At 39.6% G+C, this 233,466-nt stretch overlaps 1 protein-coding gene across 5 annotated transcripts; it reads right to left on the reverse strand.

Moving 5' to 3' along the window:
* Positions 1 to 41,302: 41,302 nt before the first annotated feature.
* NOL4 (nucleolar protein 4) lies at positions 41,303 to 227,650 on the reverse strand. Of its 5 annotated transcripts, none has more exons than XM_038125541.1 (12): positions 227,186 to 227,650; positions 192,324 to 192,473; positions 181,747 to 181,858; positions 181,123 to 181,235; positions 176,418 to 176,550; positions 117,966 to 118,249; positions 89,820 to 89,999; positions 88,884 to 89,075; positions 76,189 to 76,302; positions 53,537 to 53,717; positions 49,478 to 49,558; positions 41,303 to 43,254 (listed from the first exon to the last, which is right to left on the reverse strand). In XM_038125541.1, exons 1-12 carry the CDS (start codon positions 227,393 to 227,395, stop codon positions 43,061 to 43,063), a joined length of 1,944 nt encoding a protein of 647 aa, XP_037981469.1. In that variant the 5' UTR covers positions 227,396 to 227,650; the 3' UTR covers positions 41,303 to 43,060. The 5 variants fall into 5 exon arrangements, with proteins under 5 accessions (XP_037981469.1, XP_037981460.1, XP_037981485.1 ...); XM_038125532.1 differs by having other exon boundaries at positions 227,129 to 227,649; XM_038125557.1 differs by lacking the exon at positions 227,186 to 227,650 and adding an exon at positions 226,264 to 226,378.
* Positions 227,651 to 233,466: the final 5,816 nt, after the last annotated feature.

Genomic DNA, 233,466 nt, shown 5'->3' on the forward strand with positions numbered 1-233,466 from the left:
GAGCATTAGTTTCCTGGTTATAAAATTAGTTGCTTGCACGGCCACACAAGTCTTAATTATGTTCTTTGTTGTGTAGGACAGCTCAAAAAGTAATCCAGAAATGCATGCAGTGTCACCTATTTCAGATAAGTACGTCATGTTGCCTAGAATGAATTAATCTAAGTTGGAGGGGAAATATTTTTTGTCTTTTCAGTTCCTTCAAAATCAAGTGAAAGGGCAGTGAAAATAGCCATGGGATTCAAGGGAATTTGAAGAGTATTACTGGATTTGGGGAAGGTACCTTCTCCATTCTGCATCTTCTAAATTTTTTGAGAAATAATGTCAAGACCTTTATGAAGTGTGGAGGTGACAGCAAAGAGGAATTATATGTACAATGGTGCCAGTGGTACTCAAATACTTAATAAAAAAGGATTTAGAGAAACATGGGCAGAAAATGAAATAACTCTTGTGAGGAATAGAAAGAAATACGTGTGAGGTGTGAGTCACAAGGGGTTCTCTCTGGCATCTGATGATTGTGACACAGTTACAAAAATAAAAAGATTAAGGACAACTGGAGCAGAGCAAAGCATTAGAAAAGTGGGCTGTGAAGTACATTTAAATCAGGATTAAGTATTACAGAATTTCTTCTGCTGCAAAAAGAAGGCTGATTTTATTCACATAATTTAGAACCTAAGAAATAGGATTGCCAGAAATCCAAAGGCCAGTTTGTCTCTGGTGCTCCTCAGTAGTCTCACACTGCTGAGGGTGGTGCTGGTGGGGGTGGTGAAGGTCTGCTTCACCCACCCGGCATGGCCTTCACTCATGGGCAGTTTGTTTCAGTGCTTCACTCTTCTTACACTTCATTAGAGGGCTTATCCTAATGTTTAACCCAGATCTTCGTAGCTGCTGTTTAAGACCATTCAGTCTTATCTACTCTTCACAGGCATGGAAAATGACTTCTTCCTAGACTCTTTCCAGCAGTCTATTAGATATCTAGGCTGTTCATTTTTCTCTCTTACTTTTCCATTGTTTAATTTAAATAATCCTGATAATCAGCCTTTCTTGATAGGTCATGTTTTCAAACTCCTAATATTTTAATTGATCTTCTGTGGACTCCCTTCAGTTAGTTCAGATTCTTTCTGTTTTCAGATCCCAAGAGTGAACCCATTATCTCAGCTTGAGGCCGGGCCAAAAGGTGGGACTGATCTGCATGCCCTAGAGGCTAAATTGTACCCTGTGTCCCAGATCAGTGTTTGACTTGGGTTCACTTTGGGCCCAGTAACTCCCTGCATCCTTTTCAGTAAAGTTGCTTTTAGCTTCTTCTTCCCTATACTGTATTTGAAGAATTACTTCTAAGTACAGAATATTCTGTTTATCGGTACTTGGTGATATCATAAGCTTTTAAACCATAACTTGGACTTGTCCAAATCATTTTAAAATCCAGTTCTGTGTCTCAAGAAGCTTACAGTATTTCTTAGGTAGGTATCATTTGCAAATTCAGAAAAAGAGGACCATGCTATCACAGGATAGCTCCTGTTGAAGGGCCTTCAGTAAGTTATCAAGCTGAGTCGTCTGCTCAGAACTTGGTGTCCCATCAATCATCTCATTGACTGAAATGCTTGCAAAGAGCCAAGCCAGAACTGACTCTGCTGCAGTTGCTGCCATGACTGTGTCAGAATGGTTTTTGCCCCATTTTTTGACTTATTGGTTTACAATCTTGCCTAGATCTTATTTTTCCAGTTTACTTATGAAAATGTCATGGAAATAATGCTAAAAGCTTTACTGAAATGTGAGATCTACTGCTCTTAAGACCACAGAGCCTGTTACTCTGTTAGGGAGAGAGATTAGACTGGGTTGATTCAGCTTCTTCTTCACCAATTCATATTGACCGCAGCTGGTTTATTTTTTTTTTTCTCTCTGGGGATGCTTATAAAGCATTGAGTTGTGCTGACACACATCTAGAGAATGAAATTAAGCTGATGATACTAACTCCCTGTCACTCCTTCTGGTTTTTTTTAAATCTTAGTAGTTATTATGTTCATCCTTCCCCAGTTTTCCTTGCATCACCTAATTTCAGAGGTTCTGGAAGATAAATCCTGGTGGCCCTGTGGCAGAATCAGCCCCACTTCAAGTGCTACCCAGTGACAGACCTGATGTTCACATCAGTATAAAACATGTAGCTCATAGATGTTCTCTCTAACCTAAGACTGAGATGTACCCTTTTCTCACTGGCACCGATTATGCTAATTTTATGATAAGAATAAATATTTTTAGGGATGGTTTTCTCTCTCCTTTAAGTAGCTGACCAGCTGGCACTTTGCTATTCCTCCTAACTGCTGATGTCCATCAAGAAAGAATGCCTTTGTTGTATTTAATGTCCTTTCCTGATCAAACTTAATTTTTTTGTTTGGCATTTCTGATTTCACCATTACAGGTTTGTACTATAGGTTATCACTTTTTGTGTACTATTTTTCCTCAAGGAAAGAAGTGCTCCAGAAGAGGAAACATTGTTAAAAGTTGTCCTCTGGCTATCACTTATCACTTCTCTGCAGTAAAAATTGACTCGCTTCTTCAAAACTTGTTTGAACTGAAAAAGAAACACCAAAAAACTTTGTGACAATCCTAACCCATCAAGTAATTTTAAGCTAAATATTAAAATACCTCCCAAACATTATTTAAAAATTTCCAAAATTTAAAATGTAAAATTGATTTCAAGGTGTTCAAGATCAATAATATACAACAGAGAAGAGAGGAGCTAAAATGTTCAGATCATAAAGACAAACTATGAAGAAAATAGTGCCTTGACACAACATTCGTTTTTATCAAGATAAAGCTAGCCCTGAAACAAAAAGAAGGGTTCTGAATATCAGAAAATGAACTGTAATGCTGACTACAGAAAAATTATAAAGAAATAGTGAGCATAAGTTCTGTTTGGTCTAAAACATGAAGAGCCTAAGGGATTAAATCCCTTTTATACACCACACAAAGATAATTTCAAAGGACTAATTCACCTGTCATAAACACTAAATTAAAATTAGCTGCACTTTCTCACTTTCTTACACATTTTGCAGAATTTAGTATTTTTTGACTGGTTTTCTGTGGCTATACAGCTGGTGGTTATTTGCTGCAGTGTTAGGAAGTGTAAATGGGTACTAGTTCACTATTACAGGATTCTAAATCAACTTAATGTTCATTTTACCTGTGAATAGATCTCTGTCACTTGTCAAGAAGAAAGAATCTATTTCCTCTAATGTTAATATATGGTTTGGGGCCTCCTCATGCAGAAGCATTACATGTACATGAAGTAAAGACTGGTTCAAAGCATGCACACAGAAAATAAAGAAAACCATTGGCATTATTTATGTTTTGATCCTTTTTTTCCTTAGTTTTTTTTTTTTTTTTCCTTAGATTCAGATTTGTTTGGAACTGGAATGCATATGCAGAAGGATTCCAAAGTTGAACATCAAACCAACCAAAGAGCAGCAAAACCCCAACTGCAGCTGCCACTATCAGCCCTCTGCAGTGATGCCCCCCTTGTCACTTTGCCAAGAAAGAGCTGTTGCAGAAAATAAATAAATTCTCTATCATTCGACCAAGCAGGAGAGGTCTCAGCTTTGGCAGATGCAGGGGTGTGGAAAAAAATACTAATCAGACATTTAGAAAGGAAAAACATTCCTTGTTCATGCCTCAAAAATAATCTTTCTTCTGCTTGATGCAACAGGTTATTAAAGAGTATGGGGTTCATACACACAGAACTTCTATCAAAATCAATGGCATAGAGAAGTAGATTTATTATTGCTTAAATGATAGGGTTTTATTTAAAAAGTACTTGGTATTAAACAATAGCCTTTCTTTATATTTCAAAATTATTCCTCTTTAGTTGTCTCTCTACTTACACTCTAAAACTTATTAATGTACTTTATACTCATCCTCCTACTAAGATTTGCATGAATTCACTGTATTCACTCTGGAGCAAGAGGGAATGAAGCAGAGTTATGTAGCACAAGCAGATAAAGTGTCCCAAAGTACGTGGGTGGGGGAATCCTGATTGTCTCTTACTCACACATGCATTTGTGTGCATTATGCATGTAAGTTTCATTGTAGTTACAGAGTATATCTGCCAAAGACTTTTTCTGCTGAAATTATTGTCCTGGTGGGCAGGAGGACCTTGCCCTGCAGTCAGTGTGGACACACTCCATACTGCCTAAACTGCTGACAACTGGGAATGTTTGTACCTGTGTCTGGAAATGTTTGTGAGCTCCAAGGCCAACTGGCAGAGCCAGCACTGGGACTTCCCTGGAATGGGGCTTCTTGGTGCAGGCCAGAACCTCAGCAGAAGTTGTTCCTACAGTGTTTTAGTAGGCATTACTGTGCTTAATTGCTGAAAAAAGTCCTCGATTCGTCCTGATTTACAGTCACAGAAGAAGCCAAGATGTCTGTCAGGATGTACAGGGTTTATTTCCTGTGCATGAGTCGCTCAGGTCACGCGTGAAGGCACAAGCAGACAAGGAGTCTGAGATGTAACACTTTTACAGGCATGCCTCAGTCATCAGGGAATGTGGGCATATCAGAGTTACTGCATGTGCACTAGAGACACATTTTTAGCCTGAAAATTTCAGGCAGTAATGTGGTAACCCTAAGAGTGGGGCTGAGTCTGTGCAAAGAATTGTTTAAACTTTTGATCTTATTCTTCCTTCTTTCGTTTGTTGCTGTGCTTTGCTGAAAAGCTGTCAAGTGTAAGATTAACATAGTTGCAGATTTTACTCATGTTCTCCTCCCTGTTGTGTTTCTCAGTTTTTTCTCATTCAGCAGCTTAACAAGCTTATGTTCTCAAAAGGAAAATACAGATGTAGGCTCACTTATACTGTTGGGCTCAGCATTACACATCTATCACCTCAACTCTATTTCAGCATAATCTGTTTTTTTTCTTCTCTCTAAACATGCTGTGTTAGTCAGCTGTACTTCTGAAAGCCAGAATTTACTTCACACAAGGCAGAAAGAGAAATTCAGGTCACTAATAGAGGCAAGAAATGCCTTTCTCCAATATTTACAAGACATTTTTGAATTTTCATTGTCTTTTGCAAAGATTCAGGGTTGTATTTTTCCTCAGGCAAGAACACCCATACTATCAGTGCTCTCAGCTTCTCATGATCTCTCCTCTGCTTTGGAAATGTATCCTTTCTCCAGCTCTTCTTCTAACTCTCTGTTTGTATCTCTTCCATACCTTTCCTTCTCATTTTACTGCTCTGACTTGTCCAGTGGTGCTGTGTCTCCTGCATCTGCTGCCTTTGCTCTACTGTTTTTAGTTCCTTGGAGTTTTACTTGTTCAACCCTTGTTGGCTACTAACATTGAGAGGAGCCTTTGAGACAAGTCCTCATTTTTCAGTGATGCTTATCTACGAAAGATGGTGGAGACACAGTTGAATGTGTTTGGGATGGAGGGTGATTCTTTCATACATCCACAAATACAAAGATCTGCTTGAGAGAACCCCATGGGATACAGCTTTGGAGAAAACAAGGGTCCAGAACAACTGGCTGATTTTCAGGGATGACTTATCTGAACTCAAGAATAGCCCATCCCTACAAAAACCTAATCAAGCAAGCCAGCAGCAGGAGGTCTGCATGAATGAATGAGGGCCGCCTCTCTTTGGGAGTAAAGGTGCTCTCTTTTCTTTCTAATTTCATCTTTCTAACACAGGGACTCCCCCTTTCTCTTATCTTTATTTTGGACTCTACGCCCTGTTTTGGTCTGTGAATGTAACTCCTCAGGATATGGCAGTGTGTAAAAACCACAACTGTTGCTGCAATTTTGTGTTTCAGAGCTGTCACATGGAAAAATGCGTAGAAAGATGGGGCAAATTTCCTTCTAACACTCAACTAAAACTTTATTATGATAAAGAAAATAGTAGTATTCTCATAATTGTTAGTTATTATTTATAAATAGTAATATTACTAGGTATTGTTCATTATTGATTTCTCCTATTTTTCACTATTTAGCTTTTGAATATCCTTCTTCTGTTTGTTTCTCAATTACAAATCGGGGGGAAAAAACTGCAAAAAACTGTTTATGCAGTCTCACAAGTCCCAGCAGAATTCATCTTAATATTGGCTCATGTAAGCTGTGTGAAAGGATGGTGCCAACCAATTTCTGCTAAAGGAACATTCAGGGACAAAAGAAAAAGGAAGGTTCTATTGGTGACCATCCTGTTTATAGCATGTCTGGCTTTCCTCAGAACTGTGATACTCAGGTTATATAAGGCAGTGGAGTTCCTGTCATGGGTATTAACTGATCTATCAATCTTGATGAGCCCTATTTACAACTAAACTACTGGTTCCCAAAACACCTGATGAAGACATTTGGTGAGCAGAATTCCAAGGTGTGCTTGGTGAGCTGAAGAGGTAACTATGGGTAGAGCCCAGATGACATCTCCAGTGAAAATCATCCTTCTGAACACATCGTGTACTATATTCAAGAGAAGTAATCCTGAATCATACTTGTTTAAAAAAAAAAAAAAAAAAAGAAAGAAAAAAAAGTGTTTGTATAGGATCTCAAGCATTTGCAATAATTTCTTCCTCTTTTCAATCCCTTGTCATTGCTTTGGGATAGGTGACTGGACTCAAGGAAGTTATTTAAGTGGAGGGGAGCATGTATAAAGCAACATTTTGTTGGACTAATCACCCATGTTTCTGTAGCCTGTGCTAAGGAATGTAACTCTGGCTTCTCAAGTCTGTTAAAGGATTTGGATTTAGGATTTTAGGATAAAAAAACCTCTCAAAATCACAAGCTGGAGTTCTGACCCCATGAAGAAATATCCAAAAGGAGAAATATTCTATTAGACTATTAGATTTATGCATTATTTTTCATTATTTTAATGATCTATACATACCTGATATAGCTAGTTTAATTAAAAATAAAAGTAGACAGATTATTCCGGGAAGAAAATGCTAATTCCTTCCCTTTTGTTTGAAACATTTGACTAAATGTACATTCCCATTATTTAACATTAAATGCAAATTACACTTCAATATGTAATTAACCTTATCTTTATTTTAGTCTTCCTAAGAACTATACTGTACTTTAAAAAATGTAATTTGACTTTCAGGAAATTATGGTTTCCTGTCTTTGTGCCTGCAATATGAACAGAAATTCATATTTTTCTCATGAAAACTGAGCAACAGCTCATTGAATTAACATAGTAAATATCAGTCCAAGTTAAAATTCACAAAAATACAGGCTGAATTAGAAATTTCTTACTCTTACATGGATAATTACCAAATTTAATAGACTGTATGAACAAATTAGTCTCCTTTTTTTTTTTTTTTTGGCAATAGACAATCCCAATTTGATTTAAATTGGAATGTAGAGATGGTATTAACTCTGACTTTTCAGTGCAACTGCCACTAAACTCCACCAATTCAGGCATCCAAAACTAATTAATAACTTTGAAAACTTGGTAAGAATTTGCCAAATACCTGTAAAATTACTTGCAAAAGGCTGGAGATGATAAAAGAATTTGAAGGTTCATAGTATCTAAATACTGAAGATAGGTAAAGAAATTACTTGAACATGGATTTTTAATAGATAACTATTTATTGAAGGTGTAAAAAATATATTGGCTAGAATCTAAACTGAGCAATTCAAAGTTATGTTTTAAACAATGACAGGAAACTGACAAACCTCTATAAAGAGGTCCTGAGTTGTGGCAAGAGTTGTGGCAAATTCTCCATCATCCATTGTGTATTTATAAGCCAAACATTTCACTAGGTCTTATCTATTTCAACCATTACAACTCAAAACAGGTGTCATGGGTGAAGCAGTCTCAAATAGGAGAATTTTTACTTGATTTATTGTCAATAAGCACCATTTTCTGATTGAGGTATTTGGTGGGGGGTGTCATAAATGAGAAAGTAACTCTTTCTTTCCTTTTTCCCAGGCTTAAGGCAAACATCTCTACTTCTTTTACTAGCATCACCCTGCCTTGGGTTTGCTGTGGGTTACCCCCAGCCCCTCCTCATTCATTCCATGGGTTCATGGGCAGGTCCTGCACCTATTGGTTTCTTTCTGCTGTTCCTTGCTCATTTTTCCCCTGCTCCATGGGCACAGTCCCTCAGGGGTGCCCCAGGCTGCAGTCCCTTGAGCTGTCCCCACTCTGATGTGCAGTGCCTCACCTCTGTGCCCCAAAATGTCTCTTTCCCTGTGGCTCCTTCCCATATCTGCCCAAAATCCCCTCCGGGTGTGCCCCCTGACCTTTGTGGTTGCCTTTTCTCCTTTTCCAAAGTGCATTGGAGCAGAAGCACCACGTCTCCTTCAACACTGAAGATTTGCAGGCTATGAGATGCTCACACCAGTTTCAGAGCTGGCTGGACCTACCTGTTTCCTGCCCAGGGCAGCTCGTGACCTTCTCCCATGCAGCCCCCAGCTACCCAAATGCTGCCTGTTGTGCTCAGCACAAGCTCAGCAGCTAAGCTTTTCTTTTTCATATGTCATCACACCTCAGGCTTTATAATCAAAACGTTGTCCAACCCATGCCTAAAGCAAGGCAGAGCAGATGTCGTTTTCAGGGTTCCAAAACAGCTCGTGTTTTGTGACTTATTCTGCCTAATATTTCCTGTTACCACAGAATAAAGTCATGTTTGGAAATACTATGTTCTTTTGATCTTATGAAAATTATTTTCAGTTACTTTGTCATCTTGTTGTGTAATGACAAGAAAGCATATTCCATTATGTCAAAAAAAGGAATGTAAAAATGTGTATTTTCTCTGAAACTAAAGGCAACATTTCCATTTGCCTTCAATCATTTCCTATTTGGCCTGATTTCAGTAATTCAGGAACTCTTTGCTCAGTCTATAAAACTTCACTGATAAAGCCACACACTTACTTAAAAAAGGTCCCAATTCAACAAGGCAGTTATGTCAGCATGTACCTGTAAACACAATTAAGTCAGTCCTTTTCTTATCGGAAAAGCCCTTTTAAATGTCTAAAAAATGAAGTAGAAATTACATTCTTGAAGTGTCTGAAATAGGCTCTTTTTCAAAACTCAAATGCTGCTTTTGCAATCTTTTTGCTCCTCTTGCAATCAACACTCCTATTGAGTACCATTAGGTGTCAAGATTTCACCTTGAAACCCAACCTGTTATTGGATTTCAGCAAACAAAACCATGAGGGCAGTCTAAACACAGGAAAATGAAACCTGCTGGTGACATTTGTTACTGATGATGTGGGGCCCTGATAGATGATTCAATTTGAGAGAGCAAATTCAATTCCTGACCCGCATGTCACTATACAGAAGGTTTATGTAATTATCATTAGCGTGTTGTTATTTATCCGTGTGTAGATCCTGCTGACTTTTTATTACTTGCTGCTAATGTTGTCATTAAAAATGCATACCAATTAACATAATTTTAAAAGGCGACAAGAAAAATATCTAATTTAGCTTTAAATTTCAACTATTTCCTTTATTTTACTTTCACTTCAGCAATTTCAAAATAACAGTCTGGGTAGGCAATACATAGGTAAATAGTAGCCAAGTTCAGGAATTCTCTTACCTCTGTAGGTAAGGGTGACAAGCTTGTCATTTTGTGCTAGGCAAATCACACGCTATCACCAGTCTTTGGCCAGTCATTTCTTTTTATTTTAAGAAACCCAAACCCTAGCACAAATGTCATATCTTGTTGCAGCATTGCAGTTCCAGGCTCTTCATGAATCACTTGAGTAGATAAAATAGCATCTGTCAATTTTATTATATTGGATTTATTGAAACCAGGAAATTAGGAGGATGTAAGTATATATTAGTCTCTACTTGGCATTTTATTGCAGTACTCGGTCACCCAGGATGGCAAATTCAGATGTTTACTAAAACCTTTTGAAATAATTTTCTTTCTTGCTTTATTTGACTGAGGAGGCTTAATGATCACAATTTTATAAGGCTCTGTTGCTTATTACTGTAAAAGCCTTGACATTTCTTTTTAGATCAGCTTCTCAGAGCCTTATACTGAACACAGATTTCACATAAGCTTCAAGATGAAGATGGAAAGTGGGGAGTGATGTTAGCAGCAAGCTAAAACCAACAATTTCAGCACAAGAAAATTATTGCTCTACTCAGGAGAAATCCATTCCCTGGAACTGCTGCCTCCTGTTCTGCCAGGAGGGCTAAGTCCCAGGGGCCTCCCAGATGTCAGAGAGAGTTAAGGACCAAATGTCAGAAATGTTGAAATGAACCTGTGGCTGGTGATTGGGTCCCTCAGGCGAGACAGTAGGTTGCCTAAGTTTCTTGCTGAAGAACTGTATCTACACACAGCTCTTTCAGTAATAATAGCCACTTGCACCTAACATGTATAGCACATTTAGTTCATGTTATCTTCTCAAATTTTGCCTTTGTTTTTGTGCAGACGTGAAATCAGAGCAAGCAAGGTCACAGTCTTTTTCCATCATGCACACTCTCGATTCATTGAACAAGAATATGAATTGAATTTGAGAGTAATCATTTTTATATTCTTTCCTTTGATTCTTTTGATTATTTGCATAGACTATGATGAGTTGGCAGGGACCCACCAGGATCATGGAGTCTGACTCTATAGTTACAATGAATTTGAAATACATTTGTGATTTTCGATTTGAACAGAGAGGAACAGTGAACACTGCTATTGCCAAAACACGCAACTTGTCAGTCAGATCCAGTGCCCCACCAAAATATAATCTTTTATCTGGCTGCCTGGATCTGGTAAAGTCCTGATATTTCACCTGATGTTGCCATCTGGTGAAATATTAGTCACGTTGCAGCTTTGATTGCTGTTTCATTTCTCTGGTAGATAAACTACACAGCGTATTTTAAAGGAAGAGCGAGACTTGGAAGTTGGAAGCTCCATCCATAAACTATCTAGTCTTTTATTTCTTTCATGATCCATTCCAGCAGCTCTAGCTTAAAAATCTTCCAGCATTTCCAATATCTTTCCTGGCTTCCATAGCAAATATCCCAGAACTGAAGCCATACCTGTCTCTGCTCTGACAGGGAGTAAGATCCGGAAACACGGGCTCAGCCATATGGAACAGAAGTGAAACATGATATTGATGGAGGTCACTTGTGCAATGGAGGAAAGAAAGTGCTGACACAGTGAATATACTTGTTTGTTTTTATCCATGCTAAGCTCTTGAACGGCTCAGTAGGAAAGATTTGTGGTATATTTTAGTGTCTTTCAAAAAGACACACGGTGCTGGAAATTGGCTTTTACAAATGTCACTGGAAAAGGAACATTCTGCTCATTAAGTGTATGCACAAGACTGCTCCAAGTGGAAGCTCCCATACTCTTCTGTTTTCCTGCTTTCTCCCTTTTTCTTTCTCCTTTTTTATTTTTGCTTGTTTATTTATATTTTTAACATGTGTTCTCCTGGCAGGACTTAGAAGATCAAGTGAGGTTTACTAGCACTAGACCAATAATGTTAGCTGAAACAAATGTATAATGTCCTGTAGTACATTATCTGGTACCAAAGGCTTTAGTTCCTTTCATAGCACCACACTTGGGCCTTTGCATCACTATCCTCCTCAGTATGAGGAAGGCTAAGACAGAGATGGTGATGAGAAGGAAAGTGCTCTATTACAGCAGTAGCAGAATATCCATGAGTACTGGTGTGTGGCTGGTGGGCTCACAGTGAGGTGTTCAGGGGAAAGGGTCCAAGGGCAGGATGCTGAGACCCTGAATCAGGAGAGAGAAACTGAAATAAGGTGAGGACTGTCAAAAGTTCGATCATTTTTAACATTCCTTTTACGTTATTTCTCATTATGGGAACCAAGTGACTTCAAAAAATTATATTGATTACAATTTAATTGGGCATATTTATCTTGGAATGAGGAGCATTTTTCAGAAATGGGAAAATTAGAAGTATATATAACAATCAATCAAATGCTACTTATAACTGTTAGTTTCTATTTCACAGGTCAAATACTGGGAAAAACCCTGCAACGTGTATGAAATACATTCACTGATAGAAAAATCTGAGTTTTACTAGTTCATCCTGTGCTTTGTTTTAATTCACAATTTTAAATAAAGATCAGAAATAGCAGATTCATAAGAGAGCTCTAAGGAAGTAGGTTTATATGTTAATTTGCAAAATTATCCATGAATAATTTAGAACAAACATTAGATTAGAGAAGTGGCACTCTATCTTCTAATAATAAAATTAAAGAAAAATTAAGAAATAGGTAAGTTTATTTCTTGAACCAACAAAGCAATATTTGCCTGATGGATTAGTCCTATTTAATCAGAACAGTGAGCAGCTGGATAAATCCAAGCTAGGAGAATATTAGGTCATTTGTTAGCCCTTCAGCCAATTACAGCTGCAGCTGCTCTGTGCTATCTTTTTCTTCTCATCAGTGAGCTGCTTTTTTTTTTCCTGGAAAACATTAGATGATGAGCCCTCAATAGATAAGAATGTAGGGCACAGAGGTCTTACAGCATCAGGGTGCTGGTGGATAAAATATGGTCCTTCTCATCACCAACAGAGAGTGTCAGTAAAACTTGTTTGTGGAACAGAAGAGCTGCAGGACCAGAGTCTAGTCCTGACTTGGCAAGAAGACAGCCAGAGTGCCTTTTTTCTTTTCTGCCTAAGGAACTCTTTTTCTTCTTTTTTTTAATATATAATTTTATATTTTCTTAAACAAACTACCTACTTCTTGAGGTTTTATTTTTTATTGGGGTTTTATATTTATTTAGTTATTTTCATTTAGGCTATCATTGTAATGGTAGTGTTTGTGCAGAGCAGTTTGCTTGTGGGTTTGGGTTTTTTTTTAATGGGTTTTACTTTGTTAAACTAGGGGAGAAAATAGCTGAAAAGTCTTGTCAGTGCTCCTGAAAGTGAGTGCAGTCTTCATCCCAAGGTACTGAAAGAGCTGGTCGATGTCATGTCATCCCAGAACCTCTCTCCATTATTTTCAGCAGTCTCAGGAGTCTGGAGAAGTCTCATTTGTCTGGAAGCTGGCAAATGTTGCCCCAGTTTTCAATAAGAGTAAGGAGATTACTCCTGTTTAATAATACAGGCCTGTTCATCTCACTTCGGTGATTAGTAAAATTATGGAAAAGATTACTCTGGGAGTTACTGAAAAACACTTGAGACAACACAGTCCTTAAGTCATGGCCAGCACAGGTGCACAAGGGTAAAGTCCTGCTTAACAAACTTAATTCCCATTTATGACAAGGTCACCCATCTAGCTGACCGCAGGGAGATGTGGGGGCTTGTGGTTTTAGCAAAGCATTTGATACTGTCTCTCACAGTATCCTTCTGGGTAATCTGTTTAGCACACAGCTGGATAAACACATCATGCAATTGGTGAGAACTGGCTCACAGGTAGGGCACAGGGGATTGTAGTGTATGAAGTCACATCAGACTGGTGGCCAGTCAATAGTGGAATTCCCCTGGGCTCCATCTCAGAGCCAGTGCTCTTTAGTGTTTTTATAAATGATCTGGGTGCAAGAATCCAATGTACATTAAATAAGTTTGCTGATGCTACTAAATTAGAAGGAACTGTGGTATAGAGGCCTTGCAAAGAGATCCGGATGGACTCAAGAACTGGGCAGTCGCCAGCTGCATGGAATTTAACAAGAGCAAGTGCTGGATTGTCCGACTGGAACAAGGCTACACCTACAGATCGGAGGGCAAGAAGTTGAAGAGTGGTTCAGTGAAAAGGGACCTGGGGTTCCTGGTCCATGGCAAGTTGAATGTGAGCCAGCAGTGCCCTGGCAGCCAGGAGGGCCAACCCTGTCCGGGGGGGCATCAGGCACAGCATTGCCAGCCAGGCAAGGGAGGGGATTGCTCTGCTCTGATCTGCTCTGGGAGTGCTTCACCTCGAGTGCTGTGTGCACTGTCAGAAGCCACAATATAAAATAGATATAAAGTTGTTAGAGCACGTCCAGAAAAGGGTGACCAAGATGTCAAAATATCTTGAGGATAAGACAGAGCCAGAGAATCATCTAGGTTAAGAAAAAACCCTGAGATCTCTGAGTCTAACATATGAAAAAACACCACCTTGTTAACTAGACCACAGCACAAAGTGCCATGTCCAGTCTTTTCTTAAACACCGCCAGGGATGGTGACTCCACCATGCCCCTGGGCAGCCCCTTCCAATGCCCAAGGACTCTTTCTGTGAAGAACATCTTCCTAAAGATATAATACCAGTGCTACTTGTTGTTTTTTTTTTTTCACTTGGAGAAGAGAAAGCTGAACAGTGGCCTCCTCATAATCGACAATTTCTCCAAGGAGGACAGAGGTGCTTCTCCAAGAGGCAGAGGTGCTCTGCTCTTTGGTGACCAGCAGTAGGACACAAGGAAATGGAAAATGGATGTGGAGAAGTTCAGGTAAGACTTTAGATAAAGTTTCTTCACTGAGGGGGTGATCAGTGAGTGGAACAGGCCCTCAAGGGAAGAGATCATGGCATCTAGCCTGTCAGAGTTCAAGGAGTATGCCAGTGATGCCCTTGGCCATATGCTTTAGTTCTAGTTAGTCCTGCCTGGAGAAGGGAGTTAATGCTCTTTATAGCTCCATTTCAACTTGAGATATTCTATGATTCTGTGAAATATCTGGACCATGTCATGTGAGCTAAGTTTTGAGTTTTAATCAGTTGTACAAGGTGGGATTCTGTTTCTTTAATGAACTGTAGAGGAAAGAGGGAGGTATTTTGGTACCCGTCTTGGTCAGACGTGTTTTGTACCCTCTCTGCCTCACCTAGGACTTGCAGGGAGCTGCTGGTGGTAGCACAAGACTGGACTATAGCTTTGTCACAGCACATTTGGAGTTCATGGGATATTCAGTGGCAATTTATACCTTTCATTTTATTGACTAGCTCTGTCTCAAACACCAGCTTTGTGCTGGAGTGCATCCCCAGGTTACTCTATGTGGTAATAACAGTATGTGCTCTTTCTTGTACATGTTAATTTTAAATTATATTTGAGCAATACATGAATGTGAATCAATGGAAGCTTGGCATTCCTATTTCAGGATAGGAGTAGCTGGTCAAAATGAGCTGATATTATTGACTGGCCTGTTTATGTTTCTGTTATCAAGCCGTACAGGTAATGAATATCAATGTACAAGAGTCTGCTGAAATGCTTTACAGTCAAAATCATAGAGGCTGAACATGGAAGGCAGTCTCCCATGCTGGGAAGCAGTTGCCCATATTTTGGTACAATAGATTCATCTGTAATCTAAAGTATACATAAAAGAAGAAATGTGAAATACTCTGTCTTAAAGGGAAAACATGAACATATGTTTCACAGTACACTTCTGACATGTGGTGTCTCACACTCCAGAGAGAATTTTTTTTTAACATCGGATGCAGAGCTGGTGTTACAGCTATGTAGTTTCCATACAGAAGCACAGTGGAGCCTCTTTTCTAGCTATACTCTACTGTCTTGCACTGCTACCGCCTCCAAATTTGACAGACAGACCTTCTCCTGCCTGTCCTCAGTGGTCTGAGATCCTAAGCACTTGCTCTGATTCTTGTGTTTAAATCTTGATCTAATCAGGTACATGTTTCAAGGAGACAATTAGGATTGAATAGCAATTAGGAATGGACAATATGCCATTATTGTAAATCAGGATTACTAAGCATTTACATCGTTGTAATGATAATATTTGTAGAAGAGACCAAACCAATGACTAGTAAGGGAAAATTAAGATTAATCATAAGCCAATTGTTGGCTTTGTAACATGGCCTCTGCAGCAGTCATGGGGTCCATCTGGGCTGTCTCAGGAGCAGAACAGGGACAGGGCTGTGACTCTGGGAGCTGTGATATGCTCCCTGAGACATGACATAGAAGGATTAGTAGATGCTTCCTGACTAACAGCAGACTGACTGTGCTGACTGGTGTGCTGCGGATGACTGCAGCACAGACACCAAGTCTATTGTTTGTAATTTAAAAACCCTCTATTTCTCTTCTCTTATTTTGTTAGTAGTCTATATGTATGTCTCTACATGCCCCGAGCAGATGTGAGCTTACTTCTCTGATGACAGCTACAGCCTTACTTGAAGCTACATAGCCATGCTAATGAGTCAACAACGTACAGCAACAACAACAAAAAACTGTTTTTCAGCAAGACTTATTAGCTTGGGCCCAGCTTTATGCAGGCATGGCTGTCTAGCTTTCATTCAGAGCTCTCTTATTTCTAGCTAACTCCAAGTGTGGGCAGAATATGATAATGGCAGTACACAAAATGCCATGCAGGCATAACTCAGTTCCTCATGATTTTTAGAAACATGATATTCTTTTAAGATTTCAATTTGAGAGTGCGTAATAAAGTTAAAAGGAAGCAAACAGATGAATCAACTCTCCCTGTCTAGAATGGGATTCCTCCTAGAAAAGCTCTATGGTTTATATTTTAGGGTTCATCATACGCTGTCACCTCTTCAGAACTTGGGATGATATGGTCATGAGATGAACTTCCCACTGCTTGCAAATAGAGAGGCTAATATGGTTCCAGGCACAGGTTACCAGGAAACCAACTTTTATGTCTTGGTGGCAATATGGGAAGAATAATGAAGTGTTATATACACACTAAGCTACAAGTGGCTCTAGCACAGTTTACACTGGAAAATAAGAACCACCTCCTTGGGAATAAAAAGCTTTTGTTTCCATCCACAAGGGGATAGAACCTTGCCTCTGGGAAGCTTAGCTGGGGATGCTGACATAAGGGCTACCAACCTTTATTTTTGTCTCTCATAAATAAATGAAGTTAGAAATGCAGAATGGTGGTGTGAATATCCAAATTCATAGACATGAGCGCCAATATTGTTCTGCACTGTTTATGTTGCTTATTAATCCTTTCTGGAAGATTAAGGAACAGGCATTGCGGGGTTTAATCAATGTGCTATGATGAACCTGAAGAATGTTGGAAAAAATTTTGAATTCTCCTTTGGCACTATTCCATCTAACTGACTCCAAATTATTTTTTATTTAAAATCTGAACTCCACTTTCTTGTCTACTTTCAATCAATCTCATCAATGCCATTCATTTTCTGTATGCTGTGACTTCCTGGAATGATCCTATTGCAGAATTATTAAATATACCTTTGCCTCATCAGACTTATAAAAATTTTTGAATGTTGAGTTATTTATCTTTCCTGAGGAAAAAGGAATTGCTGAATTTCAAGCTGGGTAGTTTAGGGGTAAATTTGTTTGGTTTAGAGTGAGGTAGTATTCCAATTAGTGGAAGACCATTACAGTGATTAGTTACCCTATACCAAATACATTTCTTTGTTTGCCACAACCAAGCTCTTTATCTGTATGTAAAAACAAGTCATCTGGAGTGATCCCATGTGCAAGGTGTTGACTGTTGCAACAAAATAACTTCCTATGGGCTTTATGTAGTTGGTCCATATCACACCCAGGATTTTCTCATTAGATAGCCCACAATTATTACATCAGTCTGGGTATTTTCTCTTTTCAAGAGGCATCCCTATAAATATTTTAGATGACATTTCATTAGAAAACAGTGCTAAATTTTAAGCCATGACCTTCTCAAAGCATCAAACCAATAAGGAAGTTGCCTGTAAAATTTTTCTAGCATTCCACTTTCTCTTCCTTCTCCTTCACCTTCTCCTTGTTCTCCTTTTCTTTCTTTTTGTGACCCGAGTTTGCAGGTGATAATTTGGAAGACTCTATTTGTGTGTTTCAAATCATTCAGCATTTGTTGTGCAGAATGGTGTCACCCAAGAATCTAACAAGACTAGAAAAGGGTGGCTGATGGCCTTTGATAAAAAAAGAAAATGTCAATTGGTAGGTTAAATTCAGACTTGTATGCACCAATTCTGTCGCTGGCCTAACAGAAAGGAATATTCTACACCACACTTACTTGGATGGCAGCCTGTTTGGGAAAAGAACCATAGTAACCCATTCTATCCTACCATACACAAAGCCACAGTCACAAGGCACATTTCATTTTTGATCACTTGACTTAAAAAAGAGAAGAGGTCTGCCACTGTGTACCAATTAATGCTCCTATACTTTGCAGGAGATTCAGAGTTACAGTTGTCTACACCCTGTATTTCCACCAGTTCCTCTGCTTGGATATTCAAGGAATATGATCTGCCTTCTTCAAACTGGCAGTTCCCCAAAAGTCAGCAGTTCAAACTCTGAATAGAAGAAGCAGATTTGGATTTTTCTTGGTATACTCATGTGTATACTCATCTCTGTCATGTTTACCTCGTGCAGATTGTGGTGAAGACAGTTGCCACTCACGTATGTGTTGCTTTTTTTCCCCCATGCATGCAATGTGTGCATGGGAAGAGTTTTGTGGAACAGGTGGGGATGACACAGCCATGTGTTGCAAGTATATTCATAGATTACAGAGCCAAGAGGGGGGGTGCAACAGTCTAATCTGACTTCTTACATCACATTCTGCTGTACATGTGTGAAATTGTTGGAGAGCAGACATCCCATTTTGATTGAAGCATCTATTTCATTAGCTATGTTATTCAGTGGTCCTCAATACCAAGAACCTAATTTCTTCTGAGATAATAAAACCTTTATATGTTGAAGCAGGAGAGAGGTGTCGGGGTGTTGAATCATAAAAAAATGTGCACGCCACCAATGACTGGTTCCTCTCCAGACCCATACAGCTGTCCTTGAACTCTTTGTAATCTGTGCAACTGAAAGGCTTTCCTTCAAGTTTCTTGACATTTTGCTTTAATTTTTTTTTCAGGTGTCTTATAGCAGACCCCTTGCGTTTTACTTGCTGTCAAATTTTCTTTCACCCTGTGACCTGACAATACAGTCTTTGTTCCTCCAATGATTTGGCTTCTTCTAATTTTCAGCTGTAATTCTGTTTCCTCTCTGTCTGTTGTTTGTGTACAACAGTGTGTTTCACTCTCCTGCCAGCCTTGGTCTTGTACATCAGAGGAGGAAAAAATTGTCTTCTACATTTCCATTTCTTCAAATAATTCCCAGTTTTGGCCATTTTCACGTGTCTCTCTCTTTCAGTGATGCAGCTTAATCACTGCTTTCCTACAGTCATTTTAAATTATTTTTCTTTTAATGACTTTTCTTGCCTTCTAGATGAGTATTTTAGGATCCAGCCCTGCTGACAATTCTGCAAGTAACATGGGCCAACAATATGAAGCCCATTGGGAGTATTTTGTTGAAGCAGCCATTGCTTTTCAAGTGCAACTGCTTCAGATGAAATTGGTTTTTCAAGCAGATTGTGGAAGAGATAAAAAGAGCTTTGGTTACCTGCATCACTGGTGAATTCTTCCTCTACCAATTCTGGGAGAGAGACCACCCCATCTGACTGTCATTTCTTTTTCTCTCCTGCTTTCTGTTTTCCTGAATCTGCTGACTTCAGTATTTCCCCAACAGATGTATGCTTTTCAGCAGTAACTGGTTTTTTCCCCACTTGCTAGGATGGAGACCATCCTGCTTCTCAGAGTCCAATCAGCAAAACTCGTCCTTGAGTTCTCCTTCAGCTCCAGTTCTTGTGATTGTTGTGCCATCAGTATTTTGAATGAAATTACTTCACCTTTCTTTTTTTTTCTTTTTGTTTTAAATTTTGCTTCTTTCTCTGGCATTATTCAGGAGAGACAAGCCTATCCAGCACCATTAATTGATAAATTTCCATTGTTTTGTCTTGCTACAGGTTGTGGAGAGTTTAAAACACACCCAAAATTTATCCTAGAAGACACTCAAACAGTAATGTGCGTCAAAAAAAAAAGTTTTCTTGATAAACCTTTTTTGTGCCTCCAAAGAAATACAGAGCATGACTCATGTCTCATGTAACATGACTCATGTTGTTTCTCTACTAGAAGGAATTTAGAAAATATCCTGCGCTCCTGATACATTTGTGGAAGAGTATCCCAAAACCTTTCCGCAATAGGGAGCTGGGGCCAGCCACTAGAAGGCAACATGATCCCACAAACAGCCAAAGTATGCCAACAGTATTCCCTCAGAGCTACTTAAGCCAAAAACTGCACAGCTGCTCAATAAAATCACTTCTGCCGCTTGTGTGCGTCATGAGTAGGGCAGCTGTTAAAAACACAGGACTTTTCTTGGGCAGTGGTTGCAGCCCTGCAGCATTTGAGAGGCACAGCACAAAAAGAGGCAGTGGTCTCTGGTGGCAGATAGGTGCTCAGTGTTGTGCTTTAACAGCATTTACTGTATTTATAATCAACTGTGTTTGCAATGCAGGCTGATGATAACTTATTGGAAAAAAAGTCACATGCCAATAATAGTCTCTTGATTACCATTGATACCAGAAGCCCTGTAGAACTGTGTGAAGGGGATTTGCTGTGCTAACTTGCTTTTGTGAGCTATCAGTAGTAAGTAAATTGTCCCTGCCAGGAATTTAATGCTCCCAAAGCATTAAATTAATGCTAATATATCCCTATGTCTGGGTGAGTGTACAACTACAAAGTAGATGCGGTGCTCCTGCTTCACCTTCTCCTTTTCCTCTTGCTTGTACCTGAGAGACCCAACAGATGGTCCTTTATATGTCTGTGCATTAAAACTGCACGGTAAGAAATGCCACTAGGTATTTTCTGCCTTTTAATTTTAAAGAAAACACGTAAATGGAAGAAATCTTGCTCTGTGGATCAAAAGTAGAGAGCCCAATTAGCACAGCACTCTTCTATTGCAGTGCTGCCCTAAAACAAACCCCTTAAAGCTCCTAAAGGGACCATCTTTATCTTTGTCACATTTTTGGGGGGTCCTGGTGATGTATTTTCTTGCTTTTTTCTAGCACTCACCTGGAATTCTACTCTCTTTGCTGTAATAATTTTGTCTCTTTCAATGGCTTTTTTCTTATGTGTCAATAACCAGGACCTTTCTCAGCATTTACTCCCTTTTACCCACTTGTGCCTCATGTGCAGCCTCCTCAGGTACCTGCCACTGGCTGGAGGCTGGAAGTGATGTCGTAGCATCCGGCAGAGCACATCCTCTTCAACAGCATGAAGGGGAGGGAAGTAAAAACACCTGAGGGGGAAATATCCTTGCATCAGGTAAGTGACTCCTTCTCTTCACTATTCCTCCTGATTTGGTAAGGTTGTGGATCCAGGCACAAACTATTTACTGTAGAACCTAATAAGATGCCAAGATTTAATTAAATCAGACAACAGAGTCATAAAAGAATCATGTATAGCTTTAAGAGTACCAGCTCACCTGTTCCAAGTCAGGATACATAGTTCTCTTCTCTTTGATGGCTATACCTAAAAAAAACAGGCTTTTTGCACAGCTTCACTCCTCGGAGAATAAAAAGTCCTATTTTGTACCAAGCTATCCTCAGAAATAACTCAGAATTGTTCTGTACTGTATCAAAGCACTCTACAAGGCACAGGCGTTTGGCTATTGTGCCATAGTACTTTTTTTCACTATCAATGGGCCTGTATGTCTGTGGGGCTGTGTGGGTGTGTGATGAGAATTATCCATAAACTCATAAACTAGAAATCTAATTAGAGAGATTTTCATGTCTCATGGCTCAGTAAAACACTCCCAAGACAAGGGCAGGGCAAACCTCTGTTGCTGAAGGACAAATCAATACTGATAGACTCTGACTAATCCCTGAGGCTGCTGTGCAGGGGGAAGGCAGGGCTCTCTGTGTGCCCACTGGCTGGCTGGGAGACGGGTCAGGGTTTTGCTCAGGCAGGTGCAGAACCTGTTGTTTATTTAACAAGGTCGGCGTCAGCTGCTGCCACTGCTTTGGAGCAATTAAAGAATGTGTTGTTTGGTACGAGGTTGCCAGGTGCTGGCTGTCCTATATGCTATGACAAGCAGGGCAAAATTTCATGTAAACACCTGCCAGCATCCCAGGCAGACCTGAACTAATGGGCTATTATGTACCTGCCATTAAGCAGTTTGTGGGTTTAGCTGACAGCAACACGTGCACACCAGCTATAGCAGCAAGGGCTTGGAGAGATAAGATATGCCCGTGTTTCCTTGCCTCCAACAGATGCCAGACCAGGATGTTTGAGAAATACCAATAACAACTTCAGACTTTACCCTCTTCAATACGTGGGGCCCAGTCCTTGCACGGGGTGAATCAGTGCTGTGCTGGTGATGGCAGGAGGAAGGTGTGATGCATGTTCTGGAGCTCTGACAGGGATCAGACCTGCCAGCCACAGCCTAATGTTTCAGTATGGGGTCATTTTTCCCTATGGAACCTGGATTTGGGTGGGCTTTCTTTCCTCCATGTAAACATGGCACGGGAGGTTAGCCCCTTAGCTGATTCTCAGTTGTGAACATGATTTCTGCTCCATTAACTGAGACTCACAGAATTCACAGAATTCACAGAATGACTAAGTTGGAAGAGACCTTAAAGATCATTGAGTCCAACCCTAACACCTCAACCAAATCATGGTATCAAGTGCCATATCCAGTCTTTTTTTTAAACATATCTGGGGATGGTGACTCCACCACCTTCCTGGGCAGAACATTTCAGAACTTTATCACCCTTTCTGTAAAAAACTTTTTTTCCTAATATCCAACCTATATTTCCCTTGACGCAGCTTGAGACTGTGCCCTCTGTTCTGTCAGTTGCTGTCTGGTGCAATTAGTGGCAGTAGTCACAAATTTCCCTCTGAAAAGAACAGATGCTACTACTGGAAAAAAGAATAATGTCTTTGAAATATTAAAAAACATATCTTACAATGATTAATACACTTCTGAGAATGCATGTGATGCATTGTGCTTCTGTTACTTCAGAGTATGAGATACACAGGTATTCTGCTGCAGTTGTCCTCTGAGAGCATAACTGAGGAAAGGAGGCCAAAAATGGTTACAGGCTGCCCCTTTTTGAGATGCTGCAGCCAGGGATCGGGAATAGTCTCTCAGAGCTCCTCTCCAGAGTCCTGTGGCTAATGGCCCTCAAGGGACCATTGACCAGGCAGAAATGGCTGAATGACAGTAGGCATGTAGCCCCTGCCCTCTCATCCTGAGTGATGCTGGAGGAGCAGACAGGAGGGCTGGTCTGGCACAGACCATCAGGAAAGAAGGACCTTTTCCATCAGGAAAGAAGGTCCTGCAGCTTACAGACCTACAAGTGATAGCAGTCATAACTTGAGGAGGGGGAACTAGTACATTTTCAATTTATTGCCATAAATTAGACCATCAATTTTTTTTTCCTGTGTGCTTTAGCATGAAATGGGTCCTCTGCTTTATGAAGTTTGAGAGTCAACATATTGCTGTTCAGCACTGTGATTTGTTTCAAAAGGAAAAGTGAAAAACCTTACTCAGAAAGCAGATGTGGCAACAGTTGCTAAAATCACCGACCTTGCTGAATTAATGAGTCCAGCAGTTGTGACAGAGACCCTCTTCCTGCAAACCCCATCCAACCACTCCTGTTCCCAAGTCCGTTTGCACTCTTTGACCTCTTCTATGTTCAGTGAAATGGACTGTGTGCACATGGACAGGTAACTGTGCCTTTTGGACAGTTTCTGTGCACTGTGTATGTTTGCAACAGCAATTATTATATATGCATTTTTCTTCCTTATTAAAAGGAAAACCTGCAGTCTCTTGCCCCCTGCAGTTTTTAGTGAATACTGTACATAAATGATTTATTATTTTCTTTTAGAGAGGGCTTTGCTATGCACGGCATCTGTCATCTGGGATTTCCCCCTCCCCCTCTGGCAGAAATATAGCTGGAATCTGTTTGACTCAATCTGAGAACGAGTCAAAGTTGGTTGTATTAAATCCATCAAGCTTCAACTACTCTTTAACATTCTCTTTCATCTGGTGAGGGCCTTCGTTAATATGCACCTTTTGTGATTAAGGTAGCACTTGCAGGACCGTCACAGGATTATGTGCAGATTGCTACACATTCCCATGAAATTCAGACTTCTAGAGTTTAAAAAAGAATATTTAAAACCTTAAAAAGTTTTTAATCACTTTTTTATTATTGATCAAGAGAAGTCATGCCTATTATTGCTCTCTAAGACATGATCTCTTCATTTGCTGTATATTGGAGATGGGCAGTGAGACAGGATTTCAGCTGAAGGATGTGTATGTATGCCCAGTACATAAATTAAGATGGATCAAGAAAGCTAACCTATAAAAAGTCTTGACTCAGTGGGATGCCGGGGTCTATTTCTGGTAGCTCTTCTTCAGGGGCAAAATAAGTGTGTTACATTAGGTACCACATAGTAGTAAATGCTGTTAGCAAATGCTGTATATTGTGACTTTCACTTTTTATCTTCAAACAAAGTTCAAAGTAACATTCTGAAATAGAGCTGTCAGGTGAACTCCTGCATAAAGGCCAAGGAAATGCAGTCGCTGGCATGAGATAAAAGACAAAAATGGAACAGGTAACAGGACAGAAAACTTTGGAAGTCAATAACTGTATCAGAGCAAAACATGACAGAGGTCGATGGGGAAGAAGATTAAAGTAGAATAGGAAAAGTAATGAGAGGATGTCTTGAGTAAAAGCTGATGGAGGATAAACTAGATGTTGCTGAGAGGGAAATGTTTGAATCAGTAAATACACCTAGTATAGTTATGCATTTTCTCATGGTCAAAACTGCTCCGACTAAAGTGAGTTCAAAAATTTCAAGAGATGCAAAACTGAGTCTGCAAAGAGACTCACAATCACTGCTGGAAATGGTACATGTTACCTGCAGGGGCTTTCTGAGCACAAAGAAGAGCTGGAAAATCTTGACCAACATGAAGAACACGCAGCTTAGCCATGCATGGCTTATTGGAACCCCCTTTTTCAGGCAAGCCTTTGCCAGAGGTCTGAGAGCCAATTACAGAGTGTTGGGACTTCAGTGGGGAGATGAGGAGGTACCTAGGGCAGGTCATCACAAGCATGCAAAAAGCTTTATTGCACACTCATCATAGAATCATGGGGTCATAGAATGGCTGGGGCTGAAAGGGACCCCAAAGATTACGCAGCTCCAATATCCCTGCTGTGGGAAAGGACACCTTTCAGTAGGACACCTTGCTTAGAGGCCTATCCAACCTGGCCTTGAAAACTCCCAGGAACAGGGTATTTGAATTGAGAAACCAAAGAAGAAGGAGCTTCATATGAGCAGGAGTGCCCTCAAACACAGGATTTTTTTTTATTTTTTCTGCTCACTGTGCCTATAAAGGGGAAACTCTGCCTTTACAGAATGGCCCATCTGTTCTGCTAGAGGGTGGAAGTAAGTGGTAGCTCAGAACCGCCAAGAAAGGTGAGACAGCCTTTTTACCTGTTCAGCAGAGGTGCTACAACATGGTCGGTGAATGGAGTTACTGCCCTGGAGTGGAAAGGAGAACAAAATAAAAAAGACTAAGAGGATGAGATGATCTGTAAGCCACAACAGAAGTGGGGTCAAATGGGACCCTACAGGTCCATGCTGAACTACGGAGTAAATGCCTTCTCCTGCACATGGACCAGCACACAGAGCTGGGCGGTGGGCGATGTGCTTTGTGCCATGTGTGCACACAGCAGTGAGCTGGAGCTCATTCACTGGGGCCTTGGTGGCCGTGGGCTAGCAGAAAGCAGGGAGAGTGAGACGGGCAGGACATGCGAAGCAGGAAAAACAAGATATTGGAAATTAAAGGAGAAAAAAGGCTTATAGCTGCAGCTTCACTTTTCAGACCACATGGACCACTTGGAACTGGGAATTACTTTCTCCCTCCTTAACCACAAACTCCTGCATTTCTGCAAAGTATAATTTTTGGGGAAATTCCATAATCTTTCTAAAGATAGTAGAAGTTACACTTCACATTTGCATTTCATTACTTATTTGCATACCAATCCCACTTAGTTGCTCCTCCTGCATTTAAAATTTTCAAATATGTTACATCTATAAGCAAATATTGAACCTGTAGTAACAACTACTAAAATCACTGTTTAATCATTGGAACATGTACTATTTGCTCATGGCAGGAATGCTCAGTAGCAAAGACTTGCAGGATGTGCAGAAATGATAGTGGCATCAGGAAAAGTTTTCAGAGTGAAAACTAGGTGCTGGTTTTATGGTCCTCAAAAAGAGTGTGTTGGCAGTAGCTAATGGTTGTTGTGGAGGTTATTGAGAGGAGACCTGCTGTGACATCATGAGGCCCTTGGCTTCAGAAGATACTGGCTGGGGTCAGTGAGGGGACAGAGAAGTAAGCAGGTCTAAGGAACCCTTGAGTTCCAGTCTTGAATGAGAACTGTGGAGTGGAGTAGGGTAATGCAGACTTATTTCTTCTTCTAAGTATGATGACTAGCCCAAGGAGGGGATTTCTGTGTGGGGAACTGGCCTGAGGAGTGGAAGGGCTCCCAGGGAACTCTAGTTAAAAAGTGGAACTCCATCAAGAAGTGTGACACATACCAATTTTGTATTGATGGTAGTAGAAGAACTGTGCATTTGAATTATTTTTTTAGTTAAAAGCTTGCAGTAATGCTGAAAGCAGTATCCACTCTTGGGGTTGCTGCCTGCCTCAGAAGAGAGAGCAGGATGGAAGAAACATGGTTGTCTCAGGTGGGACTGGGCAGCTCCTCCATGAATTGTGCTGTTTCCCACTTGGAACTGGGTGATAGCAAAGGGTACTCTGACAAAAAATGAAGAAAGATACCCTCACTCTTTTACTTCAACCACTCTCATCAACCTTCCCTTCCCCTGTCTTCTCTGGCAGTTACTCTGTCATCTGTTTCACCTCCTCTGTTGTCCCTATCTCAGGTTTCATACACAAAGCCTGAGCTTCTTCAGTATAGCGATAAGAGAGTGGAGTAACAAGGGGTTTGAAGAAGAGAAATACAAGCCAGAGGGAAAAAATCTTCAATTGAAGAAGGAATGCCATATTGTTTGTCTCATGTAGTGTTCTTTTTCAATGAAATTATCTCTACAGTCCATAATTAATTCCTTTTTCTTGCAATTACATCAATTAGCATATAACACAGATAAATTGAAGAGGCAGTATTTTGCCTCCAGCAGCCAGCAGTGCAATATGTTAAGCCATCGAATCATCTATGGTGCTGCAGAACATTCCTCCCTTTGAAAAAAAATTGCCCACCATTAAAGCACTAGCAAAGAAAAATGAGCCAGAAGTTTATGGCAAAGAGGCAGTGCTTCAAATGTACATTTTATGCTGCTAAAGAGAGCCACACTACTGTGACCACAATCCCATTAAATGGAACACTTTCTATTTAAATCTTCCCATGACATGATTCTGGTCTTACTGCACCGGGGAGGCACACAACTGTCAGGCTTAAAGGCTGCTCTTCTTTCCTTCCTTGAATGGCTCTGCAGACTCAGGCCGTCACTTCCAGTTCGGGATCTCAGGCGAAGCACCAAACTTCAGCGCAGAACAACGCCTCACCTCTGACTGTCGCTGAGCCCCTTGGCTTGTGTACCTTACCCAGCAAGGTATCACCAACTTAGTGCTCAGATGAGAAAGCTCAAGACTTCTCAAGGAAAACTATGATGCTGTTACCCCTTCCCCGGGCCATCAGCTCTGCCGTGTCCCTCACAGGATGAACTCCATTTGTGGTGCTAGTTATGGATAGCGTGATGCACTTCACTCATGAGAAAGAATTAGCAATTTTTTTACTGATATAAACCAGCAATTTCACAAAATCTGATAGCAAATGCAACAGTGGCTCGACAAGATTTGTTGGCAAAGAACACTTGGTTATTTACTGCCTGGAGGGCAGGGCCAGACAAAACTATCAGGGAGAGCTTCCCATTGAGTCATGAAGTTCAAAAAAGACCCCTCTTTTATTCTTAACTCCTTTTCAGAAGGAAGTTTAGGTGCAGCTGGATCCAGACTTAGACCAAGACTTGACCAATGGTTTATAGCTAAATTATTATGTGGACACAATCTATCCTTTATATCACTTAGCTGAGATTTAAAATTTGAGTAACCTATTAATCTGAGAATTACTACTAAGAATCCATTGTGGCAAGAAATCTCTCATTCTTGAGGAGTAACGTTGAGAAGCATCCCTGCTCAAGGGGGAGATCCTGGAGTGCTGCCCACAGCTGTGCAGGACAGCTCAACAGGCTGCTGGCTGTCCACAGTTTATGGAGTAGGGCAATGACTTACAGTCCTATTTTCATATCAACTACAGAAGTTAGTTCCTGCCAAACCTGGCTTTTGGTCAAACCCTGAGCAGGTCCGTGGTGAGGGAGTGGGGATGTTTTACTCAGGTCAGCCCTTGGTGATTGCACTGTTTTCCACCTGCCCTGAATCCACTAGGAGTCAGATGCAGCCATCGCAACGAGATTTATCCATTGACACCACTGCTGCTAGTTATCCCTTGAGCAGGTGTGCAGGAAATAAAGGCCAGCTTTTGGAAGATGGGGGAGCCCATCCTCACAGTGCCTCGCCTGTCTTTTTCCATTGGTGGATAGGCCTCCGGCAGTGTTAACGTCATCAGCATGGAATGGAGAGCAGTGACTCAAACTAGAAATTTTGGATGCAGTTTTTGAATCACCCTTTGGACATTCAAAGCAGGCTGTGGTTTCTGGCCTGCACAGAGAAGAGTTTCTCATCATGAAGGGCAGCAAAGTGTGCTGTAAGTGTCTGGCATTATCTGAAATGTCACACTTAGCTTTCTGTCAAGGGGCTGGTCCCAACATCTTGGATACACTTAATGCTGGCTTACATTAAGCACTTGTTAAATGTCTGCAGTAATCCCAAGTGCAGTGTACACAGAGTGGAGTACAGAGCTGGTTCAGAGGAAAAAAGTGCTTAAATGAATCTTCATAGACTGTCATCTCAAGCTCTCCAAATACTGGTAATGTTACACAATACTATAAGAGAAAAAAAGAAACATAAATGATAAACTAAAGTCTCAGAAACTTACTTTGTCCACTGACAGGCTAAAATACACCTCCTTTTTTATCATTCTGTATTGGAAGTAAGGCTTTTTGCTCCCAGTTCAAGAGCTTCATTTCTATGATGTAGACAGCTATAGCTACATTTTCATTGTTACCTAGTTTGTATAGTACATAGAAAACACATCAGATTTGGGATTCCTCATAGAAACAACTAGCAATAGCCAGTAGATGACCAGCTTGTTGTTTTGGTTAGGATGTTAGGTTCAGTTTTTCATGTATTGTATCTAGATATTGAACTTTTCATCATGGCTTGATCAGTTGCCTGAGACTTGGTTTTCTTCCTTCATCCCAGAATATTAGCAATACTGAAACAGGGAATTGCTTCCTGGTAAGTCTTCAGTGTCTGTCTAGCTGAAATGATTTTATGTCCTTCTTGCAGTTCATAGTGGGCATGGTCTCAGAAAGGATACAAAGATCTGAACATCAGGTAAGTTCTTCCTCCAAGGTATTTGCCATATCAGTGCTTAACAACACTGGGCAGTGCAGAAATCTGAATTAATGTTCATCTCTTCTTTGGGTCAATAGGACTCCGTCATCCTTCCTAATGCTCACTGAGTGAGAATTAAACTCTGCTAACCACCCCCTCAACCCCACAATCCCAAATAAGCTAAGAGAGATAATTTATTCAAAGGGGTAGGCAGGTTAAAATATGGTGTCTGTCAAGTAACTGAGCCCATACTTGGTTGTAAATATTTTTTAATATTTTTCCTGGCCAATATTAGTATTTGCCAAAGCTCTCTTTTGTTTAAGTAAGGACTTGCTGCCTCACAGCCTGTCTGCTTAGTCCTGTAGTGCAGCCATTTAGCTGAATGCATGACACAACAGTGATTACTGTGCCAAACCCAACCAGCTGCTGTTTAAAAAAGAAATCCCCTGAAAATCTAAGAAACAAAACCACTGGATTGTGCCTAACAATGCAGAATTAGATAGTGGAGGACAGGGAAGCTTTATTTGAGCATTAATATTCAGCAAAGTAGCAGGGAGACTGGAAATGAATGGCAGAGTAAGTAGCACGTTGAAGAAATGTCTCCTCCGAGTTTATTCCACTGTAAGACCCCTTCTCAGTGTAGGGTGTTGCCACAGTGTAAGGCACACAGAGAGCCAAACACTTGGAGTGAACAAAGGCCTGTCACCTGCTGTTGCTTAATGCTGTAACTTTTATTAGCAGCAAGTGACAGCAGTTTAGCCTCCCTTCCTTTTTCTAGGTGATTACATTCTTAAGCCGATTGACTGCGGTGACTAAAGGCAGCTGTTGATCCACACTCTTTCCTCTTACACACACAATGGCACACGAAGAAAAGAAACACCAGATTTCGTGTGTTCAGGATTAAGGTTTTTATTGCCTGAACAGAGGTGAAAAATTGTTTGCTGTATCAGGAGCCTGGCCTCCCTAAGGGTAAAGTTACCACACGCCTAGCAAAAGCAGGTGGGGATGCTCTGAGTTTGGGAGCTCAGAACTGAGCCTCCTAAGTTCCCTTCCCTCTTGCCCCAGATATAGGGGAAAGGGTGGGAAATGGGACTACAGTAATAGCATGCATTTGGTTAGATTTGGGCCACTAAGTCATCAACCTGGGAAAACCCCAACAGAAAAGGGAGGATTAATGAATCAAAATGCAGCCTACATGGTCTTTACACAGAGTTAGATGTAGATGTGCAAATGGAATTAGTTTCCTTCTTTTTATTTTTTTCCCCATGTTTGTTTATACCTAGATTTGTTTCCATGCCTAAGTCCAGGGAGGTGCTTTACACCATGCTCAGAAGACCTTCGGGACATCTAAAGTGGCAGCTGTCTTTTCTGCTAAGGCTGAGGGGTGCAATGCCAGTGCATGGGGATGTGGATGGTGTTGAATGGGCAGTTCACTGAACTTGCAAGGCATCCTTTGAGGTTGTAAATAGCACTACTATAGGGGATGGTATTGGAAAAGGATTCCCCATAATCACAAAACAGCTGAAAAGCTGGCTCTTCGAGAGGTACTGCCTTTTAACTAACTTGTCTGTGTGAACTGGCAGAAAATTTTACCCAGGAGGAAAGATGATAGTGGAAGTGGAGTTGCAGCTATAATTAGCCAATTAAGCTTTTTTTTCCCAAGGAAAAACATGTCTTAGATATCACCTTGTCTGCTGCAAATTAATGGAAAAAACTCCAATCTCTTTCTGCAAAGATTTAGGTGACCAATTTCCTGCTTCAGCCTCTGTTGTCTGCGATGCACAGTAAATACATCAGCTATAGGTCTCAGGAGAGGTTGATCTAACAAGAAGGCTCCTGCTTCTGTCTTATCTCAGATGGGAGGTAATTTACTGTTTAAAGGAACATCCAAGAGCAAGGTCTCATTTGCAAAAAGAAAATACAAGTGAAGGAAGTGGTAGGTATGTTTTTTTCCTTGTGCACAAACTAGTAAGGCAATGTGTCTGTAGCGAAAAGGGATCTAACAAAAAAATTCAGATCTGCACTTTCCTCCCTGACAAAGCTGCGGGATATCTGCTTAGGGGTCTTTCTAGCTAATGCAAAAACACACCTTTCTAGATAATGCAAAAAGTTCCTCCAGGTGAAATCCAACTGAATGTGTCAAAGATACAACTGCAGCTTTTAAAGGGATAGTTGTGTGAAAAAAAAAATACTTTGAAATCTCCAAATGAAGTTTTCAAAAATGGTAAAAGCAAAATGTACTTTTTCCACTGGGAACATGTGCCATCTGCTTTACTGCTTTGGAAACTGCAATAGGGAGAAAAGTTCCTTTTGTGTGCTAAGAACAAATAAGAAATTCTGGTATCCTTACTACCTTTTGCTCCTCTCTCTCTCTCTCCATATACCTAAGCTCTCATTCATATTTGAGTGACATAAAATGATTTATTTTTGTATTGGCCAGACGTACCGTTTTGAAACTGATGGAGAAGCTTCTTGATTCTGCTTTGTGCAGTGTGAAAATGGATTTCTGCACAGTGGAAGAACTTAACAGGGATGACAATTTGATAAGTGACATTGTTGCAGTAATTTATTTAGAGGAGAAAACCTAGACTGGATCTCAAAAGCTTGAGTAGAGTTAGATAATAGCTCACTGGTAAACCAGATCCTGAGACATGAAAGCACTGCTGGTGTCCTGTCAAATAGGAAAGTCTGTTCAATAATGAAACAGGACACACTAGGGAAGCAGGTGACTTTCCAGGTGGTAATAGGAGTACCAGCATGGGTCTGAGTTGGAAAGGTCGCAGTCTAAAGGAGTTAGCACTGAGGAGTGGAAAGATCCTGCTTTTTGTGAAGACACCAGGAAGTTGCTTGGTTTAGAAACACCTTGGAAAATTCTGCACCCTTTGATGGAGTGATATGGCAAAACATGTTATTTTAATTTCAACCCACAAGTAGATGATTACAGTTCCTACAAATCTGTTTTCTGTGTGGATGAAACAGATGATATAAGGTGAGAAAGTGTGTAAGTCACAAACCCCCTGATGACGATAACCATATAAAAGGGTTGAAAGTATGATTCTACTGTGATTCTACTTCTCTTCACATCACCTTCAGTCTACCCCGGGTGTCTTCAGAAAACTCCATCAACTGTTACATCATCTCAAATGAAAGAAACTCAGGCTTAACTTCAGCAGCCCTTGTAGGATATGACTGCGGAAGCTGCTTGTCCGTGATGAGCTTTCCAAAGCCTTGGGCTAAATCAGCAGCTCTACCTTTCAGGTAGGAGTGGTGCTGTTTACACAGTTCTTTGGCCAAAGCTAAAATGAAGTGGCTTGTCTGGACTCCAGGGCACAGGAGCCAAGGATGCCACACCGCCCTGGGCCACACTGATCCAGGCTGCAGCTGCCCCTTGCAGACACTGCTGTGTCTGAACACACCCCCTCCTTTTGCAAGCTGCAGTGATTGTGCTGCCCATGTGAATGGACATACATCAGTAATCATTTCAATAGGAAACAAAAATCCCATTCTTTTGGCATATTTATTTCATCATTCAGAAGGAGCTGCATCTATTTATTTTGGTTATATCTACCAGTAGGTGTCATGCTACAGCAACCTGTGAAAATTCTTAGTGGAGTGGGAGATAAAGTGGTTAAATAAAAACTAAAAACTACAGAATTTTATTTAAATCATTGGATGCCAGTGGTTAAAAGAGTGGGTAATTTTGCTAGATGCTGCCACATAGATATTACTCTCTTTGTTTTGGATGTGCTGCAAATGAAAACCTCTGTCATTGCCCCCAAAATTTCTTTTGGATGCCTGTGGAATACACCAGTTTCTCTCCTTCCAAGAATGGTACCTGCCCTTCAGTGGGACACACTAATAATGGGGTGGGTAAGTGACTGACGAGTGACATTCTCTAAAGAAATTAATGATAACCTCTCCTTTGAAGAAAGAGATTCAAAACAAATGTGACACACATTTGCTATGTCTAAGAGCAGTCCACTTAGATATTTTTGTCACATACATCAAAGCACAACTCTCAGCCATGTCCATTTTTGTGATGGCTTTGGTCTCATTCTTCTGGGAAAAAAAAAAAAAAGGCTGTCTACTCTGGGAAATCAATTAAAAGGAACTGTGATATGCCAGATATTCAATCATGTGCCTGCACTAACGAGGATTGCATCCATTCAGAACTGCTGCAAATTACAGCATGACATGAGTTTTCTCTCACCTTTCCAGCAGCAAGCCTAGTGCTAATGCCAGACAGGGTGTTTAGTTTTTCAGGCTTTTGCCTGCACAGGCATGCTGCATTTTAAGAGTAAAGTAGCAGTGTTTTAAAGTTTGGTCTGCTTGTTGGCCTAATGACTTCTGACAACTTCTCCTGCTCCCAATGAAGGTATCTGTTAAAAGTTTTGAGGTGTTTTTTTGTTTGTTTGGTTGGTTTGGTTTTTTTATTTATTTATCTTAGCCTTTTAAAGGTTACAAAAAAACCAAAACCCAAACCCACCCCCATCACATCACATGAAAGGGCCTGTTGCTACCCAGTGAGAGAATAAAAACCGAAGTTCAAAGTCTTATTAGAAATCTAAACCATCCTTTGTCTACCTTTGCTTCATGGTCTCAGCAAAGTTCTTACTCTAAGCTTCAGGAATCATGTAAATCTATTCTGTGTGTTTTTAATGATTTTTGCAATCCATATTTTGAAGCTATTCTTCTGTTTTTAAGACATTTATGTTTACAACTAAATTTCTAGATTCTTAAAAGGGTTAATATGAAAAAAATAAATGGAGGCTCATTAAAAGAATCCCTCAGCACAGATAGAAGAAAAAAATATTTAAGAATATGCACTTCATTTTAGTGAAAACTCCAACCCTGCAAATTCAGTAAAGAGGGAGTGTAAGAACAAACGCAGCATGGAGGTTAGGAAGGTAACATGGTACAGGGTTAACCCCAAGGAGCCTGTGAGTGACTCCTAGTCGGGCAAGACTTGATGGAACTTTTTAGTCAGACTCACCAACACCCACAGAAAAGCCCTTCTGGACCTCTGACCTGGAGGGGTTGATCACCCAAGTCTTACTTGAGCGTTGGCTGATAAGCACTGCCATCTGCAGAACAGAACCAAAACTTCTTAATTGGTAATACAACCCCTTTGACAAGTGTGGGTTTTACACAGCACACCTCCAGCATGTCATACTGTCACTCTTGAAGGAAATGAGACAAGATCACTACATTATTTTGGTATCTTGAAATACTTTGGGAAGAAGTCTGGTCTCCGCTGAATTCAACAACAGTGAAATATTCATGAAGCAAAGCTACCACAGTGAGCCCGCTTGTCACAACTAGCCCACTTCAGAGTGCTTTACCATTTCTTAGCATTCAAGCTTAATCTACTACTTGGCAACTAAATGTTACAAGTGAAGATACCAAATTAGCTAGCAGGTTTCAGTGGATGAACACAGAGTCTGTTGCACCCAAACCAAATGTTTACGTTTTTTTGAATTGGAGGAGTCTCAATCAGTTATGAATGAGCTTTTTACCTTCATCCCAGACCTGTCAGCCTTCTAGAAAGCAGCTTATGGTCAGACTACATGTTGCAGGCCTACCAGCTCAGCTTGGATTGCTGAAAGAGCTATTATAATTAAAGATGGGTTATCAACTGTCTTGCTTTTGGCTGGAATACAGTTAATCTTCCCAGTAGCTGGTGCAGTGCTGTGGTTGGATTAGGAATGAGAACAATGTTGATAACACAGTGGTGTTCTAGCTGTTGCTTTGTAGTGGCCAGGGATCCTTCAGCTTCTCATCCCACCCCACCAGGGAGCAAGAAGCAGGACAGCTGACCCCAGCTGGCCAGGACCACTGCTCAGGAACTGACTGGGTGGTAGGCAATTGCACACTCTTTGTGACGTTTGCCAAATCCTGAAGCTATGACTGAGGTGAATGCTTCTCATTTTTAGAAAGATTTTCAAAGGTCTTAGTCTGAAATCTGCTGCTCTCTGTTCAATGGGTTCCATTCATTTTCCCATTCAGGAGTGGCCCCAATAACTTTTATTCACAGCCTGGGACAAGATCTGCATAATTTGTAGGTAGCTGTTTCTGATAGTTCATGAATATAAATTTAGTGAACAAAAAGTGTGCCCTCTCAAAATGTGTCAAGTTGAGTCTTGACTCAAGTAACTTCAGTCTGCAGAGTCCTTTCAGGGCCTGGTGCTCATCCAGGCACCCAACGCCTACTGATTTCTGTCATCATATTTTGCCATTCACACTGTATTACCATAACAATGACATCCTCTTATTGGTGGGGAGAAAGAGAAGCCTAATAAAATTCAGTATCCTTGTTAGTGTTCTCATTTTCCCCTACAGAAGAAAATAAAAAAGTGTCCTTTTATGATGACAAGGATGGGCAGATGGCCCTTTTTAAGCAAAGATAAATTTTCACTGCTTTACATCCTAAAAATGTACCATCTTAGCACAATGTACAGAGAGACAGCTAGTAACCACATTTCTCTCTCAGTTTCTTGGCAGTGGAATTCTCTTTCAAGTTCTAAAATATCAGCCTGAAGTCCCAGTGACAGTGACACTTATACCTAAGCTGTATCATTCCACAGAGATTTTCTAAAATCTTCTCAGCCCAAAAATACAGGCAATGCAGCACCCAGCCAAAAGGCCACTGGGGATGAGAGCTTCTCTGTAGCATCATACAGAGCTCATAACAGCCCTCTCCCAGGATCCTCTGGGATGCCATCCAGAAGGAACTCGGCAGGCTTGTGGAGTGGACCAATGTGAACCTCATCAGGCTCAAAAAAGGTCAAGTGCAATGTTCTGCACCTGGGTCAGGGCAGCCCTCAATATCAATACAGGCTGGGGAATGGATGGATTGAGACTGGAGAAGGACTTGGGAATACTGATGGATGAAAAACTGGACACAAGCCAGCAATGTGTGCTTGCAGACCAGAAAGACAGACACATCCTTGTCCACCTAATGAAAATTGTGGCCTCCTCTGGAGTTCCTCACACACAGATCTGCTGGAGCAGGTCCAGAGGAGGGTCACAAAAATGGTCAGAGGGCTCGAGCCCCCACCTTATGAGGAAATGCTTCGAGAGTTAGAGTTGTTCAGTCTGGAGAAAAGAAGGCTCTAGAGCAGCCAGAGCAGCCTTTTGATACATAAGAAGGACAGAAAGTGATTTTTTACCAAGGTCTGCAGTGACAGGACAAGGGGCAATGAGGGCAATGATTTAAGCTGAAAGAGGGTAAATTTATATGGAATGTAAGGAAGACATTTTTTACAATGAAGGTAGTGAGTCCCTGGAACAGATTACCCTGAGAAGCTGTGGAAGCCCCATCTCTGGAAATGTTCAAGGCTTAGTTGGATGGAGCTTTGAAAGTTGTCCCTGCCCATGGAGAGAGGTTGGACTAGATGAGCTTTGAGGGTCTCCCCCTGACCCAAACCATTATTTGATTATATGACTCCAGTGGAATGTAAATGATTACTGTTTGAACCATTAAACTTTAGTCAATAATCACGTGGTAGTTTTTTAATTGACCATGATTTCAAGCCCTTTATCATCATTGTTTGTAAGGCAGCAGAATTTCGAATGGCAGGGAGACTAAATGGGGTATGCTGTCTTCTTGACAGCTGAGGCCAAACAAGAGAGGGGATTTATGCCATAGAGATTTGCCCCCAATAGCAGAAATCTGGACTCCACATACTGTAAAAAACCAATACTGATAGCAATTTGTTTAAAAGGACAAATTGTATGATTTTATACTTAAGCACCGAGACAAATTTTCCAACTCTATGCTAGATATTAAGAATTCATATTAAATCCCTAATTTAATTTCTATTGTTATTTATAGTTTAAATCAATTAATATGTGGTTTAATAAAGCATAATTAGATTGGACAGAGACATTTAAAAAATAGCCTGTGCCTCTAATTATTAGAGAATGGCGCTGTGAGTTAAGTATGCCTTGTAGCTTGCAATTTTCAAATATCAGGTGCAGCAAATGAACATTGTTAAGGCTGCCTGCTGGCTAGGGCAGTAAAAGCTTTTCTCAGCTAGAAGCTATTTCTCCTACAAAATATGATAGGAAATAAATAGGTCAAGCTCGTGGTGCTAAAGCACTGGGATCTGGGAACCACAAATAAAATTAATTTAAAACAGTTAAACAGTGACATGTTGGAAATATTAATTATATTTATCCTTCCTATTTTTCCAATTTTTCTTGCTGCTTTTCCTGCTATGAGTACTCCACTGTGCTGTGAGTGTGAAAAGAAACAGCACCAATGCCTGATTAGCAACCCTACAATAACAAAACAGCAGCCTCACGGGAAAAAAGGAAAAATTATCTGGTATAAGTTTCCAGGGAAGCATTAGGAAAAATTTTAGTTTAAGTTCTTTTCTGGAAAATCTTGAAAATTCAGTAACACTGCTTCTTTTTAATTACCTACTGTAATTTGCCTGTCTGCTAAGTCAAGAAAAGGAATACAAACCTATCTATGTGCTGGATCCTTTTCCCAGCTCTTCTTACACCATAGTTGGCTAACTACAGCAAAGATGTACTTACAAAAAAGTTTTATATATAGTCACAAAAATTAAAACTCTTACACTGTGTTTCCAGACATCATAAGAAAAAGGGGCAAAAAATTTAGCATAGAACATCTTTATCCAGACTCGGGGAAAATGACTGAATTATGTGGCGCAACATAAAGTTTCTATTCACAAAGCAGTCAGTAATTTCACAGCCTTTCCAGCTCCTTTGTGCTCCTTTTTTCAGTGGTGAAAAAGAGATTGAAGTAATTTGAGAAGAGGTAAAAAATCATTTCTGCACCCTGTTGTACAACATTTGATTTAATCCTGACCATGGAAAGGGGTCAACAAACCCAGGCATTCACGGGTTGCATGGCCTCAAGCAACCCATCTCTCTTTTTGCCTGATATTTTTAAATGATATCTCATGCCACGTGACATGGCCAAAAAGAAGTAGGGGGAATTGGGGTGGGGTACACATCCTAAGCAGCTATTGCCTGGGGATTGGCTGGGCATCACATCTCCTGGTGGGAAGTGATGAGGGATTACCTCTGCATCTCTTTTTCTTTTTCATTCTTCACTTACTCAGCTTGACCCAGTTTTTTCCCTCGCTTTTGGTCTTTGGTTTTTTTTCCCTGTGCCACTGTGGGGAGGGAGTGTGAGGGTGGGTGGGGACTCACCTGCCAGCCAGGGACAGCCCATCACAGCCTCAAGCTGTTGTAGGCCATGGACATGCATTTAAGAAACCTTCGCTATAGAGATCCTTGCTCTATTCTTCTGGCTTGCTATATCTAGTACATCTTTCTCTGTTTTACACATTATTCAGAGGCAGGCTACAAGGCTGTGAACAACTGATCTTGTCCAGCACAGACATTTTATATTCTTACATATTTAATCCAGTAACCACCTGTATGACATTGTTTGATTTCTCCCATTATTTCACAATTCTTCTTCACATGCTGGTGTTTCTGAATAGTGGATGGAGCCTGGACTAGATCCTGACTTCAGGATCTATCAAAATCAGTTTTTCTTTACACAGAAAAACATGTCTTCCTTATGAATGCCTCACAAGCCTTTCAAAGCCAGATTCAGAGGAGCTTCAAAAAATGTATGGGGAGTCTTTTATGGGTATTTCTTCAAAGTGCTAGGCACTTTGAAGAAATGAAATTGCTCCTCATTTTCAATGGAGTTTTACCAACAAAACCTACCCCCACCTACACTGTATTCAGCACTGACTCAGGCCATTACAGTTAGAATATCCAGTCATTTTAGTATAACTCTGTTTTCCAATTAGTTTTATAGCCACAGTCACGTACATGTTCACCAGCTTTCCCTCATGCAGGAAATTCCTTCTCGGTAGAGGATGGGCAGCTTTAGAACTGTCAAATACTTGCTTACCTCCGTATATTCTTTCTGTAGCTACTGATACTCACCATGGCTGGTATGGTGGTGTCATCCTTCAATGACAGGCAGCAAGGTGCCAATCTGGATAAAAAATATTTGACTCCAGATCTCTTTTCATGTGTTCTGACTCCACTTTCCCAGCAGGCATTGAAAGCAGTCAACCAGTCTGATTGATAAGTTGATAAGCTAGCCTGATTGTCCACTCTCATAAACCAAAGTTGAATCTAAAGATATTACCCACAGCTGTCCATGAAAACTACCCTGGAAATCAGGAAGAGTAGAATGGATGACTGACTTGTCTTCCCAGTGTGTATGTAAGCCTAAAGAGGCTCAATACACTCAGACCATGGTCAGTTTTGGTACTTAACTCTGTAGGGAAGATTATGGACATTATAACATTTTCCCACCATCCCTCCCTGCCCAACAATCCCTTGGATACTAAAGGTCTGACAGGACCACTCACAAAGAAACTCCAGGATAGTTGGGAAGATGGGAGGCTTTCTCAAGAAGGACCAGCACCTGCCAGTCTGCACTGATGAAATTCTGTGCTGAGACAACCACCAAACTTGAAGCACTAGTTTAATAAAGATGTTGGATATAAGGGCAATGCTTTTTGGGCAATGCTTTTTGGATATAAGGGCAATGCATTTTAAGCAGTCATAAGCAGTCATATTCAGTGGACACACCCATGTTGGAAGAAACTAGCCTTATCCTGACAGCAATATTTAGGCTGAGGCTTCTTTTTGCTACAGAAGACACGGATGAGAGAAAGAAATAACCCTGAGGTTGTTGCTGGGTGTCTGAGCAAAATGTTCTCCCTTGTGCTTTTACTGCCTTAGAAGGTTCAAAGCAGACACAAAGTAGGTGCCCTGAGACCTGGATTCAAGAGGAGAAATTTAGTTGCAAAGCTTGGATCTAGATTTGCACACACAAAGATGGACAGAGGTTTATGGTCTCTCCTTCACAGGATGTGTCTGGATTTTAGTACCCTCTTAGAAGAGGAAGTTAAAACTATAATTGAATCTGTGATTGTTCCAAAGAAGAAATTAATAAACCCAGTACTTAGGGGTAGAAACAGCTCTAGAATAAAAACTCCCATCTGTCTGATGGAATTTGGTATAGAAAAACCACTTGAGGACACAGTTACTGTTAAGCATCTGTATAAGACTTTAGAGGACATCAATTGCTCCTATGATTGAAGGACACCATAAATATTCCAGAGGAGGCACCCAGAAGAAGAGGATGTGTGTAGAAGACACAGTGAACTATCAAATTAGGCTGGGAATGGAGCTGGAAAAAGGGGAAACTAGTCATGGGCCTTGAAGGTTGTATGGTGACCCCAAACTTTCCTATTTCTCCCTCAAGAAAAGGAGTAATTGAGGAAAAAGAAAGAGCAGTCAGAGGACAGAAAACTGAATTAAATTTCTTACCTCCTTGTCCTCTAGCTTCTTGTCCTTACCTGGATTTAGCAAAAGAGCTTGAAAAGTGGTGAGGCTGCTCAGCTGAGAAGAACTCCTGGCTGGCATGAACAGCCTCTTGGACAAACTTCTGGTTGCTGTTTAGCTGGCAGTGTCTGAGACACACTGCCCTGCACAACAGGACCAAGGTAACTTGGAAACCTAGGCATATTTGCCCCTCTTATCTGTGGAAGATGTATGCCAGAGCTTTATTTGAGTGGGGACAACACAGTGACCTGGCAAGAGGTACCTGCTTCATCCCCTCCTGGCATGCAGGAAACAGGAGAGAGTGTAGATATTTGAAAGTGGAAGAGAGGAAAAAGGCTTGGGTCTGAATGGGCTTTTGAATTCTTGGTGAGACAAAAGCTGAGGCAACCCCACATCTAGGGCAGAGATGAACTGTAGGCTTTCAGCGGCACAGGGAGATGATGTTAGAAACAAATGCACCTCCCAAGTGATGGGCAACAACTGGTAAGGATTTGCAACAATATTCTCATATCCAAGAACAGGGGCCTCTAAAAAACACATCCAACAGCTTTTTAACAACAAATGTAGAGTGGCAAAAGGGTGTTCCCTCCAGCTAACTTTAAATTATATATGCTAGTTACTCAATCCTACTGGATTTACTAAGTAATATTGAGAAACAATGAGCTGCATGAATTGGACTGGAAGGCTGTTTTCCCTGTTTAAAGACCATTACAGTTATAGGTTTAAATGCTATTCCATTTAAATGTTATAATGTTTCACAATCATGTATTTAAACACAGAAATCTGTTTATTTACCCAAACAAAACAGAGGAAATGATTCCAGCCCTCAGGTTTTGAATTCTCATTTAAATATGTGAACATGCGTCCACAACTTAGAGATGTTTGTGTATCTATGTACCTCCAAAATACTCATATTTCATAGGCTTTTTCACATTAATATTCACCAACAGTATCACAAAAGTTCTTTTTCTTTTACATAACTGTAAGCAACAGTAATTCTAGAAACACTAGAGAAAAAAAAAGCATAGCAATGTCCACAGTTACAAGAAAAAGTGCACATTACTTGGTCACAATCACAGTCATTACTTGGAAAACTATATGTAACAAGTAGATATAAAATATCACTGATGCCTTAAACTCATTGTCAAAAACGGAATTACATAAAATTTTGTACATGAAATAAGGCAAATTTAGGAATGCACAAGAAACTTGTTATTCAATGAAAGCTAAACAACAGAACAGATAGTACAATAAGCATAAACTAAAGTACCTTTTTCTATATACTTAAAAAGAAGCCTGCCATAGTGCACAAAGAAAACACCATTAATGTGTAATCAATATTATAAAATAAGAAATAGAGGGGTTAGGAAGAGTGGGGAAGGGGAGAGAAGAGTTTTATTATAGTTGCAGCTGCATCCACTTACAGTTTTGTACAGGTTTTAGCTAGGCCTGGGAATTGTACAAATTATACCAGAAGTGTCAATGACCTTCCTTGGTAAGAATTTTGTTTAAATTAAGGAAAAAAAATAAATACACACAAGAGTGCAAATTTTCAGATTGTCACTTGCAACCTCTTAACATTCATCATCTACATCCAATCACAACTAGAGGGACTTGTATAAGACAGCAGCAGTGATCATGGAGTCAGATGAGCTCATCGTAAGAAATCAAATCATCTTTTTTTTTTTCTCAACGATATGTCTTTTTTAAAAAATGCTCAACTCTTTATTAATTGCTAATAAAGCTGCAATATATTACAGAATGGAGTTGAGAATGGCATGAATGCAGGAAATGCATACTTCCTTTGGAAGGTATTCCATAGATGACAATTTACAGTACACAGGGGAGGAAATTATCCAGCATCAAGAGTTACTCGTTGTAGAAAGAATATGAAGTTGGGGAGAAGGGCACAGCCAGGGATTCAAGAGAGGAAGGGGGGACTTAAAATAGCTCCTCAAAACATTTTCAGGACCAGTGAAAAAGTTTACCAAAGTAAAAATGAAAAATCTTGAATGAAAACAAAAATCTTTTGTTTTGTTTTTTATAAAAATTACATTTTTTTAAAATACAAGATCCTTTTAATTGCAATTGTGCCCTGTAGCAACAGGACATTTGGCAATGTTTTGCCATATACTGCAGCTTTAAGTCCAATGAGTCAGTATCACATTCCACTAATATTGCACTTGGATCTTGAACCACTTGTTTTAAAAAAACCATCACAGCATCTTCTGTTTCCTCCACTTGTTAGAATGAGTTAATTTCTAGCCACTTTTTCGATATTTATGCTGACACACTAAAACAAAAGCAATAGCCTGGACACAGTAAAGTACCTCGGAAACACCAGAGGTCGAAGTTCACTTGAAGCACCTTAACACATCACTTTATGGATCAAGAACAGAGTGGCATTATGGTAATTAACTCTCCTAAAAGACTGTGCAGTAACTGAAGTGTGTGCTCTGGGAAATCAAAATGTCATTAGTGGAAATTCTGAGATAAGACCAGGCCGGTGTGAAGGTCACATGACTCAGTTCTGCTGCAAAATAAGGTTTTCCAGTTCATCTGCAGAGCGCAATAAAAACGCGGCTGATTCTCGGTACCCTGCCACAAGCTGCCTCACTGCGTTTATTTCAGTCGGACTCAGCTGGGGTCTGGAGCTGGAACTACTGGAGGATCCAGAGCTGCTTGCTAACTGCCTCTTCATACTGAGATCTGTTGGACCTGCAGACAGCAAAGGGAAAGAAAAGAAGCTTCAGATCGGCTGCCCGAGACGTTTCACAGGTTTGTAGATACAAATGCAGAGTAGTAGGACCTGCTCTCAGCTGAGTGCAAGTAGCAGAAATAAGCAATAACTGTTCTGTTACCAGTCACCTTGACAGGAACCACAGCAATTTATATTTATGTATCACAGACCCCACTTACAGAACATGAGGGGCAAGTCCACTGCCAGCAGAAAATTACCCTCCAGGGGCATATTCCAGCAGTGTGAGCCACTTGCACCCCAAACCCTGCGCTGGGATCTGATGATGGTGATCAGGCAGAAGGTTCATCTCCTGTGCCTCCCCTCAGCTCCAGCTGCCATGGTGGACTCCATGGCAATACACACACTTGCAATTTTTATCACAGAAAATCCAACTTATGTTCTCTAGACAGCTATTTTCACATTTTATGCTTCAATCAGCATGTGGCCAGATTGAATCCCTTGCGGACGTAGATAAATGGTCATCCACATGACTTGCCTGACGCTGTCTGATCACTTACATAAATAGCTGCTCATGAATGAGATTAGGCTGGTGACAATCTGGCTGCCGCAGTGAGGAGCACACTATCATCTGTGAGGGCTGCTTACAGCTGGCAACACATTGCAAGGATCTTGTAAGGCCAGAGATTCTGATTCTCTTGACAAGAGATTCTGCAGCAATCACCATGCTGTTGTATTGGCAGCTCACAGCAATATGCTTAGCACTCTTCTTCAAAAAATATTCTCAAGACCATGAGTACTTCATATGGAAGACAGCATTCCTGAGGGCAGTCTGCAGGTTGCTGTGATTGGCAAAACATCTGCCATCATGAACTTCGCCTTTGTGTGGAATTTCCCTGGCTGTTTGATCAGTTATTAACCAGCTAAGACACGTGGTGCTTTAATGAAGTGTTTGTAATTTCCACTTAATAAATTTTTTTTCTTCCTGGAGTGTAAATTTGGACAGGTAGAATTGGACTGAGGACTTTTTTGAGCATACATAGAAGGATATAGATGGCAACTATACCTATTAAACAATATACTTTGTGCAAATCTGGGAAATACTGCTGTTTCATTTTGGCAGTGTAGCAAATCTACACTTCCAGAAGGCAGAAGATCAGACTAGCCTGACCATAATCTTAATATTCTCCTGGAAATTGGAATCAAGATATCCAAAGCAATGCATCTTGCTTTCCTACAAGAAAAAATGTCGGTCTTCAATTTGATCAGTACAATATATGTCAATGCCAAGATTTTCCAGCAAAGACAGGAATAATTTTAAGATTCAGCATATTCAACTGTAGAACACAGAACACACTAATTCATACTGGAGGTTCTCCTAAATAATCAAAAAAATGTTTAAGATTCGAAACCACAGAGTTGCAATCATAAGCACTAATGGCAAGAGATGTCTGATTTCAGAAGCTGAAGATCTTGTCATAAACCTTATTTAATTTTCTTTCTTATACATCTGTGCAGAGGTATGGGTGAGACCACAAAAAATGTGGAGATTGCCATGTCCCTGCAAAAACTGAAGTTAATGAAAATCTCCCTTTGAGTGAATAAAAGCTGGGGCTATGAAAAGAAAATACGCAAACAGAAAGGGTCCTATTAGATCTGATTTCCAACTACACAACTAGCACGGGCAGTACTTAGCCTTACAACTTGTACTATCTGGTTTTACACTGGTATAAATGAATTGACATTTAAATGCCTTCCAGTGTACAAAGGATAAATTAAGCATAATTAGCTCTGTGAAATTGTTTGCTGTGACTGCACACTGCAGGAAAATGATGACGGTGAAGAAGCTCAGAGGATATTTTAAAATAAAATCTTAACCCAGCACAGGGAAGAATAGGTATACCAATCATAATGCCAGTTGGGCTGAATGGTTGTAAGCAGCCATTAAAGACTTCTACATTTATTGAGGCAGCAGTGAAAAAGCTGCCACTGACATATTGAGGGCATTGTGTCCCATATGAACCTACTTTAACTTTTATGTTCTTTCCTTGACTTTCATTCATGTCGCTGCCAAAAACTCACACACACACACACACACACTCACACACACACACACACACACACACACACACACACATACAATATCTGGCAGAACAGAGCTTCTGCAGCAGATAATTTCATTTTATGAAATGTAACTGAAGGGCTTTTCTCATTGGTAATCCAGATTTTAAGTGACAGAATAGGATATCAGGTTATGTCACTCATAAGTAAAATACACATGGAAATGTGCTTGGTCATGCCTCTCAGGTTTTCCTTATACAAACTGATGATGCACTGCTCTGAAAGAAAAACTAGGAGAACACCAGATATCCATCATGCACAAATCAGTACAAATCCTCACAAGTCTATAGGGTCTACAGTTATTTACATAGTCTAAAGATCTGGCTGGCTCTGTATTCCTAGATGTATGGAATAATTTTCATGAAGAAAGTTTTTTAATTCTTCATAATATGTTTCTTTGCATCCTGAAGGTACTGGAAAAAGCCAGATGGCAGTCTGCATACACAAGGAGCAACCACAGCCCAAAAATCCTCTTGCTCTGGGAGATTTCTGTTGTGTCAGAGTTCTTATGTACAAAGAAAATAATATATCTCAAATTTTAATGTACCCAGCTCCTTCAAACTACTTGGGGGGCTTTTTTTTTTTTTTAATTTTCTTTACTAGGAAAATGAGATTTTACTTCGCTCCCAAACTCCTGCCTTGTACTTGACAACTCACAGTGCTGTCCTCTTTCATCCTCAAAGAAAACCCCTCTGAGGAAAAAAAAAGGAATATACACACAGAGAAAAGTTTCATAGCTATGATTTTTGGGACACTGAGAACACCCATGCCTTTTTAGGAAGGGAAGCTGCCAGAGAACAGAGAAGAAAAAAAAAAAGCCAATGCTTCATGTGGAGATCAGGATTTTAGCTCTTTTAATTATGTTATGTGACCCCTACATCCCACCTCTAAAGTTTACCTATGACAGCCCAAGCTCTAGATCTGGAAGAACACCTCACTCAGAGATTAGTCCCAGCATGGGTTATATTGGTCTCAGCTTTTAATATAGACACTCACTGGCAGTAATAGAGATTCTCAAAGGTGGGCCTGGCTGCTAAATACTAAAATATTGTAACTTCTTTGTAGCTTCATCACTCATAACTGGTCATTTAAAAACTAAGGAATAAGTGCAACCTCTAAGTGCATTCTTGTACTGTAGATTTTTCCCATGTAATTTTATGCGAATCAGCTACTGAAACACGAAAACCCAAACCTTATTCATACCTACCAAATCTCTTTAATCAGAAAAATAAATCACAGCTATTTTGAAGGCTTAAAATAGCTGGTTAAGGACACCTTATGTACATCTATCTCCAGAAGCCATCACTACAGGTTACTAAATCTGGAAAAAGCTGAATAGCTTCACCACTATGTCTTTTAATAACTATCTTTACTATTCAGTCTATTTAACATCATTTATTAAACTGCCAGTCCTCACAGGAATGAGAAAGTGTATATTTGTAAAGATAGAAATCTGAATATTTTTGCAATGAATTTTGCAGTGTCAGGTTCCTCCAAGATGTTACTGCCCATTTTAGCATATGGCTTCCTATTCTGGAGTACTTCAGGACTATTAAAAATCTTGATTGCAAACATCATTATCAGGTTCCACAATGTCTGCTGAGAAAGCAAAGATTAAGCATATATCACAGAGATGAAGACAGGAGATTTATATCCCCTTTTTTTTTTTTTCTCTTAGTGCATATTACCATAACATGAAATTGTCACCTTCCATGTTTCTATAACAGCACAACATTCTCACAAGCAGTGGATTAAACAAATTGCTGAGACAAACCATTTCTTTTATACTCTTTCAGAAGACTAAAGTACTGCTCATCTGCCTCTTTTTTAGGCCACCTGATTGACACTTTAACATGGGAATATTTTTGATTTACTATCTCTGTCCAGTTACATTGGCCTAATTTCCCCTGTGAGGTGCAATTGTTCTTGTTGGAACCACATCAGGCTGAATATGAAAACTCTAAAAACCCACTCTTCATGTGCTAGACAAACATTCATCAAATTAGCGGCTAGAAATGTCTGCCACTAAATACACTGTGGAACAAATGGCTTTTTCTGTAAATTACAAGACTTTAATGGAACTAGTTACTGCCTCATGCACTACTCATTACCAATGTGATTTATATACAATTCCAAAATATGGGTCAGATGTAGATGTGTTGATACTGATTGCTTAGACACCATCAACTGTCTCAGCAAAATCCCCTTAAGAATTGTATGTTATCACTGGGTAGTTACCAATCTTACAATTAACAACTACTGAAAGACTAATAAATGTGTCAGTGACTCTCAAAATGTTTTATTACTATGGTAGATAATAATGTAGAATAAAAAATATTCTTAAGTTTTATGTGCTTAAGAATCTACATGTTCATTTATAGTTAAGCAACCTTTTTCAGCAGTGAAAATGCAAAAAACAGTGACACTTATTTAGAGAAAAATACATTTGCCCATACTTCGAAATCTCTTGTGTGTAACTCTTCTATGGCACCTATTCTCTTCAATTTTTTCCCCATGAATGGCTTTAGAGAGGTTTGACTACATTCTTATATACTGCAATAAAACAAAATAGAAAAAAACTTATAAAAGTATGCTACCTTTTCTTTCTGAATCAGATGTATTTATTGTAATAAGAATGCTTTATTGTGATATTATGTATCTGTCAATGCTTCTTTTCCTCCTGTCTTCAAACATAGAGCAGATGTGCCTAAAAGTATTGTTTCACGTGCCAGGAGAAATCAAGAAAACAGGGACTGATGAATTGAACCTTTTAAGCTCCTTTCTACCTTCTATACCTCTCCCTCTGGAAGACACATCTTCTGCTACTTTAGACAGCAGGGAAAAATGCTGTCTTGCCTGAGGAAAGTGATATGAAAAACACAGAAATGCCTACAGCCATCATTCATTTTCAGTGATCAGGAAACACAGAGGTCTGTGATTAAATGATTATATGAGATCCTCCCTATCCACCACAGGAGATTAATTATGTGGTGTATACTGTGTTGCCTTAACAGTTGTCACCTCAGCTTAGCACAGAGGTAGGAAGGTAGGAAACTGCCCAGTACATTCCATTTCCATCCCTGCAGTGGGAACAGAGTACTACTTGCCTGTGCCACATGTCTGACAATTTGAAGAGGATGAAGAAGGAGGAAGAGGAATGTGGGAAAGATCTTTACAGAAAATTCAGCCAGCATTTTCCAGCAAGAAGTTCCCCTTTGCCAAAATACAGGTCAAACCACTTAACTTCTCCCAGCCCTACCTTTTGGGTTTTCAAATGGGATTAAACACACTGTCCCAGGTTTCTATATCTATCACTCTTGATCTGTTTCTTCATGCTCCAGGCTCTGTGTTAGAGAAAAACTGTGTTCTCTTTCCCCTCTCTCCACTTTGAGGTCATCAGTGTAGCACTGAGAACACAAGACTGTGTAAGAGTAGAGGGATAAAGAAGACCTGGAGAGAGGAACCACAGCTAAAACCTCATTTAACTACTACCTCCTGGCAAGCCAACCTGTGAAGAACCCACTCAGCACTTTAAAAACTAGCTGCATAGTGAATATTCTCATTTGTTGGGCTTTTTTTCCCCCTAATTTGCCACCAAGAATATCACAAAGTTTATCACCGCCATCAATCATACAAGTGCCAAGATTTACAGAAGGTTACAACTTGAACAAATTTTTGGATGTGGAAAGGAGGTGCCTTCCTTCCATGCTGTCTCATGAACAAGCGGACAAGAGTGCTCAGTACTCCTCTCCCTGCCGCAGATCAGCATGGTCGTGCTGATCCGTGGAGGGGTCAGCAGCACCTGCTCTGGGAGGCTCCCCCAGCTACCCCACTGTCTTCAGCAGGGCTGCATCATCTGCAGGACCAGGATGCAAAGGACCAGGAAGGCTGACTGGCACATGCAGGAAGCCTGGCTAAAGCAGGGAAGAGCTGGGAGGGCATAGCCTCTGGATGGAACAGCAGGGAGAGGTGAGCAGTGTGGGGTAAGTCCCTCAGCCGCCAGCTGGGCCATGAGGCCATTATGGTCTGCAGCCCTGCCCATGGCAGAGGAGGCGGAAAGAGATGCCTGCCAGGGCCAGGATATGCCATGGTGTGAACATAATGGGATTCAACCAAACTCACCTGAGCTGGAAGGGGACTGGACGTTCGTGGTGCCTGGGATGCAGTGCTGAGTTGTGGCTGTAGTGGAGGTAGGCTGCAGATCTGTGGAGAGAAACGAAGACATAACACTTTGTCTTACTGTGACATGAGGCCATTTTCTCCATGACCAGCCCAACTCCGAGTCTGAAATACCCACTTCTTACGCACAAAAGGAACTGATTGACATTTCTGGCTAGAAAACCAGACAATGATGCAGAAGAAACAGTCCCAAATCACCTCCAGCAACCCAGCTATGGCACCAGAAACACATTCCACAACTCTTAGAGAAAATGGACTTCAGGAAATGAAGCAACTGCAAGGACCATGACTGCAAGGAGCCCAACATGACTTCAGAGAGTGCTGACCGTCATCAGGAGAGAGCAGACAGCAACCCACTGGCCTGAAATACATGGGGAGAGAAGGCAATCCAACTGCCGCAGGAGACGCTCAGGCTACATGCAGGAACTTCAGCAGCTCCTGGTGGTATCAAGAGATTTTGCTCCAACATTATCTCCTGTCCTTACCCTCCTGCCCTCAAGCTGAACTTTTTTTTCACAGCTCAGTCCAGGAATGATAGAAGGGGGACAGCAGAAGCCTTTGTGGTTGGCTAAGAGCTGGCAGGCAAATTTGCTTACATTCACTGAGCTATTGCACCTTGGAGATTCTCCATTCACAGGAACTGCATGAACCTGAAAAAAGGGGAGCTGTGGGAATCCACCCTTCTCAAAGAGTAGCTCTCCTTTACCATCCAAACAAATCAAATACAACATGACCAAAGACTTCTCCCCAGCCCACGTACAGGCTGACAGAGACCCTGTCAACCCACAGATTGCTTGGCAAATGTTTCCAGCCAAGTTGAATCGGCCTAAAATGTTTAAAAGGAGGGGCAAAGGACACCTTGGTGCTGTGAGACCAAGCCTTTTCCTTCTGTGCTTTTTTTGCCAGCCCATAATAAAGGAAGGGTCATTGCACAAGCTGCTACATTCTGTTTGCTCATATTGAGCAGTTTCATGAAGGCTTGCCCCATGCAGTTGTATGAGGAGCTAATTATGGCTCTGTAATTAGCCATGTGGAAGGACTGACCTCCCCATGAGGAGGGAAGCACTGCAACAGCAGGCAGAGAGAGGTCCCTGAGCCGGAGCCACCAAACAGTTGGGTGAACAGATAGCTAAGTCTGTAAGGTCAGAGTAGGGGTGAACTTTATATGGAGGAAATAGCCAAATTAAATGAGTCACAGAATACAAAATACATACATCAGCTGGACTACTAGACAGAGAGTTAATTGGACATTAATTATTATATTACTGTGGGGGAAGGTCCAGAAATAGGTAATCAAGCAGTGAGTTTTAGATAGAAATTGCAGCTATTGCAACTTCTTTTTTTTTCTGTTTTAGCATACACAAAAAAAACCCAGACCTTATTTGTTTATACACACATTCTGACTGAGGTGCGTATTTGTTTTTACACTAGGAGAACATCTGTAAATGTGCCAAGAACATTTGATAGGTTACTACATTGAAAAGGAATTGCATTTTTAAATTAGTTCTTCCCTCCTGAAAACAATTCACAAGTAAATATCCTGTTCTCCAGAGAAGTAGCTCATTAACCATTTTAACAGCCTTGCATATGTTTGGAACAAGAGTCCTTGAAACAGCATAATGACTGCAACCAAGGGTCCTATGAGGTCTGTCAGGAGGGCAATGGTTACCCCTGTCAACTGCAACTCCAACCACTCCTCTTGTCTACCAATGGACACATCAGAGAGGACTGACAGATCTAATTGGCCTCCAAGTCCTCCCACTTCTCCTGTGGGGAAACCAGCTACCAGAGCCAGAGCAATTTGCCTTTAATATCTGAGAGATAATTATGTTGGCTCCTGGATGGTTTTGTGTCAATGAGACTAAGGAATGGATGGAGTTGTCTTTCCATAACTTTCCTAATGATCGTCCCAAAATGGCAAGTGGATCACAAATCACCAACCTAACTAGACTGTCAGCATCATCAACTGGTTTCCAAGTCCTGGCACACAAAGACTTTTGGTTCCCGGAGCTTATGTACTTTGACTTGTGTAGGATCCCTGTGGAAAAGACGGGCACCTTTGCACAACCTTCCAATTGTACAACCATATGGGAGAAGTGCAATGGTTTACTGGTTGTTCAAAGTGAGAGGACATACAGACAAAATTGTCCAGTGCAAGTAGGGAAAGGCAAGGAAGAAGACATGTTTGAGCATATGTCTGCATACAAACCTGTCTTGAGCTTTAATTGTGAAAAAAACACTAGAGTCCTCTATGTTAAAGGCACTAAGAAGATGTGGCTTCTAATCAGAAGGCAAGATGAATTGATGTCTAAAAATGCGGGTGGTTGGATGGTGGGTGCTGCTGCCCATTATCTGTTCCCAACAAAGTTCTCCTGTGATGCTACAGATGGCATTTATTTTGTATATCATTTTTTAAAATTGCATGCTGAAGTGACATAGAATACTTTTGCCTAAACCCCACAAGTCACTGCAAAATGCTAGTTATGAAAATGTATCCTATTACAAGAAGTTTGAAGGGAAAAACAAGTACACAAAACAGTTGTGATTCCTCACAGTTTAGGATTATATAAACCAGGACAATATTGATGGTTTTTGCTGACAAATAACACATGGGGAGCTTAATCCTCCTCTTAGATGGGTAAAAGAGCAAATGCCAACTGTTTTCAGTGGGAACTGGTTCAGATCCTCTCTGGGCATAATGTAAAAGACAATTTTAAAGTTCTTGTGCATTTTCACAAACAAACCCAGATTTCCATAGCTTGTCTTACTGTCATGAAAATATTTGATCAGAGACCATATTCAGTGCCTCAGATGTGCTCTTCACGTGTATGGAAACAATTGTAATCATCATTCACACTGAGTCAGACTTTTGACAACTAAAGTATTACCTATTTAGAGACTTTTGAAAACTTAGCACAAATCATCTGCAGACCTTTGAGAATTTTGCAGCCAGGGGATGAGGAAGAAGATGTGACTGAAGGTCCTCAGGACACCACATTCCAATAACTCCTTGCAGGCTGCAGCCCTGGTAGCATTTTGAAAATTGCTCAGCATGCTGAATGTAGGGGCTGTAGCTGAGCAATTACCATCTAGTGTAAGTCAGCCACTCTACCTGAACTGGCACTCTCGTCTGCCAGAGAGAGATCAGCCAGGGCAAAACCCCAGGGATTTCTCCATCCTCTGAGACTTTTCTTTAAATACAGTCCTGGGAGTCGATAAAAACTCAGGCTTCCAGAGGAATTGCATTTCTCTGACAGAGAGACAATACCCTTTTTGTCAGAAGGGTATTGCTCTGCATTTGTACAAAATCAATATGAGGAATAATTTCAAACAAATACTAAAATTTGCTTACATTTTTATTTTAAAAAAGCATGACAATGTAAAAAGAAAGGAATGTTGTTTAAATAAATGACACCACTTGTTTTTTTCAGAGGGACATACAACCTCATGGTGATACATATTTACCTTATTATTTTTAGTGTAGGGTATAAATGAACATGCTGACTTCTCATTTAACACTTGGTATGCCAGATCCTTATCTGCAGCAAATTAAAGTAGCTGGTGAGACCATGTGACAAATCTATGTCAATTCATTCGTGTTACACAATATGGAGTTGAATGTTTTAAAACTTGAGCCAAAAATATACTAATAGTCTCCTTTCGTGATCAGTGTAGGAGAGGACAGTAATGATAAGGTCCTATAAAGTTATGCAAACAGACTGAAGATCTAACCTGGCTTTTTTTTTTTTTTTTTACTCAGCTTTTTTAGAGGCTTATGGTTCAATCTTGCCCTATTGTGTATTAGTCCCTTGAAGCTGGAAAGAGACTAGCATGCAGGGAGCAAGTATTTTGCTCAGCAGTAGCTGTTTGCAGGATTGTGCTCCTGCTCATTATGTGATAATAGCCTGTGGCTATTGAACCCCATGGACTAGCTTTCTGTACAGCAGGGGGAAATACACATCAGCACATATACACACAGCCACAATTTGTAAGGAAACTCACCACTACTAGAAGCATCATTGAGGTTTAGCAGCCCACCTCCAAGCCCTCTGTAACTATGGTAACTGTAGGTCCCATTGCCGTTGATGTACAACACCTCCTGCGTGCTGGAAACAGCTGATGTTGAGTAAGTGACCTGGGCTGGCTCCTGTTTGCACTGCTTGTCAGCTGGAGCAGCCTCATCCTGAAGAAAAAACAAAAAAATGTTTGGAATTATGGTTACATTTCACCTTGAATTCGAAGGTCTTTTCCATTGTTAAGATTCTACATCTATTGCTTTCACAAAAGTATAATGCATGTTAAACAAGCACAGATAGGTTTCTGATATACCAAATATCAGCATAAAAGAAACAATGGAAATAAGCAAGAATACAGGTTCATTTATTTGAGAATATTCATTTACTTGTGCTCCACAAACCAGCCATACTGATTCTCAAAGGAGAACATGTACCCTCTCACCCTGAAGAGCTCTTCTTCAAAACCCAACTCTGTCCAGAATAGTGGGAAAGGACAAGAAAGAAACAGCCATTTCTTGAGTACTGGACTGACTCTTACAAGTCAGAGAATCAGATATTTCTTGATAAGATAAACCAATACAAAATGTACCATCTACTTATTTTGATGTATCAGCCTCAGAAATGACAGAAGGAATAGAGGAATGGAATAAAACTGCATTCCTGTGTTTGGAGAAGTTTGAGTGAGTGTCCTTCCACACAAAGACCATAAAGTAGGGATGCCTCCACAAAGGTGACTTGAATACTGTTGTTATCTGTGTAACAGCAGCATCTGTTTGTACACCATGAGCTTTCCTCAATGCTTTCTGTTTGCCTCTTTGATGACTGCATAGTATTTAACAGAATTTAGCACAACAGCCCTTCAATTTTCCCTGAAAAGAGATGCTTCAGGTGAAAGTGTATTATTCCCCATTGGCACTTACTGTATGTACTGCTTAGAGTACCTCACCTCCATTCATGATCACAGAATGCTGCAGTAGCAACTTGATTAATGACACAGGTGAAATAAAGAAAAGCATTGAGAGAAGATTTATTGCATTTTAGTAGTTGGAAACAAGGAAAACTGTCACTGCGTGACTGCTCATCCTGCCACAGGGACCTCAGTGACACAAAATATGATTTAGTCTGTATGTATTTGAACATTTTCTTTGTTTCTTGACTTTTTTCTTGGGTTTGATTTTATACTCTCATCTGATTAAAACATATTTCAGTTTTTTCAAATAAAATGGATCTATGGAAGTTTTGTTTTTAAAGGACCTTTTCAGAGTAGTTAACTGAAAAAAAAATCTGCTTAAATTACCTCCCCTTTGTGTAAGATTTTTGCTATTTTATGCATATCTCTGCAGCACAACTCTCTTATGGTTCATAAATATACCAAACTTATTAAGAATTCTATAAAATATCTGAAACCTTTTTTATAGTTTTTACTTATATCAAATAGTTCAAGCAGTGTTCAGTCTATGTTAAAGTAAAAAGGGTTGTGAATCCTGTTAGCATTAAGAGAGCTTGTTGGTTTCACTTCTCAAAAAGACACTATCAACTTTTCTAAGATGAAGACATCCCTGTCTGCAGGTATTTATTGGTGAAAGAGACTTTCACTGGAAGCACAACTGAAATAACTCAGGAGAAGGGATATATGCTATTAACAGAAATTCTAATATTTAATATGGAACACTGAACCATCAGAAAATTAATTCCATAAACAATAAGAATGGAGCCTCTTGGGCAGTATTATGAGCTAAGGCAAAACTTTACATTTTTAAGATAGTTGGCCAAAGTGGTCTCCTAAGAATTTTCTTAAGTAATAATAATCTTAAACAAACAGCCAGAATTGCGATGTATTTTTGCCAGGAATTCAAATTTAATATCACTTATCTTTTATCTCCAAAGGTCATTGATATCTCTTATGAGAGAAAATGTATTATTTTCTCAGAGAATATTCATAAGCTACACAGTAAAGTTCTATCTTGGCAACACAGCTTAACTCATCGTCCAAAATTTTAACACTCTCAAGACTCAGATGTCCTGCCTCCTTATATCTAAAACTCAATGATACTTCCTGCCATAGACTCACTCAGAGCCTCATTTTTTTTCACAGAGCTCAACAGCAGAACTTCTGCAAAACTATCAAGGACTAAACTGCCTTCAAGGGGCACAGTGCAAACAGGACTAACTCCTATAGCTGAGCAGAGTGTCTCAGGATTGGTCTCCTTATCCTCGCTGTCTGGAACCCACGGATTTGCTGTCCCTGGATTTACATGTCCTCCAGAGCCCCTCTAGTGAGGGCACTGAAGCCCTAACTGGAAGCGTCTTGCAGAGCAGATGCACTGAGCTCCTGGCAAAGCCCAGAAGGCAGAGCCTGGCTGGAGGATGCAGCAGGGGAGCTTGGTGCACCTCGGTGCACACCAGCCCACGTGTTTTGGAGCACACGGCCAAGAAGTGGGAGACCAGAGTTCTGGCTACTTGTCACCATGCATGGTGAAGAGGCGGAAAAATTGGGATGCAGGGTCTCTGCTGGCTGTGGTGAGGAGAGGACCTGAACTCAGAGCTGCCATCTCCTAGCAACCAGGCTCCAGCAAAACTGCAGTGGGAGTCGCTGCTGAAGCTGTGCCACTGCTCCGGAAGGAATGCAGAATTCACAGAGATTGCACATAGAAAGGGAGCATGACTCAGGCCCCTCTCAGAAGCTGCCCTGGGAGGTTCCCAGCTACTCCCTAACACAAAATCCACAGGCAGCTTTGAGGGGGTGGAGCTGTGCTACTGGAGGGGGATCTTTGTACAGAAGTAATCATAGCCCTACAAAACACTGTGATGTGCCAAGGGATGGAGCTTGAGGTGGGGTCTGGGCACTCCAGTGGGGAAGGAATTCTCAGGCAGGCTAAAGGAGCTGAGGATGATGCTGCGACCAGGACTCCTGGTTCTGCATATGAACGCTAACTTCTTGGCCACTTTGCAGAAGGAGGCTTCCTCAAAATATTACACATCTCTTTAAAGAGCACACTGATCACCTGTCTCTAAACGATGAATAAGTCGCTATACATTTCAGACATTAAATCTGATCATTAATTAAGTGTTTAACTCAGTCTTCATGACTCTAACTACATGCAGAAATAGGGCAGGACTTTTCTCAAGCTTTTTCCTGACCAGGCTCAGGCATCAGCCATACTGGTAGGATTATGAACCATCCAGGGGGTTAGGTGTTGCCTCTCATACATTCCCCAGGGATTTAAGCACTTTTTTGGAAATGTTTTGTTGTTCAAAAAGCAAAGTTATGCCATTTTCCCTTGCAGCCATACCAAGGATAAAGAAGCTAGTCTCTCTTTTTCTTGGGGATGGAGAATATGACTATAATTTTTATTTTGTATACCTGAGATTCACTCTTAATAGATTCATTCTCTTCATTCTTTTCACCTGAAATTCCTTTGATTTTAAAGTAATGTAGAAATTAAATATATTCTTTTTCCACTGAAAATAGAGATCTTAGAAACATTCTGTGTTAGTTATTCAGCACCTCCTGTTTCTCCCTATATAATGTTTACACTGAAAAGGCTTATTTATTTAAAATTTTATTTTAAAAATACGTTGATTTCAAGACAATCATTAGCAATTAACTAACCATTTAGAGACATGTTTGACCTAACTACCTGGAACATATACTGTTGTCATAACAATATAGTAAACTTTTGAAGTATTAATTATCACTTTTAATCTATTTATAATTTATCTTTAATGAGAAGTATGACCAAGGTGCAGATAAAACATCTGTTCATCTAGAATTTGACTCATAATATCTTAATTTAATATATGCCAAAGGAAATAAATCATCCCTCTAACAATATTTCTCTTCTGAATTTATTTTGGAGGAGAAGCCATTTAAGTCTTGAGCACATTACCTGCAAAATTATTGAAATCAGAATATGGAAAAATACTTTGTAGGTACAAAAGCGTGCTAAAATAAAAACTTATCTGTTGGCTTGAAAAGAGGAAGCATGAGGTCCTTACTTTGATCCTCAACTTGATATATACCAGAGATATTTATGTCTCAGTTTTATGTCAAGGTCTGCACTGGGAGATCACTTTTTTTCCCCCACAAAAGAGGAGATAGGAAAAATATACTTGATTTTATTTTTAATCAGGGAAGCAATTTAGTAACCCTCTAAGGACAGTACATACGAACAAAATTTTCCATGAGCTGTTGCATAACCTGTATATTGAAGAAACCCTTTGCTCTAACTGATGCTCTGAGCTGCAAATGAATAGTTCACAGAGGAACCACTATCCACAGCAACATGATGTTGGTGCATATTGCCAGGACTGTGGTACAAAGAGCAAAGCTCACTGGCACTTCCCAGCCTCTTGTTCCCCTGCCAGCAGAGGCACAGCACACACAACTCTTTTAAAACAGTCTTCATAGAAGTATCTTTAGCAGTGTCACTGATCTCTTCTGTTCCCCATCTCCTTTACCACCTCCACAATAACACAAAAAAAAGCAATAGTTTGTGAAAATAGAGAGCCCTGGTAAATCTGTGCTACCTTGAGTTTTGATCCCTTATATACACAAGTGTCAGAAATTCAGTGTACTCCAATTAAGAGAGAGCAGTACTATTGCTTTGTCTTCTCTGCTAGCAACAGGCATTGCTAACGTGTAAATGTAAATCCTGACAGGGAGTGTGTGGCTCACATGGCCAGTGCCAGCTCACCACAGAGCTAACAAAACTTCTGCAAAAGAAGTGTAAATAATAATGTTCCAAAAATGCAAAGCTGGTGACACGCACAGAGCTACTGCTTTCAGAAATGCAGTACTTGCCAGACTGACAAATCAACGACTCTGAGAATAACAGCTTTTAGCTGCCCCTATGTCAGCGTGATTTTTTTCCCCCATGAATTAGAGAAGAGACAGAAAGGCAAACACATTTTCACTTCATATTTCTTGACACTGCCATTTTTAATAAGTTAAACTGAAAAATGTGGATTGCTTGTTGTTCTTGTCAATAAATGCTTCTTTTAGAATACCACTTTGAGGTTAGGAAAACTCAAATGCAAATAAGTCTTCAAATAGGCAAGCCTATTTGTATACGGTCTTCCACTTTTTCAGCATAGGAAAAAAAAATCATTCACTTGTAAAAACAAAGCAGGCTTTAATTTTTTTTTAGGTCTCAGTAGATTGTAATATGGCTTTAGAAGAAAGGAGATAATGTTTCATATATTTTTCTCATTTGAATCCCCCTAATTTAATTCTATGATTTTTGAATTAAAAGTAAAATAAATAGAAACATATATGATAAAACCACATAACACTTTTCAAAGCATACCCAATTAATCCTTACAATACTCCTGATAGGACTTTTATCAGTGCTTTTCAGATGGTGAGATTCTGCAACAAAGGCAACCTTAAGCTAGTTACCTAATATGTGAAGTTCTTGAGTTCTGCAACTGTAACAACATAATGAGCTTCTCTTTGTGTAAATTAATTTTTAAAAACTCTGAAGTTTCTAACTAGGAATAAACTCAGAAGTTCTATCACAAGACACCCTACTATATCCACAGAGGATTGTGGGACAGGGAGTTCTCTGCCCATCTCAGCTTTTGCACAGAGAAGCGGCTCTCAGGGTAAGCAGCCATCACTATCTGCACAGAGCAAGGTATTTAAAGGAGGATAAACCACATGAAACCTGGCTCCCACTGAAGGAGCTAGAGTCTGGCCCCTTCTTTGACACCAATCTGCTGTTGCCAGGACCAGACTGTGTACACCTTGTGCTCTGTCTTTGCAAAACCTCATCCTCTTTGCTTCCCCAGTCTTGTCTCCTACCCTTCATCTCAGTTTCAATCTTCTTGCCTAGCAAATCCAAATCTCTCCTTTCTAAACAAGTCTCTTGATGCCAGATACCTGAGCAGCTTCAACAACTCAAGGCCTTTTGTTTCCTTGTTTGTATTTAAGCAGTGTTACACCCACTGATGGCTCCATTTGAGATTTTCTCTGTATGCTCAGACTCTTATCAGTATCCTAATCCCAAAAATCTTGTCCCACAGGGAGCAAAGCTAGGTTCCATAATTAGCCAGAGCAGCTCCCGGTTTCAATTCACATTATTTCTCATTAGTAGTATCTGATCCCCTTCACCACTAGTTCTCTAATCCACCTGGCCAGTTTCCATCACATTGCCAGCCTCAGCTCGCTCAACTTCTCATAATGTCTCTTTCCCTTTGTCCCTTGCTTTCATTGCTCCTGTCAACCCTCACCAGGCTCCAACACTTTTCCTCTCCTTTCTGCACTGAGATCAGAATTTAGCAAATAAAATACTTTGATTGTGTAAACATGTGTATCCAGTGTTACATCCTTGGTATAAATGACATCATGTTGTCAAGAGCAAACACAGAGCCCTTTTTTTTTTTTTTTTAAGGAATGGTAAATATACTTAAGGATCAAACTACCCTTAAAGGATAATTTTTTTCTTGTTCTTGAAAATGGCTGTAATTATCTCTGAAAGAGTTCAACAGATGGACGACATAGAGAAGAGTAAATGTAATCCCTGTGGGCTGAAGGTCATGAAGTTATCATCGAACTGCACACCTAGTATTGTAATGGGAAATGTCAGGTAATCTTAGTAAGTGATGGTTCTACCAACTGCTTGGATGACACACATTGTTTTGACAATCCAGACTACTGGATCTTTTATCAGTTTTAATTACATTAAAGTAACTCTCTAGAGTTTAACCCAGCTTTTAATTTTATAGCTAATATCCTGGAGGCCTGGACAGCTAAACATTACTTTGGCATATCACAGTAGGCTAAATTTTCCTTTAATTCTCCAGTAAGGCTGTTGACTCAGTGTGCTTAGCAATTAGTGGAAATGGTATTTCTGCAAATGATGGATGTGAGTTTTCACTTCAGTTTTGGTTTCCATTGCACATTCTTTCTCCCCTCTCCAGTTGCTAAGGTTTGTGTTGGGATTACTGCTAAATAAACTGCACTAAATAAAGCCTGTTCAAGACTAGTGAGGCTTGAAAAAAAAAGAAAATATACCTACATAATGCATAGTTTCATAGACCTACATAATTTCCTAAGTTTGAAATCCAAGTGAAGCTACCCAATAGTCGTTTGCATTGGCTGACCTTCCCATCTAAAGTACTGAATATTTATAGTCCTGTAAAAGGACTTCTTTTAATATTGCAGGATGTGCTCTTACAGCTGTAAGCTCAGCATGGAGGCAATGTAAGGTAAGAGCAGGAGAACTTCTTTACCTAAAAGCTTATCTAAGAAAAGATACTACCTTCCCCAGAAAGCTTTATTTCTCTTACAGTGGAAGGAACAAAAGCCAAATTTTCAGTTAAGTCAGCAGAGTTTCAGTATTCACAGTAAGAAAAGCAAAGCATTTGCTACAGCCTCTGGATTTGCACATAGAAATGTTAACCCTTGTGGCCTGTTTGCCATGTGGCATCATGTCTTCTTACCTCCAAACTATTTTTAATAAAGTTCTACAAAATTTCCAGTCCTTATTTTGAGGGATGTTGTTAAAATCACATCTACTTGAAATTTCAACTTGCTGTACCGGACCCATAGCTGAAACCTGAAAAATGAGTGCTAGAATCTTACAGTCTCTTTAGGAAAATACTCAAAATACAACACAGCAATATTTTATTTAAGGGGAACACTTCTTCTCTGATAACCTTTCAAGACTTATACATATATTTATATTTATATTTGTCACATAATATCTCTCCATGGGTATTTCTTCACCTCCCAGGCTATTCACAGTATTCCTTAAAATGATGCATCTATTGACAGTCCCATAACCTGGTGTCCAAAACCATCAGTACATATAGATATAACAAAATAATTGCATCTTTAAACAGATACCTTCCCCTTTAAGTTTAGTTATCCTCCAAAACAGCAATGCGGGAAAAGGCACTAGATTTATGGATGAGGTCTACTTACAGCCAGCAGAAAGACTCCTGAGACTTTATCCAGAAGTACTTAATGCAAATTTGAGCAAGCTGACTAAAATAAATCATGAAGTAAAGTTCAAATAATATCACAGAATTCATGCCAGATATTCCCTAGACTGGGAAATGTTTTGATAATTCAGGAGTGGACTTTGCAGTAAAATCAAGTGGGACATAATTGCTGTTCTTGGGTTTGCCCACTATTTCTCCTCTTGTAAGGAGCAGCTGGGGATTGCTAAATTGTTTTCCACTCTCTGTTATCAGAGCTAGACTATGTTTTTCTCTGCCACTCTCTCTGCATTATTTTCTTCACTTTTACTTACTTAAATCAAGTATGTATAAAAAATGAGAAAGCCCATTCTTGTGTGACATACTACTCAATTTGTAGCTCAGTTGGAGCTGGGTATTCCAGCCAAGCTGAACACTTATGCTTTAGCTGTGAGTCTATCATCTCATCATTACATGGAGAGCACATCAGTCTCAGAGTAGAATTTTCTGGCCTGAAAACCTGAGATTACGTGAAGAAGTGCTCCTAGCCTGCAGAGGCAACCATAATGAACATGTCACTGCCAGAAGACTAGCTACTAATGATGATTTTGCTTTGAAGTCCAGTATAAAATTTTTTTCATACTTCTGATAAAAAAATATAAATAGAATTTTTTAGATAGTGGTGAAATATTGATACAGTCCAATTGAGTTAAATTGAGTGTAATACAGAGTCCAGTTAGGCATCCAAACTGCCTGAAATACCAACAGTGATGTGGAAACTTGAAGAGTGTCTATCAAAGCATTAAGTTAGCTGCCAGCACTTCAAGGATCTCCAAACTGTCCTCCCGACACAGGGTATAGAGCCAAGAAAAGAAAGCCATGCTTCAGTTTCAGACTAGAATGGCATAGGTTCCTTTTGCTTTCAGATTATTAACACTGAAATGAACTGTCACCATCAGCATTGTCACCAGGCATCAAAAATGACATCAGTCAGTGCTCAACAAGAAATGAAAGCATGAGACTGACATGGAAAAAGAAGATCAAAATAAAAAGGTGCTATTGTGTAGAAGAGAGATAAATGAACCCCAGACTGCTGCATTTCTGATAGAATGACACATCATCTGTAAACTGGAATGGGTATGTTAACCTTAAATAAAAGGTTGGTGCTTTCACATTGCAGCATTTGAGTCTTGTTTTTTCACCACTGCCACATCACCTGCAGTACAGCAAACATCCTTTGGGAAGAGGTATTGTATGGCTGTTGCAAGGAGCTGTTTGAGAACCACTTTTGCTGGAGCAGTACTTAAGCAGACAGCTCATTGTTCATTGTCTGTCAGCTTTGTAGCTCATTATCCACGGTGGTAGCAGAAGTGCAACATGAGCTTTCAGAGGTCACCAGTGCTGCTGGTTGAGCATGGACACATGGATGAGCTACTTCTACAGTTTAGTTAACTGGGATGCTCAGTCCCTGGGGAAAGAGCAGCTGTGTTCTACTGAAGGACTGTATTTCTCTGCCCAAATGGAAAGGGTTAGCATTTATCTTTTCCTGTGGCCCTAAAGATAAACTTACTGTTCTTTAGTGAGGTTCTAGAGAGTTGATTTTTGAATGTGCTCTGCTTGGTGTGGCTTTTTTTTCCCATCAGGAATAAAGGAATATTAAAAAGCTTCATGATTCAATGGAGCGATCCCATTTCAGATGGACTAATGGTAGAAAGTGTCCTTGCAAGTTAATTTTCTCTATAGCTCCTGCTGTTCTTTTCTTAGGTTGCACCACCATAACTTTCATATCACCATTCATAAACTATTTCATAAGTTATACTGGTCATGCTCTTTATTTTTCTAGAGAATTTTAATATATGAAATAATTTAGATAGTTAGGTATTCCACCACTACTAATTGAAAGTTGTCTCAATATACAAGACAGATGTCCAGTGCAAGACTGCACAGTGTACCTAGTTTGTGCACAGCAGTGACTTCCTCAGTGCAAATTTAAATCACATGTCCAACAATGGCTGGCACCAGGTTACAAGCAGCTTCAGACACGTAAAAGGCAGGATTGGTCCTGGTTGAATATGGGAATTGTGCCAATACCTTTGAGTTTTGGCAAAACTCTGGTGGGTGATAGTGTATTTCACAAAATACACATGACATTTCCTATGGACAAAGCAGTTCAAATCCAGACAAAGGTGTCATGTGAAGAGCAGAAGAGTCTTCAGCCACCATTTTCTGCCTTGCAGAGGAGGACAACAGGAGAGAGGGCAGGTGGAAATTTTTTCTTCCCTTTTGTACCAGCAGAGGGAAGAGAATTGTTAGGGCCCAGGCCTCATACATAATTTCTTCCTCTTAGGATAGGCAGAAAACAAAGGCAGACTTTTACTCTGACCTAAAGACCAACACAGCGTGATCCTTGCCTTGGACCTTGTGACAAGTTATTGATTGAGGCTTTGTTTTTAAGTAGTCAACCTTGAGAATCCCCACCTCCTCTATTTACACCTCCCCACCCACCCCCTGCCCCCATTTTCCATTAAAGGAAAGGAAGTTTCCCTTGGAAGATTACCCCAACTCCATTAGCCTCTGACAGGAGAATATGAAAGGATCTTTTCCTTCCCTCTGTCACCTCCACAGAGCTCTCAGCCCAAGGTCACTCAGGACACAGGACCGTGGGCACAGGTCTGCTAAATCTCTTCTTTCCTAAGAGACTTCATTTGGTATATGCCTGATCCGAAAAGTGAAGCAAGCGTAATGAACTCCAGGGCCTAGGATGCCCCTGCCAGAATTAGAGTTGCTAAAAATCTGCAGAAAATAAAGGTAAAAATTCAGGGGAAATGAAGTAGGGGTTATGTCATGTTTATTCTCATTTTGCTACATGAACCCTCTCAAAGCCAATTTCTTTGCAGATGCCAGCACCTTGCAGAAGATCATAGCTACTGATCATTTTTGCTGGGTTTTTATTAACAGGCAATACTAATGGAGGAGTCTGAATATCTGACTTTTCTTCCAAAAGAGAAACAACATAAACTGCAAGGAAAAAATGTCCTCTTTTGCCATCCCAAGATTGGTTTTGCCTGCAGGTAATGGTGCCGAATGAATCAATGTATTACTGAAACTGATGTGTGATGACAAAGGCATAGCAGTACTTACTGCTGAACCAGAAATATGCAAAGCAAGAGAAATTCCTCCTTTGCAGTGTAATCCTCTCATTCAGAACAAGCCTTGCTATGCCTCAGGCAGCTCCACTTTTATGATAACAATCAAGCATTTTACTCAGTACTTTTCATGCCTGTGTGTATGGTCCTAAAGAAATTATCTCAGTAAGGTACTCCTGCAGGAGTTTCTTTCCCCCTTGCCAAAATGCCTTTTTCCAGTGACTGTGATGGGCAACATTTTCACCTGGGATAGATCAGCTTTACTCCATTCAGTGCAGAAGGACTCTGGCACCAGAGCACCAGCAGAGGAATTCTTTAAACTTATGAATCAAATGTTTAGGAAGCACACAAGGAAAATTGTGTGGGAGTACTGGAGCAATGCTTGTGCCAGATTTGCAGATTTATTACTACAATATCATCATGGTCACCATAATTAAACCTCCCACTACAGGTCTCTTCATCTACTGCGCTACAACTGGTATCAGTCCCACCACTGCCAGCCTATTTTGTCGACACAAAACAGTTTTCCATACTCCTGCCAGATCTGGGATATTGAGAGACATCCACTGAAAAAGGGTCTATGGAAAACTATGGGGTACGATTTGGATTTTGAGTGATTCTTCCTATTTCTCTTCTGCTCCAGACTTCCTTTTAGTATTACACATCATGGAGTGTATGTCAGGAGGAATGGACCAAAGCACTTTATGTTAGATTCCAAATTAAATTCTTCTTCATTTAGAAATAGATGACAGCCTAGACATGAAGCATTTGAGGTCAATGTTGAATTGACTTCCTCATTTTCTACTAATTAAAAATGTCTGTGTGTTCCACTTTGGAAAGGAAGAAAAGTAAGCCTGCTGCAGATTCCATAATTTTGCTTCCACAGGTAAATTATAGTCAAAGTTATAGATCTTCTGAAAAAAAAAAAAAAAAAAAAAAACCAAAAAAAACCGCAAAACACCAACAAGCCCCAGTTTTCTTGTCTGTTAGAGAGTGAGAAATTGCTTTTTTGTATTCACTTAATGATTGTTTCTTCTTTTCAAAGGTAGGTTCAGATATTTTAAAGGTATTTTACCCTGTGTTTGATAAATTTGGATGCTAATTATTTTATTTCAAATCTGCATTAAAACCTGAACAGCATGTTTGTGGAAAACAAAATTCTTTCTATTAATTCAATGCAGGGTGTCTGTTAATAAACACTGTCGCAGGCAAAACTTAACTTTTACAGTTTAAAAAAAAATTATAAATAAATGGTATTTTAAAAAGCCAAACAAACCTGACCTCCACACCCTGTCTTCAACTATTTAGTAGAAAGAGAATATTTTGCTACTGAAGAAGACTTGCTCTAATTTTTTTTATATAACTTTATAATCCTTTAACTTCAGTGCTGTGAGGCTTCTGTTTTTTAAAGATTAAGTAAATAAGAAGTGATGTTTGGGGCTTGGCCTTTTGACTCCATAATCATCAAACCAAAGTAGCATATGCCATTGGAAGAAACAAAGAAATGAACTTTGACTGGCCTTTGGAAGATGTACTTTCTGATTTGCTTTATTAATGGAGACAGTAAAACTGAAGCTTAATATGAAATACCATGAGTAATAAGCATGAAATATGTGTACTGCAGTGCAAATCTGTTCCCCAAATATTCTCATTTCAAGGGAGAATTCTTTTGGCACAATGCCTGGGCTGCTGGCCACAGCCTGCTTGGCTGCCTTGTCCTGTGCCTAGCCTCTTTAGCAGCTGGTGCTGCTCTCAGGCACTGCATTCAGCTCTTGCTCCCACAGCTTATTATAGGTTTAATTTTTTTTCTTAGAAAAATATGTTTCTAAATTTAGTTTAGGACATCAAGCCAGTTGTTGAATCACAAACATGTTCCTGCTACCAAACATAAGCAGTCTGTGCATTCACTTGTACGTGTATTTTCTGTGGGCAGAACTGCATTTTCTAATTGAGGAATACTTCTGAATCCATTGTGCAACTGATGTTTGGAATTTAGGAGAAATTTATGTCTCTCTAACCTTCTAAATCTTACTAATTCAATAACCAAAACCAGAATTTGCCTCTCTTGAAAAATAAGGTTTTGCTCATGCATACTGGCTTTGTGTTGATGTCATTAAACCAGCCCAAACTCTCTGTGATAATGGGGATTTACTCACCAGAAACATTCTTCCCTGCCTGTGCTGTGGGCAGGAAGGTGTGTGCAATGAAGTCTTAGCAAAACACAGGAAAAAAATACACACTTGTGTCTATGATAGGAACATCAGACAGGCAAGAAAATGCTTCACATGTAATATCTTCTTGCTGTACAAAAGGAAGGGATAAGTAAAAAGGTTCTCTATTCCTGGTATTTAAGGATGGAGCAGGAAGAACAGAAGTCCTGACTCTAAGCCCTCCATCTTCAGACCTGAATAGAGAACTCTTATATCTACATGTCCACTGGTCTTTCCTTTTCTGCCTCCTTGACATAAAATGGATTTCAAAGACACTTGGAAGAAAGCTGTTCCCAACCCAATTCATTTTCATTACACCTATGGCAGGAAGGGGGATAAGATTGCTCAAAAGTTCCTGTCCAAGAAACAACACAATATTCTATTTTTGAGCCTTCAGTTTTATCAACCTCCAGAACAGAAAACTTACACTGACATCAATTTTACTTCACATTCAAGATCTTATTGTAGCTCAGGGTGCCTTAAAGTATACTCTGAAATCAGCAGCTTGAAATTCAGCTACACATGCTCAGCACAAAGAGCCTGGAAAAATACAGCATTTTCTAATTTAATGATCTCTGTGTTGGGGTGAAAAATTAGCTGTTCACCTTAGGGCCTCACTGAAAATCCAAGGCATGAAATTATTTGCAATCGCATGCCTTGCACATTATTCCTTTCCATTGCATGTAGGAAATTTAATGTAGGTTGGTCTGGAGTGTGGAGGGAGGGGGGCTGCCCTGTGATACTTGGCATCCTCTCCAGCTGCATCTGCTAATGACAGAGCCCTATCCAGCACTGCTGAAACCAGGAATTTTGCCACTGACTTGAAAGGCAGCAGGATTTAAAATTACAATGCATACCACTTATTTTCTTCCCCTTGACAATATGGCCAGTGCATTCTGGGTAGGAAGCTAAGCTTCCCCATACTTGTACATAATTTGATCTCCTGACAATAATCCACATGCAGCTAAACGGTGCCTGCATAACATTTTTTGCCTCAGTGGTTAAGTCATATCATTTGGAACCACAAAAACAAACCAAAGACCAACCTAGAAGTAAAATAATCTCTAGGTGGGGAAATGATGGAAGTGAACAAGGCCTGAAATGCAAACTGGAGTGTGGGTATGCAAGGACATTACAGTCATCTTAGTGATCATTTTGAATGCAGATAAAAAAGGATAAAGTACTGAAGTACAGAAGTCATTCTCATCCCTATTAAATACCAAATCACAAAGAGATGTCTGAGCACAAAAAGCTATCACTAATAAAGCTTCTGTAGTGTAAGAGGCATTGAGCTCTTTGCAAGTTAAGTGACATTTGCCTCTTGTGGATTTTGGGATTTTGATTTCTATTTGTTTGCTTTATGTTAAGTGAACCATCTGCTTCCTTTTTGCTCTTTTCTAAGACTCCAGAAGCCTCCCATTCTGAAGCAAAAATCACTTTGAGCTGGAATTTTTCAGGTCTTACATAAATACACAGCAGAGGTAGGACATGGCCCTATCCCTCCGCACAGCTGCCACTTGGATGAAGTGCCTTTTTTCTTCCATCCTCTAGAGCAAATTAGGCTCTGTCAAACCTAAAAGGAAGGGAACTCCTGATGCTTTCTCCTCCACCTTTTACAAGGATGTACAGTTGATGTGCTTTTCCTGCATACTGAATAGCTGTGACAAGGACTCCATCACCCTGACACAAAACCACTTCTTTGTGCTCCCTCTGCATTTGCAGCTTTCTGCCACAGCAGCACTGCCTCAGCAGGGCATCCTCCAGCATCAGCTGGGAGATATTTTTGCATACCCCCTTTTCTGTAACCAATGTTGTCCAAATCTGCCCCATACAATGTATTGCCCTATATTTCCACTATACAATATAAATAACAGAATATAGAGAACAATTTAAAACCGTACAATTTTTTCCTTCCTCCTGGGAGCAGTACTGATCAGGAAAGAGAACAACACACAATCATGGACACAAACATCTTTCTTCCTTCTTTCCTGCTCTCTGAAAGGTAATACATGAAAAATACTCCTCAGTGTCAAGATTTAGAAGCTGGGCATTAATTGCAAAATTGTCTCTGTCCTCTAAATACGAAGGTTTAAAAGTCTCTTACCAGTCACTGCTGAAAGCCAGATACAATGGTCTTGCATTAGAGGTCCATGCCCTCACTGCAATTTAGATTTTTAATTCGTTTCTACCAAAGCAGTTTCACAATTACTTGTAATTTGTCCACCAGTAATTTCCTTCCTTCTTAATCAAAACACAAACTGCTCCTGGTCTGCAGTAGCCAGACATTATTTTTGTTAATGAAACAGTGCTTGAAGAGTCTTTCTTAATGTCAACCCCCCCATTACATGCAGCAAAACAGCACCAGAAATTGTATGAAGGCAGATCAGTAACATCTCCTCACAAACCTAATTTTTTTTAAAAATAAGGACACACCGTAGCACTGATTTCCTAGTGGCAGTACATGTGCACTTTTATTAATATTCAGATATATTGCATTAGCACAGAACCTGTATCCAGTTCTGCAACCAGCACTTGTACCAATTTGCTCTATTCAGGTTGCTGCTATGACAACTATCCGGAGTCAAATGCTAGGTCAGCTCCCAGCATATGTGTCTAGGCCATAATTCATTTGTCAGAAACCTAATAGCCACCTATTCCTACTCCTCTAACAGATAAAAGCAATATTGTTAAAATGACAAAATGCTACAATATCCTTAACAGCCTATTCACTGAAAAGTTCAGATTTTCCTTGCTTTTATCCCCCAAAACAAAAACAGCTGAGAAGGATGTGTTTGAAGTGCCTATTTGCAAACTTTCCACAAAATCACAGAATAAGCTGAGTTGCAAGGAACCCATCAGGATCATCAAGTTAAACTCCTGGCCATACAAAGTCTCTAAGAGTCCAAGAGTCTCACCACGTACCCAAGAGCGTTGTCCAAACGCTTAAACTCTTTCAGGCTTGGTGCTGAGACCACTTCCCTGGGGAGCCTGTTCCAGTGCCCAAACACCCTCTGGGTGAAGAACTTTTTTCTAATCTCCAACCTAAACATCCCCTGACAACTTCATGCCATTCTCTCTGGTCCTGCCACTGATCATTGTAGAGAAAAAATCAGCGCCTGCCCCTCCTCTTGCTCTTGCAGGGGAGTTGTAACTGCAGTGAGGTCTCCCCTCAGTCTCTTCTTCCAGGCTGAACAAGTAACCTCAGCTGCTCCTCATGCAGTTTGGGATCATTACATTTTCTCCTCCTCCACCACAATGATTGCTGATATTTAATTTGTCTGGTTACAAGTCACAGCATGGAAAAAAATTACGGCTGTCATCTCGATGAGAGATTTTTTTAAAAATGCATTCAGTGATTATCACAAAGAACTGTTTCATAGCATCCTATGAATAAAACTCCGTGAACATAGACTTGCCCTTGTCAACTTGAAAAGCTCAAATAAACAAAGATTTTTTTTTTTTAACTGAGGCTAGCACATCAAGTAAGTTGTGTTGTGAGGACAACACCTTTATCAAACTATAAAGTTGTCTGACTGCTGCTATTTTCATGCAGTCTCTAATATGAAAGTGTACCTTTTAAGCTCATATTTTTTTAAAAATTAAATGCAGAACAACTTTTTCTTATCGTGTATATTCTACAAAATATTTACAGACAAGCATTCTGTGAAGAGACTAGTAATTTAAAGAGCACCAGCCCTGACTGAGAAATGCCTTTTTTAGGATGGGAAATACGTAAGATAACAATAACTTTCATTTTCCTCTGAGCTTAAGTTCTTCTTGGGCTCAACTTGTCATTTGCTATGTATCTGCAATAGAATCGCACATTGCATGTCCAATTACTTGGGTCATAAGGATGAAAGAAGTGTATGCAGCTCCCTCCTTTGGCTGATCAAAAAACTGTGCATGCTATTGCAGCTTTTCCATGACATTAGTCACTGAAGTGGAGTCAAATGGCTAAAATGACATGGATTGAATCCAGGAGAGCATCCAGGCCACTGGCTTTGCAGTCATATGTGACCACTATTCTATCTAAAAATATAACAATGTATTCTCAAAGGTCCAGATTCCTAACTTGTACAAATCAACATGTTGAGAATGAAGCAACATCAATTTTCTAAATGATCTGGCTAACTATTCATGACATGTCCATAAAAAGGTTCATATACTTCTATAGTCATATTACTCTATGATTCAGTTCTTTTCCTGCTTTCCTATATTCATCCTCCCTCCTCATTCTCAAGTGCTGATATTTTGTCTTGATTGCCAAAATCTACTTATTTCAATTAGAGAAAAATGCTCATTCATAAATTTTGCAACATGACAAGCAAGCAAGAAGTTTACCTTCGAAACAAAAAACAACTTAACAAAATGCAGCTGTTACAAAAAACCACTTGTGTCCAAATGAAGGGGAAGGCATTTTTCCTACTACCATTCTTGTGTGCTTTTCCACAGATAGATTCCACCAGTTCATCTTCTTTATGGAAAATAAGGAGGCAGGTCCTCTTGCATACTATATATAAATTACTATTTACTCTTACATCTTCCCTTGAAGACTTTTCATTGGTTTTGGTTTTTTGTTTTTGTTTTTTGGTTTTGTTTATTTTTTTTTTTTTAAATTTCAGACAGAACAGTAGCAACACTAATTCACCTCCACTTTCTCCAGAGTCCCATAGCCCAGTCCTGCTCCACACTGTTTCACGTTGGGGTTTTACAAAAAGTACAGCACACACATATCTCTTTGGAAGAAGCAGAGACTGACAATGGTTCAGGTCTTAGAACAAAACTTCCACTTTTGTGATCAACAACAAATTGAGCCACATGACCAAGGTCTCTGGAGTGCATAAAGCAGGCGTCCTGTCCCTCTGCTCCCTGCCCAGGACATAATGACAGGATGGCTTTTCTCAGATTTTTATATTTATTTAAACCATTCTTCTTTTGCCCAACCAAGACGCAGTTTGGTTTGTAAAGTGAAGAGCATGGCAAAAGAAGAATGGTTATATTGTTCACCATATATAATGAATACAAGTGAAAAGGGCTCTATTTTAGCTCTACATATTTTGTTTCATGACTCCCTTGTTCATTGTAGTTCAGAACCTCCACTTAATGCAACTGCTTCATACCAAATACTGCTAGGGATGTAATAAGGATCTTGAGGGATTATCCCAGGAGAATATCCAAAGTAGCACAGAAAATCTTTAAGGATTCAGATAATGCCTCTTCTATCTCTAACTGAAGCAACTCATGTAAGGTTGATTCAATTATTGCTTCTGCATTTTTCATCAACTGCGATCAAAAATGTCTTTAAAATTCAAAAGAGTTTCTCTTTTTCAGTATCCAGACTCAACAGAGGTGATTTGTAGAGAGACATGAAAGCTCTTCATTGCCTCTGTACCATTTTCCTGATATGGACTATGAAAGATCAACCAAATTCAGCCCAGTGTCACAAGCATTTCACTGTTCAGCAGTACTACCAGTAAACCAAGACAATTTCAACATACGAATTTGTAAAAATTGTGCAACAGAATAAATTATTTTTGGTACTGGGCAGAATTTAAAGGGGGAAGTGATAGGATTCTTCACTTGGGTAATAGGTATCAAATATTATAACTTCTCAACACTAAAGCTTCTGGCCAACAAACAGTGCTTGATCTCAAGATAATGAAAATGCACTGGAGCTTCAGAGAGCACTTGAGTAACATCTAACACAGTCAGACAGTCTGAGCTACCACAGTCTAGTAAATAGATTGATGTTTTTTAAAGAGAAGTCTCACAAACTGACAATGCTTTTATTGTTGCAGTTGGAAAATTATTGTTGCAGTATTGGGAAATTACTAGTTTCCTGAAAGACAAGAAAGCATTTATTTTCCCATTAAGAAATAAATTCCTGGCATGAAAAAAAAACAGTATTGAAAATAAGTCAGTGATGCCAGTGAAGCCAGATTTCATTAACTTATTTTTAAGATTGAATTTTTGCTGGCAGAAATTTTCAGCCTTGAGTTAGGAAATACAAAGATCATATAGGTGGAACTTAGGACACAGGTTGAAGGATGGTTTCTTCCTTATTCAGACTTAACTTGTCCCCACATCAGGGTTATATTAACCACTGCCACTATTAGAAATACTTCTGGAAAGTAATCCTTAAATTGAAGTATTTGTGTGTGTAGAGACACACACAAGGAGAGGTTTCTTCTGAAGAGAAAACAGATGCGTGCATGGGATTATAGGTATATAAAGGCAGTCCTTCACATTTAATACTTGTGAAACAAACAGAAAATACTCATGAGCATGGCCTACACTATCTGTTAAAAGAAATGAGGTCTTAAAACATCCCTACTTCTGACTTTTAAGCTGCTTTTTTCTGCTGAGCAATAATTGAGATGGTTTTTCATCAAATCACTGCTAAAATGAACACTGTAGGCAAAAAAACCCATTTAATTTGGAAATTCATGTCATTTTAACAAATAGAGACTTCCATAAGGGACCTACATGCAAGATACTCAGAACTTCCTGCTCAAGCCCTGTGGTGTGTCAGGGAGAGAAAGAAAACTGCAGAAGAAAAGGAAAGGGCATAAACAAGACAAGAAAAGGAGCTCAGGAGGCTGCAAAGTTTATCTTAGCTTCAGGAATGGGCATAACACTCACTGTGTTCTTAACTAATTCATGATTTATGGGTAAAATTCTGAAAAAGGTGGTGGTGGGGATACAAATTACAGAATTACAGAAACACAGAATCAATTAGGCTGGAAGAGCCCTCTGATATTATCGAGTCCAACCTATGACAAGAACATCACCACATCAATTAGACCATGGCATTGAGTGCCGCATCTCACTTTGAGGCAGATCACCTGTCTGGAACACAAAAGGCAGGACTTCACTCTACTGTATGCAAGAATAAAGCAGCCTTAATGCAATGCTTCCATTCAGCTCTGAGGGGAAGTGCTGAAGGAGTGCTCTTGCCTGATCCTCTTAACAATCTGCTTTCCAGGACTGTCTAATGTTTGTCTTCAATATGAAAATCTCTTTATATAATTTTTTAGTGGTAATTTTCATCATCAAAATCGTATTTATCATATTTCCTCTTTCTCCTTCCCAAATTTTCACTGGCATCCTCAAAGCCTGTCTGAAAACAAGGCACTTTTTTTTTAAGAGCTACGGAATGACAAAACAACATGATGAACTGAACTTTTCCAATCTTTCTCTGTTTAAGAAAAAAATCTAATGAAAATATAACATTTTAATATATGTAAGAAAAGCAAAGGAAATTTAATAGTAAGTTAAGAGGAAAAAAATAGGAAGACAAGCAAAATAGAACCCTTTTAGTCACACTGTCTGCACGTGAGGATACAGATCCAGTTCTCAACTCAGCAGATGAGCTGAGCACACTGTTGTCCATTGAATATCACACTCAGAAATACTCTGGAATAGTGTGCTCTCAGTCTACTTTATTAATTTCCCATCCTGAGAATAAATAATTAAATTTCAATGGAAATGGGGCTAAACCCAAGGTTTTTTACTTCTCTAATGACTTATCTATTTCACCCTAAAGGGTAAATTTCTTACTAAATTTTATGAAGCTACCTAACACACACTGCCATATATTTTTCCAGCATGTTCAGCATATCTCCTCAGCATATCTGTCCTGAATTCACAAGTAGTTTTGCAAGCACCAAAGTTACACCAGCTCAGATAATTTAGTACTTGCTGAATCAAATGACTTGTGCTATTTGCAATTCCACTGTGTTCCCAGAACTCACTGGCAAAAAGGGGGAAGAGCTGAAGGAAGCAGAACCCATCACCTATTGTTCATAGGCAGCTTTGCTACTTTAACATCACAGTTGCAAGTTGGAAGATATTCTGATTACAGATTTTTAATTCTGAAATGACAAGTAAAGATATGCCTCTCCCTCCAAAGAGGTTATCAAGTCCTTCTTTGATAGTAATACTACAAATAAAAGAAAAAACCCTATTAATATGTTTTTTTTGAGTTCTGACTACCATTTAAATATTGATTTTTGTTTCAACAGGTCTCTAGCTCCCTGAAGAGCATTATGGGATTCTCACTCAAATCACTTGAAAACTCTGCCTCACCCTGGCTAGACCAAGGGACTGAGCTAGTAGTTTTGTACAATGAAAGTAACTGATGTTTGTGCAAGTCACTTCTAGCTCCCCTTGGGCTAAGAGCACATTGACTTTGTAGCTTTTCTTTTTATTATTACTGAAAAATCAGAGAGAAAATGAGAAATATAAAACCTGCCCAATCTGAATGAGCACTGCTTCTAAACTAAATTATATTTAACATTACAGTGCTTTGACATCTTATGTGATTTGTAAATCTTAAGGCAAATGTAGCACAATAATGAAAATACTAGCAAAAAATATCACAGCAAAAAGAAATAGCAACATACACTCTCAGATCCTAAACTATCCATTTTATAAGTGTAGCAGTAGTAATTCTTTATACAGTTAGGGCATGACCTGCAAGAACTCAATGGACTATGCATAAAAGGAAAATGTTCTTTCAAAAAATGTTCTATTCCACAAAATAAAAAAAAATCATCTGCCATGACAGAAGCACATTTTGGAACACATGAGATATCACTAAGATTTTTACTTTGTTACAACCATGAAGAGAAATAAAGCATAATAGTCTTTGTAATATGAATGTTAGACATTCACTGTATCTGTGGAGTGAGTAAATAATCAAAGCCTGGAATGAACTACCAGTTAAAAAACTGAAAGATAACATGCAATTTCCAGAAAATTAAAGGTAATAAAATTCTAACATGCACTACAAAAGGTGAATAATCACACAAGAAAAAAAAAAGAGCATTAAAAACTCACTAATAAGTTAATTGATAGCATTTTGTTATACAGCATTTCAACTTTTCTGTTTCAGTCAAATAGCTATTTTCAGTCAGCAACAATACTTCACCATATATTTAAAATGCATACACTTTTTCAAAGAGAATATGTGCACAAATAAATACACTGATTCATGGACACATGCACCATTTCTGTTATTTATGTACATTATATCCACTCTATGTTCTGTTATTTTTAATTCTAGTATAGGGATTACACATTATGCTCTGAAAATCTATAGCCATCAAGTAAATATATAGCTTTATCCAGCTGGACATTACAAATATAGTAGACACCCTGACACAGCTTATGTAAATATAGACAAAGACATGCTTGTGTATTTATTAAAAAACACTACAGCTTTTGCATTTTATTTAACCTTGCTAGCAAGAAGCATACAAGGCACTGCACCACCCTTCTGCATGGCACCCTATGTAAATGAGTCCAGTGCATTTATAAATATGGATGTGGCAGACCCCCAAAGAGCACAGTACCTGCTGTCTATCCAACCGCATCCTTTTTGCAGCATTTCTGCTTTCACTCTCACAGGCGGAAGCCAGGATACTCTCTGCAACTGCTGAAGTAAGGTGTGAGGGAATAGGTCGTGACTATGAAAGAGAAAAAGAAACACAGGAATTATTCCTAGCGTAATCCACAACATCCTTTTTCAAAGCACACCATACCATCACCTAGGCAGGAAAGTCCGCTCATTGAAATGCAGTTTATAGCAACAAAACAGGGAAATGGAACTTGCAAAGATGAAAAATGAAACTAGTTAGATGTTAAAGCTGCAGCTGATCCACAGATCCACGAGAAGCCCTTTCCCCCCACAGCTCTATTGTCCACTGTGTTTAGTCTGGCTCATTAAGCTGTACTTTGAACAGACAGTGGCATATTCTCTGCGTTCCAGCAGCACCCTGGCCGTCTGATTCTTGTTAAGAAAACTGAAAGGCTTTTTATCCTGTGCAGCATGTGACAGAGATGAGTAGTGTTTTTTTATAGTCATAAAAAAAAAACAAGAAAAACCCAAAAAACAAAACCAAACAAAACAAAAAAACCCAAGTGATAGGGTTGAAACATCACTCAAAACCTAACAGATTGTCAGAACATTTCAGAGCAGCCTCAATCTGTAGTATATGAATATTTGCATTCCTTGCTGCAACATGACTGATGTGATTAAAACGACTTAAAAAAAAATCTGTTTTTCTTTCGATAATGCCAGCCTTCCAACACTCCAGATATTTTGTTGTTCAACTAGATATGGTTCATTTTTCTGATTCAAAACCTGTCATTACTAATTTCATAGCATTTACACATTTAAGGTTAAAGGTGCAGTGAATCCCCCCAAAAAAGGAAATGATAGAATCTTTTTAGCATCATTGTTAATTATGAACTCCAGTATGATCTTGCTACCATTTCATCAGGAAGAATATTTACACAGCTTTTTTTTTTTTTCCTGATTACATACAAAACAATCTTCCTGAAAGATGAAGCTCATAATAATCTTCTTCATTAATATACAAAGACATATCAGAATTACCAAGAAAATAAACAAAGTGGGGATAATAGCAGAGATACTGATGCACATATAAGCCCATTACAGAGACTGCAACTTACTGAGCCCAGTTCTGAACTTCCACAAATTTTCAAAGCTTCATTGAACTCAAATTTACATTTACTATGTAAATTTTTACCTGCTGAGGCTATGGCCATGTGCAAGGGGGTTTGGGTGTGGTTTTTTTGCTTGTTGGTTTTTTTGGTTGGTTGATTGGTTTTTGGTTTTTTGGAGTTTTTTGTTTGGTTTGGTTTGGTTTTTGAAGAGTTTTACTTTCTTACTCCCAAAAACATGGTTATGAACCTGCTTATGAAATGTCAATTAATTTAGGAAGAAAATTTTTAAGTTATTCCCATTCAGTTCCTAGACAACAACCTTAAAACAGGTTAATTGTACAGGCTCAACTGATTTTATGGTTTTCATAACATTCCAAAACTGAAGAGCCAGCCATTATCAGTATTAGATTTTTACCTTTAAAAATTAAAGTCCATTTATTGACTTTGGATATGCTCTGCAGAATGCCAATTTTTAATGTGACACTCTACTATCACTAATGGTGTGACCACAGTCTGTCTGGGACCAGAAGATGAACTAGATTTCAGAAATAGACAGGGATTTATGGGTCTTCCTCACTAGTGCAATAGGCTTATTCTCCCCACTTATATGAGAACAAACTCTCTGGCATCAGCAAAGCAGCACTGCAAGAAAGGCAACCAGAGGCTGCAATACTGCAATAAATTATACTTCAATTGTTTTGACAGAGCAAAGTATTGAACTTGTTTCCAGTTTGTAAATAATTCAACCTAAGAGATGAGGGACACTGAAGTAACCCTCAGTGTCACGACAGAGGTTAACATTACCTGCAGTACAGGCAGACACCCTACTCAGAGCTCCAGAGAACAAAGTAAGTCTTTGCAGAAGGGTTTCACTGGAAAAGCATTATATTTAATAAACTGCCTCCCTGGAATGGTGGTGTTACTCTGAATTTGTTACTGCATCCCACTAGATCCCCCTCTGTATTTGCTGACCAAGTACCACCTTACATGCCACTGGTTTGTGTATGTTCAAGGTGCACTGCCTCTGTTGGCTGCATGGAAGTCTCACTGTGGTCCTGTAACAGTGATGTTTACACAATGATGTTCTTGAGAAATGGTGAGCAAACACCTGGATAACTCCTCCAGCTCAGCTCTTTAGCTAAACCTGTAACTGTACCTACACATCAGTGGATTTTTGGAAGGTGATATGTGAGCCAAAAAACCTGATGTCGTAACCAAAAGGTAAATTGAACACCAGTTCTCCCAGTTTATTTATTAATGGGAGAGAATAAGTTTATTGAAGTGTTTTATAAAACAAAAAATAAAATGTAATTATAAAATTCAAGCAGTTATCTTTGAAAAGCAGCGTAGCGGTCATGTGCTCACTACGGAAATATTGAACTTGAGTTATCACCTGCAAAAAAGAGGAAATCTCTGGGTACTGGAGATTTCCTCTCAAAATACGTGTTAACCCATAATTTCTCTCAATCATCACTGCAGCTGGCTGTTGATATGCTCATGCCAAAAACTACCTAGAGTGAACCTTAGGGAAAATGTGATGAATACATGGCCCAGTCACCTGGGGAGTAAAGTACTGTAACAAAGCACAGGAGAAAAATCATCTGCTCAGGGTTCAGGCTCCATTAACAGAGCTCTAGTATGGCATTGACTGAGAAGATGAACACAGTCCTCTGTCACTAGGAGCAGAGCTGTTGAAAAGGAGATTTTTCTGCTTCGCAAAATTCCATATCTGTGAAGTCTCAAAAAGATCAATTTCGAAAAGCCTTGCCTGAGAGGAAAAATTACTTTGAAATAACCACTTCAAAAAAAGTGTTTTTAAATAAACTGAATTAATATCTCCATCTTCTAAGCTCAGAAGCCCCTTTCTGGCTTAACTCAGCTTCCTTTTCCTCTCTACTTCTGATTATTCATGATCTCTCTCATAACTACAGTTGTAAAACCAATTCTGTAAGAAGCTCAAACATCCCTGTTGGGTTCTGAACATCTCTTAATTCCCAAGCTGAGGGTGAGATTCAAAGGCCTTAGAAAACATGGCAAAAGTGATATCATTCAATTTTGTAGAAGGAAGCCTGCAGATCTCAGCCAAAAGGACATTTTGCAGGTTCCCAGGCTGCCCTCTGCAGAGCTGAGTGATGGTTCCTACATGTTTGGAACTACAGCAGGAAATGTGGGAGCCCAGGAGAACTTTTTCCAAGGGCTCCCAGGCTGCCCCCACAATCCCTGGATCCACAACCTGCCCACTGAACTAGAAGAAAACCAGTTTTCATTTTCTGTCAAAATAGAAAGCCTTTGACAAACTAACATTTCTTAAAGGGAAAAAAAAAAAAAAAAAAAAAAGCATTACCAAAAAATTCCGAACCAGATTTAGCTGGTTTGGAATGTACTTAGTGTTGTCTGAGGCATAACCTTCACAGCCCCAGTCTGGTATTTCTCTCACTTCACAGTGATGTGAAGCAGGAAATAACTATACTGGAACTACCCATGTGTAAAACAAAAGAAAAGAAGAAATCTTGTAAATTAATCTACCAGAAGTAGGAAATCACAAGGCAGGATAACATTTTTGGCATTTTGAACTAAGGACAGATGGAAAAGACATGTGAAAATTTTATAGTAACTCTCAGGTGAAGAGATGAATAAACTTAGAAGGAATCTGGTGAACAGTGTAATACAGCCCTTCTGAGAAGACTGTATGTCCATCACACAAAAGCAATATACAGAATTGCTTTGTATTTACTTGGAAGCATGATACTGCTCGTGACTGCACTAAAGCAGGAGTCACATTTTCACCACACATCCGGTTTTGGTTTTTTACATCTCCTCAGCTGACACACAACTTACATCCAGCCTCTAACGCAATGTAAGTGAAGAGCATTCTGATAAACGATGTAAGGAAAACCTGCTCGATTGCATGTGCACGTGGATGCCTTTCTTTATAACAATTTCTGAAGTGACTGGCATTTAGGAAGTGGTTGGAACTCCCGCAGTAACAGATGGGAGATGACCAACCACCTTCAGTCCTCCCATATTTGAAACTCTTTTGAGACCACCACAGAGCCTGTAGATGACAGCAGTGACAACAAAGCAACATGCACACTTAACCACCTTATTGGATATGCACTTTTGCATGCTTTTATGAGAAATAATTTTTTGTTCAAATTGGTTTGAACTTTTTATACACTCATCCATTTTTCTCTTTCTGAAGAGTTTATAAATCAGTGACAGATATACTTTTGCAAGCCGCCTAATGGAAAATCAGATTAGTCAATAAATCTTCCTAGTCTAATAAGTGCTGTTTTGCCTTAAAGTATGTAAAACCTAATGAAGACCCTTTCATAACTTTGATGCTCCTTAGATCTGGGTATCAACAATCAAAGCATCTTACAACAAGCCTTTCTGGAGTTACGGAGTAGTCCTGCAAGGTTGCTGATTTTTAGTAGTTTAAACCTGAAATCCTTGGCCCACTTCATCTAGAAATTAGCTCTCTTGGTATAATCTCTGATTCTTTAAGAAAGGAGAAACTAGCATGCTCAATATGCTGTAAAATATGCATTTTCATATAACAACTGTATGCAGCATCATGAAGCCTGCTGTTTAAAGTGAGGTACTATTGCAGTATCTTCATGTGAAACACCAAATATTTTTTCTGGCATAGTCACATAATTCTTGTATTTCTACACAGAATCTAAAAAAACTTCTATGTTTTAATTTCTTATGTCTATTCTTTGCATAAATTTACCAATTATTGATATACTAGATAACTGATTGTATTTCACCACTAGGAGCAGCATACTCACTAAAAAGAATTTTGCAATTTACTGGGCATGTTGTCCACCTGTGGTTAGAGAGCCATTGTCTCTAAAGTTACTACCTTGGCATGTTTTTGAGATCCAGTATAAATAAAAGCCAAAGCTGTCATACAAAAGTTTGGTCTGCATACTTTCACCCTTTACATTGGTCTGGCTCAGTTCTGAAAAAACACAGCTCTCTGTTTAGTCAGATAATGGGCACACATGTACACCTGCTGAAATGCCAAACACCACAAGCTGACGTGTGCATAAATACTACCTTCTAGTTTAGGCAAATTAACACTGAAGATTACATCTTTCAGTATAACACAGTTGGAAACACATAAACATGCAAGCTACTTCACTTTGTTCATAGACACAATATAATAATATTGCCTCTAATATAAATCACAGAATCACAGAATCATTTAGGTTGGAAAAGACCTGTAAGATCATTGAGTCCAACCATTAAAACAACGGTCCCAATTCCACCATGTCCCCAAGTGCTGCATCCACTTCTTTTAAACACCTCCAGGGACAGCAATTCCACCAATTCCCTGGACAGTCTGTTCCAATGCTTCACCTTCGAATGAAGGAATTTTTCTTAATAGCCAATCTAAATCTGCCCTGGCACAAGTTGAAGCCATTTCCCCTACTCCTATTGCTTGCTACTTGGGAGATTAATATGAATGTGAGAATGAAGAAGTATTTAACTATTACTCAAACTTCGAAAAAAAAATGGTTTAAAATTTCTCAAAGTGATTTTGCATCCAAAATTGAAGATGAATGCCCAAGATGCCTCACTGACAGTAACTGAATTTTTCCAAAGGTACCACTAAGCACTTCTTTGCATATTGGGCTCCCAAAAATTAGATACTCCCTAGTGCTCTCCTGTATGTCAGCTTTTTCCTCAAGTACTGCAAGACCATTTCATTTCCAAAATTAAATACTGCAAATATGCCACAACTCTTTCATGATAAATTATTGGGATCTAACATCGTGTCCTAAAATGCCCAACATATTTGTAACAGTGTGCAATATCTAAATAGCATTTCTTCATAGAAAACATGCAAAATAGATTACAAGAGAGGGAAGACATGATCTGCAAATATGAGTTTTCGATCAGAACAATGCAGGGAAATGTATAACAGAACTGTCCTGCCCAGCACAATAGCAAAGGACTCAGAAACCCTTCTAAAGAGTATTTTTGAATTTAAAGACTAAGTGAAGTACAGTACTGCACTGTATTAGATGTACTTTTATAGTGGCCGCAAACTGGAAGAGGGTAGGTTTAGATTAGGTATTGGGAAGAAATTCCTTATTGTGAGGGGGCTGAGGCACTGGATTGAGTTGGTTGGGTTGCCTAGAAAAGCTGTGGATGCTCCATTCCTGAAAGTGTTCAAAGCCAGGTGGGACGGGGCTTTGAGCAACTTCCTCTAGTGAAAGGTGTTCCTGCCCATGGAAGAGGGGCTGGAACTAGATGAATTTTAAAGTCACTTCCAACCCAAACCATTATGTAATTCTAAGATTCTTTGAATTGTTGGTACAGAATAGTGGAATATGAACAACTGGACTGGCATTTTTATGCCTGTAGCCCTGCATTTCAGTTGTGTTTGATATTTTTTGCTCGGTGTCGTGGTCTTGTGATAAACACCCAATTGTAACACCTACTAGAGGATTCAATTAAATAGCTACAAATACTTTCAAATGGCAGAAGAGGCTTTTTGAAACATCTAGGGATGTTCAAATCACTTTTTAAAGTTTTCAGCTTTGAAATACATTGAATTGAAACACTGTACCTTGATTATGATGGCACCTAAATAAATCCAAGTATATCTTAACATATCCATATTTCTGTCTAACAGTTTAGCAAATGACTCTTTCCAATCAACCACCGTGCTGCTGTTGCTGCTGCTATCCCCACATATGGGACCAAGTCTGGCTCTGCCTATTTGAGCAATTTCAGCAGGGCTAGTGGAAATTTTAAACGACTTACACAACAGCAAGAATATCCATCTGACTTTATTTACATAAAAATGAAGTATTTTGCCAAAAGTAGTCATCCAGGCTTGATTTTTGTTTCAGTATTGACTCATGAGACAGCTGGGGATGAACCTCTCCGGACTGGTTCATCTAAGTGCTTCACTGACTGCTGAGGGAGCCAAAGTCACCTAATTTCTCTAGCAAACCTAGGGACAATTATCTCTATCTAAGATTTATCTGGTATTTTGCAGTGACAGAGAACTCCAGGAATCATCGGCTGACCAAACTCCTTCAGAGTCAGGTCAGGTGAGCATTGTATTGAACACTGATAGCACTTTACTAGAAAAACTCCAGAGGACTTGGGAAAACTGAGTATGATTTACCATTATTTACTGTTTCCCCTAAAATAATACACTGAATTGGCTTCCTATACTTAAACCATTGGTTCATGCCAGTTAAGTAACACTGCAGCAAGAGCTCTCAATCTAAGTCAGAATCACAGTATCAAAAACCACTGAAATATTTACTATTTTTTTTTCTGATTTCAAGCTTATAGGTAAACAGAACGAACATTCTTTTAAACTATTCTTTGGTGGTTTTTTCCAATAAAAAGGGGATTTTGTTCTACATCAGAGTTTATTGCTATTTCAGAGAGGATTATTTTTATTCTAAATTCAACAAAAAATTGAAACAAATGTCAAAATTGCATTACTATATTTTTGCTTTCACAGGATGTAGAAGACTAAGTCCTATCAGGTTGGTAGGTATTTTTATTTTTTTTAATCCTTTTTCCAAATACCACACCTTTTTTAAAGCTAACTTCTTCACATTTTGCAAGGTTAATGGAAGAAGTGTTATTTCTTCCACTGCTCACTTTTCCAAAATTGCCTATACTTTGAAAAGTCATTAAAAAGCAAAAGTTACCTGAGGAAGATTTAGGAGGAAGTTCTTAAAAATCACACCAGTATTCACTTAACTGTTCTTTGATGAAAAAAAAAGAACAGCATATCTAAGAGCCTTTGAAAAACTGATCCTATAATATTTTTTCAAGACTATATGAGATCTAATGGTAAAAGTCAAATTTTATCAGAGAGTAGCTTTGGCCTATTTCAACCAAGCTGCCCATCAGACTTAAGTAAGTTAGCCACTACTAAAGCAGGGCGAGATGCTTAGAAAGGAAAGTGCCCAACTGACAGAGTTTGGGATATAATACAAAGCAACAGTTCTACTAGTATTTGTAGATCTTCATGTAACTGTTCTTATGATAATTTTCTTCATGCTTCCCAGCTTGTTAATCAATTAGATATGCATCCCTGAATCCACAGATCCTCTTGTTCCTGAAAATGCCTATGACCTTTCCAGACATAAAAGCCTGGAGAATTGAAAACCCAAGTGACTGCAAGGGCAGCTGTACTTTTCAGCACTAAATTCAGTAAATATTGAATGATTCCTCTTTCTAAAACTTAAAAGCAGAACCTAGACACCTATTCCAAGTAACCTTAATGAGGCAGATTTCAAAAAAACATCCCCCTTCTGGAAACCAGTCCCCAGCGAAGTTGCTCCATCTCAGTACAGACATATGACAAGCCACTAGACACATTCACACCACCTTGATTAACATGGGCACAATTGCAAATTGCTAAAACACCTCCCTCAGCCAACTGGCACAACCAAGTGACAGCAGCAGTGAAAGATACAGAGCTTAATTATTTGTTCTTCAGGCTGGCAATAGGACAGAAGGAGCTGGGATGAACAGTGGGACCTGGATCAGGAACCATCTTTGGGTACAGTGTGACTCTTCTCCCACACATCCAAACTTGTCTTTGGACAATGAAAAGCATTTATGGCCAGCCTTTTCTCTCCAACACAGAACACGTTGCTCTTTGATACTATTGTTTTGCATTACAGTAGTATGTAGAAGGAGGGTTTCCTTTTTCTTAAAAATAAAGGAAGGATCTCTTAGTGAACAAGAAAATATTGTTCTTGCATTGGGATGCTCACAGAAAAAAATGGCATATCTGGGAAAAAGATACTGTAAGATGCAATTTCAAATTGAATGCAGTGAGACTGATCATAGGAGACCGTGAAGATGGGAGGAAACAGAGAGTAGTAAGAAAATGTAACTATTCAGACAATTGAACCTCATTTGATTATTTCTAGCAACTTATGCTTTTCTGGACTATCACTAGATAAATGCATACCACATATCTCCAGCATCTGTCTACTAACTCTTTTAATTGGCAGTTCTTTTTCACAGAGGCTGGGACAAATCTAAATAAAGGATTTGAAAAACAGTGAAACAGGCCATCTGAATATTGCAGGGAGAAAATTGCTCTTGCATACATTACAGAGGTCACAAAACACCTAACGTATATACAGGAATTCTCATTGGTATCAGTCCTTGAAAATGAGGAAGAAATTTTTTTCTTTTGTTTTTGGACCAATGAAGAGAAAAGGAAATAATTTCTTTAAGAATATCAAAAATTTTTAAGTTTCCAAAGCAATACAGCACAATGCAGGCAGAAGCACAACCAAGAAATCCCATCCAAAATCCAGTGATTTTGGTATTTGACAGACTTCCCTCACATCGAAAGCTTCTGAGCAAGATTGTAGAATTTAGTAAGAGAACATATTCTCAGCAGTCCATCAGCAAGAGACAACGGGAGGAGAAAAACAATCCTACGATTCATGAGAAAAACTGAGTGCCTTATTGAGGTATATACTTGTGTCAGAATGAGAAGTGCACAACTACATCTGCACAGTCAAATGGGCAGAGCATTTCCAGCGCTGAAAGGGAGCTTCTCAAAGGCATATTTGTAACAGGAAGCCATGCAAGCTGCCTCAGAATCCACAGACAGCTATCTGTCACAAGGAGAAGCAGAATAACTATAAGTAATCTCTTAAAACATAATAATACTAAGAATCATGTTAATTAACAATATGAACACTCATGAGACTGAGCCTTTTTTATTGCCTCAAAGCTAGAACTGGCCTGTTATGCAGCAAGAACTGTCATTGGGATTACAGGCAGCAAATAACTGACAGAATCAGGCTCCAGGCTGGCTTTTTCATCTTTTTCATGCAGTTTTACACTAATTTAATATAGTGTTTACATTTTCTCTTCACTTTCCAGTATGATGCTGTAGATAACTGCGTGATTCCACACTCAGTCTAAACTGTCATATGCCATAAAAGACAATATTCTCTTTTTCTCAAGCAACTAGATGGTCAAAATCTAGCATTTTTTAACCGGAACAGAATAAAAAAACTTGTATTTAACATGTGTATAGCAAAAGACATCCCCTGTGGAGGTTATTATCTGACATCCTATTTAATATAACAATGGTACTGGTACTGCTGCTGAGCAGATCATTACTCTGATTTGCTGTATTTGAGGTAGCCCCTTATTCAAAACAACACCATCATGTCCTTCATGATTGTTTTGAACAAATGTTATTATCCAGAAAAGATGATTCTTCTCCATCACCAAAAGGTAAGGACATGGTAAGGACATTTAAAACAATCAAGTACTCAAATGCCTCTGTCCATGGTAGCATTTTTAAAAATGCCTATAATCAAGAGGTGATGATACAGTAACTTGGAAATCAGAAAATAATTTGAAAACCCAAAGGGATACATACTAAATTTCAAAATTATTAAGACAATATGCATAAAATGCTACTTGTTCTCTTAGGAAGTTGATGGGAGCACCTCCAGAGACTTTGGATAGTCTTTGGCTTGTATTCCTACCGGCAAACAGGGACACAGGACAGATATCCCCAAGAGGGCTGCAGTCTTTGGCATGAGTTTCAGGGACTTGTCATTTCCATTCAGGGACAAAAAAGTCAATGTTTTAGAGGGTGATTTGTTTGTTTAAAAGGAAATAAAGCCCATCATAAACAAACAAACAAAAAAAACCCACCATGAAACAATATAAAACCAGGAATCTTTCTGAACTATAAAGATTGCCTATTTGGATCATAATCCTGATAATCTCTGCTTTGTTTCCTCTTCCAGGAAAAAATTTGATCCTGCAACCTTTGTTCATATGAAAGTAACAGTTGCAAATGTGCACTGAAGTCAAGCCAACTCAGCTCTTATGGATCTGACTGCAGCCCCTTCTTCATACTGCAAAACAGTTGCACAGGTCTTTCAGATGACAAAAATGAGCCAGTTTGCATAACTGCTCATCAGCATGAAAAATTATAGTAATAAGGCCATAAATTGGAACAGTGAGGAGACTTGCTAGCATTGGCTAATTTTGTAAGTATTTTCATTGAAATTACAGCAAAATAAAATATTTGGCTCCATGAAAGCTGAACTTGATGTTGATGAATTATTGTCAGTGAGAAGATGCAATTTAATGCTACTTAGTATATTGTAGGAAATATTTATTTTCTATCAATCCTTTTGTTTTGTTAAGGTTTTCGTTTGTTTGGTTGGTTGGTTGGTTGTTGTTGTTAGGGCTAAACAATCTGCCATGTACACCCCCAGTCAATCTTTGGCACTTCTGGCTGTACAGATGTCCTTTATTCTACCTGTCTTTCTTCATCTGAGCTTCCATTGTTCAGAAACAGTGTTATCCCACCGTTCCAAATAATAAAACCATGCTGTTTGATTTGAATCCAAAATACACACAAAAATTTAGTTTCTCTCTTTGCTTTTGGTGTTATCAAATAGTGGTCTTACCCTACAAATAAGCCTGAATTTTTGTTCTTAAAACTGTCAGCTACCATCTTAAACAACATATGGTACTCATAAATATTCTGCAAAAAACTGCAGGAAAGAGAAAGACAGAGAGAAAGAGAAAAACAGTAAAATGCAATCATCTCCAATGATTTCAATGTAATCAATGGGTTTGCAGATGATTCATTAAAAAAAATGGTATGTTTAATCACTAAATGATATCTATTTGCAACAATGAGGTATTTTTGTTGTCATCTTAAGGCCAGAGAGGTAGCTAAGACATTAAACACAAGGCATGTAGCTATCTAGTTTCTTCTGATTTTCCTAAATTTTGGAAATACAAATGTTTTCTAGAGATAATGAAGCTGCCAGTTAATGAGAAGACTTTATTTACCCATTTTTGTGCTACTGAGTAAAATTAAAATAACAATGTCTGGAAACACTGTCAGTTGTATACCATTATAATCTTCATGAGTTTTGGTTCAATTATAACTACTAAACCATTGGGATGCTCAAATTGTAAGTTTGGCCAAACATGTTTGGTTTACAACCATTAAACATGTTTTGCACACCTATCTATCAACTGAAAGATTTCAAAGGACTAACTTTCACTGATAGTAAAAAAATAATTGGCTAAGGTGTACAAGAAAACACCCAAAGCCAAAGCCATTGCCACTATGATGTTACTACACTGGGCATTTTTTTGAGGGTCAGTTTTACAGAGCTCACTGGAATCCAGCTAGCAGAGGCATTTTGGAGAAAAATCCATCTTACAGCAAGACTTTTCCAGGCAAAAATCTGTAACTGTAACTTGAAGTAAGAAATAAGTCACTATATAGTCCACAGTTCAGTTTCCCTCCTTATGCCTTGCTTGTTCTTCTTTTCCTATAGATCCATATGAGTTCATTTTGTGAACACTACTGTCTTATAGCACTTTTAAATCAAGGGGAATAAATTCAGGAAGAATGAAGGAGGGAAAAAGAAATCTCTGACCTGGTAGTACCAAAAAAAAAAAAAAAAACAAACAAAAAAATAAAGACGCTAAGATGAAAACAAAATAGTGCCATGGATTTACATATGGGGTTTTGATGGAAACTAGGGCTGGGTTTTAAGTCAAAACTCACCATCTCAAAACCACTTCTTTTCATCCGCCTGCAGGACTTGAGGTAAGTACGTATGCGTTTTCTGGCACGCTCTTGATACTCAGGGAATTGTCGCCTGCATGAGTCAATGATAGCCTGGATCTTTTCTTTGGGCTGCTTAGAGATTGGGACCATTCGGTCCAAGTTTTCATCTACAAACAGCCTGACAAACATCTGTTGGCAAGAGGGAGACAGAGGAGATGGGTTTGGAGGGCAGCTCTCTTTTCTTCCTAGCTTCCTGGCTTGATTACTGATAGGAAGACAGTTTTTGTTTTCTATCCACTGAAGAGCTTTGTAACGGGAAGCCAGAAATATAAAGCAAACAGTTCTTTAAAGGGTTATTTGGGGTGGGGGTGGGTTGGGTTTAAAAAAATAGACAAGAAAAGAAAAGTCTATAGGATACAGAACTTGTGAGATAAACCAGAACAGACTGTGAAAATAGGCACTACTTAAGTTTCATTATTAACAATAAGCTGTGATTGCTAATCATTTTATTGAACTGACTCACATTTTTTTCTTTGTTCGAACAATTGCTTGTGTTTTCATGCATAATTATATACATTGAGAAAGCAATAGAGAACAGCTGACCACCAGAATGGTCTCCTGACAAAACTAGCTACAGCCTCTTTCCATTCAATGGGTGAACATGCACATCCACACAGCCACACACATGGTCACACATGCACATATAGAGAACAAAGCTTTTTTTATCTCACTGGTAAAGATGGCATTCTGCCTGAAAATTCTAAATGAAACACAGCAAATCTGTCGTCTGTTGGCAAGAGTTTAATGTGCATTAAAATAATAATTGAAATAAATCCCGCAAATTAATGTGCCTTTAATATTGTCAAACTTACCCAAAAACAACAATGCAAAAGGAATAGGAGAAGTAAACAAGGTGAGTGCAAGAGGGCTTACGTTAAAAGCTTTCAGTCGCTCAGCTTCTACCCCATCTGATTCATTAACCTTCTCAGGATCTTCTTGCTCATCATGGTCATCTTCATCCTCATCTCCTCGATTCAGAGACAGATCTTCAGCACCTCTGCCTACGCTCTCATTCTTGCCAGAGTCATAGCTTGAATAGCTATGTGCAGGGGACTGAAAATAGAGAAAAAGAATATGCTTGTAAAAATTCTCAGTAAAAATAAGGTCTTACTTATCAAGAAATGCTCAGTAAATATTTCAAGAATTCCATTAATTCTTTTTATACTTTGTTCAACATAAAGTGCTTCTAATCTTTCCAAGAGCAAACAATGCACAATTATATTAATTTCAATGCTTTAAAAAAATGTGACCAACTGCAAATTCAGTAAATCTATAAACTAATTAATTACCTATGATGACTCCAGTTAACATGAAATGTTTGACATACAGCCTTGTGTAAGTTCTACCTACAGAAGTTTTTTATAAATACTAACTTTTTTGTATTAATCGAGATGTAAATAAGGGATAGCTGATTTAAACAAAACTCCAAAGAATTAAAATTAAAACATTTCAAGGCAAAGAGGATTCAAGTAGGAAACACTGTTATTCATCCAATGAATATTAAATATTATCAAGAGATGCAAAAATTTATTGAAAATAAGGACATGATTATGTTCTAGTTTCACTTGCAAAACCCTGGAATGAATTAGAGATGTGTAGGTTTACATTTTGAATGCTCTCTGAGAATCATGTAGTAAAACTATTTCCTCCTTGAAAATCAGCATTCAGAACTTTCCCCTGAGCAGAAATTCATTTTGTTGGATAAAACAGATGACCATCTCAATAAAGTGTATCCACTTGTCAGACCAAAAAGGTTCCAATTACCAAAAGTTAATAGAGTGCATTTTCCCTTGCAATATCAAGTCCTCAGTTGTCTGTTCCCACTGCATACACTTCAAACTGCAGACCATAAAGGCATCAGTAACAGAAAGCCTTCCACAGCTTAACATTCTACAACATAAAACTTAAAGATCAAAGCTTTTCCCCAGCCACACTAATGTATCAGAGAGTATCTCCACCAGAGTCATCAGATTCACATTTAGGTCAATCAGAGAAAAATTTTATTTCTATATCTTAATGGTGTAATATTTCACTGTGTTTCTCTCTTGCTTCAAAGCATTCTGTAGTCTGAATCAGGTGCCACATGACAAATTTCACACACACACTTTTTTTAGATGCCTCCTCCCTTAATGTCAGCAAAAGTCAGGAGCATAATTCTCCAAATAAAAATACATTTCAAATGGCATGCCTTGAGCCAAATTCTGAGCTTCCTAAAATTATCTTTGTTTCAGGATATTTTGCCAGCCACAGACTGAATCTGGACAGTGAGGTAGAAGGGAAAGACCAACAAAACCATTCAGCAGTAAGGTATATTTTTTGCCTTATATTTTTACTTCAGCTCCTTCTTTCCCTTTTTCCTGTTTTCATTTCTGTCTTTGGTCCTCTGTACACCATCAGTTTTAGAGTCACTTGCCTTGCCTTAACAGCACACATATTCCAAGCCTTCCTTTTTTATATATCCTCCCAGACTATATTCTCATAGTACCAATCCCTTGGAGTTCCAGTTTTTAATCCCTAATGCTCCTGATATCAGAACTTGCAGTCTCTCTCATCCCCTTGCCTGAGTCTCTCCACTCTCTAGACCACTCTTCATTCCCTAGACCCTTACAGCAGATGCAGGAAGAGTGATAAAACATGAGAACAAACCAGAAGAGCTGGCCTCGGGATAAAAACAGCTTCAACGAGTAGCAAGCTCAGCACCACCCCTTCTGGGGCAAGAAATTAGCCAGGGTTCAAGATGGCAGATGAAATATGGCATGGGAAGATAAGGCTTGCAAGAGCAGCAAAAAACAAAACTCCAGTTCTTGATACACTGATAGCTTGTCTTGTGAAGATGGTATCTACACTGCTGCCCAGTCAGATAAGTTCAAGTTCCATCCTAAAGAAGGTGATGGTTGTATTTTATCAGAGTGTCTAGCATGTGTAAGCAAAAGTGTTTAACCTGACCAGTGGCTACCAGAAGGCCAACAGCTGCAGCCTGGTAGCCTGTAACAAAGGAAAGAGTGATTTCACTTAAACCTAAAGAGATTATCAAAAGACTTTTTTTTTTTTTTTAAAGGAAGTTACAATGAATTCATTGCTACTTTTGTACAGTGCTATGAAGTAGATCTGACCTAGGCTGCAAGACTTGTTCCTCTGTAGTTCTTTGTTTCACCCATCACTACAGCTGTACAGCATGCAGAAGGCTTTGAGATAATCAAAAAAGCTATTTCATGTGCTAGGCACCACACAAAGCAGAGAAGCTGCTGCCCTAAAGAAATCTACTAACTGAAATCCTCGTTGAGCAGACACTTGATCTCACATGTGTCATTTCATCAGACTAAATCCAATTAGACTACTCATGTGCACAAAGTTAAACAGATGCAAAACTGATTTCAGTATGTACATATGTTTCGGCTGGATGCCAGAACCATAAATTATGCACCAGCATTGAGATTTCCTTTTGTGAAGGAAACAAATTCAGGTCAAAATGGCTTAATATATCTCTCAAAAATGCAACAGTCAGGGTGGGGGTTTTTTTGGTTTTCAGCTCTGTTTTGTTTTGTTTGGTTTTTAAATAAAGTATTGCATAGAGAGCCCTGTCCAACATTTTCTCTGAAGTTTTTATTTAAACAACAACTTTAGCATCTTAAATGAACTCTGGGGAATAACAGTCTGAGCAAGTTGCATGGAAGGAATCCATATTTATTCACTGTGAATTTGAAGACTGTGTACAGTACCAGGAAAAAGAGATGTTTTTCTCCTAGCTGTTTCATTAGCAAACTGAGACAGAAAAAAACTCACTTTGAGTTTGCAAAAGCTCAGTTAAGAACAAAATTTCTACCTTTCTGTATTTCTACACAGATGAATACTGATTCAGGGAAGGAAGGAACATCTCTCACTTGTGTTGACTCTGCGGTTCTGCAAAAGCCGATAAGGATTTCTTTTTGCTACTCTATTAAGCAGCTGCAGTGCTAAACAAGGGGTGGGAGAGCAGAGGACGACTTGTAGTTCATACATGATACCCAATTTTAGGTCTTGCACTGTCCTTTCAAAAGTCTGCTCCCACTTTTGACAGACAGGAACATGCTCTTTCAGATTCCTCCACAGACCTTGACAAATATATTTTATGGTCCTGCAGTAATCTAGACTGAAGAAGTGAACTTGGTTAAAATGTTTTGGTTTTACTTGTTTGTTTGTGGATTTGGTTTTTTCTAATATTTGACAGAATGCTTAAGACACTAATCAGTTCTTGGTTTCAGTTTGCTACCTGAAAGCAAAAACCTTTGTGGTGACACAAAAGTATGAGCATGGAGGGGAGCATACACATCTCTGCTGATAGCAATGAAAGAGTAAATCTTGGCGGAGTGGAAGCATTAGTAGATGTAAGACGTTTCACAGGTAAATGTTTTGTGCTTAAAAACTGAGAGTTGGAGAAAAAATTACAGCAATGAGAAATTATTCAGTGAGAACAAATGAAGCCAAGGCTAAAGACAAGATCATTTCCTTCCCCAAACATGTAGATTATTATTTAGTGGTCTTAAAAATACTGAGATGCTGCTATTTATATTGTGACCGCTTTATCCTTACCATTTCTTGAAGGTTCTGAGCTAATGATTTTAATTTCTTCCTTGCAATAATAAGTACTAGACAGTATTGCTTTATGAAAATGAAAGCAAAGATTCATGCCAAATGACTTGTTTTTAGGAGGTCATGACAGAAATACCAACCTCTTTCTAAGGCATTATAAGTCTGCAACAACATTCACTTGAAGTCAAATCATACAACAGGAGACCTGGGAGGACATCACAGTATCATCTACTTTATCTTGCTGCACCAGAAAAAAGTCAGATGGTCAGTCCTGACCACTGTTTTTCCAGTTTTTATCTTAAGACTTCCAGTGACAGAGACGCCATGCATCCCCCAGACAACCTACACCAGTGTTTCACCATCTTCAGAACTATTAAAACATTTTTAAGACCAACCTCTGACTTTAATAAATGTATTAAGCCTATTTCTTTTTCATGTGTCTACCACAGATTGCAATGGAGGAAAGGTATGGTTTTGGGAGAAGAGAGCATTCTCTTCCCTCTTTATGAGACTCTTTCCAACAACTGAGGACTGTTATCATGTCCCCTCCCCTCCATCTTCTCTTCCCAATAAATTCATTTATGCTATGAAACCCATGTTTTTCATGGATGCCTTCCATCTGATTTGAAACCTTCACAAAGAGCAACTCCCAAAACTCTAAAATGTATTCTATTTTCTGCCTTTCTATGAAAAATATATTTCTTTGATAAAAAAACATATATTTTTGATCAATTTCTAGCATGCTTACAGCAGAAAAGCCTTATCTCTTTATTTGTAGAAGAATACCCCAAAGATGCAAAAGACAGCAGAAGAGAAACCCGACAGTTGCCAACAGAAATCCTGCTGTTATTTCATGAGGACTAAAGTAGAAGAAATCTGTAACATTTAAAAATATAAAGTCTTCCACAGTGCTTCAGTGCCTGCTGGGCTTCAGCACTGGTGTATGGCCATTGGACAAGGTTTGGAGGATGACACCACATGAACTCCCTATAGGAAGCTTGTCCCAGCAGAGACCCTTGGCTACCCCGGTGAGTGTACAAAGATGGCACTTGATTACCCAACCAAAAGTTATGCAGTGATAGAAAGCTAATTCCCGAGGGTGACTATTTGAAATGACCAAAAACTGGAAAAGTCATGTCTTTGTGACTTTAAAAATGCCAACGCGGAACAAAAGATCCCACCTTTTCAGGGAAAGATACCTCTGATGGAAGTGTGGCAATTCTTTTTTTTTTTTAAATGAAGCTTCATTTATCACATTTACATTACATTTTACATTTCCATTTCGTTGGAGACTTTTACATCTATTTGAGTAGTGTGTAATTCTTTCAGTTAGTTACATCAGACACTCATAAACCACAGAACTCCTGTGAGCAAGAGAGACGAACATCTGAAGAGCTGGCAAGACAGCAGCAGAGGTCTCCATGCTGCATGGAAAGGAAAGGGGTTAGGAGGCAGGCAGAGATGAAAACACTTTACTGGCTCTATATGACTCTCTTCTAGAAATCTGCCTCCACATTGGTAAAACTTACTAAATCTTTTTAATGGATACATAAAACCCTGTTCTAAAGACAGAATTCTGCTTGTTCCCAGTTGTACATCCAGCCCTTTCTTCTTTTTCCTACATTTCAGTATTTCCCCCTCTGCCATTGAATACACAAAAATCTACAATTTCAGCAATTAATCTTGCAAATTGTGTGCTTTTCTACATACTTTCCCATGTGCTATTGTGTAGCAAAAATATTTTTATAGAAAATATTCCTATGACAAAGAAAGGGATTAGAACATTCTGATGACAACAGATTTGATTGCTTTTTTCCAAAATTATCAATTAAATTAGAACTTTATTTTATTTTTTTTTTCACATTTACATTTTTAACTGATTCTGCATATGACAAAGTCTTTGAAAATTTCATAAAAACTAGCTTTTGGTAAACTGGTATGAGTGAGAAGCATGCCTCTTTTTTGACATATAAAAAATTTTACAGTTAGGCCTGAAAGGTTAAGAGAAAATTCACATCCTATAACTTTCCCTTAAAATTTATTTGAAATTAATATTGGATTGTTAGAGTTCTGCTTCATTCCTGTGCAGACTCTGAGTTCTCCATATAGCAGGGAACTTGCCTACAGGAGGTAGTTGAGTTTCACTTTGATTTTATTTTTTTCATTAAATCTATTATACTTGTAATATAAATAACACATTAGAAAACATAAAATATTTTTGGCATATGCACACTATTTTGTCATTAAAATACTTGAAACCATTAAAAAAACCCCTAATTTTTGTCCCCAGTTCAAATAGAAGGCAGGAGGCATAACTGAATACTCAGGTTCAGCTATTATCCTAAGGAATTTGCTATCAGATTTTATGGACAGAGGTCCAACTCTCTATTATTTTGCATTAATAAGCCATTTTCTTTCCATAACCTCTCTTAAATCCTATGCTTTTCTGTCTTCCAGACTTTACTGTTATTATCCTTTTTCATGGCCCCTTTAAACCTTCATATCATCACATGTGTGGAACTTTACTGTCCATGTCTTCTTTTCTCATTACAGGGAAGACTCTGAATTCCCAAGTACAATCCAGCATCTCACCATTTATTTCAAGATCCAATTAACCTCCTTGTTATAAACTCCTCACATATTTGTTCATCTTATCCATATCTTTGCAACTGACTATGACCAGTTTGCTCCCCTTGTTACACAATAATTGGCCTTTCCAGCTCCTTTATAAAATTTCACCCTTGATAATGGGAAGGCATCATTGTGTGCAATTCTGCTATTTGGAGCATGAGGACAACAGCATTTTTATGGGAAGAATGGAGAGCTGAAAGCTAGAGCTTCATAGGTTTGACTCTAAAAAAGTGTTATCTAACATGTGAATTGCTAAGCTGTAAAGGACTTTTTTACACAAAACTTGAATTACACTGAAATATTAAAAGATCTTCTTTTTTTTGTTCTGTGTTAACAATGTGACTTCCAGAAACAAACTTTATTTACAGCAGGAACTAAGAAATAAAAAGATTTTGCTCCCAAAAAAATTATCTTTGCCATGATCTTCTTTCCAGAGTAATTGTTTTTACAGTATTGCCTAAGAGAACACTGACTGTTTCTAAGACTATCTACTCATTCTTTCTCAGTAATTTTCCAATCTATGCCATAATATGCTTGCTTACAATATTCCTTTCAACAGAAGCCCATTTATTAGACATAAGGAAACTATAAATTACGCAGACACTTTTATTCCAGTGGGTTGATCTGGATAGATAGAAGTTTGGATAATTGAAATATAAGAAAAAATTGAAAGACCACCTGAAACATGTATCTTCCTATGCTATTTTCTCCTCTTAGCTAAAATACAGTCTGTCCTAGGCGTCTCCCCACTGGTACTGACCAACATCAAAATACATAACTTTACCTTAATAGAAACAACCTCAAAAATTAAATAGAGAGTAAAAACAGAGAGGCAACTGAGGATTCTCACTCAAGTAGAAGAATAAAGTATTTACAGGCTATAGTTTAAAGAGCTTCCTTCTAATTTTCCCACAACCAATCTTTTATTACCTGATTGGGCATCTCCAGGAAAGCTCCTGCTCCTTCCCCAGCCATTCTAGAGGAGGACAATTCTTGGGGGAATCAGAATAAATACCTCCAAGTTACCCTAGTACACTAGTATTGAGAGTACTAGAGCACAGCTGATTTAACAGAGCAGGAGACTTGCCTACTTCTTAGCTACTAAATAGCTTTCATTTTACAAAGTTGTTTTACTAATTAACTTCAAGAACTCCAGTAACTGATGTAGGAAGACAGGCTTTTTCAACCAAATATTAAAAGAACATATTAATATAACCACCAATAACTAGTCATATTGCAAAATGGGGCTGCTGTGTCTTCGGAAAAAATACAATGTCCTTTGTGTCCTTTGTGTCAAACTGAAATGATGACAGACTCATATAAAAGATTAAATTATTTTTGGTAACATGCACTGCTATTTTGAAGCTCTGAAAGGATCTGACAGAGTTTCTGAGAATTTGAGAAACACAGGTTGCCACATAGGAAAGCTTCATCACAAATTTCTGGATTTCTGCAAACTGTGTGCCAACAGAGTATTTAAACATTTTCAATAGCACACCCAAAATCAAACCAGAAGATCTGAATTAATTTACACTCTTTTAAGATCTTAGATTGCAAAACAAGAATAAGAAAAAGAAAGCCAACAACCTTACTTTATTATCAAAGTCAGGAACACTTAATCAGTGAGTTTCCAAGGACAATAATAGCATACTTTGCAGGTAGTATCATAGCTCAGTGAAGCCAAGAGCGTGAGAGGGCCCCACATAGTTCTTGTGCTTTTGGCAAAATCCATCAACCTAAAACTTCTATTGGAAAACTATCATTTCCAAGTTTTGGTGAAATTTTGGCCTTTTCCCAAAACTCTTTACAGTTTCCATCCAGATTCCACAGCTTTCCCCTTTGTCAAACTCCCTTTGGGGGTTTTTATTTTCCTTTTTAAAGTAAATAGCAGCAGTTTAAATGAGGATTAGTGAACATTTTCCTTATGGAGTATATTTCAGTGACTACTAAGGTTTGCATTACAGGCAGGTAATGAGCATTTTTGACCAGCAATTCCTTGGTTAATTGTTAGACAACTGGCTGACAAGAGCTACAAAATATTTTGTAAAAACAGCAGACTATTAATTTCTTCTCATTCTATTTAAATTGAGAATGAAACCTCTAATGCAGGCAACACATTCAGGAAGTAACTAAACTCTAGAATATTTTTAAGACCTGAATATCACAATGACAATTACAATATAGATCCCAAGACTCTCATTCCCCTCTTTGCAGCCTGTCCTAATCTAACTGACAGAGGTTTAAGATATAAACATGTCAACAAGGATAAAACAGGCAAGCTCCAACTTTGCAGCGAGGGAACAGCTGAATCCCTGACAAAACCCAGTATATCCATTAAAGATCTCACTTACAGAGCAACTGTGCTACCTCTACTGTTTGAAAATATCTCAAACTGCTGCCAGCTTTCAAAACAGAAGTAGTTACTGCAATGTCCTCTAAAGGCTTACTTAGGTGAGAAGCTAATGTCAGCAAAAACCAGAAGATACAGGAGTGATAGAATTTCTTGAGCAGTAGCTTAAATGTGCTAAGCTTATTGTTTTATTTCTATGATTTTAATTTCTTATGGGTATCTGTATGTAGAGAAATAATGTTGTCATAAATACAGAAGAGCAGGGTTTCTTTTCAACACAGCATCACTGGATGCTCTGTTTTAATCTTGAGCATGTTGCTGCTGGAAAACCTAAGAAGAATCCCTTTCCTCACTTTAACAGTGAGGAATAAAAACAGGGAATACAGAGCACATGCAATTCACTGGTTTAGTCATAGGCCACTTGTCAGTCATCTACAACTAACGATTGCTCAACAATTGCTGCTCAAACCACTCAGGCAGCCAATTCCAGCAAACAACACAGTTGTGTGGAAGAGCAAATGCTCTTCCCCAGAAGAATCAGACAGGTCACGATAGCCCCCTAAATCCCTACAAATATCATTAAATATCTCTATTGGGTTGTTGCTTTCATGGTACCATCCTGAAGAAACCAAAAAACTATCCTTGTAAGCCATAATTTTACCTGCCCAACACGGTCCCTGACTTTCCAGCTTGTACAAACATTAGTATATATTTGATATAGAAGTGAACTGTTTTGGTTGGTGTGGCCATAAATGAGTCCTGAGATTTTTATATGCTGCTTGTGAAACTCTCAGGCTTGTGAGAAGAGAATCAGCCAGGTTCCTACAGGATAGCATGAAGTACTGGAAGCTCCCAGAACAGCTGCTGTTTAGAAAGGAAATTGCACTTCCCAACTTGATTCCATGCCCCAGTACTCTCTGTGATTTCTTATAGTGGAATAAACTTTGTTTACTGCAAAATGGTTCTGTCACTTGGTACCTGGAGCTCAGTTAGAGGGAACCATACAGCCATCAAGCAGCACTGAAATTTCCAAGATGATCCAATAGACTTGGTCTGTAAAGACTCAAACTCATTTACAATAAACAATATTTACCTTCTATTAGGAAAGATAATTTGACTTGTGAATACTGGGACCACTTAGTTACATGCATTCACTTTAGCTAACTAAATCAGCACCCTGCAATGGAGAATTCCCCCATCAGAATATAAAGCTGAGTATAAAATCCTATTTGACAAAACTTCTTCGCCAAAGACCACATTCAATCCACCTTCTTGTAGAGGAAGAATTCTGTGAGGAAAACCAGCTAGAATTATGCCAGAAAAATTAAATAAATCAGAGCATACAGTGCATTTTCTCATAGTGATATCATAACTCAATACCTAACTATGGAGAACTGAACAGTTATAAAAACTGCTTTGTATCATTCTAGAACCCAAATTATTTAATCTTCCACATCCTGCCACTAAATTCAGGCAAAATGGATTTGATCTTATGATAAGTCATCTTATAATATGAAGAGAAATAGCTGAAAACTTTAAATCCAGATCGGAGCTGGACTAAAATTTTATAGGTTGTTGTCCCTTTCTATTCGCTTTCTTATTTTGTGTGACTACTATTGTATCCTTAGTTTCCATAGATGAAATTTAAAGAACAAAGAGGAAACCAAAATAGAATACATTTTTTAAAATTAAAGGAACTCATCTATAGATCTACTATAGATCTATTTTTAGAAAGTGACCCCCTCCTCCCCCCCCCTCCCCCCCCCCCCCCCCCCCCCCATGGTGCAATTTCCTGTGCTGTGTGCTCAGGAATCTCCTCTTTCACAGAGCTCAAGACATGCAGTGCTGTGATGTACAGGCTGAGATCCTTCTGGAATATAGAATGTAACTCTCAACTGTTGCATTTCACTAAACTTAAATACAAGAGGCACAGAATTTGAGGGACAGAAGAGTTTTCTGTAAATATCCCCCATCACTGTCACTGGAATTGGCATGGGTTCTGCTCTGTTGTGTGCCACGTCAGAGATCAGAAATCCTGAGCAGGTTTTATTGATTCCTGAGCAGGAATTAATTTTAAAAAGAGAAAGGCAAGGATAACTTAGGAAAATATCCTCTTTCCTAGTGTGTACCTGTAGTAGGGCTCTGTTGGAACACAAAGATGCGTTCACGTGTGGCATAGGATGCTAATAGCTTTGTTTTCCATTATTAAAAAGTAACACACAAGCAGTGGAAGCATTTAGAAACTGATTTTCTCTGGCAAACATGATCTCTTTGGCTTTGTCAAGAGGTTTTGCAGCTGCAGTAGTAGTGCTTTTAGATGAATGTGATGATATGGGTTCAAGCCACTGATTTTTTCTATGTAGTATATGCTTTCAACAGTGCCATAAGAAGCAAACAAAATACAGAGATATGACTTGTGCTGGCAGTCACAGCTTACCTCTGCAAGTCCTCTAAAGGAGAAGCTTTGATATCTACTCACTGATTCCTACACAGAGATATTCATTATATTACATTTAAACCAGTTTATCTTCAAAAAGTAGTACTGAAAAAACCTGACATCCTAAAGATGTATGTCCTAAATCCCCAAATGTTACCAGCATGCATTCTTCATTTCACTCCACATCTGTCTCGCTCTTAGAGGGCATGACTTTGTGGGTTCTTGAGGGCTGGGAGATCACTCATTGCCCAAGCAGTATCTGCCTCTCAAAAGTCCAATTGCCTCATGAAAGCAACCTAAGTCTTTCTACTTGAGCCAAATGCAGATTTTCACAGCTCATAGCAACTCAACATTGTCAAGATTACTACCTTGTGAAATTAGATTCAAAGGTTATTCAGGGACAGAAAAGCTGACAGAGCATAAAGCACCCCCTTTGGGAAAAAAAAAAACAACAAGACAACAAATAGCAACAAACACCTTCTCACATTGATAGAATAAAATGCACCATATGGATAGCATAACAGCACTTTTTTTGTATAAAACTTTCCTGGCAGACAAGATTTAAAAAAACATTTTTTACCTGGGACATAAGTAAAACAGGAACAGTCTGTCATATATCTCTAAATACCACTTTGCATCTAAATATATTTTTATGGAAAGCTATATTTTGAAAAGATCTAACAAATACCTGCAAATTATGGCTCTAGGTAGAATGAATTTCAAAGGGGTGTGTGGGAGGCATCCATACAGAGAACGATCCCATATTTATTAGCCACTTCCATAGCATTATGTGCTCTAATATACTATTAATTTTCTGGATATGTGTACCAATGGCATTATTAAGAAGTTGAAAGCATTGAATAAATATGGGAGATCATTTTTTTTATTTATTTAACATAATTTAATCTCACAGCTTGACTGAAGGCAAAAAATTTAAATTGATGATTATACAAAATCTGTTAAAAGCATGAAATCACTTTCACAAAATACTTTTGAAAAGGTAATGTTCTTTAAAAGATTCGACTTTCCAAGTAGCTGTTTCTATTAAATAAACCCATGACACTAATAGGTTAACTAATATAAGAACAGAATGTCTGTGCATAGACATATTTCTTTTAATGCACTGCCTTCCAAGGCCCAGTTCTAAGACATGGATGACAAATGGACCATCCAGTAGTTTTTAATTGCTAATAAATTCTTCATTACATGCTTAATCCACGTTCCCCATGAATTTTAGGACAATCCCAGCTGTCATTAAAACTGCAAACCCCCAGGTTTATAAACTGAACTTAAAAAATTTACTATTTACCGTTCAGCCTTTCAAAAGTCAGGGGGAAAGATACACAACCCATCATAGGACCCAAATTTAAGCTTTCTGCCTTATGTTTTTCAGAGATCATGTTTCATAGGCTTTAAATAATTGGAGCTACTTGGAAACACTATTTACACATTAACTTTGCACATGAAAAATGGTTGGTCCTTCACTTGATCCGATCACTGAAAACTGCATTGCCCTCAATTAACTAATTCAAGGTAAGATGTTGTCTGCTATTTTTTTAGCTGGTAGGATGAAAGGCTTTAGGGTAGGATTAGTGAGGCCCATTAATTTTGGAAATTAAATGCCATCCTTTTGCTTGCCTGTATCTGCCTTTCCACCAAAGTCAAAAGAAAACATCTCTACTTTGTAAGATAGCCAGCTGTGGCCTGAGCACAGCCCATGGAAATTTGCCCTTGCAGAGTAAATACAATTTCTCCCACATGAGAGAGGAATGGGATCTGAGGTTAACATTTCATTTTGTACCAGCACCACTTAAAACTCTCTTACACGTTCTGTCCTTAACCCACACCCTCATCAGGACCTTGCACTATTGCACTTTATTTTTTCTGGCCACTTCTCTTGGCACCCCCACCTCTGTGCCCCTTCTCAGGAGCCCTACTGAAGCTGAGCTATACCATGAGCAAGTGGGGGCCAAGAATGTTCCAGGCTGCTCCTGGCTTGCTCCCTGCCCTTCCTGCACTGAGTTGTGACCTGCACACCCCCTCCTGCTTGACTGCTGGTCATGGGGACCTGCTGCTGCCAGCAGCCCTGCTATTTGCCATTTGCTACATCAAGTCTGCATAATGTTTTTTCCTCAGTTTCAGAATTTTTTCCTCCCTTTGAAACTTTATACCTGTAATGCATGCTTACAAGATCAGACAGGAAATATCTTCTATTCTTGCCAATCTCACCACTTGTTCTAGTCAATAAATTGTCTTTCTGAGTGGTTTGGGTTTGTTTTTTTTTTTTTTTTAATGAGCAATTACAAGAAAAGGTCACTGAACTAAGGTGGTGGTAACATAAAACTCAGGCCACAAACTGAATTTTGAATGGGCAGCTTTTCTGACTCCTCTATTAGCTGTTGACTTCATATATTGTAGCAGAGGTAACAAGGGGAACTTCCACTTTTGGCAGAAGTGGAAGAAGAGGTATTGAAAGTTATGAGATCATCTGTTGGAATAATCCTGTTTAAAGAGAAGATCACCATACAGAGTAGATCCACTTTTCAAGCTTAATTCTCTCAATAAATAATTATGTAGTAAAGCACGATATAGTTGGTTTGGATTAACATGTAAGGGTGATTTAAACTGGAGTTCACAACACCACAGGAGACGGGGGTAATTAGGTAATATTAAGTCATCTGTGCCAATTGGGAGGAACAGGTGGATCTTCATCTGCCTGTAAAGGTCTAAAATGGCTGCACGGCAGTGAAAATGTTATGTTCTGGTGACAAAGCCCTTTCAAAAAAGAAGAAAGGAAAAAGGAGGCTATTGCACACCCTGCCTCTGACCTGCAGCAGAAGGACTTTGCAACCAGGAGAGCACTCAGCCAAACAAGCTTTATGAAATAGAGCATTGTGAAATAAAGATTGTATGGTAGGAAGCAACATTTGAGGAGGAAGTGAAACAATTTGCTTTATACAGGTACACAGATGCACAGACATACTCATATTTCATACAATAAATTGAAAACCCGGATTTGAAGTTACATGCTTCAGTGATTTTAACTATTATTTTTATTTTGACTCTTTTTTTCATAACTGAAAAGAAAAAAGAAAAACAACCACTAAGTAGCTACAGAGAATTAGAATATTCTAACACTTCTACAGCCTCTTCCTCCTGCAGCTCTCTCACTTTGGGCTACATACTCAGTTCAATATGTAAATGCACTAAACAAGTAAGCTGTGTGACTGAATCTAAGTAAAGCATTCAACTTCAGGTCAGTTAAGGTTTAAGCACACAAATACTAATAATGTAGTCCATAGGCTCTCTTGGGCATACATAATCATGTTTTTATGATGAGGCCTGGAAAGATTTATCAAGACTGTCTGTGAAAATGTATTCCTCATGGTTCCAGCAAAACCCAAGTCAAAACAAACATTTAAAAACACTGGTTTGAATTTTAGCTATGCTAATAAAATTAGAGGAAACTTTTCAATGGCTACTCTGTTGAAGTTGACTCTGCATCTTTACCTTAACTGGAGTGTCTGGAGATGAGGATTCATACTGTGATTAATGTTCAGCTATAACACACAAGAAACAAATGGCTTCTCCAGCATTTCTGGAGAAATGGATTGATTAGTTTTGAGAAAGGAATTATGGCATGTTGGAGTCTCCCCCAGGTCAAGGTGACCCCGAAAAGTGGAAAAGTCTCTGCTCCAACCCGTGCCTTCAAAGAAAGACTCAACAGTCTTCAGCTGTCAGTCTCAAGGTTGTTTATTGTATGTTATCTAAAAAGATTTTCTCCCTGAGCTGCTGAGGTCTGCTCAGCAGGTCAGCCAGAGGCACACTCTCCGCCCACGAGGCTGGTGCTATCTTTGATACTAAAAACTACGCGTACTATATTTACAATTCTGTTCCAATAGTTATCACCTATGTTAGACAGTCAGCTTCTATTCTAAACCAATCTGTGAGTGCCAACATCACCATGAACATGGAGGTTAGGAAGGAGAAAGAAGAAGGACGGGGCATGCCCAAATCCCTCCATCTTAGAACTCCTGACCCCCATGTACAGTACTTGAAAATTTTTCCCTTCACCTTGTGATTACTACTGTTATGCCATCTAAACTTTTGTGACTTGTAATTCTTCATACAGAGTTAGTAGTTTGCTCCATGGGCTAAGATCAGAACCCCATATGTCCTTGGCTGCATGCCAGGGTCTCAGAGCCCCCTGCCAGCGGCTCTGGCCATCCAGGGCACCCAGAGGGGTGTTCTGGGTTCCGACAATGGCATGCCTGTATTTACCAAGCAGTAGACATGTTTGCCTCACAAGACCAATGTAATGTTAAGCTGATTTATTTTTATTGATGTTTTCAGAATCCCAGGCGTGCTATGTAAATCCAAAGAATTTAGATATAGGAACCTATGGCAATTAAAATATTGATGAAGGTATAAACAACTTATTCATGTTGTATAAAGTTATTATACAGAATTATCTTATTAGAAAAAGAATAACCTAAAACGTGTATTGCCTATATAAATTATAGATGTTAAATGACAAATGTAAAAATTAACACAGTAGTATCCCATACATTTCAAGGACAAAAATTTCAACTAGAAAAAAACAGTAAAAAGTGGAGCAAAAGTCTTGAAGACGCAGCCACGACTGACACTGCCTACATTACATGGAGAGAAAAGTTCTACTATCTCACAGTTTTCAGTAGACTTACACAGTGTATTTTTTTTAAGTTTGATATTTCACATAAATAGCCCTACATGTATAGTAGTATAAGTTCTAGGTACTGTAAACATTGCTATAAAGTAAGCGTTAAATATGGAAAAATCACGTAAAATCAAAATCTAAACATAGGAATGAAGAAACAGGCTAAAAGCAAACCAGCATACTCCCTGTCAATTTAATAATAATAAAAAAAAAAGATAAAGAATTATCTCCGCAGAGCTCAGAGATAGCCTTAAAAACGACTTACCTCGTATACTAAAGAGGATGATCTTGAATTGGCATAGTGAGTGCAGTAAAAATAAGTATTGCCCTAGAGTTTATATCTCAAACCAGAAGTATGCAGGGCTAAGTACTTAAGATTATGAAATACGGATATTTAGGCCAGGTTTCTCAAAAGCTTAGGCCAGGCAACTGGCAATGTGAGATGCTAAAAGCCTTTTTGGCTCTTTAAGCATTCAAGACACTCCTACCAATTCACAGAACCATAGAACATGACCACTCAGCTCTTGAACAGAAGACAATAGTTGTCACCATTTTCCTAAATTACACAATCATGCCTCATATACTTTCAGATTCATTAGTACATATATTTATAAAATGAACACATATTTATAAAATGAACCTACCTTACATAGACATTTCTGTGTAATGATTTACTAGTTTCATATGAATTATTTGTTACAATGATTGTAAAAGTGTTTTATCTCAATTCCAACCTAACCTATACAAAGCTTAATCTGCTGAGTATTTTGATAAATTTGCCTTCCAGAGACAACAATCTATTAATTGGCAATAGAGAGATCTGTGATGAAGTCATGGCTGCTTTATCTCTAACAAGATAATTCCATCTTTATGCAGCAAATTTTTCAGCTCCTCAGTGTTTTGTCCCTCATTTAGATCCATTAGGAATTCCAACATCTTGTTCCAGTATTACATAAACCTGTATATTATGTGTTTTCTGAAGGCAGGGTGGACACTTAGTTGAATGTATAGAGATGGATTTTATAAAGTTTCTAATGAAGCATAGAGAAGCATCAACCTTGTGAGACTTATCTTTAAGGTGAAACTGACACAAGCAGCATATTCCAAAACATGTCTGTATGTCATTCCTTCATGTGTCCATCTCCCAGCTGAGCCAAGATGTGACATAGCACACATGCCACAGACTCATCTTACTTCTTTTCCACTAAATACAGCTATTCTTGCTAAGCAACACACTGAGGGAAACAGGAATTTTCAAAACCTTTATTTTAGTCATTTTGAAACAGGTCCAGTCCCACGGGGCTCCATCTGCAAAAGATTTTTTTAAGAGCATATGACTAACTGTACAAAGTGAGACAAGGATAAATTCATTCAGAGGGGGTCCAAAAAACCATATATCACTGATTAAGTAAAACAGCCCAAAGAATATCCATGTGTCCTTTTGGGAGCCAATACACAGCTCACCGTGTAATGTTGTGGGCTGGGGACAGACCATATTGGGGCCATTTATGGTAACCCCTAAGGAAATCAACTCACCTTTCCCTGTTTTTCTTTTATTAATCCTGAGAGAGTGCAGCCCAGGAGCTCAACAGTAGAAGGTACAGGGAAGAAATTCTGAATAGTTCTGAAAGGGATCTTCCTGGTGGATTCAGACAATTCCCAAATGCCATGGGAAACACAAGAGGAGGAAACACATTACTCCATGACCTCTACCAAAATATAAAATGGAGTCAAAAGCAAGATACAAGATTTCATCCAAATATCAATTAAAACACACATGAAAAACAATCACACACTTGTCTGCTGGAGCACCTGTACACAAAGTTTATGTTTGTACTGCAGGTGCCTTAACAACATGAGCTCTTTGTATACTCCTGGTTCATCTGAATGATTCCATACTTTGGTTCATGGCCACTGGATATGACTGTTCTCATCACACAAAGGGGAAAACATATGAATATACATTTATGTATATATACATATTGTATGTGTGTGTGTGCACGTATATGAAGAGAACAGCATGTACGATTTCCCATCAGATCTGGGGGTAGCTCATGTCGTATTCACAATGAGAAGAGTTGGAGAGCACAGACTGAATATAAGTGAAGGGACACTGAGAATGACACTCTGACCAAAGCAAATGATGAGAAGAAGCATCTCTATGGGAAATATTCAGTTGTACCATGCCAAGATCCAGACAACAGCTGCAGTATTTCATAGAAACACTGTGAGCTCCAAGAAGCAGCAGCTTAGGGAAAACTCTAGAGATGCATATGGAATTCATCCAGTATTAAAATGTTTCATGGCATGCCACACTTACATGGGTGAAATGGAAACTCACATCAGTTACAGATTCCTACCTTTGGCTGTATATATTTATACCCTTTCATCAGTTCCCAGTGAAACACAAATGTTGACTGTTTACACAGCTCTCAAATACCAGTTTCCAGGATCTTTTACTGATCATGCAAGAATACCATTCTGTAATATTTGTAACCATCAATGTCATATTCCTTACCACGCATTTTGCAAAATTTTTGATTGCTGTCTTTTGACTGTGTTTAATAAACATAACAAACATTCCACACCTTTCAATGCCTACCTATACCACTATCCCCTCCCTGCCTCAATAACTAATGTAGATGCTATTTTTTTAATTGCTTCTTTCAAGTATTCAAAATCAGTCACTGTTAGAGATGAAATACAAAGCAGGATGTTTTGATGAAACATATGGCAGACAAAACCTCAAGCAGACTGATAGGGATTATTGGCAGTTGTTCTTTTTCACTCCCCATTCTGCAGGGAATAAGATGCTGCTAGAGACCATCTGGGAAATCCATCTAGCAAATCCCTTGTTGTTGTAGGGATCTAGGACATCAACCACAATTCCAGTTCCTCACTGTTTTCCGTGGCATATTACAGCTGCACCACTGTTGTTTTCTATAAGGCTGAAAGTTATTAATCAGAACTCTATGGACATTGTGAATTGAACTCTTGTGTTTCCTCTTGCAGTGAATGTCTATCATCTAAGTTCCCCTTTACAGAGGACTAGACTCAGTAATTAAAGTTAATTCCTCACAGTCCAATATTTTGGTAAGTAGTACTGTTATCTTTATCTATTATTTTGTTCATAAAAACCAAAATTTAAGATAGGTATTCCATGAGTCTTCAGAAGCAGATGCAGGAGAATGACCAGAAAAGCTGAAGCAGAAAAAGGCAAGCAACAAAAGGAAAGATGAAACAGCACAAAATAGTTAAATAGTTTTAAAGATGAATTCTACTTTTCTTTCCCTCTTTCCTCTACTAAAAATTTGACCTATTCACTTCTCTCACATCACCCAACAAATCCAGCTGCTTGAATAAGTATCCAAAAAAAGCATTCAGTGTTCTAATGTAATTAATTATTCCCAGCAATTGCTATGGAGAGCACACAAAAGCACAGCTTGAAAGTGTATCAAGCATTCAGCAAGACATTTGACTACTGGCATTCATTCAACAAGAAAAAAAGATTAGCAAATGAGATATCTGTAAGACAACTAATAAAAATTATATTTATTTTAAAATCTCATCAATATATTGTTACAAATGTCATTAAAGATGAAAAACCTTTGGCTTCTTTCCTCTCTTTCCTCATGACTTGTCTTGGCATGTAGAAAAGAATTTAATACCAGAAAGAAAAAATTAGGAGTAACATTTATGATTATCAACTTCTTGAATAACAATATAGTTTTGAAGGAGTTGAATCTGTAGAAAGTAGCCAAATAGGAAGCCATTCATCACAGATTAGTTTTGAGGATCAGCTCTTCAACCTCAGCATCTGAAAAATTAAAAAATGACAGTTCATTAAGTGGAAATAATATTAAGACTAAACACAATCACAATAGGTAGCAATTATTGCTGCCCTATTATATCTTGCTCAATTTATCACCAAATAGTGTTTAATCCCAAGAGCAAGATTTGTTCTCAGTCTTTTTCTAGGTGGCAGAGAAGCTGCACATGTGATAACAGAAGAAGAAAAAGGAGCAGCAAATCATTTAATGTGGTAAGACTTCAACACAAATTCAATTTCCTTCCAAATGGGCAAAAAACCCCCCCAACAAACCACAACAAAAAACCCACAAAAATAAGAGTTAGGGATTGTAACAAGGGCCAGCCTTGAAGGTGTCTATTAGGAACAAATCTAGGCTGAAGTGAACAAGGATTTGCCTGAAAGGTACAGACATGTGCTCCCAGACTGATAAGTTATAAAACGTTCTTGGCTGTAAACAGGGAGGGAAGTAATTTCAGACCTTACCTCTTTGATTGCAGAGGCACTTGATAGCTTTATCACTTGTCTGAACAGATGTCCAGCCTCTAAAAGCAAGTTGGAGAAAGTCCTGCATCTCCTTCACATATAAGTGCTTCTTGTTCGATATGAGTGATGAAAGACTCCAAAGGTAAAAGTGTATGAGGATAGACAGCTGGATCTGTGAGTAACACACATTCAATCTGGAATGAAGAGCACCACTTTCTGGTACTTGACCCATGTGCTCTTCCTCCTTTTAAAAACAAACCTCTGAGAAACTTTCTAAAAGGTCACATCAAAACTTATTCTCTTCCATGCCAGCTTTATGTTAGCTGGGATTTCATACACATATGGAACCAGATTGTGTTCTCCATTACAGGTATGTAAATCTGGAGTAGCATCATCAGTTTCCATTTAATTGACCTGGAGTTACATCATTGTCATGAATGCCCTGCAGGAAATCAAGAGCTTTGAGTGAACATGAAAACCTGCTACTAAATGCACTTCCAATGGGAAGAATTAGACACAGAACTGATGGTATCATAGACAAAGGACTTTGATGAATATGACTGTTAGAGAATGCTACAGAATTCATATTTTCTGACAAACACAACACTGATTTTTTTTTTTTTTTCATGCAGCTGCAGTGGCATGAAAAACATGCTCTTCAAAACAATGATGTATTCAGCCATTTATTATGGGTAACCCCCAAAATCAGAAGATTCAAGCCTGGAAAAAACAGTGCTCTATAAAACTGTAGCTGTTACACTTGAACAGTGATTAAACAGTGCTTATTAAACCACTAAACTAACATCAAAAGTTTTTTGGTACTAAAGCTTCTCAGTAGCCTCTAACAACTTCCTACAAACGAGCATCAAAAACAAACTTTTTTTCTTCATAGAACAAACATGCTTTATCCAAACAACAAATAAATTGACTTTTAGAGTCAAAAAACTGTGATTTTCTCAGTTTGCTTGTTTTCTAAAGGTAGGGAAGAGTAAAAACAAGGTGTCAGATAAAATTGTAGAGTAAAACATAAAAGACTCAGACTTTATGAGAGCAACTTCTAAAACCCCTATGCATGAAGCAGAAATTCATTGGGAATTTGTAGGTGAGTGGGCAGAAGAAAATTAGGAAGTCACAAAACTGCTTGCATACACTTTTTGCTCTCCTTTTATTGAAGTTCTCGATGCACAGGAGAAGAGAACAGGCTTATCTTCTACTGTAGTGTATCTATCTCCCAAGAAGAGAAAAGCACTGACATGCCAGTTACCTTTGCACAAACTTGAGCATAGCAGGGAAAGTAGATACATACTTCAACAGAACACTTGAGCCTGCCTTCACACACCAAAGTTGTGAGATGCAAGACTAAAGATGTAGCTTCGTATCACCTACACATGATGGTGGCAGGGGTGGATTCTGCCTGCAGTTCACTTCTTCTATCATCTTTACTTTTAAATCTCAGTACAAACTTCCACGGATTCAGTTTAAAGCAGCAATGATGGAACCAATGATTGGGTAGCAATTAAAGCAAAGCTGGAATATGTCACCATCCTCTCATCAGTGCTACTATTGGAATGGTGAAAGCAGACTGGACCCTAGTGGAGCTGCAGACTCATTTTGTGCTGGTATCTTGTTGCTCCAGAATGTTTATAATGCTGGCTTTGCCTTCTGCCTCACTCCTGTTGTTGTTTGCTCAAAATCTAATATGCCACTACTTGTAGTAACATGTTCTAAATCTTTCACAAGACTTTGCTTCACTCTTCATAAGTTGTTATGACAATAGCAAACAGTATTTCATGCTAAGTCTCTTTCTAGTCCTAATAATTAAGCCATAAAATAAAACTGTCTAACTCCTGGACTGCAGACTCTTAAGATACTTCCATAAACAAAACAACAGTAAGTAAAATATGGCATTGCTTGAACACTTTCTGTCTGACCATGGAAATGAAATAAAATATACCAGTTAGAACAAACAAAACCAAAAAAGACTAATTTCTTCTTATGCCATACCTAGGTGGTGAGATTCAACTTCAAGCAAGGGAGACAATGAAAAGTTCTGAGGAGAGACAAGTTGGAATCAGAAGATCCTTTCTGACAGGCTAAACTCTAAATCCAGATTAATTCTCTTAACTTGGGTATTTAGCAAAATAAACTAAATGGGCAAAAGGGTATTTTCTTAGTACTAAAAAAGCCAACATGCAGAGTAGAGTGGTATCTTCAAAAGAGGAGGAGACACTTCTGTCTTGCTCTTTCCACCTTCCCTCCTGCTTAGAGCTGAGGAAATCCTCTCATATAAGGACCCCAGCACAATGCTCCCATTTAGGTGAAATCTATATTCCACTTGAATATAAATAATCAATGATGATGAAAGAAAAAAAAAAGAATTATTAAGTAAAAAAAAAGAAAGAAAAAAAGCCCCAAAACAACATCTCCAACAGTTCTTAATAACATGTAAATTCCCAAAGTCTTCATTTTAACTCCTGCTTCAAGTAGCTGCACACCTGTTTAACATTTTATTAACAATTTTTAAAAATAAATTACTTCATAAGTTTCTTGATAGGCCTCTATCAATCTCAATAAAAGTGCACTGCAATTCCTAAGGATTCCACTTGCTTCAGAAAAAGCCATATGCTCTCTTATTTTCTGACCATGGCCATTTCCCCAAGGAAACCTGCAGACAAAAGCACAGGGAACTAGACAGGCAGTGACTCCACTTGCCTCAGAAACACAATGTCAGATGTGATGATGTTCACTGGGTTTAAGGAATACCCTTCCACCTTTTGTTAAGATGCAATCACATCTTTTAGAAGGAAAGAGAGTGAGGAAGAAATACATCCAGACTCTACCTTGCTCCTCGTAGGTGGTGTCTATCTGTAGCTAAATTCATGTGCGCTTTTGGAAACCAGATGGATTCACCACAGATGACAACAGGCTTATCAGTATAACTGCATACACAGGTCAGGCTGCTTGGACAGTCATGCCTGGTTTCCCTTGGTAATGATGAGCTCCATCTAAACAAATGTTACAAGATTATACAGCTGGACTAACCACTGAAGATTACTAAATTTCAACTGGAATATAGTGCAGGAGCTTCAAACTTCACCCAGGACCTCATACGTGCTCTGGCTTTCAGATGCCATGCAAGGTTACAGCCTTTAAATACCTTCCTGGAGCGGGGGCTGTGTTTAAAGCAGACCATGCCAGGCTAACCTGCCTTAGTGTGGATACACCCATTACAACAGTGTTTGAAGTTGCAATTGCTGGAAGCAAACAGCCCCTGCCAATGGCCTATGACAACAACACTGTTCTTTACATCAAGCTGTAGAAAAAAGGTTGAGAAACACTTCAAAAGCCCAGCATTGAAGGAGAGACAGAAAGGTTTTAGTTTTAGAGACGACATGAAAACTCTGCCTCATGGTGAACAACTGCATCTGTAATGACATGCACATTAGAATGCAGTATTATAATTAAAGGTCAAGGTATGCAGCAATCATTATTTACTTTTCTCTCTTTTAAAACTATGCTTTACTTCCCAGACTTAAAGGAAACATTTCTTATCTTGTGCAATTCTTCAAGAAGCCAATTACACACTTGAGCTAAACATAATGCATATTAACTTAACCTACTATACATCCAGAGGGACTCGAGGTGTCCAACTTTCTACCAGAAATTTTGTCTGGTAGAAAGAAAGAAAGCAAGCCAACTGTTTGCAATAAGTAGGTATCTGGACAAAATGGGCACGTGGGTTGTCCTTGTTACCTCATTTTAATGCCTCTCCTAGGCATTTATGATTAGTAGCATATATTTCTATCTGGAAAATCCCACAAAGAAGTTTTTTCATATTAGGAGTGCCCCTTGCAATACAGACATAATAAACCATTTATTAAGCCAGGTAAAATAATGACACAATGTAAGTATGACTGGTGAGCTCAAAAGCCTGTTTTCCCATACTATATTAAAATAACACTGTTATCCAAATGCAAAAGAGACAAAATCATTTAAAAGGAGTAGGCTTGCTGGATTTAATGAAATAAATAATGAAGAAGAGATAAAGCTATATAATAACTTTTCAAAATAAAATATATTGTACAGGAAGCAGCAACACGAAAAGAATCAGCAATAAAAAAAACCTCAGTGCTACAGAGACTTCACCACAGTCATACAAAAACCCAGCAGGCTCACACATAAGTAATGATCTAAAATAATTTATATCTGCATGTAACTATTTGAATTCATACAACCACATTTGCAGAGCATTTGCTGATGAATACTTTTTAAGTGTTTTCTAGTACAAAGACCCAGGCCAGTTAAGTTAAACTTATGTATGTATTTTTGCAGCTACGCAAAATTTCACAAACTTCGGTTTAGCCCTAAATGGTTGTAGAAATTTCTGCTGCTGTGAACAGCTAGGTCTTACTGGAGGGTCTGTTTCCTAATATAAGCTTAAGAAAAGTATATATATATAAAGCATATATCTATACACACATACATAAAGGTGTACATATATGCATTAAACACTATTAAAACCCATTTTGCCCTTTCACAAGAAATTTTCAGTGAATAGTAAAACATTTTGGATCAGATTTTAAGGTTGTTACAATTTAGCAACTTCCTCCACAGCACTCAGGTCATGATCTTTTTGTCAAATGAAGAGATTACCACACATGGTCACTGCCTGAACTGAGGATTCAAAGGAACACTGTCCACAGAAATGTCATACCTGTTTAAAGAGTGCTACTAACACCAGTTTTAAAAGTCATATTCTGAAGTAACTGAACTGAGCATTCTTTAAATAATATACTGCAGTTATTCACAGGGTTATCTAATCCCCAGTTATTTATCAGAGTTTTTTCAGGCAAGAAAACTTGGTTTAATATTAAAAAACACAAACTCTACATTTCTTACAAATCACTAATTTTGTCCTCTGTGTCCATAGGCCTGATTGTAGGAAAATGTTAAGGATCCCTGTTTTGACACCCAAGATTTTTTGCAGAAAAATACCACTATTTTAGCAAACTTTCCTATAGCATAAGTATATAATTGCTTCAAATAGGTATGGACAAGATGTATATTCTGAAAATTTAGCTTCCACAAAGAAATAACCATATTCAAGAAAGATTTCCCTTTTAGTTCTCATGTTTTCAAAGAAAATATGATGGAAAAACTACCATTTTTATCTCAACAGCTTCTTCTGATCAAAATTCTGCAGCAGATACAAAATTATCTATCAGAACATGTCAGACAAGAGATCCTCCTAGCTCCATTCCTTTGCCTCTGAGTTTCACAGTCTTGACTATCCCAAGATAGTGAACATCTTGTGCAGGTTAAATAGGACATTGAGAAAGCTGGAGGAAGCATAACATATTTCTTCCTCCAGTACTAGCCCAATAATTCAAATATATTTAGAAACTAGATATTTTCTTCAGTAACTCATGTTAAAAATCTCTAACAAATTTTGTTTATCCCAGGATTGTGTTCTTCCTGAAGTCTTTACTCTATATCTAATAATCTTTACTGCATATCTAATTAATCATATACTTAAATGAACTCTAAACATCAAATGAGTTTCACTAGGACAAAAAGAGGAGACAAATCTGCATATTGTTTGCAATATAGAGTGGGCAGGATGACAGCGAGTGTGAAAGAATGTATCGATGTGGGGGATGATTCTGGCCTCTCAAAATTTGTAAAGAATGAGATGGCTTTGATTGTCATCTAAATTCATTATAGATTTTTATCACTTTTTGGTACATTTTTCTTGCATCTGAGTTGGAACTGATTCAAATTGGAGAGTGAACATTAGGCTATGTTCTTGTCTTAGCTATAAATGAGTGTCACATTAAGACTCCTCCCCATCTTTGCCAAGTTTATTTGTGTTTTTGCAAGAGTGGTGCACAAGCAACAACCTACCTACCTCAGGCAAAAGAGCCTGTGTGTCTGTCAATATTTGGGTGATGAGCCTATAAAAGGTTCATTAGAACAATCTGCCCTGAAGCAAAAGAAGATCCCGTTCATATCAGCCAATTTGGGACCCACTGAGCAACTCAAAATACTGAGTAAATCCAGCACTGGGGTTAATACACGGGCAGAGACTACAGCGAGTCAGAACATTTCCACAGAATGCAAGTTTGTAAGAAAAAAAGTATTCCATACAGATAAACAGTTTTTCATAAAGATTTCATGGAGAAGTGTTGGGACACACTATTTTCTTAATGGCCATGAGAAAGAGTAACAATCACCCATTTAGTCTCCCTTTGTTCTACCCAGTAAAATTTAGACACTTAAGTTACAAAATCATTACAAGTTTTTCTTTTTACTCCACAGGCAATTAGAAGACAGGAGATAAAACCTTAGTATGATTAAATGTTGTTCTCTAGGTATCAGTCATGTGTTATCCCTTCCTAAGTATGCTTAAGGATTTTAACACTCCTGTTTTGAAGCCTTGTAAAAAAATGTCCCCATTCAAGGTATATCTATGTTGTCAGGCTACTGAAAGCCAGTGAGTAGCATTAATAGTCTTTGGATCCAGGACTCACATCCTATTACTGCTGCTGTAAAAGTGGTAAGCCAGTTGGTCATCAGATACTAATTAAAAAAAAAAAAAAAAAGGAACTTGTGAGCAGTAAGATCAATGGGTAAATTTTATGATATATGCCATTTCTTCACCCTCCCTTCTGTAGGCCCTCATGAAAAACACCATTCTAGAAAGCTAGCTAACTTAATCTGTAAAATCTGTCTTTATCTACAAAATAACACTCTTGATGCTCCTTACCCACATAATAGAAATGACAGCAAAAAGCCCTCAGGGGATTACAGCTTCTCAAAGCAAACTTGTCAGTTTTAATTCAGGTTAGGTGCCTGCATAACACAATCTTGAAGAAACCAAATCAGTTCCTTTCAGATGTTGATAATTCACTGGCAGGAATTCTCTTGGCCATACACACTTGCCTCTTAATATGGATTAATTCTTGTCCAGGTTTTGGTGAGAAAGAGTTCATTTTCTTCCTAGTAGCTGGTATAGTGCTGTGTTTTGGATTAAGTATGAGAATAATATTGACATCATACTGGTGTTTTAGTTGATGCTAAGCAGTGCTTACCCCAAGTTAATGATTTTTCAATTTCCCAGGTTCTGCTGGTGAGCAGGCGCACAAATGGCTGGAAGGGAGCAAGCCAAGGACAGCTGACCTGAACTGGCCAAAGGGATATTCTGCACCACAGAGAGGATTGTCCAGTATATAAACTGGGGGAAGCTGGCCAGAAACTGTCAGTCACTGCTCAGACACTGACTGGTCAGCGGGTGGTGAGCAGCTGTATTGTGCATCACTTGTGTTTCTTGGATTTTATTCCTCTTTCGCTTTTTGTTGTATTCTTTTTCATTACAATTATCAGTAGTAGTAATAATAGTAGTAGTAGTAGTAGTAGTAGTAATATACTTTATTTCAATTATTAAACTATCCTTATCTCAACACATAGGTTTTACCTTTCTTCCATGCTTCTCCTGCTTCCACCAAGGCAGAGAGGGGAGAGGGGAGTTAGAGAGTGGCTTTGAGTTACTTAGTTATCAGCTGGGTTTAAACCATGAAAATTCTACAGATACATAATAGAAGTGATGAGATGGCCATCTGTAAATATACATACATGTATATCTTCAAATTTATACATATATATACATATATATATATGTATCATATTATTTACATACTTTATTTTTTTTCAAATCAGTAATATAGACAGTTCTTAATAAATGGATTGATAAAATTCATGTCTGATGGAGAACTACACCATTTTTGCCTGTGTGTCAGCACAATATATTTGCCTATACAGATGTATTCACCCATGTACATCCACATACACTTAATGTATGTATGCATCATATATGTATAACAGAGCATACAAATCTACGTATGGCATTTAAGTAATGATCTGACAAATATTAGACACATCACATTAAGTGCTGAGCTGGGAATAACCTTTAGTTTGGCCACACTTTTTTTTTTTTTTCTGAACTACATGCTTCATATCTGGACCACATGGAAGCATCTTACCTTGCTTCCATTTTCTCTTGCCTCCCGTTCCATCTTGAGATCAGAAATTAGGAGAGTCTTGTATTTGTTCTTTCCATTACTGCTGTGATCCTCTAGTCTGTATTCTGAAGTCAGCTGAGCAGAGAGGGGACTGTCACTCAGGTTCAGAGGCTGTTCATCCTGCTCCAGATTTGTTTTGCCATTACTGTTGGTTTCTGCCATCTCCCTGCAGTGTGTTCCCCCTGAAGCATTGGAACTGTGTCCCACGGTCTCATTGCCATTAAAACTCTCTGCAGCTGAATCATCTATTAAAAAAGATACATTTTCAGTCACATGCCACATAATCATCTCTGTCCAGTTCAAAAATAATTTATATATTCACAATGTTTTTTTCAAAACAGAATGAAAGCTGTTTCTATAACTAGCACCAGTAAATTTCTGTAAAAAGCGCAAGCACACTCCTCCATGTTTTCAAGTAAAAGCTGTCAGTAAATCCATAAAATATTATTAAGTAAAGGGAAATTGTCTGGGCTGACACTTTAGTACCACTGTGTACATGAAGGATAATCACAAAAGATTTTTAAGGACAAAGTGATAAAGTCTGCCTTGATCAATCTGGCTGTCCATATGGCTATGGATCTATTTAAATTCTTATACCACACTCATTAGTGCACTATTACATATTTCTGAAATCAACAGAGGTGCACGTGGTACTGAGAAAGAATCTGAATCTCAGGTTTTAAGTGTGCAGAACAGCACGTGTCTTATCCATAAATATCTTTTTGCAGAGATACAGTGTAAACACATCTGATGTGTTCACTGCTGGCAGCAGAGATTACACTAGAAGAGCTGATTTGAGAAATAAAGATCCTGTCTTCATTTTGCTCAGGTTCCCATTCACTTCTTTCATTCATTGTGTGTTATAATATACTTAAAAATATTGATAAATAGTGGACTAAATTACAAACCTGAAAGCTCCATCTAAAAACTCTGGATGCGTCATTGTTACCCTTAAGTTTTTACAGCTGGATTGTATGATTTTAACATGTGTCTTCACATAATTATGGATTTGTGTATTCTGTTCCTGTCAGTACTGAAATTTGTCACCTGTCCTACCACTCAGCCCTTCTTAACTTCTAAACAATCTTTTGGCCAACAGGCTATCTAGTAAAACATTTTATTTTTCAAAGGATTAAAGGGCAGTAGAATTTGGCACTCACTTTGCCCTCCTCTTGTTCTCTAAAGCACCTCTTTCTTGGCAATTTACACAGTTTTGCTAATGCTACAAACACCTGCCCAGGGCTTTACAAGCATTCACTTATTGCAGATTATGAAGCTGGAAACAAAACTGGAGGGTCAGTAGTCAGGAATGCATTCAGATTGAAACTGGAGATAGGGGATGAGATGGACCTTCATATATTAGCACCTTAATATACCATCTTTTTAGGTCCTTCTAAACAACTTCTATGGAAAAGGAGCAAACACATTTATACACATGAGGAATTTTTAAAAAAGCCATCAAGACACATCCTTTAACAGATGTACTCAGAAATACTCATATCTAACTACATGATTAATCAAGTTGTTGACTCACCATCATTATTACAGTAAAAAACAACTATTCACCACTCTCAGATGAGATTTTTAAATGAGAAGAAAATAGTGGATAAATGGGTAGTGATCTAATTCAATTGAATACTTAGAAAGCCCGAGACAAGCTATCATACATCATTCTCTTACTTTCTGCACTCCAAAAACATTTTTATGCCATAAATATATACAGGACTGGGCATGCAGTATGATCATATTTTTTAAAAATTGCTTTGTTTTGCGAACCTGTAAAAAAATCAAATCTTTGAACAACACAAATTAAGAGTCATAATTTTAAAAATTTTATTTGAGGACCATTTTATGTTGTTCTAAAACAGCTGTATAACTAATGGCTACAATAAAAAACAACCAACTATGCTTTGGTATGTATCACTTCTACATTATCTCTTGGGAATGTATATATAATGTATATATAATGTATATATAATAAAAGACATAACATTCCTGGAAAAAGACTTTTAAATATGTACACCAAACAAACTTGTAACACAGCAATGCTGCTTGAGGATTTCAGCTATGTAAGTGAATAAAAAGAGCAGGATTTATCCTTAATAAACCTTATGCCATGCCCTGAGACTTTTGTCTTCAAGGCCATAACATATAAAAAAGGCTAAAATTCTAACATACTCTCAGAAATAAATAAGCAGTTTTACTATTCCAAAGTAGAAAATGAAATTCTAATATAGAGTCTTTATTTTTTTAAAAGACAATAGACACATTTCCAACTTATTTTTAAGATAACAGAAAGAAACACAGATATTTTTTAACAGAGAAACACTTTGATTACTGTTGTGTTTGGGACTGTTAACAGATAATTGGCTTCTTGATTAACGGTTTAAAAAGTGACAGTTAGTTTCAAATTAATTAAATCAGTTACTGAATGAATCACTGAGTGAGGGATGCTCTTCCCTTTGAAGGGCTAAGAAAATTCCCTTCTATCAGCAGCAAAGACAGAAACAAGTGAGTAACCAGAGGATACAAAGAACCACCTAAAAGGTGGGGGCACTGCCTACCCAGCAGCACACAAGTCTGATCCCTCGGGAACCTCTGTGTGCTGGCACTCCAGTGTCCCGGCTCATGCAGTGCTGAGGAACCACTACCACGACACAGACGGCTGAATGGGAGTGATGGGAGCTGTGCTAAGAGCTAGATCCAGGAATAGCCAATTCTCAAGCACAGCTGTTAGTTTTGCCTAGAAATAATGCTTTTATTTATTTTTTTGTTGCCCTTCATGTTGCCCTATGGTTGACAACTGAACTTTACAAATGTGTGAGCATTTTACGATGCAGAAGAAAAAATAATCTTATGTTTGTTCTAAAACATGACCACTCAAAAGTATTCCTATGTTGAGTAAATATGTTCAAGCATTGCAATGCTCTGAAACAATAGAAAATTTTTATAACATTTCTGCATTTCTTTGCAAAAGCTTAGTTACTTGATGGCAAATCTTGGTTTCTACTATAAAGTCAAATATCTGTTCTTACAGTAATTTAACCTGGCTTGTTAGAGATGGGAATTTGTCTGTCAATATAATGGTCAGGAGAATGGCCCCAGTGGGTATGGTATAAATTGCACTTTTGTCAAGTAAACAGAAATATGTATTTCCATAAAGGAGATGAAGAAAAAATAGAAAGTGGTTTAGCAATAGTTTCTTACAGATGTTACCAAGGTAACCAGATTACAAGGTTTAGTACCTTCCTCCTCCCTGGGCAGCTGTCTATTTTTGCTAAGAATAAGGCTACTTTAGAGCAAGAGTTTTTCAGAAGGTATCAGAAACAAAACACATCAGGAATGACTGAGCTTGGGGAAAAAGGCAAGAAGGTCTTGCCCAGGAGAGGAAAGTAATGTTCATCATTGGATACAGGCAACTACAGCCCAAACCTCCTGACCACTCCTGAGCCTGAAGGGACTGCAAGCACTCATGGCCAATACTTCGATGCCAAGGGGCAAGAACAGATCCATGGAGACCACATTCCCCAGTGGCGACTGCCTCTGCCAGGGGCAGGAGGTGAGACCTCATCTCCTGACAGCGCCTGGTGCAGCTGGTGAGTGGGGCTGCACCTAAAGCAGAGACTGCATCGGGACCAGCAGTTTGCTCGCAGTTTTCTCACCTTCATCTATCACAACACCTCAGCAACAATGATCTGCTAATGCCAAAAGCCTCTTCTTTTACCAAGTGTTATTTTCCCCTCCATCCAGCAGAGGCACAGGCATGGTGGCTTGGGAAGATCTCGGGGAAGAAGAGGCTTTGTCCAGCTATGGCCACTGGTCCCTGCTCCTTGTTGGGAACTCCATAGAGATGAGGTCCACCCCAGAGGCAAGTTCCACCCCAGCCTGGTGCACGTGGGGCAGCAGCCATGAACCCACTGCAGAGCTGCCCTCCCACACACAGGAGGCTCAGCAAACCATAGCATTCCTCTCTGGGCTCACTCCAGCCTCCCTTCCCACAGCTGGCTGACGAGTGCAGCATTAAACTCCACTGAGGCAAGAGCAGCAAATTTTCAAGCAGCAAATTTTCAAATCCTGTCTCTTGTCTGAACCATCACTGCAGGGTGAAGTTTATGGAAAGGCCTCCAGAGAAGCCTGCCACACACACTGGGAGCTGAGAAGGTGGAGGGAGCAAAGGAGCCCCACGCCCGGCATTGTGTATTAGGGCAGTCATAAAAGATGCTGTGGGATGAGCTCACATTTTCATCACCACCCAGGAGCTGCTTTTATCCACAAGTATCAGCAATGACAGAAAATCAGCCATCAAATGCTGCTTGCTCAGGGCAGGACATGCCTTTGGGAGCTGTGCAGCTGTCAAACTCTTATCCCAGAATGCTGGAAGACTGGAAGTAAATCTACAACTGGTTTTGTCACTTAAGCCTGAAAAGGGAGTCTATCTGCAAACTACGTATTCACATCTGAAAACAGCAAACTGGGGCCTCCTTCACCTATGCAGAGCTCCTCTTCCAGGGATTAAAAAGCATCACCCCTCTAACAAGCAAAACATTCTAAGAGCAGAGGGAAATTATCTTTGGATCAGGCAGCAGCCACACTCTTGCTGAAGCACAGGACAATCTCTAGGCTTAGGCACAGACTTCTCACTCATGGATCAATATCTCTTAAACTTCTTGGTTCCAGCACCTCCTTCTTCCACCTTGCACACTGCTCCACACTGATCCTGTGCTCTGGTCTGAACACCCTTTGGACACCTTTAGTCCAAATATTCTACCACATCAGAGGTAATCAATAAAACAAGGGCTAGTGGCTTTAAACTGAAGGAGAGTAGGTATAAATTAGATATTAGGAAGAAATGCCTTACAGAGGTACTGGAAAAAGTTGCCACAAGAAGTTGCCACAAATAGATGCCCCATCTCTTGGAGTGATTAAGGGCACACTGGATGGTGCCCTGGGCAGCCTGATCTAGTGGAATCCTGTCCTACAGTTCTATTATTCTAATCTCAAAACAAGATCTGCAGTAACTTTTTTGCTTCAAGTTAATGTCTTATCACATTGCATTACAGCTTCCACTTCCTCCTTCCAGATCCCACTGAGACCAGCAAGATACAAAGTGACACCAGTTTTATTTTTGAAGACATGAGAATTCCAGATTCCTGCTGTGAACTTTCCAAGCTCATTGCAGTCATCACTGTGTTAGCTTTTCTCTCTGCTTTTGAAGGAAATTTGGAAATGGGGGAAGAAAAGACAATGCCAAAGAAAGCCCAAGCAAACAGATGCTCTGAGTTCGGATGGTTGGAACTATTGCATCCTTCACTTCAATTCTCTGCCACATTCACATTATCATGGCCTAAATCTCTGCCCCAACCCAATTTCCCTGTACATCGTAGATTCTGCAAGGTGATACCAGTGGCAGCTGGTATTTTAAGGACACTCTCATTTAGAGCAGGAAACTAGGTCTTAATTTATAGGAATGTTCTCCTGCTTTCTCCTATGATGTCTAGATTTATGAATGGGCCAACAACATTTATAGCTAGAATTAGAGATTCTTTGGTTACAAGTTAACATACAGTCATTCTACTCTGAAAGAGCTGTCTTCAGACCAGATATGTCAAATGCTCAACACTGTTCTCAGTAAGAGTGCTTTCTTAAGGAAAGCAAGTTGAAGTGTTCACCAAATCTTGCTGGAATAGCAAGTTCATCAAACACTTGTTTTCTGAGAGCACATATTTAAGATCTGAATTCAGATATAAGTGTCATTGAAGTACTGTGAATCGCCAACCAAGGTACAAATATATACTCTCACTTGTCTCCTTGAGAGAAAAATCTCCAGATGTTCTAAAGGATCTCTTACCTATCAGTTTCATACTCTAAATCACCCAACGATCCTCATATTCCTCATATTGCAGGTAAGACAGGAATGAGTTAGCAAGCCATTCTACATTAAGACAAACCTCTGAATATATACTGACCCTCTCTCAAATTACCTCTCAGGTGAGAATGCAATTAAGATTTGGAGCATGCTTTAACAGTTTATACAGCTGAGATTTCAGCTACCTGAAACATATTTTACTAGTCAGTAGTGCACAGGGCTGGGCTTCAGCTCTAACAGCAGTAGTGTAGCACAGTCCTGCAATCAAACAGCCACGTGGAATTTCAGCTCCTCCTAAAGGGCAGATATCCTGCTTAGGAGCCAGTCAAAAACAAGGGAAAGGCAATTAACCTTACAACACCTTTGGCTATTTTGAGACAGTCTGACTGCATGAGGGGACCCTACAAACCAAAACCACTCCTGATAATCATGAGTCCGATTAATCTTATCAAAAGAACTAGGCACTTGTTGGGGCCACTTTGTTCATTCTCCTCTAAGGAATAGAGATGGGGGAGAACCCACATGCAGACACTGATGCCTGCAAACTCTGAGGTAGCAGGCACTCAGGTTAAATGAACATTTTGAGTGGGCTGCTTGTCGACAGAGCATCTCTGAGAGCAGCAAGATGGGTAACTTCTAAAAGGAGGAGATTGGAAGTGAATGAGCTGAGTGGGATGAGTGAGACTGAAACTTCTTGCTGTGCAAATGCAGGCTGTCATAACACCCACTCTTAAAGATTGTCTACCAAAATCCTGGATGATGAAGGCTGCTTTAATCTTCTTGGGCTGGATACCATCAGCCCAGACCTTGAAAACACCACCTTACACCCTTAGCAATCCAATCCATTTGAACATGGTCACATGCAAGAGGCAGTACTGCAGATCAGAGAGTAGCAGGTTCAAGACCAATTTTGAATTACCATGCTGTTCTCCTTAATCTTTGGCTTCAAAAGTGCGTGTGCTTTATTTTCCTATGTTAAAATACAACTTTAATGAAAATAATATGCTGCATAAGCAAACATTGTAAACTAAGTTTAATTCCTTCCTAAATTCCACACCACCAAGGCAACCTTCCTAATGGAGATTAACGAAAAAAACACTCTTTTGGTGGCAACAGACATCAAACAGTTTTGGAAGAGGAATACCATGAATCAGACAAACAGTGGTGTACCGTGCTGACTCACAGAAACTTCTGTAGTATAAAATATTATAGAGACTTTTCTAAATGAACTGATAAAAAGGCAAGGACACATTTCCCTCCCACCACTTTTCACAAGGACTGTTTAATACTAATTTGTCACAGTTATGTATTTGGTTATGCTTAGTTTACATCACAAGTCATGTTTGAAGCATAAGTTCAGTACACAACTTAAAAGCCAGTCCAAATCAACCCTATCTATTCATCATCTCCATTCCCTTTCACGTTGTTATATAGAATAGGGGTTGAATTAATGGAGGTACAAAGGTGATCTCAGACCTTCCCATTTCATAAAGCATAAGAATGGCCATAGTTTGTGAGATAAAAAATCCATTTAGTCCAATATCCTATCTCCTAACCAGTGGTTATTAGGAGATGTTTAGAGAAGAGCATATACAATTCTTCCTCCTGTGGATTCCTGAGCCCTTAATAATTTCAAATGCAATTTTCCTGAGGAGGATGTGGCTTCTAGTTATGTGCTGATGCTCAACATGTTTTTTCCTTCCAAGTATCCAGTCTTTCTTTGAACCTGTTCTAATCTCAAGCACCCTCCTCTACTCCTCAAAATAAATTACTGCCACTCTTTCTGTTCCCACTGTCCTGTATCAAGGAAACAAAGCTCGGGAATTAAGAGGTGGGTAAGAACCTTTCCAGAGCACAGAGCAGGGTGGTATACACAGAGCTCAGTCCTTTTATTCCCAGTGAGACTGTGTTTGGTCCATTACAAGAACAGGTATTAATTGTCCTCTTCAGTTAACCTCAATAACAATAACAATTCTTTTTCTCCTTTTGACATACATGCTTTCCTGATGGCACTGCCTTCTGTGAATTCAGCTATGGAACTCACTGCATTGAATTTAAATCTGAAATGTCCATCAGTTTCAGTGATACTTATCAACAAACTCCTTACTGTTATTGTCAGTGGTGGAGGAATAGGACAGGAGCTACTTCATACAATCACTCACTGCATGAGTTTATGAAAAGGAAAAGGAACAGAGAAAACTGATCCTTAGCCTTGTCAACAAGAGTACAGTAAATGTGATATACACATGCACATACACAGTGGAATCAGCATTAGCCAGGCTGTAAACCTTATTTCATTATTAAACAAACATTTCAGTAATTCACAATTTTCCATAGGTAAATATCTCTTCTTGTTGGAGGCACAAAACAGGAAGCTATTTTGTTCAATTGTAATGTTAAATAACAGAGCAGTGAACAACTGCCACTCCATGACATCAACAACCATCAGAAAAATAATACTGCCCTGTCAGTCGCAGCATTATAGAAGGGCTCATTTATAAAGCTTCATGAGTGACTTGCACATTTACTTTTTTGCCTGCAGAGCGACTGTCCCTGCGTATGCACAGCAAGGCAATGAAGGAGCATGTCTGTTAGGAGGGTACTGCACACATAAATAACCAATTTGAAAGCTCACTGGGTGCACAGTGACCTTATTACCACTATGTATGTAACTCATTCTTGCTCTTTGGCATTTACACTTCAGAACACAGAGCCCTTACTGCCTCTGGGGAGAAAAATCCCTGGTTTTCCCTTACTCTGGAGAAACCTCCAGGGCGCTTTTTGTGGCAAAGACTCTATCAAGCAGTTCTCAAGGCAGAAAAACTGCAATTCTTCTAAAAGTTTTTATGACTCATATAGGATCATATTTGACAGGCAAAAATGTCATCTGGCACCAAGAACATGGCTTAGAGCTCCATCTCTGTGCAAGCACTGCATGAACAATTCTCAGCCCGACAGCACATGAGTGGTGCCAGAGGTATTGTCTCATGCTCATCCCAAAGAGGACCCCAGACTGCAGAGCAGTTTATTGATAAGAAGCTAGGAAATGAGGAAGGCTGGGACACAGGCAGGCAAATAGGGTTCTTACATTTGAGGGTCACTAAAATTCCAACCCTGCACAGAGCACATCAGCAACAAAGATGTTTGAGACTTCAATGTATTGTGAAAGGGAGAAATGTGAAGCCTTCTCTTTAAAAAAGAGGCAACCTAAGAGATCTTGCACTCTCCTCTTCCTTGTCCAGCAGGAAGAGGCTTATGCTTTAGCGTAAGCAGCAGCTGCCACTGTTCCTGGCAGCATGAAAAATCTGGTGCTGCGCCAGTAGCAGACAAAGAGTAACGTGTAGGTGCGTGTTTGGTGCCAAAACTGCAACCCAGATGGAGCTGAAAGGAATTATGTTAAACTTACCCACCCTTTGGACCTAGTGTGGGTGTGTAGTGTAGAATTTTACTTCATCAGGATTTGCCAGAAGACAAAAGCAAAGAGGAGAGATCAAGCTGGAGTCAGTAGAAGAAGTTCTGTGCAGACTGGATGCCCCCAAACCTGGAATTTTTAATCGAGCCCTTTAAAATATACCCCACCAAGTTTAGCGTGTTGAGTGGGTTCAAACAGTGATGTCAGTCTGAATTTCTTTCAGGAAGGGTGAAGCCCTGAGCACAAGCAAAATAAGTAATTGTTTGACAGCTCTGCATCCCCTCAGCAAATTGCTGCCTGCTCTTCCATAAGAGCAGAGGATATGGAAAGGCTCATTATACCCCCTTCATTAGTAAAACTGGGAGAGAAAGGAGAGAGAAGCCATACGAATAAACAGAAATGGCTGCTTTGAGCTTCATATGTCCTTAACAACATGTAACCCACATTCTGACCTGGGTCCCCAAAGTTTACAGTACAAATTGCTGGATTTGCCTGTTTGCTTTATTCCAAACACAGAGCTTAGTAGAAGTTTCCCCTAGAAATATGAAAAAGCATGTGTCTGTTAGTATTGTGTATGTCACTAGATGACCACAACAGAGTAGAAATAAGGGAAAAAAAATCTTACCTACCCAATCAAAAAAAAAAAAAAACAACAAAAACAAAACAAAACAAAAAAAAACAAAAGAAAACAAAAAAAAAAAAAAAAAAAAAAAAAAAAAAAAACAAAAAAAAACCCAAGAGAGAATTGGTAAAATATAGCAATACATTCCCAGATGTATAAAAAGCAAGAGCTCTGCTGAAGTTCAGTGGATTCTATTATTGTACTTCAAGTTTTATTTTAGATCTATTTTGAAAAAAACTTGCAAGCATTCTTTATTTTTTATTTGCAATTTAAACACATTGTCAATCGTTGCCAATTGCTATTTAGGCACATAAAAGAAACAGCAACTGAGGTCAAAGTGCCTTGTCAGTCCAATATTTTGAGTATCTCTATAATAATAAAAAATAGTTCAATTGAGTTGACAGCATACCTCTCAGTTACAAGATTTCTCTAATAGTTCAGACTCATTAGACTCTTCATGATCATCTTTGTCACTCTGTAGTTCAAAATTACAATCTAATTTTCTTGTTTGGTTGGATTTTTACACAGAAAAGTATAATCTAAAGACTTGTATTACTTAAAGCAATTTTATTGTTACTTACAACTGCATACTAAAAGCTAGGACATGAAAACTCAAAAGAAGTGAAAACATTTCCTATTATTTTCTTCTTCTTTTTTTTTTTCTAGTTTTCATTTTATAATGTTGGTAAAATGAAGCAGTTTTTTGCAAAACATTAGTTTTTCCCTCTGGAACAATTAGGTCAGATCCTTTTTACTCAGTTGTCTCCACTCACATTAACAGAGGAAATTTTCAGGAAAATTTCCTACCTCAGCAGAGAGTAAAACAAGTGCCTCTGATATTCACATACAGAAATTAAGTTTAAAAATAGGTAATGGACATACAATTGGGAAGAAGTAGAAGAAAACTATGTGGAACGTACAGCCTTTGTTATTCTGTGCAGTATCTAGTGTTAAACGTGAATTAAAGCTGCCTCAATACATTAGGAAAGTGGATGTTAGCAAATCTGAGAAGTCAGAACAGTAAATATGCAAGTGTAGGATTCCATAAGGGTTGCTCTTTCCTTATTTAGTGGCCGTGATGCAATTAATGTTTTTGCTGAGACAGAGTCTCTGTGAGTCAAGGATACAACTCTATTACAGATAAACCGTAAGTTTAGAAATTCAATAAATTCCAGAGCTTGGAAAACTGCTATTACAAACTTCAGCAAATAAGTATGTCTGAGGGATATAAATTACATATCCCATTTCAATTGTTTGCTTTTGATTCCTCCACTTTAAAATGTTTAAAAGTGTCCATGGTAGCATGTACATTACTGTCTCCTGCTTTGAGCGTGCCATGGGTAACAACATTAAGTGGTCTCCTCACTGCTTAAATGAAAACACTCTTCTGGTCACACAGGACAGCACTTGATAACAAACTTGGTCTTTCTTCATGCAAGCAACCATTTTTGAATGCTTATACCCATTATGCCTTTCCTATTGCATTTTTTACTGTATCAAGTGTAAGTTAAAAAAATTCAGCATCTCCAATGTTTAAGTGCCAGCCCAAACACCGTCAAAAGAATGCAAAAGGTGATGAGAGTCAGCAGTGCTGAAAAGTCAGCAGTGCCACCTAAACACAAAAATACCGCCACTGAGGTAAAGGACACAGCCTATTTGGAGCCTCTCTAGCATGCTGACTACAATTATAAGGCAGAAAAATAAGCAGTGTTGATGATTGGCCTCCCTTTGATCTAAAAATCTGTTTCAAATAGTGAATGCCAAAACTGCCAAGTGAGATGTATAGGCATTATCAAAATTAAGACATTGGAATCTGCTTGGAAGTTTACAACACTTAATGTTTCTTCCTACTAGAAAACTGTATGGCCCAAGTTAGAAGACTTGTGAAATATGTACTGTAAGTTGGGTGGGAAAATGGTAGATTTGCAAACTCTATCCACAAACGTCTACAGTGTGAGGAATTTGACACCAATTGGATGGTATTACACAGAAGATAGCAGAGCTCCCATGGAGTATTAATACTACAGGAAGGTGTCTTCTACCTTCATTAAAGCCACCACTTTTAAATCCCAATTGACTCATAATCATACACATGTTGATTTCCAATCAGACAGACAAAATTAAAACATGCCTTTTTATTTGCAGAAACTATTTTCAGGGGGGAAAAAAAGATTCAACCATGGTTTTTTCATCCAAGTTGGTAATTTTTTTTCACAACTCCCAAAATATAGATGAGAATTTGGTTATATATTGGCCAAAAAGGGACTAGAAGAGGTATATGAACATGAAACAAAAAAAAAAAAAAAAGAGGAAAAAAAAGGCTTTTCTAGATGGTCAGTTGTCACAATACTCCTGTCAGGCCAAGTAACTATGATTCAAAGCTCAGAAACTTCACAAAGGATCTAGCAGATAGCTCTCGCATATCTACTGCTAATCCTAACCAGAGCTGTGGACTTGAAATTTTCACTGCCAAGCCACCTGACTAAGCAATACATCTCTTGTTTCAAACTTTCCCTCCCAGTGCTATGCAGTGGACTCTGCTTGGGTGGGGAACATAGCAAATATGAGAGCGTGTAATAAACAGCACTGGAAATGAAAGATTAAAAATTGAAAACTTCGTGCACTTGAAAACTTTTGCATGAAGGCTGTCATTTTACACTTCCTTTCTGGGAAGATAATGCCAACAAAAACACTACAGGTTCCTGAACTTAATACTATTGAGCGAGTTTCAAAAATTTTCTTCTTATTAAAGGCAGTCAGTTTGCCCTTAATAAAACATCACTGAGAGCTAGACTCAAAATCAGATTACTCAAAAAGGCCAGAAAATAGGGCAAACAGAATTCCACCCTTCAGAGAGAAACCATGAGCTGTTTTGCTATTCTTTGCAGACTGGTGAGACTTCATAGGAAGTAAAATAATTATTCCATTATTCTAATTCACTTAAGGGCTTCTGTTAGCCCAGGAAAATTCAGCAACAGCACAGTCCACACAGTGTAATTGTTGCATGTGCTTTTCCTGTGCTTTACCCTACTGATAAGGCACCATTGCCAATGGCATTTAAGAATGTTTTAATATCAGCAAATAAGTCCTATTTTCACTCAAATTTCCACAACTATTTATGTACAAATGGTTGTTAAGTGTCAGAGCACTAAAAAGGGAAAGAATAAAATCTTACCAAAGTCCAACTGTAATTCCTGCCTGGCCTCCTTATGATATGGCAGACTGAGAATAAAGGGCAGCATGGAATTGTAAAAAAGGACCTCTTAGCTGGCCTAACAGATCTGTGTGTGGAAACCAGCAGGCTGCTCCTGGTAAACCAAGAATTCTGTCCAGATGATTTTCCCTGTGGCAAAGCTAGCTTAGAGAGAAAGGGGAAGCCTGGAGTAAGAGAACTCACAGATATCCTTGGTGTTATTTTAAATAGAAAAGTGAAGATGAAGATATTGCAAAATCTGATCTATATTATCTTTCCCCTTTACACTCTGTAAACAAGATTATTTGGCCCATGGAATATTTTGAAAGGATCAGCATTGTATAGCTACTTTAATCTAATTTAAATGCACATTAGAAACAGAAACAGATGTATGACAAACAGCTGTATGGCAGACCTGTTCCCAAGCTTCCAGAAAACTTAGAAAATATCATGCTTGCAAAAAAAAAAAAAATATGAGAATGAACAACACTTCTAATAATCTTTTTTTCTGCTTAGTTTAATTGCAAATGTCCCTCAAGACAACAGAATCCTGACAAATTCTTTGACATCCTAGATCATTACTTTGCAATTCCTAACACCTCTTCATAAACTGCTCACCTTCCTTCTTAAATAATAATTACAAACTATTTCTGAGAGAACTGGGTTTTTCAAAAGCTAAGTTAAAATTTTATAGAAGCAGAACATGGATCTGAAGATGGGTATGAGAATAAATTAACCTTATTTCTTCTGGGTGGAAAGTTTTTACCCCTGAATAGAGCAGAAAAGTTACTCATGCTGAAACACACTATTTCAACCCTGATCGTGAGTAGAGTGTTATTCCTAATAAGTATTACAATCTTGGGAGAGGGGGGCTTTATCTTTTATATCCAATGTAGGAGCAAACATTAGGACCAAGACTCAAAAAAGTGAAATGCTTAGTGTGTTCTCATTCACAGAACACAAGCAGGTTTTTCCTTTTCTGCAACTGGAAATAAGTGGCATCAGAAGAAATAATACAACCAATGCAATAACAACAAAAAAAAGCCAACCACCTAAGGAAGAGCTGTCAATTATAAACACACCACAATCAAATCTATTAATTGCACTTCAAAAACAAATTTGATTTGTTGCTGATGGCACCTGGTGACCCAGGTAGGGCAGCTTTCTGAGACTGTTCCATATTCTGCATGTAGGAAACATCAGAAACTTCAGAGCTAGATATTTTATTAGTTGCCAAATAACAAAACAATCTGGGGAAAGCATGACTTTACCACCCCTGATGAAGTTAGTGTGATGGGCTCCAGCATGCAGAAAATTATTGACACAGGTGGATTGCTCAAAATACTTAAATTTCACCTGTCTGAGCAAAGAAACAATTATCAACTTTGATTCTGCAAAACGTGAATAAAACCATTTTGAAGGACTCAAAGCACAGTCTTTGTAAAAGAAAAACCCTCACTTTATTATTCCATGACAGATATAGTGGCTCCAGTACAGGAGCATTTAGAATGTGGTCTAAGGCTATCCTCTTCTTTAGAAAAGTCTGCAATACCTGACAGATGTTCTTGGCACTCCCCTTTCTGCAAACAGATAAATACAGATTTTCTAGTTCCTGATCCTGTCAGTCAATGTCACCCTAGGAAAACTGCTCTTGGTAGCTTCTGAAGTATTGGTCCAAAACCTTTTAGGCTCACTCAAGAAGTCTTTGAAGAGGAAATTTTTCTCAGAACTGCTTTAATTTCAACATTATATTCTTTTGTTGAAGAACACCTGGGACAGCTCTAGTTTGAAATATTTTCCAAAAAAAAAGCCAAAACCAGTTGAATAATGTGGTGAAAACCACTGGAAATCACTGACACTAAGCCCCTTTTAAGTAGATGTCATCCGCCAATTCTCAAGTGGCCTGTTTTCCCAAGAAATATTTATTTTCAACTTCAGCACTGCAATCTGCAATTTCTGGAGATTCTTACACCAGGAGACTCTGCAAAACTCAACACCACAGCTGCTGGTGCAGGAATTGAAGACAAAATACAGGGATTTGAGTCTGAGCTTTTGTGTCAGACAGAGCATATGCTGACAGCACATTTGCAGACAGTAAAAAGGACTGAATCTGTTAATGCATCAGGTGGTAACCACAATAGAAGCCATTAAAAACAATCTTCAGTAGTTTACATAGTAGTAAAGAGCAGAATGGAAGGACATAAGTGAATATCACAGCACTCTTGGTCTAGGACTTGAATATCCAAATGATAGTTTTGATCAGATCCCATTTAGTTTGCTGCTGACTGAAGGCATTCACAAATCACAGGTGCAATCAGTGGTTGCCATCAACCCACACATACAGCACTTGTCTTCTCCTCAGCGTGTTTCAGAAAACAATTTCAATCATAACAACTCGAGAAATGACAAATTCAAAATTACCCATTACTCACCTACAGAGAGACCATTAAAGGGATCCAGATAATAATCTATTTTCAAGAATGATTTTGCAAAGATAAAATAAAATACACTACATGTGAAAAGATCAATCACTCATATCTTGAGCTCACATTCATCCTCCCATCCCCTGTAAAACTTCCAATGGACTCTTCTGGCAACAGAACAACAGAAACACTGGATTCCTACTGTATATAACTGTCTACTGCAACTGAAATTTTGGTATTATTTGTATTGATATTTTGATATTTGGAATCTAAAAAAAAACCCAAAAAAAGTAGCATTGCCATTAAGCATGAATGTGTTTCTCTCATCCTCCTTATAGCCACCTGCTGTCATGACCTGATAAACAACCTCTGGAAAAGACAAAAATATTCAGATTACTACGGATGACAGCATTAAAAATTGGAATAATGGAGCTGCAACAAAAACAATCACACTCCTTTCTGTATTAGTGCTGATAATAATAATTATTAATCAGAGAAACTGCATGTAGTATCTCAACTAGTGTTAGAAAAGAGAACTTGCCCAGGAATTCTTGGTTTCCCTCCCTTTGTGTTTGACCCTGTTAAAAATTATCATTACTGTTTTGCTTAGCCCTTCAGCTAATATAAAGGACCTGTATGCAGTAAGCCACAGAGCCAGCAGCACAGCACTAGGAAAGCATTTTTTAATTTACTGCTAAAAAGCTGGCCAGAAGAACATCACACACTGGGCTAAAATCTACCTTTGGATGCATATGATCTTAATTTCACTAGAATCAACAGGACCCAGCATGTGCAGCCTGAGAAATAATTTAGTCCATTAAATTCATGCAATTTACATACAATCAGTGGCTGCAGAGGTTTTCTTTTGAGGGGAAAAGGAAGACAAAGGAGGTTTAAAATAATCAAAATATTCCCATGTGGATGGCTATTACTGTTTCAAATCAGGACAAACTTTTAATGCATAAGATATTTTAAAATATTTCAGATAAGTTTAAAATAAAAAATGGATCAAAATATTTGAAATCATGTTTAAAGACATAAAAAGCTCAGTAGATTTCGAATTCCTGTTTTAAGTGAAGGTACACTTCTTTCATTGAGGTCCACTTCTGCTACCATCAAACTGACCATTTACAGTGTCTTTGGAAACATTACATATATATATATATATATATATATATATGTACACATTTTAAATGAAATAAGACTATGAAAAGGCAGAGATACCTCAGGTAATAAGATAAAATATGATCACTATTACTGATTTCTTATTAAAATGTGTAGGATAAATCTCTGATATGTAGAGACACACAGACATTGCATATGAAGTCTATATATAGTATAGAAGTGTGATTTCTGCTACTGATTTAATGAGAATATCAGCAGCAAGAGCCCTTCTGGGACAGAATAAAGTTTGTGGGTTTATACTTGTGGATGTTAAAAGACAGCCAGGTTCTGCAAGGTGCAGTGTACCATCCAGTAAGTGCAGAACATTTTATCTATTTTTCCCTGAATGTGAATCGCAGTAAAAGACAAACAAATTCTTAGTCATTAATTCCAAATGGAGTCTGTAGGCAGATGCTGTGCTGTATAAGTTTTGGGGGCTATTTTTGCAGTAGTGAGAAATGTTTCAAGAAAATAGAGTGACACATTATTGACAATATTTTTCTGTTTGGTGCCATAACTCAAAACCTTCTTCTGATGAATCAGTATATACATTAAATTAAATTATCCTACTTACTTTTATGCATGGCAAAGACACATCAGAAAGCATTATGTTAGCCAGTCCAACATCTGGCCAGCAGACAGCCTGAACACTGGGACACGGTGGAACAGGGAGAAGGCAGTTCAGGAAGAGTGTAATACCTGTTGGCAGTGGGAATGATGGGCAGGAAAAGAATGAAGAGAAAAGCCTGGGCAGAGGAAACTCACCCACTGCTGTAGGGAAGCCAGCAGCTCTCAGAATGAGAGTGCTAAAGAGAAGTCCTGGAAGAACACACAAGTTCTGGTCTTTTTAAAAGTTTATAAACTCTGGCATTTTTGTATACAGCAAATAGAGCCAACTTTGCTTTTTAGTCTCTGATAACTCAAGGAATTTCAGTTTATTTAACTGATACAGAGTTTTTACAGGAATTTCCTCAAGTTTGGTGGCCTGGACTCCTGAGTGCAAGCAGCCTCTACCAACTGTACCTGCCCGTGTGTAATACAATCCCAATGCTACAAGGAGCATTCACACCCTTTCCCTGGAAGGGAATGTGAACACAGGCTGTGGGTTTGGATGCATGCTTTGAAGCTCACTGCATTTCCTCACATGCAGGTAGCCCTGTTTACTCTTGCCTAGAAATGCAGATAAGAAATTCAAGTCCCTTTGTGAAAGCTCCTAATAAAACTTGGACTAGATTCCTAAAATAACACACTTTGCAGAAAGCAGAATAAGTAAAAAAATAAAAAAATTAAAAAATAAAAATTAAAAACCATCCAACCTTCCAGTTAATTAATTTAATAAAATGACACACAAGGTAGAAAATCTGTGCATTTAACAATCTCAGTTATTTTAAAGGCCATAAACAGCCACAAACATATCCTCACAGAGATGGGGAAAATATACAATGGAGTATCTGGGAAATCCTTCCCAGTGTGTTTTTTATCACAGAAGGGACTTTTTAATCAGTGATTTAATTTGACACATATCAAGAAATAATTTCATAGTGCTCTTTCCAATTAAAAGCATTTATTTGATGAATTTGCTCTTACCCTGGTACCCACTTTGCTTGACATTTCTGTGGAATCCCTATCATCCATATGTCCACCACAGATTCAAGGGTCAGCCTAAATTATGACCTAAATCTTCCATACCCTTTTTGTTTATTTCTATAGTCCTTAATAATAGATGTACACTTGCTACTGAGTCTGTTTACTGCAAAGAAGACACAGTTTCTTTGATTATCAATGTTCTCACTATTTAGTAAAACAGGCCAAAAAAAGAAGTTTGAAGAAAAGACTGTTCTTATGCTAACCAATCTGCAGCTTATGTGTGACTCTTTCTGAGCTGTCCTGGGAGGGAGGAAAAAAAAAACAACCACTGTCTCTTAACGACACGTGCCATGGACCCAAAACTCTGGAAAGGTAACAGAGTGCTCTTTTATCATATCAGCAAGATGATTCTGCTTTTAGCTCTATAGACACACAGAGAAACATAGCATGTGCTGTTTCTTTAAGCAGACTGAGTTATGTTTACTAGGATTTTTCAGCAATAAGCTTTTTACATAGGAGGAAAATACCTATCCTGCAAGGTGAAAACAGGTCTTTAACTTCCTCAGTGTTATATTATCATGAATTACTCATAGGCCTCATTAAAACAAAGGCTCCACTTCTCTGCACATGTATATGCTTGTATGTATTGTAAAAACACACAAGCATGCATACATTTCATACAAGTAAAACACATATGCATAATAGATATAAATTAGAGGGTATGGCTATGTAGAAAATGACCATTAAATAATTATAAAGATGTTTTTTGATTAAAACCAGAAAAGGCATGCATAATAAAAATGCAAGAATACACAGGCTGAACCTATAAACTGGTGGAAAAGTTAGTTTAGGAAAAGCTGACAGTAATGAAAAGCAGACAGTTAAAATCTTACTGCAAACAGTCTAGTTTAGAGCTGGGAATCCTGAGCATCTATTAAAGTGAAATGCAGGATCATATCAAAGAAAGGCAGAGCATTAAAATAACCAGAAATGGAAAATCTAGAATATCTTCTGTTTAATTCTACCAGCAAGAAAACAAACAACAAATTTCACATGCTACATCACGTCACACAGCACCTTAATTCAGCTCCATTAAAATGAGTTTTCCTCAAAGAAAAGCTCATGTTATGACTACGCCTTTAAAAAGCTCATTGTTTGGGTTTTTATATGCAGAAAAAAACAAGACTGCATCAGGAGTTGTAATTTTTATGCTTAATTTGATAGTTCAGCACTTTTGCAGTTGAGTTTGCAGCACACACAGACCAGTTTCCTCACGCTTTCCCACTTATTTTTCAGCAGTCAGGAATTCTTAAGCACCCTGCACAGTGCAAACACAATTTGTAAAGGCACGCTCCTCATCACTTGTTCAGCTTTATGCACCAGACGAGACACGCTTCAGGTTTCGATGTGCACATCTCACAATGATGTTTTAAAATTTTATCACCTAGCTTCCAGGGAACTGAGGCTTTGAATCTATATTTGAAATACCACCTGAACTGGTGAAACATATTGGTATTCCACACACAGCCTCCTGCTGTCATTCCACTGCTGGCATGGGACAGTCTTCACCAAGACTTAGAAAACCTCATTCAATATTCCTCTCTGGAGGATCTGACACTTACTGTGAATTCTGCTCTTCAACTTAAATACCAGTGTCTGTGGCAGGCCAATTCTATCATTGCAGATACAGCATCCCTCAGGCGAGGTCCAACCTTTCTCTTGCAGTGCACCCAGGGATTAGCTTGACTTCCCCTAAATTCTCTCCAGTGCACAGTACAAGCTAATCTTTCCTGTAGGAAGCAGGAGATGGGGTTGCCATGACAACAGAGCACATTCTAGCAGTGGGACCACTGAGATGAGCTGAAAAGACGACAGTGAAACATGCACTCAGCCTTCCTCCGGGGCTATGGGCTTCGTCCTCCAGGATTTAATTCCCTTGCAAGTTTACTGACAGGCTAGGAGGTTGATTAGCTATGTATTTTGCTGTGGGGAGATTACTAGTTAAGAATATGGTTGAGAGATCATAGCATTATTTAATGAAACTGCCATTCCTCCTTACATGAAATTGCTGATTTAAGCGTGGCTGCTTTTAAAGCACTGCTCTTTCATATACATTAGTCTACACTTGCTTCAGACTAACATCTCACTGTAATACAGTCACAAGCCGAGCTTCAGCTTCAGTTTTCCAGCTTCAGCTTCCTGTGCTTCAGCTTCAGTTTTCCAGCATATTAGGCACGTTTTTATGCTCATACACACACATGCTCATACACACACGCACACAAAGAGCACAGTGTAACATCTGTGTTTGGAGCTCAAAGGGTTCTGCTTGTGGGGGAGGGGGCACCGAGAAAAGCAAAGCACAACAGCCACGTGTCTTACACAAATGACACAACAGCCACAATAAGCTTTGGGAGCCCTGTTCATCAGGCAAAAGAAAATTGAGTAATCTATACGGTAAATATCAGCTATTTTCTGCCCCAGAACAATGTCTGAATCCTACACTTTAAAGATTTTTTTTTTCTCAATAAGAATAATAGAAAGCTTTTTAAGCTCCTGCATTTCAATTATTTATACATTTTTAATTGTTCAATCAAATTTTCATGCAGAGTGTTTTTCTTTGTGTTTTAATTTCTCTTTGCAAAACCACATAACACATTATTGTGGTAAATTCCTGGAGGCTGGACCATGGCAGTGTCTTCTCCTGTTATTTCAGAAACAAGCATGTCTCAGTGAGCTTACACCTTAAAGCCACAGCAACCGAGAATTTTCAGTTTCTAATCATGTTTGTAAGCCATTCATTTTCCCAGGATGGAATACTGCCTCCTTTGTCCTTCACTTTTGAGCATGTAAGATGTGTGGCCACACACCGAACACCCCATCATCAGGCAACACCAGTCTCCTCAGTACAAGTAAAAGCTTAACCTATCCAAGTACAAAAGATTTGGCTGTGGATGAGCCAAAGCCACACCATCTGAATGCATTTATCTCTCTGGAAATTTTAAGAGAAAAGAACCTCCATAAAGGTCTCTGACACAAGAAAGGGAAGGAGCCCAGGGGTTGCATTTAGCCAGAACTCCTGTAGACAGAGACGGTGGGGGTGAATGAAACAGTGGGAAGATGTACAACAGCTTTTCCTCTACAGCAAGCTATACAGGACAGTTGGCAGGTTAGTCCAACCTAACTTCATCTTGGCAAACCACATAAGGCCAAGAATTTGGCTAGAGAGGGAAGGTTCCATGTTGGGGAGGCACCTTGATGACTGGAATGTGTAAGGAAGTTTTTGGGAGGTCTGGGAGGATGGGGGCTTGTGGAAGCCTGGGCCAGGATGTCTCAATGATCATCAAATCACTGGTTTTATCCTGGTACTACACTGATTACATTTACAATGATAAGCCCTCTGACAAAACTAAACCAAAAAACTCTGTAAAATTCTTTTTCCATGGCTATGCAATATCACACCTCCATAACCTTGAAAAGTATCTCAGTGTTACACAACCCTTTAAAGTTTAACCTTAATTTGGATTTTACCACGTGTCAGGAATATATATACACAAAACAGTATCCTTCAGAATCTGCTGGCTCTGACTCATCCCACAGTTTGCTATGAAGATGAATTACACCACACAGTATAGCACCTGTATTTATTATCATCTAATTAGTGTTAGGTTTTACTTTTTTTTTTTTCCACTTTTCCACTCAAGTTCTATCCAACTGGAGAAATGCCAAATCATGTAAGCGACATATGGTTTTGCTTTTGAAATCATCCAGCCAGAATTCCCAAATACTGAAAAATCTTTGCTTAAATGACTTTCAGCTTGAAAGACAATATTTTACACCTCCAATTCCAGTGGGAAACACTGATATTTGTAGGTATGCAAATTGGTTTTGAGGAAAAGGGGCATATAATCAGATGTTGAATGATGTTATAGATTTTTCCTGTCACATGCTGTCTCCTCACAATCTGAAAAGAACAGTTAACAGCAAGATTAATGCTGTGAAAATAGCTAAACTACTATTATGGTTAATGAAAATAAGGTTCTGTTTCTTTTTTGTTTCACAAGCTATGACTGTAGAAACCAGTAAATATTGCCCTTAGAATGCAATCATTCATTTCTCAGTGTTCATGTGCAGATCTTCCATTTAACAATACTGTTCCTGGAAATTCAGTATTTCAGCCAGGTACAAAACATAAGTACTCTGCTCATTTAGTTTTTGGATAGGGAATGGATTCCCCTGCTGGCACCCTAAGCAAGTAACACTGAGTTACTAAATTTGGCCCACACTATTCCTGACCACATTCTTTTCATTTCTAGCCAAAACTTCCTGTGTTTTATTTCAGATGAATACCCAAACCATTCTCTCAGCAGGAACACACTCTCTTACATGGATGTGAAGTAACAAAAGGAATTTAAATGAGGTAGGTTTGGAGATCTCCTGGAACATCCAAGAGCTCACAGGTATTCTCATTGTACTTATTGTATTGTATATCCCTGGGTATATCCAGGAAAAGGCAACTGTTTTAGTGAGCCCTGGTGGAAGATGCCACAACAGGGGATAAGATAAAAATGAAAGCTGAGGACATATATTTTGGCAGTCTACTCTAACTAAGAAACAACACTTCAGTGTAACATCCCAGAAGCAGAGCAGAACACTTCTAAGGCTTGAGTAGAATACCCAGCTCTAGGTCCTTAGCAGAAAATGCCCTCACCACTCTCTTAGGTCTCTCCTAGCTTTTTCAAAGGTAGAATCTACCTTTATCAAGATTGGAGTCTGAATTTTGCTCTTTGTTTACCTCTTGCTTGAAAGAGGATGAGTGGCGAATACACAACAGCCCCTTTTCCTCTCCACAGGACATTCACAGCTTAAAAACAAGATGTGGAAGGTCAGAAGACAATCCTGTCCTATCTTTCTGCATAAGTTCACAGCTTTGACCTCAAATAAGGAGTCTCAGGATTTCACATTGAAAATAAACAAGAAAAAAGAGATGAAAATAAAACTATATATAGATTCAACATGAAAGATGGACACGAGAAAGTGAAGAATTTTGTTTTTATTTCCTTTTTCTTCATTATGCTTAACTGTGAAATCATAATTGAATTCTCAATTTTATAATATAATTTTTATACATAGCTGTTCACAGTATCCTTTAAAATCTGTGGATGAAAGAAAATATCACTCTGCTTTTTAAGAACTATTCATTTGAGATTAAACAGTGTTAAATGCTGAGCCCTGAACAAAAGGTTTAAGCACATTTAAGTCTTGCTGAAATAGAGCAACAGTGCCCAGTACTTTACAGGATGAAACCTGCAATTTGGGGGTTTAAATCCCCTAATTCCCTACCCTTTCCCTTCTCTTTTAAGATATATCTTGGAAACTGTGATCCGGCTTTTGTCAGATGAATTGGTTATATGGAACAGAGTGACCTTCAGTCCTTGTGCAGTGGTACATCAAGCAGCAGCCTACACCCAGTGCAAGCTGTACCACCACCTCCTGACAGCTAACACAGACTTCATCTTCTAAGCACAGAACTAATGGCACAGAGCTAATCACCTGCATACTCCTAAATTTGTAAATGAAAAAGATGGTTTTGCTCGTTCGCCTCAAGACTGTAACAAAATTGTACTTAAACACAATCTGGTTTGTGGGGTTTTTTAAATGTGTCATACAATTAAGCACTTCCCACCTATAATTTTACCACTGGATCATTTAGGCAATCAGGACATATTTCCAGTACCTTTCACACTTTTTTTCTCTCCCTGTAGTTCCTCTCAGCTCACTGACTTTACTCAAGCTTTACAAATAGGAGTAGGTATCAGCAGAATCAGTGTTCATGACCTTTGAATCAAATTATTTTGTAAGTAATGACACTTTTCAGAAGACGGCTTTTTTTAATATGCAAAATGATAAAGAGTGCTGTGATTTCATTCTAATAGCCAAAGGAACTTATACAAAAAAACTAAAACAGCCCGTACATGTAAAATTGTAATATAATTTTATCTCCTTAAGCAAATGCTTTGCATTTTATGACCATAGTGCAAATGTAGAAGTAGTTGCTGAAGGGATAAAGCCACCTCATCATGAGACATGGACAACACTGAATGACATTAAATTATTTATATGTTGAAATCATAAATGCATGATGAGGTCAGATGTCTCAGTAGGATGTTCTTTTCTCTAGATCTTTAAGATTAGTTTATCAGATTGGGAGTGGTGGAGAGGCCTAGAAAAGATAAAAGCGCTCTTTTAAATGTTTGTTGCTTATACAGCTTCTAAAAACTGAATTTCATAACTTTTCTAAACAGGCAGCAGGGCTGAACTGAGAAACCTCCAGAGGTGCCTTCCAAATTCACCTATTCTGTGGTTTTGTGAGTTACATTGACTACTTTGTGGCAGTACAGTCTCTGGTGAGCCAGAGCAACAATGAAAGATTACACCATACTTCCATCTGATGGACATTCTTATTTAAAAAGAGGCTATACAGAAAACAACAGTGACTTTGAAATACGTAATATTTCCAACAATAAGCCCTTAACACTCTCCTGCAAGAGGAAAAGAGCAGATATACTCTCCCAACCCTGGCACAAGCCAACAGCCACAGGCATGACGGAGAAGAAAGGGAGCATGTTTCCCTGACTTACCCTCCCACCATCCAGCTCCATTGTCACAGAGTCCTGGAATCAGTTAGGTTGAAAAAGATCTCTAAATCATTGAGTCCAACCTTTGACCAATCAACACCTTGTCACAAAGTGACAATACAGTCATTTCTTGTACAACTCCAGAGACAGTGACTCCACTACCTCTCTGGACAGTCCATTCCAACGCTTAAAAACCCTTCCCGTGAAGAAATTCCTCCTGATGTCAGACACAGTACATTGTGTTACTGTGCTCCTGCAGAGAAGCCCTGTTCTTCAGGACAGTTTTGTATCAACATGACAAGTGAAGATCTCTGATTTTTTTCATCTGCAGTACCCTGGATACCAGATGCAGCATTGCAAGATTCACATCTGCTATCTTCCATTTCAAAGCAAGATGCTTTGAAGGTCAGATAATTTTTTTTTCTACCTAAAATGTAAGTGTGAGCCTTAAGCTCAGCATTCCCAGTTAGGAAATTCAAGGCATGTGTACTTAAAATATTTAAATTGAATACGATCTGGGTATATCACAGAAAGGTTGCATTTAGCACCATGTAAATTTGGACAAATGATAATGTTCAACACTCCAAGATAAAAAAGCTCATTTACAAACACATGTTTTGCAAGCTCAGTGTTCTTGCTGTTATAGAGAGTTGAAGTATACTCTCTGAATTTATAGCATGAAACATGCCAGAGTTCAAGGAGCTTCTGGATGACACTCTTAGTGATATGACTTAGATTTAGACAGCTCTGTGAGTTCTGACAGTTCAAGGAGTAGGACTTGATGATTCTTATGTGTCTCTTTAAACTTGAGATATTCTATTATTCTTAGAGTCTTATATTCACATTTAACACTATTAAAGAAGCTAATTGATTTCTGTTTATTGTTATAAATTTTGCTCTACAAGCTCGTGTGCATAAGCTATCCAAATGGGCAAAGGATCATGCAGTAGTTGTCAGACAAAAAAAAGCTAAGACCTCCAGAGTATTTATTGCTTTATTCTTTCAGTATTCATCACTTCAGTCAGAAAGCAGCATCTCTATGACACACTCTGCAGTCTGACTTTGTCAGCTGATTTTAAAAATCCAGGAAATCTAAGTTTTTAATTTTTGAGCATTAAAGAAATTCAAATACTACCTTTAGTTAAGAAAGGAAAACTTAATCTAGATTAGCTTTATTGAAGCAACTTCTGCTTCATTGCTCATATTTATGACATTATGGGGATTATCAGTATGATAAATGCTTTTTGTAGTGCTCATGGTTTCAAATGAAATTAATTTTAGAAGCTACATCAAATTTCCTTCTTATTACTACAAATCATGTCACTGTGGTACTATGGATGACCCCCTGTGCATTTCTGTGTTTAAATGTGTTTAGGTCTGTTTTCACTGTAACAGGAAGTCTGGTTTCCAATTATTTAATACTTGGTCTTTTTAGAAATGTACAGCTTCTTTTCTCGTATATATCAATTTAGCTTAATGTTGAGGAGAAAGACACGGACATTAAAGAAGTTGGAAATGGATGCAACAACACATAGTGAGATGACTGAAGTTTCAGTAAACAAACAATTTGGAAAGACCAAAAATGCCCCTTTCCCAATCATGCCAGGCAGATCTTCTATTAAAAGCTCCCTGAATGGCTTTCACAGAATCACAGAATCATAGAATAGTCTCACTTGGAAGGGACCTTAAAAATCCTCTAATTCTAACTCTTCTGCCATGAGCAGTGATGCCTTCCACTAGACCAGGTAGCTGAAGTCAAAGTCACCTCCAACCTGAGGCCTTGAACACTTCCAGGGATGGGGTATCTGCAGCATCTCTGGAACATCCTGTTCCAGTGCCTCACCACCCTGGCCGGAAATAATTTCTTCCTAATATCTAATCTAAATGTACTCTTTTTCAGTTGAAAGTCATTTCCCCTTGTTCTGTCACTACATTAATTATGAATTCAGAGCAAGAGAAAACATTTTAAAAAATTTCTCTCTTAAAGATCACGGTAAATAACAAAGTTTACATAAACCTTATTTGCTGATGATGTTTCTCATGGAGTTGCCATTTATGACAGAAACATGGAGAAATCAAGATGAGGTAATATAAAAAATTAGTGGCCCAGAAAAGTGATGAAAAAGCATCCCATATCTTTTAAAATCTAAGGATAAATACTTGGCATAAGACCATGAAGATCAAGATCGAAAGTGAAGCAGCTTATGCTCTATTTTTTTGGATCTCTATAAAGAGGAAAGAAGGATATGTTATCCAGCTCTGGCTTGACAGAGCATCATACTCAAGGAACACCCAATATGGGAAAAGAATTGAATATTCACATTTTCCTTCTGGTCAGTAGACATCAGTGTATTTGAAAGAAATGTACTCATGTTACCCCATGGCTGCTGAATGACAATGAGGAAGAGAATAAGGTGAAGCTAAAGAAAGTGCAAACTGTAAAACAGATAGTTCACAAACTATCAGATACAACCTTTTAAGTACAGCTGATCTGTATCCAAATTCCTACATTGATTCTTTGCTTTGCTATGAGATGCACCTCTGGAAGATGTCTATGAGATGATGAAGCAATAGCATTTCAAAAGGACATGAGGAAGAGTGTGAAGAAAACTTTACTTCCTCTTGAGTTTTCCACCCTGTTCCAAAGGGCTGTTAAGCTTCATCAGCAGGTAAACAAAGAATAATTCTTTGGGCCTGATAGGTGCGACAGCTAAATGTGTTTCTAGAGGGGAATTATGTAATTTTCATTTAAATTGTTATCTTATATCACCAGAAGAAGGTAGCTGACTGATTCAGAACAGCTGGCATTAGACTCAAAGAATGATATGAAGAAAATATTCCAAGGACATCTACCCTGAAGCGAACCACTTAGGCAATGCAGATAAGAAGGACAAACAAATGAAGTTGAGACATGAGAGCATTACCTGGGCCAAAATCCCAGCTTACTCCATCTGCTAGCTAACACTCACAGACAGATATCAATGTTAAGGAATATATAATAGGGACAGAGGGGGGATAGTGTCATAAAACTGACCTAAGACTACTCACCGTGGAGGAGGAATGGGAGCGGGAAAGGGATATCACATCGGTAGTGTATCCTCTAAAACAGAAATGCCAACAAGCCTAATGTCCCCTATGCAAGACCAAATAGATGAGGGTAATATCAATGACTATCGCTACCAGCCTGGTCCCATCCATGCAGTGCAGCAGAGGGATGTGGGGGGTTATTGTTAGTTCCCACCCACGCATCGATTCTGAAACTCTCACCAGTAAACACGATTCAGGAAGACTGCTCCCCACCAACGTTCACATTACATAAAGGCTTTGATTTTATCAAAATGAGAATGGCAACATTTTTACCCTGCATCTCAGACTTACAGATTTTCAGTAACAGTAAAGTTCCTTTGATTTTGGTTGTTTGTTTTTTTTTTAATTTTTGTTCATATTTCCTGCCATCAAATCACTAAAAGGTAATGGATACAGAGAGAATCACTTTCTAACGCCAGTGCCCTGGAGTGCTGGTTCCTCATGAGAAGGCTGGATGTGTGCTTCTGGTTTGCTTTTGCAGAGCTGGTACACTGATTTGACATTGCCAGTAGGCAAGTCTTGCAGGGCTGCCTGCAACACCTGCGTCTCCACTGAGCTCTGCCTCCGAGGCATGTACGAGTTTGTGTGTGTCACTCTCTGCACAGAGAGGGGGATGAGGGTGGGCACAAGCAGCTCCAGCTGCAGCATGGTGCAACCCCTGAGGAACACGCCTAAGCACTTGAGTGCCTGTTTGGAGGAGGCAGGCACATGCAGTCCAGGCACTGACCCCTCACAGTTTACTTTTTCTTTTAATGAGCATCACCAAACAGAGACAGGCTTTTTGTTTTAGAGAGATTGCCCTTGCCATCTGAGAAAGGTTAAGGAAAAGAAAGTCAGTGTGTCAGCAGTATACAAGAGGGGAAATAAATAGAGAATAAAAGGCGCTGAAATGAAGACCTGCCTATTCTTTGGCCTCAAGTAGTTTTTCTTCTGGTGTGTTAGTCTGGGTTTTTTTTTTTAATTTCTGTTTAACATATATGTACAGGTGTCTGCATTAGCACTCACATGCCCCTGCTTGTATCAGGTCACCGTCACGGCAGCATTGTACCCATACATGTGAGTACCCATAGAACCCCTGGCCTAGAAGATTACTGCTGGATCAAGCAGGACAAGAGAGAAAATACATGGATTTAAAGCAATATTGTCCCTTCCATTCTCCAGACAAGAACCAAGAGCAAAAAAATCAAGAGATCAGACCAGGGCAATGATTACTTGGAAAGAAATGCAAACCCTTTGAGTCCCTGAATCTGCATCTCCCCCTCTCATGACCAGAGCAGGGATTGCACACTGGTCACTTCCATAATGCTACTTTTGCTGTTAAGCTATTTTTTCCTACCACACCAACCAGGGTATTTTTTTTTCAGAGGTACATTTATTTCTCTGGGTAACTACTGGTGCATCAAATAACACAGTCTCCATTAAAAAAAAAAAAAAAAAAAAAAAAAAAAAAAAAAAAAAAAAAAAAAAAAAGTGTTGCAAATTGTCAGCAGTAACAGACTCTAAATAGCCTCAGGATAGTTGAATTGAGCATGTTCACACAAAATAATCAGATGTTTTTCACTAAAGAATTCCACTCCACTAATGACAAAAAGTGTATTAAGCAATAAGAAGAGGTAAAACAAAGATTTAAGTCACACTCAATCTTTATGTTGGTTCATGAGGATAATTAGGACAATGTAGACCAAAAATCAAACAGCAGGCTTACAATACAGCACGCAACTGAACACTGCCTTTTCTTCCTGTTTTGCTACAGTCTCTCTGATGCTCTGCTAGGTGAAGGGAATCCCCTCACTTATTTTATCTGCAGGACTTTGTTTCCTTGATACTATGCAGTGTATTCCATCAAGTATTTGACATCTAGATGTGATGTCTGGAAATCTAAAAACAACACAAATAATCACAGTGGGTCAAGCAAAGATTCATCTGGCCAAATATCTCAATTTTAAGCAGATGTTGGGCAGAAGACCATACGAATGGCAAAATACAATGATTTTTCTCCTACTACTTCCTTGCAGCGTTCAGCAATCAATGCTTTATCATCTTCTTTGATGGAAGTTCTTAAAAATATATTGAATAGCCATCAGTTGATCTATGCTTTAGGACTATGTCCACTTCATTTTTTTCTGCTTCTGAACATTCTGTGATACCAATTCCTCAACTTAGTGATTGTCTGTGTGCAAAAATGCCCTTTGATTTTTATGATCTTACTGCTTGATCATTTTACTATGACCCAATTTTTACAGTATGAGAAACAGTGTAGAATAACACCATGTTTACCACTACACACCACTTACAACTGTACAAACATCTGCCATACCACTCTCTCAGGCATAATTTTCCCTAAAATGTAATGTCCAGGAGTTTATTTAATGTCTCTTAATTTCACAGTTCTTTCTTTTATACACCTTCTTCATAGTGTCTTCTCTAGGCCTAGAGCATTTTATGACAGTATTTGTTTTATAACATCAGTTTTCAAGGTGTGATAATGCAATTAAGTTCAAGGAAGCACACAGAATGTAACATGATAATGAATTCATATTCTGTATGCAAATTTTTTGCAGTGTTTAAACAGAGTTTTAAGAAGCAGAGAAGATTTTTAGCTAACATTTCTCCTTAAGTGTACAAATATGAGATCAATTTATGTATAAAAGTTTAACAAGCTGTAGATTGAGAAGTCCAAATCTGCTACTCTTCCATAAAAAGCTATCAAACTCTTCTGCAGAAGAACACACAAGCTGTTTTTAAAGTTCACATCGGTGGCTCTGATGAACTGGACTCACACTACAGACTGTCAGGATACACAGATATACATTTCCAGCTAAGAAATCCTGCACAGGAATACAGCAAAATTTAAACTCTTTAAACTCTTCCCTGCTCTGTTTAGCACACATCTCTAAGAAATATAAAAGAACACATCACCGATGACCTCAGCTTTTGTATGGTACATAAGGATAAATCCTTAAGAAAGCTTATTCCCAAACAGTATGGAGTGTATAAAAAGCTGAAGTTACATGTGCAAACAGGTAGGAAGCCAAAACTGTTCAGTCAGTAAATGATAATATACCAAAAAGAGGATGCATCCTAACTGTGTCTTCATGTTATAGATTCTACAGTTAAGGCTTTAAAATTTCATGGTATGAAAAGATATTGGCAGCCATGCACTGGTTACTATTCTAGAAGATCCCCAGGAGGTGGTATTTATTTAGGTAGAAAACTATTTCTGAGGACAGCCTCCTGGGAGATCCAGTACATCTCTTCCTGAGTCTCCCGAGGGGACAGCAGTCAGACAACCACACTTCAGCATCCTGCGGTACAACACAAACAACATAATGCAGGACATTCACTCAGGACAAGGAGACAGCCACTGTCAGTGGCTCATTAGGCTGTCACAGCAAGTAAAGGCTTCACACAGGGATATCAGTATTCCAGTCACTGAATCTACGGTATATAGAAAAGTTGTCTTTTCCCTTCACTTATTTATATGTATATTACTCTATACCAGAGGGAAACCCTTTCTAAGGCTTTCTTTCACCCAACTTGCAGCACACAAACCCAGGTCCTGTCTCTAAGCCACAGGCCTGAGGCTATTTAATTTATAGACACTCTAGCCTTAAGTGAAATACACAGTATGTCGATTCAGTCAATAAAGCCAGCACCAATTATGGCTTTTTCCAGCATAGTATCCATATCCAGTTCACTGTATCTCTGGTATTAAGGAAATGCATTTTATATGAACATAGCATCCAATTTAAGTTGCCAAAGTTTCTGATTTCACAGATTAAGTGAGAAGAACTTTGGAAACATGAATTACTTGTCCATAAGTTTCATTTTAATGATATCAAGTGCCCCAAATTAGAAGCCCAAGAGTCTCAAAATTACTAGAGAAATAATTCATGAATAGGTATAAGTAAATCCCCAAATCTGCATTGTTTAGCAAAATGGATTTTTGCATTTCATTTAAGTGTTTCATTGGGTCTTGCTTGAATGAGCATTTCAGCTAACAGTTCTCCTAAAAATCAACCACATTTTCTGGAGAACTGAAATTAAAAAATGAAAAATAAATAAATAAATAAATGTATAAACAAAACAAAACAAACAAAAAAGCTCTTCTTGTTAATTTAGTTAAACTCGTTGGCAACAAACAAGAGGAGCTGGAAGCCATTGTGCAGCAGGAACAATGGGAGCTTGATAATGGTGATAATACAGCTGAGTAGTTTTGGGTAAGAATGAGGGGGAAGGCCAGCAAGGCAGGTGTGATGGTGGGAGTCTGTTATAGACCACCCAAACAGGATGAAGAGGCAGATGAAATATTCTAAGGGCATATGGGATAAGTCTCACTATCACTATGTGTTGTTCTCCTGGAGGCCCTAGATGTACCAGACGTCTGATAGAAATACAACACAGCAGGGAGGAGACAGTCTGGGAGGTTCCTGGAAAATGTAGAAGAAAACTCCATTACAGAGCTGGTGATTGAGCCAGATGGAGAAAATGCCCAGCTGGACCTGTTGTTTGTGAGCAGAGAGGACTGGTATGTGCTGTGTTGGCTGGAGGCCATCTTGGGCATAACAATCGCAAAGTTATAGTTTCAGTTCTTGGAGAAGTAAGGAGAGGTGCTAGCAGGACTAACACCTTGAATTCCAGAGGCCAGGCCTGTTTAGGAGACTGGTGGATAGCATCCCTTAGGAGGCAGTCCTGGAGGGTAAAGGAATCCAGAAAGGCTGGACATTCTTCAGGAGGGAAATCCTAAAGGCACAGGAGCAGGCCGTCCTCCTGCGCAAAAAAAATGAGCTCATGGGGAAGAAGACCTGTCTGACTGTACAGAGCTATTTAGCTGGAACTCAGGGGAAAAAGGGGAGTTTATGACCTTTGGAAGAAGAGGTATGCAACTCAGGAGGGCTACAAGTATGTCATGAAGCTATAGGAGGAGAAAATTAGAAGGGCCAAAGCCAAACCACTTAGTTACACACATGGAGCCAGATAAAATCCACCCAAAGGTACTGAGAGAGCCAGCAGAAGTGCTAAGCAAGCTGCTTTCCATCATTTACCAGCAGTGCTGGCTAATCACAGATGTTCCAGGTGTCTGGAGGTGGGCCACTGATGACACCCATCTACAAGAAGGGCCAGAAAGAGGATCTGGGGAACAACTGACCTGTCAGTCTGACCTCAGAGCCAGGGAAGGTAATGTAGTAGATAATGACACAGAACATAGAGAGCAACCAAGGCTCAGTCAGCATGGAATAAGGAAAGCCAGGTGCTGTTTCACTGACAAAATATCTTTCTATGATAATGTGACGTGCTTACTGGATGAGGAAGAGGTTGTGGATGTTGTTTACCTGGACTTCAGTAAACCGTTCAATACTGGCTGCCACAGTGTCAGTGCAACGGGCCCCCAGCCAGGTAAAAAGTTACATAGACTTCATGCATTTACAGAAGGCTGATCAATCTTCTTTATTAAGAAACCCATTGATCTTTTATATCCTAGTTCACTACACGTGGACCTAACTGGTCCTTCACTTAAAACACCATCACCATTGGCTAATTAAGAAACCACCCTTTGGTGAACAAATCTCCATAACAGATTCCAGATGTGCACAATACCAGGTGCAGCAAGCTACGATAAGGATTGTTTGTCATTCTTTTCTCTGATCTTCTCACAGACTTTCCCAGGCATCATTCTGGGAAAGTGTCTGTTTCACTATCTGGCCAGAGAGCTGCTGCCACACCACAGCATTCTTGCAGAAAATCTGTCCGCTCAAGGCTTGGACAGGTACACAGTTCGCAGTGTAAAAAACTGGCTTCATGGCCAGAAAGACTAGGGAGTGGTGCTAAGGGAGATACATCCATGGGGCAATGAGTCACCAGTGATGTTCCCAAGGGCTCAGTACTGGGGCCAGTCCTGTTTAATATCTTTATCGATGATTGGACAAGGGGATCGAGTGCCCTGTCAGTATGTTCACACCAAGTTGAATGGGAGTGTTGATCTGCTGGAGGGCAAGAAGGATCTGCAGAGGGATCTGGACAGGCTGGATCAATGGGCTGAGGCCAGTGGTGTGAGGTTCAACAAGGCCAGGTGCTGGGTCCTGCACTTTGGTCACAGCAACTCCAGGCAGTGCCACAGGTTGGGGGAAGAGTGGCTGGAAAGTGACCCAATGGAAAAGGAGCTGGAGATGCTGGTCCACGGCCAAGTGGACATGAGCCAATGTGTGCCCAGGTGGCCAAGAAGGCCAGTGGCATCCTGGCCTGTATCAGCAATAGTGTGGCCAGAAGGATAAGGAGAGTGATCGTGCCTCTGTACTCAGCACTGGAGGGGCCACACCTCGAGTGCAAAGTACCATTTTGGGCATCTCATTCCCAGAAAGGTATTGAGCTGCTGGAGTGAATCCAGAGAAGAGCAACAGAACTGGTTAAGGGTCTGGAGCACAAATCTTTTGAGGAGTGGCTGAGGGAGCTGGGGTGGTTTAGAGTGGAGAAAAGGAGGCTTATCACGCTCTACAACTACATGAAAGGAGGTTGTAGCCATGTAGGGGACAGTCTTTTCTTCCAGGTAACAAATGACAGCACAAGAGGAAATGGCCTCAGGTTGTGTGAGGGGGAACAGAGAAACAGTTACAGAAGAACAGTTTCTTCACAGAAAGGGCTGTCAAGCATTGGAACAGGCTGCCCAGAGAAACGGTTGAGTATTTAAAAGAAATGTAGATGTCGCACTTAAGGGATATGGTTCAGTGGTGGACTTGGCAGTGCTGGGTTAGTGTTGGACTCAATGATCTTTTCCAACAAACTCTATGATTCTATATCTGCCAGCCGGAGAAGGGGTTGAGTTTCTTGCAGTGAACAGTATTCCTCTCATCTACTTCTAAGGCCTTTGTTTCTGGCAGAGGTCCCAGCCTGAGACAGTAGCGAGCATAGCAAGTGCTAATAAACTGCCATTTGACTCCTCATCCCCTCCTTTCAGAGAAAGGAAGCCAGAGGATGGAAATTTGCCCCATTCTTCCCAGAGGAAAAAGGATAGAAAGGTGTATTTTCCTAGTCCAAATATTCTTTTTTTCCCCCAAACCCATTACTTGCAGAAACAAAAATGAGACTGCGAAGGTTCACAATACTGCTGACATAGACATGGGGAATAAAGCTTTGAAGAGATGAATCACCAGCTCTGGCAAAAGAATAACTAGGAATCTGGAGAAAATGCCATGCTGGCTCCACCCTTTCTGACATATAATTCCATTTAAACACTATATTTTAGAGCTAAGAAGAAAAATGTTCCCATTAGTTTTGCTACATTGAAACCCTGTAAGTAATGCCCCATTAGCCTCTCATAGCTTACATCTGCTTTTACTTAAATTTGAAAAACATTAATAGTCCATACCCATGTATATCTTGTATCTTTTCTGTCCCTCACACTAATCATTTTTCAGCATTCATTCCTCTCGAGTATGGGATGCTCAGGAGGAAAGCAAACAGTCACAGTATCTTGCCTGTTGCCCAGCACTTTAGGAACAACTTGGGGTTGTACAGAAGCTACAGCCATCACAAAGTCTGCATGGGGACCTAGCACCTGAAGAGTTTCTGGGGACTATTAAGAGAGATGATGATGATGATAACATTAACAACAGTAGCAACAGTAATAACAATTATAATTATCTGTAGTTTTCAACTACATGAAAACAGATTAAATAATTTTTCATCCATGAGCTATGAGGTGGTGAATGGATGCTAATGAACAGGATGGACAAATGGCTGGAGAATGCACCCTTTTCCTCACTTTTCCCAGCTACTCTGGCTGTATCTGTTTTGCTCTAACCAGCCTCACTGAAAAGACTTCTTTGGAGTCCTGACAGCAACTTTACACTACCCTTCCCCTGAACCCCTAGAAAGGGTAGAGCAGCTCCCACACCTGCTCTCTCAGGGCAATCCCTGTTGGGATGCTGGCTCCACACTCCTGCAGAGAGACACCTCCTAGAAATGTTTTGAATTAATCTCTTCTTTTGCCTTTCATGCAAAGGCCTTACTAATTCTCCAACAGTGAATAAAGAAAGCAAGGATATTCTTAAAAGAACTAATTTCACTGGTCTTTCTTAAGGAAAGCTTTTCCCTTTTCATGTGGCATTTCCTCTTTAAACTGAAGATGGAGAGAAATTCAATATTTTCACAAAGGGCAGTAAGTGAGAATGTATCTTGGGCATGACTTATGTGCACAGTGGACATTTACACACAGTTTTATGGAAAACCTTAGTTAATCATTTACACTGAGTTATTCTGCTATCACACTAACAATTTCCTCTCCTATTAAAGAGATGTACTCATACTAAACACTTTGACTAGTAAGAGGCAGGTCTGAATACCTTAATAACTATTAAGGTTGACAGATGCATCCATCAGATTTTTTTCCAGTATAATAAATAGTCTGAACAAAGAGACACACTTTGTAGATTTTCCTTTGCCTTAACTATCAGCCATAAGCTACTGACTTCACACACAGAACTGAGTTCACGACACTGTCACAGCCCTCATCTTTCAGTGAGCGAGGAAAACCATGCACAAGGTAAGAGACGGCATTAGGCTAAGAACAGAGGGAGTGCAGCAGTCACAATACAGTCAGAAAACAAACAATGTTTCACTACAAGACCCAATGCTCACACAATATACAATAACTATTTCCACTAAGATGAAGACTCTAATACAGTTGAGTACACACCAGAAAAGTTTTACAAATGTTCTGAATCCAGCCTTGTTTGTATCCTTTGCAGCTGCTTTTGTGACACCACCTTCCTTGAAAAAAAAAAAGCAAAAAACCAAAGTATCTCCACTTGTCCCACACCAAACAGGAAGCAGCATTAGATGAGATCTGAGGAGTCTTACCCCTCTTCTGCAACTCACAGGCTACTGTTCCATGACTTGTTAGGCCACAACAAAAAGGATGTAAAAAGATTTTGCTGAGTAGGAACAGACAGTGATGTTTAACTCTAACCATTAGCTAGGTCTCAAAGGGATGTTCTCATGCCCCAGCTTGAATCCCAAATCCCAACAAACTCTAGGTAAGGAGCTCATGAATCAAAGGGAACTTCAATTTACCCTTTTTTTTTTTTTTTGGTTTTGGGTTTTGTGTTTGTTTTGACCAAGAAGAAGAATTTGTCATCTGATTGGGAAGTCTCTGGAAAAAAGTCCTTAATGTTACTTTTTATCCCTTTTGTCCCACTGAGTACATTCCTGTTCTTGTGGTGAATAACTAGACCTAAAGGAAAGGCAGTAAAATCTACTTCCTCCTTGCTGTTAGAAATTTACAAGATATCATACTACAGTCACATAAAAGAAGGTTGGAAGATTGATTTATTTTCCAAGAAATAAAAAAAATACTCAAAGGCATATAGAATTCAATAATGCCACAAGAAGCCACTAATTGTAGGACAATTTCATTAAAACTTTGTTTGCTTCAAGGTTAACCACTAAGAAATATATTCTATCCAGTGAATTAAATTTTAATTTACTTACTTGTGTGAATATAGTTGGCAATTTTCTAAGTCACTTTTCAGTTGTGAGTTTTATATTTCAACACTTCCCTACTTCACTAATATATGACTTAATTAAAGACAGCTCTAAGGGGTTAAAATTCAGATAATTTAAATGATACACCTCACAAATCAAACTATATTTAATTAGAAGCATTTTCTTTTGGATGAAGCATTTTTAATACTTGCAGAAATAATTGATGTTGGTGGAATTTTGATATCAGTAGACCTCTAGTGGCTATTACAGTAATTGATGGTTACATTATGTTTTTAAATACAAATATGCTCTTCAGAAAAAAAAAAAAAAAAAAAGGAGAAAATCCGCTAAAGAAAAACTGCAACAAAATGTTTTTAGAATTATTAACCCATAGTAAATGCCTTCATTATTTTACAACTCTTATACAGGGAGTAGATAGAGATCCAGTTCTCACTGATTTTTAAGAAAATTACACAGCTAAATTACACCTTTGCAAATTTAGTCATCAAAACCCAATTCTGAATCAGCAGTGGTTGTTTTGAAATTTTCTGAGATTAATACATAAATATTTGCCAAACATTCTGAGGGACCTATTTAGAAATCAAGTCTTAAAAGGAACAGGGAAGCTCTCCATGGCTCCCCAGCCAGGGCATGAGTCCTCACTCTGCCCCCACACCCTGCTTGGAGAGACCTCAGCCCTGCAAGTCACACCTGGTCTGCAAAGGCTTGAGACCATCCCTAGTCTGGACTGGGAGCTGTGGGACAGGAGGACACTGTCACATGGTGTAGCTAGCCATGACTCCAAGCAAGAGAGCCAGACACTGTCATATGTAGAGGCAGACACTGTCAGTATTTAGTAAAATGTCCTTTTTAATGATTTTTCATTCATTTTGGCTAAACTGTCATATTGCAGTGCCTATCAGCAAGTGTAAAATAGATAGGATCCCCTGCAGTGATTTACTGAAGGAACCAGTAAAGGGCAAGTCTCAATGACCTTTGGAAAATCAGTCTACATTAGCTTAATGCAATCTCAAAGACACGGATTTGATGGCTGAATAAGGGACACTCAGCTGTAAAGCTGAAGCTTTTGCTCATTTAATTTGCTTATTTAAAGTTTTTGTCATGACATTACATTCCCCTACATTATCTAAAATGCAGTTCAGGAACTGAGGTATAGATTTGCAGTTTTTATCTTTCCCACACTCCTCAATATGAAACAGTCAGATTTTCCACCAAATCCAGAAAGGCAAAGGGGACAATCTATATGAATACATCTGAATATTAGCAATCTTATCCTTCCTGCCCATGTGACTAGTTAAAAGGCTTTTGTGATATTTAGGCCTAACAAACACTTAATGGCTTTTACAGATGGTATTAACTATATTTTCTCTCAGGGAATCAAGGGGGTTTATCTCCTAAGAAGAAACACTTAGACTCATACAGTATTAGTAAGAAAGCAGTATTAAAATGAAATTCTCATTGCCTGAGGGTTCCCACTTGCCCATTTAAGAGACTTCACTTTAGTTAGTTTTCTCATACTATTTCTTTCAGATGTACTTCAGATTCAGAGTAGCTGTCTCCCTCACATAGCAGTACACCTTCACACTAAACCCAAAAAACTCAAAATTGTTCAACAGATTTCTGTGTGGTCTCCTTCATATGCTGGTGAAAAAATGATAAATCATATGAACAATCTGAAAAGTTGATTCTTATCTAAAAGACAATTGTGTCCACCTGTGCATGAAACCTACTGCCTTCTGATGAACCTTTGTGTCAAGGTGACTTTCACAACTTAAGATCATCACAAAATCATGATTTTGCACCAAGTGTGTAGATTTAGAACATAAACAGTATCTAGAAAATATCTTCTACTCATAACTTTGCACATATTTGTGTACACTAAGACAGAAAATGCAATGCTGTCAAAAAGGTGAACCTTTAACATGCAATAGGGTTTTTTTTAAAAGAATGGAAAGCCTACTTACCCAAAGGCAGATTATTTAAATGAAAGAAACAAACACTGTGGGAATGAGTCCAAAGAGATATGAACACACAGAGGGATATGCAGTGATGTAAAATATGTGTGCCAGTGCAAAAATCTCTCCCCTCAAGGAATATCTTCCAGCACATACTCTTTGAACCTGTTCTTGACTGATTATCATAGGCTGGGCAGTTGAAAAACAAGTTTAAAACATTTGCAGCTAAGCATTCATATTTTTAAAAAGGTCAGCAGAAAATCTCTTGGCAATCTATGTCCAATAGTTGTCTATTCAGATAGCATGATTACTTTTCATTGTCAAATCAGCTCTTTTCCTGAGGATGTAGCCAAACTTGTTAAGTTTAGCTGAGCAACCTGTGCACTATTTATTATTCTTTAATCTCTATTAAAACAGTATATTCCTTTCTCCTCCAAACCCAGGAAGTATCTTGTGCATAACTGAGAGGTGCCTACAGCTCAGAGGATTCTTGACATGTCCTGCCAAGAGAAACATGGAATCAATCATTTAATCAGCTAAAATTCCTGTTCTTACCCTGCTCCTCCCAAGCTTTCTCAGACCCAGAAGCTGAGGAGAACCAGCCCTCCTGTACAACCTTCAGCTCTCCCTGCACACCCTTCCGCTCTCCCTGTGTGTTCCTGGTTACAGTCTCTCTGGAAACAGAGCAGTGAGAGCCCACACAGCAGGGAACAGCTTCATTCAACTGTGCAGCTAAGCACACAGGTGCCTCTACCTCAGTGTAAAGTCCATAGCAAGTGGCAAACTCAATGGAGAAGGATAAAGTTTGAGCCCACTTCCACATGTGTTTGAATTAGTCCTGAAATGGAACAAGGGTCAGAGTGTCAGCAGCTCTCGTTTGAGAGGTAATAAGGAAAGGCTGTGTGTTTGAGGCATTTTTCTGCACTCAGCTGATCCTGAGGGGACTCCAGCCCAAGGCAGATCCTGCAGCAAACTGAAAATTTGGAATCAGAGTAACCGGTGGAAACATCCAATATTATCTCTGCTGCTAAAATCCGCTCCACGCTGCGGGATTCATCAGTACTTTTCAACTCATTTAAAACTCATTTTGGCTAAAGAGTTGAATGTGCAACCCCTAAGGCTAATAAAGACCTAGAACCAGGGCTCAAGCTTAAACTACTTCTTTTAAAGAAAGGCTTTAAAAGGGTTCATTGATGGCCATATTTATAGCAAAGAACAAAGGAACTCGCTGGCTTTTTGTGTATCTGCCAAAGCTTGCCTGCACAAGATCCATATAGCTATAAGGAGAAACCTGAAAGCAAGGCCTCAGCCCAACCCTGGAAACATTAGCAACTCACAGCTTTCCTATGGCTTTTTATGTAATCATGTCATGCAGTCAGTGAGCTCTTACCAGAGAGGAAGCTTCTAGCCTATCCTTCCTGCACAAATGTGTCACCAACAGTGCCTGTCACACTTCAGGCTGAGCTGCAGCTGGCAGAAAAAAAGGCTCCTACTTCAGATACCTTTGGCCAATCCATATGTTCTACTCATCCTTATATTTGGCATGTTTAGGGAATCTAACTTAGAGTAGTAAAGACTATCTCACAAGATGTAGGTGGATCTTAAAATATCTTCCAGATTTCTGTCTTAGTGTAAATCTGTTCCCCTTTAATATCAAAGGAGTGGATTTTTTGAACGAAAAAAAATTATATTCAGTGCTGAATCAGCGTGAACATCCAGGGGAAAAGATGAAACAAATACAAACAATTTTCAGTGTTCCATGCTTTCCTTCCAAAAATTGGTCACCTTTCATTAAAGTGTAGTTCAGATTGAGGGTGGAATTTTTTCACTAATTCTACAACTTATTCCCAACAGAGCTTGTAGTTGCCAAAAATCCTCCATCATCTCTCTTCACTCTCATGAAAGGAATATGACAGTAATGTCCTTCCTCCTCTTTACCCATTCACCAGAGTTCCAGGAACACATTACTTACAGCCATCAATAAATTCCAGCATCACCGAAGTGGAAACTCAATTTAATAAACCACATGGTTTGGATTTTTCTGTTTTATTTTGGAGGGTGCAAGGTATGTTCTGGCATTCAGTCATACTGCTTCTTCAGTCATGATGCAACTCCAGCTTCTAAATAATACATATCCTACTGTGATGCAAAGCAACAGACATTCTTCATTGGTCGAGGTCCCTTCCTCTGACAGAGGACCCATCTTGTCTTGCCTCATTTCCACAGCTCCACTAGCCTTCTGATGTATCTAGAGAGATGGGACAGTAACCTCCCTGAGCTGTGCTATCTCTGCTAATAGCTCTAAACCTTCTGGTTTAATGATGCTCTGAGTCACTGGAAAAAACTGTCACTCTTGTTGTATGGATGAGTACATTTCACAAAGACAGTAATATTCCTCCAAATGCTCCCAATTAAAAAGGCTTCCTTTAGTACTACTACTTCGAACAATAAAACTACTGAATCAGACCTTCAGCTTTAATGCATAGGCAAAAAACTCTCTACTCCACATGCAGAGGGTGGGTGGAAGAGGTGACAGCATCTCTTTTGGAACACAGACAATATAATGAGGCATGCCACTTATGCCATGTTACTGACTTGCTGGTATTCCAAAACAGATTTTGTTATACTGAAATGACACAGGTGTTTACCACAAACATTTATGTGGTTTCTTCACCATTTGAAGATGAAAATGGATAGTGAGTGGATATCAATAGGTTTCCTTTATTTACACTGCACTTTGGACTGATATATTGTGCTAATAATTAAAAATACGGTTAAGATCGTATTTTTCGTGCTCACAGGGATGCACTGACAACTATCAACTGTCACAGAAATCAGAACTGTAAACAGAAAATAATTCCTCTTTTAAAAAAAGTTTAGGACTTCATTTGCTATAACACTGAGAGTATGATGCAAGACATCCAAATTTGCCTCACTGGTGTTTTGCTTTTACATGCTGGCAAGTAATACTCTTTTAAACAGCTTCTTCAGGAAGTAACTAGAATAGAACTAGCAGAATTTCACCAAGAGCAGTGGTTTAAAAGGCTCCAGTGGCAGAAGAGCTCTCCCTCTCCTGCCACCTCTCTGCAGGATTCAGAGGTCTGACTACCACTTATGCCTCTGCCCAGGGCATCATTGCTGACTCTCTTCCTGTCCAAAAGACAACTCTTTGGAAAACTGCTTTTCCTTGTTGCTAAAGCTGACTTTCTCATCTCATACTCAGAAGCCAAGCCAGAAACAAGCACCAAGAGGTTACCTTTCCATTTGGTCTACTCTGGTCCATTCTCCTCAAAGGACAAGCCTTTAAAACACTCCACCCTTTCCTTTACTACCATTCTCCTTTCCCATGACATATTTTCAGCTGGCAAATAAGCAAAGATGAAGTATTGAGGAGAAGTATTTCAGATTTCCTTAGACTGAGATTTAAGGATTATTACAAAAACTATGTCTCTCCTCCTCCACACCTTACAGACAAGAAAAGCCTCAGCATTCTTCCCCAATAACTACATGAACTTTTGAAAAAAAGTGTTCCTTATCACCTGACACCAGTGCACAAAGCTTTTTACTCCAGAATTCATTTCCTTCTCAAACTGTCTTGATGTTTAAATGATAGCTGGGGAAAAAAAGCCTTTTAACAACAAAGGCAGACAAATGAAAGGTGGTAGGAGGAAGGAAACACCTCCTGATCATATTCCAGTAACAAGAATATCCAGCTTTAAATTATTCAACCCACTCTTCAATTTTGGGACCTTTCATGATGCTGCTACCTTATTGGCTGCCCAGACAGGCACGGCAGGGAAAAAATTTTCCACCTCAAATGATCCAGAATTCTCCTTTCTTTTCTGACAGAGGTCTTATAAGCTAGAGTGTATGTGTTCTGCCTTTGATTAGTGCAATCAGAGAAATAAAGGGTGGTTTGAGTTGGAACAGACATTGGGACCAGTCTCATTTTTCAACGCCCTGCATGAGCATGAACACCTTCAACTAGACAAGATTTCTCAAAGCTCCATCCAGCGTGGCCCTGACCATTTCCAGGGATGGGGCATTCACAAGTTCTCTGGACAATCTATTCCAGTGCTTCACTGCCTTCCCCATAAAGAAAAAAAAAAAAAAAAAAAAAAAAAAAGTCTTCCTCATGTCCAATTTAAAACCTCCAGTTTAAAACTATTATCCCTTGTCCTGTCACTGTAGGCCTCAGAGAAAAGTCTCTCTTTCTCTTTCCTATATGCCATCCTTAAATATTGAAAGGCTCCATTAAGATCTTTCCAGAGGCTTTTCTTCTCCAGGATGAATAACCCCAGCTCTTGCTCAGCTTGTCCTCACAGAAGAGTTGTTCTATCCCTCTGACAATTCTTGTGGCCTTCCTTTGGAGCAAATCTAACAAGTACTCATTTTTCTTGTACTGAGGATCCCGGAGCTGCACACAGCACTTCAGGTGGATTGTCACACAAGTCTTCTCCACTCAGTCTCTGACCTGCCCTACAAAGCACCACTGCAAATAGCTCTGCGAGGAAGCCCCCAAGATTCCCCTGTCCTGTAACAGAACACTTTGAAGGATGGACAGAGCTTCACTATGGATTAATATTTATTTTTGCATGAATATATGTATATACACACACATATATATGTGGAACCTACTTGTACAAGAGACAGCCATACAAATTTATTTTTGTTGTTGCATCCCTGGAGAAAGAATGTACTGTTGAACTGTTTTAGCCAGTGCTGTCCATCAGATATAACCTGTAACATTCTGATAGGAGCTACAGATACTGACATCTGCTGTTTCTCACTGCTGCCTCTGCTAAAGAGATAAAAACAAGCTGGTATAGGTGGCACACACTGTGATACATTTGAAATACATTCAAACAAAACCTTTTCCATGCACACCAAAACAAGAAAGCAAAACATGCCATCACAGGAAAGTGTTCTTCAAGTACATAAACAACAAGCAGAAACAGAAGGAAAATACTGGCCCTCTGTTAAACAGGAAAGGTGAATTAGTCACCAATGATGCTGCAACACTGAGGTTCTCAAGACTTTCCTCACCTCTCTCTTTACCTGCACTGTTGGGCCTGGCCTTGGGAAAAAAAATCCAGGTTGATACAAAGACAGTCCCATTGACCTAGAGCAAGATTTGGTGTGGGAACTATTACAGGAAATACTACTAAGTATCCACCCAAAGGCGTTGTTGGGAGACCTGGCTGACATTATTTGAGGCCACTCTCCATAATCTTTGAGAAGCCTTGGAGATCCAGGGATGTCCCAGGAGACTGGCAGAAGACTAATTCTACTCCCACCTACAAGAAGGTCTTACAGGAGGATTCAGGAAGGTATAGGGTCATCAGTTTTACTTCAGCCCCTGGGAATGTCATGGAACAAATCCTCCTAGGGTCTATTTTAAGTCAGATGAAGCACGATGATTGGGAAAAACCAGTACAGATTCACCAAGGACACATCGTACTCAACAAATTTGATCACCTTCTACAACAACGTAACCTGTTCACTTGATGTGGGGTGAGGTGGGCATTGTCTACCTGGATTTCTCCTAGGCTTTTGACATGTTTACCCACAGCTTCCTTCTGGACAGAGTGATGTGGTACGATCACAGACATGTGGTCCGTGTGGGGGGTGGGGGTCTGGCTGACAGGTGCTCCTGGAGGGTGGTGGTGAACTCTTGCAGTTCCTTTGGAGGGATCCCCGGGGAGTCACTGTGGTGAACAGCTCCTTTTCAAACTGGTGCCTACCAGAAGTGGGGTCCCACAGGGATCTGTGTGGGGCCCAATGCTGTTTAATATCATCACAAATTATTTGGAAGACAGGATCAAGTGTACACTGACAAAGTTTGCCAATACCAAACTGAGTAGGAAAGTGGGCATTTCAGAAGGCAGAGCCAGATTGCAGTTCAACCTCAGCAACTCCTTACACAGCCTTTCTAATCCTCTACTCTCTGGATTTTTCCTCAGAACTGATTTCTATTTACATCTGTGTGTACAGACAGGAAGAAACAAATGGAAAGGCATCCACCACATACTGATATAGGAAAGTAGAAGGAAAGTAGAATAAGTAACATTTTCCTGCCTGAAGAATGCTGAAGTGAGACAGTTTTCACTCTGAGCAGGAATAATGGAGGAGTCCAGAGAGTGGTTTCTCCTCATTTTTTTCACTGAGGTTCAAAGTGTAGCTAATTCCAGTATTCCCAAGAGGCAGTCAGACAGTATGGGAGACTAGAATTCTTCCTGACCCATAAGACAGAAATATCTTTAAAGAAATTCCTTATTATTAAGAGAAATTCATTCAGCAAGGTAGAAAGAGTTCAACTAGTTATTTCTCTTCTATCTGCCTACACATCAAAAGAACCACAGACTCTGGTATGCTAGCATCTACTCTCCCCTCGTTTGTGTGCACTGGATGATCAGTTAGCCTGGGATCTTTCTGGCCAGTCTGCTCATGCCCAGGCATTAGCCAGGTCACAAGTAGCAAAGGGTCCTACAAGACATTTCAGATAAAAAGCAAGGGACTGCTGTTCCATTACAATATGCTCAACTGGGACATGCCAGACTTGGGACATGCCTGCTGTCCTTCCCAAAACCATATTGCAGAATTCTTTTCTATTCACAGAGGCTCGCATCAAGCATCTACAATAAACAGCAGATGCACTAGATGAACACAAAGCTAGCCTAAAGAAAAAACAAAAAGCCATGAACTGAGCAGAACTCCCACAAAGACTATTGACTGGCATCTGGGATGAGGCAATCCTGGTTGTGTGTACAGACTGGAGAATGAGAGGCTGGAAAGCAGTGCCACAGAAAGGGACTTGGGGGTCCTGGTCACTGGCAATTTGAACACAAGCCAGCAGTGCCCTGGCAGCCAGGAGGGCCAAGCATGTCCTGCAGTGCATCAGGCACAGCATTGGGCAAGGGAGGTGATTGTTTCGCTCTGCTCTGCACTGGGCTGGCCTCACCTTTAATAGTGTGTGTAGTTTTGGGCACCACAATATAAAAAAGACTAAACTATTGAAGCACATTCAAAGGAGAGCCACGAGGATGGTGAAGGGCCTTGAGGGGAAGCCTTATGAGGAGTGGCTGAGGTCACTTGGTTTGTTCAGCCTGGAGAAGAGGAGACAGAGAGGAAACCTCATTGCAGTCTGCAACTTCCTTGTGAGGAAAAGCAGTGAGAAAGGTACTGATCTCTCTTGTGCCCAGTGACAGAACTCAAGGCATGAAGCTCAGTCAGATTGGTTTAGTTTGCATATCAGGAAAAGGTTCTTCACCCAGAGGGTGGTTGGGCACTGGAACAGGCTGCCCAGGGAAGTGGTCACAGCACCAAGCCTGACAGAGTTCAAGAGGCATTTAGACAATGTTTTCAGGCATATGATGTGGCCCTTGAGGTGTCCTGTGCAGGGCCAGGAGTTGGACTTTATGATCCTGATGGGTCCCGTCCAACTCAGCCTATTCTACAATTCTATGATTCTACAATTCTACAATTCTGTAAGTCCATGATTCTATGATTCTATGAACTAGACTACTCTAAACCAGGCATTACAGTGGAACTGGTTCTAAGAAACAGAAAGGACAAATAGGCTACCACTACCCACCCAAGTAAATCATCCATGCAGTAGAAGTTCTTCTCAAAAAACCCTGTTCTTCTGTGTGGCCATGATAGCATCAGAGCTGCCTGTAAAAGGCTAGAAGTGTACACAGTTTTCTTGGTGGTGAAAAATTGTTTCTCAGAAAAATAATAGTTTTACCATGTCTACCCTTTCCTTTGAAAAGCTGCATTTAAGAAAGCTTCTATTGAAATCAACATTTTTACAATGCCAACTGAGATAATTAAGTTCAAGGATCACCATGGAACACTCTTTCTTAAATTAGTATGAGAAACTTGGCCAGGCTGCTGTTTCACTCTTCGAAATCTACCTGTGCCATTTGCCTTTCAATGCTGCTACCACCATTTCTTCAATGTCTAGAGCAAGCAATCATTTTAGGCCCCATTTTTTCCAGCGGGTGAATGTAAGCACATGGATGGTTCAGAGAAGAGAAAAATATTTGCCCCTGCTAAGAAGCTTTACAATATCCATACCTTTAATTAAAGTAACACATATTTGCAGAAGATATAATAATATGCACAACTACAAGTCTATGACTGCAGTCTTACAGGAATAATCAGGGATTATAGCCTGCTCCAGGAATCTAATATAAACAGTTCCTAGAGAGCATGTGTAAGTAGTACAGAACTGCAGAAATGTAGCAGAAAGAAGAAATTAAGATATAGGAACAGACAGAAATATTCAGAAACTTGCTGAATTAAAACTTATCATTACTGCATAAATTGCACTGATGGTTTCGTTAAAGAGACAGCAGCAATTTCAGTGCCCGTATTAACTAATTCTGAATTCATTCAGCTATAGAGTACCTATTATGAAAACATCCAGGGTGAAACTTTGTGTCCACTGGAGCGAATAGAAATTCTCATTATTTATTTCAGTAGGATTCTCATTGCATTCATGTATTTTGGAGATGCTCACACTGGATAAAATATCTAAAAACCAAGTCACTAAAAGTCAAAGTTCTTTTAAACTTCTGATACAAATACAATCCTTGGACAGTTACCTCGGAGGGATATCTTTTAAAAGATGGAGGGATATATTTTTAAAATCTTTTACCAATTGCTTTTTAAACAGACAGAAATCCTAGAAGATATATGCAGACCTGTAAACTATTCAAAGACTATTACTAAGAATTACAGCTTCTTTATACACATGCAAGGAGACTTTTTTAAAACTGATTCGAAAGCACTGGTTGCTTCCATTTACTTTCTAGCTCTCTAGACCACACTGCTGCTCTCACTATTTGTACCACCTCCTTTTGAAGAAGGCTTATTTCTTCCACTCCAAGTAATTCACATTAAGAGCTCCCACATCATGTAGTTCTGTCTTTCCATTCTCCCTTTGACAGCTTGCAGCATCAGCTCCCTTCAGAATAACCATTCACGAGACACTTAAATAGTGTGACATAACAAACTAACTGTATGTCTTTGCCAGTTAAGTCATTAAAATTTTATTATACTTCATTTTTTGGTTCTTGGAACAGTAAATTTGTGTAACTGAAATGTCATCTCTATATTGTTTTTGCAGAGCAAAGAAAATATTCCCAGTTTGCATCTCCTAATTTCTTTTCCTATCAAACCAGTAAATGGAATTATCACTCTTAAGATTTGTCTGTTGATATCATGGTTTTATTATAGTTTTTCAAAGCAAAAAATCAAATTTTCTAATCAATTATTGCCCCAAAGTATCTATTACTATTGCCTTATTTAAAATCTCCCAGTGACTCACATGCTTTTTTTTTTTTTTCTGGTTTTGCATCTCCTTGGCATTGTCTACGCTTAGGTGAAATTTTTATTTCAGAGTACAAAAAGCTAAGCATAGAGGATTGAACTCCACCTTCCAGTCAGAAGGAATTACTAATTTCACAAAAGTTTAACAGTTTAGCAGGGATCTTGGATGGTTACTATCAAGGATCACTCTGCCTTCTACTTAGGGAACTCTACCCAGTAAAGCACACAGGATATCAGAAGTGCAGTAGAAGCAGTCACTAGTCCTCCAGAGATGCGTTAAACTCACTCCTTGATTTATGTTACAAGAAAGGAAGCTTGTAAAATACTGAAGTTAAACTGAGGCACTGAGGAAAGACTTTAAACACAAAGAAGGAACTATCCCCATAAGCAGGAACCTCTGCAGTAGAGACTGATCTCAAGGCAATCTTTCTGCTGGAAATCCACATTCTGGCTGCAAGGCCAGCGTCCTGATGAAAGTGGAGAAAAGCTTCTTGGAGCTGATTTAAGGCATCAATTTCTCTTCAGTTCTGTGCATATAAGTCTAAAAGTTGTATATTACATAAATGTAGTCATTATCTAAATTTATTCTATTAGTAATGCCAACGCTTGCAACTGAGGTTCTGAGCTGGTTTCTCAGCATCACACGTAGTACAGCCAACAAAGGCAATTAAATAGTGTGCCCCCCCACACCTTTTCCCAGAGTGGCTCTGAGTAGCTGCTGAAGTCTGTCAGTTTGTCTGTCAGTCTGGAATGCTGCTCCTCTAATGGTCAGAATTGGTCAGTGTCCACCTGGCATGGAGCAGTGGAGAGACTGCCTGAGCCCCACACACCTCCCAGCAGGCTGTTAACCAACCACTAATGCTGAAAAACTTGTAAAACAAGTCAAGTTGTATTCTAATCTGTGTTGATGCTAAATTTAATCGTTCTTGTATCTTTCTGTCTCCAGTCAGCCTGCAAAACACCTCTACTATCTTTCTCACAAACCAGACTATCAGTGTTGGAGAACAGCACTGGAGTTCAGCCTATACTGAAACTTTCAGGCTGATTGCATCTTTTCTTCCATCCTGCTATTAAGAAGTGCCAGAGATGGCACATCCCTCTGCCTCAGGACAATAAATATGGTGACTATCTAGCATTAAACCAATTATTTGAAAATGTCTCTTCACAAATCTCAGGAAAATATATACAACTACTTTCTATGTGTTTTAAAATTACAAGCATTATACTGCTGAAAAAAATGCTCTTTTTTTTCTTGTAATCAGACTATTTTCATTTGGTTAAAAAAAGATACTACTAATTTTAGACATACAGCATTACAAATATTTTGTCAAACAATAAATGCTTCAATGAAATTTCCAATAAAAATATCTTTCATAAGACACACCAATGTCTCCAGGGAATTTCCTGTTCCGAAAAAATAAATTAACAGCTTCCTTAATTAAAATATAACACAGTAAAGAATCAGTGGCTAAATTAAATTTCTTTAAAGCACATTCTTTTGCATTCCTTTTCCTGAAAAAAAAAATGCTCTGTTATAGTATTCTATGGCATATGTAATAGGAAAAAAAGAGGAGTCAATGCCTGGCATGCATTTTAACAGTAACTATGAAAAAACCCTCCGCTTCTACTGTAAGGAAGTAGACAAATTAAATCAAGCAATCTGTGCACATAGCTTCTGCTAAAGTCAATTGGTACATATGAAAGGATAAAATGTATTAAGTGCCTTTACTGGAAAGCAAAACTAAATCTCTGTAGCAGAATGCCCCTCCTTTTATTTGATGTTAAAGAGAAATAGGAGGGAACAGCCTGAGATATCCTAAGATAGGGGAAAAAAACCAAGAATATTGACCCAGACCAAACAGCACTTTCAGAAATTCTGCTAAGCTTAGTTATAAGGATTTGCACACTGAAATCAAAAACAGGCTGCCCTCAGTACATGCATAAGGAAGAGATAGCTCGATGGGTAGTAATACTGCCAAAGTGAAATACCTATTGTTACAGGGCATGTACAACACTAATACAACTGTTCTGAGGATGCAAAAGGACTCAGGTCTGCAGCTAGCCTTTTACACAGGGGCAAGCTTCACTTACCACTAGATTGCTGATGTAAAAATGAGTGGCTGTGAATAAAGTGAATGGCCTGCAAGCATTTTAGCATTACTTGTGAAAAGATAATTCTAATTTCTCAGCTATTACTGGCTGCAAGTATTCCCTGATGTAATTATGGAGTAATAGCTGAGAACCTGATTGTAACCAACAGTTAGTAGTTTGTTGCTAACAAGGCAAACATGACAAACAATTTTGAGGCAATTATTGTCATTACAAGCCACACTCAATTGTTCAAGGCAAGTGTAATAGAAAGTGACAGTTGTGCAGCTGGGAGGGTGGTGCAGGAAACAAGATTGTTCTCTGGTTGCAACAAACCACTCAGACTCTAGCAGAGAGTCTGCTGAATGCATAATTCATGTTTAATAATATTTTAGTCTCTAAAGCAAATTACAGTATAAGATAAGAAACAAACAGAGACATGTAAAAAAAAATCCCACAAGTTATTATGAGATGGAATAAGACACACAGAAGAAACATGGAGCAGGGGGGCAATATTCACTAAAGCCAACTCACAAGATGCTTGCAACTAGCAAATGTAAATACAGTAACTCTACATATTAAAAGAGTCAGTTATAAAAGCAATCCATTTGCTATGCTTCAATGAGATGGGTGCTCGTGTCCAAATCCCAGTTTGAGACCACTGTATGATTAGGTAGGTCCAGGAGGAAGGAAAGAGTGCTCTCCATTGAGAAACCTTGATGATTAATTCTGAACAAATTTGAATTGTGTGTGGAGTCAAAGGAAGATTTTCATCCTCTCATACAATAGAAGTGCCTCATGTATCAGCTCAGTATTCTGATGACAAAGCACACAGCAGCTGCCTCGTCAGCAGCCAGTCCATTAAAATACTTGATTTGCTGAAAATTCCACCCAGTTCTCCTCAACGACCTTAAGGGCTGAAAGTTTCTAACACAGCTGCAGCAACATTTCAAGCCCTTGCCCAGGCTCAGTAATATTCATTGTCAGTGACATTGTAGCACTGCTCAAGTGTCATTACAGTGTCACTCATAGTGCCTTTTGCACTGATAAGGTATTGTTTCTAAAGAAGCCATTAAAACACCCCTGAAACAGGATTTCCAAAAGTCTCTGACTTTCTGGTCACGTTTCACCATTTTGCTCCTCTTTTTTAAATCACAGAATCAGAGAATATTTTGGGTGGAAGGGACCTTAAAGATCATCTGATTGCACCCCTTCTGCCATAAACAGGGACACCTTCCACTACAATGCATTGGTTTATGCAAATAATAATCCATCAAACCAAATCTGATGAGCTAAATTGCTCCAGGTGCAGCTCCACTGAAGCAAAATAGCATCACATGCTAGCTTCTCAGGTACACTTTGACTCTGCTTAGGTGAAGGTGATACTGATTTTCTCAGACAGAGCAACATATTACAACTAACTCCCTGTCTAAAGAAACCTCTGTGATTTTGACATCTGTGACACACTTCAGTGCAGCCCATAGACTTACCTTTAGAAACATATATGTGTGACTGCACTGTCTTTTGCTTTATTCAGTAAGAAAGCTGGTAATTGCAGAAGGTGGCAGATCAACAGCTGCAGAGACAGGAGACCTTTGCCTCCGTACATCACATCTGTGCTCCTTTTTCACGACCATGAGAAAGGCTGATATCTTAGATTTTCACTTTCAGGAAACTAGTATTTATCCTTTCACTCTGAGTGATAAGAAGGGAAATTGTTACCCAAGAGCTTGCAAGTTTCAGTGGCTTGAAGAAGACTGGAAGGTCTGAATATATCACAACATTTTCAGATCGCCTGGTCCTAGCTCAAATGTAATTTTAAATGGTCTGCCATTTCACCAAAGAAAAAAAAATCATAATGTTTTTTCTATCCTCTTTATAAGTTAACTTCTTAATCAGCCCAAACCCTCCCTATTAAGCAAAAATTACTTTTTCCTTCACAGTAAAATGCTTGTTAATTTGCATGTCCCATGTCTTGTACATTATAAACAACTTTAATAGCATTTTAGCTTTGTTGATATGGATATACAGATTGCAAATAAAACTAGTCAAGCCACAAAAAGTCCCTGAAATGAAAAGGCTTTCTAAAAGTATATGAGGTGGCATCTAGGAAAAATGACAGACTGCTTTTTATTTTATTTTTAGCATTGTTATTAAGGCTTTATGACTTCATGTGGTAATGTCAGTCTATCCCATGTACCACAGAAATTTCAGGTGCTTTGCTTTGAAGTCTAAAGAAGTAAAGGTTTTTTAGGAAAAGATATCTAAACTCTGCAAACAGTTTGGCTAACCTTTATAGGGCCTTTACTGAAGTCAAGTGGACTTAGACCTAATTCAGAACAAGGACATTTGTAAAACCTCTCAGTGCTTGAACAAAAATTAAAAGCACAATTCCCCTTGATGCAAATTGATTTTATAAATTAATGTAAAACAACATTTTCACTGAAAATTCTTAATTACCAGCAAATTGGTTGCCATGGATTTAATGCTGTGAATCATCTGCTCTCATGTTGGCTTTGCTACCTCTCACTCTACTCAAGATCAAGAGCAGGGCCAATACATTGTCAACAGCATAGACAATTTACTCCATTATGCTCTTTCAGCAATCTGTCTTCCCTCTAGCCTGCAGTTAGTGCTTGGACTCATACATCTTGAACTTAAATTGCTTTGAGAAGAAAGAAAAGTCAATGGTTCAAGACAGGGAGTCCAGGTTTCAGTGGAATAAAGACAAAAGCAGAAAGAAGTAAAACTGTACAATGAGTTTTGAATGAGAAGATGGGTTAAACTCCTGGCTTGGACTCTGTTCAGAGAGAAAAATCAACAGCAAGTCTGCACTCTTCCACAGACAGTCAGTTTTGACAACTTAATCAGCTAATGTTACTTATTTCAGGTGAAGCCATTGTGTAGAGATTATAGCTTTGATGCAGAAAACATGTATTTAGATGGCTGACTCCAATACTTGCATCTGTCACAAACACAAATGAGTGAAAGGAATAGTTAATGTTAACAGCCAGGTTTCCTACATCTATATTGTGTAAAACGAGGCAATTTGAACATGCCAAGGAAAGAGAACTGACACCATCCAAGTGATCACAAACTACTCAAAGACATAATTCTCCATTGCATTACAATATTATTGCTCAATTTTCTATAAATTAGAAAAAAATACAACTAGAAAAAGCCTATTAATCTCTAGCTCTAAACTGGCAACACAACCCCTGTTAGAGGTTGACTTCTGACATGTTTTGTCATGGTTAGCTCCTAAAATCTCCTATATGGTCTCCACAGCATGCCTGTGACAGGCAGTTGTATATGTATATATGTATAAACATGTAACTATAATTTCCTAAAAACTAGATTGAAGAGAACACAGTCCCTCCACCCAAATCCACTAATCACTGATATGTTTTGGTATACCTCAGCACAGTGAGAAATTCTGAAAACAAATCAATCCTGCAGCTTTCAGTTTGAGTTACAGTCAAATAGACTCACGACTCAAGACTTTGACCTGATAGCTAACATAGTAAAAACAAACAAACAAATGAAATGTCAAATTTATACTTAATTCTCCTCACTTCTAGGATTATATATGCTCTTAACTTCCTGTAATCAGAGCATCCCCCTACATATCTCATGTCTTGGTAACTAATGAATTACCACAGTGAGCAGGGAAACACACCCAGTTGCTTTGCACAGGGCTCCAGCTAACAGGCAAGGGCAACAAAAGTCCTATTTTCACTCAGAAAATAGGACTGCTGCTCCTTTGAAGGCCTACCTAGAGGTCACTTTTCACTACCAAAATCAGGGTTTTTTTAAACAGATTGAACCACTAACTAAAAAAACAAAAAAGCTCCTTTATTTCCAACTCAGTTCATAAACCTTGCCTGCTGTCTGCGGCCTGAGACAGGCAAAAGGGTTTGATCCGGCAACATCAGAGCTCCAAGAGTATTATGAAGAGAAAAGAGAATTAAAGACAGCTCTCAAGTTGGAGCTTTGCCTGCAGATGAGTTACACACAGGGCTCACTCCAAAGAACCAACTTAGGACACAGAACTGTGTCATGTCTAGGGAAGCAAGAAAACGGGCAAGAAAGAGGCAAGCAAAAGAGAAAGGAACACATGAGCAATTTGCAGCTCTATTACCCAGCTGGCTGCTAGAGAAAACACCTCTGAGGCACTGGTAAGCAGAGAGCCATACCCGATTCCCAGCTGGGGAATGAACAAATCATAAATTAGAGCTCCTTTCCTTTTCTAGGTCCCCAGGGAAGAGCAGCAGCCCTTTTCCAACTCCTACCCCACTACTGCAGCAGCCCTGCAGGTGCTCAGGATTTTCAGCCATTCACCAGCAGGTGTGACTCAAGACCCTGTTATTTAAAAGTGTAAAAAGGCTAATTTAAAGTGGGAACTGTCCTTAGTAGTATTGCAGTAACTGCAGTACCACAGATACAATTCACCAAATCTCCATTCTTTTCATTACTTCCTTAATTCTCTGTACCCTTTCCACCCAATAAGCTTAGTACAAATATTACGAAGCCTCAGTCCACTTGCAGAGCCCAAGACTTTTGTGCAGTACCAGCACCCATCTACTCTGAGCAAATATGCACCTTCTGTCTCTGTGCCGTCCCTCCTCAGCATTTTTCTCACCTCCCATGGCATTTCTGAATGTAGAAGTTTATTGGTTTCAGCTGATACTGGGAGTTGCTCTCCTACTTCACTTTATTCTATTTAGGTTCAAGCAAACTAACCATGAGAAACAGGACACAGTATTGGCCTGGAAGACACGGAGAAACCTCAGGTCAAATTTTCTAGTATGAGCTCTGTAATGGACTCCCAATGAAAATTGCCTGTCTAAATAGGATGCAAGTACAGCCCCAAGGGATGAGGCTATGAAAGCATCATATTTTTTTTACATAGACAGTGTCATTCAGCAACATTCTGATGCTCTGATAAACTTAACTGGAGGAGGAGCCTCCATCTATCCCTCAGTAGCATGGCCCAGCTCACTATTATATTCCTCTAGGGTACACAGATTGTTTGTATTCTAGTACCAAATTGATTTAAATGCATGGAAAAAAATAAAACTGGGGATGTCCCAAAATATTCTCATGCTATTTCACATGGAAAACCAGGTAAATAAAGTGATTAAACACATCACCTTTAGGTACACTGGAGCTGTCCTTAATTCACCCCAGGCAGCAGTTTTCCTAATGATCCCCATTAGCAAATTATCCTCCCAAAGAGAGCACGCTCAGGGCAGCAGAAGACCTGTGCTGTCCCATTCCACCCCAGACACCATTTCCAACTGCATGTACACAGGCAACCTTATGCAACAGCAAATTTTCACCTGCCAGGATGCAGCAAACACATTTCAGATGAGGCAAATGCCAAGTGTCTTTATGTATAGGCTGAACGTGGTGGCTGACATAAACTTACATAGACGTGCAGAATGTTTGAGGGAAGGGAGCAAGAATCGGTTTTGACACAGATTCATGCTTTGGTGATGATTTTGGTGTGTGCGTGCTATAATTAAGGATTAAATTTGTAAAATTTTACAATGCAGCCTGTGACAGCAGAAGGGATTGTACTGCTAAATTCATTTAAGTTCCCTTTTATTTTCCCTCTTTCCTGTTCCAACTTCCTTTCTTCTACCTCTCATATTGTTTATTTTCTTCCAATCTTTTTTCCTTCCCTCTCCTCTCCGCCTTCTTCCCCCCACTTCTCTCATGTCTTTCTGCTCCTCTTTCAGCCCCTTCTCCCACTTCTGAAACAGCAGTGTTGCTATAACCAGCCACACTTAGGTTTGCTACCTGACAACAGCTAGCAAAGGAAAACAATGGAGCAGGAAGAGTGGTTATATCAAATCTCTCTATCAGCAGATGCTTTAGCCAGAAGACGCAGCAAAAAATAGGATTGTGTTAGGAAGGTGAGCAAGTACCAGCTGGGAGGAAGGGAAGGAAAGCTGAGAGATTTAAAGCCATACTGTAAGATCACACCGTCTGAAGTTCAAAGACCACAGTGGATTTACTTCCCATACATTTCAAATGGCAAGTGACAGATTTGCAGCATTTTATCATTCATACTTAAGGTCTAATATGATCACATGTGGCACATGAATCTGGTTGCAGCAGGTGTTAAGATATATATTACAGGCATTTCTTCATAGGTTACTGTACTGAGCTATAATTTTTATTTCAGACATAAGCATGCATGCATTTTTTTTTAAGAAACTATATATGTGAAATTTCTACAGCATAGTATTGCAGTGAAAGCCAGATACATTAAAAAAATCACTTTCCTAAGTATCCCTGAAACCTCTAAGTCAGCAGTATTACTACATTATCCCTGTGAAAAGTCAAACTTCAACAGGAAAGTGAGCTATCTTTTCATACATCATGTGCATGAGAACTGCTCCTTTAGTGAACATATGCGGACACAAAATAGTTAAAAGTTGAAAAAAAATTGTGATAGCTTGAGGACACTCAGACAAAGGGCAGTTGTGGTTAGAATCTGACCTATCAAATTATCATAGACATCCTACTTCTTCCTTTGTTTGGAGAGCAACCCAGCTGAAGATCCAACCCACCACCAGGTCCTACCAGCCACAATGCACCAAACCCATTCTCACCTAAATATCTTACCAGCTAGCAAATGACCATGATGCTTGAAGTGCAAAGCATCCAGGTTAGTCAAATCCCATACATTTAGTGTTCAAGAGAAATATAAAAAGCATTTCTGATGTGGCATACATGATCAGGAAATTCCCAAGTAGCAAGTACAGAATTCCAATGTGCTGTTTCTAATGGCAATGGAATAGACCTGCACTTTGGGTGTTGAGCATTCATGTGCCATTCCTGAGCCACTGTCACAGTCTGTAGTAGACAGGCTATTTGTGAGCTCCATAATTCAGAAAAGTTCATTCCAAACCAGACTCATTTAACTTGCTATATAACAAGGGCTGAATCCAAAGACTACATGCCCACATACCTTCAAAACCAAGTCAGTTTTATCTCTGACCAAAAAGTAGCTTTGTGTTGTAAAAAACAATTAACATTCAAATGTGCAATGCTGCTTGCTGTTCTCTCATCTTTGGCCTCTGTTTCTCCATAGGAATCTGCTGTTTTCATCCTTTCTTCTGAATATCACATTCCAGTTTCTATCTCCCAAATAACCAGCTTGTGTGACACTACTCTCCCTCCTTGTGAAAACAACTTTCTCATCTTTCTGGGTTGCCTCAGAAAGGTTTGAGTTTCATTTCCTTTTATTTCTGTGCATGGTCATACTACAGATACCCAACTAGAAACAGTAAGATAATGCCACTTAACATATAGTTGTCTAAACACTTGCCTATTGCTTAAGCAACAAATAAATTAACCTGAAAAAAAAAAATACAACTAATTTCTTCTTCTTCATGCTGAGTTATAGGGAACATGTATTTCAAATTACCTAATGAAACACACTATGAAGAAAAGCAAATTCTGAATGAAAGCACAGAATGGGAAAAAAGACAAGGCAATGCCACATTTTCTGTACAAAATGAGAGCCTTACCATCCTGCTGGCCCTGGAGGTTCTGAGGACTTTGCATTCTCTCCTCCAGATTTGAGCTGAGGTCAGAGTTTACAGCTGACATTCTAGTTGAGTCACTCATATCAAACTCATCACTTTCTATAGAACTTTCATCCTGCAAATAGAAAGAGACATGTCAGAAAACATGGTGCACTGTTCACCTTATATGTGCAGTTCATTCTCTTCCCATTTGTTTCACTCACACACAGTGTGGAGTGTAATCATGCTAATTATTTTTGTGTATAAGAAAACAAGCAGAAGACATCAAGAAAAGGGAGGAAAATACAGCATTTATGTGGTATGATAATCTGACAAATGTAATTTGTTCTACTATGAGGATACTACCTAGTAGTTCTATAGTATATTCCAGAAAATAATTGATAACCAGAGACCCCACATCAAGCCCTTGTTATTCAAATTTGGCTGAGGAGACCTCCCTATATTCCCTGCCTGAATCCTTTACCTTTCCCACATGGAAGTCAGTAACCCTGTGAATAACCCCTGTCCTGGTTTCGGCTGGGATAGTTACTTTTCTTCCTAGCAGCTGGTACAGTGTCGTGCTTAGATTTAGTGTGGGAATAATGTTGATAACACTCTGATGTTTTGGTTGTTGCTAAGTAGTGCTTACTCTAAATCAAGGACTTTTCAGGCCTCATGCTCTGCCAGTGAGCAGGTGCACAAGAAGCCAGGAGGGAGCATGGCCAGGGCAGCTGACCTGAACTGCCCAAAGGATATTCCATACCACAGAGCATCACGCTCACTGTATGAACTGGAGGAGTTGACCAGAGGGAGACTGTCTGGGCATCATTCAGTGAGTGGTGAGGAATTTTATTTGGCATCACATATCTTTCTTGGATTTTATTCCTCCTTCTCTCTCTCTCGTTTCATTACAATTACTAGTAGCAGTAGTGGCAGTAGTAGCAGTAGATTTTACTTTGTTTAAAATATTAAACTCTTCTCATCTCAACCCCTGGGTTTTTACTTTTTTTTTTTTTTTCTCCCCCATCCCACCAGAGTGGGTAGAGGAGTGAGCAAGCCACTATATGGTTCTTAGTTGCTGGCTGGGGTTAAACCACAAAGACTCCCATGAAGATATTTTCAAATGGCAACCTGACCTGGTAAGAATCCATGGTCAAATTCCCTCGACATGATGTCACACTTACACTTTGTTTAAAGAAGCATCTATGAAAATGAGAAAGCCTATAAAAGTTCTGACCATGTCCATGACAGTCAGAGGCAAATAAAAGTAATATAATCACAGGAGAATATTTGCAAATTTATTCTACATTGTACGTCTTTAATATGATTTATCCATCAAGTGCAGTTACAGAGCATTCAAAAGGAATGATAAGAAGGGCAAAAAGTAAAAGTCCCGATCATTATCCCCATTTATAAAAGAAAACACTTTTAGACATAGTCCAGAAAATATTCAACTACATATTTGACTTCAGTTGTTTCAGTCCCACTGAAGTTCACACATCCACTCATGGATTAGAAATTAAGTATCCACAAGTCTTGCTCTGGAATGGCTGAGGCAATGTACAAACCTTAGGCAATATATATTCAGTAACAACTTTTCTGATGGTTACTCCTGTTAAGAAGAAAAGTACTTGAAAGAGCTGAGAGGAAACTACGTCAAATAGATTTGTACATCCTGAAAAGTTTGAAATATTTTTCCAATTCATTTTTATTTACATTTTTTAATCAAAACAGGACAAGACAGGATTCTGACTATTTTTCTGGGTTGTTCACCAGAACTGACCTGGAAAAACAGCAATCTCTAGAATATTATTTACTGTGTACTTGTTGTGAAGTGGATATTACAGGTTTTATTATAGCTGCTTGCTTCTTTCTGAGTGTTAACTCTTAAATCAGTTCCTCCCCTGGGTCTCAGCAATGTTTCCAGTTTGTATGGACATTTCTCCTGTTTCCAGAGAGCAAGTTCCCTGCGGTAATGACTCCTGTTAAATTAAGATGAAGTACTGCAAATGCCAGTCAGGAGCAAGAGTGGGACAACACACAAGATGAAGCTGTTCTGCACTGCCACAACAGGACAATGACAATGAAATAAGCATACCTTGCTCTCAGAGATTGTAAAAAAACAAATGGAAGAGTGAGGGCTTCTCTAACAGGCACCTGTCTGTCTTGCCTTACATAAGGTAGGAACACCCCAATTACAGCAGCAGCAAACACCCAAACACTGCCCTCACAGATGAACCCTGGTGCCCACCAGCCTCCTGCCCCAGACAGAAAGGGCCAGGGCACACACCAGATGGGTCTGAGGTTTAGGGAAAATGCACTCTGCTTGTTCAAAGAGCAAGATAAGAAAACAAACTCCCCCAGACCTTCTGGATTGCTGTGTCTCCATTAAAATGCAGGGGTAATTCTCAGTGAATCCTGCAGGAACCAGCAAGCAGCAGCTCACATATTTCAGTTCCGAGGTTAGGCAATTTGATGGGCTCACAGAAAGGGGGCTCTGGCTGACACTTGCACAGTTATAAAATATGGGTAGCCTGTTTGCCTACAGCACTGCAGAATACCTCCACTTCACTTCCCAAACTGTGTGCACCTCTCTCTGTGTAAACCTCTGTCTGAATCTGCATGGACACATGGGCATGGGAACAAAAACTGAGAACCACTGGCATCTTTACAGCAGTTGCAGGACAGCTCCAAATTCCCACACAGTGGTGAGTTCTCCTTTTAGATGAAGCATTATGAAGTGTTTCCCTCTCATCAATGGTCTCAGCTTAAAAATGTGGAATTGAAGATGAGAGAATTAGGAGATTTTCAGTCATTGTGCTAGCTAGCAGTGGGATCCAAGTTTACTCCTGTCTCAATTCCACAGAAGAATACAGCTATGATTGATTAAATCTTTCCTACAAACCCAAGCCTGTTTTTTAAGTGCATGAAATAGTTTGAACCAGATGTCTTGCTCCTTTGTACTACAACATTTTCCCTGCCATTTTGTTCTCGGGGCCAACAAATGTACAGCCCTGGGGAAAAAGAAAACCTTGGCAAAACCATGATTTGAGAAAAGACATAAGGATTATCTTGAGAACTTTCCTTGTGGCCCACTCTATCCTGAAAAGTTATTATTACTAAAACATACAAAAATTACTTTCATAAATCCAAAACTTTCCTTGTGCCCACTCTACCCTAAAAAATGCATTATTACTAAAACATATAAGAAATTACTTTCATAAATCCACTGCTGCAGGCATTTCATATACAGTAACAACAGACCTACAAAACCAAGCTGGGCAGGGAAATACCCAGCAAAGTTATGTCCTGCTGCCTCCATATCATTGCCACTGGCTTGTCTAGATGAAAAATTGGTTTAACAAAAATTTCAGTCATCAGACCAGAAAGACTATACCAAAACATTCAGGCTACAGAAGATCTGTGGCATGGGGTCCTGATCCAGCATGAGTGCTTTACCCTCTTGTGGAAGTTGTAATTCTAAAAGGGAAAAAGCGCAGAAATCAAGGAGTCCTTTAATTCCTAAGGCTACTGCAGAATAAAACCTCTTCTCTCCTGCTAGTTGAAACTCTACTTCCAGATCCCTCAAATAATCAGGAGACTCAATAGAAGGAAAAGATGACCTGGCTGTATTTATGCATTAAGAAATTTGTGTTTGGAATCTCTCCCTACTCCCTCTGCAATTAAAAAAAAAGACCCTAACTGAAACAAGGATCCTGATATTTCTAGAGGAGTGGTGAAATCCCCATTCCAGGGAGTGTTGAATAATTAATGAAATCTCCAGCAATAGTCCATACCTACTTACTCAGAAAAGAAATCTGGCTGACTCTGCACAAGTCAGAAGTCAGTCAGGGTCTTGACATAATCCAGCAGCTAAGGTTGTTTTTGAAGGCTTCCTTTATTAAAAATATCTTGTAGTTGGACAGGAAGACATAGAATGCAGAACTGGTTTTTTGCTGGCACATAGCTGAGCATCTATTTGGCAGCTTAAATGGTAAATGAACAAACTTCTAGCAAAATAAGGTTACTACAAATAATTTGGTGTGGGCCTGTGAATTGATGGAGCACTTCTTAAGATCTGGGAAAACTCTGAATAAATCAGAGAAAGCAAACAACCTTTGAGAAGAAATAAATACAATCCAACCCAAATTCTTTATGAGGAAGCTTGATTCTCACCCTACTTCTCCTCCTCTTTTTCTGCCTTTTTATTCAAAATTTCAAAAGCAACTCCTACTCTTATCATTAAGCTTTTTGCCTTAAAGTTTTCAGCTGATGTTGCCAGGACTTTCACCACTGTCATTACCATGTGTTGCATTGTGTTTGCTAGCCTTGAGAACATTATAGAAGTGATTTCAACTGCTGATGGTATTGATTTCTAAAAGAAGACAGTGGAAGTCACTGTTGGGCACAGAACTAAGTCTCAAGTGAACATGCTGCTCACATCACCCTTTCCACTGGTCCAGTGAAAGAGCACCTTCAGGCAATTCAAAATACACTCACTATGCCCAGTCACAGAAGAGTCATATTTTCTGTCAATCTGATTGCTTGAAAACAACCCTGCATTGGCCTCAGACTGACTGTTTTAGCAACAAAATTATAAAGATGGGATCAACAATCATCTTTACTTCAGGTTCCTAGCCACCTGAAAGACAAGTACAAAACAATGCAGGAGAACAGAAAACCAAACTTAAAAGATTTCAGGCTTTACCTCATCTTGCTGTGAATTTAGTAGCTGCAGCTTCATGTGTTTCATATAAGCCATAGTAATGGGCATGTTGTAATCAATCATACTGGTCACCAAAGTTGGAGGTTTTCCATTATCTGCAAAAAAATAGTTATTATGCAATATAAGTTAATTGTGGAGGTTATGTCAGCCTATTCTGCAGTCAAAGTCAGACTGTTATGCTATTTAGCTCTAACTTTTGCATTTTCAATCTCTTGTAGGCTGTACAAATGCACTTCTCCCAAAGAAAAAGGAAAACCAAAATCAAACCCTGAAAACTGATGAGCTCTTCTGCCCTAAATGACTACAGCCCATATACCCTATCTATTCCTTATGCTTAAGCTCCCATACAAACATTTCCATAGCAAAATAAATTATTTCCTCCAGATAAAATCATCTTTCTATTGAGGGTGCAGATGGCATTACACTCCATCCTTAAGTGAAAGCAGAAGATTCACTACCTTCCAGCTTAAGTAAATGAGATGATCTGACTTACTGAACTGTTACAAGTCTACCAAATTTATATGAACCCTCACTTAAGCTAGGAACCTATAAATGGGTATTAGAAATAAAATTACTCTACATCCCACTATTTGACACTAAAACTACCTTTATGATCCGCTCCATCTGGGTTTAAATGCATTCTTTTCTGGCACTCTGAGCAGCTCATTAGAAATCGTGTCACCGCTTCTCTCGGTAGGAAGGCATAGGTCTCTGAAATCTGAAATTAATAACAAAATATAGGTGTTATTATGTAAGCTGATTGAGCATGATTTAACAGACCTGATCATCATATTTCCAAATAAGGCACATTATCTTTTAATGCCAGGAAGCACAATGAAAGCATGTTCTGCATGCTATGTAGGATTTCAAGAAGCATCTCTCCAATCTGCCTACTTAGCATCTAATGGCTACTAACAGTTGGTACTGAACAAAATCCCACTTATATCATAAGGGGGGGTAGTTTTCTCTTTACAGTTTATTTCAAATTCCTTTCAACAAAAAGATTCATATATAACAGCTATCACACTGTGGAATAGTATCAAAAAAAGTGGAAGAGAGACCTTTTTTTAATAGCCAATGCCAAAAAAAAGGCACTTGTCTTATGTGTTGTTTTTTTTTTTGTTTTTTTGCTGTAACAATACATAGACTATAGCACTTTGCTGTAACAATACATAGATATAGCACTTGATGTATAAGCAGCAAAGAATGTTCCCTTACTATTTTAATATTTTGTAAAAACATTTTTCTAAAGCTTGTGGTTTTGTACTTTGGAGTACCTACATTATTTTTACTAATAGTTAAAGAATTTGTGAACCAGTTGATTTTAGAAACCCTGCTTTACCTGGCAATATTTTGAAACAACAGATTTTAGTTGTTTCTTGGGTTCAACAAAATCATTGTTTCTAACTACATACTCACAAGTAGGCAGCAGACAGATTTCTCTTTTGAGAGGGAGAGGAGGAAGCAGTTGTTACTGGTTTTAAAGATTGCATTCCCCTCACCCCAAAGGATGCATCTGTCTTTATAGACATTTTGCCTTATTGCAAAAGGACACGGAGACTGGTGCCAAGCTGGAAATGAGCTAACAGCATACTCTCTGATCACAGACAAACTGCATCTCATACTGGCTACTTTAAGTGTAGAGCCAACAGATCAAGAAAAATTATTATCCCTCTCTACTCAGTGCTGGTAAGAAAACAGCTGGCATAATGTGCCCAGGATTCCCCTCAAAGTTCACAGCTCTCCTCCACACTTCAAGGCTGCAAAGAAACAGAAGATGGCTCTGAGCCAGGCCATCATAGCAGCTGGAACCTAAAGGAAACCTAGAAGGAAGGTTGAGGGAGATAGATTTCTTTCATGTAGGTTATGAGGCCAAGAAAGATCTCATTTTAGCCCACTGCTACCTGAAAGGGAGTTAAAAATCTGTAGAGAAAAACTCTTTATAGTGTATAACCAGGGACAACAACAGCAGTGTCTTGGGACATTCAAACCAGACATCAGCAGAAACTGTTACGCTCCAGTGCACTGGAGCAGCTTTATCAGATGGGTGGAGTTTGATGAAAACATCCCAAATTGGATGTTTTCAAGCTAATAAAAGGCAAATGCATGGCTTTTCTGTGATCCCTCATGTAGGTTGATGTATATACGCTGAACAGTGCAAATGAAGTAATGAATCTCTAGCCTCTTTTTTCCCAACTATGTTGACTATCTTACTATGGATTTAATCCTTAATGGAAGACCAAGGCCCAGCAAGAGAGATTGAGTGAGTTGCTAATCTGTTTGTACTCCCCTACTGTAAAACCTACAGCAGAGTTTTATTTCCTATCAAGCACTATGCTGAGATGCAAGTCTTAGCAGGAAGTGAAGAAGAATGGGGATGGTGTGTATGAAAGTGTGGCTACAGAAAGGACAAGATCACTATTTAACTAGAATTAATGGGATTACATATTGTCCAAATCACTTCTGCCCCTCAAAAGGGAGCTAAGAGGAGGAAGAAGGTCAGTTTTAACTTTCTTACACTTTTCCACTTGGCTTCTCACCTACTTAACCTGCGTTGAATTTTACATTTCCTAAAACTCCATGGACCAAATTTATCAGGGGCAGTATTTTTGAAAATAGGTGGAGTTTAAAATAGTGTTTGTTGACATGATGTGTGTCACATCAATACATAGAAATGATGCATTATAAAATGGGAATGCAAAATATACCTTCATGTCTATAAATTTGGTTTTTAGGCTGTTTATTGTTGTTGTCTTCTTATATAATAGAAATCTTATTGGGGAAGGAGAAGAGAATTAGTATAAAAGCAAATGTTGTTCTGTGATGAAAATTGGCAAAGATTTTTTTCTGGGCCTGAAACACCTTTTCTGAAAATTAAGGCACTAAATGAAGCCACTTTTGAATGGGAGGTCCTACTAAATGGGAGGTCCTACTGTATTTTTAGATTATTTTTCCTGTTTTTTATACCCACAGAACAGATGCTTATTTACCTTTCTAAACATGAAAACACTGGTTATACTCATGCTTTATGGAAACTAAAAAAAAGAACATAAAACCAGCTAGAATTCAGTATTGAAAAAATTGGGAAGTGCACATACACAGCAACCTCTCTCTTACAACATTTAACATGTTTAGCACTGTATTGAAATTAATGGAGCTTACCAATGGATTCATTAGTCCCTTGCATTTGATAGGAACGCTCCATTTATTCTAATCAAGCATTTCTGTCAAAATTCCAGTTCTACTCAAACAAGATGAAATTCCTCCATGGAGAGAAAGTGAGCTAGGGCCCAGATTTGATAGGTCTGCTCCACTGACTATAAGGGAACCGGGTTTTATAACTAAATTTGTCCCTAGAGCAGATGCTCGTGTCTCCAACCTCCCACTGCAACACAGTTTTAAGGATGCCCTTCCCTAAATAACTCCAGATTTCACCAACTTCCTCCCCGTTTATTTTATAATTTGAATCAATCACTGACATTCCTAGACTTCAGTCTGTATAAATTGGCATAACACAACAGGAATCACATTAAAAGAGATACATAAGGAGCATAACCCACAAGATTCCTTATTCTTGTTACCTGAATATATAGAAAAGAAAGGTGTCTCCAACTTTCACTGCTAGGAAGCTGATGAATTGTCTCCCCCCAACTGCACAATTTCACACCCCCAGCAGTGCAGATACTTGTTTGCCTTTCCTCCCTATATTATAAGATGCAGATAGCCACTTGCTTGCTCTGGCCGAGCTCTGAACCAGCTGTAGCCGAGAAATGCTCAACCAAATTAGCACAAGGCTGAACATAAAGTCCCATATTTCAGCTCTCAGCAGAGTTTACCAGATTGTGCACAAGACTGGACTGATGTAATTCAGGGAGCTGGCTTGCATGTGAGTGTTTCAGAGAACAATGTAGAGGTCTATGACACCTTCTAAGTAATTATACAGAAATACCTGAGTGGTCTGATTCCATCAGGAATATTTTTTTCTGTCCTTTACTCTATCCAAAAGAAGGAAGTAATGACTCAGTCCTTGCTGATGCTGTATCCTCTCACTGCCTTCAGTGGCCCAGCTCCTAGTCCTCTTCTCAAGGCTATTAGATATTAAAATATATAGCCAGACCATCTTTTTCAGTGATGTGTTATAAAAAAAGGAATATTGGTTTATTGTAAATCCATGCCAAAAAAAAAAAAAATAAAATATGCACATGCTTCTACATTTTAAGAAAAAATAAAGCCAGAAAAAAGAAGTGGGGGATATTGCCTTATTTACATTCATAGTCTGACAAATCACACTGTCATATTTTTGGCATGACTTACAAGAAACTTCTAATGCACATGCCCATTCCCATCAAAGACCAGTAAGTGCTGATTTACCATATTGAAAAAATTACTTAGATTGATTTTAAAAAAATATTATAAGTAAACTTTTCTCAAATATATAAGCTCTAGAAATACCCTTATGGGATTCCTTACTCGTACTTGTGTTTTTATTGCCCATAAGTATATCTTCTGCTGCTTGTAGAGATGTGTTATCTCATAACTGGATGTATTCTGTATCTTGGAGAAATCAGAAAAACAGCAAATTCTAGCAGGTTTGTGTTTAGGTATTGCATATTAGGTATAGCTATTATAGCTATATGCTTTTTCACATTGTAAAGATATATGAAGAGGAAACAGAACTTCCAGAGAATTAAGTAAAAACCACAAAAATTACACAGAATGTGTTTTAGCCTCAGAAATTATAAGATAAGAAGCAAGCATTTCCTAACAGTACAGTCCGTGCATATCTACATATATTTGGTTTTAACTCTGAATTGAGAGGAAAATGAGTTGACATCAGAGGCTTCAGAGTCAAAGCTTTTATGATCTTACTTAGCCATTAACAAAAAGTTTTTGGTAGATTTTGACACATACGACTGCATCCAAAGTATCATGCAGCACTGAAGGCCTGTCTAGGCTTGTTTACTGGATCCCATGAAGAGCCCAACTAGAACAGGCAAGTAATCCACTACCTGAGCATGTAATCTGATTTACATTGGAGCTAAGCAATGAATGTCCTAATTGTCTGTGAGAAGACTATTCCTATTGCATCACTACAGGCAGAGAAAACAAGCAAAGTTTCCTTTCTGCTCTCCCATACTCAGATGATTTAAGTGCAGGACGTTGTGATGATTTCGTGTTCAGAGCTAAATTTTTGCATGGAAAATTAACAAGTCCTAAACTGAAAGGCAGATTTTAGGACACATATGGCAGAGTAGGAAAGACAAGTGTGAGGAGAGGGAGTGAAATTTTGCAAGTGAACCTATTAACCTCTAAAGAATTTTCATGGAGGGTGTATGTGTAGTCTGGAAGATACAATGTGTCAGAATAGAGATTTTGCATGTGTGTTTGTATTTTTTTTTTAAATTAAGGAGGGTAAAGGGGGAAAGATGATCAAAAGAAGACTCCAGGAGGAGGAAGAGAGAGAAAGATAGGGATAGAGTGAAGATGTCCTGGGCCCACAGCCATCCAACCAGGTGGCACAAATTGGTTTCTTGATGACAGGAGGGCAAGCCAGCCAAGGGAAGCCCCTCTCCTCATCAAGAGGTCAGAAGAGAGGGCTGACATAGGAAATCAGATCTATCACTGCTGGGAGTTTTAGCAAGAGCTCGCTACCCCGCTACACTGTAGGAAATGCTGTTCCCTCATGTGCTAAACTTGCACTTCACAGCTCCCTTCCCTTCTCTCCTCATATAGCAAAAACTGCTTTCTGTGAGGGAAGCGATGGGAAACACCTGCTAGTGGGACAATTGCCAGGACACTGAAAATTCACCCTTTGCAAAGAAGCAGGAACAAGCTTGCAGAGTAAAAGTGCATGGGCCTTGGCTGTTTTGCCATGCACACAAGAATGGTGTAGATGCAAGAATTTAAGCATGCTAGGTCCCTGCACAAAGCTCAAGTTCTTCCACTTCCCCAAGGACAAAGTCTGCACAGAAATCAGCCAAGCCCCAAACCTATGTTAGCCCTGTTTGATCAGGAAGGAGATGATGTTATCTCACAGTGCAACCTGTCAAAAAATTATTCTTTAAGGAAAACACACTCAGTGTGGTGCTTACAGGGGACTCACAAGCACATTCTTGTTTTGGGAGGGAAAAAGAGTAACCCCCTGTTTCAGTCTCAGCAAGGATTTTCTTAGGCTGACAGAAGAGATGGGAAGCTACTCAAAATCTTGATCCAAAATCAAGAAACATTTATCACTGAAACAGCTGGATGAGGCACAAAACCCCAGATATTATCCCACATCTTAAAGACTCCTGTTAATGCCTCAGATGTTACACATTTATATACTACCTATCTGATGAGAGTCTTGTCTCAAGCTGCTTTCCCTTGACACATCAGTAGTATCTCCTTGTGTTTTACAAGCCTGCTTCCTCCAGCTCATCAGCCCAGTGGCTCTTTTTTCATTTATGGGTTGGGAGTCTTATTAACCAACCCATTTCACCTGCTCAGACATGACAACCCTCACTCACAATCCAAGTTCACTGCTGTAATGTTTCAAGATTTTGCACAGAGACTCACAGACTCAACAGACAGATATTAGATCATCCTTCATAATTAAAAAATTCAAGTAGAATATCTACATAGAATTAAAGGTTCTTAAGGTAGCTCTGAGACTTATACACAACTAGATGATGCACTTAGTTGTGGGAAAATGTGTCCAGATATAACATAGAAAGGTGAGGCATCTTCTCAATTGTTTAAATTAATGAAAATCCAATACCTTTTTTAAGGATATCAAAACAAATAAGGATAATGAAATCTATTATGAAATATAGGGCTTAATCACTTTGTCTGACCTGACAGTACCAATAGCTGGGCATGAGAAGTAACACAGATGTTTTAGGTTGCCAGCCTCATCACAGACCATTTGCACTTGTTGAGAAGTGTAATAAGGCTATTTTTTTTCCTGGTTTGCACTGAATCACAGAGTTGTCCTGACAGCTTGAGCCTGTTGCATTATGCTGCTACTGTAGCCACAACTTTTCCCAGTTACTCCCACTTCTGATATACCCCTCAGCACTTGTATTTAAGTTGTAGACACAGATGAATATTTTAAATCAAGAAATGTAGTTCGACAAAGGCACAGAAAGCCTGCTATGCACTTGTTGCATGCCTTTCCCAAATACACCAGATGGATTCTTTTCCTGAACATTTCTCTCCCATGCGTCCCCATCCCCAGTTTGATGCCACAGTTCTCCTTTCAGAGTGGGATGTCTATACAAAAATAACTCTCTGAGAACACAGAGTGAAAAGCACTACCCCAAAGCAAAGCAGTTCCTCTTAGACACTGAGCTGTGGCAGCACCTGCCAGCGGAGACACCCCTGAGAGATCCTGGTGCTTTCTCCTGACAACATTGCTTGCATCAGCATTTCACTCCACCTCCTGTGAGGCCCAGCAGAGGACCCAGGGGAATGCAGGACAAGCGTGGACCTCTCTGGGCACCACTGCTTTCCCTTTCCCTGAGGAACATGCTCTTTTCACCTTCCGCATCTCCCTAGTCACCTGCACCCCTGCTGAGCAACCGACTTGGCCAGGCCTTGTGTCACATATCCTGCCTTTGTGAGGGAATTATCTCCCACATCAAGACCCTCAATGTTTTCCCTGTTTGTAAACTTCCCTGGGAACTGGGAAAGTAGCTGAGTTTAAAAGCACCACATTAATTATTCCTTCAGTCTGGCATACTTTGGATGTGATTTAAAGTTCTTGGTTCTATTTTACATGTATAAGCCACATCTGGGTTATTTGCTGGTATAGATCTACCTAAAGTTATGCTGGCAAGGAACACAGCACATCAATCTTACCTTGTATACAAGTCAGGTACCCAAAATGAACACAAAACCTGCCAGTTAAATAGGACACTCCTCCTGTTTTGCATATTTTCAAGGTTACTCTCTCACATAATACATACAGAGTTGATACAATTCCCTTCTGGTCTTTTAGTGTGCAAAGGAGAAGAGAACAGGATCTTATTCTAAACCTAAATATTGAAGGACAGATGCTTTCCTAATTTATCTAGAGGGTTTGTGCCAAAAATCCTAAAGTTTGAGCTTGGTACATTGCTGCCCCAATTAAAATGGAAAGGCTCTTTCCAGTACTCTGCTCTTTAAGAGGTCTCAAGTAGCACATCCTATTTATCTTCCTGCACAGTGCGTGTAGGAAGTTCCACACAAATCAATCAGTTGTAAAAATACCATGCATTTCCATGCAGTTAACATAAACAAGGCACTGCAGATTCCCTAAATGAATTTGTCAAGTGTTCTGAACACATTTTTAGAGAGACATTCTGATGTATTTTAGCACACCAGCACCCACCCAGGGTGACTATCAAAAATTAAAAAGACTCCAGCTATACCAAATCTGTTACTCTATGTAAATGCAGACAGTAGTTAATTAAGTCACCTTTGACAATTTCATTACCCTTCCAATCATTCTTGAGCATATTCAAAACTTTGAGTGGAGCAGGTTTACTATTGAAAACGAGACTCACACACATATAAGCAAATTAGTACTTAAAATCAGTATCTTGCAGTTCTCAAGGGCTGTGCCATTAATTCTTCAGAAATACTTAGGTACTGAAAATCCTTGACAGTGTTTATGAACTTCAGAAGTTCAGGAATTTTGTACCAAACTTGTGGTGTTTTCTTCCCATAATTTCTCTGTTAAAAGGTTTTGGTTATCCAGTGAGAGAACAGAAGCAATGTGACTAGATGCCAGGGGTGTATTACAAATAGCAATTGTAGCATAGAGTTTGTGAACCACATCTCCTACAAAAGTTCTTCATTCAAACCATTTGGTGAATACTTATGCATGATAAATACATGCAGAGATCTCAGGGATGATTCACTTCTGACACGTGAATAAAGAAACAAGACTAAATTAATCTTGTTCCAGATTCACTTAATGAAATTAAACCCCGCCAAAGTACTTCAGTTTGATTTATAAAGCTTTTAAAGTAAAATGCTTTGGGAGACAGTTACCTGAGATATTACCTTTTTCCTCCTTACAGTGCCACAGAGGAGGTAGATACTGCGTGGCTTCCTGGAACAGACTGACACTACAGCTCTTAATTTTACTAAAGGCATTTTCATGGACAGATCCAGTAAAGGACCATGCGTTTCCCCAGACAGTCGGGTAGAGTTTGATGCCTGTTTACTTAACCTAATTCTGATGTCAGAATAGAGAGCAAGAATTGAAATTTGTTTCTTCTGGAGTCTTTTTTCCATTTTTTTAATCTATGGAAGCCTTTCAAAATTATATATGTGAATCTTGTCACTGGGAAAGACAACTCAATGACCTTGATAAATTAATATACAATTAAATGAATGCACAAATACTGCAGACTAACAAAAACTAACATTTTGGCACCCTTAACAATGCAACAGGCTCATGTCTCAATTGCAATAAAAGTGGACAATAGATGAAACTACTGTGTAGGCTACTGAATCTGCACAAATAGTTCTTCTCACCAAAGATGCACTAGTCTTTCATGCTATTCACAATAAACAAATGTCTTTTCTGGCCTGCAATCATGGGATTCTTACAGTAGTAAATATTATACTTGGCACACATATGTGGCATGATGACTTGAAGTATTGTATTTATAGTTGGCAGCATTCCTTATAGCTGCATATTATTCTAAGACATTTGTGACCTATACCTTTGAACAGCCTACTGAGGTAAAACAAAATAGAAAGAGAAAGGTCAATGGAAAATATCACTTTTCTAATGCTTTCTGAAAGAGAAGACGAAGTATCAAAATGGCTGAGGTGCCAGGTGAAAATTAATTTAGAGAGTTTGCGTTAGATCACCCTGAAATAACACTCCAAGCCCTACAAAAGCACACCCAGATGAAAGATGTCTTCATATGTCTATCTTAAGGTCAATACCTCTGGGAACAAATTATAAGAAATTTTGCCAAGAGCTTATCCCTCAACAAACCATCTGAAATAGCCTATAAATAAAATATCTGTGAAGGGATTCACAGATATAGAGAAAAGATTGCTATGAAGGTGAAAGGAATAGTAATGGAAAAACAGCTGTTTCTTACAGCCAAAATTGAATCAGAAACCTGGAGCTTCCCCATATTCCAGTGACCTCTGAGGAAAAACACCTCACACAACTGCAGGTTGTTTTTAAGATGAAGAACTGTGTTCAGGGTAATAGGTCATCTCAGAGGCCTGTCCACAGTTCCCTGACAGCCTCATCCACTGGGACCAGGGGGAGAAGTGCCTTGGATGCCCTGTAGTCCGGTCAGGGGTATATGATGGGCCCTGGCTGGGCACCCCTGCCCTACCACCCTGGGAGAGCCCCTGGTGTTGTTTCAGCAACTGGAAACAGCTGGGTAGGTGGCTCAGGATCAACCTCTCAGTGTGCCTGGCACTATCACAGCCCTGCACATGGAAAGTAAGTCACCAAAATCCATGCAAGACCATGCATTTTAAGCACCTTGGAAAAGTGTAGCAAATGTTTCATTAGTTCTCCATAGGAAGGCAAAGCGTTATATTTGTGTCACTAATCACAAAAGCCATTTATAGCTATTTAGGACTATGATGCAACTAAAATTTTTTAAATAGTACTTTCTCTTTACTCAGCTAATTTATGCAGAAATGGGAGGTGCCCCCTCAACACTTTCATTATTATACCTAGTAGTTTTCCAGCCCTTTGAATTTAGGACATTTACAAGTTTTCATACCATTAAACCATTAGGTATCACTTAGTCTGCAGCAATAAACTATATGGCACCTTCATTTATATGCTGAAACACAGCAATCCATTTAGTTGTGACAATACCTTCTAAGTCTGCTTTAACACTTCGTCCATTTAATAGCAATTAATTAATACAGAGCAATTAATTAATACAGAGCTATTAGAAACCATTATAGAAATAGCAAATTCTCTTCTTGTACCAATGAGAGAATGTCTAGTGAAGTCAGTGCATGTGGCCCTTATTACATAGCAAATGTGATTCCTAAACAATATGTTTTCATGCACTACTGAAAGATCTCTGAAATCAATTTGAGAGGGAGGGTGTCAGTACTAATCTAGTTGGGAAAAAAACCCCACAAATCTCATGCCATGTGACTAAACACAAATAACTCACATTTTTAGAGACTTGTGTTCACTATAAGCTGTTTTTTGTACTTACTGCTTTATAGGTTCTCTTTTGTCCAGCGTGTTTTCTGATTTGTTCTCCATTGGGCCCAGTTTCAACATGCATGGAATAGATAATGTCAAAGAAATCTTCTACGACGGCCACCCGCCGTAAAGACAGCTTCTCATCTACACCTACTCCATCCTGAAAAGGGGGGAAAGAATAAAGAACAGAAAAAGTAAGGGAGACAAGATGAATAGACAAATAATGATAATCATGAGACAGATTGTCCTTTTTTAGAAGGGAGTTAAAGACCCAATATCTGAAAATCACCCACCATAAAAATAACAGACACAGCATTGTAGGAAAGCTGTGTGATCAGAAGGATCACACAGACCCTTGCAAGCAGCCCGTTTTGCCAAACCAGGACATTTGGCCCCTTGATAGGAAGTCATCTTCCACTCCAGTATTTAAAAAAACAAAACAAAAACTATCTGTGCTTCTTTCTCCAAATGCAGAAACACAATTCAAAGGCAGAAGCTGTCCCAAACACATGGCACAAAAATGCATTATGTGGTTGTTAGCAAGGATGCAACAGCTCTGTTATTCCTTCACTCCCCAGTAAATCTGTGCCTAGTATTTCATAAAGATGTTTAATAAAAGGTTTTAATTCAAAGAGCTGATTGTAATTATGAATATGAAGGAAGTTGTTATAAACAATTTGCCCTTGCAAAAATTGCAAAGACATACTATATTAAGACATAGTACAATATGAAGAAAAGAAAGGAATGTTTTAAATATTTTCTACTTTTGCACACAGATGTCCGGTTGGAAGAAGTGGAAAAGTGAGAACACCTAGCATCTGATTTTCAAAAGTGATAGTGTCACAGTAGCTAAAGACTTCTGAAAATAAACAGTCCCCAATGTGTCTGAAATTAACCAGTGCAGTTCAGCTCCTGCCTTTTTAACAGAACCATCCACATGAGGTTTTATTTGTTTTACAGCTGCCTATGGACTCAGTTCTAATGAAGGAGCAGGAACTGGGACTCCCGTTTTTCCAGAATAGACATCTATCAAGCAGGCTGCAGTTTGTAATACAACACCAGTATATGAAAATAAAATAAGAATGGCCAATTCATTTGTACTCCAACACTGTATTTGAATTTAGATCTTTGGAGGCAGCAGTATAACCTAACATTCACTGTGTATTTTAAGCAATAACAGTGTTCCAAACTGAATGTACTTTATACCTTTACTTCTCGTATAATTCATGCCACAACAAAACTGATTTACACAGGCACTTCTACGATAAAACACATGAAATTATGGCTGCAGTGACCAAATAAAGACAAAGATGAGAAAATAAAAGATAATAATTCTGTATTAGTCCCACTTGCTGTTCCCCAGATCATAACTTCTTGCTAACCCACTCCACTAAGTTTGCTGTATGTGGACAAATGTGATTCATTTTTCTCACTCCCCCCTATTTTTATTCCAGCCCATCTCAGTTCTTCATATATTTCAAAGGAAGAACCCAAATAATCCCAGTGGCTCCAAAGAACCCCCCAGGGGGACACAGAGGAGCTCTGACCCACTCCTAGTAGCAATGGAGCAAATGTCAATGTCTTTAGAGCGTAACCTTCTAAATGTGCATTATCCCAAGTAACAATGGGTCAGGAGGTGTTGATACACTACCAGCCAAACAGGCTATGCCCTGTCCTGCTCTGGTATGGCCAACTTTCTTCAGGGATGTCCCTGCCAAAGCGACATGGTTTCTTCCACTGTATTCTTTATCCCCAGGAGACAGATGGACCTGGCACAACCCTGGCACATGTGCGATGAGAGGACTGCCACAGTTCTGATGGAAATGACTGTGTTGAGGCTTGAGGGTGGAAGAACATGAGAAATTTGCAGGGCAATCTCCACCACAGGTTAAAGCCTCAGATCAGCCGGGAACAGTTGCTCTGAGAAAGCTACAAAGCTCCCAGCCCACAATCAGTCACTGACCACCAGCTCACAAACTTTGTGGCATTGTGACAGGTTTTGCTTTCAGCATCATTAAGAATTTGCTTGGTATTATCCACCACCATTGCCTACTCTTTAAAAAAAACTGCTTTAGAGATAGGGCCAACATCAAATTCAGATCTTTGCAGCTTTAATCTTTAGGGGAATTCACATGTGAGAGCTGTAGGGGGGCCCATCTTCAATCATTATTTTCTCACCACCCAAGCAGCACAGTGGGATCCCTGATGATTTCAAACACTCTTATTATGACGACAGTGTTATCTCACACTGCTCTCCAAATACTCAGAAGTTTATAGTGTTGATTAACTGACAAAGATTTAATCTGTTTATTACTAATTAGTTTTATTTTATGAAATTTCCTACGAGGGAGCTCTCTTTTTTAATTAAAAAGAAATGCATTACAACAATATTAATTTAAAACCTGAGATGCCACCTCAGCAGAGCTGACACATGCAAACATTATGAATACATTTAAAGAAGAAACTCAGAAATGAAACTCATTATGCTGCATTTGGTGGCCATAGTGTGCAGTGCTCTCTCTAATGGTCCTACTACCTCCCTCCCTAGACACAGACACCCAATGGTTGGCAGGTATGAGCTGGGGATGCTCTTGGAAGGGTATTTCTCCATGTAGCTGACTAAATCAATAAGCATTGATAGAACTTCTAAAAATACGCAGAAGTAAAGTCTGCACAAATTGTCATGACTCCTAATTGAAGTGCTAGAAAACGAATACAAACTTTCCAAACCTTTTCAATCAAAAAGGGTAGGAAAGAAATGGCTTAAGCAGAGTAGAAACTGCTTCAGGGGGTGTAATTAAGTATCTGCATCTGTAACTTTATCTAGTGGAGCCTGGACATGACTGAGTCGGCTTCATCCTGCTTGGTGCTGTCTAAGACAATGAAGTAGACCTTGATTCAGAACACCTGCAGTGCTGTAGAAGGTGCCAAGGTGCTGTGAGTGAACTGCTCAGTTCATCCAGCAACACGCAACGCTGGGCAGAGCTGTAAGCCTCAGCTGCAGAAGCAATACACCAGTTGAGTAATTTGAATAAGGTAGCTACTTACTGACACTTTTGATATTCCATACTGACATCCCAATAGGTAAAAAGCTGGGCAAATGATAAAACCTCAAATCTCCATTTAAACCATGAAGTCTCTGAAGTGGACACAGTTGTATCAGGCTTTCCTGCCATATGCCATTATACTCCACTTTTATCATGAAATTGCTATTTCATAAAGGCATTAACAAAGCAGCTCTGCTTTATAAGCAGACTTTGGGTAAAAATTTTCACAGTGCCTAAGGGGACAGGTTTTAGCTTCAACTAAGGCTAAAAAAAACCTGAATCTGAATGAGAGAATGCATCGTAATGCTATTCCCATGGCTGAAAGGCTATGAAATGTCCACAAGGGACAGGACAAGTAACAGGCTTAAACCACAGAACAGGAGATTTACATCAGATATTTGGAAAAATTTACTATTGATGGAGATAGTTAAGCTCAGTAACAGTTTGCCTGGGGAGGCTGTGGGATGTATATCATAGGAGGATTTTGAGACCAGGTTAGGCAAAAATCTGTCAGGGATACTATGAGTAAATCCTGTCTTGGGTAGACTGCATATTAATTGAGTTTTTTCTTGATAATTCTAGGAAGCTTAAATACCACTTTCAAAGTGAGATGGGCAGTAACAACTCTGGAATAGCAAGGAGGATATTTATAAAACATGAGGTATTTTTTAGGACTTTCATTCAGCACGGAAAGAGTCCAAGCCTTACTTTCAAAAATTACTTAGGAATGGAAGCCTCACTAAATGCTTTACTTCAAACATTGGACATAGAGTCTCAAATCTTTCAGGCCATTTCATCCCTCTCCTTTCAGCTATCACTGAGGACTGTCGTGCCCTGTCCTAAACCAGTTTTCTCAGATGCCTCTCTGGCCACCAGTGTGACAGACACTAAAAAACTACATTCATCCTTATAGCTGCTGGATTGGTTTCAATCTCTATCACTGAGATTTTACTTCATTTTAGTCTTTGCATTACAGTTTTTCCTGTTTACTCTTGGTTTTATGTATATCCAGAGATTTTCCTATGTTCTTAGGATACAAATAAAGAAATGTTTCCGTTCCATTCATTTTCAGCACTACAAAATCCATTTGTACCCTGAGATTAAAGTTGTTTCCTCGGGTTTTTTTTTATATCTAGACAAAAAATAAAATTCTGAACAGAAGTGAATTTTACAGAGTTGTGCACCTCCCAGGAAGTGCTAAGGATCCCTATGAACCAGGACGGTTGGGAGACAGGCAGTCTCTTTTACTGAGGTTGAATCTACAGGGCTTGCCAGAGTAAAGAAAGGAAGAAAGTTTGCCAACAAAGCAAATAGATAAAACTCTTAAGGCAGCAAAAATATATATTAAATGAAAGGTTGTCCTTTTTATAGTTACTTTGCAGAGGAGAAAATAATTTAATAGAAGCCTTTAAAATTAATGCCACTGAAACAGAAGTGCTTGTAATTCCTTGCTGCCCCATCTCCTGTTGAAATTTCTAGAAGGAAATAGGTCTCATAAAACACCCTCTTGCTTTGTGAATGAATATAACTATCAGCATCTTGACAGTGTTTGAAAAATACTCCTATAAAGACATGATAGACGGAAATAGAAAATAAAAGGAAAGTCTTGGTTGGTAGTTTTATAGAAAATGTTCAGGTCTATAAAAACCTCTGTTGTAAAAGCATCAAAGCCAGAGCACCTACAAAACATTAGGAGTAGATGCAAATAACAATGCACCTAAATATTTCATTACATAATATAAAACACATATAAATCTAAGACTGCTTTGAATGCAGAAATATGATATGTAACATTTTTCTCATATAATCAGTTCAGACAGAAACAGAGTTAAAGCTCCTTTATGTCTCCACACCTCTGCTGAATCGTACCACAATTTGAATTTCCCCTGGATGAGAAAACAAGTCTTTTGCTGACTGAGACACTGTATCCTGAATGAACAAAAAGTTTTGCTCATAGCCCTACGCATTGTTAGTTCATGCATAATGAGCTCCTGACATGATTTTATGTAGATGTTTTACTCCCTCAGGGGTCAAGATACGAAAATTTTGTATAGAAAGTGTTAGGAGGAAGCAATGGTAGTTGATGTATAACATGAACCTTATGAACCCTATGTATCGGTCTGCAGAAATAATTCAAAACAAATTAACAAATTGGAAATCCCATTTTACATTATTTCCTTTATCTGCTTGTTCAGTAAAATAACTGTAAAATATATTGATATTTAAAAATAGGGATGAGCATTTTATAATGCCTCTTACTCCCATAGAAATGAACAAATTACTTTAATCAGCCCATGTATTTGAACTCCCAGGTTATGAGTACATCCATTTGAATATCTGACTCATTCCTGTCAGCACAGTGAAAATCCACTAAAGAGCAAAAGTTATTAGTATTTGGTAGCTATTATTAAGTAGCCTAAAATAAATAAACTGATCATTTCTATCCAGTTCCAAATGGAAAATGTCTATAATAGCAAAAGAGTTATTTATTATTTGAAATTTAGAGTTTCTGTTCCTCATTATATCATGTTTGAACAACAAATCTCATTTTTTACCAGCAGATGGAGACAGGAAAAATCAGAGTTATATTAAAACAGATACACCAGGACCATTTCCAGCTGACAAGCTCTCCCTTTAGAAAAAAAAAATACAACAAATAAACAAGCTAGGACATGGCACCAATGAGTCAAACTAATTGTAGACATAGATAATGAAAACAAAGAGAATCAAGTGATGTAAATGGCAAATTAATTTACCTTTTGAGATGAGAGACAAAAAATAATCAACAGACACAAGGTTTTGGTTCATTATGGAAGCTGAAGGTGACAAAAAGTCCTCTTACTGGACTGGCTTGATAGGTGAGTTCAAAACAACCAATACACAAAATCAATACTGAGCAGAAGTCTAATTCTCCTTTATCTCTTGAACTGTTCCAGATGATGGGAAAGCACCAAAGCCAAATCTCTTTCCATAAACAGTAAGGGGTGAATGCTGGGTGCCATATAAGTCTAAAATATCCCACCCAAAAGGGCTTATCCTACTGAGTTGTTTCAGGCAAGGCCATCATCTGGTGTGGATCACTAGCTCCATTAAATTAAGGTCTATCAATTACAGGGAATGGTTGTGAAACTCAACTTGCCAAATTGTAAAAGGAAGGTCTGTCACCTGTCTTTCCTTGCAGCACGGTAAAACGGGCCCAGAGATTATTTCATGATACACAAAATATTTTCAAGGGTATTTTCAGAGGTTCCTTTGGCATGAATAGGATGATAACCTGGCCAGTGGTCTCTGCAATAAATATTTAATGCTCTTTCCATATTAAGGGGCAAAAACTTTTCTTTCTCATCTTTCTTCAGAAGTGTATATGGATAGCAAAAGGCAGAAACTGATGCACAGGAAGTTCCACCTGAATATAAGAACTACTGTCCGGTGGCCATGCAGTGGAACGGACTGCCCAGAGAGGGTGTGGAGTCTCCCTCACTGGAGATACTCAAGAACTGCCTGGATGCGACCCAGTGCCATGTGCTTTAGGATGACCTACTTGAGCACAGAGGTTGGACCAGATGGCCACAGTGGTCCCTCCCAACCTGACCCATTCTGTGAAAGGCAGATCCATCATCAGTGAGAGTGCAGAAAATATTTGAACTAAAACATGGAGTGCGTGTACCAACTCTTGAGTCTCCTACCAAAAACAAGCATGGACATGGGAAACAAGAGATAATTTCAAAAAGATGCCTGCACTCAGAGACTTGAAGGAATGGCAGGAAAGCCTGTGAGGAGCATAGGACAGGCAGAGCCCTGGTTGCAGTTCACTCTTCACAGTTAAGAGTTGCTTCTTAACTGAGGTCTGAATCCCTTTTTCCCTCAGCACCTGATTATTTTTTCCTTTGATGTTTAAACATTTACACAATCCTTCTGAACAAATGCAGGTCAGAAGCTGGGTCACACTTCACTGTTCATGAGGTTTGGTTAGCTGCAAGCTAACCAAACACCACGAGCTGGATCTCCATCAGCAAGCAGGTCACCGCAGGAACAGCACACCTGCAGAGCAAAGCGCATGATACCAAGGAGCTCATGCCACACCTTAAGCATTTCGGGATATCTCTAACACGGACCTCTGCAATGGGCACAATTCTGGTCACAACCCAGTAGGTGCATGTCTATCAAATGCCAGGTTTTTTTTCACTGAAAGGAATCTGTTTATATACTGAAAAAATATTACAATGTGAAACAAAGCCCAACAAGCATGGTCAGAAGCTGTGTTCCAAAGACATACTTGTTTTCCAAACTAAAATGCCAATATAAATGCCTACATACCTTCCTTAATAAGACAACAAGATAGGATTTTTCACACACACATATTGTGATGAACATTACCCAAACTGATGAGAAAGACACGTAACTATCTAGCTCAGGGACACACATAGCCCTGGTGTGACTCAGAAGATCAGAAAGAAGCTGAACAAACACTTATTCTGAAACAGATCTTATTTGCCACATTAGCCCTACTACAGGCCTCCCTCTCTAGCAAATTCCTGCCTACTTGGCCTGTTAAAATAACAGATGATGCTTCCATCGTTATACCCAGTCTGATATCAGCTGGCCTTTTTTCTTTTATTTCTTGACAGAGAAAGCAAATTAATGCTCTATTCTGTCTACAAGAGTTTGTTGAGTCGGTGTATTTAGTACATGAAAAAGGCACTATATGAATCATATTGAGTGAAATGTATGTGACAATTCCAATCGTACCAAACCTAGAATTGGACAGAGAGAGACAGGAAGAGCACATATAACACCTGTAGGGGAATGGCAGTTTGCATTTCAAAGCTGAAAAATTATGGTAAATCTATAGTAACAGTAACAAAACAAAATCTGCAAATTTTAAAAGAAAGCAATTTCTTGAATTATTTTTTATTAACATGAACTTAACTATAATTTAGTTGTGAATTCCTAATTTTGAAAAATTGTCTCAAAAATAATGTCTGATCTTAGGAAGTTTCAAATAAGTTTTTTTTTCTGCAGCTCATATTTTAAAAGAGAAGCAATAACTATTTCTTTTTTTTGATAACCAGATTGTATTATTTCCTGATCCCTGAAGGATATTGTCTCTTTTCTAATGGGTTAGTATTCTATTAGAAAGAATTAAGACTTGACATTGAAGTTGATTTTTTTTGAAAATATTCATGACAGGTCTGGAAACATCCAGCACACTTCACTTGCCCTCTTCAAAGTTGCTGTTTTAAGCAACTGAGAGCTGATAAACCTAGCTTGGACATCAAGGGCAACTAAACAGAGAGCCAAATCTAACTGAAGCCTTTTTGTTTAAGTTCACATTCATGACCAAAGTTTTAATGCATGTATTCCTTCTTTGTGACTCATTAAAGGATTCATCTAGGTATAAGGACCTTCTACCAGAATTTTCTGTAATACTATGAATTCTAAGAAATTGCAGATTTTAAGCTAAAAAAGCTGTCAACATTTCAGTTCCACCATGAAGTAAGATGAAAGTGTGTGAAAATTCATCCCATTAAAGTAACATTTTATTCTTTTACTGAAAGTAAAACTGACCATAGAGGTAAGTATTAAGATAACTATAATATTTCTCTTAAGGCACTAAAAAAAGTGTCAAAGATATTCTGAGGCTGGAGGTAATCTTTCTGAGTACAGATTTCTTCAGCTGCTGAAAAAACTGCAAACACACCATCAGACTAAGTAAAAAATTGAAGGATAACAACTCACTGAAGCACAAGTGTCCACTAAGTGTATGAATACTGAAATGACATTGTCTTTTTCATGTCTTTCTACTCTTCATACATTTCATCTGATAATTATATCTGCCAAGCTGTAAACAGTTGCTCCAGGACTTTTCCAGTAAAGACTGCAATGCCAAGCTAAATGCTTGGCAGGGGAACTGCCTTTTCAATCTCACAGCTAATCTGGAAGGGTCAGCTACTCCTGGTGAGTGTTTTAAAGGGAAGAGACTTCAGCTCCCCACTCCAACAGCGCAGCACACTGTACAGTGATTTCCATTAAAATTTCTTTCCAAAAGTTAGTAGCAATTATAATATATACAAAAACTTAGTTTTACTTTAGTCTCAAGATAGACAGCTCTTTGTATCTGCTGAGCATGAAAAGATTTGCTTTTCCTGAATAAGAATACAAGGATAAACCAACTAATTCTCCTCAAATTTTTTTGACTCTAGGGGATTTTAAAATGAATGGGTGTGCATCCTAGTGCAGGCCTACTTAGTATGTTCAGGGCTTTTTCCTAAATTATAAGATCAGGTATTGTCATCAGCTCAGAAAAAAAAAATGGACAAGCAACTAATTAAACATTAACTCTTAACATTCCTGTCATGCTCCAAAAATGAACAATCTCCCAATTATAATTTGAAGTGTGCTATATATTGCAGGTATTCAGGCACTAGGGGAATGCAATGTAGATCTATAATGCCACCTTTTTTCAGACTGATGAAATGCAACTACTGTACACCAAAAGTAACCTAACACTAAAGTGAAGCTTAAATAAAAGGAACTCATTACCCCAAAGTGCTGCCTGTGAAATTATGTGTATTAAATATATATTTTTTAAATTATATTCCAAATACTCATAAGCCTCTGATGTAAGGGTGTTGGCAGAGGGAGCTTTTTTAATACATAATGTGAAATGCAAGTGCCAAGTGTTACATACTGCAATGAAGTGCCAAAAGCATACCACACCACAGATCAACCCTGTACAGTGACAAAAGGTCTAAATTTTAAAAAATGCTTCAAAATCCTAGTTAATTGGTACAATATTTCAAAAAGTCAGGGAAAGAGGTGAATCATAGGACTGCTGATGGGATATAGGGTTTTTGTGCCTAGGTCTCTGGCTGCAATTTTAGCAAGGGCTTTTTTCCCTAAAGTTGCTTCCTCCTTTCACCTGCTGCCTATGGCAAGGAACAGCCTTGGGGTGGCAGGGAGATGAAATGTTTGACCTTATCTTTCCCATCAATGTTTCTGCAACAGCTGTTCCCTTGCTTATACAAAATGAGTTCATGGTCTCAGCACAGCTCCCAGAGGACAGCTGTCTCCATCACCAAAACCACTGCTACAACAGCCCATCAGGTGCCATTAATTGGTAACCTCATTGATGTCATCAGTAAAGACACTGGGGATCAGATTTTAAGCTGCACTGGTGCTGTACAGGCAGCTTAAGGCACAGAAAACATTTGCAGGACCCATGCACAGCTTTGGCACTGATACAGCCTAAGCACTGGCTCAGCAGCCTCACTTGCAAGGCCAAGTGCAGAACAATGACAACTGTCCCCAGCTCCAGTGGCAAAGGGGACAGGAGTCTCCAGGGCACCCATGTTTTGCATGTGGCCTGGTTCCCTGACCACATTATCAATGTACTTCCCACACTGGAAAAAAGCTGCTTGTTGCAGGGAGCAAAGAGGTACTTCCTAGACTAAACACTCCTAGAGCAAAAATTAACAGCCTCTAATGGAGATCCCTCTAGATTTCTGCAAGGACAAATGAGCAGATTATGAAGGGGCTCTCTGTAATTGCACAGGTAATGTTACCTGGCCAGGGACAGAGGCCACTGGGGACTCAGGGTCATATCAGCACAAGCAGAATGCAGGGTCACTGACTTCAACCTGCAGGGGGTCTCAGCAGCGGCACTGTGCCAGCCCTGATGATATTCACACATCAGCAAAGTAGAAACTGTAGGGGTTAGGGTCTGTTCTCAGATGTAGCAGCACAGTACCCAGAAAAATCAGGCAAAATATTGGATACACAATCTCTCTATCAGGTTTGAAACAAAAGTAGTAAATATCATGTCAGATATTGGCAGTAAGTTTTTGGCGCAGCCAGCAATGCCATGAGCCAAGTATCTAACCATGTTCTTCAGGAAGATTCCTCTTGGAGGGGTATAAAAGTTTTCCTTCCAAAAATACAGGAAAAAAACTGAAGTTTTTTCATCCTCCCTCAGACCTCAGGGAAGACTGGTACCCTCAAAAGCATCATCAAATTAAATTAATTGGTAAATAATGAATATTCTTTTTTTGTTGTTTTATTAATATTTGCATGTGTGTGCGCACAGATTAAGTTTTATGAAATTACCTCATCAGGCTTATGTGGGTCTCTTCAATAACATTTTTTGAGTTTTTCTTTAATTAAGTTACAATTCTATCACTTTTTTCACTCCTGCAACACTTTTCACTCCTGAGTAACCTAGGCAAGAACAAGTGCCAGATGCAAAAATCTTGTGTTTCTGTGAGGAAGCACTGCCGCAGATAGTCAGATTATTTATACCACTTTTTTTTCCCTTTTCTTCTTCCTCCCTTCCTCAACCATAAACAAAGTCTACAGCATGAAGAGGCCAATCCTTGCCAGCAGAACCAAGTTTTGAAAAACACTGCTCTACCATATGTTCAGTCCTGACCAGCGTGATAGTTCGGAAGCTGACATCTGCAGATGGGGAGTTCATACCACCATTCAGCACAAACATGCTGCTACTGTACACTGAAGTCACTACTAGCCAGACTTTGCTTAGGAGAAATTTTTAACACTGATCTACAGTTTCACCTTGCCAACTAATTTTTGTTACACTGATGTAAATGAAATAGATATAAAAAGAATCTCAGAGAAACATGGTGGCGCTGATTGAAAAAGGGAGTCCCTGCGAATCCTTTGGTAATCTCCTTTAGAAAGAAAACTCTTCTGTATCAGATATTACATTGAAGCTGTTGGTGTAATAGAAAACACTTCCTAATGTTACATATGATGGACCTTCAGGCAAGCCCACTAAATTCTATTTGTCCTGTAGGTCATGCACTACAAGGATACAATGACCTCAAATAGTCCCCTGAACGTCTTTGAAGATCCAGTTAACTCAGTTTTTCCCTGAACAAGATATATAAAACTTGCAATAAGCACTGTATGAGCCAAAGACTTTCTTGCCTTTTCTGATGCCATTCTTAAAGCAGCAAGAATACTCTGCTTAAATGTTTGTGGGAGTGACATTGGTTCTTCTACAGAAGCACAAAGATAAAACGCATTTTCCCTGCTACTTTTACTTTTTCTCCCCCATGCTCCTCTCTCATTCCAACTGCAGCTCCTCATGCAGTCCAAACACTTTTTACAGGGCTTAAACAGATTTATGGCTAGCAATTTCCACAGGGACTGTGTGCATGTTCTCTCAGGCATGCCCAGGCACCAACACTCATCAGAGGGCTGGAAATCAAAATCTGTGTCAGTTGTGCATTTGGCAGTGAAATTCCATGAGTTCATGTTTGTTGTGTCTCTCATTCAGGCCTTTACTGTATAGCAGTGCCCTTCTTCAAAAGGCTGTATCTAAAGCCTCTGTGTGAATTTTCTTTAAAATGTTCAGCAGTCTTAGATGCACATCTACCATCTATTATTAAATGAGAGAGTAAATGGAATCATTTTCCTTTAGTATGTTGCTCTGAAACTGAAATGGACAATATCTGGACTGTAAATTCATAGTAGAAAGAGGTTAGATATTCAGTTATATGGATTTTACTCAGAACTTTTCCTGCATCAAATTTGGAGCATGCCTGAGCAGCAAACAGTTCAAAACAATGGTAACTACAACACAGACTTTGCAAATTCTGTTATATTGAGTAAATTCAGCTTCCTAATTTTTATAGATATTAGCTACCTAATTTCATTTTAGTATAGATAAGAGGTACATCCCACTTCTGATCACTAATGATGCTGCCCACCACCCCAATTATTTTTCTAACAGAACTAAGGGAACAGCCAAATAATGAAGGGCATCATTATTAGCCCAACAGTAGTGAAAGAACTGCTGTTTTGAATAAGTGGGCAACCAGATTTTCCCAACATCTAATGCATGATGAAAGACAGGGAATCAGAGTATTTGCAAGTTGAAGACTCCCTATAAATGAGATGCTTGCAAGTCTCTACCTTAATCCAGGCATGCCCATGAATTTACTACCATACACTAAGCTTTGCATGCAAATATATATAAGATGATATGATATGATATATGATATGATATATCATATCATATATGTGATATATGATATAATATTAGTATACATATAGTACAGTTGATGAAAGAAAAGAAAATATGCAAATGAAACAGTCTGCTCTGTCTAATAAAATTCATGCTTATTTTGTCATACCTACAATGGGTAATATGCAAACTATGCAAAGCTTTGTAATTAATAGTACAATTCTGCGCTCAAAACATGAACCAAACACTATATTAAAATTCTCTGTGAGCATGCATCCTTACTTAAACTTTCTCTCTTTATATAAAATGAAAGTTTAAGTTCCTCAGCTGTTTATAAGAACAGGAAGAACAGCTGAAACACAGGATTAAAACTCAATTATGTTTTAAACACAGTATGATGATTACATTATTCATGAAGTTCAGAAGAATTTGGTGATCTGTCTCCCAGTATCTCAAACTACTGTAGTCAAACTCTATCAAAACTGTAATTTACCAGTGTTAAGTGACCTGTGCATTTTCTCACTTGCCTGTGTATATTGTATTAAGTTAATGGGACACAGCACTTGGATGCCTTCAGTACTGACAATAAAGTTCTCTTCCTCTCATGACATTCATATAATGTGTACAGCCTGACTGATGGATGTACCAACCAACCTAAAGCTGGTTGTAATTGACAGTTTAGCTTGAATTTGTCATATGGGATCTCTCAAGCTGGAAAGTACTATAGAAAATTATGGACAGATGAAAGAAAAATCAAATGGTCATTTATTCTACCCCTGAAAGAAAAGGGACTGTCTTCTGTTGCTCACAATGTAATTTCTTGTCTTGCCATAAATTACTCATCTGATGTCAGTTTCATCATTGCCTCTGAGACACTATTTTATAGACTAATAGAGGTAAACACAGAAACTTTGGCTGAGCCTATGCCAAGAGCCTGCCACAAAAGCTTTGCAGACTGCTGTGCTGCTATTTCTCAGTTATGTTCACTTGGAGCACAGGCATGACACTAACCCTCTCTAGGACTCATAGGAGAATAAAGTTCCTCTGTCATACTAGATCATATCTGCTAAGAAGGAGTTAGCAAGGGCCTCTTGGTGGCAGTGAGAAATAGGTGATCACCTCCCTAAGGCTTTGTCATGTCACTGCCTTGTTTCCAGCTTATCTCCCAATTCCAGGAGCCCAATTTAATCTCCTACCAAAACCAGCTTCCTTTGCAAGGGGTTCAGCATATTCTTTCTTCACAAATAGTAGCATAATTTAAAATCCCATTGAAGAATCCCAGAATATTCTGAGTTAGAAGGCACCCACAAGGATCACCAAGTTCAACTCTAAAGTGAATGGCCTCTACAGGGATCACAACCCTGAAAATATTAACAGCATGCTCTAACCATCATAGCTAATCTCAGGGTAACATTGATTTTAATAAACTGTCGCTCAATCTTCCAAATTGTCCTATTCTCTCCAAAATTATGCTTTGCCTGCAAAGGACTAGGGACATGCCATCATCACTTTCCATTCCTCAGCAAATGCAGAGATCACAGTTTCACATACACATCAGAGATGGCTACAGTTATAAAGCTTCAAATTTATCTCACAAGGAAAGCCAACATCTATTTTCATCTTGCTGACAACATGAACAGCAATGTTTTTATTCTCCTGAACAAAACATTAACAGGGACTGAATTTTCAAATGCATATTTTGTTCCTTTATGCATCGATTCAATGTTAAACTGCATCTTCTGACATACTGCTATACCTCCAAGAAGCTGCAATTTGGCTATCTCAAACTTTGATCGTTTCTTTATGTCAGGTGTGAGTCTTCCTGGACTACATTTCCCAAGACACACTGCAGGAGATCAGATGTTTTGTGAAACATTTAGTAAAACCAAGGCTGCTAGTGTAGTAGAAATTCTTGTGTCACGTCTCTCTTTGTAAATATATTACACCCACTCATTTGCTTGCACTTTATAGGAGCCACTCACTCCAAAATGACTGAAAAGGCTTCAATGCACTTGCACCAACAGAGCCAGCTATGAGAACTGAGTATGTACTTCATCTACATGATTTAAGCCTTGTCTGCTCTAAGAAAAACATGTTATTACTTTATTGACAAACCACATCTGGTACCCAAACCACATACGAGGCCAGTTGTAGGTAAACTCTAAATTCAAAATTGTATGTCTACAACTGCCAAACCAGAATGGATCACCAAGAAGATTTTAAAAAGACCATACAGCAAGCCCTGTTCTGTTCTGTGCAAATAGCCTATTACAAGTACTGGATTCTGTGTGCTACAGCCTTTAAAAGGAAATGACACAGTAATTTCCTGTCAAATCAAATAATTTCTAGCATAACTTTTCATTGGGGGTATTCTGCATGTATCCTGAAATTTGCTTTCAGGGGAGACAATAGGGACAGCTGCACATCTGGTAAATATGTGTGCTTGGTTTCCATGTAGGGATACACATGAAATTAAATTCAATTTGATTCAACAGTATTTTACTACCATGGCAAGCTGCTAAATGTAACCTAGGAAAAATGAACAGACCCTTTAGGTAGCTGTCACCAGCTGATACAATGAGTTTAGGTTGGGGTTTCATTCTGTATCTGGGGTTTTATCCCATCTATCTATTCCCTCCTACTGCACTTTTTCCGTCTTGTTCAGTCATTTTTAACAGTAACCTGCCATCTGAGAGTACTTCACAACACAATGCCATCATTACACTCTCCTCCAGGGGTCAGGAATATTTTTTACTCCTTTTTTTTTTTTTTTTTTGGACAAATACATTTTAGGATTTCTGATTATAGCACAAAAAAATCTTTTTATATTTCAGTCAGATTTTGGATGTTGATGTAAAAAGCATTGCTCCATTTCATTTTTTCCTTCTAGATTTTCTGCTCAGATGATCCTTTTTTTCTCTCCTCCCCCTTTGTTTTTTTGTCTCCTTGTTTCTGCTCATAGCTTTAGACATTCCTTCTCCATCCAGTGTATGTTTCAGCCTGTATATTCACTGAAATTTAAAAAACATCAATTAAGACAACAGTGTCCAGTTACATGAGTTACAGAGACAGAATCATAGAACCACAGAATAGTTTGTGTTGGAAGGGACCTTAAAGATATTCTAGTTCCAATCCCCTTCAAATCCCCCTTCCATGGATGGGGATACCTTCTACCATATCAAGTTGCTCAAAGCCTTATACAGCCTGGCCCTGACCACTTCTGGGGATGGGACACTCAGACTGTCCTGGGCAACCTGTTCCAGTGACTCATCACCATCATTGTAAAAAATCCCTTCCTTCTGTCCAGTCTAAATCTGCCCCTTTTTCAGTTTAAAAAGATTGCTCCCTGTTCTGTCACAACAGACCTCGTGACAACTCACTGTCCATCTTTCCTGTAAGTACTCTTCAAGTACTGAAAGGCTACAATAAGCTCTCCTTGGAGCTTTCTCTTCTCCAGACTGAGCAGTGCCAATTATCTCAGCCTGTCTTTGTAGGAGAGGTGTTCCAGCCCCCCAGTCATCTTCATGTCCCTCCTCTGGACCCACTCCAACAGATCCATGTCTTTTCCGTGCTGTGGACTGCAGTCCTGGACACAACACTCCAAGTGGGGTCTCATGAGAGCAGAGCAGCGGGGTGGAGTCACCTCCCTCAACCTGCTGGTCAGACTGGGGGTAATGATTGTGACCAACTCAAATTATGCTATATCAACTCTCTGAATTAATCCTTGTGAGTTATTGATGCTGTAGCTACTGTAGCAATTTATTTTGCATTTTTAGTCCCACAGAAGTCAACCTATTACTATTAAGAGGCCAAAAAAATAATGGCATTGATGTTGCTTTCATATTTGGTCCTCCTATGCTGCTGTGTTACAGCAGAGGGAATGTCTCCCAGTGAGATTGAGGAAATAGGGTCTTCAGCAAGTTTTCTAGAATGCTCTCATTCTCCAGATCTTGCTTTTATGTGTGAGCATACTCACACAGCTTTCTTTCAGGTTAGCTTTTACAATCTGATTTGTAAACTTTAGAAACTGAAGCTTCTAGACTCCCCTATTATAAGGCCGAGTTTTATATAATTTAAGATGTATTCAGTGTTCCTATCTCTATAATTAAATTTGTCTGGTTTTGTTATTTTGAGCACCTTCAGAATTATTTTTCAAAGAGCTTACTAGGCATTACGTTGAAAGGATTCTGCTCAAATTATATCCTTCATTCTCTCACTTTGTTTTAAGGATAATTACTTTACTGATATTTGAATTAATGAAATAGGGTATGGAAAATTACTAAATTGCCCTGAAAAATCTTATGATTTAGGAAAAACCCTGCTTTTTTATTTCCTGGTTTCTAAGTCTACAGGGTCCACTTGGGATATTAGCAGAGTTTAAAGTGGAAGTTCTCAAACATAAGACTGCAAGATCATTTATTCATTAATAAATCAACAGTTTCTAGAACCACCCTAACTACCTGCACTTTATGTAGTCATCAATCAAAAGGCTGATAATGAAATATCCATGGTCCTTGAGAGATTTTGAGAACTGAAGGGGAGTTGTTGCTAAGACAATCTTTTCCATATAGTTGTGGGGATTGCTAAAGAATTTTTGTATGAGGGGCTTTTTAACACAAAAGTACAATTTTCACAAGCATTTGACTGGAGATGGGATTTTAAAAGAAAAAATTACAAACACCATGGGACTCACAATGAAATAGTAATATCTATATATCTATCTATATCTATAAAGAAAAAGAAAGTTTCCTGATCTTTTTTGGCATTGACATCTTTATCCATCCATTGACATCTTTAGGATACAGATATAGTTTTGTGGTTAGTTTTTCATAAAATAATTAAATTTTTATTTTCATGTGTTATATTACTACTAATCAGATATTTCACTAACTTTTTAGGTCCCAGAAGCGCTCTCTTAAAGACAAAAGGAGTCCTCCAGCTGTATTCTATGCCACACAATCCAGCTTTTAGTAAAGCTGATAAAAAAACAGTTTTCTTTTGTTATGGCTAGAAGAGAAACATCTTCTGGTTTTTGGGGCTAAAGACATTCCTCCTCTCTACCCACTCTCCCCAGTTTCTGGGCTGCCCCAACAGCTACATGGCAGAAGGGACCCACAAATCTTCCTGAGAGGAACAGACCTGGCTTCAAAATATATCATAATATTTGCATATCAGGGGCCCAAGTCCATGTTTTCCTATCACAACCATATGCAAATATTTTTATTGCCTGTAATAGCCAGTGTAATACCTTGAGGGCCAAAAATGGAGCAACACAATTTTCAGCAACAGCTGTAACTATATACTATGCTGCACACCATACAGCCACCTGCTCATGGCAGAAAAGCACCAGGGTAAGACATGTCTCAAGTGCTGGGCTCTGCCAGAAGCAGAAAGCAACAGTGAACACCAGCCGTGACAGTGGCTCGAGGTTTTATTTCCATTCCCTGCACCTTGAGTCACACCAACCACGACACATTGCTATTTACAGCAAGTATTTGTAGCTGCCATGACGCTGCACAGCAGGGTCTTGTGTGGCATCATGGTGAATTTTCCTAAATTTGGGGCTTGTTTCCAAAGTCAAGGGCTTCCTTAAGTCAAGCTCATAGTTCCCAAGGCCTGCGCTGTCCGCAGGCTATACAGCTGTGCTGCAAGTGCACTGCAGGTGTGCAGGACAGCCCGATGCAATAGGTACCAGCTGCATCACTGCGTACACACACCAGCACCCATGCACAGCAACACCAGAACAGGGCTGGCTGGCGCTGAAACTCATCCATGGCTGCCCACACAGCTCCTCTGACAGAGGAGGGCATCACCAGCAAGTCCAGAGGAGGGCCACGAAGCTGATAAGAGGACTGGAGCACCTCCCCTACAAAGACAGGCTGGGAAAGTTGGGGCTGCTCAGCCTGGAGGAGAGAAGGCTGCGTGGAGACCTCACAGTATCTGAAAGGGGCCTACAGAGAAGCTGGAGAGGGACTCTTCATCGGGAATCGTAGTGACAGAACAAAGAGCAATGGGTACGGATTGAAAGAGGGGAAATTTAGGTTAGGTGTTAGCAAGAAATTCTTTACTGTGGGGGTGGTGAGACAAGGGAACAGGTTGGCCCAGGAGTTTGTGAATGCCGCAACCCTGGCAGTTTGCAAGGCCACCCTAGACAAGGCCTTGAGCAACCTGGTCTTGTGGGAAGTGTCCCTGGCCATGGCAGGGGGTGTTTGGAGCAGATGGTCTTTAGGTTCCATCCAACACTTAACATTCCGTGATTCTATCACCCATCCATCTCCAGCGTAATGCTCTCCGTGCCTGCAGCAACCACTACCCCGGCAGGCACAGGGCATTCAGTGCACTGAAAATAAACTGGAGACGATGTTCCGTCGTACCTCACAGTATTCCCTGACCGCACTGGGTGCAGGCTGATGGCTGCGCAGGGGCTGTCCGTGCCCACCGTGGCGGCACAAAACCTCCCCCCGGCCCCAGCCACCCGCAGCCCGTTCCCTGGAGGGCTGGCACAGCCTCTCCGCCCGGGATGCGGCAGGCGCGGGGGGAGCGGGCCGAGGGGGCGGCGGTGGCCGCACAGGTGCTGCCGCAGCCCGTCGCCATGGGAACGGGGCTGCCGAGGGCGCGGTGGCCGGGCCCGGCCGGGCCCCCCCGCCTGCGAGTGGAAGCGAGGAGCGGGTGTGTGTGTCTGTGTGTCTGGGTGTGTGTGTGTGTGTCTATGTGTGTGTGTCCCTGAGGTATTGCACTGTTTCCATAGGAACAGGCGGGGGGAGGCGATGGCGGCACAGCCGCACCCTCTCCCCGCTCCCCCTCCCCCGTGCCCTCAATGCCAGCCCGAGCCCTGAATCAATTAATGGAGCCGGCACCGGGCTGGGAGAGGGGCGAGGGCTGTGGCCCCTCTCGGGGCAGCCCCCGCACCCAGCTGGCGTCCGGCCGCGCTGCTTCCCCGGGGGGGGGGGGTGGCCCGGGACGCGGTCCCCGAGGGGTGGCCCGGCAGATGATCCCTCGGCAGCCGCCCCCGTTCCCCGTCCCGTCCCCGGGGAGGTGCGCCCGGGGAGAGGCACTGGGGAGCCCCGGCCGCACCCCGGGGACTCCCGCGGGGAGAAGGGGCGGGGGACACACGCGCACAACAACAACAAAACCCCGTCCCCGCACGGCTGTTTACGGCACCATATGGCTGCAGGGGGAGGGGTGAGGGACATGTCTGCCGAGCCGCCGCGCTCATTATGTCCGATGGAGTCACGGTCACCGCGCCTCCGCCGCAGCCGGGGCGCGGGGGGACAGCCCGCTGCTGGCCCCCGCGGGCGGGGGCGTGCGGCGAGCCCCGCGGCCGAGGGACCCCGGCCACCCCCGGTGGGGAGTCCAGGGAATAAACACGCAGCGGTCTGGCTGCCCTGGTGCGGCCGGGGAGGGAAAAACCAACTGCCTTCCCCAAAGTCTGTCTCTGGATCTGTTAAGATCTATGTATAGCCTCGGCGTAAAGATGAACGTATGGGATAGAGCTCTATTTTGGATCACAACGCAGCAATGCTTGAAACGTGAAAAGGAAAATACAAAATAAAAAGGTCTCCTGTTTTTTTTTTCTTGGTTTCTTTTTTTTTTTTTTTTTTTTTTTTCTTTATGGGTGGGGTTTGAGACGAAAACCTGGCCCATTTCGGGGCATCTCTGTCTGTGGCTGGCACGTACGAAGGGCTGGGATGGAAGCCCTGGGCAACAAACGCTGCCCCGAGATCCACAGCGATTAATGCTATTTTTTCTTTCCGAGCGAGGCAGCCATTCATTTCAGAATAATCCTTGCTGCACGGCGCTGATGGAGGCACGCTCGGTGCAGCGCGTCCTGCCTCTGGAGAGCATTCTCTGCCGGGGCAGGGGAAATGCTTTGAAATGGCTTATGTCTTTCCTCTCAATGATTCATAAGATAGGTGCTAAACCTTGCCATTATTAGAGAGATAAAATCCACAGACTATGGGGTCTGGTAATAGGCAACTATACTGTTATCCATATTACCTTGTAAAATTGAAGTATTGATTTTTTAAAGCATGGTTTGCTACTTAGCAGACCAATCCCACTACTACTGTAGTCAGTGAGATTTTGCTATTGACTTCGGTGGGAACAGCTTTTTGCCTCTAAAATGGTCTATTTCACATTATTATGGTAATATCATTCAGCAATTCTTAAAATTGGCCTTCTTGGCCTTGGACATTTTAAAAGATTTATGTAAAAATTACTTCAGCTCAACTTCTTCACCTTATTTCTGCTCATGTTTTGTCCAAAGTTTTGTTTGGATAAATCCGACAGATAACTTCATGTTCCAGATGGTTGTGGGTGGACTGGACCTAATAGATTCTCCCGTTATGTGTGTTTAAGTGTTTTTTTGTTTTGGTTTGGCTTTTTAATTTTACAGAAGCCTAGATTTAGAAACCCATTTGTAGATCTCCTGTTGTGTGCAGCTTTCAATGCATTTGGTTTCTCACCAAAATAGCATGCCTTCCAAAGCAAGATTAAAAATATTAAAATGCAGCCAGCACAGGGAGTGGTTCAGTTCGACTGATGCCACAAAAAAAGGCTGATCCTTCTGCCCATAGATAACATACATCTGAATCTTGGCATCTGCCATTGGATTGGAATTCAAAATGAGAAACAGCAGGCCTTGAAGTCTGGAAATAAAGGCAGCATGGGAGGGGAGAAAATGTTCTCTGCCTATTAGTAAATAATAAACTGCAGCAGTAAAGACAAATGACAAGGATCGAGGAAAACACACTGTGGGCATCAGATAGATATTGGGGCTTTGACGCAATGGTGAACATGTCCAAATTGAAAGTGTTAGGTGTATCTAGCACCTATATTAGCTGTTTGCCTAATTGTGTAACTAAAAGCTTTTTAGTGTCTAGCAACATTCTGCTTAGCTACTTTTTGCTACATCATGCTGTGATACTCATTGAACTAACTGTTGACTAATAGACTCCAATTTGTAATAAATGGATAAATGGTTGGGAATAGACATTTATCCAAAATTCTGCTGATATCAAATTTCCTTGAGAAAATGCTTCCCCCTATGCCTCCCCCCCAAAAAAAAAAATAATTGTTTCATCTTCTACACATTTTCCAGGCAGTTTTGTTATGCAGTTACATCTTAAGGTTGTTCTGTGCTTTTAGGTAGCTGACAGGTATTCCTAGCTGCTTAAATACTACTTTTGAAGATCAGAAGTAGTTTTATTACCCAGTTAACAGAAAGCATGTCTTCTTTTGCCTGCTTTATTTCATTGGCTTTATTATTATTATTATTATTACTGTGAAATGTGTAATATGTGTTCTCTAGGCTTATTTTACTTTCCTCAGCCTCCATCTCTTCCAAGGCTGACTTTCTTGCTTTAAGGATCAGCTCATAGGAAGCTATTAAGCCAAAGTTTGGTTTTACTTGATTGGCTTTAACACTTCATTCCATTTGTTCTCTCATCTCACTTTCCTTCCACTCTTATTAGAAGCAGGATTGCTATAATGCAAATACAGTTCAAACAGACAAGAAAAAGAGAAAGAGATCTGAATTCTCCTCATAGCAGATGTCCTAATGCAATATCCATGGAAAAGGGAGATTATTTTAAAACAAGTAAACAACTGAAGGTGCAACTGAGGGTGAATATGTGTGTTGTGTGTGTTTACTTGGTGAGAGATGCTCGTTTATTTGACTTAAATATACGTATGGCTTAAAGGATTGAAATCAAGCTCATTCTCTGGTTTGGTTTATTCCTCCTTGAACAATCAGAACTTGGGGATTCCTACAACAGAGAGCTGTCTGCACAGTGCATTGCACTGGGTGCACTCTGATGTTGCAGAAGATGATAACCAAAGAGGTGGGAGCAGAGTGCCCTTGTTGTTATTTTAGAGCTGAATTTGGCCTTGCTGTTACTAAACCTTTCTCGATATTTTTATACATTTTATAAACTTCTCTATATGCTTGTTAAGCACCGGTCTCTAGCACATTGGAATTTACTTTGGCAAAACCAGATAGCGCTGACATATAAATTATTTTTCACAAATGGAAAAAAATATTATCTAAATGTATCTTATTGAGAGTTCAGTCATTGCTACCCAGTCAACCAATACCAGCTGATAGGGGCATTGAGTGCCCAGGGCGGTGGTTTGTGGGTGGACTCCTCCCTCGGGCACTGACCATTGCAAAGCCCAAGCATCAGCCAGGGGCTTCATTATGTCTTCAAAACAGGGGCAAAACCTTTGTGCCAAAAAATTTTTAAGAATGATTCACAGACCTTCTGCTGGTCCTATCCCAGGAGAGGATTTCACCCAGCATTATTTAGGATGACAGGACAGATCCTTCAAACCTCACAAATGTCACTGGCTTAACTCCTTCCAGCTTCCTTCAGCTACAGTTTTTCAGCTTTATTGTAGGTCTGTTGGTTCACGCTTTGGCTCTATTAGGCAAAACACTACTTTACTTTAAAATATTATCACTTAATCATCTATATTGTACTTTACTTATTTGCCTGCTTTTAAATTACAGCAAGAATGATAATGAAAATTTCTTGAATGTTTTGAAGTCTGTATATGTGAAAATTTTCCTGACTTTACATCCATTAAAATTAAATTTATTTAAAAAGAAATCTTGTAATTACCTATAAATTCATTAAAGTTCAATGATAAGAAGCAGAAAAAATATATAGTTCATTACAATTCTATTAATTGAAATGTTCTACTTATTAATAAAATTTGACCTGCTTTCTCCTATTTAGGAATGCTTTTTACTACTCAGTTTTTGAAAGCAGTCCTTTTGCTTCCAGTTCAAAATATAAGATTCAATTAGGAATACAGGTAAAACAGTTTTTTTTCAGTTCCACAGTTTTCTAGAAGTCTGATGTATCTTGCCAAGACTGGGATGAAGAGAATAATACTGAAATTTTCTATATAGAGCGGCAATTTAAAAAGAAGAGATTAGTCTTATTTTAACTAGCTTTATTCACTTGCAAAGCTAGCTTTATTTATATTGCTTTATAATTTGCTGAGAGGCAAATTTAACTATTTGAAAGCTCCCTATATGCCCAGCTCAACTCTCAGTTACACCAAAGCAATGATAATGAGGCCTTCTACATTAGTAAGATATGGCAGAGGATTTGTGTAAGTTTTCCAAAAAAAAAACCACAGGATCATTGTGCAAGAAGTTTACAATAAATGTCCTTTTGAGAATTCTGGTTTTTGCTGTTGCATTCATACAGAATTTACTATACCATTTCCTTGTTGGATAAGCCCAAATTGAGACAAAAAGAGATAAATGAAATCTGCCTGAACTGAAGTTTTTAGATAGATGGCTGGCATTCAAATATAGCACTCATTAAAAGAATGCTGACTGTTTGCTCAGTAAAAATTAAATACTTCAGTATTGCAGCGACCATAACCAGGGGGCTTTACTGAACTCTCAGAATATAAAAAGATAAAGGTTATCAAAAGGTGTCATAAAAAAAGCTATGACTATGTCTAGATTAAAGGAGGAAGGAAGGAGCTACATTATTTTTTTCTTTTCCACTGCCATTTCTTGAGAAATGCAATGGGACAAGTCATCTAATTATATATATGCCATACTTCCTAGTCCCATTGGTCAAAAAGCAAAGTCTCTCAGAAATTGTCATCATTTGAATGAGCTAATTCCTCTCATATTTGTCATTAATTCTCTAACAATTCTGCTCTTTTTTCTTTTCTTCCCACCACAGTAGGGGTTTGGTAATAGTCTCGACAAATATACACATTCAGAAAGCTGACACAGGTAGACAAAAATACAGAGGTGAAAGCAGCCCATTCCTTCTCACCACAACTGCAGTAAATTGCAAACCAGGGGCAGCTCATTGCAAACTTTCTGTGTAAACCACAATAATCTCATGCACTCATTCACATAGTGCTGGACCTCAGCACTATATCTCCCTCCTTCCTCCAGACTAGTGATATCACCACAGCAACGAGCCACAGAAACTGCTACAGTCCAATTGACCAGCGAACCATCTAGTACCAGACTGCAAGGGAGTCTGCGAAAGATGTTTCAGAGCTCAGTAATTAGTAAATAAACAAATTCCTAACCAAAATACTGTGCAATAATGACTGATTTATTTTCCACTGCTATAGTATCAGCCAACCTAAGAAGACATACCTAAAACTTATTAAGCTATTCATGAAACAAGAGCATGAAGGCTGAAACCACCAGCACTGTTAAAATTCAGTACAAAGTGGAAGGGAATGGGAGGATGCTGGGATTTCAAGATGCCCCACCAATCTTTCCTTGTGTTGAAGGGATGGGCTGGAACATGACTCACCCTGATAGAGGCTCTGTGGGACAACATCTGGGGAGATGCTGCAAGACACCAGGTGAGAGCCAGGCAGTGATTTCATGCCATCACACCAATGCCCTCACTCTTGGTGGCACAGAGCAGGAAGGGCATGAACATGACCTTGTCCTCACTTCTGCTCCAGCCAGAAAAGCTGAACTGACATAAAGGGCACACTGCATCCTTATGAGAGCCACAGAGCTCCTGTAAAATCCTTGGAAGAAATTTTGGATTAATCAGTCAGGGTTTCTCTAGGGACAGCAGTGCAGACTTTCCATTCCCACCACTTTGGTTTATAAAAATGGCCTAGCTTTGAATTTACCTTCTGAGATGGTTGTCAAAAGAGCCTTGGGATATGAAATAAAATTTAAAAGGGTAGCAACTGAATTTTCTCTGCTGTTCACCAGTATTTACACCACACTATTTCTCTCACTTTCTTTCTACCTCTTACATGCCTTTTTTCTGCTGACCATTTTTTCTCCTAATGTTTATCTTTTTGGGTGATAGAACCATTTAAACTACTTCTCATGTAAGAAACCTTTTCTTTGATAAAGCTTGGTTACCATCGTGGACCTTTCATCTCTTGCAACCTTTTAGAGATGAGATAAATACACTAAGCATGCTATTAAGGGCAAGGACACACCATTTAATGTATGAGAATAACAAGTTTTCAATGTTATTCGCTATACTTTTCCTAATGCAGATTTTTGTTATATGTGCCGCGCTCATTTTGGATACACTTATTGATTTGTTTGAAACCATTCCTAAATATTTCCCTTGAGATATTACATTAATTCCATGTATTTTAGATGTGATTGAAAGGATTGAATTCTTCCTTTCCTCTCCAAAAGCTAATATCATGATGGCATCAAATGTAAATCATATGGCAACAGTCTGTAGGGAATTCTGCCTGCCATGATTTCTCCCTTTTTTTTCTCCTTTGTTACAATATTTCTATTTTACCTCCCAATTCTTCTTTGACTTAACCTAATTTATTTGCATTTCCATCCAGTGTTGAAAACCCTTCACCTCCCTGAGTTTTAGGTGTATATATGTGTGTGTGTGTGTGTGTGTGTGTGTGCATATATGTATATATATATATATATATATATATATATATATATATATATATATATATATATAAGGGGTGAGTGTGTTTACATACACACATTAGAGTGCATTGCATAGCTCTCAAATACTTTCTATGGTTTCCCAGTTCTTCATCAGTTTTAATTTGTCATCATAGCTGAAGTTGCAACCCTGCTTTAATAAAGTCTGTATCAGATGGGTTTCTTTTCAGAAGGAAGCAGGAAACAAAGTTTTCACCTGAAAATTTCTGAAAGACTTTTGAACACAAGTTAGAAGAACATCATTAGCTGCCATAAAATTCAAACTAGTTCCACCAACCAGCTCCAGTTCATATTTACACTTAAGATAATTTTTAATGACTCTTACTGATTTTTTTTCTTAGTGTTGATATATGATCCACTAATCTGTTATTTCTATGAGCTATCTTTACTACCCTGTTTTTTTCCCTTTCTAGTACATTCTTGTCCATACTCCTGTATCACTTTCATATATAGTGGCAAGTAGTATATTTCAGTAGTATTTTAGGTACTTCATTCTTAAGTTCTTTAGTGGTTTTGAATTTGTGCAAGTCCCAGTGATGCACTGCAATTTAATATCCCCTCTTTTTCATTTCTCTATTTCTGACCATTCTTCAATTTTATCACCTGAAAAATGTAAACCCAGGATAGATACCTCTTTATCACCCACATCAGAAAAGATACACACTGAAAAATAAAGTTTTTTGAAATGTGCTTATAGTCCTCATCTTTCCTGTCCACTGAAACCTCTGGCCATACCTTAGCTGCTCTTCTTTCATTGTATCTATTACCTGTATAATGATTTGCCTTTTACTCATCTCCCAGCAGCTCGGGGTAGTGAAAGTCCATTCCTAAATGTGATTTCCTATATATCAGCGCAATGCCGCTTTACCCTACAGATAGGTCATGATTTAGTGGCAGCTACTTCAGCTCTGGATCTGCCTTGAACAAAAGTTTTCTACAAAATTCACCTGGCAGTATTAGTAGTGGTATGTGTAAGTCCAGAGGCAACAAACAGAGCAATCACAAGTCATATTAATTTAAAAGTTTTAAAGTGAGTTAGATTCATAAGTCATTTAAGTGCAAGTAATCTCACCACGTAAATTTTCCCTAAGTACAGTCAAAATGTTGTAGCATCCATGTCCTGTATTAAAATCTCTGGGGTAACAAAATGTACAAAAGCTTCAGACACACAGAACCTTACTATCAATATAATGCATAAAACCTCTCTTTTCCCTAAGGAGTTTAATTACAGGCTCTTAAGTAAAAAAAGGTTGAATGGGTTTCATCCTAGACAGAAGTAGGTCATTTGATAAACGTTGTCCTTCCAAGTCTATACTGAATATTTGTTTCTGAAAAACTCTCTACTTGAGGTTAAGTCTGACATAGATCAGTTTTATTAAGTAAACTGTTCACTACAGATAGCCCCTTAAGTTGAAGAGTATCCACATATACAAGGAAATGTTTCAAACACCCCATTTGAATTTCAACAACTAGGCTGTAATCCCAGCAGATGCCCACAGTAACTGTCAAGTTCTGCAGCTTGCAGAGTTATTGAATAAGCAGTTAGAAGCCTGTACAACTGTCTGTGACAAAGTTGATCATCGCTAAGAAAATCCATGTGCATCTGAAAAAATGCTCAATGCCATAACCTGTGGCATTTCTTTCTGTATATTGGCAATGCCTGGATACTGTATGTTCATAAACCATTAAAAAATACCTTGCTAGTGGAATTGTAAAGTTCTGAGACTCATCTATTTAAAGAGAACAAAAGGGTAATTTAAGCAAGCTGCGGGATCACTTTCAGTGCTCTTGCGGGACAATGGAAACAACTCTCATTGCACCAACTAACACTGCCTGAGTTTGCTAAAGTCAGAGAGGCTTCTGGCAGGTTTAAAATGACATAAACAAGACAAAAACATATTTTACATCCTGCAAAGCTCTACTAATTTGGGCGACTGTGTTGACCAGTCAACCTACTCAACAAGGCAAACAAGATGCCTGTGATGCTCTGCGATGCATGGGAGGCTGCAGAATCTGGTGTGATTCTCCCTCCTGGAGAGTGTGTTTCCTGCCACACTGTCTCATGATCTTTCTCCACATCTACCTCATTTATACACTCGGCTTATTTTGTTCCTCTTTTACCAGCAAACTCTCAACAGGTGTATCCTGCATAAGTGAGGAAGATTGGGACCCAAATAGCTTCCTTCAGACCAAACCTAACAGCTGCTGGTTGCCTCCTTTCAACAGCAGACAAACTCACAGTTCAGTGTCAGCCAATTTTAATTTATTTTTGTAGTTTAAAATGAAATTTGAATCATTAACTCCCACATTCATCCAGCACTGGCACTAGCCTTCTTCCCCCAGGGGCTGTGTTCATGGGAAGCCCTCTCTACCTGCAGTGTCTCTGTGTAGTCTCCCCAAACCCTGTCTCCTTTCAGTCTAGAGTTGAACAACAGCAATGGGGATCACCCCACAGGATAGGGAAAGAAAGTTTCTCCATAAAAAGATCAGAACAAGTCCTGTCAGGTTGTACTGATGCCTAACAGCTCATTTTAGCCCTAACCTTCCCGCTTATTTCCCACTGATCACATAGCTGTGTAGCCACAGAAACAGCGCTTGGTACATCCAAAGAAAATCAGGGCTGGAGCATCTGAGCAGCAGTCCCTGCATCATGACCAAATCCAGTGCAGCTTCACTGACAAGAGACTCAGGGTAAGAACGAAGAAACAAGTTCACTGTCACCTCAGTCTTCTCAGCAAACGTTCACAGAAGCATGAAAATCAAACACTGAGGTTTGATTTCTGATCACTGGAAAGATTTGGGCTTTTGATCTGCAAGTCTGGACTTTGCCCAGGTGATAGCACTGAATTTTTCATCCTGTCTCTCATTACATATGTATTTATGGGATGGATACATCAGTGCTAGGTTTTGTTTGCATACTGCTACACCTTATTTCATGTTTCTAAAGTCAAGTCAACACTTTCTAACCTTAAAATGCTTGGTTTTTAAAAATCTGCTCTCCTTGGCTCATTTTTCTTTGAAAATTCCAACTCAACATTGTTCCTAAGAAATCTCAGCTCCGCCTGTCCCTTTGCCTCTCTCACACACGCATGTGGAGATGGCATCTTACATATGGGCGCTTTAACATTTTTTAATTCCAGGACAGAGTTATTCTCTTTATTCATGAACACTCCCCTGAATGCCTGCATTAAGAGTTGCCAACTAAACCGGTTTTGTTCCATCTGCTGTGACCATTTTCCAGCTCTCCCTCTCTGATTCACCAGCATCCCTCCTCACCGACTCCATCGGGAGGTCTGCAAACAGCAGGGCAGAGGCTGCGGGTAAAGGGAGGAGACAGAGCTCTGCAGACCTGAACAGGGGTTAAGGAAAATGTGGTTGGCTGTTCGAGCAGGGTGGATATGGCAGGGCTTGAATACCACTCCTGAGCCTGGAAGGTGCATTTAATGGGACTGTAAAACTCCCGCAGCATTGTACCTTGGGATAAATTATAGCTCACCCTCAGCGTCACCTTTCTGCAGTACTTACTGCCATTATGTGCTGGCAGGTCGGTGGTGGGCTACAGAGCTACCAATATACATTTGACAAACACTCTTTTTTTTTTTTTTCTATGGATGGGTACAAAACTGAGGAGAAATGCAAAAAAAGAAAAAAGTTTATTTTCAAATTGCAATTTTAAATGTAAGATACTATAAAGCAATCAATTTTGACCTATAAACTATTTATATTGTGATCTGTTTTTTTCTATTGTTCATAAACAAAGTAATTTATCTGAAAATAAAAGGAACATAAGCTGTATCTCTCTACTATTATTCATGTCCAACAGAACAAGAGGTGGGTTGGGACATAGCCTGTTCCTTACAGCTGACTGGTCTATAATTTTAAGCCTTAAATCCTGTAATCAGGTTCAGCAGTAGAGCCCTGCACCTGCAGAAAGCCTTGCTGGTCTGCTAGCAGCAACCCATGAGGTACCAGATCCTCCTGGAAGACCTAAAGATTTAAGCTAAACAAAATTTGGTTTCAGAATGAAAGTTCCTTCTCTGCTTATATTTAGAAAATATAGAAGAAAGCACAGGAAAATTCATACATTAGGTCTGTGATATCATTAAAGTCAATGGAGTAATTTCAAATTAGTAATGACATAAAAGTAATCTGAACTTGGCCTTTGAGGTTATATTCTATTAGTTTGCTAATACTGTGTAAATTCTATATTTAAAATAGAATTCTATATTATCCTACAGTCATCTTGGCCTTTCTTAAGGGAAAATTCTGCTTAAAGTCTGCTGACACAGGTTGGGCCATTATTTTATAACTTCTTTTTAAATCAAGACTAATTTTTAGGGTCCATATTTGTGTCCACACACAACATCAAGCCAGAGAAAGGAGAGTGGTGAGGAGAAATTTGTTTTCAAGTTGCCAATCAATAAATAGCTCCAGCTAAAGAAACTATGCAAAAAATAGATTTTAAAAATACACCATAAATATCATGTATACAGGTAGAAAGGATATCTTACTAGAGATACTAGTTCCATACCTCCTCATGCTTGGTGAGTACCAATTATTGAAAGTCAACAGTGTCAACGATTTGGCATATTTGTTGGCCTAACCTGTTTTATTTACACAATGTCTCTAGGCCAGACATCATTTCACTGCTTTCACAAAGTGCAGCTTGGGCTTGATGAAAGAAAACCTACAGTGGTGACAGAAACAATCTGAAAAGTTTCAGAAGTGAAATACTCCCTAAGTTGCATACAGGAATACCTAAAGCAGACAAAAATACCTTATTGTGTGCTGTCCCACTCTGGACCTAAAATGGCTGTTTTGCAGGGAATGTTGTTGCCTGGTGACCAAAAGTGCATCTCCTAGGCCACAGAGGGATGTGAACATTCAGCAATTGATTTGTTCCTGTTGCTCTTGAGGAGACCATACCCGTAAAATAGATTAAGCCAGCACATAATCATCTATGCATTCTCCTTGCTGGCATGCTTAAACTTGATACTGAAGGCAGGCCTGTGATTTTGAGCTACTTATCAACCAGGCAAGGGAAAAACAGAATAATACCTCGTGCACTACTGCCCACAGAATGCGAAAGTAGACCAAGCCTGAGCTACTGTGAGGCTGCAAGACACCCTGCTTCAATTAAGTCTGTGTTGTACATCTAGCCTGTTCCGGTGCAACCTCCCAGTTGCTATCAGGCTCTCTTTCTTTCATTAGAATCAAGTAGTTAATTAGCCCCAGCCTGTCCTCTCTCCTTCTCTCTTTCCCTTTAACGCAGCAGTAATGATGTCTAATTACCAGCAGCAGTGGATTACAGCACCATCAGGAGCAAATCTCTCTGGCTGACAGCAAAGCTGAGCAGCAAATCTTAAAGCTTCAAGGAGAGAGTAATTCCTAACAAAGTACTGGAATATTTGCTTATTTTTGACCAGCTTGTAACTGTAGAGTCCAACTTGTAATTTCATCCGTCCTGTTATTGAACAGGGAGTGCTCATGAAGTGATTAATTTTAAATTGAAATTAATTTTACCTACGGTGAGATCAAGTGATGGACAAAAAGAGGGAGAGGATGAAGGAGAGATTCACAGTTTGGGGCTCTGCTACCTTTTGAAGCTGTCTCTGAGGACTGGACAGGCCCAAATGTATGGGATAACCATGAGAGAGGGAAGGAAAAAACAAAAATTACCACAAATTTAAAAACTCTGAAACAATAATTAAGAGTTAAAGAAATGAGAAAATGGGCTTTTAAGGCTTACCAAAAATTACTGTCTGATGAAAATCCAATTTTTCCCCCCTGTAACTTATCATTCCCATCTGGGTGAAATTCTAGACCTGTTAAAGTCAATAGGAGTCAGCTTTGCCACTGACTTCCTCTGTGCCAGGGGCTGCATCCCTGTTCTGTCAAACATGTTCTTTCTGAGCCTTCAGTGCCTGGCAGGCACTGCCCCTGCCCTAGCAGCAGCTCATACAAACCACTGCCATCCTGTGGGTCTGTTCAAATACTCCTCTGCCTTTTGTGGTGGGATAGTGACACCAGATTCATGGGTTTAGGAGGGGCTGGCACTTGTTTTTCAGAGCTGAATGTTGCTGAGCATCCTCTTTTCCCATTCGTGTTGGACAACAAATTTCTGACGGCCAGCAGGAGGAAATTGTACGTATGTATTCTGAAAAGATTTATATGTCATTGCTCAGGTTATATACAGATATTCAGGAATTGGTTATAGATAGGTCATGCTAACTTTTCCTTTCTTGATTTCATCAGTAGTCCTAATTTTATTAGAATTCCTCCTTGGTTGCTAAAGTATATGAAGAGAGTTACTCCTATACAAATATAAATACATGGGTAGGGACATACAGAGACATTCACGGCTAAGGGTGTGATTCCCACAAATGTACATAAGGTAAGATCTGCAAGATGCTCGACCTCTCACTGAAATTCCTTGTGGGAAAAAATAAAAATAAAAATTGATTCTATGTTCTTAAAATAGAAAACAGGATGCAAGGTGGGACTCCAGGCTTTCATGGCCTAGCAAAGGTGAGAGAAAATAAACAAGCTTATCATCACTGAGTCTTGTGTTTCAGAGGACCAGAAAAGCACTTAATTTTTAAATTCCATTGTGTAAAATTAAGGTTATCCTCTTTATTTAGTAGGGTAGTCTGTGTCATTTTTAAAAACACTGGATTTGCTTACAGTTTTGAACTCGAAGTAAAAAAAATAGTCTTGGGAATAAACAATCTTGCCCACCGGCCCTTCAAAATAATTATTTCACTGAGCAGAAGAGATATTTAAAAATACTAAGCTAATTGGAGACTTCTGCTTTAGGCAACCTTTTTGTTATAAATTGTATCTATGGTACTGTCTGGGCTCAGAGATGAGCAATCAATCTTGTAACACTAAAACAGAGATCTGCCAAATCATGTGAATCTATAGACAGACCTGAAACACTTCAGTGAATAAAAACCATAGAGAAAGAAAAAACTGTCCAGAGCTTCTCTTTTACTTTAAATCGTCTATTGAAGATCTCCTTAAAATTAATTTCCCACTTCTGCCTCCTCACAGCCATGACGGCACTGATGACAAGGGGGCAAATACAAGCCAGCCCCTGGGAATGCCCAGGTTTATGACTTCAGCAAGGCAAAGAGAGGCAGATTTCCCCGGCAGCCTACGTCACAACCCAACCCAACCCAGAATACTTTCCAAGAAGCCCCCTTTGCTGCGCCACCCAGCAACCTTCCCGTTAGGTCCGGATAAGCTGCCACTCCAGGAAAAAAAAAAAAAAAAAAAAAAAAAAAAAGAGAGAATATTGCTCATCCAAGCCAAATGCCCAGGCAGGAATATTTTTAATTGCCGGGTTTCCTTTCTCGGCTCCCCCTCCACACCCGCCCCACGCACAGACAAAAGAAGCTTAGCTTGCGTGACCCAGCGCATAAGAAGAATAATGATACATTAACAGAGTTCAATAGGCAAAACCTACTTGCAACCAACAGCACCCATCTTCTTAAATAGGAAAATCTGTCGCTCCTGCCACCACCAAGCATAATAGCTCTCCCGCTGTCAGACCTGCGCCGAGCCGGTAACGCCGGCGCCTGCCGGGGATGCCACGCTACCCTAGCGCATCGAACGGAGTGCTGAGGGGCTCCTGCGACCCCAGAAAGTGTCACAAAATACACCCTTCCCCCGGTCATGCGGAACCCCGTCCTCCCTTTGTTGAGCATCCTCTCTCTCCCGCCGCCCCTTACTAGCGCAGCCCGGCGCTTCACAGCCAAGCCGGGCGCATTCGCGGCCGCTCGGCGCCGGGGCTGCGGGATAACAATAAGGAAAAAAGGATAAAAATAATACCAATAATAAATAAATAAATAAATAAATAAATAAACCCCGACAGAGATTCCGGGGAACCACCGCCCGGCGCCGCGCCTGGCTTTGTGCCAGGCAGGGTACCCCCGTGCGCCATCCATCAGCCCCGCCGGCGGCGGGGGCCGCTGCCCGGGGCGGCGGGGCCCGGCACAATGGCCGGAGCGGCGGCGGCGGCGGGACAATAGCACACCCCAAGCCCGCCGCAGCGGCCCGGAGGGGACGGGAGGGACGAGGAGGACGAGGAGGACGAGGAGGAGAACGACACCGACCCGGCGGGGTGCGTTGTGCGCACGATCGCTTTAAATAAAAGGACCCACAAAGACCTCGGCGGTGTATAATGTGACAGGCAAACGCAACATGGTGATGATGACTTGGGGGAAGAGGGAGGAAGGAGCCAACTGTGGCTGCGGCTCCCCCTGCGCCTCTCGCTCCCGGAGCGGGCTGCAGCGGCCGACATAGAACAAGGAAGACAATTCTCTACTAACCGTGGTTTTGACTGGCACGTACAGCACTTGCTTCCCTCCTCCAGCACCACCACTGACCTCGTCCGAGTTGCCGAGCTGGAAGCCTTTAGATTTGACCCAGAATTTGAATTTGGCATTATCCGTGGAGCTCGACTCGGAGCCGTTCAGGAGCTGGACGATCCGGTCGTATTTTTTACGGGTCACCGTCTTGGTTTTTCCTGAGTCCCCGTAAGTCCTGAGACACCAGTCCTGAAACTGGCGGTACATGTCCCGGTCGCTGCTCTCCATAATCTCCTAATACACACACGCACACATGCACACGCCGGGGCGCACACACACACACACACGGACACGCACACAGACACGGGCAGACACACGGACACGCACACGCCGCCCCGAAGCGGGCCGGGGTACGGGGCCGGGCCGCCCCGCCGCACTTTGCACCTGTTCACCCAGCGCTCATGAAAAATGCATCCACCTCCGAGCCGGAGCGAAGGAGGTCCCGGTGCAGGCAGATCCCAGCGGATTTTTTCTTTTTTTTTTTTTTTTTTTTTTTTTGTTGTGGTGGTGGTGGTGGCTCGGGGGGTGGGGGGTCGGGAGGGGGATGGGTGGGGGGGGCAGCAATCAATTCAACAGTGTGGCAATGTTCTCCTTCATTTTTTTTTTTTCACAGGAGGCAAAACGGATCTGGTGGAGGTTCCTCTTATCCTTCCACTGTACGTGATCAGTCTCTTTAATAATTGTGCAAGGCAGGACTATCCCACTGGCTCCAGCAGCGTCTTACCCAGAGAGGGTTCGGGTGGATAAATAATTAAAATCCTATCCCTCGGCTTAGCAAAGAAAAAAGAAAATATTGACTCGGATCCTTCTTCTTTTCCATACATCAACTGCAGCCGGATTCACCCTGGATAGTGCAGGTGAAGAGAAGAGGAAAAAAAAAAAAAAAAAAAAAAGAACGGAAAGAAGAGAAAAAGCCCACCCTAGTCCGCCCCGGCAGCCCTCGGCTGTCTTCTCGGAAGGCTTTCTGAGCTTTCTGTCTCTGTCCTGGCGGGCTGTGCCTCTCACCAAAGCCGCCTCGCCGCGCAGGATGGAAGAAGCAATGAAGGGCACACTGGTCTCTTTGCTCCCCCTTTATTCCAAGGCTGGGCGGCTTTGCTTCAGATATCCCCGCTCCGGGCATGAAGGTACTGGAAAGAAAGAAAGTTCTTACCTGCTATTTTCTAAGCCTAATGCATCCGATCCGCGTTTAAAGTACATAATTTTTAATTTTTTAGAAAATGGTCTGTGAGAATTTTACTTCCTCATATTGAGTCCCATTGAATTTTCATATGCCCTTTCAGGAATGTTCCTCTATTTATTTACATAGCGATCCCAGCCGATGGAAGGAAAAAAAAAAGAAAAAAAAAGAAGAAAGAAAGAAAGAAAACCCATATATATGAGATAGGCTTGGATATTGGACCAGAGGAGAGATCAGTCCCAGGAGGATGTTGGTACAGGAAAGGAGGCGGCTCTCGTTGCTCTGCCAGTGTAATGATGGTGCTCACACATGTAGGACTCCTCGGGTGCGGGGTATCCTTTGGTCTCCCGGCTAAACTGGCTACAAGGCATTCAAGTAAGTTTGCGTACGGATGCTAAGCATAAACCCCCGTTTTGTAAAGGGGGAAGAAGAAGAAAAAGAAATCCTGATTTTTTTTTCCCCCTCCCTTTGCCACAGCTTCAGTTCACGCCGGAGATCTCCGCGCTCCCCCCGGTCTCCCCCGCCGCGTCAGGCAGGACACCCCCTCCGCGGGGGGGGAAGGCTCCGCCGCGGCGCTTCCTCTCGTCGCCTCTCCGCGGCCGCGCCCGCCCGCGCCTCCGCCATCCAGCGCCCGGCTCCGCGCCCCCGCTCCGCAGCCGTGCGGCACCTCCGCGGCTGGGGCACGACTCCGGCCCGCGCCCGGCCGCGGGATGCGCGCCGGGGCTGCCGCTGCGCTCCGCTCCGCTCGGCCGCGCCGCTCCGCGCTGCGCTCCGCGCCGGGCTGGCGGCGGCGGCGGCGGCGCACCGGGCCGGGCCCAGCGCCGCTCCGCGCCCCCCCCGCGCCCTGATTGGCCGCCGGGACAAAAGTTTCTGTGGCGACGGCGGCGCGGCGCGGTGACGGGCAGCGCTGTCCCATGTCGGGATGCTCCCGCCTCCGCGGGCGCGGCGGGGCGCGGGGGACGGCGCGCACCCGGCCCGGGCCGACGGGGGGTGTGGGGGATGCGGCGGGGGGAAGAGAGGCGAGGGCAGCGTTTCCATGGCGATGTCTCCGGGCGCAGCCCCCCCCGCCTCCCCGCGCGCAGACGGAGCGAGGGGATCAGCTGACACTTCATTAGCTGAGGACCTAATTATTGCTTATTGGAGCAAGAAACGCGCGCAGGGCCGTGGCGGAGGGACGTCGGCCTCCGCGCCCCCGGCGGACATCCCCTCCGCCACCTCGCCCGCGCTGCCGGCGGAGCGGAGGAAGAGCGGGCGGTACCGCGCACTTTGCGCCGCACCGGCCGGCGGGGCCGCGGCGGGCCCGGTGGGATCCTTGCGGGACACGTGGCCGCCGCTGGGCCGGGCTTTCCCTGGGAAACGGAGAGCGAAGCCCCTCCGCCACCTCCCCCGCGCCCGGCCCCCGCCCGGCGGAGCGGAGGGGCCGCGCTCCCCCGGGGCGGCCCCTCCAGCGCTCCCCGCATCTCCCGTCGCCTCCGGGACCGTCCGCGCAAGCCGGCTCCGGGGAGCGCAGCCGCGCGTTGGGCCCCGCGGGCGGGCGGGGGCTCGGCCGGCCGTGCCCGCGGCATCGCACCCCGCGCTGCGGCGGGCAGCGAGCAGCAGCCGCCCCGGGTTCGGCGCTCGTTGGGCGGGAGGGGAGCCCAAAACCCACCGCAAGCCAAACACGTGCCGTTTTCGGCTCAGGTCGCTGAAATGAAGAGGGCTACGGGGTTCCTGTGCTGCGCCTCGGGTTTCTTCTGCAGAAATCCCACCTGTGTCTGGGTATCCAGTCTCTCGGGGCCTGGAAGGGCCCAGTGGAAAGGCAGCTGTATGTTTTTCCTGCCCAGATCTAGGCAGTAGCGAGCACCTTAGTTCACTCTCTTGTGTCCTGCGGAAAAAGGCTTCCATGGGCTGTCATGCTGTTTACACCGAGCCTGGATTTCTAGTGCAAAAGCCAAAGGTGCTAAGAGAACCAGGAGAAGCCCTTCCTCACACACCCCAGCCAGGACATGCTGGTCCATTGGGCTGACTCTGTGCATAGGCACCTTAACCTAGCCCCCATCTCCCCAGATAACCCAGCTCACATGTACCTATCCTCTCCTCTTTCCCCCTCTTCCTTTTCCCCTCTTTCCCCTCTTACCCCAGTCCTATGTTTGCTTTTCTGCTTTCTGTCTGGCAACACCACCTCAGACACAGGCAAAGCTGGGACAAGACTATTGTTTAAAAGCAGCGCTCTGAAGGATGTTTGTGTTGCCGAAAGCTTTCCTGCCATCTGTAAAATCTGAGAGGACAAGCTGGCACAATGGGCAGAGAAAAGTAGGACTTAGAGATAACTCAAGGAGGCTTGAGACTTTTTGCTGGCCACAGGGCTCGTAAATTATCTTGGCAGCCCCATTTTAGTGTTAGAGGAGCACGGGACTCCCGTCCATCACAGGATGTAGAGGCGAGGCAGTAACAAAGGAACTGCTGTGCAGAAGGGGAGCAAGGGGAACCTCGCTGAACTCTTACCCAGCAGGCTTTATGAGATGTAATATTGCTTTAATGTGCCATTAGATCTACATTTAGAAAAAGGGTCGTAACATGGATTGGGCTGCGCTGCTAAACAATTCTGTCAGATAATTGTTCTCAACCCAGCCTCCTGCTGAGGGTCTCAGTAACTTCCGTATCACGCTGATACTGTGCTGTGACTGAATCCAAAGTACGAACACAAAGCAAAGGGGATAAAGGAAGATGTGACAGAACCAGGAGTGACGATCCAGACAGTTATAGCATGGATGAGTAAAATGCTTGAAATAAGTAGGCATGGTTTAGTAGATCAAAAAATAATTCCATATCTAGGAGTATCCCTTTGGATCCTGTAAAGAGCCCTGTGCCTTCTCAGAAGAGACACATTCATAAATTCAATCAAGTTTGGACCATGCCTTAAAAACCCCTAAAAAAAGGAATCCTAACGATCTTAACTAGATGATGTTAACGATCATCTGCCATGGGCAGGGACACCTTCCACGAGGCCTGGTTACTCAGAACCCCATCCAGCCGGCTTTGAACACCTCCAGGTAACACTCTGGGCAACCTGCTCCAGTGCATCACCACCTTTACAGTTTACAGTACAGAACTTCCTTCTAATCTATTCTAAGTCTTCATCTTAAGGCCATTCTGCCTTGTCCTACCACTACATGCCCTCGTGAAAGAAACATGGGTGAAAACCACCTGTGGGGATGGAGAGTAGAAACTCAAGTAATATTAAACATGGCTGGATTTCTTTCTCTGTTTTACAGTTAAGATTTTTGATTCGTGTTGATGGAAGATATGGATGTTTCATGAGTGCTTCAAGTAATCACTTGGCCAGAAGTCCTAGGAGCATCCTGGAACCCCACCCACCCTGCCAAACAATGGATCAGCACAAGACACAAAAATTATGCTTACCATAAAGAACTGGTGATCTAAAAAAAGTCAATTGCATGGTACATGGCTTCACTTTCATATAAATATACATTGTAGAGTGTATTTGCATAATCTATACTCATTACATATATATAATGTGTGTGTGTGTATAGTAACTTCAGCAGAATTTATACGGTGAATTTAGAGTGCAGATTTTTAATCTCCCATTTTGAGATCTGCTGATACTCTGAAAGGAGTACTATCAGATTATATTTAAATAAGAAAAACTACATGGGGTTAAGTTCACTGTCTGGTTTGTGGTGGGTTTTTGTTTCAGAATAAACGGAGTTTAATAATAAAGTCTGGAATCTCCTTGCAATGAAAAGTGCTTGCACAGACCCTCCTCCTGTCAAGAGTTCTAATGCCAACCTGTTACTCAGCTGAAATTGAAACTGCTGTGGCATCCTTGAGTAGAGGGACTGTGCTGGTCCTTCAATGCCATGGACTGAGGCTGTTCTGTGCTCTGCATTTGCAGAACTCACTTGCCTCTGCCAGAAAATGAAAGTTTCTCTCTCCACTGGTGTGGAGACACCACGTCCGTGACTTGCTGGCTTGATTGCTCTGCAGCCAGCCTGAAACAATACACCACCAACAGATGTGTGAACATTTCCATTCAGTGGAATGAAGTGTTAGTTGCAAAACAGTTTTGGCTATTTGAATTGCCTCATGTGCATCAAGCTGTGAAAGAGGTTTAAAGTAAATAATGAATATCATAAATACTGTATTTTTTGAATTATCAGCTCTAACAAGTCCACTAGCAATAGAAACTGAAGACAGGCAGAATGGGGCCTGATGTCTCTCATTGGAGTTACCAGGGTTTCTAGATGAAATTGCAATCTTGCAGTGACATGGAACTCAGTCCATGGAAAAAACTGAGACTTTTCAAGTTTTTTGAACTTGCTGAAAAATAGAGAGTAGGTTTTTGGCTTAAATCTGTCATCTGACTTCTACCAAAGAGATGTGTTTGGAAAACATGCACCATATTTCAGCACAGTGCTTGATATGGCTAAGGGTAGGCTTTGAGGATGTGAATTTCCTGTCTCTTGGGTTTTTTGTTCATTGACATTGTGAGAAAAAATTATTTTGACACTTCCGACTTGCCTTGTCCATGAGTTGTGCTGGAAAGCCCGTTTCTGTGCAGACTGAAAATCATCCATGCTGAACTGACAGAAGATGTGCTGAGGAATAAAGAAACTGCAGCTCCAAATGGTTTGCTTTAAACTACATACCTGGTAGTGCTTTTCCTCTCTTCTGGAGAGAATTTCAGTGGAAGTGTCCTGTTGTGTCCTTTACAGCCCAGCGATGGCAGCAACAATGAGCCCTGCAAGCCCTAGTGCTTGTGCAGGTAGAAGTCAGTGTTCACACGCTGCATGGGCTTGACTGTGCTCCCTTCCTTTGGCCTCACAGACCCGACAGAATCTCCTGAGTGGTTCGATAATCAGTCACCTGGTTGCATTTGGGGAGGTAGGACTGTGCTGTGACACAGCTTCCCTGAGGAGAAAATAGTCACCATTACACTACTGATATTACTGGCAAAGGACCACTCTAGAAAGGTATCCTTGGTGGTAATTCCAAGGTATTTGCTGTTCAGGAGGTCAGAAACTACAGATAGTACTACTTGGTAGTACTAATGTATGAAAACCTCAAATGGATCGAGGTTGTCTAGGTTTTGATTTTTCTACTGAATGAACTATCATGGAGC

Source organism: Motacilla alba, chromosome 2, assembly GCF_015832195.1.
Source record: "Motacilla alba alba isolate MOTALB_02 chromosome 2, Motacilla_alba_V1.0_pri, whole genome shotgun sequence".
NCBI classification, from domain to species: domain Eukaryota; kingdom Metazoa; phylum Chordata; class Aves; order Passeriformes; family Motacillidae; genus Motacilla; species Motacilla alba.

Bases quoted from the DNA above. Each gene is read 5' to 3' on its own strand.
- NOL4 (XM_038125532.1), bottom strand. From the start codon at position 227,395: ATGGAGAGCAGCGACCGGGACATGTACCGCCAGTTTCAGGACTGGTGT. The intron at 181,859-192,323 runs GTAAGTACAAAA...TATTAATTTCAG, and splicing joins AAAAGAGAACCTATAAAGCA to ATTTCAGAGACCTATGCCTT. The intron at 89,076-89,819 runs GTAAGCCCTCTT...TCTTGCCAACAG, and splicing joins AGCGACTGAAAGCTTTTAAC to ATGTTTGTCAGGCTGTTTGT.